Genomic DNA, 283739 nt, shown 5'->3' with positions numbered 1-283739 from the left:
GTGCTGAGTAAAATAAGCCAGTCCCCAAAGATCACGTATCAGATGGTTCCATTTATATTAAATGTCCAGAATGAGCAAAGCTATGGCAACAGAAAGTGGGTTAGTTATGGCCTAGGGATGTGGGGGAGGAGGGAGGATTGGGGGATGATGGTGGAGAAAGTACAAGATTCTTTGTGGGATGAAGGAAATGTTCTAAAATTGGTTGTGGTGATGCACTGAATTAAATGAGTAAATTGTTTGGTATATAAATTATATCTCAATAAAGCTGCTACAAAAAAGAAGGAAAGAAAGCAAAGAAGAAGGAGGAGGAGGAGGATGAAGAGGAGGAGGAGGAGGAGGATGAAGAGCAGGAGGAGGAGGAGAAGATTTTATTTATTTATTTTTTAAGATTTTATTATTTATTTGTGAGAGAGAGAGAGTGAGAGAGAGAGAGGGTGCGCACAAGCAGGCAGAGTGGCAGGCAGAGAAAGAAGCAGGCTCCCCGCTGAGCAAGGAGCCCGATGTAGGTCTTGATCCCAGGACCCTGGGATCATGACCTGAGCTGAAGGCAGTAGCTTAACCAACTGAGCCACCCAGGTGTCCCAAGAAAAAGATTTTAGAAAGCAAGCCCGGGGCACCTGGGTGGCTCAGTTGGTTAAGTATCTGCCTTCTGCTTAGGTCATGACCTCAGGGTCCTGGGATCAAGCCCCACATCGGGATCTACACTCAGTGGGGAGTCTGTTTCTCTGTCTCTCTCTACCCCTGCTCACTCTCTCTCTCTCTCAAATAAATAAATAAAATTAAAAAAATTTTTTTTAATTTAAGAAACACACAAACAAATAAATAAATTGAGCAGGGGTGGATAAGGTAGAAACCACACCAGTGCACTTTTAGAGAGGGCTGTCCGAAAGGACATTTTTATTTGCCTACAGACAACCTTTGGTAAGGACCACAATTCTGTATAGTTCAGAAAAGCTATAGAAATATAGTTATTAATATTAATAACTTACTTTGAAAAAGCACCCACTACATGCCTCCATATACATTTTAAACTTATTAACTCAAAAGCATGAAGTATATTTACATCCATAATAGCACAGATAGGACTGTTACTTAGATCAGGCTTAGCAAACACTTCCTATGAAGAGCTAGATACTAAGTATTTTAGGCTTTGTGCGCCAGGAGGCAAAATTGAGGATACTATGTAGACATTTACAGAGGAAAGAAACACATTTCCAAAATAAATGTTATTGATGAAATTTAAAATATAATAATAATTGAGCACAACTTTTTATAATACCGGTTTACTAACAGAAGAGTGGAATTCCTTGGTGGGGATAGTATTTTGTTAATTGAAGTTCGAAATCAGGTCCCCCATCATCAGAATTGATCACAAATGTTCAACTGTTAATGCTGATTTATAATGAAATTCTATGTATTTCATTTTGAAAATGTCTGTCCACACAGATAGGTACTGCCAAATGCTGGCATCAGTCCACGAACACATAATTTTAATTGAGTATATTCACTGCTCAGAAGACAGTTATAGAATTCTGTTAAATTCTCCTATTGGTGGTTGCCTTTTAGCATGTCATTATATTGCAAATTAATCTCATCCAATTGAAATTTAGTATATGTGCTGCCGAAGCGAGCACTCATCCAATTGAAATTTAGGAAGATATTCTTCCTAATTACATAGTAAAACAGATTTTGGAATATAGAAATTTTCTTCTTGTAATAGAGTCTGAAAAACACCACTGGACCTGTAGTTTAAGCTCAAAAAAATATGTTGGCTGCAAATTTGTATAGGAAGGAAGATGTTGCTTTCTCATTTTAACTTTTGACCACGCGGGGAAGTATAGAAAACAGCTACATATTACTTGTGACTTACATACAACATTAGTTGTTCAAATGACCTTACCACAATATAAAATCTGCTTGTAAGTACTGTTTTTCCTGTTTTCGCCTTGCAATTACAAGCTGAGTTTATTAGCAACCATTATTAGGTTTTCAGCAAAAGATCACTTTACAAGCCATTCTTAGTTGGTAATAGTGGTTGAGAGTGGTTCTTCTCACTCAGAAAGATTTTAATCTCAGCCCTACACTCAAAAACTTCCAATAAAACTTTACAACTGCGAGCCATCAAACTGCTTCATTGTAGGGTATGTCAGAATACCAGCTTCTATATCTGATAAAAGCAGGACGCCTTGCTGGCTCCGTCAAAGAGTACATGGCTCTTGATCAGGCTTGTGAATTCCAGCCTCACACTGGGTTTAGAGATTACTTAAAAATTAAGAAAAAAAATTCTTTAGAAAGAGAAATGCACAGACCCAATGATGGTTAAGTCAACTGGCAGCAAATGAAGTTGGCTGTTGACACTACTTGTTCCTTAACACGTAATATATTGAAATATTGTCCACAGAATACTCATGAATAATAGAACAAATTACCATAAGCTCTACTTTTATTTATTTTTAAATAAGATTATTTATTTCTTTATTTACTTGACACAGAGAGAGAGAGAGAGAGAGAGGGAACACAAACCCAGGGAGTAGGAGAGGGAGAAGCAGGCTCCCTGCTGAGCAGGGAGCCCAATATGGGGCTCGATTCCAGGACCCTGGGACCATGACCTGAGCCGAAGGCAGATTTCCAATGACTGAGCCACCCAGGCGCCCCTACTTTTATTTTAAGTAAACCCTATCCCCAATATGGGGCCTAACTCACAACCCCAAGATGGAGAGTCGTACACTCTACTGACAGAGCCAGCCAGGTGCCCCAAACTACCATAAGCTTTAAATGCCTAATGTTTTCATGCTTTGTAAATGAATCCAACTATAGCTTTTTCTGCTCCATATTTATTTCTACCACCTTCAGTTGTAACATACCTTAGTAGATTGTACTTCGGTTTATATTGAAATAGTGTTTTCTCAGTTCCTTTGAAAATATTCTTTAAAAAAAAAAAGCTTTATCAAGATTTAATGCACCCATTTATTTATTTATTTATTTATTTTAAGATTTTATTTATTCATTTGACAGAGATCACAAGTAGGCAGAGAGGCAGGCAGAGAGAGACAGAGAGGAAGAAACAGGCTCCCCGCAGAGCAGAGAGCCTGATGAGGGGCTCGATCCCAGGACCCTGAGATCATGACCCGAGCCGAAGGCAGAGGCTTAACCCACTGAGCCACCCAGGTGCCCCTAATGCACCCATTTAAAGGGTATAATTCTGGGCGCCTGGGTGGCTCAGTGGGTTGAGCCTCTGCCTTCGGTCGGGTCATGATCCCAGAGTCCTGGGATCGAGCCCCGCATCGGGCTCTCTGCTCAGCAGGGAGCCTGCTTCCCCCTCTTTCTCTGCCTGCCTCTCTGCCTACTTGTGATCTCTGCCTGTCAAATAAATAAACAAAATATTTTTTTAAAAGGGTATAATTCCATTTTTAAAAAGGTTTTATTTACTTTATTATTTACCTTTAATATATTTATATATAAATATATATATATTATTTTATTTATTTATTTGAGAGAGAGAGCGCGCAAATGTGCACATGCATGGGGGGAAGGGCAGTGGGAGAGGGAGAAGCAAACTCCCCACTGAGCAAGGAGTCCAACATGGGGCTCAATCCCAGGACCAGGATCATGACTTGAGCCCAAGGCAGACACTTAACCGACTGAGCCACCAGGCACCCCTTCATTTTGAAAATATTCTTTCCTATAGTTGTTCCACAGAGGCTAATTCTTTAGTCACTTCCAACTTGTCACTGACTCCTTGAATAAACAACTGAGTAATCCTAGTGACATTTATCAATCGTCAAGAGCCCGGGGAAAGCCACTCAAAGGTATTCTTTAATTGACTATTGATATTCTTCCCAGTGTTCTCAGCATTCTGAGCAGCTGTCCGTTCTTGCTGAAACAGTCTTTTTTTTTTTTTTTAAAGATTTTATTTATTTATTTGACAGACAGAGATCACAAGTAGGCAAAGAGGCAGGCAGAGAGAGAGGAGGAAGCAGGCTCCCTGCGGAGCAGAGAGCCCGATGCGGGGCTTGATCCCAGGACCCTAGGATCATGACCTGAGCTGAAGGCACAGTCTTTAACCCACTGAGCCACCCAGGCACCCCAGCTGAAACAGTCTTAAACAGGTGTCTTTTCGGGGCGCCTGGGTGGCTCCCCCCATCGGGCTCTCTGCTCAGCAGCAAGTCTGCTTCTCCTTCTGTCTTTGGGACCTCTCTTGCTTTCACTCTCTCTCAAATAAATAAATAAATAAATAAATAAAATCTTTAAACAAAACAAAACAAAACAAAGAGGTATCTTTCCTCTGGACACATTTCTTTGACAGATGCAATCAAACACAATTTAATGAACTCATCCCTATGTCACTTTCCTTGCTTGGCTAACGAATGAGCCACTTGGAAACTTGCTTTGATTGCAACCTTATTTTCATTATTTAACTTCATAAACACATTCTGCTGCAATGAAATATTCCCCTTAAATTTTCCTACTTTTTCTGATGGTTAATTTCGTGTGAATTGGGAATACTGTGATATATTCTTAGTCTGGTAATAGTAACATAATCTATTATTGTAGCCCATGAATCATGTCACTGTATAATAAATAATGCTTGGCCATATAATTTGGTAGCAAAATAATCCATACTGTGATCTAAAAGCATGATATTGGGGCACCTGGCTGGCTCAGTGGGTTAAGCCTCTGCCTTTGGCTCAGGTCATCATCTCAGGGTCCTGGGATCCAGCCCCACATTGGGCTCTCTGCTCAGCAGGGAGCCTGCTTCCCCCTCTCTCTCTGCCTGCCTCTCTGCCTAATTGTGAACTCTCTCTCTGTCAAATAAGTAAATAAAATCTTAAAAAAAAAAAGCATGATATTTGAAATCCATTTTTCTCTTCTTGTTTTTATGTGATGGGTATGCCTTGGTAATTTTTTTTTTAAGATTTTATGTATTTATTTGAGAGATAAACAGAGAGTGAAGGAACCAGGGGAGGGGCAAAGGAAGAGGGAGAAGCAGACTCCCCGCTGAGCAGGGAGCCCGATGCTGGATCCCAGGACCCCTGAGATATCGACCTGAGCCAAAGACAGACGCTTAACCGACGGAACCATCCAGGTGCCCTGCACTGGTGATTTAAACAAGAAAAAAAAATGTCCTGGTAAGACCATACACATGGCGTTGGAAACACCGTTGAATTCCAACTGCATCACTGCCATGTGTGCCATGTGCTGGAGAGCAGTGTGACATAATGAGACAGAATCTCTGTCTTGACTCTTGGGTTCTGCCACGATAGCATGAAAGCAGCCACAGCCAATACGCGAACAAATGTGTGTGGCTGTCTGCCATTAGACCTCATTTGTGGACACTGAAATCTGGATTCTCTGTAATTTTCACATTTTATAAAATACGATTCTTCTCTCTCTCTCTTTTTTTTTAGTGATTAAAAAATGTAAAAATCACTCTTAGCTTGTAAGTCCCAGAAAAACAGGCAGCTGGCTGAATTTGGCCCACAGGATATATAGTTTGCTGAGTCTGCTCTAGAGTGCCATCTGTCCAATAGGGCTAGGTCCTCCCTCTTCAGGGAAGGAACTCATCCCTGTCCGAAAGCATCCTGAAGACTGACGTAGGGATCGGTGCTCACTTTTAACCTCCTGGAAGGACCACAAGTCTTGCCTTTCGTGAGAATGGCACACCCACCATCTTCTAGAGCTCTCTCCAGGTACTGAGCTAATAATACCATACAGCCATTGTCTCCTTTAACTCAACCCTGAGAAGTCAGTTCCATGGGCAAGTTTTACAAAGTAGTGACTTGGGTCTTAGAGAATTTAAGTAACAGCGGGATATGTGACAGCCCTGGGATTACATTCCAGCTTTCAAAGGCCATGCTCTACTCACCATGCCACACCATTCCTATGTCATCCAGATACCTGTCTACATTTGCCCCACATCCTGCCCCTGTTCTCCAGCCAGGCCCCCTCACAGAATTACTGGTAACTTCTCCCTTCACTATGGAGTTGCCCACGTCACTCAACATAGCTGGGATTGCTGTCCTTGCCCTCTCTCGTACGCTTCCGCTGCTCACCTGTTCTCATAACACCAACTCTTGATGACATGTGCCCTAGAAATCAGAATACACCGGATGACTACACCCTGGACTCTTATCTCAACCATCCCATGAACCAGTTACGTAAACTTGGTAAATCTGCCCCTCTCTGATCTTCAGTTTCCTTATCTGCAAAACTGGAGTCGCGGGTGTAGCGAAACCATCATTTCCTAAGCTCCTCTCTTATTTCAACTTTCCATGAGTCAGCTGATTCCATACCATATTTTATTACCTACGTGTTGCCACATCCCTTTATTGGTAAGTGTTATAGAAAGTTATTATGCTGATAAACCCAGAGAGCCTTTGACCTTGAACCTTGCTGCTTTAAGGTATGTGACGTAAAAGTCTATTAATAAACATGGCACTTCTGAAATGCCAACTGGTTGGCACATACACAAGGACACTTAAGAATAAAGTAACTGAACAAAGAGACCAACTTGATCTTCAGCCAAATGCACAGACTGAAGAGGGTAGAGGATGGGAGATGATGGAGTGAGGGGTGACTGAAATGAAAGCCAATACTACCCAAATCATGAAGCACCTTCCATGTGAGTGTTAGCAAAAGGGTGCAGAGGTGGATAGAAGATAGATAAGAAGATTAACACACTGCCCTTGAAGAGTTCATAGTCTAGTGGGTGGTAACCAAAAAGCTAAAAATAGAAATTGAGGAGGAACAGAAACGCAGGAGTAATTGCAATCAAGTTAGGGAACCTTTTGACTGACCTGCCTCTGTGGAGAAGTAGAATGAGAAAGCTTATTTTACTGTGTGGTCTATCACCTGGGGGAAACAGAGAGCCTCATGGGACAGTCATAGCCCTAAGGTTTCATTATTCCTGAAGGTTAACCTGACTTAGTTCTTTGGGTTCCAGTGTAATGTTGACTGGCAAGGAACTGCAAAGGATGTCCCTCTCTCAATTTTTTTGTTTTTCTTTTGTATTATTTCCTCAGTATAAATTCCTAGGAGTAAAATTACTAATTCAAGGGGTAAACATTTTAAGGTTTCGAGAAATTGTTGCCAAGTTATCTTCTTAAAGATTTACATTAACTTAACACCCCTGAAGTTTTCCTCTCATTCCACGGCATGAAGCACTTTCATTTTTTTCCCAAAGATTTTATTTATTTATTTGAGACAGAGAGAGAATGAGAGAGAGCAATCATGAGAGGGGTAAGATCAGAGGGAGACACAGACCCCCTGCTGAGCAGGGAGCCCGATGCAGAACTTGATCCCCGGACTCCAGGATCATGACCTGAGCTGCAGGCAGTCACTCAGCCCATTGAGCCACCCAGGTGCCCTCATTTTTTTTTTAAGTTGGGCTTGGGACACCTGAGTGGCTCAGTGGGTTGAGTGTCTAACTCTCAATTTTGGCTCAGGTCATGATCTCAGGGTCATGAGATTGAGCGCTATGCTGGGTGTGGAGCCTACTTGAGATTCTCTTTCTCTCCTTCTGTTCCCCTCCCCCCACACTCCTCTCCTTAAAAAAAGGAAAAAAATTAGGCTTTCTTTCCTCCCAGGGTAGGTGAAAAATTATACCTCAGTATTTAAGTTCTCATTGATTTGACCACTATGAGGGTGAACAGACTCCATATATTTGTTAGGTTATTTGTAATTCCCGTTCATGATTTTTGTCTCTTGTTTTAAGGGAAGGGCTTTTAAGGAAGGGAAAGGCTATTCATAGTGTTCTAATTACAGTATATGAGCTTTTTATAGATTTTATGGATTAAAGCTATTAACCTTGGTCGGCTCTTCATTGTCATCTGGGCTTTCCTGCTTCTAAGTCTAGACCCACAGGCTATAATTCATAGAAAAGTCCTCTAGCCGCTACCCTCCCATCCTGGTGGCCCCCACCAAACAAAACCTTAATTCCAGGCCAACCTTGGCCCCCTTCTTGCTCTATTACCCACTGCTGAATTCTCCTACGGGGAAGTTATTTTATTTATTTATTTAAAGATTTCGTTCATTCATTTCACAGATGGAGATGACAAGTAGGCAGAGAGGCAGGCAGAGAGAGAGAGGAGGAAGCAGGCTCCCCGCTGAGCAGAGAGCCCGACTCGAGGCTTGATCCCAGGACCCTGGGATCATGACCTGAGCCGAAGGCAGAGGCTTTAACCCACTGAGCCACCCAGGCACCCCGAGGGAAGTTATTTTATGGAAGACTGCTGCCACCATAAGTCCACTGTTCCCAACCTCTGTCCAGTACCACTCCGTGTCCCCCCATTCCTCAACCACTCCTCTAGATGTTCTCTCCTCCCCTCCTTTCAACCCCTCCACACACTTGCCTTCTCTTTCAGGAGGAGACCTTGTCTTCTTTTTTTTTTTCAATTGAAATGTAAGTGACATATAACATTGTACTTGTTTTAGGTGTATAATATATTGATTCGATTTAGGTTTCTATTGTGAAATGATTACTACAGTAAGTGTAATTCACATCCATCCCCACACATAGTTACAAAAATACTTTTTTCTTGTGATGAGAACTTTTAAGATCTACTCTCTTAGCAATGTTCGTGACAGCGCCTCTCGTGTTCTAAGGTGATTTTCAGCTTGTTTCATAGTTTAGGAGGTTGTAGGAATATGACAATTAATAATGAATTTGGTAAAGTTGCAGGATGCAAAATTGATATACAGAAATCTGTTGTACTTCTATAGACTAATAATGAAAAAGAAAAGGAATTATGAAAATAATTCCATTTCTAACTGCTTTAAAAAGAATAAAATACCTAGAATAAATTTAACCAAGGAAGTGAAAGACCTACCCTCTGAAACTATAAGACGCCGAGGAAAGAAAGACACAAAAAATGGAAAGATAAACTGTGCTTGTGACTTGGAGGAATTAACTTTGTTAAATGTCCGTACTACCCAAAGCAATCTACAGTGTAATCTCTACCAAAATATCAGTAGTGTTTTTCAACACAAAGAGAACAAATCATTCTAAAATTTGTATGGAACCACAAAAGACCCTGAATAGCTAAAGCAAACATGAGAAAGAAGAACAAAGCCAGAGTATCACAATCCCAAATTTCAAGCTATCCTATAAAACTGCAGTGATCAAAACAGTATGGTACTGGCACAAAAACAGACACATAGATCAATGGAACAGAATAGAGAGTCCAGAAATCAATCGATGCTTATACAGCCATTTAACCTATGACAAAGGAGGCAAAAATATTCAATAAGAAAAAGACAGTCTCTTCAGTAAATGGTGCTGGGAAAACTGGACAGCTACATGTAAAAGAATGAAACTGGACCACTTTCTTACACCAGACACACACATAAACTCAAAATGGATTAAGACCTAAATGTGAGGCCTGAGACCATAGAACTTCTAAAAGAAAACATTGACAATAAACTCTTGGACATCAGCCTTAGCAATATTTTTTTGATCTGTCTCCTCATGCAAGGGCAACAAAAGCAAAAATGAATAACTAAGAGGACATTAAATTAAAAATTTTGCATAATGAAGGAAACCGTCAACAAAATGAAAACATAACCTACTGAAGAGGAAAAGATATTTGCAAATGATATATCTGATAAGGGGTTAATATCCAAAATATATAAAGAAGTCATGCAACTCACCACTATAAAGAAAACAAACGATCTGGTTAAAAATTGGGCAGAGGGGGGCGCCTGGGTGGCTCAGTGGGTTAAGCCTCTGCCTTCGGCTCAGGTCATGATCTCAGGGTCCTGGGATCGAGCCCCGCATCCGGCTCTCTGCTCGGCAGGGAGCCTGCTTCCCCCTCTCTCTCTGCCTGCCTCTCTGCCTACTTGTGACCTCTCTCTGCCAAATAAATAAAATCCTTAAAAAAAAAAAAATTGGGCAGAGGACATGCCTAAAGAGATATTTTGCCACAGAAGACATACAGATGGCCAAAAGACACACGAAGAATGTTCAACCTCACTCATCATCAGGGAGCTACAAATCAAAAATACAATAAGATATCACCTCACACCAGTTGGAATGACTAGTATCAAAAAGATAAGAAATAACAAATGTTGGTGAGGCTAATAAAAGGGAATCCTTGTGCACTGTTCGTGGGTATGTGAATTGGCATGGGGACTATGGAAAACATAGTTCCTCAAAAAATTACAAATAGAGCTACCCTACGATCCAGTAAATCTACTTCCAGGTACTTACCTGAAGAAAATGAAAACACTAATTCAAAAAGATACATGCACCCTTATGTTTATTGCAGCATTATTTACAATAGTCAAGATATGGAAGTGATGTAAGTATCTGTCAATAGATGAATGGATAAAGAAAATGTGGACAACAGAATATTACTCAGTCATAAAAAATAATGAGATCTTGCCATTTGTGACAACATGAATGGACCTAGGGAGTATTATGCTAAGTGAAACAAGTCAGGCAGAGAAAGACAATTACCACACAATTTCACTTATATGTGGAATCTAAAAAAAACAAAACAAATGAATAAACCAACAAAAAATAAGCAGACTCATAAATACAGAGAACTGGTAGTTGGTTCCCAGATGGGAGAGAGGATGAGGGATGGATAAAATAGGTGAAGGGGATTAAGAGGTACAAACTTCCAGTTATAAAATAAATGAGGAATGGGGATGAAAAATACAGCATAGGGAAATAGTCAATGGTATTGTAATAACTTTGTGTGGTGACAGATGGTAACTGTACTTATTATCATGGTGAGCATTTCATAATGTATGTAAATGTTGAATCACTATGTTATACACCTGAAACTAATGTAGTATTCATTGTACGTCAGCTATAATTAAAAAAAAGATTTTAAAAAACTATATGAATATTTCTCTTTATAGTACGTATAGCATGTTTCTAATGGCTATATAATCTTTTACTAGGAGGTAAGTAAACATTTACCAATTGAATTAGATAATTCTAGACATTTAGGTTGTTTCCAATTGCTCACTCTTTTAAATCCTTGATGAACATCTTTTTGCCCATAAAACTCCATATATTGAATTATTCCCTAACAGAAGATTCTCCTAAAGTGGAATGACTGGGTCAATGGAAATCAAATTCTTATGACTCTTAATGAGTACTGACAGATTTCAAAGGATTTTTTAATTTACTCACCCACCCACAGTCCCTCATGAGAAGGACCTTTCCACCATGTTCTCATTAGCATTAGGTCTTGTTAATTTCAGAAGTGAAAAGAGTTTGGTTTGAATCATTCCAATCACTAGATTGGTGAACGAAAGGACCCTGGTCTTTCAGCTCCAGTGTTGCCAAGTGATACTGGTCATCCTTGTGCAGGGGTCATGCTAACCTTCCCCCTGTGGTTCCAATTTGAGTATCTGTGCTGCTGAAGGGAACACACCAAGTGATATTGGTCAACAGGCTACTCAGCCCTTCCGACCATCGTGTTTCCTCACTTACAACATGGCGACTATGAGATCTAACACGCTTATGGGCTTGAGGATGAAACAAGAATATATGCAAGACGCTTGGTCTCCAGACAGGGGTAGTCTCCCTTCCTCTTCAGCACCATGTGAGAACTAATATTTTCTGTATCATGGGTCTTCTTGCACTTTCTCCTCTGTCAGTCATCTGTGCATGTCCTTTATCCATGTATCTGTTGGGTTTTCAGTGTTGTTTTTTGGTTTGTTCTTTGTATTCTAAGCAAGCTCTACACCGAATATGGGGCTTGAACTTATGTCAAGATCAAGAGTTACATGCTCTCCTGACTATACAAGCCAGACACCCCAGTTTTTGGTTTTTTTTTTTAAGTAATTGGTATGAGGTTTGGAGCATCAACATACTTATTAATCTCCTTCTATCGTATCTGCTGTAAATCTGTCATTCTCATTTGCTTTTTAAATATTTTCCTTTATACCCTGTTCTTAGTTTGTATAACAACACTGTCCCTCTGTTAGCTAAGAATTGAGAGGTCTCTGATAACACTGTTTACATCAGATAAGGGGTCCCTTCTCTGAGATTTTAGAATTTTATGTAAACATATTCCAATGAATTAGCAGAACCTGCGGATAAATAAGGAAACAGTTCACCCAAATATTCAAGTGCTATTGGGATCCTTTTTGTCTTTGGATCATCAGGCTTTGCAAGGGATACTTCGGAGATGGTGCTGATTGTGCTTGCCCTGTTTGAGGCTGTCCGGCGTCTCTGACCACCATTCCATGTGTGGGGGTCTCCTCCATCATGAGTCCTGGGTCTCCAAGGTAGAAGCCAAGACCTTGCTTACACAGCCTCTCTTGTCCCTGGGATGCAGGCCTCTGACATGGTGCCATCAGTCGGGGGCACGGGCACAAGACTCGTATTTACAAGACAGAAGTGAAAGGAAGCAGCAACAGATGGACTCCTGTCTCTGGAAGGATGAGCAGCGGAGGTGTCAGCCTCCTGCCTGGGGTCCGTGGTGGGAGTGGTGGTGTCTGTGCCGAGCAGCGGGAGCAGCCAGGTTGTCTCTGGTGGGGCACTCCCACAGGGTGACGAGGCTGTTGTTCCTGTCTGGGGATCCTCTGAATCCCTGCTGGAGTTCTGTGGGCCATCTGATAGCCTTTAAAAAATCCAAAGGGAGTGGAGGCCCACCTCTGCAACTGAGAACCCCAGCTAATACAGGAGATTGTTACAGTCAGGATTTAAGGCTCTTCTTCTCTCCAAGAAAACAATAATAATAGCACTTAGTGCCCGCCGAGTGCCTACAATATGCCAGTGTGCTAGGCCGTGTGTGTGTGTGTACATATACACACACATATTCTTCAACAATTCTGAAAATTATATATTTTTGTCCTCATCTTATTTGTCATTTTTTATTTACATTTTTAAAGATTTTATTTATTTATTTGAGAAAGAGTGAGCATGCGAGCAGGAGGAAGGGCAGAGAGAAGAAGCAGAGAATCTCGAGTAGACTCCACACCCAGCATGGAGCCCAATGCGGGGCTTGATCCCAGGACCCTGAGATCATGACCTGAGCCGAAGCCAAGAGTCGGGATACTTAACTGACTGAGCCACCCAGGGGCCCCATCATCTTATTTTTTTAAAATTACTAATTTTACTGTTTTTATTAAAATGACTCATCCTTATTAAATAAATTCAAGCAACATGGAAAAACCTGAGGAGGAAGGGAACAGCCACCCACAATCCAGTGAGCACTATTAACACGTGGAGGATGCCATAGGAGACATCTCTGTCCATGCGTATAGACTGATGGAGAGAGAGGGGGTGGAGATAGATAGATGGATAGGGATAACTGTATGAGATAATATAGATTCTTGTTTTCAAATGGAACAAGACATTTAGTTTTTTTTTTTTTAAGATTTTATTTACTTATTTGACAGAGAAAGAGAGATCACAAGCAGGCAGAGAGGCAGGCGGGGGCGGGGGGAGGCAGGCTCCCTGATGAGCAGAGGCCGATGTAGGGCTCGATCCCATGACCCTGGGACCATGACCTGAGCCGAAGGCAGAGGCTTTAACCCACTGAGCCACCCAGGTGCCCCAAGACATTTAATTTTTAATTGGAATTAACAGAAGAAAAAATCAACTGGGGGTAAAAATGAAATGATTTATAAACTTAAAAAAATAGTTTCTTTACTACAAGAGATACTATTTCCCAAAACACGCCTTCAAGAGAAAGAAAACAAGTACAGGCCTACCTTACAGGTATTGCAAGTTTAGTTCCAGACCACTGTAATAAGGTGAGTATCAAATAACGTGAATATCACAATAACCCAGGGGAGCCTAAGCGGCTCAGTTGGTCGGGTGACTGCCTTCGGCTCAGGTCATGATCCTGGAGTCCCCAGGATCAAGCCTCCCATAGGGCTCCCTGCTCAGCAGAGAGTCTGTTTCTCCTTCTGACCCTACCCCCCACCATGCTCCCTCTTTCTCTCATTCTTTCTCTCCCAAATAAATAAATAAAATCTTTTAAAAAGTAAAGTGATTCAAATGGCTATTTTGGCTTCCCAGTGTATACAAAAGTTATGTTTATGCTATACTGTAATCTATAAAGTGTGCAATATCATTATACCAAAAAAGTATACATACCTTAATTTAAAAATATGGTATGGCTAAGAAATGCTAACCAACATCTGAGCTTTCGGCAAGACATATTTCAGCTGGCAGAGGGTCTTGCCTTGATGTTGGTAGTTGCTGACTGATCAGGGTGGTGGCTAACACATCTCTGGCAGCTGTGGCCTTACACAATGTATTTCTTTTTTAAAGATTTTATTTATTGATTTGAGAGAGAAGAGGGGCAGAGCACAAAGGGAATAGGAGTGGGAGAGGGAGAAACAGACTCCCCACTGAGCAGGGGGCGTGATGTGGGAATCGATCCCTGGACCCTGAGATCATGACCTGAGCCGAAGGCAGATGCCTAACTGGCTGAGACACCCAGGTGCCCACAAAATATATTTCTTAAATTATAAGACTTGACAATGGAAATTACTTCTTGATCTATGTGCTCAGAATGGATGTTGTGTGAGCAAACAAGAAAACGGCGTGAATCTCCTTGGAGAGCTCTATCAGAGCTTTTGGGCGACCATGTGCATTGACAAAGAGCAGTAGATATTTTGAGAGGAATCTTTTCTCTGAGCAGCAGGTCTCAATGGTAGGCTTAAGATACGCACTAAACCACATTGCAAACAGATGTGCTGTCAGCCAGATTTCGTTGTTCCATTTATGAAGCACAGGGAGAGTAGATTTTGCACAATTCCTAAGGCCCTTAGAATTTTCAGAATGGTGTATTTGATTTGGACCAGTTTAACGTTTACAAGGAAAGTCCTACAAGACTGCTTCTTGTTGGCTTTCCCAAGATCCCATCCAAGATGCTGCACGAAAAGCTTCTTCTCCGATGATTATAATGCCCCACCAACAGTGCGTCCGGCAGGCCCCTGGATCTGTCCAGTGTTTCAACAGAATTTGTGAACAGACCCAGGGCCACCCTTTGTTCCAGACTCCAGTAGCCCTCCAGCCGCTGGTGCAGCCTCAAACCTCTGTACAGCCTCAACCCTCGGAACCATCTCCTCAGCTACCCTCTGCCTCCGGGGCCAACCAACACCGGTTTTTGAGCTTAGCTCCCCGTTGCCAACCAACCATGAGCTGTCAGGTTCGCCAGAATTACTCCACCGAGGTGGAGGCCTCCGTCAACCGCCTAGTCAACATGCACCTGCGGGCCTCCAACACCTACCTCTCCCTGGGCTTCTACTTCGACTGCAGGGATGTGGCTCTGGAGGGCTTGGGCCGCTTCTTCCAAGAGTTGGCCCAGAAGAAGCTCAAGGGCGCCCAGAAGCTCTTGATGTTGCAAGAACAGTGCAGTGGCAGCTCCCTCTTCCAGGACGTGCAGAAACCATCCCACAACAAGTGGGAGAAAGCCCTGGACACCATGGAAACTGCTGTGGTCCTGGAGAAGAACCTGAACGAGGCCCTTTTGGATCTGCATGCCCTGGCTTCCTCTCATGCGGACGCCCATCTCTGTAACTTCCTGGAGAGCCAATTCCTGGGCGAGGAGGTGAAAATCATCAAGAAGATGGGCGACCACCTGACGAACCTCCGCAGGGTGTCCTGCACCCAGGTTGGGTGGGCGAGTATCTCTTCGAAAGGCTCACCCTCAAGTGTGACTGTTAGCCGCTGGAGCCCAGCGACCTTTGAGGGGCCCCTCTGACATCCCCTTAGTCCCAGGGCTTCTGTCTGGGTTTGTCCGAGCAGCCAGCTGCCAGGCAGCTTTTTAACCACCCGGGAGAGGTCCTCCCCCAAGCTGTGGACCAAATGGAAACAATAAAGCTTTTTGCGGGGGAGACAAGAAAAAAAAAAAAAAGAATTTTCAGAATGGTAAATGAGCATGGGCTTCAACTTCAAGTCACCAGCTACATTAGCCCCTAACAAGAGAGCCAGCCTGTCCTTGGAAGATTTGAAGCCAGGCATTGACTTCTCCTCTCTAGCTATGAATGTCCTTGATACATCTTCTTCCAACAGAAGGCTATTCTATCTGCATTGAAAATCTGTTGTTTAGTGTGGCCACCATCATGCGTTATCTGAGCTAGACCTTCTGGAGAACTCGCTGCAGCTTCTCCATCAGCACCTGCTGCCTCCCCCTACACTTTCATGTTACGGAGACGGCTTCCTTCCTCAACCCTCATGAACCCACCTCTGCTGGCTTCCAACTTTTCTTCTGCAACTTCCTCGCCTCTCTCAGCCTTCCTAGAATTGAAGAGAGTTAGGGCTGTGTTCTGGATTAGGCTTTAGCTTAATGGAATGTTGTGTGTGTTGACCTATCCAGACCACTCAGACTTTCTCCGTATCAGCAGTAAGGCTGTGTCACTGTCTTATCATTCATGTGTTCACTGGAGTAGCATTTTTTTTAAAGATTTTATTTATTTATTTGACAGAGAGAGATCACAAGTAGGCAGAGAGGCAGGCAGAGAGAGAGGGGAGGAACAGGCTCCCTGCCGAGCAGAGAGCCTGATGCGGGACTCGATCCCAGGACCCCGAGATCATGACCTGAGCCGAAGGCAGAGGCTTAACCCACTGAGCCACCCAGGTGCCCCTGGAGTAGCATTTTTTTTTTTTTTAAAGATTTTATTTCTTTATTTGACAGACAGATCACAAGTAGGCAGAGAGGCAGGCAGAGAGAGAAGGGAGGAAGCAGGCTCCCCGCTGAGCAGAGAGCCCCATGCGGGGCTCGATCCCAGGACGCTGGGATCATGACCCGAGCCGAAGGCAGCGGCCCCAACCCACTGAGCCACCCAGGCGCCCCATGGAGTAGCATTTTTAATTTCCTTCAAGAACTCTTCCTTTGGGGGCGCCTGGGTGGCTCAGTGGATTAATCCTCTTCCTTTGGTTCAGGTCATGATCCCAGGGTCCTGGGATCGAGCCCCGCGTTGGGCTCTCCGCTCATCAGGGAGCCTGCTTCCCTCTCTCTCTCTGCCTGCCTCTCCACCTACTTGTGATCTGTCTCTGTCAAATAAATAAATGAAATCTTAAAAAAAAAAAAGAACTCTTCCTTTGTATTCACAATTTGGCTAACTCTTTGGTACAAGAGGCCTAGCCTTTGGACTGTCTTAGCTTTTGACATGCCTTCCTCATGAAGCTTAAATCATTTCTAGCTTTTGATTTAAAGAGAGAGACATGTAACTCTTCCTTTCTCTTGAGCACTTGGAGGTCATTGTAGGGTTATTAGTTGGCCTAATTTCAATACTGTTGTATCTCAGGGAACAGGGAGGCCTGAGGACAGGGAGAGAGACGGGGAAACGGCCCATCAGTGGAATAGTTGGAACACATACAACATTTATCAGTTAAATTTGCCATGTCATTTGGGCAACTATTTATGTTGCCCCCCCCAAATTATAATGGTAATATCAAAGATCACTGATCATAGATCACCATAACCAATATAATAATGAAAAAGTTCAAAGTATTGCAAAAATTGGGGTGCCTAGGTGGCTCAGTCTGTGAAGTGTCTGCCTTCAGCTCAGGTTGTGGTCCCAGAGTTCTGGGATGGAGTCCCACATGGGGCTCACTGCTTGGTGGGGAGTCTGCTTCTCCCTCTCCCCGCTTGTTCTCACTCATTCAAATAAAAAATAAAAATCTTTAAAATACTGCGAAAATTACCAAAATGTGACAGAGACATGAAGTGTGCAAATGCTGTCAGGAAAATGGTGCCTATACCCCTGCTCGATGCAGGACTGTCACAAACCTTCAGTTTGGAAAAAACACAGTATCTGCAGGGCACCTGGGTGGCTTAGTCAGTTGAGCTTCCGACTCTTGATTTTGGCTCAGGTCATGATCTGGGCGGGGGGGTGGGGGTAGTCGTGAGATCGAGCCCCACATCATGCTCTGTGCTGGGGCGAGGAGCCTGCTTAAAATTCTCTGTCTCTAACCCTCTCTTTATCTCCCCCCACCCCACCACTTGTGCTCTCTCTCACTCAACAAACAAAAATGCAGTATCTGAAATGTGCAATAAAGCAAAGTGCAATAAAATAACATATGTGTGTATTGTGCAAACCCCTGAGATACAGTATTTTTTAAAAACTTATTAACTTCAAACAGTATGGATTGATCTACCTGCTGTGAAAACTGAGGGGAAGAACATCCCATTCTCCCACACTTACTGTTTTGGTTACTGACATTATTTATGCTTTGTCAGGGTTTTGTAACATTTCGATTCTATTCCTAGATTTTAATTCTCTTTCTTCAGTCTTAGTTCTAAGTTCTTAGTTCTAAGCTAAACAGTTTCAATACTTACCCTCATGGCTTCTTCATTCCTATGTTCTCTTGGCTGGCAGGACTTTACCATGGAGCAATTTCTTGGGTGCTGGCTTCCCTGAAATCTTTCCTTTTAGACAATCTCTGCCTAGTTCTTTCATGAAGTGAGAAACTTTGTAGATATTGCTTCATTGCCCTCAAGCTTTGCATGTTGCTGTGAAGTCTGAGATCAGCTCGACTCTGTCCTGTTGAAAGGGACTTCCTTTTCATACTTGAGACTAACCCAGCTTTAAAAATGGGGGGAAAGAGGGGCGCCTGGGTGGCTCAGTGGGTTAAAGCCTCTGCCTTCGGCTCAAGTCATGATTCCAGGGTCCTGGGATGGACCCCCACATCGGGCTCTCTGCTCAGCGGGGGGTCTATCTCCTCTCCTCTCTCTCTGCCTGCCTCTCTGCCTACTTGTGATCTCTGTCTGTCAAATAAATAAATAAATAAATCTTTTAAAAAATAAAATAAAAATGGGGAAAAATAATAAAAACAAAAACCGGAGGCAACTATGATGTGAGGGACGCCATGCTTTGTCAAGGCTTTAGCCTAGTGAGTATCTCATCCGAGCCCAGGAGATGTCTCTGAAGCCTGCCATCTTCTAAGAACTGCACGACTTGGCCTCTGTCTTGTACAACTACCAGGGATATTAGGAAACTTTGAGAAAAGTAACTCAGCCTCATAGGGCCTCAATTTCCTCTTTCATAAAATGACCCAGGTGGACCATGTCAGTGGTTCTCAGATTCGAAGGTGTTCAAAACAAAACAAAACAAAAAAACTAGTGATATGTCCCAAACTTGTAATGTGGACACACACACACACACACACACACACAAGGAAGGAAGGAAGGAAGCAAAAGGAAAAGAAAGTTAAGTTAAGGAAAGGGAAGGGAAAGGGAAGGAGGGAGGAACTACCATCTGCTATCACCACTGTTTCATAAAATAAAGGACATTTTTATTACCAAAAACAAGTATAAAAGACAGTATCTCTTAAAGACATTGCATTTAAGTTGAATAAATATAGCTTTTTGAAAAACTGACCACTTATTTCATGCATTTGGCCTCAGCGCAGCAATGACCTCTTCCTGGCCCAGCCCCTCTCAAAAAGAAGGTTTTGTAAGCCACAAGTTATGCTGACCTCACTGCCTTGCTCTCCAGGTCACACCTGTGAGCAAAGGTGAACCTGTTCTTGTTTTCCCAGGTTATGATGACTATACCCCAGTCCCTTGGTCTTTAGAAAGGAATCAGTCTCAATGTGAAATGTGAACCAACCAATAAGGAAGTAAGGAAGAAGATAATTCTGTGGTTGGGGTGATGGTGTGAATAGACAAGGAAGACAGACATTTTTCCTCAATTTCCTTAGTCATCACTGGGCTATATATAGATCAAGTTCCCCCATGGAGTATAACATTATAGTGTATTGCTCAAAATAACTTTTGTCTTATTGATATCATAGTGATAATGCCTTCCAGTGGGACTTGGCAACTGTGAAGTAAGCGGGAGGGAGAGACAGAGGAACAAAAATTCTAGTTGTATACAAACAAGGCATTGGTCTCAAGTATGCCTACCAGGGAGCTTGTAACCCATACCTATTCAATGTTGGCTTCAACCCAGGCTAGAGCTAAATGAAGGATCCTATTCTTTGGATATACTTGAGAGACATCCTATCACTTAACCTCTCCACATACCTCTGAATTAGGATCTCAGTATTTCTCTTTTATAGGGGTTGGAAACTAATGATCAGAACAGTAAAGAAATTCACCAAGATATCGCAGATGGGGCGCCTGGGTGGCTCAGTTGGTTGGGTGTCTGCCTTCGGCTCAGGTCATGATCCTGGGGTCCTGGGATCGAGCCCTGCCTTGGGCTCCCTGCTTAGTGTGTGTGGGGTGTCTGCTTCTCCCTCTGCCCCTCCCTCCTTTTGTGCAAACACTCTCTCTCTCTCTCTCAAATACATAAATAAAATCTTTAAGAAAAAACATCTCATAGCTAATAAGCTCTTTCAAACCTACGTCATTCTGGTTCAAAACTCATTTATATCACAAAGCCTCAGCAGCAGGCTTAGAAAATATTAGCCACTATTGAATGTTTCTAATGTGACTTCTTTTTTTTTTTTTAAGATTTAATTTATTTATTTGACAGAGAGAGAGATCACAAGTAGGCAGAGAGGCAGGCAGAGAGAGAGAGGGAGGAAGCAGGCTCCCTGCTGAGCAGAGAGCCTGATGTGGGACTCAATCCCAGGACCCTGGGATCATGACCTGAGCTGAAGGCAGAGGCTCAACCCACTGAGCCACCCAGGTGCCCTCTAATGTGACTTCTTTTTTTTTTTTTTCTATTTTTTTTCTCTATTTTTTTCTTTTTTTTTCTATTTTTCTTTTCTAATGTGACTTCTATCAAAACAAAACAGCAGCAACAAAAACCCCAAACAAACAAACCTAAAATCACTTAGTTGGAGAATTTCAATGATAATTGTTACTGTTCCAAGGCATTGAACTAGGAACTAAGCCTTCATATAAGCTACAGTTAGACTAGTGTTAATTCTAGAGCGCTGTGCTAGTCAGGATGGACCAAGTGATTCTGTAGCAGGCGACTCCTCAATCTCAGAGCCTTGACAAAACAACAGGACGTTTCCAAGCCCAGAGAGCCAGGGTCCCACGCCAACAATAGTGGCTCCATCTCAACGTGTACTTCCATGATTGCGGAGGTGAGAGAAGTGAACCTCACACATAGGCTCTTAAAGCGTCATCCCGGAAGGGATACATTTCACTTCCATTCATGTTTCTTTGGCCAAAGCAAGTCCTGTAGCTGTATTTCACAAGAGGTGGGGAAGTACATGCTACCTTGTGCCTGGAAGGAGGAAAGCTGGACATTTCCTTAGTGAACCACAGAAATCCTCCTCCCCACCTCTAGGGAACCACTCATCTATTTCCTGTCCCCACAGTTTTATCTTTTCCAGAATGTAATATAGATGGCATTACCCGGTATGAAGGCTTTTACATCTGGCTCTTTTTACTTAGCGCCTGGTTCTGAGACCAAAGCAGGGGCCTGCCTCCTGTGGTAGTTTGTTCCTTTTCTTTGCTGAGTACTAGTCCATTGTACCCTTGTTCCCCAGCTCATCAGGTGAAGGGCTTCCTAGCGCATCTTTAAAGTGTTTCATCTAGGGGTGCCTGGGTGGCTCTCTGCTCAGCGGGGAGCTTGCTTCCCTTCCTCTCTGCCTGCCTGCCTCTCTGCCCGCTTGTGATCTCTGCCTGTCAAATAAATAAATAAAATCTTTAAAAAAATAATAATAAAGTGTTTCATCTACAAATACCTGCTTGGGCTTCACTACAAGAGATCCTTGCTAAGCGTTCCTGTTCAGTTACATGTCACAGTTGTGCACATGCTTGCTATCAAGGAGTCACCAGCCTGCAGCTCCTAGAGTGACTGAGTGCCTAGGACCTTCAACTTCAGTGTGTTTCTTCTGTTGCAATGGTTCGTCTTCTCATTCATTCTTTTTTTTTTTTTAAAGATTTTATTTATTTATTTGACAGACAGAGATTACAAGTAGACAGAGAGGCAGGCAGAGAGAGAGAAGGGAAAGCAGGCTCCCGCTGAGTAGAGAGCCCAATGTGGGGCTCGATCCCAGGACCCCAGGATCATGACCTGAGCTGAAGGAAGAGGCTTTAACCCACTGAGCCACCCAGGCGCCCCATCACTCACTCATTCTGTTTTAGCAAATGCCTGTTAGGTGGCATTTGAACATCTAACATTCAACAGGACAGTCTTAATTCCCACCCTAAAAGATATCCAATTTTGTGCTCATTAACCACTTTGTTATATGGGGAGCAGGAGGAGGGGAGGGAAGGGGGAAATGACGGCAAGTCCAAGGTCTTTGGGGCCAGTTACTAGTGAATCAGCATTGAGATAACATTAATTCTGCAGTTGTCTTTCTTTGGGTGGCAAGGAGTTCCCTACTGTAGAGAACCAATATGTTCTCTTGGAGTTGCATTTCTTTGTTTACAGAGTCTTCTCACACGATTCTCCCTTTTAATCCTTACAACTCTGCAAGGCAGTCATTATTATGCCTGCTTTAGGGATCAGGACTCTGAGGCTCAGAGAGTTGAGCAACACCTTCGGCCTGAGATCACCATCAGGGAAAACAGCCAGGAAATTTAGAGAATGTCTCGTACCAGTGGTTGGAGCCCAGGCCTTGCAGTGGTGCTGTAAGTTTTTACAAGGTAAATAAAAAATCAATAAATATCTTTATTCTTGGCATCTCTCTCTCTTTTTTTTTTAAAGATTTATGTATTTATTTGACAGTGAGAGAGATCACAAGTAGGCAGAGAGGCAGGCAGAGAGAGAGGAGGAAGCAGGCTCCCTGCTGAGCAGAGAGCCTGATGTGGGGCTCAATCCCAGGACCCCAAGATCATGACCTGAGCTGAAGGCAGAGGCTTAACCCACTCAGCCACCCAGGCGCTCCTCTCTCCCTTCTTCTTAAAGATTTTATTTATTTGTTTATTTTAGAGAGAGAGAAGCTACACAGGGTGAGTCAGGGTGGGGCAGAGGGGGGAGGAGAGAGAATCCCAAGCAGACTCCATGCTGAGTGTGAGCCTAACACAGAACTCAATCTTGCAACCCTGAGATCATGACCCGAGTCAAAATCAAGAGTCAGGACTCTTAACTGACTGAGTCATTCCGGAGCCCCCGGCATCCCTCTTCTATCTTCCTGAAGTTCATGCTTGCTACTTCAGGTGGCTACAGGATGCCACAACCCAGTTCTGGGGATTCAGAGCTGTCTTGGCCATCCAGGATCCAATACACAAGGACTGTGGTCTACCCCCCTTATTTTTTGTCATTTCCCAAGCAACTGGAACAACTCAGTGTGCATTGATGAAGTCCTTTAAGTCCAAGAGTCTAAAAATATTTTTTAGATCTTTGCTTACTGGCGAATCAAATCTGGTCAGATGCACAAGTAGGACAAGCACTCTGGCCAGCTTGTCAGTGGACAGCAATAGACCCACTGTTAGGTCCTAAAACAATACCACGGGTGAGTGGGTCTGGAAATGCTCTGATGTCCCGCTGAGGTGGGTAGGAGAACGAGAGGGGTCAGTTCTGGGGTCCTGTTGAAATCTCCGTTGGGACAGGCTAAGAAAGCTGGGTTGAGGGGGACCTGGGTCAGGAGAGGAGAGTGCTGCTGGTCATGCCCACTCCGAGCTGTCTGATGGACTGCTACCCTGATCTAATGTGCCCAAAGTTCACCCTCAGGCACCAAGCCGACATGGTTAGCCTCTCCTAGTGACCAAGGTTTCCATCATACAGCGTCTGAGAGGCTCACCATCCCTGCCATGAGAGGAACTGAAGGAAGCAAATAATTAATGAACATCTATCTAGCCAGACAGCCATATTCACGGGCCAGCACAAGTGTGTCTCATGGTCTGCTGCTTTCATGTTCCACGGATTCTCCCGGCCATGGAGCACAGACACGCTTGCTTCTTGCCCCTTCCCGTCCAAGATGTGAAAAGGTGGCCTGGGGTGGTTGCGGGGGAGGCGTTCAGGAGGAAATACTGAACATCTGAACTGGTTATCTATTCTCCAATCCATAGAAAGGAAAGCAAACACCAGCAGGTGTTATGCACCTGAGTCAGGCTTTTTTATCATTTAGGTCAGTGTGTCCGTCCATCCATCCATCATCAAAAGTGTATTTCCTCACTGAGCTGGGCACTGAGGAGCCAGAAATGACTCAGTCCCTATGTTTGCCACACAAGAGTTTCCCAAAGAGTTCCATTGTTAACTCGTGAAAGGTAACCTGCTGCCCTCTGTTTGCTTGTTATTATGAGAAAAATACACAGTGAAAATGATATTCATTTTATTGCATCATTTACTGACTAGAACGCCAGACTTAAAGTAGATATAAGTATAAAAATAACCAGATTCTTACAAATAATACTTTGCTGCTACAGTACTGAATAATTAGTGGAGGTGGCAATTATAATACAACTTTAAATAACATTCTCATACTGGTTTTAACACAATCGACCAGGGGTTTAAGGTTTAAAGGTTTGCAAAAAGAAATTCGGGACAATGTGAAAACTCAAGAAGTTCATATTCCAGCAACATGCTTCATTTAACTGTAAGTCCAACAACACAAACATTAACGAAACTCACAGCAACCCAGGATGAAAGACCTTCTTTTTTTGAAGAAACGGGCCAAGGTAATACAGAAATCTGGGTTAGTTTCCCAGATAGACTGGTTCCCTCCCACCCCCGTCCAGTCCCATCCTTCCTAGGCAAGAACTCTGCACCGGCATCGCATGTCCTAAAAAAAAAAAAACAAAAACCAGAATCTAGGAGGCAAATCCTTTGAAATGTCCTGTTAAAAAGTGTGGAGGGGACAAAGCTGGTGTAAGATCTCTGTTTATAGACCTAAATTGTCCCCTTGGGTTTCACAGGCTTTTTTGTGAACAGTTGCCAGCAAACAGGATGGATTATAACACTATGAAAAGATACTTTAGCACAACAAATTGACGGGCATTTAATACTTTGATATTTCTAGTCTTTTAACCAGTCTCCTTCTCTGGGGATTTCAGAAAAGAAAAAAAGAGCACACACTCAAAGGACAACTCTACAAAACCCTATCTGTTTCCATAAATACACACAAGAACCTCAGAAAGATGCTTGGTCAGGAAGGACAAAATGACACGTCCCTTCTAATTCCCACAAAAGTCTTCCCATAGAAAAAATATCTCTGATGTGAAGGGCAGTTTTAAAGAAGACAGAGAATACTGAAATACTGAACTTTGCATTCTTCCTGTCTCCAAACAAGTGTTCTCGTTTTGAAATCAGGGTAAGTATCTTAGAACAATGGGTCTGAACCTGACTTTGGAGCATGCTAGGCTAAACTAAGCCAGAAGCAACTAGAATGCTCGGCTTTAGCTTCTTCAGGCTAAGTTCCCAGGGTTACTGGGTACTCGGGCCCTTGGCCAGTGGGCAAGATGGCTTCACGGAGACCCCCCAAAGCCACATGTGTGGTATGTCCCTCAGAGGCGCTCTGGGAACTTCCACATCTGAATAAATACCATCCTTCAGAAACATTTTCTTAGGCAGCCATCCAGCCCTGCAAAGATGCTGCCCTTCTGTTTGGACCAACTTTAACCTCTTCGAGAACTTAATAGTCACAACTTTGTTTAGAATTCCAAATGCTAGCAGCCAGCTCAATTACCCTCTCCATTCAACATACTTGGCTCTAAATGACTTAGCTGCTTCTGAAAATAAATTTTCGTCCAAGGAGGAAGATTTGTCAGCATTTAAGACATTCAACTGAATATGTTCACAACTCTGACCACATTCACAAAAATATGCTTCTAATATGTGGGAGCCACAGCCTTTCCGCGGACACAAGGCAAAACGGCCCACAGCGGGCATCTAAGTCTGGCTGTGTTTGCCAGAAACCCGGGTCATCACCTCACCCTTCCTACGCCCCAAGTCACGTACCAGTACACTTCTCGCTAAACACAGGCCAGCCACTCTTAACCTCACGTGTCCAAGAAATAGATGCAATTACATGCAATGAACCCAAAAGGACTTTTTCAAAAAGGAATCAACATTGGTTTTTTTTTTTTTTTTTTGCATTTCATGTCATTAGTTCAGTTAATGCTTAATAATATTAAGGTTCTTCAAAAAAAAAAAAAAGTATAAGCCCACTCTCTCCTGCCCTCTTTGACATGTAAGGTCCATTTGGATGGTGAGGCATTCACAGGAAGGCAAGGCAAGGAGAGGGATTTGAATCCTGGCTCTCTAAGGCAAGATATTCATTCTCTCCGGAAGTTCACGTGTGCAAGAAGCAGACACTCTCATGCACGCTTCACCAGGGTGTGGTGAGGCCAAGGGCCTTGCACAGAGCCTGGTCATGGTGGCAACACCAGAGATTCTGGTCACGACAGGTAGACTTCGTCAATTCTCTTCAGGGCCCTGGGCTGGCTCGTGGGGCCGAGAGAAAAAGACAGGAGAAAGAGCACCCCCCCCCCCTCAGCTTAAACAAACCCACAGTGGCCAGGAGGCTGGCAGGTATCCCCCAGCCCCCATCCTGCTCTGAGGCACTGCCCGGTGCTCTAGAAGTTGAAGCCTCTCATGAGCAGTGAAGTGTCCCTTTTCCCTTCCACCTTCCCCTAGCTGTGGGGCCCCAATGAGGCAGGGCCGTGGCATTTCTATGGGCACGAATTGCACATTCCAGGTGCAGGGGCAGGCACAGAGCACCCGTGCTGGAGCTGAGGGCTTCTGCTCCCCAGGGGCGCACCCTACCCTGTCTCTCCAGTCCAGAGGCTGCTGCTGTCCCATTGCTTGTTTGCCCTCTGCTCAGGCAGGACCCTCTGGGAGGTACTGAACCCCAGGCAGACCTGCAGCCGGCCTCTCCCTTTCTCACTCAGGGTGGGCAGCCAATGTGTAACTGGAGAGCAGTCATGCTGGTTTTCATGTCTTAGACCCTCGTGCTCTTGAGACAGCCCCTCCCCAACCCCCAGCCTCCTAGCAAGGAGATACATTTGAACCTCACATCGTTGGAGGCCTCCTTTTTCACAGTAAAAGAAAACAACTTCACACACACCAAACCTACTCACAAGAAAGCACTCTTGGAACTCACAGGACACTCTTCTGGACGTCAGCATTCTTTTTAAGAATGCTTTTGAGACAAAACACTTAACTTTGTGTAGCTTATAGCTTCTGGTCCTAACACAGGAGATGATCTGTCAGCTGAGACAGCATCGGACACCTTTAGCTGAGAATGCCTGGGAACACACACACACCCCACACACACCCCACCGTGGCTCTGGGTTCTGGGGATAAGCAAGGATCTGCATCAAGAGCCAGGAAGCGAGGTCACCTCACCAGGGAGGCAAGTCTGTTGGCCCAGGTGAGCAGAGGGCAGGAGCTCAGAGCTCTCCAGTTAGATGTGAGACCAGGCGGCATGAAGGCCCTTTGGTTCCCCAGAAAGAGGCAAGATCCAGAGATTTCAGAAAGGTGATGCCCTGAAATTTGAAGCTGGCATCCGCTGACAAGAGAATTTGTATCTCAGGAGATGAGTCCAATGTAATGACTAAAAAGCGTCACACCTGACTTGTGTTCCTGCTGCCAGCAGGGTGATCGTGGCTCGTGGAGACCAGGGGACACAAAAGTTGACACTGAGAATGCTAAGGGTGAGGACTACAGAACAGTAAGGGTGAGATACACTCTGAAGAGATGAGAGAACTCTGAAGAAACAACCATGCCCAGGACAGAACTGTCCCGAAAGGCTAGACCGCTTCCAGAAACGTAGCTCCTGAGCTCCAGCCTTCAGGGTGGGAACACTTCTCTGACCACTGTGTTCTCCTTACTTCATCCCAAACCAGGATGTGTCAAAAGCACATGGCCGGAATAATCGCAGTTCCACAAGGAGCAGGTAAAGACACCGCACCCTGGGGGTGCCCCTCCCCCCACAGGACCCAAGTCACAGGCATAATAAATAAGACACGTGGCACTTCCTTCCCAAAGGCAAACTCTCAACTCCTAAACTGGCCGGAAGTCTTTAGTTCTCCGATGCTGACTGAAACTACCATGTTTCTGGAGGGAACTCCGCAGTAGTATAAAGAAGGATGAATTTACTGCATGAGAGAAAATAAGTTATTTCTTCAGTGAATAAACAGCTTTGAGCCCTTAGTTGAAAGAGGACACTGAGTTTGTGACCCTATCTGCGATAGGGTCACAGAAGCCGCCCCAGAAGAGAAGCAGACTCACGGACGTGTGGCTCCATCCCAGTTCCCAGGTCTTCCTCCAGGAACCCACACAGGCTTCCCAAAGCACAAGGGCTTCAGGAATTGGACCGTGCCCGGTCAGCCCAGTCCTCAGGCCACATCCGGGCGCTTCTCCCTCAGTGGCGGAATTCCCGCTCAGGCCCAGTCTGCATTCGGCTTCCCATTTCTACTGCACAGACATAGCAGCTTCGGCCTCCGGGTGAGGACAGAGTCCCGAGTTCTGCGCCGAGTTCTGCGCCGGCACCAGGCGCTGCCCTCAGGGAAGAGAAGCCCCCCCCCCCCACACCCTGGCCCTAGGCTCTGCGAGTCTCTGGGCCTCCTCCCCACAGCGCCCCGCCTCACTACCGGCAGCCAGCGGGAGGCCTCTAATTAAAAGCAAATGCAACTTGTCTTGCCCTGATGCAGACTTGTTTGAAAAAGGGAGAATTAACTGCAGAGGGAAAAAAGAAATAATCTTAAATAAATGTTACCTTGACTACAAAATGGAGTGTGTGCTATGCCTCGCACAGTTCAGTTCCTCATTTTGAGGGTTGGGATGGAAACTGCAGAAGACCTAGAACCTACAAAAATACTGTGTGCCAACCTGCAGCATCTCCAAACCTTAGTGGTATGTTCAACCGTGGTTTAGCATATAGATACCAGGCAGGGAAACCACGAAAGAGCCTGTACTTTGCAGTGAATTAATCACCAGATCGAGGCCTATGGGAGGGTCTGAGGAAAAGAGGCCTCTTTTTGGAACAGTCTTGGAAAAAATCCAAAAGGAGACCTCCCTATCCAATTGACTAAAGTGCAAACTAAGGAAAGACTGGGTCCTGGCGAAGGTGCCTGAAGACATGCCCTGGCTAAGAGTCAACCCATGGCCCATGACCCATGGCTGGTGGCCCCGAGGTGGCTGCCGCATTCGGGGACTCCCGGGACTGGCCCCTGTTCATGTTCACAGTAAAGGCAAAGATGCCCAAGGAGCAGCCCTCAGTTCCACGTCCTGGATCCATCTGTCCCCCTCCCCTGTGGTCACGCCCCTCACGCCTGTCCCGCTGCTTCCTGCTTGCTACAGGAGTTTGGCTCCATGAGTCCTGGGAGCAGCCCATGAGCACGCTGGCCCCCCTGGTGCAGTCCTCTGAGCGTGGAGGGCCCACAATTTGCTCATAGTGCTGGGCCGTCTGTCTCTCTTCCGCACTTAGAAGTAGTCTCTTCTCCTGCTCTCATCACTGATGAAAGATGGGTTATACTGTCCAGGGAAAATGCACGAGTGCCGTGACCCCGGCAGTCCAGTATACGCTGGGTAGAGTCCATTGCGTTCAAGTTCAGGATTCCTTACGCTTGTGGGCTGGTGGCCAGAGAGAAGAGAAGAGAAGTGCATTTATTATTCACGGATTTAAATTTAATGGTTTTTTTTCCCTAGGGAAAAAAAAAAGAGAAGAAAAAAGAACACTATGTTTTAATAAACCCAAGAGGGAGGCAGCTAACTCTAGTGGAGCAGGGTCTGACCTAGAAGTCAGGACCTCCCAGGCCCTCTCTTTGTGGAGACTGGCATACCTTTGTCCATATTTTCAAAAGAGATTTAAAAAAGTGATCAAGGGCAGCCTAGTAATTTTAGACCAATATAGGAAAAGACCTGGGCTAATTATCCTAATTATCATAAAATTATTACCTGATTATCATCTTGACATTAAAAAAAAAGTGTCTTTCTTGCAGAGCACAGCACCAAGGTCCCTGCCACAAACAGGGAACTGACTTTTGCAAGGTCATAGGACTGCCTATTAAAGGTGGAGTCAGGACCCCACAGTGGGAGGCCATCAGCAACAGGCAGCCATCTCTGGCCAGATCCCAGCCTAGGCCATGGCTCCCTAGCTGACGTGCAAAAGCAGTTCACAGGGAAACGACACAGCTACTTTGAGGAGGCCCTCAATGAGGCCCACCGGGAGAAAATGCTTGCCTGGCAGAAAGAATACACTGGCGACAGCATATAATGAACATGGATCCTAGGAGTGCCCGAGGTACACCTGAGGCCACTGTGAGGGACAGCCTTCTCACTCAGGGGACAGCTTCATACCATAAGGGTAGGCTCTACGGGCTGCTTAGCACATTTCTGAAAGGAAGATGGGGCTGGTTTAAGTTCTTGATTATTTCTACTTCAGGCAACTCTTGCGCTAACTCCACAGAAACACACTGGGGTTGGTCCTCTGGTGCCCTGGGTCTGTTTGTCCCTACGCGATTTCGCCAGGCACGGGGGAAGAGTCCCTTGCAAACGGTGTGAGGGCGCAGACACACCTGCTCGGGCAGTAGACACCCGCAGACACCTGGCTGCCGTGAGAGGAACAGGGCTTCCCACATGGAGAACACAGCCAAGTACTTGTGCGGAAACATTAACACTTAACCCCAGCTCGAAGTTTGTGTCTGCGTCTGTCTTTTCCTTTATTTCTTCTTCTTCTTCTTCTTCTTTTTTTTTTAAAGATTTTATTCACATATTTGACAGAGAGAGATCGCAAGTAGGCAGAGAGGCAGGCAGACGGAGAGGGGGAAGCAGGCTCCCTGCTGAGCAGAGAGCCCGATGTAAGGCTTCATCCCAGGACCCTGAGATGATGACCTGAGCGGAAGGCAGAGGCTTAACCCACTGAGCCACCCAGATGCCCTCCTACTTCTTCTTGTTCTTCCCCCAGTTTCAAGTTTTCCAAAGGTCCAATGGAAACAACATCTTCCTTAGCATGAACCTCTCCCATCCAAAGTCTGAATCCTCAGGGTTCATCCCCATAGCAACCAGCGGGGTTGTAACTTCTGTCACAGCGCTGTTAAGTCCCCACGGGGCAAGGTTTCACATTTATTGCTACCTCAAAGAGGTCCACGTGGGATGAGAAGTCACCTACGTCTGTTTACTTCCCAGCTCAGACAGCCCCATTTGTGTTTGCCATGTTACGTAAAATGAAACGGGCAGGGCACGGGTTATCTGAGGTGGGACAGAAGGAGCCAGAGCTCCCGGGGGTCTACCGTCTTCCCAGATGCCGTCCAGGGCTGGATGGGGCCCGATGTTGAAGACCCACTGAGTGAACATCTCCTAAAACTCTGAGAAGTGCTGCTGGGGAGGCCACTGGATTGTTCTCTTTATCCCTGTTCCCAATCCCACAAGCACAGGAGGTAAAGTGGGGCAGACAAGGGGTGAAAATGTGAGGGCCATAGCCTAAATACAACTAAATTCTTTCTGCTAACTTTCAGTTTCCAATCTTATAACTCAAAAGCAAATTTGGTCCCACGAAGGGTTATTGCTACAACCCCATAAAAGTAATGAGCTCGGTCAGGGGAAGTAGCCTTCATGATCTTGATGTAAAAACTAACAAATACCATGCAAATAAATCGTAAGTAAGTTGAACATTAAATTATATAAACAAGAGGCTCAGGCCACCATTCTCTTTAACCCTTAAGCAGCTGAAGTTATCTTTGTTTTACCACAAAACACAATCCCTGTACTTCTCAGAGGGGATCAGAGCCTGAGCTGCCCCGGGTACAGAGATACGCACCGAGTAATACACATCCGTCATCTGGAGGAGATTTTTGGTACTTCCATTCTCGTGCATTTCAATAGCTTCTCGGCCCCATTCTTGTGAGCGGGGGTTTTTGGGGTACTCAGCATATGGGGACATTTGGAAATCTCCACTTTTGAAGATGAGTTTGCTTATGTCATTTTTACTCTTTCTGTGGAATGGAAAATAGTTGATGATTTAAATGAACAAGTTCTGTAAAGAAATATCTACGAAAGCATGTTTTTATTATTTTAGAAAGTAAATTAGACGGAAAGCTACCATTACATTCTTTTATAAATGTCCACTGAAGAAATGGCATTATTGTTATATTTTGCCTAAAACAAATAAAAGGCAATTAGATGCAAAAAAAAATTGCGAAACGATCTTCCAACTGGAAGAGACAGGTTACCATGGACAGAGGATGAACAGCTATCTGTAGTGAAGCAGTCTTCTCCAGGGGACCGAGGTCACTGCATCTTGGGGGCAGTCAGGGAAATCAGAGTCATGAATTCCCAGAATGCTGGAGCCAAAGGGTCTTTAGGATTCTTTAATCCTATGGTTCTAAACCTGCCTGAGGATCAGGATATACACGGAAACTTGTAGGTTTCACCAAAATTTACTAAGAGATGGGCTCTGGGGACGGGACAGCTCTGGCTTTGTGAAAAAATAAGACGTGTTCCCCAGGTCACGTTTTGCTACTAGTGAAGCTGGGATAAGGTGCAGGCCTCCTGCCGCACCAGCCAGGGCCCTTTTACCTCATGAAGCTACTCCACTGACCATAAAACCAGACTCTCTCATTTGCAAAAATGCCCATCTGTTTATATTACCTTCACACATTCTCATTTTAGCAGGTCAGGGAAAGCCCAGGACAAGCTCCCCTACTTGTGAGGGTTCCCTGACTGGAAATGGTGGAAATATGTGTGATTTACCTATGGAATGGGCCTAGGAGCAGACATTTTTTGTTATATTTGCCCTGGATAAAATAATCTGAAGTTTCTTCCTTCTAACCTCCCTTCCCTATAAATAAACTTTCTGGGAAGGCACAAAATGACTCAGGGTCATAAAACAAAATGTCCCGCATGTGGCTTAGGCGTTGTTCCTTCTTGCAAGGTCAAGAACAGATCTGCCACTGTGTTGCTCCCTGGAGGGTGGGGCCTCCGGTTTCAAACAATGACCTAGTAATTCATGACTACCTTCCCTTTTGCCAAAGCCCATAGGCACTGGCTCCTTCTCCAGGTGGTCACACTACCTGGTTCTCCGATACTTAGCAAATAGGAGGCTTACTTCCTCTTGAGGTTTAATCCCTCTAGTTTCTGGTCTCCTACCCAGGATTTTATTTCCACTCATAGTTTGTCTTTGATGATCAGGTGGCAACTTGGCAAATGTCAGGCAAACGCGGTACCATGAGGTGCGGGTTCCCAGAAGAGCAGTTAGGGCAAACTGCTCTCTGCAGCCTTGCTGAAGGTGAAAGATATCTTATGGTGTCCTTCCTATCAATGGTCGAAAAGATAACTCGCTATTTTGGTAGGTTCCTGCCATCTTTTACGTCAGAAAAATTCCTGCCATTTATAATCATCTAAATCAAAGGTCAGAGTTCTCCATTATCTGACTAGATAATCACCCACAGAAGGGACCAACTCCTTCCTTTCCCCTCCTTTCCCAGCAGACACCCACTGCACTGGCTTCCAAGAAGCCCAGAGCCCAGCATGCTGCTGAGCGCATGCTCACCCTATGTGACGACTCTCGTTTACTTACTGGCGAAACAGCTCTGCTAACCCCTTCACCTTTGTTTGCTTCTAAATTTGCCCATTTGAAGTATGTAAGCCAATGGTTTGAGTATATTCAGATGTGTGCAACCATCACCACAATCAATGTTTACAACAGTTGTGTCACCCTAAAAGGAAGCCTCTTACTCTTTACTCCCCAGTTCCCACCCCTCACTCACCAGCCCCAGGAAACCACTAATCTACCTCTCTGTCTGTGAGATTTGCCTATTTTGGACAGTTCATAGAGATGGAATCATACGAGAGGTGGTCTTTTGTACATGTTATTGTACATATTCACTTCCCAGGGTATGGACGTCAGAGAGCGATGCCATCCGGTTAAACAGTGATTTTGTTTATGCAGTAAAACTTAAACTGACCCTGCCCCCCCACCCCTCCACGGGAACTTACTTAAAAGCAAGTCCGGGAAACCAGTCCCAGGTAACAAAGCCCAAATACAAGGGTGGGTCAGGTCAGGTGGAGATAATGGCCTGAATGCAGGGATGAGTCGGGTCAGGGGGAGGTATCCAATAGTGGGGGCGCATACTGTCTCCCTAGCTACCAAGGAGTGTGGGCCCCACCCTTTGGGCGCCTTTTGGGCGCCAATTCTGACCAAGGTGATAGGCTAGTTCAAAGAGCTACTATAGGTAAATTGTAATTCAATTGGCCACCTATGTGTGGCCAGGCCCAACCACATGGCCTTTGCTCTATAAAAGTTAGTCTGTAAGGCAGGGAGGGGTCGCCTTCTCTGTAAGAGGTGGCCCGACTGGTTGGTTTGACGGTCGGTTTGATTCTCGATGCTTGGCGAGAAATAAAGCTTTGCTTGACCTTCACTTTGTATCAGTCTCGGTCCTTTAATCATGGACCCATTATTGGGGGACCCAACACCAGGTCACAGGCGGACAAGGTGTTTACCTTCTCAAGGAGCTGACAGACTCCTTCAGAGGGGCTGCACCATTTTGAGTTTCTGCCAGCAGAGCAGGAGCATTCCAATTCTTCCACAACCTCACCAATGCTTGCCGTTTTCTTGTTTTTTTTTTTTTTTTAATTTATTTATTTGTTAGAGAGAGAGAGCAAGCGAGCACAGGCAGACAGAGCGGTAGGCAGAGGCAGAGGGAGAAGCAGGCTCCCCGCCGAGCAAGGAGCCCGATGTGGGACTCGATCCCAGGACGCTGGGATCACGACCTGAGCAGAAGGCAGCTGCCCAACCAACTGAGCCACCCAGGCATCCCCGTTTTCTTGTTTTTTAATTTTTATTTTTCATTTAAATTCAATTACTTAACATATAATGTATTATTGGTTTCAGAGGTAGAAGTCCATGATTCATCAGTCTTATATAACAGCCAGTGCTCATTACAGCCCGTGCCCTCCTTAATGCCCATGACCCAGTTACCCCATTCTCCCACCCACCTCTTGGTTTTTAAATAGGCATCTTAGTGGGTGTGCAGTGGTGTCTCCTGGCAATTTTGTTTTTATTTCCCTGATGGCTAATGATGCGGAGCGTCATTTCATGTGCCTCCTGGCCATCTGTTGATCTCCTTTGGTGAAATGCCTATTCAAGTGTTTTGCCCATTTTTAAGTGAAGTTGCCTTTTTAATTATTGAGTTTTAAGAATTCTTTCTATATTCTAGACATAAGTCCCTTATTAGACATATGATTTTCAAACCCTTTCTCCTGTTCCCTAGGTTGTGTTTTCACTTTCTTGATAGGGTTCTTTGAAGCACAGGAGTTTTTAAATTTTGATGACATCCAATCTATCACTTTTTTGTTGCTTGTGCTTAAGGATATTCTTTTTTTAGTAAAGGAAACAGTCCCATTTGCTGTCCTTTCTCAATGGCACAATCTACCATGAATTTTCCTTTCTCCTTTTTTGAATGGTTCCGTTATACAGGATGATTTAATACTGTAAAGCACCCCAAACATTCTTTAAAATCTACACAGACTATTGCTTAGCAGAGGCAAAGAGAATAAGAATGTGAATTCCTGGCACTCACCGGCAGCAGGTAACAATCAGCGCGATGCCTAGAATCAGAAGAAGCCCACCTCCTGCTGCTGCGATCACCACAGTGATCAGCTGATAAGCTAAACAAGGGTTAAAAAGGAGAAAAGTAGACAGGTAAGAGGTAATGAATAAATAAATGAATACAAAAGAAGAGTTGCCCTCCCTGACCCACAGCTAAGACCTTGCCTGCTCTTGTGACCTCACCTTTCATGGGGTGGGGGCAGGCAGGGCTCTTCAATGCTAGCTCTGGCATTTGCTCTGTTGGAGGATGGCAGGATATCCACCCAAAATAGTCTCTTTAGCATGTTTATTATTTTGAACTGTTTATTTATTTTTTTTAAAGATTTTATTTATTTATTTGATAGACAGAGATCACAAGTAGGCAGAGAGGCAGGCAGAGAGAGAGGGGGAAGCAGGCTCCCCACTGAGCAGAGAGCCCGACTCAGGGTGGATCCCAGGACCCGGAGATCATGACCTGAGTCGAAGGCAGAGGCTTAACTCACTGAGCCACCCAGGCACCTCTTGAACTGTTTATTTTTGAGAAACTGGGACTCAGGAGAAGCTCTGAAAACAGCTAAAGGGAGATTTACATTAGAAAAGGGGCCTGTACCAGGCGGCAGCTCAGAGTTCACCTTTTTATCTGAGAGCCTGATGTTGGGGCCGGGCAGCCTTTGCTTACCAAACAGTTCCTCCTCTCACTTTCCCAGGTGGCTTCCTAACCCTGCCCTTGGCAGCCCTGACACCTAGCCCTTTCCTTAACTCTGAAGGGCGAGGAAACCTCAAATATCCAGCTGCCTTTGAGTCTCGTATCTTTGTGGGGCTCCCGTGTGTGCTATGTAATTAAAATTGTTTTCTTTTTCTCCTGTTACTAGGTCTTTTATTTGGGGAAGGGGTGGGGGTGGCAGTAGAGTTCTAGAAGGGTAGAGGGAAAATTATTTTTCCTCCCCTGCCTGCACTGTTTGGAGAACACTTCTCCTTTCTTTCTTTCTTTCTTTTTTTTAAGTGTTTTTTTTTTTTTTAATTTATTTATTTATTTGACAGAGAGAGAGATCACAAGTAGGCAGAGAGGCAGGCGGGGGTGGGGGTGTGGGGGGAGGGAAGCAGGCTCCCTGCTGATGCGGGGCTCGATCCCAGGACCCTGAGATCATGACCTAAGCCAAAGGCAGAGGCTTAACCCACTGAGCCACCCAGGCACCCCAAGATTTCTCCTTTCTCAGTCACTTCTAGAACAATGGGTGGAACCCAAATTCTACCTGTAGATCAGCCCCCAGGTCATGTTTACCAATGCAAGGTAAAAAGAAAAAAACTAAAGGATATGGATGAAGTTTTCAAAAACCAAATCTCTTTGGTTTTAATAACTGTTCTGTCTTCTAAGATTTTATCCTTTCTATTCTTTTTTTCCCCTCCCTTAAGCTGGGCACATTTTATTATGTGTAAATTGTGCCTTCAGTAAAGTTGTTTTTTAAAAGTAAAGTTGTTTTTTAAAAAAGTTATGGAGAAAACAGAGAATCATTTCTTGGCTACTTCCCACCCTTTGGTGTTAACTGTTTTTACATTTTTTGAACTGATGGTGATATAGTAGATATAAAAATTACTTATTTAGTTTTAGATTCTTACTTGATAAGATAAAAAGTAGGGAACCCTATATTATAAGAAATATTACTGGTTAACTAAATCCAGAGTTTGAGAATCACTGCTAAACCATGCCAGGAATGAGTTGTTCCCTGAATACATACAAATTGAATTTAACCACCAGATATTAGCAGTCATATTAGTAAGCACGTGCATATCATATGTAAAGAACAATATTAAAATTTTAATTAATGGTTTTATACTGCTGTATTTCTGGCAAAATATTTTCAATAAAGTCTACTAAGTATTCAGTTGATTTTTGTTGTTGTGGAAATAAAATTTATTCTCAGGTTGTAAGGCACAGGATTTCAAAAAAGGGCCAATAATCAGATTTTCTATAGTAAATTATGACTGGCATTTACATGCTCTCCAGGTATTCAGGTAAAGTCACAGCAATGCACAGAGTTGACAGCAACTGGACTATGTGATAAAAGCAAACCAACCATTTACCTATCATTTATTTAAATAAATAACACAGAAACCTGATTATCTTGAAAAACCATCGGTATTAAGACATACAGGAAACAAAGCCAAACCACGGAATAAGGTAATTCTCTCCTTCACCTCCTGACACATGTCTTTAAGCTTCCCCTTAAACAAAATCTCTTGAATTTGTTGACATTTCTTCATCCCCACCAATACCACCCTAAACCGGCATCAACTCTTGACCCAGCAACTGTAACCACGTCCTAGCTCACCTTCCTGTGCCCCATCTTGCCCACTCCTTTAAAAAAATAAGTCTGATTATGCCATTTCTCAGCTTTAAAATCCTACACTGGCTTCCTTTGTTCCTAACCAAAGACTGAAGTCTATTCCTGCTTATCCCTCCACACCAAGTTCAAATTTTCCCACTTCCAGCAAAACAAGCAGGTGCTCATTTTAGAAGTGACCCTTGCAAGTGGCCGCAGCTGTGGCAGAGTCCTCTTTGGAACAAGCAGTTTTTTTTTTTTTTTTTAAGATTTATTTGTTTACGATGGGGGGGGGTAGTTTGCGCAAACAGGGGGAGGGGCAGAGGGAGAAAGAGAAGGAAGCAGACTCCCCCCTGGGTGGGGAGCCAGACAGGGTAGGGGGGTGGGGGGAGGGCTGGATCCCAGGACCCTGAGATCATGACCTGAGCTGAAATCAAGAATCAGTTGCTTAACTGACTGGGCCACCCCAGGCGCCCCTGGAACAGGCAGTTTTATCTAAAGAGAGGCACAGCTGGAGTAAACCAGTGCTTCTCAAACTTTCTGCAGCCAAGAACCAGTCCTGACAGCCAGAAGACCTCATGTGCCTGAGCATAGATGGCCGGGAGGGGATCTACTGAAATGTTCCCAGAAGTTGGCATCGCCTTGGGAAATCATGGCTAACTTCTTTCTTCTTTGTGCTTCCCTATACTTCCCAACTGTTACTCATATGCTTACACACACACACACACACACACACACACATACACACACACATATAATTTTTTAGAGTATATTTGATGCTCTTTGGCAGTTAGATCTTATTACTGGGAACTTGAAATCAGCTTATGGACAAGATAACCCAGATTTTTTTCTCTCAAATCTGCTATCAAGTCAGTTCATGAACAACTGATTTTTTGAACTTAAGACTGATTTTTACTTTATCATGAAGCCACATAATGATCACAAGTGCATGGGATTTGGGGATACCTCGGTGGCTCTCTTGGTTAAGCATCTGCCTTCAGTTCAGGGTTCTGGGATTGAGCCCTGCATGGGGATCCCTGCTCAGTGGGGAGCCTGCTTCTCCCTCTCCCTCTGCCTCCCACCTCTGCTTATGTTCTCTCTCTGTGTGTCAAATAAATAAATAAAATCTTAAAAAAAAAAACACAAAGAAGAGCATGGGATTTGAATCAACATTAACTACGACATTTACAGTTTTGTGGGTGCTCTGAATGTTTATTTATTAGGGTGAGACAGAAGGCAGGGAATGCCGTCTTAGGCTTGTCCATTCTCTCCATTCTAGTTTGAAGAGATTCTCCAGAATGATGTACTTGGAATTCTTAGTCTTACTTTCTCTTTGGCATTTGTTGATATTTCACAGTCTTTATCTTTTCTTTCTTCTTTCTGTGGTTTGGTCATAGGTTGCTACTGCTATCATTGCTGTTGGGAGCCCATTAGGGGCCTTGGTCTTTCCTACAAACTACATCTGTTCTTGCTTATGTGTTCATTTAGGACGGAAACTACTGCTGGACTGTCCACTTAGTCGGCCCCTCCCTGGGAACGTTCACGTGCAGGTTATGGTGGACGGGGTTAGAGCAGGTAATGCTTGTATGTGTAGCGTCAACCCTGGCCACAGCTAACTGGTCTGGGAGTAAACACATGATCCAAGCTGGATCAGTCAGTTCCTTCTCAGGAATCTCAATTTGGCAAAGAGAAAAAGAGAATGAGATGAGAGAGCACAAGCACCTTCTCTTTCAAAATGGCCGAACCAGCGACACACACTTGAAGCTCTCTGGTGAGTCTATTTTCAGTCACGTGGTCTGGGAAGGAGGGAAAGCCTGTACACAGACATAGCGAAGAGCGAAGATGAGAGCTGAAGATGGAGTCCTGTTAATGTGTACCCTGAAAACAGGCCCCCAACCTCCAGCTGCTATGGTTCCCCCACAATTCCCTGAATCTTATTCCTTCTGATGCTGGAATTTCATGACACACCTCGGGATCCTTCCCATAAACGGCCTTTTGTTGCTTCAGCTAGCGAGGCTTCTTTACTCCAGAAGAACCTTAGCTGACTGTGACACTGTGATTTATAATGAGAAATATATATCTGGTCTTGTCCCTCTTCCTGGCCAAGAGCTCTTAAAACCCTTAGAGGGGCACCCGCGTGGCTTGGTCGATTAAGTGGCCACCTCCGGCTCAGGTCATGATCTCAGGGTCCTGGGGTCCTGCCCTGCATCAGGCTCCCTGCCCAGCGGAGAGCCTGCTTTTCTCTCTCCCTCTGCCGGCGGCTCTGCCTACTTGTGCTTTCTCTCTCTGTCAAACAAATAAATAAAACCTTAAAAACAAAACAAAACAAAAAACCTTTGAAATTTCCTAAGTGAAGAGAATAGAAAGGTGGGTTTTTTGTTAGATTAATGAAGTGACTTTTGGAAATCACCTGAGGCGTGGGGTGGGGGGGGAGGGGAGCAGGCTGCCTAGTCAACAACCCTGTGATTAGAGGGTTGGGAACTTTCAGTCCCTACTCCCTGAGCCCAGGCGAGAGGTGAGGGGCTGGAAGTTGAGTTTGCCAATGACCAATGACCTAGTCAGTCTCGCCTATGTAATGAAGCCTCCAAAAAACCCCACAAGGACAGAGTCCGCAGAGCTTCCGGGTGGGTGAACATGCAGAGAGCTAGGGAGAGTGGCTTGATGGGAAAAGCTCCACACCCCTTCTCCAGGCCTTGCCCTATGCGCCTCTTCCATCTGGCTGTTCATCCTGAGTTACATCCTTTTATAATAAACCAGTGATCTAGTGAGTAAATGATTTACTTTCAGTCCTGTGAGCTGCTGTAGCGGGTTAATCCAACTCAACCTGGGGATGGTGGAAACCACTGATCTACAGCCGCTTGCTCAGAGCACAGTAACAGGCACCTGGATTTCCAACTGACATCTGATGAGGAAGGGATACAGTCTTACGGGACTAAGCCCTCACCTGTGGGATCGGACGCTATGTCCAGGGAGATCAGAAGTGTCAGAAGTGAGTTAAATTGCTTGGTAGCGTGGAAAAAACACACATCAGAAATGGTGTCAGAATTGAACCAACCAATACAACTTGTTTTAAAATCCTTGAACCCGTTACAGACCTTTCTAGGTGGCCACATCAGCTTTATTATTACTTTTTTAAAATATTTTACTTATTTGACAGAGAGAGACACAGAGAGAGAGGGAACACAAGCAGAGGGAGTGGGAGAGGGAGAAGCAGGATTCCCGCCCAGCAGGGAGCCCGATGTGGGGCTCGACCAGGATCCCGGGATCACACCCAAGCCAAAGGAAGACGCCCAACCAACTGAGTCACCCAGGCGCACCTTATTATTACTTTTTAACATAGGCTCCCTGCCCAGAGTGGAGCCCAACTTAGGGCTCGAACTCACCACCCTGAGATCAAGGCCTGAGCTGAGACCGAGAGTCGGCTGCTTAACCTACTAAGCCACCCACACAGCTCTCATTAGTTTTATTTCAGAATTCATTTAGTTCTCCCCATATCCCCCCTCACTGAGCTCATTAGTAATGCACAGTTAAAATTTTGCCTTTTAAATCCTTCCGTTCCTCTTGCATCAGCTTTCCTTTAGAATCCCTGTTCACAGCATCTGTTCCGTCTCTGTGTCTTTCTCACACCTACAGGCAGTATGGGGCCAGGCCCAAGAGCAGACACAAAGAAGGACTCCCCTCTCCCAAGCCCTGCTTGCTTTCCGTTCTGACATTGAATGAGGTTAGGCAAGACTGCCTGAGATGCTGGCTTCAAGGTGAATGAGATTTCCAGCTGATTTCTGGACGATTATCTTTTTTTTCCTCCTAAGCAGTTTAGTGCTGTCATCCTGGATGTCTGTGATGAGTGATGGACTCCTGCCAACACACAGCATTCCCGCCGGTGTGAATCTTTTTGAAGCCCAGTGTTAACAATAGCCTGAACACACTTCAGACCTGAACACGCTTCAGAGATACTTCATACACCTGCCACCAGACGGTGGGATGGGTGGGAAGGCAATGTAGGGGATCTTTAAGTTGAATGTTCTAGTTTCATCGGAAGCTGAGGAAAAGGACTGTACATGGGGAAAACAGGCTCTAAATCCTTTCAGGCCACGCTAGGAGGCTGGTGGGGAAGGAGTCTCTGCTGAGGGGGATACAGGCCTTTGAATGGAAAGACTGCCCTACAAAAAGGCACGTTGGGAACATAAAAAAGGGATGGGTAAAAACGTCTGCAGCCAAAGATAACCTAGGAAAATTATGTGAGTTCTGTAATCACAAAGTGACAAGAACCACCAAACAGAAAAATGGCTTGGAGAATGGGAATATAAAAAAAGACATTAAAAAGGTAGCAAAAGGGGAATGGTGTATCTGCGAGTAGATTCCATAGTTATCGAAAGTGACCTTATAAAATGACATAAATGGAAATACTACACAGCTTACTCGGCTTGAAAGCAGGCTATTAAACAGTATATTCTATTAGAAAGATATACATATATATCTCTGGGAAGATATATAATACCAGCGCTTCTTAGGCTTTACTAGGCATACAAATCTGTACATTGATTAAATCGAGGGCTCCAGTTCAAGTCCAGATTCGGATTCTGTAGGTCCAGAGTGGAGCTAAAGCTGGCGCTGCCAGTGCCTGGGCCATACTTAGTGCGGACGACAGCGTAGACGCCGGGGTGTGAACAGTGGTGTTCAGTGGGTGTGGAGACGGTGGACTGCGGTTTTCTTCCCTCAACTTAGATCTATTGCTAATTAACTGGAGTTAAAAATGAAAATGGGCTTGTGTTATTTTTATGATGAGACAACCTCATTAATCTATTTTAAAGAAAGGAAAGAGGGGAAGCAAATGGAGACATGGGGGGAGATGTGAGGGGAGCGCTGTAAACGCAGGCAGAGGCTCGGGAAGCCAGGGGCACCTCTGCTGATGGGTCTGTAAGGGAAGAAAATAAAAAGGAGTGCAGGGACAGGTGCAGGCATGATATGGAGGGTGGGTGCTGGGGGCGCAGGTGGCTGGCCCCGTCAGGTGCCCATGGGAGTCCAGCTGGGCCCGTGTTGCCTCCCGCGTCTAACAGGCTTGGCAGAGGGTTCGTCCTGACCCCTCAAGCTTGAAGCAACAAGGAGTGGAATCTGCGCACAACTCGGAAGCTAATGGAAACTTGTAGAAAGGCAGGCCAAAAACCCAGAATACAGTGCAGTTGCATCATTCCCAGGAACGTGGGAGAGAGGGACTCTCAAGACTGTGACTGAACAAAGCTGGGCTCTCCATCTCACGGGGCTTGGGTAGGGCCTGTGCCCCAAGATGACTGCACGGAGAAGTATTTCTTGCCTGTAAAGTTTCCAGCTTAAGGAAGCCCCTCTTGGGGCTACTTGTAGCCCCAAGAAAGCCCTCACTGTCTTTGATGGCCACGACAGAAGTGACAGTGTGAGTGGTCAGGGCCCTGTTAATGGACACAAAACACTGAGTGACAAACCACAGATTCCTCATCATCACAGAGGGGGTGAATCAGGTGTTCCCCATTCCTTAAACAACACCGAGGGATGATCTGAGAGCTCAGACAAGGGTGGGGGCAGGTGCTGTTTACTATCAGTCACTGTTCATTGCTAATCAATAGTAAGACAGATAGCAAAATCACACAGTGATAGCCCCACACCATCAAGGTGTTAACCAAAGCCACCAACACAGCGTGGCTGGGAGAGAGCCATCCAGACAGAAGCCTGCCCTCTGCTGGTCATAATGATGACAACGTGGATGAAAGGGGAAGGAAAAGTCTCAGAATCAGAGAGAAATCCTGGCTATGGCCAAGACCCCACAAACATAACAGGGGGACACAGGAACTTGCAGAGGGGTCAATGAATGTACGGGCATATCATCTCCAGACATATATAGTATTTAATGAACTCTGAAAAAAAATCACTAAATGCCTCTTAAAGCAATGCTGGCAGTTCTCTCCCCTTTCCCCTCAACCCTTTATGGGGCTTTCCCCTAGATCCGTTCTCCCTCCTTGGATCACCCTTCCGTTCACTGAGAAATCGAAGCCTTTCCTTGTAGAGCCTATTTAGAGAGCTGTTCGGCAAAAGGAGGTTTGAAATACAGGCTCAGGAGAGGTCTGTCAGGACCAGGAGGCGCCAGCAGGACTTGGCAGATGGCGTCTCCTACCTCCCGCTCCCTGGTTCAACCCTAGAGCCACACTAATCATCTGCTTCCCTCACTCTCTCTTCTCTGCATTCTGATGGGGTGTTCTAGTCTATTTCTTGCACAAGTGATACAACTCTACTGTACCTTGATTCTTCCCTCCGTCCCTCCCTCAAAGTACTCTTTTGTTCCAAAGTATTTATTTACTTGAGAGAGAGAGAGTGAGCGAGAGTGAGCACAAGCAGGGGGAGAGGCAGAGGGAGAAGCAGGCTTCCCACTGAGCAGGGACCCTGATAGGGGACTCAACCCCAGGACCCTGGGATCATGACCCCAGCGGAAGGCAGACGCTTAACCAAATGGGCCACCCGGGCGCTCCTCCTCAAATTATTCTTAAGCCATCCTCTGTGACATTATTTAAGCCTCTCTGTTTCTGTTTCTTTCTCTTTTTTTGAAAGATTTTATTTACGTATTTGTCAGAGAGAGAGAGAGACAGCACACAAGCAAGGGGAACAGCAGGCAGAGGGAGAAGCAGGCTCCTTACCGAGCGGGGAGCCGGATGCGGGACCCGCGGGGAGCCGGATGCGGGACCCAATCCCAGGACTCTGGGATCATGACCAGAGCCAAAGGGAGACGCTTAAGGGACTGGGCCACCCAGGTGTCCCAAAGCCTCTCTGTTTCTAATACTTAGGACCTTTCAGACTCGGGTCCGCAGGCTTGTGGTGCAATCAGTACCTGTTAGCTTGAAAACCTCTTCTAAAAAACTCAGCCATTGAGTTGTAGTGTTCTAGCATTTGGTGAACAGGTCTCAGACAGCTTAAACGTTGTGCCTGACTATTCTGCCTCCTCTTTCTGCATTGAAAGTTCTAGGCCTTCTTCTATTTTTGTGTGCAGGCTACTCTACTCTGTGATCAGTTTCAGAGTGCTCTACGGCTCGGTTCTGGTTTTAAAGGAGGAGATTCACGTGAGAAAGTGAACAAGATAATTCCATATCCCAGGCAGCCCTTGGAAAGCACAGATACCTTCCTGAACACAGGCATAAAGATCCCGGACCCAGATGAGAAAGCTTGTCTAGTGACTTTTTAGAAAAGGACATACACTGCTATCCATAGGGTTTTATATGAGCCAAATCTAAAAAAAAAGAAAAAAAAGTCCTGAGGCCTCCAGTTAGGGGATGAGTAAGTCACAGGAATAAAAGGTCCAGCATAGGGAATAGAGCCAATGGAACTGTTAACAGTGCTGTATGGTGACAGGTGGGAGTGGTGCAGGTGGCGAGCACAGCAAAACATATACCCTTGTCCGATCATCATGTCATACAGCTGACACTAATGTAACATTGTGTGCTGATTGTACTTCTACTAAAACAAAAAACAAAACCAAAAAACTAAAGCCTACTTTTTTTTTTCTCCTGAAGCTCTAATGAGTTTATGAAGTGTTTCATGAGTCAGGCAGAGTCCCACCTAGCAAGTAGAGAGAGGTCCTGAAGGCTACCTTCTCAAGCACTGGTATTAAAAGATAATTTTGACTACTTTTTAATGTTTAAAAAGTCTAACATATGATAACTTATTTTTTTAAGATTTTATTTATTTATTTGACAGAGAGAAAGAGAGATCACAAGTAGGCAGAGAGGCAGGCAGAGAGAGGGGGAAGCAGGCTCCCTGCTGAGCAGAGAGCCTGATGCAGGCCTCGATCCCAGGACCCTGAGACCCTGACTTGAGCGGAATACAGAGTCATAACCCACTGAGCCACCCAGATGCCCATAACTTCCTCTTCTTATTAAACCATATATATACCTGTGATACTGTGATATAATAAGAAATACCTATTTGGTCTTTACTCCCGGTTCTTAGCATAGGAGCTCCTAAAATCCTTGGAATTTCTGAGTGAAAGGGGTGAGAGTTACACCTTTTGTTATTTATAAGAAGCCTCTTTCAACCACACCTCTGTTTATGCTAATGAGGGGGGCTGGAGCTGGTTGCCAGGGGAACCAATCAGAGGGTTGGAACCTTCAGCCCCCACCTCCGACTTCCAATGGCCAATGACCGTTGATTTCATCAATTGATACTATGTAACAGAACCCCCCTATAAATCCTAAACAATGAAGTTCAGAGAAATTCTGGGCTGGTGAACACATCAGGGTGCGGGGAAGGTGAGGCACCTGGGAAAGCATGGAAGTTCTGAGCAGCTGCCCCCATTCCTGCCCAGGCATGTCTTCCATTTGGCTGTTCCTGAGTTGTATCCTTTATAATCAACTGGTAACATTAAGTAAGTTTCTTGCACATGTGAGTCCACTCTACTGTAGCTGTAAATTCTATAAGCTGTTCTAGCAAATTACTGAACATGAGGAGGGTGTCATGGGAACCTGGGATTTATAGCTGGCTGGTCAGAAGTACCAGAGGCCCAGACTTGGAACTGTCTGAAGTCGGGGCAGTACTGGGACACTGAGACCTTAATGTCTGGTCTTTGACACTCTGGAAAATATCAGAATCGCCTGCTGTGAGGGACCCCCCACCCCCACCCCATTTAGTGTTAGAAGCTTTGTGAGTAAAAACCAATTCACAATAGCCTGGAACACCATTTGGTGTGTGATGATTTGGGTCCATCATGATGAATATCTGTGCTTAAGTGCTTTTACGACTCCAAGGTGTCCTTAGGGATTACTAAATAAGATAGGGTTGTCTACCACGCTGTGGCCTCAGCTTACTACTTAAAAAAAAAAAAAAAAAAAGAAAGAAAGAAAGAAAAAACATTAATTCTGTGAGCTCCTCCCTCTTTTCTATATGACTCTAAATATATCTGCTTTTAGAAGCATTTCCCCCATCTTTCTCTTAGGCTGTCCACTGTAACCTCTTGCTAGTTTGTAGTCAGGATCAAGCCGATGCCCCAAATCACCAAAAATCCTAGATGGAATGTAATTCCAAGTCTCCAGACTCTGGCCTCAAAGTGGCTCCATGCCTGGCACACCCACGCAGCTTTATGTCTGTTGAGTACTGCATTTTTTTACTTTGTTATTTTATCTTATTTACTTTTTATTTATGCTCAAAGTGCAGTAATGAAACTTACTAATAAGAAAGTTTTATGAGCAAAGAAAATACCAGTGAAGACATAAACTGTCAGGGGTACTAGGAACTGGGCACTTCTACACATGTTATGAGGTCATGTCTAAGGCACACTCATCTACAGAATGAGGGTCAAAGCTCTCTTCAAATAAAGTACTGAATGTTATTATTCCTATTATATCCTATATCCCAGAATTTCTTTCATTAATTTCTCAGCTCTGGATACTAGAAGATGTCAGTGAAAGTGATCTGAAATGAGTCACAACTGCTTTTCTCCAGGAACTGAATCTGCCCTCCATCCTGCAGCCTGACCTGATTTTCTGCATCAGCTGTGGTCCGGCTCTGGGACTCTTGCTGCTTCCAAAATGGATATTGATTAGAGTCTCAAGTCTCGGGCTGGCGGTCAAGCTAACAGCTTGGTCTGCGTGTACTCTGCCAAACTAATCCTCCACTCTGCCTTCCTCTCCTTCTGTCCTAGGTCACACCACATACACCGTCCCCGGAACAGCACCAGCCCAGGCTGCCCTGAGACCTTCAGGTTGTTCCCTCTGCCTCCACTCCCTCTCCTCCACACTTGCCACTCAAAGCCTTCCAAAACCTCCAATCCCATCTCCTCCAAGAGTTGCTCCAGAGGCTCTTCTAGTCTTCCAGGCCTGCTCCCTCCCTCCCTGCTCCCACCCCTGCCCCACCTAATTTTTTGTGTTAACACTCCATGGTGAGGGCTGTTTAGGAATGCACTCATTTCCCCTGCCAGACCTGGAGGCCCTGGAGGGCACTCTGCTTTCCCCATACCTCCCAGCACTGGAGCTGAGACGAGAGGGAGAGGGGAAGAGACTCACGCCTTGTGCACAGAGACCATGTCAGCCCTCTATTCCCCCAACCTCCCCACTCTGCCCCCTTGAAACTCGAGATCTTTGCATACTCACGGTTTCCACAGTTGAGACCACCAAGCCCAAATGGGCAACTGCAAGTCAACAAAGAAAAAGAATGAGAATTAGTTTCAAAAATCAAAAGAAATAACTGTGACAATCTACCCAAGTAACTTTGAGATATGGTTTGTAACAAATTTATCAGAAAAAATGGTCATGGAGCCTACCTCATACAGGTTTCATTTTCGAGCCTATATCCATCTTCACATGCTGCAAGAGAAAAAGGAAAATCCATGAATATGTCCCTTCACCTCCCTTGGCCCAAACTGGCAGTTATTAGACACCGGCCACCTTAAAGTGCACAAGAACATTCTAGAACCAGAAGCCTACAAATAGCTTTAGAATTATCTATAACCTGCCAGCTCAACTCTTAAATTTTTTTTACAGATTTTATTTATTTACGAGAGAAAGAACACAAGCAGGGGGAGGGGCTGAGGGAGAGGGAGAAGCAGACTCCCTGCTGAGCAGGGAACCGGATGTGAGATGTGATGCAGAGCTTGATCCTAGGACCCCGGGGATCAGGACCTGAGCTGAGGGCAAACGCTTAATTGACTGAGCCACCCAGGCACCCAGCTCAACTCTTAATTTTATCACAAAATTTTCTTAACCTGTTGGTGGCTATTGGTTTCATACACACACACACACACACACACACACACACACACACACACACACACACGATCATGCTAGAAATAGTAATATCTACCCTATAGTTCCTTAGAAAGAATTAGGTAAAATCAGGCATGCAAATGGCTTAGCATAGTACCTGGTACATAGTTACCACCAAATAAATGACTATAGTTAAAATTATTATCCAACAAATATAATTCTTTTTGGAAGTTCTCTGGGGCCCCTGTGTAACAGCCTTCCATATACACAAATGCTTTATCTTCTTTAATGTAGGTCAAACCTTTAACCTGCTGTTGGCCTCATTAGCCCCTTCCAAGAGGAAGCAGGAGCTGTGAAATTCTCTGGGACATAGTCCCAGTGGGTGCCTCAGTTTCCACGGGCGAATGGTCACCCTATCTACAGCCTGTGCAGGGGATTCTGGATGTATCTGGGGGAGTGCTAATCAGCATAACACCCCAGAAGAGAACTTGGAACCCTCTGCTTGGTGCTGCTGACGGACTGGAGGGCTGTGGCCCAGCCATTGCTGGGAGTCAGCAGTTCCCCAATTTATCCGATCACGGAACACTTGCAACACTATAATAAGCTGACAGAACAGCATGAGCTATAATGTGTGCTTGGATGAAAGCAGACAATAAAAAATGGCCTCATTGTCCAATTCATCGCTTCAGGAAGTGAGAGAAATTTGATTCATGAATAATGTACGATGTACACTGCATTGAAGATCACAGATAAGAAAAGGTCCACGGCATAGAGCAGCGATCCCCTGACAGACAGTGCACATGCTAACGGTGGGACGTGAGTGCCGGCAGCAGGCGTGGCTGGGGGCGAGGGGCACACACCCTGTGGGCTGGGACAGGCGCTGTCCCATCCAAGTGCCACAGCCTCCTCTGCAGATTAGCGCGTGATGACATTAAGTGCTGTGGATGTACTCAGTGCTGTTCTTTCTTCTATGTTGAATGCTGAACGCTGCCTGTTTCCACCATCTCTTCTGTTGTCACAGATTACCACTGTATCACTAGAGTGGACTGGAACAGTTCAGACAACACTGTTCTCCACAGTCTGCAATTCCCTTCCGGCAGATCTCTCCAGCTGGAAACCTGGCCCGCCCTGTTCTCACTCCACAGAAGTACTCGTCCTGGGCCACAGTCTCTTGCACCAAGCAGCTGTGCTGGGAAAGCTCCCGGGACCTGGGGCAGGTTGCCATGGACCATGCCACTCGCCACAATACCATTCAGTAAGTCCTCAGTGAGGACACCCCAAAGAAATTTCTCTTGAGCCTTGAGACCTAAAAAGATGGGGATGCTTCTGAACAACTGTACTTTATTTTGTGGTCCCCGTAAGACCGTATTTCTTTCTTGGCCCCGGTATTCAGGAAGCTCAGAATGGGACGGAGGGGCCTACCTTTAGCAAACAGGCGGGACCTGATAGCCTGCCTTTCTGTATTTTTTGCAACCAAGTAGGGCAAACTCATATCCCATGCAGGGAAGGAGGAACGAGGCCCCCTCCCACATCTTCGACATGCTTGAGTCCGCTGCTGGCCTTCCTCAGGTGGGGCTCCTCTGAGGAAACAGCTGAGCACTCCTGCTTCCTGGGTGTGGGGAGCACCGTGCCCGGGCTGTCCTCATGCTCCAGGGGTTTGCGGGAGCTGGGGAGCCAGCCCTGGGTGCCCCATACCTCTGTCTGCAGGCAGCTTCCCAGGCACTGCTGGCATCCCTGTGACTCACTGCCGTCCGTCTCAGCACCGAGGGCCAGTCTGATGTCACACCGGTCTGTTCTATTCTGAACACTTCTTCCTGGAAATGTTTTTACATCAGATCGACCCACCCTGCCCTCGTCTGCCCGGTGGGAGCTATCCCACCCTGTGGCTGTCATCCTGCCAGACAGAATGTCCATCTGGTGTCCCCCCCCCCCCGTGAGCTGATGGGCTGGGCTGTTTTCACTGGGCCTCAGAAGGGGCCTCACTTCCTGGCATAACAATATTTCTTTACTTCAAATGGGCTCGTTCAGTTGCTCATCAAAGATAGCGGGCCACCATGGGCCTGGCGCTGTCATCAGGCTTCTTGGAGGAAAAGCTCACCAGAGAGGTCCAGGGAATGTTAGGCCCCAGCTCCTCCTCTCCACACGATGGCAGGACTGTGACCTCGGGCCACTGAAGATGAGTGCAGTAACAACTAGTGCTTGTGTCCAGACTGGGCTTGGCCTACAGACACAGGACACAAGCCAGTGGAGGTCTTCTGGCCTTTTCGATCAATTAAGTGGTGGAGTCTTCAAGATTCTTTTTGTTCCCAAGACCTGCCACTGTTGTCCTACCATATTTGCTGCCCTGGCATCCATGTGTGAATTCGACAGGTAAAGCCCACAATGTGCTAAGCATGTTCTAGACACAGGTTGGCTTTCAAGGCATTTGGAGCCTGGGGAGAGAGAGAGGCCTACATGGTAGAAGGAAGTTAAGACCTCAGTGGGAAGGGCACCCACTTTAATTTTATAGGATGCTTTGCCAAGTCTGGTAAAGCCACTGCAAAGCTCTTTTATGTGACACTAAGGAGTGCATATATGTGTACAACAGAGAACAATACAGGCTCACTGACATAGAGCTTTAGAAAACATACCATATACCTCTATCTCCTGTTGAGACTGAGGACTGACCTCAGAGCTGAGGTGTCCAAAAGGGGACTTATTTTAAATTCCCCTGCGCTCCAGCACCGATGGCCAGAAGATGTCACTGCCACCCATCAGAACCCAGCCAACAGGGCTGTGGTCCGAGGAGCAGCTGCCAAGGCCTGATGGCCACGGACAAAAGTCTAACCAACAAGGATACTGCAGAAACAGGACTTCGAGGGGCCTTGGCAACAAGCCCGAGAGGCAATCAAGGTATCCTCACGCTGCACTGTGGGTCCTTACTTGATCAACGTAAGGTTGCTGGAGACTGTGTCACTGCATTTGGAAAGTCTCACACAGTCCTGCTGTCACTACTGCTAGTCTGCAAGTGGGACAAGTAACAAATCGCTGACTTGGAAATAGGCATGTGGCTGGGGCCACCAGAGCAGGGGGGAGGGCTATTCTCAAGGCTGTCAGAGACTCCCAGAGACTCAGTGTCCTGGGGCCACCACTCCCACGGGCCCCACTTCTACCCACCCTGCCTTCGCTCCCGCCAGCTCCCCAGCACCCCAGCACATAGATTTAGCAGAGGTCACCTTCCCACATGAAGCGGGGCTCAATGCCTGGCCTCCAAGAGCAAGGAATACTTTGCATTAAACCAGGGAAGATGGAACTAGGAAGCATCATCTTCTTTGTGTCAAAGGTGCCAATCAACGCAGTGGGGTCACTGTGCCTCAGGGCTGCCGGCCAGTGCACAGGCCAGCCTCCCCTCCAGAGCCCAGCGCGGGGCCAGCGAGCGGAGCAGAGGGTGTGCACTTTCAAAGCCATTGTGTATGTACCTGAGTCAGAAGGTCTGAAGCTCAGGACGACCGTACCGCCCTGAGATGTATTTTTATCTGCTCCTGATAGAGCCAGTCCTCTACTGCGAGGTCCTGATAGAAAGAAGTGGCATGTCGCCTTTCCCTAGTATGTGACTTTCACTCAGGGTCCAGTACATCTGTCACCAGCAGGTGCTGGTCGAGCAGGAAGCCTGTGCTGTAGACATGCCAATGTGAGGCAAGGCTGCCAGCTACACGAGGGCCTTGGTATGGCTCGTTTTTCCTGGGATTTCACATTCCAGCAGTCTTTTCTATAAGGCAGGGATGCAGCGCACTGGACTTGAATGAATTTTACTTGCCAGCAGCCTTCTGGCCATCCCTGCAGAGCACCCTTTATTCCAAACCAAATGAATTTAAGTCTCACCTAAAAGGTTAGCAGAATTAGGTTTCTGGCCTCACACCTTTCATGAAAACTTTAAACCTGGAACTCACTGATTCAGCCCCGTCCTGGACGAAAAACAAGGGCCAAAGCTGATGGTTTACAAAACGCCTCCCTAGACACGACCTTCCTCAATTCCTAGAATATCCAAGGGAGCACCACTGTACCCATTTACAGAAGAGGAAACTGAGGCTCAGCGCAGCAAAGTGTCTGGCCCAGGAAGAAAAGTGTTCCGTGAGGTAGAGCCGAGCTCCCGACTCTCCTGAGTCCTGGCAGGACTTTGTCCCTGAGGCCATAGCTGCCTTGCAAAGGGACAGGCCTGACTCTGGGCTTGGGTCTCCATTTTCAAAGATTAGCAGACAATAGAATCAATCTTTGGGAACTAAAACAATAATTTTCCTAACTTCCCCTAAGCAGGGGGTGAGGGGGTCGGGGGGGAGGGGGGAAGGGGCACTGCCATCGGCATTCCCATTCTGTCTTCTTTTCCTCTGAGGGTGACTGGCCACGGCAGTGTGCACCCATCAGAGATAACGCTATTGTTCTACAGAGATAACATGTCCAATCCTGCTGTGGGCAATAGGACAAGAACAAGTGACCCCCAGTTTGGAACAGTCACACCTCAAGCAGAGAGTTTGGGGCAGAGGAAAGCATCTTCCCTGTGCCGGGACGGGCCGCAGAAGCCCCGAGAACTTGCTGATACCTCGGCAGGAGTGGTCCATCTTGTTGAACTGGAAGTAGCCCGACTTGCACTGGCACAAGGCGACGCCGTCCAGGTCGGTGCAGATGGAAGTCTCCTTGTCACATTCTGGAGTCTTCCGCTTGCACAAGCTACCCGCTGGAAACAGAAAAACAAGACGGTGACACAAAACAAAACCTCCACTTCAAACCCGAAGATGCATGAACTTTCTATTTAAAGAGGCTCGGAGCACGGTTTCTTGAAAAGCCCGCCTGATGCAAGTCTCCTTTTGGAGGCCCCCTTGGAGCCCCTTCTGCCATTCCTTCCCCAAGCAGGCCGTGGGACAGAAGAAACCCCGACCCCAGCAGTCACGCCAGCCACGGCCTGCCCCGGGGAGCCAGCACAAAGCCGGGAACCATCGCCATGCCCCACTGAGGAAGCGGGGAGGCGCAGACCTGTCTCCAGCAGAGGGTATGTCTGGGGCTGCTCTGGGTCCCCGAGGCCTCAAGGGAGGCCGTGCACTCTCGAGGCAGGGCAGCCTGCCGCCCACAGATGGATCCTGAGGGCCGGCGGGGCGGATCTTCCGCTGTCCCAGCATGGCGTTCCTTCACTACGTTTCCTGGCTGTCTCCCCGCTATGCTGGAGGTTTCCTGGGGGCTTCTCCATCTCGGGGGCTCCATCACTGTGCCCAGAGATGGTGAGACACAGCGCTCAGCACATGCATGCCAAAGGGGCTGTCCGGCCACGGTCCCCAGGCCGTTACCATGGGGGGCGGGGGGCAGGCTGGGGCAGAGGAGTGTCTCTTTCAGGCTTTGCAGTGAGCCTGGTGAGGTTTTCCATTTTTCTAATTTTTCTCTCTTAAATACAACCTTTTCACAACAAACAGAGGAAACTTCCTACATAGAGATCAGCTTGGCTTGTCCAGCTCTGGGCATGTGGGCTGTGCCCATGTCGTGGGTGACAAGGAAGTATTTCCTTATCCAAAAGCATTCATTGCTGGGCATGTGGCCCTCCCTAAGGCTGTATACAGCAGACCCTCCTTGAGGCTGCATACAGTAGACCCTCTCTGTACACACGAGACCTAACGAGGGTATGTTTACTATCTGAGACAGGCCCGACAAAACGACACATGTAAATAGGGTACACAGTAGAACAAAACTAGGCAACTGACTGGAGAACGAGCAGTAACATCTTCATAGCTGGGGAAAGGGGAGAGCGACGCTGAGATTTGCTCTTGCTATTGGGAAGTTAAGAGCAAGTTGGCAACCCGGAGATGTCACCGAAGGGCAATGCGTGTATATGGTGCCAGGAGGCATGGTCTCCGCTCTCCCACCTTAAGGAAGACACCAATGTATTAAAAAACCAGGAATCGGCTCTTATCATGGCACAGCTGCCCCCACCATGGGTGATGAGAGGGACACCCACATGGGGTCCCTGCATCCACCTTCTGTTCTGAGTCCGAGGGCTGGGGACCTGCTGGATGGCCTGGTCACAGGGAGGTAAGTTTAGGACACAGCTTTGGTTTTCAACATTGCATTTCCTGTCTTTATCATTGGAAGCTGGCGTGCTAAAGCAGAAATCCATTTGCGCGTGTGATAGAATTTCCTTTGTTTATTGTGAAAAGGTTGTATTTAAGAGAGAAAAATTAGAAAAATGGAAAACCTCACCAGGCTCACTGCGAAGTTGGCACTACAGAGGTTCCAACCTCCCACCGTCCCTCCTCTAAACTTTTGAAGGTTTTGCCAGTCCTCGAGCCTTAATATAAAGAAATACTTCTGGGGCAAAAGGCAGGCACTGGCCTTGTCCAGGAACCAGCCTGAGTTGCCTGGCCTGATTAGATATTTTCTGGAAGCCAATGTCACATTTTCCTTCCATCCTGCCCATGAGTCCAGCCTGCTGGCAAATACCAGTCGCCTGCTAAAGCAGCCCTTCCCTGTGCAGAAGCAAAGAAAGTTGGCCTTGCCCCTGCCCTGCAAGAGAGGAACTGCCAACCTAAAAATCTTTAAAGAACATTCTGTCATAAATCCATCAAATGCAATCATGTACAATCCCATTTTCATTTTAAGCCTGACAATGTGTTTGTTCTCCATCCACAATTCCCATGGTCGTTCCTAGGCATAACATCCGCTGGACAGACAATGAGAACTTATGTAAATCCAAGGCTGTGACACTCCTTGGGGGATTTCCAAAGACTCTCAACCCCTGGAGGCATGAGAGCTTTGGTCCTCTGGAAGGTAAGGAAGTGGAAAGCCCGGAGTAGCCCAGTGCAGCCCATATGTTGGAAACACCCAGATGTCAGAATGTAACAGCCCCTGCTTATCCAAGCTACCTCTCTTGCACTCGGAAAGGTGAGCACGACACAGAGCTGGGTACGGAGAAGAACCTGGAGAAGAACTGGGAGGAAAAACAGAGAAGTGAGCCTGTTTTCAGCCGAGATGCATAGCTGTCTTTGTTTTCAACAGCTCTGAAAGGGGAGGTACAGAATGGGGGCCAGTATAGGTCGGGGCAGGGGAGCAGATGAGAAAACTCTAGCCCTTCCTCTTTAATTTTGCTCTGAACCTAACAGCGCTCTGAGAAAAAAGGAAATCTTAAAAAAAAAAAAAAAAAACCACAAAGAATGGGACCTCGGCAAGGAAGCAAGGAAGACAGGAGCTTCCCCATAGACTACATCCAAGCAGTAGAAAGAATGGGGTCAGAAAGTGGGCGTGGCTACTTCTGAGCAGGTTCTTACAACTCCAAGTATGTGGCCACTTGATTTGCAAGACATGAAATGCATTTACTAGGGACATAGAAGTGACCTGGTACAATGCTGACCACATAGGATGTAGTCTGTAAGTATTCAGTGAATTGAAAGGTTCCCTTCCTACTCGCTAGGAAAAACCAGGACCTTTGAATCACTGGAAGAGAAACGAAGTAAAATCAAAGAGCTCTTGCCTCCAAGTAGAGACACAGTATAACTGGGTGTAAACTTTTTAGTTAATTCCCCAGTAATGCTAAATAACAGCACTTCCGTTCCAGAAAGCTTAGCTCCTTCTCTCCCCCAAATAAATAACCAGCCTTGCAATGAGCTAGAGTTCCAGCATCTATGCTCGGGCACAAGGGTAACCCCAGCTCCCAGGCTCTGCAGTGACAGGGCCGTGAGGAGAGCCCTCTGGATCAGTGCTCAGAAAGCCTAGGGCCACTGGGAACATCCTGGATCTTCCAGCAGATACAGCACCAAACCTGCTCCCAGAAACTTCCGTTGGTGTCTGGACATCTGATGGGGAGGCTCCCAGACTGCAACCTTTGCAGGTCCTGACTGGGTAGCACAGTTTGCTAACTGGAGCCCACTCTGATCACTGACAAGACAGCAGCAGGAATAAGCCCCCTTGGTGAGCAAGCCCTTTTAATTCTAGTAAAGTTTTCCCACCCCAGAGGCAAAACTTCCTTTCTAAGACCCAAATCTGCCTTGTGAAGTTCTTGTCTACAATCCCCTTTTCAATCGGCTTCATCAGACATAGATGTACTGCAGAAACTCTGACAAAACAGGTAAAGAGTGAATAAGAAAAGGGTTAGGAATGGCCCCATGAGTAGGGTCTGGCCTATATCGTTCTGGTCTGATTTCTATGCATTGATCATTTGCAAAAACACAAGATGGGTAACACAGGCCATGGTTTTGTTTTGTTTTGTTTTGTTTTACTTAATGGAATATCATGAAGATGATAGATCTGAGGTATTGATAAGCATGTATATTCTGTGTGTGACTTTGTCTCCCCAGAGCGAGCTGGAACTTTTCAAGGCCAAGAAGACTGATTTCATTACAAAAGCTCTTGCATCCCCTCCCACACCAGCGAAGTCCAGGAGAAACAGGAGAGACAGCCTGCCAAAGACCAGGTGACTTTAAGGCGATGCATGAGTGTGCACGCACACGTGTACCAAGGTACAGACACGTGAAGGCCTTTTGCTTGACGCACAAGTAGGCTCCATGCCCAGCGTAGAGCCCAACACGGGACTTGAACTCATACCCCTGAGACCAAAACCCGAGCTGAGGTCGGGTTGTTCAACCGACTTAGCCACCCAGGTGCCCCTCGCAGAATACCCGTTTCAAACATAGACTGGCTCTGTGACCAGCATGTGGAGCCAGAGCCCCGAGTGCCCCTGCACCTAACCGTTTGGGCAGGGTCCTCACAGAGAACCATCCTCTTACCTTTAAAGATCCGCCTCTGAGATCCCAAGAGCTGGCAGACCTCAGCAGAAGACCTACAGGAGTTGACACAGTTCTGCATCCCATCGGCCAGGTCAAACAGCGTCACGTTGGAGGCCAAGGAGAAGGTGGTTTGCAGGGACACCACCACGGCATTGGACTCCCTGTTGGCAAAGTGGGTAAGTTTTTAATTATCCTAGAATGCCATGTGGGCCCCGGGGTTTTTGGGAAATGAATGCATCTCCATTCTCCAGGAAGGGAATGGGAGAGCGTGGAGGTCCAGTTACCTTGGCCCCAGGTCACTCTGTGGCTCGGTCAAAACAGGGCCCAGTTTTGTTGTTGTCGCCTATGTTACAATAATCTCCCCTTTGTATAGACTGGTTCACAAAGGAGTGTAATTCTGTTACTTACCCAGAAGCATGAACTGTGGATCGGGTATAACCAGGTAATGCCAAAAAACACATATTTAACTGAAAGGAAAAATAGGTTTGTTGTTAACTGTGAGTTAGATCAAAGCCTTAGACCTAGAACCAGTTTCCTATTTTCAGGATAAAACTGGCATTTTCCAGCCCTCAAGTTATCAGCAGGCAGCTTTACAGAGCAGTGGTATCCTTTTTTTGTGCCCTTCTTAAATGCCTCCCTGCTCTCGTTCTGTTGTTCCCCGAGTACAAAGGGAGAGAGGCAGATAGTAAATCAGTGGGGAAAATCTTGGCAGGAAATGATGTTCAGAACAGCACCCTTGGATGCAAAACATCTTCAAAGGAACAGATCTCTTCTAAGACCAGGGTTTCAAAAAACTCAGAGGCAACTGTTTATTTGGACTTTGCAGAGTGAACAAGGCTCAATGAAAAGGCTTCAGCTACCCCAGGTCTGGCAGGTCCGACACAGACCCCTCATAATCTACAGTGAGTTGACCTAGCTCAAAGATAGGTCCTCTTCAAAAAGTATCTCCACGGGAAATCACATTACGTGGGTCAAGAGCCCCTTTGTTGAGAGCAAATTAAGAGTGACTCTCCCTGTGTTTGCCTTGTACCCTCAGAGAAAGCAGAAAATCCCTCTAGGGCATAAAGTTCCATGCCTGCCTTTCTGGTCCCCCAATAGTAGGGGCTGGGGATCCTTTCTGTGCAGCAGAAAGTCATAATACCTTGACCTATCCAGACGTGCCTGTCTTCAAAGCCTGTATGTCAGGCACACCTGACTCTTATTAGATGGATTCAAACATAGGATGTTATTAGCAAACCCTTTCTGGTTTTGTGTGACATTGCTCTATATTCCGATGGGCAATGATTTATTCATAGTATAATGACTTAAACTTTTTTCCCAAGGAAAAAGAGAAAAGGCACATTTCAGAACAGAATGGCATCTTGGGGAAGGCCACTTAAATGGCTTCTCTAGTCACTGCTTAAATCTTCACTATTCTTGTGAAGATTAGTGATGTCACATCACTAATAAATTATACATTAACACTGGGTGAAAATGAACAAATCAGGGAAGTCACTGAGTGCCATGTACTGGGAAGGACTGCATCTCTGCACAGGTTCGAAGCCCCTGTACAACCCCAGAAGGAAATACTGACCTACAGCACAACCAAAAGGCAACTGTGCGGAAGCGACAAGAACCCCAGGTGTAGGGGTTAGCAAACATAATATCCTGCTGTATGGTAAAGAATTTAACCTTGCCCAAAGAGAGGTCCAGCCCTTGGCTTCCAGGAGGTCATCTCCTCCCTTTGTCCACCTAGAGGCCCTGGGCTACTCCAAATATCTAACAACATGATTTCTATGGGGCTTTGGGTTACATGGTATCAGCCTGACCTCCAGATGGACTGGAGACTGAAGTCAGCCATATGAGCATTTGACTATGTCCACATATTGGCTCTTGACACCAAGGCTCAGGGGACCTTCGTTGGTTAGCAGGACTCCATGAATACTGCATGTATCACTGCCAAGAGGAGTTAACACGGTACGTGACTCCATGGGGAAAAGAAAACCGAAAGGGCCAAATTTGGAATCCTCCTTAATTCTGCCCTGTGTGACTGTCCCATGGCTGATTGGGACCTGGACTTTGTCACTGTAATAAACCACAACCATGAGTTTAAGAGTGTCCGTAAGATCTGAGTCCTTACAGTGAATTATCAAATCTGAGGGTGGTCTGGGGGATCCCCAAACTTGCAAACGGTGTCAAAAGTGAGGCTGGTCTAGTGGACTATTCCTTAACATTGCACCCGCTCTGTGTGAACTTAGGCAACGTCATTTGAGGGCTTTCAGGGCTTCCTGCTCTTCTAGCTGTAAAGGGGCTGACAATACCTCTTACAGGAGTGAGGCTTCTGGCAAAGTGCCTGTCGTTGATACAGGCACGTGCTCCGTTGATACAGAAATGGAACTGGAATCTAAATTTTACACAAATAAAATCTACAGTCCTATAAAACCCTGTAAGTTTTGGCTAATATACTCTTACTCATAAAAAGCAAGTAAAATTGAAATCAGAAACTAATCAATGTTTAAAACTTATTTTAATGGCAATTTTCGATGTTCTGAACACCAAATTATAGACTCAGGTAGCAGATGAGAGATAACATTTACTATCTGAGCTTCATTTTCATCTCCCTTCTTTTTCATTTTTCTTTCTTTCTTTCTTTTCCTCCCTGACAAAAAGAAGCAAAGAGGGAAAGAAGAGGAATCAAAGACCCCTAGATAATCTATGCAGTGAATTCTCAACCCTGGAAAATCATGATTAACTGATACACCTTCGGCATTGCCCTGAGGAGAAAGAACATCCTTCTCCCCAAGTTTGGAAACAGAGAGAAAGTCCCACAGCATGTCAGCTGCAGATGGGATAGTAGTAGGATTTTCTGGATCTTTCCTCATTGCCAATAGTTCTTACTGGTGCATGCCTTCTAACCATCTGTGACTCTGAGTCTGCACATGAAAAAGAAACGCCAAGGCACTGATAAAGGCTGCATGTGAGGGCACACGGAAGAAACACTTCTCTTGGGCACCAGTGGTTCTCAGCACCTCCCTTCTATTTCTGAGAAGCTTTTAATTTTACCATGAAGTTTACCTTCCAAACATAATGGAAATGAATATCCTAGGAGATACAGCTGATCCCCACGAGGTTCCCAATTCCAAATGAAATCTGTTGGAGAAAACAAAGGACTCGAACCAAGATGCCTTTCAGAAAACTTACTGTTTTGGTGATCTCATTTTCAACTTCATGTAGGTCTGCTTGCTTCTCCATGGTGGTATTGAGAAATGTTTTCTTTAATTTGAACTCTGTCACGAAGGTTCTAACTGGAAATGAAAACACAACCCATCAGAGCATGCAACCACATGTGGCTATGTGTTTGTGAGTCTCTGATGTGCCACTATTTATTGCACCTCGTAAGACAGTCTGGGTGCATGTCTTTCTCCTTGAGGGTAGAGAACACCTCTCCCTCTTCTAGCTCTGTTCGAGGAAGGTGGGCGTCCACTGAGCTGGGCAAGAGGCTTGGACCAAGTAAACCTTTGAGTCAGAAACGCCAAGGAGCCTTCTGCATGTTGTGTGGGCTGCTGTGGGGAGCCATCCTGAGACCTCTCTGATAGGTCTCTGATCGGCCTACATAACTGATGCTAAGTAAAGCATGTGACAAAGAAGAAAGAAAGACCGGCTGGCTTAAATGATACAACCCCAGGAGGAGGGGAGGAGATGTGGGGTCAGGCCCGAGAAAGCTCTCCACAGAGCACCACTCTTGTCCTCTAGGCCCATGCTGTGAAGCCCTCAGCTTCAAGGGAGTGCTTTGGTTTCCTCTTCTGGTCAGCGTCACACCATCAGCCCCCAACCCTCTCACTCACAGGAAATACCCACTTTATCACTGATGAAAGACACTTCCAGAAATCAGCTCACTGATTCATGACAACTGAGGGGCTATGGAGGAAGGTGCCAAACATCTGTGGTGCGCCGGCACTCAGGAGGCTGCCAGGCCTCACGGTCACAAGCCAGGCAATGCACATGCCCCAAATTCAAGATATTGTTGAGTTCAGGCCCGAAAGAAAGCAGCCTTGCTTTCAAGGTCCATTTCACGCATCAAGTAAACTTGTATTTAACATCAATTTGTGCTGATGGGGCGTGAGGGAGAATGGAACTTAAAACTGGGCAGACGACCAACAATTAGTATAGCCTGCTTTATATCTGCCTCTTATCTTCCTTTATATTAAATTCTTATCTTTCCCTCTGGACGGGGGAGAAAAAAAAGACTCAAAGCACAGGAACCCATAAGGCTGCTCCTTCACAGAAAGCTTGCCTGCGGAATTAAGAAAAAGGCCCACAAATGAGCCAGGGAACACATTTAACATCTTATACTTACTGTCTAAAGCCCTTAATCCTTATTTAACATCTTTTTGCTTGTTCTACAGTTCAGTGAAGCCAGCTGCTCAGGACTCTTGCTGAGCAGCAGGGAGCTCTTTGAAAACATTCTTGGCCAAATGAAAGCATTTCAGCATGCTCTAATTTGCATGTTCCTCTGATGTTTATGAACAATGAAGCTAAATGACTTGAAAAGGGAAAGATGATTGTTAACACAAAAGCACGGCTCTCCTCCTCCTGATCCGAGGTGCCTGGGGGACCCTGAGCACACAGGCTTCCAGAACCACCACCCCACTCCTTCATCTACCCTTCTCCCTGGTCCAGGCTGATACCCAAACTCCCGGGATGGAAATACACATCTCATAAATGTTAAGTACACAGAACTTTTCTGAACCAGGACAGTGAACGTGGCCTCTGCTTTCAGTGCAGCTGTAAAAACGGCATCACACTACCCTCCAGCCGCCGCCCCCTGCCCAACACACAGACATCTTCATGCCTACTTTACCTCACCTGGCTTAAAGGGAATTTTCTACTTCATGCTCAACTGTGGATTTACATCGGTGATAGAAATGATATTTTAAATTATTTATTTTTTATTTCATTAAGCTTTAAATTCCAACTCCAGTAGAAGGAACATACTGTCATATGAGTTTCAGATGTACACTATGGCGAATGAACGATTCTGTACATTACTCAGAGCTCATCAGGACAAGGGCGCTCCTTCGTCCCCATCCCGTTTCCCTCATCCCTCTTACCCTCTCCCCTCCGGTAATCATCAGCTTGTTCTCTAGAGTCAAGAGTTTGTTTCTTGGTTTGTCTCTCTCTCTCTTTTTTATATCAATGAATTTTTTTTTTTTTTTTTAAAGATCCATGATGATTACTTTGTATTCAGAGTACCTGGTGTTTTCATTGCTTTCAATTCTGGTCCAAGAGGTTGGGGACTAAATGGTAAATGATACCTCCCATCTGAAGAACTCTACCATTTTCCAAGCTAGCTCAGATACTTTATTTTATCTGATCTTCAACAATAACCTTGAGTGGGAAGCAGAGCAGGTGGTAATCTGATTTTACAGATGAGAACATTGAGGCTGAGGGCTTCTGTGCCATCGTCGGTGGCTCTGGAGCTGGAAGCCGGGCAGCGGGGCTCCTGGCAGGGGCGATTTTCACACTGGTTCAAAACAAGATCACCCCAGCTTCTCCATTCTTAAACCAAAGCCTCCAGGCCTATTTCTACCAGGGTGTAGCAAAGTGGAATAGGTTACCCAAAAGCAAGTAAGCTAATAGAGAAAGAGGAGTTCTTGATTTTAACAGATGTCTAGAGGCCTAGATTGCTTTCTCTTTAATAATGCTTTGACTTGATCCTTGTATTTTACACCATTTCCAAAATTCTACCATTAATTTAGTAGGGTACCAAGTGTTTGAAATAAATTTCAAGGCCTAGGACGAAGCTGCTTTCCCCCAGCGTGCCATGTCAGCAAAACGAACTTTTCAGTTCTGTAAATGTTCCCTGGGACCAGAACACACGGATTCAGTCAGCCAAGCCCCCAACACCAAGTCACTTCTGGGCCCGGTACTTACTCCCTTGTCCTTGATCCTTCTAAATAAGGTCAGATAGGCGATCCTAGCCAATCAGGCCCTGTTTCAGAAGTGAGCCGGCTTCTAACCCTCTACCAGACTCATCCTTACCCAAAGCCCTCTGGGGGAGAGAGCTCCACTGCCTGTGAGACCTCAGACTCCCCCAGGTCATGGTGGTTCTCCCTTAAATAAAGAACATCAAACTCATTACCTAACCATTTGGGTTTTGTCATCTGACACAACCTTCCTAAAATATCTGATGATTCCCCTCAGCCCGTGGGCAACAGGCATTCATGCAAAGGTCACAGACATTTGTTCTCTCAAAAAGATATTTACTGAGCCCTTTTTGCATGTTAAGTATCACACTGTTCAATGGAAGATGATTCAAAGATGAGTCACTTTACCTGCCAGTTTCCCTAGCCCGCTTAGATAACTCTACGTTCGCACTTCTCATTTCTTCAACAAGTTACGTGTTGAACTCAGCACTCTAAAGCAGGGTTAGACCCTATGTGCAAGGAAGCTCTTCTGATGAACACATTATTATGTGATGAGAGCTGTGGGCTGGAATGCAGCCTCTCAGCGAACAGGTGCATAAACCTGGCCACTTAGCACCTTGTCAGGACCTTAGTTTTCATTTGTGTTTGCGTTTTAACCTGTAAACTGGAGAGTATATCCAAAATCAACCAATTTCAAGACTATCAAATTAGGAAATGAAATAGGACAGATTATAATGGTCCAATTACAGCAGCTTTATAAAAATGTATCTGCCTATGGACAGGCCTGTGAAGATCACTTTTACAAATGAATGTGTGAAGGCAGTAAGATAATCAGGGTTTTATTCTCTCTTTTTTCTCCCTTAAAAAAGTTTTTTTTATTACTATGTACTTAGAAGATCCCTTTGATATATATTTTTTCCTAACTACAGGGTGGAATGGTCAGGCAAATAGTGTTGTGAGCCAATAATGGCATGTCCATGCAGTCCTTGGGACATTTTTGATAATATGGAAAAATGTTTAAGATATAGAGTTTGTACAAATAACACATGGTTTCAACTATATAAAAATATAGAGCACACTAAAAAAGATTGCAAAGAAGGCGCTATGTCTCTGAGTGATTAAAAAATAGGTAGCAATTTCACTTCTTTCTATATTCCTTAAGTTTTGGACAAATACCCATATTGTTTAGGGAGGAAAACAATAAAGGTTATTTTAAAAAATACATTGTGGTGCAGGATACATTCCAAGGTAGATTCATTCTCTTACCCAGATTGCATATCCCCTTTTCCAGCTGGTAGCCAACCGGGCATTTGCAGGTGAAGGATCCCTGAGTATTGTTGCATGTGGCCAGGGGTGGGCAGGGGTTCAAGAGACACTCATTCACATCTGCAGAGGAGAGCAAACAGGGCCATACTGAATCCGCGGCAGACAGCAAAATCATTATCCGGTCCCGTAAGCACTTCCTAAGAGCCAAACGGCACTAGGCGCATTGGGGCCCAGAGATGAGAAGGATGCTACCCTTGTCCTCCAGGGGCTGCCTGTCTGTTGAGGGTGGAGGCAGCTGTGTGGACAGCTGACATAAATACAAACCAGGATTTGAAAGTACAGAGAGAGAGGAAGATGTCGATGGGAGGGAGAATTAAGGACTGTTGCAAATAACATCTGAACTAAGACCGGAAAGACTTTAACAAGCAGATGGGTGGGTGGGGAGGCTGAGGCACCAGCAAAGTGAAGGCCGGAGGCAGGTAAGCCGAGGGGTCTTTAGGGAACTGAAGATGGTCAGTGTGGCACGGGTGTCGGGGGCCCACAGAATGGAGCCAGATCATGGAGGCTTGTCAACGTTACTATCTGACGTTACTTTGCAGACAACACATAAGCATTGCTGACTCTCCAATCAGCAGGGTATTAATTAAGAAAAAAAAAATCCTACTCTCCTCCACTTTGAAGGAAAATAGTGTCATTGCTGATCTCAATGAGGTAGTGTGGTACAGACCGCTGGGGGTGACTTTTCCTCTTACCCACATTGCAGTCATCCCCTTGCCAGGAGGGCGAGCACTCGCATCGATACCCACGGCCGGTGGGGTCTGCGACGCATTTCCCCTCGTGAAGACAAGGGTTCACAGCACAGCTGTTAACTAAAAACACATCCCGGAATAAAGCAGTTAATCACAGAGGAAATGTAAAAGCAGCTGTAGGTAAATATTTAATTCTCCCGGCTAATATTTGATTTTTGCTTATTTCTGTTGACTTACTCCGAAAGGTCACACCACTAAAATAGAACAGGTTCCCAAGAGGTGCGGAAGAGATGTGGTGGGGACGGGACCCCGGCGCTAGTTCGTGAGTGGACACATGTGTTAGACATGTGTCTAGACCCCTGGATGCAAGAACTGGTTCAAATCGAGGTGCTGCTGACATGCTTACAGGTCGCTGGGTTGAGGACTGATGGTTATATTGTCTTTGACACTTAGACAAGTCTACCTGAATCCATACCAATTTAAAACACACATCGGGGGGAAGAAGTCCCTGACTAACCATCCTCCCTGCTCCAGGATTCTCCCCTTTCCAAAAAAAAAAAAAAAAATCTCAAAATATAACCGGGCCTCCACATATGGTGCCATCATTTGGAAAAACATCGAAGTGGGGCACTCCAGTGCCCTTTTTCCATAATGTAACAATGAGCCCTCTCTGACTCATTTAGGCCTTAAAGGCCGCCAGGCTTCAGTGTCCTCTTGGACTCCCAGCTCCCAGAGCAGAGACCAGAACTCTGGGTTTGGTGTCGAGAACCAGCACTGTCATGCTCCAGGTACGTAACGACAGCCTACTAAAGACTTATGCCACATGCTCAGGAGAGTCGAAACCCATAGCATAACTGCATCACTTCCAAGCAGAAGAATTGCTGGCAGAAGGAGAAAAAGGAGGCCGGAGTCAAGAGTTGTAACACCAAAAAAAAAAACAAAACCACCCCAAAACAAACAAGCTTACCCTAAAGACGGTGTTCCTATTCCAGAAGGCTGCTTTATGTATCCCTAAAATCACCGACAGGAGCACGGCCCCTCCAAAACCAAACTCTGTCCCATCAACACTGTCAGAAAAACCATCCTGACAGCCAGCCATGATGCTGTTAATTCTGCCCTACAGTTATCATTGTAATGACCATAATCGGCTCTAAAGGAGATTTGTGAATTATGATCCGTCTGGTCCTGGAATATATTTGGCAGGAAACGATGCTCCTCCTGGAGTCCCGAAGCAGGGCTCCCTGCCTCCCCGGAGAAGAGTCCACTTTTCGTGTCCCAGAGGTACTCAGGTCGCTGGCACAAAGAAGGCATCGATGTGCCGGGCACAGGGGGCTGGCAGCAGGGGTGGTGATGGCCCTCCTGCCCTTTGGCTGGCCGTGGCCGACTGGCCGGAACTAGGACACTAAGCTCCCTGCTCTAGTCGCTACAAAGCGTTCTCTTCTTTCCTCCTTCCTTAAGGCTGTCAGTCTCCCTGTCAGCCCCGCACCAACAGCAGTGTTCCTTCCTTGGGTCTGGACAAGCCAAAGGTACAATTCTGAACATGACATTGAAAGATCTTTCACTCTAATTCCTTCCACTCTTCCTTAAATTATGAAGAGTCACAAGAATGGCTTTATTTCTCCCGTACTGGCCACTTTCACACAAATACAAAGATAAGGTCAAGGGCAGTGTAAATGAGCTCAGGTCGCCCTATCACTACCGGAAAACATTTGTTCATCATCCTTTTATGGAACATGTCCCTTTCCTACATTTGTCAACTACCAACACACTCCCAGGAAGACCAAGGAGCCTAGGCTTCCCTCAGATCTGGAGAAGCCTTCCTGGCGACTGAGAAGAGAAGCTCAGGGCTCTGACCTGGGAGCAGGGCGTAATCACTCCGTGTCTTAGAAAGGTCACCTGAAGCTTCTCGAGTGCAGTGTTTCCAAAGTCAGTTCCCACATCACTTCCCTGCTCTGGCCTCAGAAGACTTCAAGGCACCTTAAAAGACTCTTGCCATTTGGGGCATTACAAGCTACACTGGCACTATCTACAGATACCACACACAGCCAACGGCATCCTCCCCTCATGCTTTAGGAAGAGTTCTGGAGCTCTGAGGTGAGAAGAAGAGGACTGCCATGACATTATTTGAAGAGGTGACAGCCCAGACTCTGACCTACTGCAGAGAGCAGCCCTTACCACGCAAGCCCACAAATCCCGCACCTGTGCAGTCCACAGTGTGCTTGTGTGACTGCCTTTTACCTGCAGCTGGAGATGACAACACTTCTGGTGACCGTGTGCTGCTCTGAGCAGTGGAGGTGGTAGATTTAGGAGTCAATATTTCAGCCGTGGAAATGTGTGTGACTGGGAGAGGAGAAGTTCTGAGGAGATGTGAAGCTGGGCTGTACTCTTCTGTCACACCAGGCCCTGGGGTCAATCCTTTCATTGATGTGGGTACACTGGTCAGGGGGATCAATTGGCTGGTAGCATCTCCATGCACCTGGCTCCTTTCTGTGGTGACAGCCCTTTCTGTGGAGATCTGCGATGCTGGGATTTCAGGGCTGGTTGGCAAGAGCAGTTTTTCAGCCGTAGTCTGTACTGTTGTGGGGTCAGCCATCGGAGCTGCTCTGGTTGACACAGGGCTGAAAGGATGAGAGGTCTGGAGAATGGTGGTTGTCAAAGCTGGAGACGTCTGGGGTATGCTGGTGCTCATGGCTGGAAGGGTTTGCTGAGTGGAGGACTCTGTTAAGGTCGAGGGCCTAGGGATCCCTGGTGTAGACCTCACTGTTGCAGCTTCGGTGGCCTCTGTGGGCAGAGACTCTGGGCTTGGTGGCTTTGATTCTGTAATGACTTTCTCAGGGTGTGGGTTACTCTGGTTCTTAGGATCTGCTGTTTGACTCTCGGGGAGCATTGCCACAGATAACGCCGTTGTCTCAGTCTGAACTGAGGTCACAGGAGTGTCTCTTGCCCTGGGCAGGACCAGGGTAGGAGGTGAAGGTGGTAGGGTTGTTTGGGAAGCAGACGCTGAGGCAGGGGTAGATGCCGTCAGGGATACTGATAAGGGAGGTGGTGAGGAAGACATGGGCATGGGCGCATCGGGAATGGACTGCAGTGGAAGAGCAGAGGCCCTGGTTGATGGTGAGACGGATGAGAACAACTGGTGGGACTGGGACACTGAGGGCAGGGGCAAAGGGGGGCCTGAAGAAGAAGAAGAAGAAGAAGAAGAAGAAGAAGAAGAAGAAGAAGAAGAAGAGTCATGAGTCAATGCAGCATCAGTGTCCAGAAGAACCAAAGTGTTGGGCATGTTGATGGTGGGTGTGTAAGAGGGAACGTTGGCTGTGCGCACAGCCAGCGACTCAGTGGAAGGCTGGGCGTACTCCCTGTCATAGGATGACACATTCCTTCCTCCAGTCTGAGCTTGAGACGAGGAAGAAGAGTATGAAAGTGAGGAGTTTGAGATCCTAGTAGAAGAGGTAGAACTCTCCCTTAAGTCCGGGGATGAACTGTTGTCTGTAATGGAAAGCAATGCTCGTTCTCCTTTGGTGAAAGTGGATGAGACATAGGTGTGGTCTGTGTAGTCACTGGAAGTCCCCTGTTCCATATCCGTGCCACCCACTTGATTGTAGCTAATTCCGGTGACTGCAAATGGAAAAACCAAAGTTAGGTCAACTCGACAAACAAGAAATCTCCCAAACACATCCTAAATGCTTTCCTTGGAGAGGCGGTTTTCGATGGCGAGCATTCTGGAGGAGTGGTGTGGGTAGGCAGGAATGCACAGAGTTTGTGCGGAGTATTTTTACCACCTGGGAGGAGTGCGGGAGGCAGCAATGGAAACGGTAATAAAAGAGAAGTGGGGCCAGTGGCTGAAGAAGAGGGAATAGGTCCAAATTCCTTCCACATGCTTTTTTTGATAAAAGCAAACTGGTATCTAAAAAGCTCTTAAGACCCCAATAGAACAATTGTTATGTCTAAATGGAAAAAGGAAAACCCTCCCAATTTTCCATTCCGTATAATGATAATGAGATATTTCTTTCCCAGGAGATTGACTTTGGCCACGACTGGCCGGTCTCCTTTATTCCAGGCATCCTGGCAGACAACATCACACATGGCTGAGGCAAGTGGGGGGAAGTGGGAGAATCCAGAAAGTTCTCTTCGGACAGAGCTTCTAAGGTACTTTCTGGGTTGACAGCAAACTTGATCATTCTAGGACTGTAGGTACACTGACAGGTGAGCTGAAGGGATGTGGGCAGAGCTCCTGCTCCTCACCTCCCAGGGCTGGCGAGGCTGCCAGGGAACCTGAGACCAAGCGGGCGTCACCAGTCACGGTCACGTTCCCATGCTGGGTGGCGCTCTCGGTTTCTCTAGGCACTATCACAGAGTGCCCCACTTCCCCTGAAGTCGTGCTGGCATTGGTGAGGGACCGCAGCGTGCGTTCTCCATTCCCAGTGAAAGTAGCTGAGGTGTGCGGGTGGTGAGCCTGGGAAGTCCTCTCCTCCACCTCAGAACTGCCTCCGGGCCCTGGACCGTCTTCAGTGGCTGCAAGGGGATTGAAAGGAGAGGGCAGGTCGTCGCAGGGCTGGAGCGGCAGCACCGTGCGGGAGTCCCAGGAGTGACCTGGGTTTTCCCGGGTCTTTCTTGAAACCCCCACGTGAGAAACCACAATGTGGTGCTCCCTGCAAACCTGTCTCAGGACCAAAACCTCAAGAGGCACCGCAGATCAGCATACCCGTTCAGGCGACTGGGACTGCTGGGAAGGTTTACTACTTCAGTGAACAGGATCAATACTGTATTTCTGCTCAGGGATACATAATAGAGCTTATGTCAGGGAAACTGGTGGCGGCAGTGGGGATGGGGGATGCCCAGCAAAAGACTGACTGGCCTACGGGGGCTTTAGATTTTCTAATGAGGTCCAGGAGGGAGATCCCCCACTCACCCCGCCCCCCATTACTCAGAAGGCTTTTTCCTCCTGGGAGGGCCTGAACTGACATGGGGCTTATCATTCTTCTAGAGCATTAGTTTTTTCCCTTAACGTGTCAGTGAGAAATGTACAGTGGTTGGAGATTAAAGATGGGCTTATTTTCTGTTCTATGTTCTTTTTCTTTTTTTTCTTTAATTTTTAAAAATATTTATTTATTTGAGAGAGAGGGAGAGAACACACACACCTGCACAGGTATGGGGCACCTGGGTGGCTCAGTGGGTTAAAGCCTCTGCCTTCGGCTCAGGTCATGATCCCAGGGTCCTGGGATCGAGCCCCACATTGGGCTCTCTGCTCGGCAGGGAGTCTGCTTCCCTTCTTCTCTCTCTGCCTGCCTCTCTGCCTACTTGTGATCTCTGTATATCAAATAAATAAATAAAATCTTAAAAAAACAAAAAAAACCCCAAGTGCACAGGTACAAGCAGGTGGCGGGGGGAGTGGCAGTGGGGAGGGAGAGAGAGAATCTCCAGCAGACTTCTGGCTGAGCCCAGAGCCCCAGGTAGGGCTCAATCTCACAACCCTTAGGATCACGACCTGAAACCCAAAACCAAGAGTCAAGATGCTTAACTGAGTCACCCAGGTGCCCCAAGTTTTGTTTTCTTAATGCATTTATTTTCTTGGTGAGAATGGGACAGGTGATGCATGAATAAATATCCTTTTCCTCCTTTCTTGGGTGTATGTTTTATGCTACAAGCTCGAAGACTCATATATTAGACTATCAAACAAACTCTTCTCAGAAATTATGGAAATGAGGTCCAACTCTTCCTAGACTAAATACTGCATAATCTGGTTCTATGAGAAAACAAGTTCTTTCCCCAGTTCTTATTCCTATTCCCAGACCAGATTAACTCTTTTTTTTTTTTTTTAAGTTTATTTACTTAAGTAATCTCTACACTCAACACGGGGCTCAAACTCATGACCCGAGATCAAGAGTCATATGTTCTACCAACTGAGCCAGCCCGGTGCCCCCAGACTAGCTCTTAAAACCTCATGGAAAACATAGGTAAAGCTGCATGTTAGGGAAGCTCTCTTCATGGTAGGTTTGCATTAAATGGCAGGAATGAGTGTGGGGACAGGGATACACAGCAAGTGCTGAGACAGCCAGGAAGCAGGGAGAGACGTGACCTGACCAAGCTGAAGGGCTTAAGAGACCCCATGGGAAGTCCACCAGGAGCGGCTTGAGGGTTGAGTGTATCTGAGTACAAGTTCCCTGGGCAGAGGGGACAAGGTCCAGGCTGGGGAGATTACAAGACTCTTAAATGGAATTTAGGCAAACAACCCTATCAGGCTTACAGAGCTAAGAAAGCAGAGAGTCATGGCCTGAAACTGGGGGCTGCCTCCAAGCCCAGAAAAAGGAACAGACCAAGAATTCTGAAAGGCTGGATGGCAGAAGGAGTCTGCTTTGACTGGTTCAGAGCGAACGAGATAAAGCATTAGGTGAACTGACGGTGAGCTGGTTTTGGGAATGAGGATATTCCTTATCTGAACCCTAAGACCTGCTCACCCTGAGATCACCTTTCCCACACAAACCCACTGAGCATGCACCATGGAGTGAAAGGTACTGGTACTCAGGAGATGCACACAGGAAAGGGCATGGCACCTAAGCTCCCAGTTTGAGGAGGAGAAAACTCTGAGCCCCATGTTGTAAGGGCGGAAAATGAACCCTCTTGTCTAGGAGACACGCACATACGTGAAAAAGCACAAATATTCCCCACCCATATACGTAGTACTCTTTCATAATAAGCATATGCTTATTATGAATAATAATAATAAGCATTATGAATAATAATAAGCATATGCTTTCTTAATAAGCATATGCTTTTCCATCATCAGTAGCAATAAATCAATAAATCGGTAGCAATAAATAAATAAATAATTTTCCCCATCAATTAGGACGTTCATATGGGGGAAATGGAGCCCCTATTATCAGTGGCAGAGAGGTATGGATTTAAGACCCTTATCCGCTTAAATGGTAAATTGCTGCATTTTTGCTTCAGTCAGCACACACCTTGACAAGGTGACTGAAAATTGTTGGTAAAATCACCCAAAAACATTATTAAAAAGGACCATCAAAGAAAGAGTGTTCTCAAATTGATAAATTGGACTTCATCAAAATTAAAAACCTTTGTGCTGCAAAAAATGATATTGTCAGAAAAGTAAAAAGAAAACCCACAGAATGGGAGAAAAAGTCTGCAAATGAAGTATCTGATAGAGGACTAGGAATACCGGATCCAGACACTATAGAAGGAAACTCCTATCCGAGTAGACGTTCCCCAAAGTGAAAAGACCCTCAACGTCATTAGCTAGAACAAGCAAATCCAAATCACTAGGGATGTCACTTCACATCCAGGAGGACGGCCATCATCACAACAGGTGATCCACAGTAAGTGCTGGGGGAGGGCCCTGAGGAACTGGAACGTTTGCACGTTGCTGGTGGCAATATGAAATGGTGCGGTCACTTTGGAAAGCAGTTTGACGATTCCTCAAAGGTTAAATACAGAGCTACCCTATAACCCAGCCATTCCAAGAGAATGTAAAACACATGTCCATATGAAAACTCGTATCAGAATGTTCACGGTGGCATTATTCATAATGGACAAAAGGTGGGAAAGCCCCACACGTGCGGTCACTGATGAGAGGATGAACTCAGTGTGGCAAATCAGCCATACAGAGGAAGGAAGTACTAACACAGGCTTAACAGGGATGAACCTTGAAAATGGTATGCAGAACGAAAATCACAGAAGGCCACAGGTCGTAGGATTTCATTCACAAACTGTCTAGAACAGGGGCGCCTGGGTGGCTCAGTTGGTTAAGTGTCTGTTCGGCTCAGGTCATGATCCCGGGGTCCTGGGATCCAGCCCCGTGTCGGGCTCCCTGCTCAGTGGGGAGCCTGCTTCTCCCTCTCCCGCTGCCTGCCGCTCTGCTTACTTGTGCTCTCTAACTATTTCTGTCAAATAATAAATAAATCTTAAAAAAAAAAACCCCAAAACCAACAACTGTCTAGAATAGGCAAATCCGCAGACAGAAAGTAAGTTAGTGGTTGTCAGAAGCCGGGAGGAGGAAAGCATGGGGAGTGAGTGCTGATGAGCACTGGGTTTCTTTCTGGGGCGGTGGAAGCATTCTGGAATTAGCGGTGCTGGCTGCACGACTCTGCAAATACACCAAAAGCCACTGAAATGTACAGTTTGGGCAAACTGCACAGAATGTGAATTCTATCTCCATAAAGCTGTTTAAACAAGGGGGAGGGAGAGCTGCTCTTGAGGAATGTCCAGGCCTGGGGTGAACAACAGTGCCTGAGAAGGTGAGATTTTGACCTTCCAGAAGCTGTGTGAGTAAGGCAGGTCTGGGGGCGTGGGGTGGGTTGCAGGGGACAGAAGGACATGGTGATCTGTGTGTGAGAGGGGCCGGTGGCAAGATTAGCTCCTGGGAGATGAACCAGAAAAAAAGTGGGGCTATACAGCTGGAAGAACGGCCTGGGAATGACAGCAGAGGGGCCTCCGGAGCGGCTCCGTGACCGGCGCCTCCACCCTCCGGGGGGTGCAGTCCCGTGAAGGGGACACTCACTTGAGCGTTCACCACGCGGAGCTGAGGAATCCAGGCTCTCTGAGGAGGACGAGGACAACGACTCGGTGGCCAGTGCAGCGTAGCTCCTCTGGCCCGGCGCTCTGTCACTTCCTCTAGACTCGGGGGCAGAGGCTGAGAAGTGGGTCAAAACTGAGGCGTTCACAACTTCGGGATAGGAAGTAGAGTTTCCTGTCACATCTGCAGATGTCTTGCTGTTGGTCAGGAACCAGCGCGCCGTGCTGTCTCTGCTTCTGCCAGACGGGACCGGCCTGGACGCGGGTTCGGTCCGAGACATGGGGCTTCCCAGCTCTGCCTCCGAGCTGCCGGCAAGCTGGTCTCCTCCCAAGGCTGGAAGGGATCAGGGAAACAAAGGTCATGACACAGATGGGAAAGAGATTCCCCAACAACCGAGACGTGCGTCCTCCCTAAGCAAAGATCCCCTTCGCGAGGACCTTGTAGAGTATATATTATATGGGTAACCTGACAGGCATTTTCACAGTCTAGATAATTATTTCAAACCTTTTCAGTGTCAATAAGATAGCAATACTAAAAATAAGCGCTGGTGAAGAAGGGAGCTTTTAAAGAGAATGTGCTAAGTAGCGAATAACTTGCAGGCTTGGGTGTTTTCTTGTCTTTCCCCCAAAGGGGTCAAAGGACAGAGGGTGTTATGTCCAACATATATGATGTGCCTACATAAAGGGCTTGCTCAGAGACATTCTTCTCAAGCAATTCCACTAGTAATTCTTTTTTTTCCCCTACTAGTAATTCTAATTTTCAAGTATAGCAAACAAAAAATAAACTAGAGGGCGTATACTGAAATGATGAATTTGGAAGGACTATACTTCTATCTGCACATGTTATTTGGAAGAACAATCTGTGCATAAGCTAACTCCAGCTAGTCTGAAAGAACAGGCCCGCTCTCACTGAGGACAATCCCACAGGTGGTAAGAAGCCGTCCATAGGGCCAGCTCCGAGGACGAGCTTTCGACTCTGCTCTGATCAAGCGACAGGACCTCGCCCTCAAGTCTTCAACCCTTTGAGCTTGTTTCCTCGCCTATAAAAAAGCAGGAGGCGTGATGCCTGTCTGACGGACTTCACAATGTTCTCAAAAGGATGAAAATAAAAATGTGATAATGTGCTGTACCAGACAGAGGAGATGGTGTTAGCTGAGAATATGCTCCCTTTTATTTATTTATTTATTTTGAGATGGCAAATGGTCGTGAAGCCATCTTTCAAGACAACCCAACAGTTTTTTATTTTTATTTATTTTTGTTTTTATTTTTTTAAGATTTTATTTATTCATTTGACAGAGATCACAAGTAGACGGGGGTGGGGGGTGGGGAGAAGGCTCCCTGCTGAGCAGAGAGCCCGATGCGGGGCTCGATCCCAGGACCCCGGGATCATGACCTGAGCCGAAGGCAGAGGCTTTAACCCACTGAGCCACCCAGGTGCCCCTCAACAGTTTTTTAAATGTCCATAGGAGATCAAGTGAAGATTAAATACTTACTTGGGGAATCATTTTGCCAGAATCCCACGGAGACCCGGGAAGACGCAAGGCCAAATCCATTTTCTGTGGACGGCTCCATGAATTCCCCATTTCCTGGATTCCTGATTATTTCCCTATTTCTTTGTAACCCTGCCTCAAAGGGTGAAGAATGGGCCGATACTGAAGTCCTGGCAATTTCGGAGTCCTTGGGGAAATTCTCGGTCTCATTTAGGGGCTGCAGATGGATGGTTAAAGACGGGAGCATCCCGGGGACACCAGTGGGGAGCATGGTGGCGACACGCTCGCTCGCTCTCCGACTCGCCAAGGCACTTGGGAGAATAGTGGAGTTGTTTAGCTCCTCTGTGCTTCCGGAAGCTAAAATGGAAGAAAATATGCTTTAACACTACTCTGGGGTTTAGGAAAATCAGGGATATATCTAGATACAAATAATGCTTAATACCTTTTGTTGCATAAATCTAGATAATGTGGATGTAAATATAGATAAACACATCTGACGCTCTCTTCACGGACTGATTCTCATAGAGCTAAGCGAGGAAGTGGTGAGGTCCTTCACTTAGCACAGTGGAAAGCTTTGGCTCTAGCTGAAAGGAAGATGGGAGAAAGCCTCTAGACATTCTTTGCCTTGGTTTTTATAGAGGAAGGAAAAATCTTCTACTCTGGAATTCCAGCTTAGAGATTATACAGGGAGTGGCCATTGTGATAAGGTACAGGTTTTTGTTTTGCTTCATTTTAGCCATGTGATCCTTTTGTTCAAATGCTGTTGTGGATTAAAACCCAAATATATAAATGAATAAAAGTAAGGCAGTTCCGGAAGCCCTGCCCCATGGGCCACCCCTAGGGAGGCCAGGGCTCTGCAGACCACAGTGGGAATAATACTAGCCTAGGGCAGTAATTTCGGGCCTTGTCGGCATCAAGGGTTCTCTACTTTTCCCACCTCACGGACGTAAACCTGAGGTTTTGAAAGACTATTAACTCAACTGCGTTTAAGAAGTAACAGAGCAGGGGCACTGGGGTGGCTCAGTGGGTTAAGCCTCCGACTTCGGCTCAGGTCATGATGATCCCAGGGTCCTGGGATCAAGCCCCGCATCGGGCTCTCTGCTCAGCAGGGAGCCTGCTTCCTTCTCTCTCTCTACCTGCCTCTCTGCCTACTTGTAATCTCTCTCTCTGTCAAATAAATAAATAAAATCTTAAAAAAAAAAAAAGAAGTAACAGAGTTTCGAGTCAGCAAGATATACTCAATGTCACCACACTGATTTGATTTAATTTCATCCAAAAGTGAACAGGTACCATAATTACAGTCAGCCTCATGAGATTCTGGAGACCAGCTCTCAAGCTTTACGAACCACGCCAGTGGGCCCCTGGGAGATCAAGGACTCCAGGGTGGGAACACTTCTTTTGATGAAAAGGATGGCAGACACCGGTATTAATTGTCAAGAGCCTCAAAAATTGAGTTATAGGCCATTTTGGTCAAAATATGCAGTCTGTTCCACAGAAGTAAAGTGGCTTGCTCATGGCTCCTTTCCACAAAGAACTTTCCAAAGGACACCCTGAGAACTGGCCTCCAGAAGGGCACCCTGACGTCCTCATTCCAAACAGGAATAAACCGCAGGAAAGCATGGTGAGTGGGAAGAAACATGGCCAGCAAGATCCAAAGGCAAGAAAAAACATTTTTCTTTTTAAGCCAAAAATAATAAAAGTACTTTATACCTTTATAATGAAAGGTTTCCAGCTGTTATTTACGACCCAGAAAGGGAAGAATTAAGTTCTCATTATAAATGGTCCCTTAAAGGGGCACCTGGGTGGCTCAGTCGGTAGAGTGTCTGACTCTTGGTTTTGGTTCAGATCTGGATCTCAAGGTCGTGAGACTGGGCCCCGCATCAGACTCCATGCTCAGTACAGAGTCTGCTTGAGATTCTCTCCCCCTCCCTCTCCCTCGGTTCCTCCCCTGCTTGCACTCTCTCTCTAAAACGCATAAATAAAATCTTTTAAAAAATGGTTCCTTGAAGACCAGTCCTATGTGCAGCTGTGACCAAAAGCACAAATAAATATTAAATATAATTAGAGAGGGGGGGAGCACAGGAAACACAAAGGTTCCTCTGACTCTTATACAAACCACAGAACCAGCTATGCCTAGAACACAGCCTGCAGCTCTGCTCACTGGGCCTTAAGGAAAGCAAATCGAAGACGCGAGCAATCCACACAGCTAGTGATTGAAACAAAAAAAAAAAAAAAAAAAAAGACTGGACCCCAAAATAGAGTCCTAGCCTACTTGAACACACCCTTACTTAAAAGCAAAACCAAACAAATAAAAATCCATTAGTATAAAAAAAAAGGAACGCATAACATAGACATGCCCCAAAGTCTCACTAGCCACTTAGCTTCTCAGGTCTTATGTCATTAGAGTCATCGTCTGACCCTGCCAAGTTATAAGCTCCTCAGTTGCTGGGTGCTCTTTCAAAGCACTATTCCTGGCCAACTGCAGGATTTCATCAATTCACTGTACGGTGGTGGTTAACTTGGACTCAGCTTGGATACCTGTACAGCAAATCAATGGCCACAGACACACAGTCACGGAAGTCACAAACTCTTAAGGCCACGAAAGGACAATGGTTGTGCTGTCCCTGACCAAGGCTCCGTGGAACACTGCTTCACCATCTCACCGCCGTTATTAAAAACTGCCATTTACCGACCAGTTCGATGTGCCAGTGCCTTGCATACACCCTTCTACATTGTGCTAAGTAAGTACTTGATAGACATAATCCCACTGAATTCTCACAGTGAAGTTGTGAGTTCTTCTGTACTGAGTACTTCTATACAAGTGGTACCTTTTCCCAGAAAGAGAATGGTTGGTCAAACTCATCGAGAGTCACCCCTTACACTAGTCTCCGTGCTGAATACATCTAGGGGGAAATTTACCATGTTTCTAATCAATGGGCCAGCAATATTGGTTATTTAATAACCGCCGTCCCTTGCCCATTTCTACCCCTGAAGCACCCATTCAAAAATGGGAAGGCTATCCATTTCGGAGCAGAAACGAGCCATGTTCCCTAATCTTTAGAACAGGAGGTAGAAAGAATGCCCACTCATCTGATAAAAGTGTATGGGTCACTCCCCAACCCCAGCACAAAATGCTGGAACCTCAGGCGTGCAGCGAATGCTCAACCTTGGCTTGACAGCTGTCCAGGACCTGTGGAACACCCAGCTGAAGCAGCTGATGGTTGAGAAAGATATGCTACATCTACAATCTCCTGAGTTATTTATGCTCTCTTCCTTTACAAAGTGAAATCACCACAAAGCAATTCACCTGGACCGCACTGGCTCAGCCACCCACAAACATACTTTCATGAGTTGAGATCCATTATTATACCCTGAGCTCCTACTGAGAATCTATATAAAATATTGCCTTTTAAAGATCGTTAGCACAATTTCCTCAAAACAGCAATCTGCGCCATTTTCTATTAGGATTCTCAACACTCCTTACATGAACAGTCGTCTTGGCATTCATGGCCCCCAACACACGCCTGCCTATGGATGAAATTGTCTGCTTACTTTATCTGACAATGGTCTCACGCCCCACCCAGTTTCCCTTTGTGCCCTGGTTTCCAGGAAGCTCAAGGCTAAATTTAGTGTTCAACTGTAGCCATTCTCACACAATTCAACTTATACATATCTCTTTCTGCCTTCAAAAGAGAACTTTTCCTGTTAGTTGCTTTACTTATTTATTTTCTCCCCAGTGATCCAATAGCACATGTCCTTGCAGAACATGTGGAAAGTACAGAAAGATCTAAAGCAGCAAGAAAAATTTCAAATGGCTCCTGATCTCTTTTTAAAAAAATCTGATTTAACGGTCTGGGCCTATACCTGCTTTAAAGCATACATTCCTGGCATATCACTTATTTTTGGGATCAGGGAACGCCTGGCTGGCCAGGCTGCAGATGAGGTTGTGCTGAATCCCTGTTTCTTCATGTTTCTCCTAGAGAGCCCCATCCTCTCTGGGCCAGGCTCCCGGCGGCTGTGCGAAAACTTACTTTGAAGAGAGCACAACTCATGGGACTGCTCTAAGTGCCAGGACTTTCGCTGGGTCACATTTACGGGTGGATGGAGTTGCCAAGTGTCAACAGGCACACCTCCCCCCTCTCACCCACCGCACTCCCCCTTCGCTTCCCTTGTACAGAGTGCCAGCCGGGTGAGGCGCCTCCAGGTCTGCCTCGGGCAAGTTCCGCTGGCTCAGAGCTCACGCCCGCGTGCCCCTCTATCCCGCTGTCAGGCTCAGGCCATGATAGTAAGCTCCCGGGATGTAGATTTAAGGGCTGGTAGGAGGTATACCAGAGCTCTGGTTCACAGGTGAGCCGTTACTAACCCCGCAGAGCTGTGTTTCCCATGTGGCTTCAAGTCTCTCCAGGGAGTGGGGAGGCTGGCAGGCTAAACCCAGATGGGTCATTTAACATTCCCTCATTTAGCAGCACCTAAAGCCTGATGCAGCATCTAGTTTTTGAAAGAGGTGGCCCTTGAGATAGCACAGAATATCCATGTTAGTAAGAAGGAAGAGAAATGCTCAGTGAAAGACTCAGGGAGTAGGAACGATATGGCAGAACGCTTCAAAAACTAAAGGTATAAGGTTCTTTTTTTCTTTCTTTATTTTTTCTTTTTAAGATTTTATTTATTCATTTGAGAGAGAGAGCATGAGAGGGGAGAAGGTCAGAGGGAGAAGCAGACTCCCCATGAAGCTGGGAGCCTGATGTGGGACTCGATCCCCGGACTCCAGGATCACGACGCAAGCTGAAGGCAGTCGTCCAACCAACCGAGCCACCCAGGCGCCCCCCCTTTTTTTTCTTTTTTTTTTTAGATTTTATTTTAAGTAGTCTCTATACCCAATATGGGGCTTGAACTTACGACCCTGAGATCAAGAGTTACATGGTCCACTGACTCTGTCAGGCACCCCTACAAGTATAAGGTTCTAAAATGACAAATGCTCAAGGAACTTGAGGGCCAACTAAGTTTTTTAATGTTGAAAAATCTAGATGATGACAGAGCCAACTCCAGTAAAGTTAGAAACATAGGCTGATTTTCAAAATATAAACCACAGTAGTGGGTTGAATTTAAAATATAAATATTAAATGGCCTTGACCAGAATCAAAGTGTAGCTTCCTAGAAAACACTTCCTTTCTACCATTTAGTAAAGTTGGTTGTAAATCACTGAACCACAGAACTTTGAAGCTAGAAATAGGCTCATAGCTTTTATCCAATCTAACCAATGTTTAAGAATAATCTTAAAAGAATCTCCTAAAGACATGAATCATAAATTATATACATACGCAGTCAGCAGAAACTATACGTAGTATATAAAGGAGAAACTGCCTGCGTTAGGTATTCCAGAAAGGATATCCAGGTTCAGTTTTTGCTTTGGTGACATAAACCCAAACCCCTAGTCTTTCAAAGTATCTCTAAATCCTGACCCATGAAAATTTGGAAATGTCAATTTTGGAAGCAATCTCTATTTCCAAGACAATTTCCAGCCCTCTCTGTCCTGCTTCCTCAGGCATGTGGATGAAAACACATACGGCATGCACGGATTCTGAATAAAACCTCAGAGGTGGGAAAAGACAGGCAGAGTTTTCAGCATCCTCTTTGGCCTGTGGCTGGAGGAGCCTTGTGATACTGGGGCACATGCTAATCCCCGTTACTTACCAACCATACAGTGGTCTGAGATGGCAGGGAACCTAAGAGGAGTGATAGACACAGCCTGGGTCCTCGAGAGGATCACAGTGCCTCTGGGGAGACGGATACTGGATACCCTGGTGTGACAGGGTGGATGGCACATAGGCTCAGAGGGCTGAGAACAGGCTTGCTGGAAGGGAATACCTGCACGGGTGGGGGTGGGGGAGGTAGGGGGGTGAGGGGGGCGGGGAGTGGAGCTTAACTGATGACTAGGAGCTGAAGAGGCAGAGAGGCCAGTCCTCCACTGCCCGCAGTCCTGCAAACACGGGCACTTTATTTTTGTTTTTTTTAAATGATACCTAGAAAAATGTCTATGTTATCTTTGTACTTTGGTTTTTTTTTTTTAAATGATACCCAGAAAAATGTCTATCTATGTTATCTTTGCCATTGTGAGAAGCGATTTTGCAATGATGAAGAAACACAAATCTAACTCCTAATCAAATGACACAACACTCACCATGTCACTCACCCCAAAGCATGGTCTCTTATGCAAGGAGACACACCGACAACTCTCAGTATACGTGGGGAGAGGGGGACAAGCAGGGGATGGTGGACACAAAGGGCTTAGAGCAGCCATTAGACCAACTCTAATGTTCCTCCTTATGCAGTTAAAGAAAACATATTTTAAAAATGGACTTCAGGACAAAGATACATTATACAGATGGTACTTCTGCCCCCAAAAACTTTGCATTTGTCCCTAATGCCTTTTCCCCTCAGCCCCTGTGACAGGGATGTTACTAGGGAGCTGTGTGCATCTACTACTTCTATTCTGGATGACATCAGAGTGGGAGGCTGAGATAGGAGCACTCACCTGAGGAGGGCTCTGAGGGAGGGGAGGAAGCCGGCGTCCTGGATAAAGGCAGCCAGGAAAGCGCCAGACCTGAGGTGTTTCTCTTCCTCAAGACTGTGATCTCTTCTCCCATCTCCAGAGCAAGAGGAGGGGACTGGCCTAAAACCCAAGTGGCAGCCACTTGGCTCTGTGTGGTCACTTCTTCCGGGACCCCCTTTCCTCTCTCCAGGGAACCCCGGGATGTTGCGCTTTCCGTGTGGGAAGGGTCAGCTCTTCCTTCGGACTCCGAGCTGGATGGCAAGTGAAGCGTTCCCAGAGCTGAAAGCAGACAGTAACAATTAAAATTCCATCAGCAGACCTCCAAACGTCTGAGTAATGGGTAGTGGGCTCACCTCTGACCTCTGTGAGGAGAAATGAGGAGCAATTATTCATTCTACGACAAATTCACTCCTGAAGGAGAGACCGCAAACCAAGACAAAGCCTGTGTTCAGATCTCACCAACAAAGACGGCATTTTTAGTGGTCAAGATATTATAAAAGGGGCACAATGAAGCTAAGTGTCAGACGATATGGAATCGAAGATCCGATTCTGATCCCCATGACTCGTCACTCACATTCCACAAAGCTGGTCTCAGAACTGACTTAAAGTCAACATAAACAAAATTTCCAATATCTGCATGACCAGCACCCCCAGGCGGCACCCTGGGCAGTTCTAAGCTCTACGTCCATCACTCATGAGTGGAACATAAAATACTGTCCTTTGCACTCCTTATAGCATTGAGTCCCCCACCCGACCTTCTGGAACCAGCTCGGGAAACCATGGGGTCATCTTTGATGGCTTCACCTTCTACTTTTAGACTGTCACCAAGTCGTATCAATTTTCCTTTGTGAAGAGTCTTTACCAATCCCTTTCTCTCCACCCCTGAGGCCACCAGGCCATGGATCTTTGCCCCCGGATCTGCCTGGGTGGTCCCCTGACTCCAGGTTCCCTCTGCCCCATCTCCCACCCCAGACGTCTTCTACCTGCCTGCCAGCCGACTTGTCCCCAGATTTGCTGTGATCATGTCACTGCCCTGTTCAAATACCTTCAGTGACTCTTCCTACCACACCAAATCTAAGTGGCCTGGTCTTCAAAGTCCTCTGTGACTGCCCCTAACCCCCTCCACACAGCTGTCCTCTTCTCCCTGTGGGACCGACCCCCTCCCCATGGGAAGCTGCTGGCCAGCCAGCCTCACAAAGAGAACCAGCTTCTCTTCTTTCCTCACGTGGTGTGTGCACCCCACTCCTCAGTTACTCCTTCTACCTTGCTCAGATGCACAGAGAGCCTCAAATCCCAATCATAAAACCTATGAGCTGTTTGACCTAGACACCTCAGATTAATTAACTTCCCTACCTTCAGTTTCCAAATTCCTCAAATGAGGATAATGTGACCTCACTGGCTTGCTGTGGGAACTGAAGGAACAGATGTGTGGGTGTGCAGTAGGTACCCAACTGGCACCACTTTTCTTTGTCTTCCCTTCCCCAGGCAAATCTTGCACATCCAGCCGCAGCCCCTTCTTGAAACCTTTCGTGACAAGGTGCCAACCCACTGAGCTGTGCAGATTGAAGCAGGAACCACCGTTGGAGCCACATGCACACAGATGCAGCTGTGTGGCCCATCAGACCAGACCTGGCACCTCCCTCGGAGACTGCGGTGTGTGGCACGGTCACCGGTGTCACTGGGCTTCAGTCTGGCCACAGAATGTCAATTCCACGGGACTGCTCAGGCCTCCAGGCAAAATCTGCACCCTCACATGGACTATGCTGCGAACTCACTTAATCACAGCGAGCCACAGAGGGCGCCTGAGCCGCACAGCCCAGGACCCACAGTCCAGGACCCTTAGATGGGCACCGGGGCTCAGGCTGGGGAACAGAGAGATGCAGAAACTTCGTTTTCCAGGAGGGGACATACCTGCAGGAAACAGGCCATCACTGGCACAAACTCACCTCTGGTGAGGCTCTGGGAAGTCAGAGCTGTTGCTGTGTCAGCCCCAACGGGGGAAGTGGTGAAATTTGTCTTCCAGGAAGAGTTGTTTCTTCCTCTAGCATCTGCTGCTTCGGTCTGTGGAGTGAAGTTTTCTGGAGCATCTGAAGAAGTATGGTTCTTTGTGGGGATCTGAGTCCTCACAGCCTCCTTGGAGACCACTGTGGAAAAGTCCATTTGGTTCTGATCAAAGGTGATGTTTTCTATGTGGGATTCAGTGTTACTTTCTGTCCAACTGCTCCTTTCAGCGGCTGAAACAATAAGAAAATGGATCAGTGAGAACTTGCTGGTTTCTGAAAAAGAAGGAAACCTTCAGAAAAGCCATGAGCAGATGTATCAGTGAGGAAGTGGATTCAGATCGAATCATTTCACCTTTCCTTTTTCCCCCTTGGGAATTGTTCTGACAGTCCAGTGGGAGAAATTATGAAGCAACAATACTGGGTAGGATTGAATTTTACAGGAAGTGGAATAAATGATGGAAACCACTAGAAGAAGACCAGTGTGGGGCTCAGGGAAGAGCACCTCAGGGGGCTGGGCTGGCTCAGGAAGGGGTGTGGGGGGTATGGGTCAGGTGTGATAGCAAGGAAGGAAGCACTTCTGAGCATCAAGGTTGTGAACTATGTTTTCTGTGTGGTAGAAGGTAAAAGCAGACAGCTCTCCATCCTGACACCCACTCTTGCAGGCAGGGGATTGGGGCTGGGACAGACACAATTCTGGAAAATCTGTGAAGGATTTGGCCATATTATCAAAACCTCAGTAATATAAATAGGTTTGATGCAGTGATTCTGTTTCTTTGAATTCATGCTAAGGAAATACTCAAGAATGTGAACAAAAATTTAGCTGCACTGATATTCATGATGTCATTGTTTATAATAGCAAAAAAGAAAGGAAGGAAGGAACAAACAAAACTGAAAATCCTACAGTAGGAGACCAATTAAATCAGTTGAAGTATATCTATATGAAAGGACACTCTGAGGTATTAAAATAATGTTATAAGATAAGATAAAGATATTCTACAGGTATTATTGAATTAAAACAATAGGTTTCAAAATAGGATTGAACAGCAATCATGCATGTGTGTGTGTGTGCCAAACACCGATCAATGTAAGCTCTCAACGTGCCCTCATTGTTCAATCTTGCACAACGTCCTTCCCACTTTGCAAGGGAGGCAGAGGAGGCACAGGGGGTCATGCTCCCTGCCCAAGTCACCAGGCAGCCTGCTCCCCAAGGTCTCACAGTACCCAGTGGGCAGAACAAAGTGCACTGTAGCAAATCCTTGGATTCCCCTCATCTCCAGTGCAGGGGTGCCAAGGAAAGGTTGCTTATTCATATGGACTGTTATTTGACCTTGATAAATTAGGGATGGTTGCAGGTTAGCCAGAAAATATACTGAAGTGATCGCTTGCTGCCATATTGTCCAAGATAGCGGCAAAGAGAGCACTGGTTAAAAACTTCTGGGTCCTATAAAAGTTGTGGGGAAACTGGGCACAGAGGTGGTCATCAGTGGTGTCAAGTGCCATTTATCAAGGCAGGGAGTTCAGAGTCAGAGCAGGCAGGTGGGACCCCCGAGTCCAACCCAAGAAGGCTGCCTTGCTACTCTGACGACGTCTGCACATGACCCAGAAATGGCTTGGAAGCTAGAGCCTGCCACCACTAGGGTTCCAGCTCCTGAAGATCACACCAAAAGAACATTCTAAGAGCCGTGTCCCTGGATATCCAAACTAATGTGGAAGTGAATAGGAAATACATGTGCTAATTGGAGGGCACGGAGTTTAATGAGTTTTTAGAGAAAGCGATGAGGACAAGGACCATTTAAAGTTACTGCTGATTACATGGCTCCTTTAAAAACCTATTTTTATTTTCCTCATTTGGGAATGCAATCTTCTTTTCTGCCTAGGATCAGGGGCCGTGGGCACTGTTGAGAAACCTCTGCAGGAATGAATGAAGTCACCTCTATCTGTATGAGTCAGGCAAAAATGGCCAACCATCAGACCAGTAGAGGCTACAGGCTGAACCAACGTTTTGGCTCAAAATATCACACACACACACTTTCCCAAAAGGAACAAGTTATCTTCTAGATCAGCATTAAGAGGTGTATAAAGTAAGACACGAATGCAAGCCATGTATGTAACTTCATTTTAAAAAGTTACAGGTGAAATTAATTTTAATAAATATTTTACATACATATTTAAAATAGTAGCATTTTAATATGTAACTGATAAAAAGATTATTGAGACACTTTGCCTTCTTTTTCTGGTATTACACCTATAAAATCCAGAGTATTATTCTAGCTGTACACTTCAAGAGCACAATAGCCCCACGTGGCTAGTAGCTACAATACTGGACAGTGTAGTTCTAGACCAGCGGTTCTCAGCATTTCCCCACTCTGGTCCTCTCCTGCCAGAAGTGTGGCTCACGTATTGGGGTTGGAGGCGTGGTGATTTTAAAATCTTCCATAAGAGATTCTGACAAATTTTCCTAAGGGAACCCTTTTCTCCCCAAATCCCTTGAGAACTGCTGTTTCCATGCTTCCTATTCTGTTTCCTGTAAGTGATAATTAACAGAAACTTCCTGAAGAGGGAGGGAAGTTGCCCAGGCATCTGGGCTCTTCTGGGGCCCAGCCCCAGACAGGCAAGTCCCACATTTAGCTGGCAGTGGGCTATGGAGGGGTGTTTCCAGGGGCAGCCACCGAGTCCATAAGTTAATCTTGAGACTGGCAGGGGTGGGGGTGTTACAGAGACCAGAAACCCATCCACATGGCATGTTCCCTTTGTTCTTCCTATCTGAGCTGCACAGCAAGCTGGCCTCCAGAGAGAAGGTGAAGAAAGGGTTTGAGGAAGCTTTCTCTCCCTTTGGGCACAATGAGAGAAATTAGTCTTAAAAGATGTCAGAATAAAAGTGATTGTGGGGAGGTAGAAAGGACTCAAAAACCATACACTGAAGCTGGTAAGCCATGAGCAGAGGAAGAAAATGAATTTCACTCTATTATAGGCTTAAGATGAGTTTGAGATTTGGTTATTGTTGAGCCTCTAAGGCTCGTATGGCTGAGTCTCTGAGGAAGCAGCAAGATACCCTTCTTCAAGGAACTGGGAACGTCCTTAGTCAGCTCAAGGAATTCCACTACAGCCCACAGAAGGAACAGAAGAGCCACATAAAGACAAGATGTGGCTAGCACTGAACCACGCGGTCTCCCTGGAGAGTTGGCTAGAGATGGAAGAAAGAAAAAAAATGTGCATGATCAACAAAAGAGAAAGGCAGACAATACTCTTGCACTGTCCCACATAACCTTGCCACTACAAACCAAATATGATAAATAATGTATTTAAAAAATTTTTTTTCTAAATGCACTGCTGAGTTGGGAAGTAAAGAATTAAATCTTCTAAGACCAAATATGAGCCAAGAGCTGGAATTCAGAGACGTGAGCTAACTCCAGAACTGGCAGCTGCCCTGGGACACCTGCTCAACTTCTGCGACCTTGAACTTCTGTTCTGATTACCAAGAGGATATAGGAGATACGAGACACAACTCTTAAGAAGGGAGTCTGAGAGGAAACTTTTTTTTTTAATTTGGTTTGAATTTTTTAAGACTATTTGTTTTGTTATTTTTTAAAGATTTTACTTATTTATTTGACACAGAGAGAGAGAAAGAGAGAGAGAGAACACAAGCAGGGGGAGCAGTAGAGGGAGAAGCAGGCTCCCTGCTGAGCAGGGAGCCCAACATGGCGCTTGATTCCCCCCGGGATCATGCCGTGAACCAAAGGTAAATGCCTAACTAACTGAGCCACCCAGGCACCCCGAGGAAATTCCTGTATAAAGCTGGGACGAGGGCTATACCATATCTATAAGGCACATAGAAAACCAATTTTCCCTGCAGAACAGGACAGCAAGGAAAGGTGGCCTTTTGATCTCAGTTTTAGGTAAAGGAAAGTAAATTTCACTCAAGAATTTTTAACCATAAAGGCAGCCTTCATGTGGGTGTGCAGCATGAATTCACAATGCCTCTGTGGTCTAAACCTCAAGCAGAAGTTGTATTTTAAAATTGGTCCTGAACTTTGTGAATATACTAAAACCACTAAATCATATACTTTAAAAGGGTGAACTTCGTGGTATGTAAATTATATCTCAAATACACATGCACATCTGTGCACACACATACATACATATAGCTCATTAATGGGAAGGAAAAGTGGTTCCGAAATACAGTGCCTCCTGCTCAGCAAGAATAAATGTGAATGATCTCTAAATGAACATACCTTCAATCCAACTTAATCATTTATTGATACGATTCTAAGGAAAAAGAGATCGATCACCATCAAAAGGCACAAAATATATAAGGAAAAAAAGGCATCAATGGGCAAAAGTCAGCAACCTAGACAAGCAAAGACTTCAAATACTGGAATTACCAGTCAAAGAATATAAGTATATAAAACTCCATAAAAGAAAGAATTGAAAATGAGAGAGAGACTATGAATAATGGCCAAAAGACATAAAAGAACTCTAAATGGAAATTCTAGAGATGAATAAATTATAATAACTGAAATTAGGAAACCCAACAGATCAGACATGATTGAAAGAAGAACTAATAATTACAAGACACATCATGAGAGAATGCCCAGGTGATAAAAAAAGATAGAAAATACAAAAAAGAGATGAAGTGACAAGGAAGATACAGTGAGAAAGCCTAACATATATATAACTGGGGTTCTCAGTGGGCCAGAGAGAAAAGAGAGAAATAGCAATATTTAAAAAAGTAACAGCTAAGAATTTTCCCAAATGGATAAAAATGAATCAAGTAAACTAAGGAAGCCCAACAAATTCTTAGGAGACTAAATAAAACAAAAATACAAACCCACATCATAGTTAAATTGCAGAAAACCACAGACAAAAGTATGTCTTAAAAACTACCAGAGGGGAGGGGTCCTTGGGTGGCTTGGTTGGTTAAGTGTCCGACTCTTGATCTCAGCTCAGGTCTTGATCTCAGCGTTGTGAGTTTGAGTCCTGTGCTGGGCACTAGGCATGAAGCCTATGAGAGACTATGGACTCTGAAAAACAACCTGAGGGTTTTGAAGGGGTGGGGGTGGGAGGTTGGGGGAACCAGGTGGTGGGTATTAGGGAAGGCACGGATTGCATGGAGCACTGGGTGTGGTGAAAAAACAATGAATAGTGTTACGCTGAAAAGAAATTAAAAAAAAAAAAAGAAACAAAACTAAACTAAACACCAAAAAAAACAAAACAGAAGGAAAAAATATGACAAATCTTCTACTGAAGATGACAATTAGACTAACAGCTAATTTTTCAACAGCAACAATGGAAGCCAAAAGACAGTAGGTAAATATTTTCAATGTGCTGAGGGAGGAAAAACCAGAATTATACACTCAGTAAAACTATCTTTGAAAAATATCTTCATGTTAACTTTCAAAATAGAAACATTTTCAGTCAAATTTCAGTTTATCAACCACCTCCACTAAAGGTAATTATGGAGAATTTATTTCAAGCAGAAGAAAAACCATGCTAGGTAAAAAGTCAAAAGGAGCAAGAACATATAACCAGCAAAGAAAATGGTACATATGCACATAAACACAAGCAACACTGAATGTATAAAATAATTTCTCATTTGTGGGATTAATGAAACAAGATAGAACAAATCCTGGAGAACACCCGCACGTAAGTCAGGAGGGGATAATCAGAATCATATTGTTTTGAAGAGTGACTTTAAATTGCGTCGAAAATGCATTTTCATGTTCCTCAAAATGACCCTAAAGAATAGAAAGAGGGTATATCACTTCCAACTTGTAGAGCTTTCAATAATATGAAATTTCCATTGAGAGAAACCAACAAATATTGCCTAAAACCAAAACAATGACTCAGTAAATAGCAATATAGGCCCGTTATTTAGAGGTATGGGCAGAAGTACTGAAAGAACTTGCTACAGGGGTTTAAAGTGATTGAGTCTGGGAAACAGAAATGATGATGGTAGGAGTGGTTGGGTTTTTATACCAGCCTCATAAAACATACCGGATCTTTAAACTACGTGTGAGTTTGATAAAACATAAAAATTTAAATTTAAAGACATCAAGATAACAAGCCAAGGTAAATGTCTGCAGTGCATGATAAAAGTTCAGTATTCTTTTTTTTTTTTTTTAAAGATTTATTTATTTATTTATGTATTTGAAAGACAGTGAGAGAGAGCATGAGAGGGGAGAAGGTCAGAGGGAGAAGCAGATTCCCCATGTTGCTGGGAGCCCAATGCGGGACTTGATCCCAGGATCAAGTGATCCAGGATCGTGACCTGAGCAGAAGGCATTCGCTTAACCGACTGAACCACCCAGGAGCCCAAAAGTTCAGCATCCTTAATACACAAAGAAGCTTGTCAAATTCCTAAGATGGACATCTCACAGACAACGGACAAGAACATGCGATTCACAAAAGAAAATGTATGATTGGGGGGTAAATACATGACAGCGTTGCTGGAGAGAAAGAAAACACATATCCGAACTAGAAAAGACTTTTTAAACTTTTTATATATTCATTTTTGCCTATCAAATTGGGAGAGACTCAAAAAATAGTTAAGATGCCGTGTCACTGTGGGCATAGAAGACGGGCACCCCCACACAGCATGGGGAAGAATGAAACTGGCTCATTCTTTCTGGTGAGAAACTTAGTGATCCACCGCAAAAAGCCTTAAACACAGGCATATATTTCTACCCAGGAATTCCATTTCTGGAAATTAATTCCAAGGAAATTACTAAGGATGTACGCAAAGTTTCAGGCACGGGGAAGTTTATTGTAGCACTGTTTATAATAATGAAAATTGGAAACAACCTAAATTTCTGCAATAGGAAGTTGGTTAACTTAATTATGAGACAACAGAATTTTAAAGGGATGGTCAAAATATATTACTGATACAGTTATAGATATGTACTATGCTCGCCCTGTACTGTTAAGTGAAGACTTAAATTAAAAAACGGATTGTACCCTATGATCTTACGTTACTAAAAGTATATGTTTATTTTTTTTTAAAGATTTTATTTATTTATTTGACAGACAGAGATCACAAGTAGGCAGACAGGCAGGCAGAGAGAGAGAGGAGGCAGCAGGCTCCCCACAGAGCAGAGAGGCCGACATGGGGCTCGATCCCATGACCCTGGGACCATGACCCGAGCCGAAGGCAGAGGCCTCAACCCACTGAGCCACCCAGGCGCCCCTAAAAGTATATGTTTAAAAAAAAAATGCATCTCCTAGGAAAAAGAACAACAACAACAGAAAGGCTGGTTTCTTGGTAAAGGGACTCCAGGTCTGGAAACCACTTATAACGGCCTTTCTTTCATCCCTAGACCTGCTCTCAGAGTCGGGTAAAGCCTGCAGACTTTCAACATAAAGGTGGCTCACTCAATTTGCTCAGAATCCAGCAATTTCTGAAACATATGTGTGTGAGTGGCCTGAACTACCCAGCTGAAGGTTTACCTGTGTCTGGACCACCCCATCTCAGGGTACCCAGCTGGTCAGTACCTGTCCTGGCCACAGCTGGCAGCCTGATCAAAGACAGGTGCCCACAACCATCTCGCTACAGCAGCTAGAGACCAAACACAGCCCTGGTCGGTACTGCCACTGCTGGGCCCCGTTGACCTCAGAGACTTGTGGGCTTGTGATGCCACTTCTACCCTCTTCCCCTCAGTCACAGGTGCCAAGACCCCCTGGATTGATGAGAAACGTCTACCTGTACTGTCCTTCTTCACCTGGGGATCTCTCCCTTTCTTCCCCAAGGAACATATGAGGCAACACTAAAAAATTGCTCGCTTTCCCCAGACCTTGTGAATCTGTGTTCTCTACAGGAGGGTCCTGTGGTCTTAAAGGAAAAAAGCCTGTCTCCAGCTCCCTGCCTGGATCTAGAAATCCAGTGCTTCACAAGAGAAACAGTGGGTACCACACAGACTGTGGTTAAAGTCGGGTTGTCAGCGTTAGACTTCTGGTTCTACCTCGGACGTGCTCGGTGACCTTTGGCAAGCTACGTAATTCGTCTGCACCTTGGCTTCATCTGTAACAGCACCTGCCTCCTGGGGCTGTGACAGAGAACACATCGAGGAGAGCTTCCAAGAGTATCGGGTACATAGTGAGTGCCGCATCTGTGACAGCTGTTCAGGGGATCTAGGTCCGTCAAGTTTGAACAAACACATTTAGAGACGACGTTGGCAGGTACTTCCCAGTCTCCCAACCCTTCTCTGGGCAGCTGAGGTGGCCGCAGACGTGAAAAGTCTCCTGGAAGCTCAGAGCATTCCAGTGAAAGGGCTGAGGTGGGCTGAGGGGCTGAGGGGCCGCTGGGGCCTCGCTCTGGCTTTCCTCTGTGACGCTCTCCTAGCAAGTGCAGAGAGAGGCTGGGGAGGCCCAGGGTGAGAGCCGGGCCCACCTCTGGCATGATTAGCCCCTGATGGCACTGGCCCAGGGTTCTAAAAGGACAATATCCCATTGCCCCATTTAGCTCTGGATGTCTCTCCGCTTCTCTTATTGCCTATGATCTATTCTTCAGAAAAGGGTTTGCCAACCACGCAGCACACCAGGCAAGGTCTGCTTTCGTTGTGGACATACAAGTGCTTTCCGTGATTCCATTTAGTAACCTGGGGACAACAATGGGTCAAATGTTAAAATATCTATTGAGGGGGCAAGGATAAGTCCTTTCAGAAGCCCTGAGTGGCTGAGGGCTACCCTGGTTGAATTGTGTTTTCCGTGTGGCTCCCTATTCAGCACGGGTGTAAACCCTGAGGGGGAGAGAAATTCAGAGTAAAGTGGACAGGAGTCAGCAGGGACCTACCACAGGCAGGGGAAGCTATCCAGGAACCTGCTCTGGTGCTTAGTGGAGACGTGAGATGGCCCTGGAGAAATGGCAAGAAGGTACGGTGCAGGCTTCGGAGTCTGGGCCCGACGGGGAGTGAGGAGAAGAGACTGTGAGCTCCCAGACGCTCAGGGGTAGCCTCTGAGGTAGGAGGGGCCCCCGGATGCTGGCACCTTTCACCTCACTCATCCCTCTCCCCAGATGGTCGGAGGCTATTGCTCACACCCCACTCGCATGCCACGGCAACCGAGCCACACCAACCAGCCTCACACTGGAGCTGAGACATCCTAGTTCCCCGGGTATCTTTTGAGCTGGGGGTACCATCTTTCCCTCTGCACTCAGCCCCCTGGGTTAGGCCCTTGCTTTCCCTTGTACTATGAATGGCTATTCAGTTAACAAGAGACTTTCATTGCTTTGACTGTTTTTTCCCCCCAGTTGACAACTTCCACTTCTACAATGTCTTAATGTTCTAAAACATCTGTTGGTAAACCAACATCAGGGATGCTGGCCCAGCCCAGGAGTAGGATTTCCTAATTAGCGGCTGCTACAGAGTCCACTCCTCACCACCCACCCCACGATTTGGGGGTTTTCAACTTGCATTGTTTCTGAGTGGTGGAGTGGGTGTGTACAGGGCGTATGCTGTGTCATCTGAAGAGGCGATTTCCTCCCAGAGGGCCCAGCCCACCCCCACGTGGCACCACCCCCGGCTCCCGCGGGCCCTGTGTCACAGAGTGAGAGCAGCCTGCCTTTATTTTCATTTCCTCCCATTTGGATTCAGATTTCACAAAGGTCTGTTCAGCGCTTACCACGTGCTGAGTGTTCTCACAGGCATTTATCTCATTTAATGAGAACGACAGCCAGTCAAGTGGGTATCGTGGCACCCGGGACACTGGGAGGCAGAGGGGTTAAGTGGGGGTTCAAGGTCACGCGCTCAAGGGCGGATGACACAATCTAAACCCAGGTCTCATTCCGACACATCCCAGCTTATTCCGTGACATGGGGCTTTAAGGTGCTGGTCAGGACAGTGTCCCTTGGTCTTCAAACTCCTTTGGTAAGCCTATCTGCACTGCCCTGCTTCTCACTGAGAGTGACACAGTGTGTGTCACATGGGCTGTGGAATCTGCCGGCCTTAGTTTGAGGACAGCTGCACTTACTAGCAGGAAGACTGAGCAAGAAGACCTCTAACATCAGCTCCTCAGAGATAATTTTCATGGGTCATGAACAGAATGATAATAAAGAAGAGTGAAGGCAGAGTGGAGAATGAGTCTGTGGGACAAGAAAAGCCTATTTTCAAAATAGGAAGTTAGAAGTGACATAACTTCCAAGTGGGAATGTCTGACAGGTGGTTGGTTAAAATTTGGGACTGTCAATTAGAAGGAAGGATAAGGAAGAATAAGGGGTATGAAAGGAAAAGTGAGGGTCAAGGACTGAACTAAGAGGAACTTTGGATCAGAGGGAGAAGAGTCAGTGAAGGAGACAGAGAGGACCAGGGAAGGCTAGGATGAATTAGAAGTAGGAGTCCGGGAGGGGATGAGTACCCAGGACAGAGCAGAGAGGCTCGGCCAGGCCTGAAGAAAGGCTGAAAAGCCAGGGATTCGACAAACAAAGCCCTCAGGACTTTCCTGAGCATCACCTGGCAGACAGAAGATGAAGCTCAGATTGCTTAGGGGTTAAGGCTCATGAGGGAAGGTTCTGGAACAGTAAGACACTGACTGTCCAGCTGCAAATTTCCTGTTTCTAGCTTCCCCTTGGACCTTTCCTGGGATCCCTCAACTTGGAGAACACCCGGGAGAGCTGGGTATCTCTTAGCCACACGGCTGTAGGTGACAGCATGGGTTCTTACACCAATGATAGTGAATTTCTTCATAACTTGAAAAGATTTTCTTCAGATTCAGTTGCTCACACAGGAATTGAATTACAATTAAAAAGCTCCCTTTTTAATTCCCCTTTTGGCATGGCAGATGTCTATAAACCATAAGAGGAGGAGGACACTGTCCACAGGAACTTTATGGGAGAAGGGAATTTTGCCCCTATTCTCAGAGATCTAATGAAGAAATCCCACATGTTTACAATCTACGAAGTACTTTTTTTACAGGATAATTTCAGAGGGGCTAAATTATCCTGTTACATCCTGACATTCTGAGTGGCAGGTAAGATAGGAACTCTTGCCTGATTTTAGGAAAAGAAGGCTAAGACCCAGCACTGAGGTCACCTGCCCAGAGTAACCCAGAACTAAGTGGCAGAGTGGAGACCAGGGACCCACGCCTTCTTTCTGGGGTCTTTGCTAGTTAACCACACCCAAATGAAACCAATGGGGACAGAAAGAAGCTCAGCCAGCTCTTCCCAAACTAATTTGTGGCATGCAGCCTGCTTCACTAGCTAGCATCCACCGTGTTTTGCATCATTCATTCTACCCGAAGTTTGGAAATTGCCAGGGTTGACCTTGGTGCCCCCATCCCTCTCTGAAAATGACCCCTGCCCTTAGGAATCATAGCAACCAAGTAGTCTGACCTCAGATGACAAATAGGGCCCATGAGAGGCAGGAACAGTTCCAAGTCCACAATACAGCCAGTGAGTGGCATTTATAAATTTTAAAAAAATGTTTACTTTCATACTCACAAGGACGGCTATCACCAAGGGAGGAAACAAAGAAAAAGAAAAAGAAAAAGAAAAAGGGAAGTAAATGTTGGTGAGAACTTAGAGAAATTGGAACCTTCATGCATTGCTGGTGGGAACAGAAAATGGTACAGCCACTGCAGAACATGGTTTGGCCATTCCTTAAAAACTTAAACATAGGACTACCATATGATCTAGCAATTCCACCACTAGGTACACACACGAAAGAATTGAAAGCAAGGAACCAAACAGATGTTTGGATACCCACGTTCACTGCGGCATTATTACAATAGCCAAAAGGTGGAAACAATGTAAGTGTCCATTGATGGAGGGATGGATAAGCCGAATGGGCTCTCTACATACAACAGGGTATTACTCGGCCTTAAAAAGGGGGGAAATTCTGACACCTGCTACATGAATGAACCTCGAAGACATCATGCTAGGTGAGATAAGCCAGTCACAAGAGGACAAGTATTATATGATTCCACTTACAAGAGGTACGGGTAAGAGGGAAGGTCAGAGAGACAGGAAACAGAACAGAGATTTGCACGGGCTGAGGAGAGGGAAGAATGGGGAGTCCTGACCTAATGAGTTCCTATCTGGGATGATGAGACAGAAATGGGTGGTGGTGACGGGTACAATATTGTGAATGTACTCAGTGCAAAGAACTTGTACACTTGAAAACGGTGAAAATGGCGACTTCTATGTTATGTATATTTTACCACAATGAGAAAAAACATATTTATTGAGCATCAACCACACATAAGACACTGTGGACTTTACCTCAAGGGGCCTATTGCTTTCAAGAGAGCTGAATGATGCCAATGCCGATGGCCCTGGGGTGTGAGAAGCCGTGCAGCTGGGCGGAGAAGGTGCCGTGGGAGTTTGGAAGGTGCACAGCTGGGACCAGAATCCCATCCTCCCTTCCACGGCTGCACTCTCTCTCCAGATCACTGCCTTCACCCCAGGAACCCACCCAATGAGGGGGATTTCCTGCCGGATGGCCAGCAGGTGGGAGATGTGGGAGCAGGCAGGAACCTTGGGGGCATGGAGGGAAGGTGGCTCGATCTCACTGGAGGGCAGCCACCTACTCAGCTCAGCTGCTCTGGGCTGTGTTTTGAAACACTGCTGCGGATGTAATGATTCTGGGTGGAGGACGTTTAGGAGCCAAATGAGTTTGTGTGAACAAAAGGCAACCCTCGATCGGGGACTGTCCAGGGCTCTCGGGGAGTTTCATTTCCTTCCTTGTTCTTGCCCTGAAAGGAGCAGCCTTAAGAAAAACCGTACACATTAAGAAGTGTTTAGACTTGAGACCCAATGAATTGATTTTTAAAAACAGATCCCGCTGGAACAGCTTCTGGTAATGAAAAGTATAAAATTCACCAGGCGTCTTATCCTCCCCTCCCTGTGACAGTGGGCTTTTGTCTAGCTGAGCATCCTCTGGGGAGCAAGGCAGGCTTGGGGGACTGAGCCGTGACCCGGGGTGGGGCTGGCCTGGAGCCCCTGAGTTTGGGGGCAGGCTTCCAGAAACACAATCGCCTCTGAGGTGGCCTGGGGGTGCTAAGAAGGGAAGCAGGCCAACCTCGACAGGAGAGGAAGAAGGAGGACTCCGATGTGACTGACCTCGTGCTCCTTGCTTTAAAAATAACTCTATAGGCTTAAAAAAAAAAAAAAAAAGGTCTTGAGAAAAAGCCCCAGGGTCAGGTCAGAAGATTCCCATTCAATTAAGTAAGTAAAATAAGGCTCTCTGCCTCTCTCTGCGGGGTGGGGGACAGTGCTATCTTGTCTCTGGGCGCGTCTATCTGGTACCTCAGTGTGCTTTGCCCCACTCGTCCTTTGAAAATAAACACCCAGTAGAGGGGCTGAAGAGGAGGCTCTTGGGCAGAGGCAGTTTTGAGAAGGGGGCCTGTGGTGCCTGGAAGTGAAGCTGGGGGGAGACAAGGAAGCAGGCCTGTCTCCCGTGTTGTCACCCTAACATTTGCTCACACCCAGAGAGGAAGCCCGGTGGCAGAGCTCCACCAAAGGAGGGCCGCCAGCTTGGCAAAACAATAAAAAGGCCAAAGGAAAAACATCCTGGTTCCGAGGAGGAAGAGGGAGGTGGGAGGGAGGCCGGCAGGAGGACGAAATGAGATGCGGCCCTGGGCCTTCACACGCTGTGCGTGGCCCCCTGACTTCGGCTAAGTCCTGCCGTGAATTTGCTCCGTAGCCCTGTGTGACGGGGCCCAGGACTCTAAGGAAATCCAAGCAACATCACTTGTCTGGAAAGTTTACTGTGTTAGAAGATGTACACAGTGGGATGATGCCGCAGCACGGAGGGCCTGCTGAGAGGGGCAGGGGAAGGGAGCAGGACAGGGCTGTCACGGCCTGTCCCAGGGTGGGGTGCTCTCATGGCCAGCCCCGTGGGAGCCCCTGGGGCTGCATGAATAAAACCTATTTAAAGACCAAAATTTAAAGTTTACTAATAGGTGGGGCGCCTGGGTGGCTCAGTTGTTAAGTGTCTGCCTTTGGCTCAGGTCATGATCCCAGGGTCCAGGGATCGAGCCCCGCATCAGGCTTCCTGCTCGGTAGGGAGCCTGCTTCTCCCTCTCCCACTCCCTCTGCTTGTGTTTCCTCTTTTGCTGTGTCTCTCTCTGAAAATAAATAAATAAAATCTTTAAAAAACGAAGTTTACTAATAGGCTTTTACAATTAAGATTGGGAAACTTGACAATTCAAACATAACCAATCTTTTAAATCAGTTGTATGCCCCAGCTAGTTAAGAAAAAGAGAAAAAATCAAGGGAGAAGAAAGGAAGAGGGCAGGAAAGAGAAATAAAACAAAAAGGGAAGGGAGAAACTTACAGAGAGAAGGAAAGAGATTAAAGTTAGGGAGACTAATGACCAAAGCAGGATCATGACAATGATGACAACAATGATGACCACAGCAGCCCATACGAGGCACCATGCCAGGCATTTCACACAGACTGTCCCAGTCAATCCTCACCACAACCCTGGCAGGTGGGCGCCATTATTATCCCCCATTTTGTTGATAAGGAAACTGAGGTGTCGAGAGATCAAGTAGATGCCCAAGATTCCATAGCAACTACTACACTGGGACCCCAGCCCAGGTCTGTCTGACTCCAAAGGTCAATCTAAAAAACAACAAACAAACAAAAAAAACCCAGAACCCAGAATTTTAAAAAAAGAATGAAGGATGAGAAAGGAAAGCGCAAGACAAAGACAAAAAGACGAAGAGCTACAGGGAAATGGCAACCTAGTCTGAAAGGACAAGCCAGGGAGACACAGGCAGGGCTCCCCAGGTGGGCTTCCGGGGCATCTCCCTGAGGACGCCTGGATTCAAACTGCCGTTTCAGGACCCAAGTACCACATCTTGGCAGCCTATGGGGCCCACTGTCCAAAAGGAATTAAGTGTATGGACAGGATGAGATGAAAAAAGCAAGGGAGAGAGGGAAGAGTTGGTAGACCCCATGTGAGCAAGAAAAAGCCATAAGATAAGGATAGTCGAGGCTCTGAATGTGTGACGGAGAAACTAACGGGACCATAAACAAGCAAAGGGAGGGCAGGTTCTTGGGGAGGAAGGGGTGACATGTCTGCGTTTCTAATGGTTATCTGTTGTGTTGAGAGTGAACCACGATACACGTGTACATATTTGGCAGGCGGCTGAAGGCAGGGACCTGGATATCTGAAGAGAAGAAAGGTAGTTGTGGGAATCACCCCCCCAGAGAAAATAGGTGAAGCCATGCTGTGTCTTCCCTCCATGCCTCTGTTTTGTGGACCTCCCTACCTAAATGCCCTCCCTTTCCCTCGGGCTTCTAGCAAAATCTGACTCGTTCCTCACAACCAGCTAGAGAACACCACTTCCAAGAAGCCTTCCCCAGAGAACTCGCTCCCTCTCAACTACTGTTTTATCTTGTTATACAACTATAATTTATTTGGTCGTATTTCTACATCCTTTAGGAAAAACTGGTGGCTCCTGGGAGGTGCTCAATAAATACTCACTAAACTGAGTTGCAGGTGAAAGGTCAAGGGCAGGCCTGTGAAGAACATCCCACTTGGTAGGAGGGGGAGGAGATGAAAGAGCTAGTCACCCAGACCGGAAGCCACTGACAGGACGGAGATGGCGGACTGAAAAGAGGCCAGTGAGATTTTCTAGAATGTTCTCCTCTCTCTCCCTCCTCTCCTACTTTCTACTCGTCTGCCCACATGTACCTGCTTGCTGAAGACCCTCCTCACCCGGAGTAATAATAGTAAGGCCCGATGCATGCTTACAACGCCTCTCCAGGTGGATGACCTTTAATCTCACCCCGACAGCAGCACTGTGAGGTGGACGGAACTGGCAGTATAGTCTTCATTTTTGCAGATATGACAACAGTCTCAGAGACGGGATGCCTGGCCCGGCTCATAGTCAGTTCACTGTCTTCTGACTCAAATTACTCGCTGTGTCTGCATTTAAAGTGCATTCACAATCATAATTATATTTGCTCCTCCTCCTCCTTGAAAGCATTGTCAAGGAAGCAGGAGAGGTATCATTAGTCCCGATTCTAACACAAGGAAAGGAAGACCCAGGGACATGAGGCAGATGCCCCGGGCCACGTAGCTAGAAGGCGAAGGGGTTAAGACCGTCAGAGGTCGTGAGTTGCCACTGGCATCTCTCTGTCCTAACCCTGCCTGCAGCCACACACAGCAGTATGCCGTCACTGCCAGGCATGGCCATATTCTAAATAATTCCCAGTCAACCACAGGAATTCACCTGCCAATGAACATGGTCCTCTTGGAAGAGACCCCTTTAAGACCATACTTAGTCCAGTAACACTGTTACTCCTCAAGCTGTTTCCTAAGATCCTCTCACCTTTAACAGAGCCTAAGGAACAGTCTCAAGTTTCCTGAATAATGACACATTTTCATCCCCTGGTAATGGATTTGGGTTATCCTGGAAACAGACAAAAATCCAAAGCCCAATCTAATGACTGATGCAGGAGACTGAGATACGTGACCCCATTTTGGTTCCGGGATGAGGTTTAAGGGCAAACACCAATGAGCTGCTGCTGGTGACCCAGGCACTGGATCCACAGGTCACTCCCGACTCCTTCAAATGCTTTTTGAGGGCTGCATCAATAACTACAAAGATCCTGACCTAAAGGAGGTCTACCCTTTGGCCCCAGAGCTCCTACTCTGATTTTAAAGGCCTATTATTTTTAAGTCACCCCTCACATACTGCTTTTATTGAATCCTAATTAAGCCGGTCTCTTCAGATGATTATGGGTGAGGGCTATATTGGTGGCACTTAGTTTTCCCGACTTCAAGTCTTCCATTCTTGCTCTTTCCTCCCTGCATTGGAAGCTAAGGATGGAGAGAAAGTTCTAGGAATACCAAGAAGTGAGGCTGGCAGGGCCCAGGGTCAGGGTAGGCGGATCAAGGAACAAATGTCCTTGGAAGGTGGACTTGAGTCTTTTGCATTCAGAACTTGTCCCCCATCCAATGAACCTGGAGGTGAAGGGCGTATTGTCGTCAATACAAAGGTCAGGATAGACAGGCATTGGTTTCAGCAGCATCACCATGGCGCCAGAATTTACAGAGCTCCCCTGCCCCAGCAACAAGCAATCTGTTTCACAGGGATAGAGGACGCTTACATTCTGTAAGTAAGGCCCACTAATAGCCCCTTTAACAGATGAGAAACCAAAGGCACAGAGAGGCTGAGTAACCCACCAAGGTCCCCCAGCCTGCAGGTCTGAACTGAGGCTGCCTGCCTCCCAAGCCTGGACCTCCCCAGGTCCATGACTGCAAAGCCACAGGGCTCTCATCCACACCCTGGCAAGAGATGATTCCAGAACATGTCTCACTGCATGGCACAACAAAAGTTCTGGTGGCCCAAAGGCTACAGGAATGACATTCATGCCCAGGTTGAGCTGTTTCCATCTCCCTCTACCACTAAGAAAAGGAAAAATGGAGTGGTTTTCAGTACTAGCCTAACTCATGATAATCACTAGTAACAACCTTGTGCAAAGAACAACATCCAACCATTCCAACCCGGTGTCTCTCTCCTGTATTCCCGCTGTTCTGTCCTCCAAAGTGACTGCTTCAATGCACACGGACAAGGACGGCCCAGGGTCAGCCAGCGAGCTTGACCCTGGCCTCCCCTTCTTCTAGTCACCTGTCTTCCTCTTTGGTCTTCATCTCCCGACTTATCAAAGACATTGAGCAGAAATCTGTCACATGTGTCAAATCTGTCTCCGTACTTCCAGTAGCCCAGTTCCTTCCCACCAGAAACACGGGGGCTGCTGTTATTAAGGGTCTCCAGTGAGATCCAAGTTGCCCCTCGAGGCCCCTGCAACCGCAGGAACGGAGAGCACGGAGCCTGCCTGCCACACCACCTGACCTGGTAGCCTTCCTCGAACATTCTTACGTGGTGGGAAAGCCAGGAGAATACCATGAAGCTCAGGTATCCCAGAACCAAAGTATAGAGCGAAAGGAATGTGTCCATTTTTAACAGCATGTGTGGACTTAGAGATGGGCTTTGCAGCTCCTTAGATCTTCTGACAGGAGCCCTAGGTCACGTGGGAGCTGGTGCTGCTGCAGTATCACCTGGGTAGTAGGTCGCTACCAGCTGGACAGATGCTTCCTGGGCCAAGGCTGAAGACGGATATAACCCAGTCCTCCTCTAAAGGAGCTAGAGGTCCAGCAGGCTCACAGGTGTCCCTCACACAGGCTCCACAGCTCCCGGATCCTCAGCTAGGAAGCCAGGTGTTGAGTCTCCTCACATGTCAGGCCAGCATCATGGAAGTCAAAATGTATTCACAGAATAAACCTGATACCCTTAGAAATAAAGCTTTCAGCATGGGATGGACCAACACTTTATTTCATAAGTAAGAAAATGGAAGGCCCAGAGTAGGAAGCAATAGGCCCAAAGTTACCCCGTGTCTAAGAGGCAGAGCCAAGCCTTGACCCTGAACTTCTGGTGCCTCCGGCCACTCCCATTGCTGGAGCATCACTTCCACAATGAGCTATAGCTCTGTCACTGTCATGGTTGTGAAATTGCTTCCCTGGTTTCCAGAACTTTTCCAGGAACAACTGTGTCTGTGAAATGCAGCCAGTCACATCACTCCGTTGGAAGCGTCTGGATTTGTCAGATATCTCCCAATCTAAGGTGACCTCTAATCTTGTACCATGTCCTGAACAAAGAGACCAAAAGTTTCTGAGCACAAAGTAAAATTTACTCGTTCTGGCTAGAAATCAACCAGGGTAGATGAGCCAAAAGAGTGAAAGCCCTTTTCCCTACTTAGTTCGGAAATAAGTCCATCATTTAATGAATGAAGAAAGCTTTTTGGAGAGAGAGAGAAGGAGGGGAGGGGAAAAGAGAGAGGGAGAAAAAGAATCCTGAGCAGGCTCCATGCCCAGCACAAAGTACAGTGTTCAATCTCAGGACCCTGAGACCATGACCAGAGTTGAAATCGAGAGTCGGGGGCTTAACCAACTGAGCCAGCCAGGCACCCCAAGAAAGCTTTATAAAGGTCCCTTCAAACCCAGAGAGTCCAAGATTCTCTGAAGGTAAAGAGGATTCTCAAAATGTTCTTACAGACTGAAAACGGAAATCTAATTTTGCCCTGTATGTCACAATTTAAAGGATCAATTATTGCCAATGAAATAACTCTCATTTAGAAAGATACAAGGTCTCTGTGGCATTCTCTTGCCCCACCCCAAATCTTGCATTCCAGTTCTTTCTAAAATACCGTGTTTCCCTTCTGCCTGGCCACTTTGCCCACAGCATTTGGCTCGGCTGCCTCCCTGCCCAGACACAGCCCCCCTAACACGACATGGCGGAAGGCTGCTGCCCGCTCTGGAGGAACCCACCTCCATCAGCGGTGTCCGCCATGTTCCTGATAGTTGGATGCCCTGCAGAGTCAGTCACCCACCAAAACACCTTCTCTTCAACTTGATTCAGACCACAGAATGAGGTGGAGCCCCAGAAACTTCCAGAAATGTGGTTAGTAGAGAGATGTTATGATTGGCCACACCCAACACACACGCACGGGTGCGCACACACACACAAACACACACACACCATTATCTGAAGACATCTGGATAAAAAAGAAAGGCAGAAGAAATGTTCTGTGTTTTAATCAAACTGCCTGGTAATACACAGGGTGTGGTGAGATCTACATAATCATACAATGCTGTTGAAATAATCTGGTACCGTTTGGTAGTAGGGTAAGGAATTTTAACAATTTCCACATCCAGGAATTAACACTAAGCAAATAATCAGAGACAAATATAAAAACTGATGCACAAATATGTTCATCACAGCATTATTTATGACAGTAAAAAATTGGAAAAAGCTATATAGCCAATAAAGACATAGCTAAAAGTTATAATGGGACAGTATCCTTTCTGGATATCATATGGAAATATACATGTGTCATATATATGGGGGGCTGTAGGGGTATGTATCCTATTTTTTTTAAGTAAGCTCTACATCGTGGGGCTCAAACTCACAACCCCAAGATCAAGACATGCTTTACGACTGAGCTGGCCAGGCACCCCTGTGTATCCTATTGTGAAATATATACTTTTATATTCCTTATAACTGAGATCTATAATAATTACTAATGTTTTAATATGCTTCTAGTAGTTGGAATGTAGGTGATATTTCATTTGCTGCTTTCATTTTTCTGTAACTTCCAAATCGTATATGCTACACATAAAAAACTTACATAATCAGAAAAAAATAAATGTTATGATTTTTATTTTATTATTTTTTAATGTTACACTTTTCAAAAGGCAAAGATGACGATGCAGCTTGAAAATACCTCAATGTTCGCACTTCGTCTTCAGCCTCAGTCAAAAATGTCACCCCACGGCCTCACTGTTGACTGACAGCAAGGCAGGTTTCCAGAGGAAACAAATGTCAGAGAGGAGGGGGCCCCTGACTGACAGGGAGAGTCATCCTCGCCTTCTGAGGGCTCCTGGGCCAACAAGGGAGCAGGAATGCAATCAACAGACAAACACACTAGAGACATACATCTAAACCCGAACTCCAGAGACCCCCCTACCACAGCAACACCCCAGCCCAGGCACCCCAGACTGCCCCACAGTAACGATGCAGCCCCTCTACCATCTGCGCTCTCCCTCGGCTGGAGAAGACCGTCCAGTCCGCTGTCCTATTGCACTGAGAGGTAAAGTATGAGGAAGGTATTGCCCATCCCGTGTTCAAAGATCCAAGAACATGAGGGCTGCTCAGTCAGAGCAGCGTTCTTCTTTCTACCTCCAATTTTTGTATGTGGACCTATTTTCCCTTTATCATAAATGGTTCCCTTTAGCATCCATTTACTCAACAAATACCATGAGTGCTTACCACGGGTCAGGCACTGAACTAGCCCTGCCTTCCCACCTTCATTTCCTGCCTTGTCTTCCCATCTCCTCTCCACATCACTCCTCTGCTAAAACCCCTCATGGGGTCAAGCAGAAAATCTGACTGTCCTATCGAGGTTCTCAGGACCCTACGTGATCTAGCCACAGCGGCCTTCCTTCTTTCCAATCCCAAGACATGAAAGCTTGTTCTGGCCTTCGCACTGGCTGTTCCCTCTGCCTAGAGGACGGTTGCACACATCGTGCACCCAGTCTGCAGGACAGGATGGGGTCTGGAATGTTATACGCAACTGCCTGGCATGGTTAGAAGGGGAGGCAGCCAAGAAGAGGCTGGAGCGTCAGCAGGGCAGGGGCTGCAGACCTGGTATCCCAGCAAGGAGTCTGGATTTTTTATTTTACTTCATTTTATTCTAAGTACAATGCAAAGCCCTTGGAGGGTTTTTGGCCTGAGAGTGAGGTGACCTGAATTACATTTAAGAAGATTGCCCTGGGCCCTGTGAACAGGATCAGAGGGAGAGCATGCATGGAGGCAGGGAGAGCAAAACAGAGCCGTGGAGATTGTGAGGGCAGATTTGCGATCTGTGGAGAAGCAGAAGCAACTGGAGTCCCCTCCCTGCTCCCCCAGAACAAAGATGCAGAGGGTGAGGGAAGGAGACACATGCTGAATGCTTGTCAGCTTCTCATTTAAGACCCTGTCGCCATCATCCCCTTGGCCAGGTAATCACCAGGCTCTCCAGCTGTCCCCCTGTAAATGGTCCCTGCTTTGCTCTCTTTCCATGTCCACTGCCCCCATTCTAGTCCATGCCTTCAGTGTTTTCCTCCCAACATGCTGATAAGCTGCCTGCTAGCATTCCCAGATTTCTGAATTAAGTCCCGGACTGTAGGAAGGACAGACCCATGTGTGGTTCATCTGCGAGCCCCAGCTCCAAGCACAAAGGAACACTGACCAAGCAAACAGTACTGCTCCTTCCTCAAGAGCTCTCAGAGGCTCCTCAGATGAAAATAAATGCTGCAAGCAGGCCTTTAAAGCCCTCCACGATCGGCCCGAATCCACCTTTCCAGTCTGGTCTTCGCTCCACCGACTCTGGACCCTAACAGGTGCACTCTTCCCTGGACTTCCTGGCTACTGACCACTTCCAATTAAAAAGTCAAGCTTTTCAGGTCCACCTGCATGGCTCAGTCGGTAAAGCACCTACTCTTGATTTCAGCTCAGGTCACGATCTCAGGATTGTAGGATGGAGCCCCTAGCTGGGCTCCTACTCAGTGGGGAGTCTGCTGGAGATTTTCTCCTTCCCCCTCCCTCTACCCCTCGTGACCCCTGTGCATTCTCTCTCTCTCTCAAATATTTTTTTTTAAAAAGATTTTATTTATTTGACAGAAAGAAACGCAGCCAGAGAGGGAACACAAGCAGGGGGAGTGGGAGAGGGAAAAGCTGGCTTTCCACCAAGCAGGGAGCCTGATGCGGGGCTTGAACCCAGGACTCTGGGATCACAACCCGAGCCGAACGCAGATGCTCAACAACTGAGCCACCAAGGCGCCCCTCTCTCAAATAATTTTTTAAAAAGATTTCATTTATTTATTTGACAAAGAGAGAGAGAGTGCGCATAAGTGGTGGGGAGGGGTAGCGGGAAAAGGAGAAGTAGACCCCCTGCTGCACAGGGAGCCCAGCACAGGGCTCGATCTCAGAACCCCGGGATGACGACCTGGGCCGAAGGCAGATGCTTAACCAACTGAGCCACCCAGGCATCCCTAAAGTAACTAACTTTTTTAAGAAGGGAAGGGAAGGGAAGGGAAAGGAAAGAAAGGGGAGGGAGTAGGAGTCAGTCTTGAGCTTTGTAGTATGTGGGATTTTGCTGATGCCAATACCCTACTCTGTGCTATCCATATCCCAGTCCACGCTCTCCTCCTGCCTACGTTTCCGGGCCCCAGCAGCCTCTCCACCTCTCCAGTCACCTCTCTCCACACCATTCCTTCGGTCAGTGTGATCTCCTTGTGACCTTTCTGGATCACTAACACACCATCATTTTACTGGTTCCAGCGTGGATGCTGGTGCCCCAACAAGACTCCCGTCTGTGGGAGGCTCCACATCACCTGGCAGAGCTCCCCACACATAGAAAGGGCTCTATCAGTGCTTTCTGGTTTACAGATTAGCCAGACTGACACAGCCTGACACATGGGCCCCACTACAACAAAAGAAGAGGGAAAAGCCAAGATAGAAACATCTTTGTTCTGTCTGTGCAAGATGAAGAGGGAATGGGTCGGAGAGGGCATGCACAGCCGTTAGAAAGAAAACGATTTCACCGCCTCTGAATCGGGGTACCATCCAACCTCTCCTCCTAGTGAACGGGGTTGCGTAACAGCTGCCGCATAACATCAGCCACGTTCCCAGCACAGAGCCCAGTGAGAACATCATCAACTCATTTCGGCAGGGCCCATAATTAACGGCGTAACCTCTGCCATCAATACCGTATGGACTGGCACACAGAGAGGGCACAATTCACCATATCTATATAAAATGACATTTCATACATGTAGACAGACTTACGGTCTTGTCTTGCGCAATTTCCAAAAAAATTTTTTTTTGTTTGGATCTCTACTCTGCAGGACAACCTGTCCCCACGCACCACCACTTCCATAGCCTCCTCCTGCCTCTGTGCCCTGATCTCCAGGAAAGGGCAGGAGCAAGGGACCAAGGAAGAGAGGAAGCAGCATGCTGCACTGGTCCTGGAGATCCCATTGAGAAGACCGAGGCTGCACGATACCGTGGTGAGAACAAATGAATCTGGTCAAACCCATCTGAATTTTGGTTCCTCCGTGTACTGTGCAATCCAAACTCACCAGGCTTCCGTTCCGACCACTGTGAAGGAGCGGTGCTGTCCCTCCCAGAACTTTTTTGAGGCTTAAATGGGAAAACGCCAACCAGACCCCACCGGTGCTCAAAGGCTGCAAGTCCAAGGACAACCCCAAACTGGTCTCCTTCCCTGAAGTGCGGTGGGCAGAGCAAAGCCACGGAAGAAGGCAGTAAGCGGCTAACAACCACAACTGCCATCTGTTCTTTGCTCGCTTTGTGAGAATCTCTGAGATGGCAGCAAGTCAGCTCCAAGAACACAGCTCCCAGCCAGCTCGGCAGGGCCGCTGAAGTCACAGGAGACCGCACAGGCTCCTTCCCCAGCCCCCCAAGCCTAGGTATGCAGTCACTGCCCAGCTGGGCACCAGACCTCTTTTGTTCTTCCTCTACCCACATGGTTCAGGTCTTGGGCAGAAAATACCAGTTCAGCATTTGCACGCCCATCCAGGGAAGCAGTAAAAGGGCTCTTGCAAGGTTAAAAGGATGTGGCGTTTAAACACACCAAACACCACACACACACACACACACACACACACACACACACTCACGCCACAGAGAGTCCCTTTCCCCACAGGCTTCCTTCTACTTGGAGCAGCCTGCATCAACGCAAGTGGGCTTCTCAGGAATCCCCACCACGACCCCTCCCAGCCTCAGCACATGCTCTTCCCTCTGGGGCCCCCTCCCGCCCAGCCTGGGCCGCTGCCCCGGGTCATGCTTCTCCCTGCAGCTCCAGCTAGTTGGCCTGAAAAGTTAGAGCACTTCAGGGGACAGCTATGTAAGGAGGGGCCGGGCTCACAGCGCTTCCTTTGCTCCAGGGAGCTGCATTTTTCTAAGATTATTATTCCTTGGGCTGGCTGCTCAGCTACTCAGCGTCATTTCCCCCTTTGGGTGGGAAAAGTTCTTTCCTTTTGCATTGATTCTCATTAAGACTTAAGCCTTTTTCGTCCCCTTTCATCTGCAGATCTCACAATTAAAGCATGGTCCATGGAGCACACAGAAATCAAGGCATATACACTTAAGCACTCAGAGCTCCGGCTCAGAAGCCCTAAGTTGTTCAAACACACACACACACACACACACACACACCAAGAAAAAGAAAATCTCTAGGACTTAGCATCTTCTCCATCTCCACCGGCTCAAACACCAGCCACAAATTTCATCTGAACAGTCAGCAGGGTGATAGGGGGGTACACAAGTAGGGGACTTGCCGACGAAGGCAGGCAAACACCCCACAGATGAAACACAAGTACGCTTACTCAGCATCGAGAGTCCTGCCCTCTGCCAAGAGGAAAAGGGCTAGAAATGGCCCCCAAAGAAGAAAAGGACATCTCTGGCCCCTGCTGTTGACACCCGCATATCCAGAAGCCCCAGCCATGAGTGCCAGGGACGGACCACCGGTATGCCCACAGCAGAAGGGGCTGCAGGCAGTTTCCCCAACAATCAAATGAAGCACATTATTTCTAAGACTTGGGGCTCATTACCAGCAAGAGCAAGCACCTCCCCCAAACACAAAGACGTTACTACAGACTCACAGAAATCACTTACTGCTGGCTCTCTTGTTCATTGCCGTTTCCCCTCTAAGTTAAGTTGTTTGAACCACCACTAGAAACCAAGCACAGGTCATGTTGGATCCTCAGCCACGGTTAGTAGCTTCTAGCAGTTTTCAACAGGTAATCAATTTCCTCGCTTTACCTCACCTTTCTAACATCCCACCTGAGATCCAGCCTTAGGTCTGCTGAAGAGCAGGCATGACTTGGGTGGGCTTTGCAGGGGGTGCCAGGAGAGACCCACTTACGTAGGGGAAGTTTTGGACTACTCTGGCTCCTGCTACCTGCTCTGGGGACTCCCATGTGCATTCTTCCAAAGCCTCATGCACCCCAGGCCTCCATGGCTCTCAGCTTCCAAAATGTATCAAACTGGAAATGTTGCAAGGCCAAGACTAGCAGTGTTACTGTCACACCTAGGAAGAAGTGTGGGTCCCTTAGGGCAGGGGAATGTCCCTAACTAGCAAAAGAAATCAGCCCCAATTCTTACCTGCTGCATCCCCCTAAGCCAGCTCCCTCCACTATCCCTCTGCCTGTAAGGCCCAGCTTTCTGTGATGTGTAGGGATACCCAGCTGTGAAAAGGAAGGAGACTGGAGTGCAAGCCTTATCCAGCCAGTGTCCCCACAAATCAGCATCCCTCCACCCATCCCTAATAAGATGGGACTCCGCATCTAAGAATGCCCGACCACCAACCAGAGAAACCTGCCCCCAGTTCTTGGGTATCTCCTCTGGAAGGGCCTCGATCCCCTGTACTCCGTCTCCACTTAGAAAACTCACAACATACTACACAGTGTTCCTTAGTTACTTTTCTAGTGTGGGAAAGCCTGGGAATGTTCTCTTTCATGTTGATTCCTTCCCATGGAACTTAAAACAATGTATGTTATAAGTCATCTGAAGTCAGAGTCACAGTGGGTATGTCTCTGATCGGTCTTCTAAAGCTTCTTTCTCCCCTCCCTTCCCTTACTGTTCCGAGTTTCTCAGTCTTGGGCCAGTGGCTTAGAAATTCACAAGGACAAGGCATTCTGCAATGACGGCAATACTACTGAATATGGATTTGAGTTTTTTACTGGGGGTCTGACCTTTTTTTTTTCTTTTTAATTTTTTTCTTATTTAAGTAGGGGAAGCATCCCTAGGTTCAATGAAGCCAGCTAATTCCTATACCAGATAGTGTGTGTGATATGATAAACTTAAATGAATTGCTAATTAGGAAAAGGAAATCTTCTCAAACTTCACCTAAAATTCAAATCAATACCGGTGTTGCCAGCAACCTTGTTTTTCCAGAATAACCCTGAGAGAGAGGGTATGCCTTGTGTCACTCACAGGAAGGCAGTGGCTAACACCACCACATTGCTGACTGTTCAAAGCACTTGTCATTTATTTTTACTTTCGTTTTGTCATGCCATCACTAGGAGGCTAGGGGGAACAGGAATCATCACTTCCATTTCACAGATGGAGAAACTGAGATCAAAAGCGGTGACATTCCCAAGGTCACAATAGTATTGTGTTTGGAATTCCACTGGGTCCTAACCATTTCTTCCAGATCTAAAGAAGAAAATGCATAAAAAGGTCCAGAGGAAAGGGGGCAGGTCCCTTTCTGAGCAGGATAGGCAGTGGCTATGAATGGAGCAGAGGCCCATTGGGAAAGGAAAGAGGTGGGGGGAGGAAAGGCTCAGGGACAGTCCAGTGTCACTGTTTGCCCTGCAGGGTTTTGCCCCTGTAACCCCCCACCTCCACACCATCGCCCCAGTCCCTCCTCTGCTTTTAGAGTGAACCAGTAGAGCGTTGTGTTTCCAACTACATCCTTTGTCCTTTCCAATATCCTCAAGGCTAGAACCCTTAAAAATCAGGTATTTCTATTTAAAAGTTAGGCTCTGTACCTGGAGAGGCCATTTCTGTGTAGCTACAGGAAACGAATGGAATTGGGGAATTTACGGGAAGATGTTATCACCTCCGAGGTGGGAGAAGCACTTTTGGAAAGCTTTGCGGGGGGGGGGGGGGGTCGGTTCTTTTCTATTTTTCAAAGGGAGGTGTTGAGGGGGAGAGGTCTGGGGTGCACCATGGAAGAGAAGTTTTCTTCCAAGGGTTGGGGGGAGAACACGGCGGTCACACCCCCAGTCCCGCCACTGGCGAAAGCGTCTAGGAAAGCCACTCTCCCGCTCGCCGCCCTCCCAGGCTGCCCATCCCTGGGCCACCGCCCCCCCCCCCAACCAGGGACCCGGGTCAGCGGGGGGCCCCGGCCGGGACAGAGCTCGCAGGAGGGCCTAGGGCGGGGGATGCGGCCCAGAAGCGCGCCCACGCCCCCCAGCTCGAGGCTCCTCGGCGCCCGGCGGTGGCTCTCACTCACCCGCGCTCCCGCCTCGGGGGGCCCGGCGCGAGGGTCCCCGGCGTGCGGCGGCGGCCGGCCCGGGGGCCGTGCGGCTGGGGCCGGGGGACGCGAGCCCGCGGCGCTCCCGGGGTGGCGTGGGCGGCGGCGGCGTGGGCGGCAGCTCGCGCTCGGGGCCGGGCTCCGGCGGCCGAGCCAGCCCCGCTCCTGCGAGGGGCGCCCCGCTCGGCGCGCGGAGGGCCGGGGAGGGCGGCCAACCCCGCGTCCCGGGGGCGGCTGGCGGCAGCAGCAGCAGGAGCAGCAGCGGCGGCAGCAGCAGCAGCAGCGGGCGCGGGAGCGGCGGCGAGGCCATGGTGGCGGCGCCCGCCCGCGCTCACATGCCCGGCGCGCGGGGCGGGCGCGGGGCGGCCGCGGGTGCGAGGGAAGCGGGCGGCGGGCGCCGCGCGGGGCCGGGGAAGTGAGCGAAGTGAGGCAGCGAGCGCAGTCCCCGCCTCAAAAGTTGTGGGGAGCCGCAGGCGGGCGGCGGGGCCGGGCTGGCGGGCGCGGCGGAGGCGGAGGCGGCCCCGGCGCCGCTACATGCTAATTAGCCCGGGCGGGCCGCGGGCGGGCGGGCGGCTCCTCCTCGGGTTGACATCACCGGCCGAGGGCGGCCGGGCCGGGGGCGGGGAGAGGGCAGGAAGGGGGCGGGGGCCGGCCGGGGACCGCGGGGTGAGGTCCGCACAGCCGGCCAACTTTGGTCTCTCTTTCTCTCTCTCATTCTCTCTGTCTTTCTCTGTCTCTCTCTCTCTCTCTCTCTCTCTCTCTCTCTCTCACACACACACACACACACACACACACACACGCCCTCCCCACCCCCATTAGGGTTGCTCTGCCATTGGGAGAAAAATCAGAAAAACCGAGTCCTCCCAATCGGGACCGGAATTTCCCAACTCCTTGAATGCCCAGTAAGTGGATGAAAAGCGGGTACTGGGTGATGTGGTTAGCACTAACCAGATTGTACAAAGTGCTTTGGTGTGTGAGAGAAGTGGAACCTGTTCCCCTCTCCCCACCGCGCGAGGTCACTGCCCCTAGCTAATTGGAACTGCCACCCTCCCCTCCCACCATCACCACTCCTCCTCCAGGCCCCAGGGCTGATGCTGGGTTCGCTGCTGCCAAGCCTAACACCTCATCCTGTGCCCAACGCGGGAGTCACCTTATTCTCCAGGGCCTTCTCAAGCCTGGACTCCATCCCCATGGGACCACTGCCTTTGGCTCACACCAAGAGTTCTGCAGAAATGTCACCTCCAGGACACCCAAACAGGCCACCAGGAAAAGAGAAATGAATTCGGGCATGGCTAGGCAAACTCATAATCAGAAAAGGGTTTGCAGATAGAAAATTAAACAAAGGGACACACAGAGATCACTGAATTTTAAATGAATACTTTCAGGGGAGAGATTCAAAGATTCAGTGAAAATAAAATTTCCTGGCAAATAAAGTTCCACTTGTGTCCATATCTCTTTCCTTCCCGGTAAATAAAGGATAAAAAATGTCTAAATTTTAGGGACTGCAAGTATCTTTATTTCTAGATTGAAGAAAAAGGGGCTCAAAATGGGAAAATAATTTGGTCAAAATTCTGAAGCTAGACCCAAAGATCAAGAGATTTACCTGTGAAGGATTGTGTGGCATTATTAATTTTGGTCCCACAATTCAGAATTTGCAATAACCTAGATGATGTCTCAACTGAAATGAATACTGGGGCTCTTGGGAGAATCTTGTCAGTTTCATCAGGGACTCCCCAGCCACCAGATGCTCAGGAAACTATGAGTATGGCCTTCCCTTTCAAGCCTGACTCTCCACCCCACCCCACTTCTTCACTCCTCTCTGCTGTCTCCAGAGCTCCATGACCCCCACCTCCAGGGCAATGAGCAGATCATGGTGTCCAGAGCAGCTGCAGATGGACCTAGGCCCACTTTCTCATGATTCAGTCCAAATGAGTCACTTGGCAGAAAACATAAACGATGCCATGTATAAACAACTTCACCTTAAACAGGGGAGTGGGGAGTAACCATTTGGGTTTATTTTATTTCGTTTATAAAGAACCACAAAACAAACCCAACTTGCCAGGGCTCTCACATGGAATTTCCAGGTCTTTCCAAGAAAGGACCACACAATGATCCCCCGTAAGTAACTTGGTTTACTCTTGTGGCCCCAGCTCAACTTCTTAGGATCCTGCTCTCGTATTAATAGTCAGAGCTGCCCAGCTGCCCAGCTGCAGCCAGACAAGCCCCAACAGGCCAAGACACTGTGCTCGGAGGTTCTGGTCACCACCACGCCCTCCCTTCCTTTTACTCTTCACATAGCACAGGTTGCCCTCCCTGGCAACCAGTGACATTCAAGGGTTTAATGGCCCTTACAGGCTTCTTGTGTGGATTTAGAGATCCCTAGGGAGTCTGCATTGACTACCAAGGCCCAAGGAGCAAACATGCACCTGGGACATGTCCCTCCCTTCTAGGCATCCCAGATTGTCTCTCCCTAATCTTCTCTTTATCGTCTAAGAGAAATAGCCAAAGTCACATCAGCTGGGAAGTGCTTCCCCTGGGGATGAGAAGGGGGAGACCCAGGAGAATGTGGAAAGATTGATCACAGTGAAATGGCCCTGGACACTTTTCTATCACCTTCTAGGAAAAAAGAAGAGAAAACAGCAAGAGACGGAGGCAGAGAGAACCTTAGAAAAAAGAGTCAGCTGGGCCTTCCTGACTTGACCGCTGTTTAACTGTGTGGTCCAAACCTCAGTCTCCTCATCTGTAAAACGAAGATTGTCTGAGATGATTGCTAAGGGTGTGCTCCAGCTCTGGTGTTTTACGGTTCAGTAAAGACCTTCTGATACCGTAGCAAGGAGGTAAGAGACAGGCGTTTAAGGACATTTGTGGTGTTTTCTGCCCAGGGATATAAAAATTGAAACATGAGTTTTGGTCACTGTGGATGGATTGAAAGAGGCCCTTACCGGAGCCAGGGGAGAAATCAGATGACATCTCAGATCCATCCCAGCCCTGGGCATCTACTGACCTAAAATGAATCGGTTGGAGAGCCGGCTTGGATCCAGTTCCCAGACTGAGTGAGGCAGGAGCCAGACATTCCTAACCTCTCCAGAGGTGGGAGTGGGGACCCTCCAAAGCGGATGACAGCGAGCTCCGCAGTCAGCCTGTGTCTTCACCACCCAAAGATGCCTGTAGTGGGAGCTTTGCAGGGGCTTATCCGGCTGCTTGTGTGAGCTAGATTGGGTTTAGGCCAGACTGCAGTACTGAATCGGCCTCCCCCAAATGCTGCTGCTTCGCGTGACCAATGTTTTATTCTTCTGGTTCTCTTAGCAGCCGTAGGCACTCAGGTGAGCGTGTGGCTCTTCTCCACACAGCATTCCCAGGACCCACATGATGGCCGCTCTGTCCTTCTCTAATGTATGTTTTCCAAAGTTGCCCTTGGAATTGACATCCCAATCTGCCGGAAGTCCAAAGAACATGAAAAGAACACAGAGATGTGAGCACAGGAGGTTTGAAAAAGCTGGGCCTGAACGTGCCACGTGGCCCTTCCTCTCACATCCTACCAGAAAGAACATTTGTCACGTGGCTCCCCAAACTGCAAAGGAGTCTGGGAAATAGAGCCTAGGCATAGAGACAAAGAAGGGGAAAAGGGATCTGGGTAGACAGCTAGCAGTCTCTACCCTGCTACTCACTATCAGTAGGACAGGGAAAGGAAAGGGAGGGCAAAGGAGATTCATTGCTCTGGCCTCAGTTTCCTCCTGCATAAAACAAGGGTATTGAATCAGATGATCTCTGAGGGCCCATCTGCGTTAGCATTCTGTGATCCAAGAGGTGATGAAATGTCCTTCTGCACCAAAGTAAACAAGCCTGCAGATTCCTGCTGCAGCTCATCCTGGGCCTGAGGAGTTCTCCTCTGCCAACTGGTGTGGTTGGCGGATCCTGGAGAGAGGGCCTTGGGTTCCCTCCAAGTTCTGTTCCCAAGCTGTTCTCACTCCCTGGCCAAGTCCAGTGATCTCCATTGACCTCAGTCTCCCCACCTGTAGAGTGGGGAGAGAAATCATTACCCTTTGCTGCTTCCCCGGGTGGGTCTGAGGATACAATGAGGTCACCGCCCGGAAGGCATAGAATTCTTCTGACTGAAGCACTCCACACCGTAACCAGAGCCTTTAACAACACTGCACCCTGAACAGGCCTGAAGTGTGCCCAGATCCTGAGGACAGTGCCCTGTAGAATTCATGGCAGTGTGGGGTGGCATGGCCATGGCTGGAGTGCAGGGGCGGCTGCAGAGCAGTGACTTCCCAGGACCAGGATCCTTGAGGGCTGATATCAGCCAATAGACACCTGCATAGAGTTTCGTCCGGGGGTGGTGGGCTGGGCCCAGGCAGCACCGTCTCCCCTGGCCTCTGCTATGTGCTCATCACCCCATTACACCCTGAGTCTGTTTAGTCATCCTCTCATCTGCTTTACCCTCCCACCCCCAATTTGTGAGCTGCTTTCTGGGAAGTTCCATGCCTCATTCATCTTTGTATTCCCAGAATCCAACATACTACCTTCTTTCTTTTATTTAGTCATTCAACTAATATTTACTAAGTGACTACTCTGTGCCTAGGATTGTTCTGGCTTTTGGGTGAGTCTCAGACCACATAGATCTTAAAGGTTTGCAGAAGACAGACAGTAATCAAAAGAACATAAACAGAAGCTTGTCACTGTAAAAAGTGCCCTAAAAGAGAATACTTGTTTGGGGTGGGGGAGGTTCTTCAATGTCCCTGTAAACATGAGATTGAGCCACCATCTGAAAGCTGTGTAGGCAATTAATATGCAGGCTGAAAATCAGGCAACGGAGAGTAGGGACAGTATATGCAAAGGTCCTGAGGCAGGAAGAATTGGGATACATTTAAAAGACCAAAAGAAAACCCATGTGGCTGGAGCACAGGTGAGAAAGAGTGTGGAGGGAATTGAGGTTGGAGATCCTGATAGCAATCAGGTCCCACAGACCCGCACAGCCCATTTTAAAGGTTTTTGCTTTACCTTAAGAATTTAGGAAAGCCATTTTAAGGTTTCAAGTTGGGGAGGTAGGGTGAGTTGGGAGTGAAGAAGAGAAAGGGGTGAGGATTGACATGAATTGCAATTGGAAATCATTATTCTGGCTATGATATGGGGAATGACTTAGAAAGACATGAGAGCTAATGCCTGAACTCTTGGAGTCCAAGTGAGAAATGATCATTCTTGGACAAGGATGATAGAGATCAGTGCACAGAAGAATATGGACTTGAGATTGTAGGAGGCAAAATCCACAAGGTATGTTGATGGATGTGGAGGATGTGGGAGAAGAGGTCAAAGATTTCCTGAGTTTCTGGCCTTTATGTTTGAATGGATGGTAGCACCGTTCCCAAGGAGAGGGAACGGTGGAGCAGAACTGGATCCTTGAGGTTAAGATCATGAACTTTGTTTTGGACTTGGGTCTGGGTGACTCTGAGATGTCAGAGTGGCAATGTCAAGTGTGCCTTCAGATGTGCAGGTGCGGAGCTGAGAGGAGAGGTCCAGATCTGCCTACAAGGGAATGAGAGCACCGAGAATAGAGAACACTCTACTAAGTGAAGAGAGCCTAAAAATGAGCCCTGGTGCTGCAACGGGAAATGGCTAGGGTGAGGAGACTGAGCCGGGAGGAGACAGGGCAAGAACCACACAGACGTGGGAGGAAGCCCAGGAGAAGGTCATGTCACTGGAGCAAAGGGAAGGAGGTGGTGGTTCACAGTGCGTGACCCTGACAGAAGGTCAAGTAAGGTGATGACCGAAAACACCCATTGGCTTTAGCAACACGGAAGTACCCCATGGCCATAATAAGGAAGGTGTCGGCCGTAGCAATTGGAGCAGACGCAGCAAAAGAGCGAGTAGGGAGGAGCGCGAGACGAAGAAATGAAGTCTCTAGAGAGTCTGGCTTTGAAGGGGAAGAGTGAGTCAGGACAGCAGCCACAGGGGAATGAAGGAGTAGGGCAGTTTTTCTTGCTTTTAGGGGAAGAATTTGAACGTGGAAAGGGTATACACGGGAGAGAGAAAATCAAAGCTCTAAGAAAGAGAAAAGGTGGTTGGCAGGATAAAGGGTTCTGAGACTCGGGAGCGCAGGCAGAGGGACTGGCCTTGGAGGGAGGGCGAGAAGAGAGGGTGGCACAGCGAAGGGGTCTGGGTGAGGACTTCGATTTTCTTCATAAAATAGCAAATACACGGCTATCTGCTAAGGGTGGAGGGACTGGAGTGGGGCAGGGGAGCTGAGGGATTGGAAGTCTGGAGGAACACGAATATAATTTCTTTCCCAGGGGTGCTATAGCAAAGTGCCACAAACATGATAGTGTAAAACAACATAAATGTATCCTCCCTCAGATCTGGAGGTCCCAAGTTCAAAATCAAGGTGTCAGGGGGGCCACGCTCCCCGCGAAGGCTCTAGAAGAGAATTCTTCCTTGTATTGTCCTAATTTTTGCTGGTTGCCAGCGAGCCTTGGTGCTCCTTGGCGTGTCCGCTCATCGCTCTGGTCACATGGCCTTTGCCCCTTCACGTGTGTCTCTATCTGTGTCTTCACATGGCCTTCTTCTCAGCGCAACAGTCTTTGGATTTAGGCCCAGCCTAATTCGGGATAATCTCCTTTTAACTTGATTATGTCTGCAAAGACCTTTTCAAGTAAAGTCACACTCGCAGGGACCGGGGTTAGGACTTGAACATATCTTTTTGGGGACACAGTTCCACCCACCACAATGAAGAAGTTTGGAAATCAGAGCGAGTGTGAGAAATGTGCTAGAATGCTCAGCCCATTCAAGGGCTCACAGAAATTACTGAAGAGTGCCCAGTAGCATGAGCCGTTCCCAACTTGCCTCTCTTTGCTGACCAATGTTTAGCATCCCTGGCCTGAGCAGGGGCACCTCAGTCCTCTCCCACTTTGGGGTAGGTTCCCTCCCACTAGGAACAAAGACTTCTGACCTCACATGACCTCCCCTTCCTGTCCCAGTCTCTACATCCCACTCAGTACAAGAACCCTTTCAGACAGAAGCTGCTGACCCTGGCAACACTAGGGGTTACAACAGAGGAGAGAGAATTCAAGCCCCACCCTCCCACCAGCACCATTTTGCTCAGAGCAATGGAAACAGAGTGCCTTGGGATTTTGACAAAAGAACAAAAAGAACAAACCCATCTCCCTATTTTTGACCTCTCAGGAGAAGCTTTACTGTCCCCTTTCTGCCATATCAGGAATGGTTTCATGTTGTCCGGGTGAGCCGGGCTGCTTGCTGAACCCCAGGCCTAGGGAGCCCTCACTCTGCCTCCACCCGCTGGTGCATTTGCCTTGAAGGTCAAGGTGAGCCATAAACACCACAGTCCCGCTGCAGAAGCAGGGACCTCCTCCAGGGAGGAAGGCTTGCTCACAGCTTGGCCAGGCTCCCAAGCATCACGTACAGCAACCCCAAGTAACCACTTAGACAGCTTGGGGTGGGTCCTCGAATGACCTTCCGTTTCTTGTCTGCCCATCTGAAAGGACCATTCCATTCCAAACAACATTCCTCCGATAAAATCGGTTACACACTGTAAACGTCAATGAGCCAGGAACATTCTCCAACGCAACAGGATTCTGATAAAGCGGTCTTATTTTGCAAAATCTTCCAGCATGAAAAGTCCTCCCCGGAGCAAGCAGGGAAATTCTTAGGATGCCAGGACACTGGGCAAAGTGGCAGGGGGCCCAGGGGAAGAGCAGAAAACTCAGAGGTGAACTTCCCACGGAGGGCAGAGGAGCCTGGGTCTTCAGATATCCTTTCATTCAGTCAAGAAGTCGACAATTACTGGATGAGCACATCCCAAGGGCTGTGCCCTGACCTGGAGTCACTGGGGAGGCATTGCAATTGCCAAGCTGCCTTGCCGTTTAACACGCAGCCACAATCCACAGTCCAGCTGGTGATCAGGGGCAACGTCCCCCATCTCAGCTGGACTCCCCCCGCCCTTCCCCCTTGCCACTCCTCTTTGCCTTGCTCTCTGAGGCTAGGGGTTTTCACCTGCCTCTATAACCCCCCCCCCGCGGCCCCCCCCCCACTTTTTTGGGTCTTTCTCTGTTGCTTTGTGTTCCTGGGTGTCTCCTCTATGGGACTGTTTCTGCTTCTTTCTGTCTCTTCTCCATGTGTCACTTGACATCCCTGAGTGTCTCTTAGCCGTCCGTTTTTCTACTTCTCCATTGGGGGTTTGTTTTTGTTTTTGTTTTTTTTTCTCTTTGTATGGTTTTCTTCCAATCAACTCACACCCAGTGTTTCTCTCCTTCTCTGTTTTGTTTCTTCTAACAAACTTCCATAGAACTAAAGGTGTTTAAAAAAAATATTCGTGGAATCAACTTTTACATTCCCTGGGTTTTATATTTAAAATTGGTTGAAGAATCTGTACACTTCTCTGTGTTGTCTGAATTTCTCCCAAGAGCATGAGCAACTATTTGAAAATTTTTATTAAAATGGGATATACATAGAAAAAAGTATACCCGTGGCGTGCCATAAACGTGTCCCGCAGAGCTCAATGAATTTCCCTCATAGGATGTTTGTGCCCTCAGCACTCAGAGGGAAAGACACCTGTGTTCCCTTCCACTCTCTGCCCCTGTGGGTCACTGCCATCCTGACTTCTCTCAGTATTGGTTAAACTAAATAACAGTTATGTTAGGAGTCTCTTGATTTATCTGTTTTTAAATTGGCAAAAAAGGAACATTTGAACCTGTGACTTTCATTAGACAAAAGATCTCTCTAATCTCTGACCCACTGTGGACCATAAAAGGTAAGTAAAGGTCTCAAAGATAACAAATACTAGGTAAAAGATAATAAATGTCTCAAGACGTCCTGTTTCCAAAGATCTTTGTTTCACAGGAGCAAGTGGAGACGTGGCCTGTGACACCGTTTGTTCCTTCTAAGTATCCTGACAGTCGAGTGTGCTCATCTTGGGGAGTAATAAAAACACCACTGATAAGGCTTTGGGGACCTGAACAATAGGCCCATGGAAGACACATAGAAGGCCAAGATAGGACTTATCATCAGATAGCAGCCCGGTGCCCTGTCCACTCCTCTGTACCATCCCCACTTCATAAAGAGAGAATTGGAAAAGAGTGTGGGACCGGAAATAGGGCTGCATGTCTGCTGCAGAACAGAACCAATCTGAGGCCTTGTGCTCTGGGCCAACATGTGGTCATTGTTGGTGTAGGGCAGCTGCTGCGGCCCCAGTGTGGGGAGGCAACCTGGGTACCCGCTACAAGTGCCACCCAGCTCTTCCTCATCCCCACCCAACCCAGACAGACTCTGTGCTCTGAGGCTCGCACCCTGAGGGAGCAGCCCCACACTGCTGGCCCAGCTCAGTGCTCTGAGGGTGCACGCCACCGACAGGATCCCTGCCCTCGTCTGGTGGGGAGAGGAGGGTGGTCTGCGCGAGAGAGGGATTTGGGAAGAGGCCGCATTTGTGAGAAGGGTACCGAGCGGGAACTCCTATGCAGACGGAGAAATGGATGCGAGTCTTAAAAACTAGACATCAGGCCGGTGGTTCTCAAACCTGGCTGGATAGGAGAATTGCCAATAGAGCTTTTACGAAATGGCGGTCCCTAGAACCCACATACCTAATCAGAGTCTCTCGGTAGGGCCAGGCCATTAGGAGTCTCCAGAAGCTCCCAGGTGATTCTAATGTGCATCCGGGGTAAAGAACCACTGCCTTAAACTTCATGTAGCAGGACACAGAGACCGAGTGGAAGCTTTCCGCAGTAGAGGGATGTGATCAAAATGGTGGCTCGATAAAGCATCTTTAAAAATACAGACTTCTGGGCCACATGAGTGGCTCAGTCAGTTAAGTATGTGACCCTTGTTCTCAGCTCAGGTCTTGATCTTAGGGTCATGAGTTCAAGCCCCGAGTTGGGCTCCACACGGGGCATGGAGCCTCCTTAAGAAGGGGGGGCTGGTTAATTGGAGGGGGAGATGAACCGTGAGAGACTATGGACTCCAGGAAACAAACTGAGGGTTTTAGAAGGGAGGGGGATGAGGGGATGGGTTAGCCCGGTGATGGGCATTAAGGAGGGCACGGATTGCATGGAGCACTGGGTGTTATATGCAAACAATGAATCATGGAACACTACATCAGAAACTAATAATGTACTGTATGGTCACTAACATAACATAATAAAAAATGCGTAACAAAATGCATTTTGTTATATAAATGCATAACAAAATGCAACAAAAATGCAAAAGAATAAAAACAAAACAAAACAACAAAACCCCAAACTTTCTGTGACATTGAAAAGCTGAAAGAATTCATCACCAGAATACCAGAACTACAAAAATCTTAAAAAGAAGTCCTCCAGTAAAAAAGTGTTAGATGGAACTCCATAATACATACAGGAATTAGGAGGGCCAGAAATGGTAATTATTGCACTACTAGTGCTAGACATCTCTACACCAAGACACCCTGGCTCCAAGGAATAACACCTGGGTCTCATCTTCATTCTCCCCAGTTCCTGGATACCTGAGAGGACACATACACCACAGCACGATCCTTAAAAAATCCCCAGGCCCCAAAAAAAGACAAAACTCATGCTCCTTTCCTTTCTGAGTCTCTCAGTCCCTTCGTCTATATCTGCTCTCTCATAGCTTCAGTAAATTTGCTCTCACTTAAAAAAAAAAAAAAAAGGTGTCTTGAGAAGTATTTATTGAGCACCTACTCAGTGCCAGCAGGCACCATATCAGGCTCTGGGTACACAGAGATGAGGACAATACATATAGTCCTTGCCCTTGTCTAGCCAGCAGATTAGAAGAAAATACAGATCCACCAATAAGTATAACATGCCATTTTACAAAAGTCTGACGCATGTCCTCTAAGAACATTGAGGATTTGCTGGAGAAAGCTTTCTTAGAGAGGAGACATCAGAATTGTTTCCTGAGGGGGTTTGCCAAGCAAAGCAAACAGAAGAGAATGTTCTAAGTGGAAGAAGGAGTATGACACGGGTGCTGAGCGCCACAGAGACCCCGTGTTCAGTATGACACAGGGAGTGTGGAGGAGGACCCTGGAAAGAATGGTGAAGGCAAACACCAAGCATCTGATTCCACATGAGCTCCCGGTATTTGAAAACCGAACAGAGAAGGGGGAGGGAGGGACACCAGTCAGGAGCCTCTGTAGTGATCCAGAGTGATGTAGGGCTGGACCAAAGAATTAATGGTGGGAATGAAGAAGAGAGCAACCCAAGAAGGTAGCAGGGTTTGGTAACAACAGATGTAAGGAGAAAGAGAGAGAGAGAAACAAACTAATTTGAGACAGCAGGGTAACAGGAGAATATGGCCTTAGCACAGATGGGATATCAGGTAAGATTATATGAATTTACTGGAACTCCAAGACATCCACACGGAGATATGTTTAAAAGGCTAACCGAAGGGCAGAAGCCGGAAGCTGGATGGTGGAAGGCAAAGAGGGAAAGTACAGGGAGAGAAGGTGAGATGTCCAGGTGTAAACATCTATACCAGTTATTTGGCCCAAAAGAAAAAGGGTGTGGCACGCCACAGACCAGGCACAGGTGTGTATTAGCCAGGGCTGACCTGTGGGTGGTGGAAACAGGAGGAATAAGGAGGAAAAGGAGCTAGGTCCGTGAGGTACAGAAGGATGGCTTACAACAGAGAGGGAGAGTTGACCTTTAGGAAGGAAGGGCACTTCTTCACGGAGAGACAGATGTCTGAGAAAACTCATTCCCAAGGGCTTGGATCCAGGTCAAAACTCTCAAAAGCTGGGGCTGGGAAACTTTTTCTGGAAAGGGCCAGATGGTCAGTATTGGAGGCTTTGTGGGCCACGTGGTGTCTGCCCAGGTGCTCAACTCCGCAACCGTAGTGCAAAAATAGCCGTAGACAATATGTGACCCCATGGGCACGGCTGTGTTTCAATAAAACTTTATTTAAAAACAGGTGGTGGTTAAAATGGTTAATTTCATTTTATGTGAATTTCACCTCGGTTAAAAACAACAAGCTCTGGGGTGCCTGGGTGGCTCAGTCGGTTAAGCCTCTGCCTTTAGCTCAGGTCATAATCCTGGGGTCCTGGCATCGGGCCCCACATTGGGCTCTCTGCTCGGCAGGGAGCCTGCTTCCCTTCCTCTCTCTCTCTCTGACTGCTTGTGATCTCTCTCTCTGTCAAATAAATAAAATCTTAAAAAAAAAAAAAAAAACAAGCTCTGGCCTCGATTTAACTCATGGGGCCACGGTCTGCCAGTGCTGCCTGCTCTAGAAGTAAAGGGTGAGCAGCTGGCAGCTTCCAGAGAGATCGGATCTGGACTGTCCTCCACAGGGACTGTGGACAGTGACCGAGGGATGATCTGAGTTCAAATCCAGACTGGCCACTGCCTAGCTATGGGATCTTGAGTAGAATACTTTCCTGAGCCTCAGTTTCTTCCTTTGTAAAATGGGGGAAATAGTGCCTACCTCACTGGGCTGTTCCGAGGATCATATGGGGCAATGAATATGGGTGTCTATATGAATAGACATATAATAATAATGAATAATGAATAATAAATGAATGCCCAGCTCAGGAAAGATTTTCTTATTTAATTTTTAAGGATTGACCATGAATTACAGAACCCCAGCTGCAGAAGAACACCACGACCGCAGAGCCCTAGCATCCTGAGAGATGGGACTGGAAGGAAGGGAGGATGTGGGGGCAGAGGTGGAAGGTAAGGGGAGGGTTGTGCCCACTAACAGCAAAGATAACAAAATGTGTATATCCAATTATGATAAACAGACCCACAGCTGCAAACACACACTCAAACACAACCTGTGCACAGACGTGCGCACAAGAGATGATGTAGCCCAACTCCACTGTTCTTAGTGGGACAGATTCCGAGGCGTTTTGTCTCTGGCTAATCAGTGCGGCCCATGGGGAAGGGGCTCCCCACAGTGCGGTGTATGGGACCCCAGCATGGACCAGCATGCCTCCCCAGCAGACATCACATGAAGCCCTGGCCTGGGAGGGCTACTGCCCACCACACAGCCTGGAGCTCATAAAGACAGCTAGTCCCAGATTCACGTTAGCCCAAAGCCTTTCTACCTGGGCTGCTCAAACTTTCGAGCATCACCTGGGGGTGGGAGGGGAGGTTGCTTAAAAATGTATGTTCCTTGGCTGATTTAGGAGGTCTGGGAAGGGCCCGGGAATCTGCATTTGGCAAAAATTCCAGGTAATTTCTTATATTCATGAGCTGAGGACCACACTTTCAGAAATAAGGCTTGACCCCCTCACCCCTGAATGCAGCTGTATGATGGAACAATGGGCTCCCCAAATTCGTTCCTGGAACTGCAGCCATAAACATGGCTCACCCCTATGTCTTTTGCTTCTTCCTACTGCTCATAAGGAAAAGGTAAGCTCAGGTCTGGTGTCTTGGGGTAACATGACTAATTCTAAAACAGACATGAGGATTTTCCGGGGCATGGAGTTTAACCGAAAAATAAAACGTGAGTCCAGAGAAGAGCTAATCTAGTCTCTTCAGTCTAATAAAAATCTTGCCAGTAATTACTCTTCCCAGAGCACTTTGGTTGAAACATCCAAGTGTAGTCTGTTCCAAGCCCAGTTCCTCCCTTCCTGGCCATCCAAGAAGTCTGTGCCCAATTCCTGCTTCTTCATCCCAGAACATTCTTCTTCCAGCACCTATGGACTGAGCTGCAGAAGCAACGGCTGTCGTCCGGTTTCACAGTGTCTGATTTTTTTTTAAGGCTTTACACACACAGACATTCGATAAACACTTACTAAGCGAGCGACTGAACAAATCCATGATAGGTTGCATGGATTGACAGAGCACAGGAAAAATATTTAAAACCCCAAATTGGGATGATTTGTAAGTGAAGATACGCCTGTACTCCTGAAGGTCTTTCAATCTGGTCAGGCAAAAAAGACCAACACAGATCATGAATAAAAAACAGTGTATGAAGCATAGCCACCGTCCCTTACCACACACACGTGCACGCACATGCATGCACACACGCATGCACACCCACACAGTTTATCTAAATAAATGCTATCAAGTCAGCACTTTGAGAGATCTTGTCAGTCCTCAAAATGTGTTATGTCGGGATCCCAACTTTGGAAATGGCCTCAAGAGTCAGTTGACTTTGTGGTCACACTTCATTTTTGACCCAAAGAAGAAAATGTAGCTTAATTGCTCCCCTTATTCCCAGATCGGGTTCCTAGTGATTTTAGATGCTTCCAGAAACCCAAATGAACCCTCAAGGGACAAAGACTTGCCATTCATTAGAGTATTCAAGGGCTCTGAAGAGAACACTGAAAATGGAATTCTACACACAGTTTAAGGAATGGCAAAATCATTGGCTTAAGTGTGAGAAACCAGCACAGAACAGATTAGGAGATAGCACTCATTTGCCATCAATAAGAAACTCATCACAACTGTTCCTGTCCCCAGCACAGTGGTAGGGAGTCGCAGAGAGGGCCAGGGCCCACCAAACCTGGTTCCTCTTCTTCCTGAACCCGCAGCTGTTCTGTATTTCCCAGCCAGTCTTTCATTTAGACCGTCTGTATGTCTAGTGCTGGCCAATGGAAAACAAGAGGAAGTGACATGAGCCTGTTTAGCCCTGGGCCCTAAAACTTCTAGGGCCCCCTTCCCAGGTCCCTTTCTTCCACCTGCCAGCTGGATGTTGAGAATTCAAGGGGAAGACTCTGCCTGCCTAGGCAATGCTCAGCTACTAAACAGAAGGAGGCTAGGTCCCTGAATGATGGGGAAGAGGGCTCCCACCCCCTTCTGACTTGCATCAGACTGGAACATGAGCCAGAAATAAATCTCTCAAGTGTCAGGTCAATGCAATTTGGGGGCTGCTTGTTACAGCAGCAAATCGAGCCCAACTAATACACACAGAGTTACACAGAATACCCCATCTGACAAGCAGTCCAATTCGAAACCAACACTGCCATTTGGAGCATCTGTGCTTGTGACTTTCAGTTTGCGGTTCATATATGAAAGCAGGGCTGTTTTCTCCCATCTTCATTCAGCCTCTTACCACATAGGCTGCATGTCACATTGCAAAGATCAGCGTTCATCGAGCCCACTTGCTGCTGCTGGGATGCGGCTGCTAATTCTTCGAAATGTCACTCACCGTCCACGCTTCCCAAAGTGAACCTGATGTGGACCATGTGGCCCCTATTGTAAACGAGGCTTCACATTTGGTGAGTCCAACTTCTTTAGGGGGAAAAAAAAACCAACCCAGGCTCTCCATTACAGACTCCCCTGTATAGAACTGCTTCTGCCTCTTTTAGAAGGAGGCTGTGGCCGCCCTCACCTCAGGGAATGGCAGTGAGGAGCCAACTGCTATCTGTCCTCCACAAACCCCCAGCCCATCAGACTAGGCAACAGAGAAAGAGGACCAGCCCTGATAGGCTGCCTGCCCAGGAGCACAGCCAACTGGGGGCCCCCTGATGCTGGGGGGCCTTTCTTGCCATCTGCTTTGCCTCTTACTTGAATGTGACCTTCTCCCCAAGAAGAGGACCTTGACAAGAGTCTGGGGCTTATACCTCCACTCACTGCCTCAAACGGACAAACGGGCATCTATTTCTGCTCATGAGCTCCCTTCAAGGAACCCAGGCACATCTTCCAGATGTGGGGATGCCGAGGAATGTGTGGTGAGTACAGACTTCTGTGTTCCCCATCTGCGGAGAGGAGCAAACAGTCCAGAATTCCCACTGCCACCCCCACATACACACACCCATGTAACCACCATATCTGATCCTCTCCTCTTGGGCTCTGTGTGGACACTGAGGGGATAAGACCCAGCAGGAAAGTGGGTTATTTGCTCTAGAGGGAAGCCCTGGTTCAAAAGAAAGGAGAGTGAGTAGGGTTTTGATGTTTAAGAGAAATTCCCAACGCTCTGAGAAAGGAAGGGAGAAGCCCGAGAGAAGTGGTGTAGGAATGTGGCCGAAGAGTCTGAAAAGCTGAGGGGCTATGGGGGAAGAGGCATGAACTGGCGGGAGGCCGGCTCTCCTGGCTCTTGTGCGTGAGCAGAGTTGCCGCTGCTGGCTGGGGAGGGTGTCCCACTACGTCTGTGGCAGACAAGATCCAGTGTGGCCTGCTGAAGCTGTGGGACTCCAGTCTGCTCTGAAGTTTCAGGCTCGCAGACGCCAAGAATCACTGCAGCGATGGGTAGACTTGTTTCTTCCTTTCTGTGTTCCCCACGGCGAGGTGACGTGGCATCGGCAGGGGCAGAAGAACATTCTTACGCCGCCTCCTCCGCCTTCATTTCCTCCCAAATAAGGCGCATCTCATCTTATTTGGAGCCTGCAACACCACTCGGAGGCTGGCAAAATTAGAATTCCCGTTCCACAGAGAAGGAAATCGAGGATCGGAGAGGTTCAGAAGGCTGCCTGAGGTCGCAGAGCTAGCAAGGGGTACGGCCAGGATTCGCACCAAGGTGGGCTTCCCCGAACCCAACGAATTTGCAACCACACCAAACTCCCGCCAGGTGAGTCCACTTAAAAGGCAAAGAAAGGAAGAAGCGTGGTGGGGGTGGAGGTGAGACCTGCCTTCTCTCGCTTTGCTCCTTCTGTCTCATCTGTCTTCGAACCTCATTCTGTTGGTTCACAAGCTTTCCATATCCTCTGCCCAACCTGGTTCAAAAGCTTCCCTAAGAATGCAAGCTGGTGCAACCACTCTGGAAAACAGCAGGGAGGTTCCTCAAAAAGTTGAAAATAGAGCTACCCTACGACCCAGCAATTGCACTACTGGGTATTTACCCTAAAGATACAAATGTAGTGATCTGAAGGGGCACGTGCACCTGAATGTTTATAGCAGCAATGTCCACAATAGCCAAACTATAGAAAGAGCCTAGACGTCCATCAACAGATGAATGGATAAAGAAGAGGTGGTATATATATATATATATATATATATATAATGGAATACTATGCAGCCATCAAAAGAAATGAAATCTTGCCATCTGTGATGTCGTGGATGAACTAGAGGGTATCATGCTTAGTGAAATAAGTCAATCAGAGAAAGACAATTTTATATGATCTCCCTGATATGAGGAAGTGGAATGCAATGTGGGGGGTTTGGGGGGTAGAAAAAGAATAAATGAAACAAGATGGAACCAGGAGGGAGACAAACCATAAGAGACTCTTAATGTCACAAAACAAACTGAGAGGGGGAGGAGGGGAGGGAGAGGGTGGTGGAGTTATGGACATTGGGGAGGGTATGTGCTATGGTGAGTGCTGTGAAGTGTGTAAACCTGGCGATTCACAGACCTATACTCCTGGGACTAATAATACATTATATGTTTATATTAAAAAAAAAAAAAAAGCTTCCCCAAGAAGTCCCCTGGATGTCTTCCTCCCTCCACGTCTCCTCAGCACGTGTGAGGTGACTCCCAGTGAGTCCTCCAGTGGGATGCTGCAGGCTCTGTTGCCGTGCCTCAGCTGTCCCCCTGCGCACCTCCCCTGGCTCCCCGGCCCCCACGGATGGCCCAGAACTTGTGACTAGTTTCTTACATGGCCAAAGGAGCTTTGCAGATGGAGTTCAGCTAAGGATCCGGAGATGGGGAGAACATGCGGGATCATTCAGGGGGCCCAATATCATCCCACAGGAGTGTTCAGAAGCGGGAGAAGGAAATGGAGTTGGAGAAGGCGCGGTGACAGAAGCAGACGCCAAAGTGCAGGCGATGGCGGGCTGAGGGCTTAAAGATGGACGGGCCCAGCACCCAGGCCTGCCGGCGGCCTCTACAAGCTGGAAGAAGCAGGAAAAATTTCCTCCTGATCCTCGGGAAGGAACACAGCCCTGCCGATGCCCTGCGTTTACCCCAGCGAGAGCCCTTGCAGACGGTCAGCCTCCTGAACTTACTAAGAGATATATGTGTGCTGTTCTAAGCCACTGAATCTGTGGTCCTTGCTACAGCAGCGCTGGGAGAGTGCTCTGTTCCTTCTGTTCTGAACCCTGCCCCCTCCCACCCTGACGGCCCACACCCACCTGCTACGGGGACCTCAAGCAGCCGGTCCCTGCCTCCGCAGAGTTCATGGCTGCTTCCACGGCCTCTCCTCTCACTGGCTCTGACCTCAGGGGTGGGAGACCCCACTCGCCCCATCTCCAGTGTGGAAGGGCAGGAACAGCAAGACGTGTCAGGGGAGGCATAGAGTTGTGTGGTTCCTGGATCATGCTCACTTAATTCTTACGAGGTTCTTCTGCTAAAGCCCCATAAAATGTTGAGATGGATTTTTATGATCATTTCTCAGCCTTCCATTCTCACAGCACACAGAGTGGGCTGCAAGCCCCTTCAGGACTTGGTCCTTGCCTTGTAATTCTCTTGCCTCCCACTGCCTCACTCCTATGTTTCTGACACCTTGAACTACCCCAAACGCTGATCTTCTAACCTCAGCTGCCTTCCCCACTATAGTTCCTACACCCTTATCCAGGTTTAATACATAAACTGGCACATTATTTCCCATCCTTAGATATACTCCCTCAGTCAGAAACCTGGAGGGGGGGAGGAAGGAAGAAGGAATCTTGAACCTCAAACTTCCACGTTGATTTATAATGTTTGTGCAGGATATACTCTATTGTGTAAGTCAGAGGACTTGTTAGCATGACTCCCAGAGACTTCTGAGAAATGACCCCTATTCTGGTTCCCAGCCCTGAACTCAAGGAGGCTCTAGAATTGGTCTGATTTCACTGTGAAAGTTTGAGGGTGGGGGCTGAGTTAATTTCTGTTGGAATGACAGCTCTGAGATTGGTAAGGCATATCTGGCTTGGGTGAGGTGGTCTTGGCCATGTATACAGTTGCTCCAGCCATGGATGGGTAGATTAGTGGGTGGGTGGATGGGTGGATAATTGTCTAGATCAACAGGTGAGGGGGTAGGTAGATAGGTGGATGGGGGAATGATAGTTCATTGGATAGATTAATCAATGGACCATATGGCCTGAAGGGAGACATTCATGCTAGAAGGTCTGATATGACTCTCACTCATTCACACATTCTTACCTACAACTGCGTACTCCTCAGTAAAATCTTTAGGCCAGAATCTTTCCCTCTGTGTATTTTAGAAAACGTTCCTAGCCTCACTGCCATATATCCTGACTGTGCTGACAGTTATAAATATCCTTTAGGTGAGTAAATTCTGTCAGAATGATCCAGTGACATCTACGTCTCATTTTTCTGACAACTGTATCGCTACTGACCTTTGTCCCTACACAAGTTGTATACGACATCTCTAAAGTGCCACCCAGATCCCTTCTGTCGCACCTGTCTCTGGGGCGAAGGCCACCTGTTCCCTCTCAGCCACCCCTGCAGAGACCAGTTCTGCTGGGCTCCAGTCAGTTTCATGTGCACAGGTTGCTGCTTGCTGCAGAATTTGGTAGGTCCTCCCAGAGTGCCAATCACAAGTGTGGGCAGGAGTCAGGCTGGAAGCTGGGTTATGTCTCATGGCTAACTTTTGACCGTGGGAAACAAAAACCAGTGGATGAATTCTCATCCTTTCCTTCCTCTGCCAGAAGGTCTTGAGATGCATGTGTCTCTACAGGCTCTCAGAAGGGTCCTTTGAGATGAAGCATTCAGCTGCCCCGATACTAAATGGTTACTAGGTCAATGCCAAGTCTCCCTCCCTGTGTCACTACCATTTCTCTCACTCCCGCGTCCCTGGCTGCACCCTCAGGAAAGCAGTAGCACATAAACTTCTGCTTTCAGCCTAAGATCTGAGGACCGCTGTACTGGTTACTATTATTATTTAGGCAATATGATTGGGTTAAACACAAGATTTTTTCAGACATAATTAGATGCTTCAGTGTATTTAGTATCTATATCCCGTGCTAGACTGTGAGCTGTTCGTTTAGGTATCCCCAACACTGAGTGGAATGCCGGAATTCTTCACCCCACTCTCCTCTTACTCCTCTTACTCTTTTCTGTGACATTAATCATATTGGCAAAGTTCTTATCTGGATACTTGAATCTTCTGCTGTGGATGATTTTCAAACTCAGTATCCTTGTTTTTGGTGGGGTTACTTTTTTTCAGCCTGTTATGCAAAATTCAAAAGAACTAAATGCCATATCATTAGAGGCTTCTCTGGTTAGGTACCCCAAACGATAGCCACATCCCAATCCTTAAGGCTCTTGAGATGAGGTATCCTGGATGGTGTGTGTGGACCCTAAAGGCCATCCCATGCATCCTTATGAGTGAGGCAGAGGCTGACATCACATACACGGAGGAGAGGGGGTGTGACCATGGAGCAGAGAGACTTGAAGTTGCTGGCCATGAAAATGGGAGTGATGTGACCACAGGGCAAAGACTGCCCACAGCCACCAGAAGATGGAGAAGGCAAGGATAGAATTCTCCCCAGCAGTCAGAGCCCCTGGAGGGAGCACAGTGCTGCTGTGACACTGATTTTGGATGTCTGGCCTCCAGAACTGTGGGGATACATTTCAGAAACTTAGAGCAGTTTCTTCTTGAAAAGGGTCTTCAGAGATCACCAACCCTGGCCCTCGTGAATACAGTCACTTTATGTTGCTACTATTTCCCACATGCCTACTGAGTCGGTTGAAGTTGTTTGTTATAATGTTTGGAAGTCTGATGTTTGACTCAAATGGTGGATAGGCAATAATTGTAAACTTGACCTCATTTTCCAGGAGAGAGTGAGATCCGACTGTCCTCTCGTCATGACCTTCCCCTCCCACTGGCTTTAAGCTCTTCCATCCAGCAGACCAGTACTCTCCAGCATGGGGCCCGAGGATGGCTTGTGTGGAATTGCTGAAGCACTCATTAAAAATGTCAAGTCCAAGGCCACCTGCAGTGGGTCAGTCAGGTAAGTGTCTGCCTTTGGCTCAGGTCATGATCCCGGGGTCCTGGGATTGAGAGCATCAATCCCTGCTGAACGGGGCGCCTGCTTCTCCCTCTCCCTGCCCCTGCCTCGTGCTCTCTCTTGCGCGCACTCTCTCTCAAATAAATATATAAAATCTTAAAAAAAAATATTCAAGTCCAGGACTCTGCCCCAAACCTACTGAAAGAAACAAAACAAAACAAAAACAAACAAACAAAAAATAACCTATGGATGAGGTGCAGAAATTTGCACTTTTAACAAGCCTCCCAGACTTGAACAAGTCTCTACACACCAGCTTAAGAGCGTCTGCTACAGAAGAAAGGGGTCGTGATGGACCCAGGGGTACTTCCCTGTGGCTCAGCAGGAAAACTCCCACCCCTGAGCTAGGTGCTGAACTCACCAGAGGGAAGCTGCTGCCCTTGCCCCCCAGGACGGTGTGCTTGTGATGAATGCCACAATGAGCTCATCAAGGAACCAAAACACGCTTGTCGCCTCACCTGCTCCTACCGTAAAACAGCTGCAAGTGTCCACAGAGCTGGGGCCCACAAAAGCTTCTGAGAACATGAGTCACCATTACGTATCTCACGGTAATTTAACTTTTTAATTAAAAAGACTTTCCCTAAACAATAATAGCTTGCAAACGCATGTGCCCTTTGATCTCGCAATTCCACTTCTGGGAAATTATCCTACGGATAGACTCTACGCTTGTACGTATGTACGATTATTCACTGCAGAACTGATTGTAATAGAGAAACATGGGAAATGATCCAAATGTCATCATTGTGGAACTGATGAAATAAATTATACCACTTTGATACAATGGAAAATAATGAGGAAACTGTATAGGTATTGGTATGGAAATGTCTCCAAGGGGAAAAGCAAGGTGTAGAACACATGTATAATACACTACCTTTTGTGGGTAAAAAGGGAGTAATAGGAATCCACATTCTTTACTTGTATATTCATAAAGAAATGCTGGAAGTATATCTAAGAACAGTGGTTGCCTCTGGGGCCAGGGATGAATGTAGGAGGAACAAGGATGGGAGGGGAAGCTTTCACATAATGATATAGGATTATCCTTTGGGTTTTAGAACCATGTGAGTGTATTATTTATTCAAAAATATAAATAATACAATAAAATTTAAAATAGTCATTTATTGTGGCCTCCAGAGCAAGCAACCTGGTGTGATTCTCTGCATCTGCAAGTCTTGACGTCCGTGTGGGGCTCTTCAAACTGGGTGCATGTTGCGGAGGCCACAGGCCTTCCGGTGGTTCCCCGGGGGAGACGGGTGCTCCAGACCAGACTGCAGATTTCCATCGTCCAAACCAGCAGGGGGAGGACAGGTCTCTGAGATTCTTACTGAGGAGAACCAGCATCATGCAGGTTCTGGGATCTGGATCCATTGCACCCTGGCCAGCGCCAAGGCAGGAGGGTCCTCGGGCTGCCTGCTAATGAGTACTCAGTCCCTCAGTACTGAGACAGCAGCTGTTCCCGACTCACAAGAGAGGAGTGGTGGTAGCGATCCCGAGCGGCGAAGTCCGCATTCTCCTGGGTGAGCTGAGTCATCTCCATGTCAACCCTAGCCAGGGACGGTGCCAAAATTATCTGCTCTTGGGGAGATCTCAAGCTCCTTTGGTGGGAGAAACACAGAGGTGGTCAGAACGAAAGAGCGCTAAGCGGTGGAGCTGGGTCTGCTCTGGGAGAGAGCAGTGCTTCGCACAAGGGGCATTGTGCTTATTATTTTGTACTTATTTAACATGCATTTAAATTAGATAACTGCGGAATACTACACGTGTAATAGTTTATGAACCCAAACTATAAAAAATAAGGATGAAATAAAATAAGGAGAGTGATATTTACCTCTCTTTAGTGGAAACATAAAAAAGTGTACCCACCCAACGGGAGACAACCCACAAGATAACCTTCCACATGGTGTCATGTTGGGGTTCTATGGCTTTTCTTCGCTTTCCTGTCAAATGAAATAATGGAACGGAGAGGCTGGAAAACTGAGAAGAGCAGAAAGAGATGTTTTCTCTTTGATTCGTTGGAAAGAACCTTGAACGAAGAATGATTTCCAGGACTGAGGTTTACAGAGGAAACTGCTACGAGGGGAGCTGCAAAGGCTTTTGACACTAAATTGGCCTGAAGACAAAAAGTACATCCTGATGTGGATTCCAGGGTCACTGAAGTGTCTCCATACAGTTGGAGTTAGAATAAACCGTAAAGAAAAATGTCTGGGAGACAAAAGGAAAGTGCTACAGGCAGAATGCAGTAAGGAAAGAGAGTCACCTTTCTGCCACTCATCAGCCTCATCGCCCCAGGCCGGCTCTTCAATCACCTCCCCTGCCTTATTTTCTCATCTTTCCTGGTCCCCTTCAGTTTCCTCAGTCTGTGGTAGGTCCTTCCCCCCACGCCCAAAGATTTTCTTTATTTATTTGACAGAGAGAGAGAGATCACAAGTAGGCAGAGAGGCAGACAGAGAGAGGGGGAAGCAGGTTCCCCGCTGAGCAGAGAGCCCGATGCCGGGCTCATCCCAGGACCCTGAGATCATGACCTGAGCCAAAGGCAGAGGCTTAACCCGCTGAGCCAGCCAGGCGCCCAAGAAATCCTACCGGAGGCATGGATTACCTCCTCAAAATTTTACTCAGAAAAATCATACACTTTGTGAGTTACTAATGTTCAGTTCTTTAAAGAATATATTTGACAATTATCTTTAAAAGGTAGCAATCTAGTGTTCTAAACTTGTGGAACCTCAGTAGAAAGCTCTAGTTGCCTCTGGCAAAATGTACTGTTATAGAAGTTTAGATCACAGGACTAAGGCTTGAAGCCACTTGCTGATAACATCCCTAAATTAGATAGAGGGAGATTTTTCTGAGAAATGAGGGAACTTCTATAAAGGTTGAAACTGCAAGATGTAAGGTCAAGAGGTAATATTCAGTCAACATACAAGTGTTTTTGCTGATCAATTATTTTTGTTAATGGCTTTTTTTTCCCCCTAAGGTGAAACCATTGTATTCTTCTGAGTTCAGGGAAACACTATGTTTCCCTTTTAGACTAGAATAGCCTGAGAATTCTCACCTGGGCAATTGCTAGTACTTCTGAAAAGAAAACCATCTCAAGGTCAGGCTTCATTTCACATAATTCTGGGAATTGTATATGTAATGGAAGCACCTAGCCAAGTTCCTTTGCCCAAACACATTCTATAATATTATTCTTCGGTTTTGAAAAGCATCTGGGACTATAGTTGGAAGAGGGGGAAACAAACCCTTCAAAACTACCAAACAGCCATTTCTACTTTTAAGTGAATCATCCTTTCTTGGTCCTTTCACCCTCTTGGATGACCACCACAGGACCTCACCCAGGAGGCACGTGAGGCAGCAAGCGTGGTGTTGAGATGGAGCGGAGACCTTCACCACCCACTTCACAAGCCCACAGAACTATGAACAGTGTGTACTGGGTCCCCTTCCAACCAACGCACTATCCTTCTCTAAGAATAATCTCCTCCAAAGACATCGTTTTTTTTCCTAAGTAGTACTGCAGTGACCTCAGAGGTGAAATTCCTGGAATTCAAGTGTGACTTAAGGAGGAGTGACCTCCCAGGGTCACTTATAGGCTTTAAAACCAGAAACATGCCTAAAAATATTCCTGTGAATCAGGTAGGGCCAAGTACTCTCAGCCACACACCTCTTGCAGCTCGATTCTTGCAGCTTCTACACAGAACCTGTGTTCACTCAGCCTCTACTTTCCCTCAGGATGAGGCGGTAGGGGAGAGAGATCAAGTCACTCAACCTGGTGCCCCAGACTGGAAGAGAGGCCGGTGGGGGGGAGGGGGAGGGGCAACCCGCCCCCTCCTATCGCTGCACAAAGGACAACAGCCATCTTCCTGGCAGAGGACAGGGGTTCTCCCCACCACACCAGCTCCTCCCAGTCCTCTCCCTGGTGGTTCCCAGAGCCCTGCTCCTTTTGGTTCATCATCCTAGGCTCTAGCACCAACGTTTCCTTTCTTCTGTCGACTTGAACAGACTAGAGGGCTTACAAAGGTTGTCTTTAAAAGGATCTTAGGAGGGAGGAATGGGGAGTTACTGTTTAGTCAGTATAGACTTTCTGTTTTGCAAGTTGGAGAGTTCTGGAGATGGATGGTGGTGATGGTTGCACAATGGTATGAATGAACTTAATGCCACTGAACCATACACTTAAAAATGGTTAAGATGGGGGGCACTGGGTGCCTCAGTTAAGCATCTGACTCTTGATCTCAGCTCAGGTCTTGATCTCAGGGTCGTGAGTTCAAGCCCAGCGTGGAGCCTACTTTAAAAAAAAAAATGGTTTAAGATGATAAGGTCTATGACATGTCTGTTTTACCACAATTTTAAAAAATGGAAAGAAAAAAAAAGGATTCTGAATTTACATGTGGGATCAATGGGAAAGGCTCCGATCATCCATTAGCAACGTCAGGGCACAGAAGGTGGCAATATTGGTAAGGGCAACCCAGACATCTCTAGTTTCAGAAACAAATGAACAAAATGAAACCAAATGAACACTTGGTTGGGTCCTGCCTGGATTTTCCCAGCCCGCAGCCCTGGTTCCTCACTGGTATTGAAAGGGGAGGGAAGTGATTTTCCAGAGTCCTGAGGCCTTCAAAGTTGAGGAAGCATTGTACCGGAAGGGTGGAGGAGGAACAGGAAAGAGATGAGGGCACTCCTGAAATCGTACCTTCTCCATGAGGCCTCCTCCTGCTTCTCCCTTTCCCTGTGTATTTGAACATGGAGGGGCCACAGAAATCCTCTAGAATCTCTGCTATGTTTCTGTACTTGACCTCTGCTTATTCACCAATACAATCACATCAACCACCCCTGATTTGAGATGGCAGAAGGGATGGCCTTGAGGCCTTAATCTTGTGTAAGATAGTGTATTGAAGCTGCTGTGTCTTAGACTGGGAACTTGCTGACTCAGCACACAGCAATCTGATTCTAGATAAACCTTCTGTTCATGCTTCCTGAGGGTATGAAGGCAAGACTTGAGCCAGAGGAAGCTTCCGCTGAGCTGAGATGGGGGTGGGGGGGGGGCTGGGGAGGGGAGGTTGGGGTGGCTGGGTGGTGGAAGGCAAGGAGGAACAGAGTCTGAGCATCGTTGAGGTTGTCAGATGTCTGGTTCCCACACATAGTTCACTTAAACCCAGCCAGGGACGGGACACCCCGAATACCTCCCATTAGCACAGACCTGCAGGAGAGGGTCACAAGGGACTTCATCCACCTGCAGAAGCTGAAGCTGGAAGCTGATCCTGCAGGGAAAACATAGACATAAGTTTGAATAAAGGCTCTACATCCAGAAGCCAAGTTTTTTGGTTGTTGTTTTGCTCTTTATTTGACAGACAGCGATCACAAGTAGGCAGAGAAGCAGGCAGAGAGTGACGGAGAAGCAGGCTCCCCGCGGAGCAGAGAGCCCGATGCGGAACTCCATCCCAGGACCCTGGGATCATGACCTGAGCCAAGGGCCGAGGCTTTAACCCACTGAGCCACCCAGCCCCCCCCAGAAGCCCAGTTTTAATAGTGTGAACATACACTCCCCGACACACACACAGAATTAGCACAAAATCTTTCTTTCCTTTTTCAGTTTAACCAAACCTCATTTATTGTAAGACTCTGACAGCAACCTACTAAGGACTTTGTTCCCATATATAGTGTTCAAAAATTTCTTGCAAAAATTTCTAAAATCCAAAACTCCCAAGAAAGAAACTAAAGACAGTGCTACAGAGGAAAAAGCAGAGGATTTGCCAACTTCAGTCTTAGGAATCTAAAATTTTCTGATAATTTTTTTTCTGTTAGATTCAAATTGATAATATGTTAAATACATGCTATAAAATCCCCTACTAGACCATTCACCCTTTAAGCATAGAAAGGACGTCTTTTTCATCTTGGAACCTCACAGTACAACACCCACAGGATCTGGCTCCCCGGACGTTAAGTGAATCACTTAGCTCAGTATACAGCCACGTCAGAGCTGAAGCTCGAAGTGAGATTACTGTGATACTGGCCAAGTATCCTGACATCAGACACACTGATTCGTATAGAATTTATCATCTGTTTTTTTTTTTTTAATCCACCCCTCCTTTAATGTGGGTTTTTAAAAAATAATCTCATATAATAAATTAGATGTAACTTCAGGAAATCAAATCAAATGTAGTTTCAGAAAATGCTTCTCCAAATTTTGTATCTGTCTTTCTGTCGATCTAAATGGCTGGTTAAAACTGGTTGATAAGATAGTATTTAGTATATAATCAGGACATTAGCATTATGGGATATAGAAACCAACCAATCTGGAGCCCTCACCGCCAATCACCTTCTTTGTTAAACTCCCATACACCAAGCCAATACTCCCCTGCCCTGAATCATCCCAGGGCCAGGTACTGGATAGCTGGTGACCACTCTTATACCCCAGAGCCCACCAAAATTATTCAAACTATCCAATCCTAAACGTGTTCAGCTACCTCCCTGCCTTGCCCATCCCTTCCCATTAAAACTCCAGTAATGGCTCTGGGTCAAGTTCTCCTCTCTTCTTGACCAACCCCGCTCCTTCCCCTTTTGGCCCTGAGTTGTTGCCCTGCCTCCTGTTTCTAGGGATCTGTCAGTATAAACTTCTTCCTTTGTGACTATCATTCTTCTGTGTGTGTATCTTACCATTTCTGTGCCTGTGTTTAATCTTACTAATTAAAACAAATTAGTACATTTTTAGAACAAACTACATGTATTTAAAGTGTAAAATTTGGAAAGTGTTGACCCATGTATGTACTGTAAAACCATCACCACAAACAAGATAATGAACATATCTATCACCTCCAATAGCTTCTTCAAGCTGCTTCATAAGACCTCCCTCCCATGCATCCCCCCACCCACAAAACCCATCCAAAGGCAACCACAGATCTGTGGTCATTACAGATTAGTTTGCATTTTCAGTAATTATATATATGTAAAAGAGTATACTATATACCTTTTTGTCTGGTTTATATATAAATTATATATATATTAATTATACACATATGAAATACTATACTATGTATTCTTTCAGTCTGGTTTCTTTGACTCAGCATCTCTATCTTGAGATTCATTCATGTCACTGCATGGATCAATAGTCCATACTTTTTTTTTTTTTTAAGATTTTATTTATTTATTTTCCAGGGAGATAGAGAGACAGAACACAAGAGGGTGAGCAGCAGGCAGAAGGAAAAGAAGGCAGAGGGAAAGAAGCAGCCTCCCCACTGAGCAAGGAGCCTGACAAGGGACTACACCCAGGACCCTGGGACCATGACCGGAGCCAAAGGCAGACACTTAACAACTGAGCCACCCAGGCAAGCCTCAACGCCTATTCTTAAAAAAAAGTTCATCCTTCGTATTGCTGAGTAGTATGGCTATGCTACAATTCATTTATAGAGTCACCCCTTGGTGGACATTTGAATTGTTTCCAGTTTGGGGCTACTTACAAATTAAGCTGCTCTGAATATTCATGTGCATTTTTTTTTTAATAAAGATTTTATTTCTTTATTTGACAGACATAGATCACAAGTAGGCAGAGAGGCAGGCAGAGAGAGAGGGGGGAGGAAGCAGGCTCCCCGCTGAGCAGAGAGCCCGATGCGGGGCTCGATCCCAGGACCCTGGGATCGTGACCTGAGCCGAAGGCAGAGGCTTTAACCCACTGAGCCACCCAGGCGCCCCCATGTGCATTTTTTTTAATGGCCATGTGCTTTCATTTCACTTGGGTAAATAACTAAGACCCCATAGCTAGTTCACATAGCAGGTGTATGTTTAACTTTACTTACCTACTTACTTATTTATTTACTTACCTATCAATTTATTTATTAAATTTTAAGTCTAATATTGCTAACATACAGTGTTATATTAGTTTCAGGTGTACATTATAGCGATTCAACAATTCCCTACATCACTGGGAGCTCATCACCAGTTCACTCCTTCATCCCCGTCACCTATTTTACCCATCACCCCACCCATCTCCCCTGTTTAACTTGTTAATAAACTGCCGTGCTGTTTTACAAAGTGATTATATCATTTATATTCCCACCAGCAGGATACAATAGTTCTAGTTGCTCCATATCTTCAATGACAGGTGGCATGGTCAGTACTTTTTTTTTTTTAATCTTCAGTATTTTTAATTTTAGTCATATTAATAGGTGTATAGTAGTATGTTGGGGTTTTAATTGCATTTCTTAATGAACATTCATGTTGTGCATCTTTTCATGTGCTTATTTGCCATCCATTAATGTTCTTTGATGAAATTCATTTAAAATCTTTGCCTGTTTTTGATGTCATTTCCTTATTATTGAGTTTTGAGAGTTTTTATGTATTCTAGATACAAATCCTTTATTGGATATGTGAATTGCTAATATTTTCCCACAGTCTATGGCTTGCCTTTGCATTTCTTTTTTTTTTTTTTTAAGATTTTATTTATTTATTTGACACAGAGAGAAAAAGCACAAAGAGGGGGAGTGGGAAAAGAAGAAGCAAAAGGGACTTGATCCCAGGACCCTGGGATTATGACCTGAGTTGAAAGCAGATGCTTAACCAACTAAGCCACCCAGGTGCCCCAAACTTTGCATTTCTTTACTAGTGTGTTTGGAAGATCAGAGTTCTTAATTTTGATGAAGTCCAATTTATCAACTATTTTCCTGCATTGAGTGTTGTATCTAAGAAATCTGCCTCATTCAGATACAGTTTCTCATATTTTATTTTAGAAATTTTATAATTTTAGGTTTCACATTTAATTCTATGATCTATTTTGAGTTACTTTTATAGTGTATGGTGTATGCAATTGCAGCTTATTTTTTGAATATGGATTTCCAATTTTTCTAGCATCATATGCTAAAAAGACTTTCCTTCCACTGAATTGTCTTTGTACTGTTTCTTAGACTTCCTGTTTTGGCCACTGATTTGTCTATCTTGATGCCAATACCATGCTATCTCAATTGCTTTAGCTTATAATCAGTCTTGAAATCAGGTAATGTAAGTTCAACTCTGTTCTTTTACAAAGCTGTCTGGACTACTATAGGGTTTTTTGCATTTCCATGTAAATATTTTGGAATCTGCTTGCCAGTTGCTCCACAAAAGGCAGCTGAGATTTTGACTGGGATTGTGTCGAATCCATAGAACAATCTGGGGAGAACTGACATTAAGAATATTGAGTCTTCCAATTAAAAAATACAGTACATCTCTTCATTTATTTCTTTAATTTCCTCTCTAATTTCTTCTCAGAAATGTTTGTAGTTTTTCTCTTGTAGTTTGTGAATATTACACTAATTAATTTAGAATGTTAAACCAACCTTGAATTCTGGGCACATCCATTTTGTTATGATGTATTATCCTTTTTATACATCTTTATATTCAACTTGTTAAAATTTTGTTAGGACTTTTTGCATCTACGTTCATGAGGGATATTGGTGTAGAGCTTTCCAAAGAGTTTCTATAGAATTAATATTCTTCTTTCCTTAAATATCTGGCACTTTGCATTAGTGAAACCATCTGGGCCTAGAGTTTTCTCTGTGGGCAAGTTTTATTTATTTTTATTTAATCATTTATTTTAAAGATTTTATTTATTTATTTGACAGAGAGAGAGAAGACGCTCAAGCAGGCAGAGGGGCAGGCAGAGGGAGAGGGAGAAGCAGCTCCACACTGATCAGAGAGCCTGACCTGGGGCTCAATCCCAGGATCCTGGGGTCGTGACCTAAGCTGAAGTCTTAATCCATGGAGTCACCCAGGTGCCCCTGTGGGCAGGTTTTCAGTGACAAGGTATACAGATTACCTAAATAGTCCTATACTCTAGAGTGAGCCTTGATATTTCCATCTTTCAAGGAATTTGTCCAGTTTATCTCAGTTGCCAAATTTATTGGCATATAGCTGTTTATAATATTTCTTTGTTTTACTTTGAAGACCTGTAGATGCTAGTAATATCATCTCTCCCACTCCTGATATTGGTAGTTTTGTGCTTTCTCTCCTTTTATACTGATCAGTCTAGCTGGAGGTTTGTCAATTTTATTGATCTCGCATAACCAGATTGTTGTCTCATTGCATTCTCTCTATATAAAATTTTTATTGATTTCTATTTTGATCTTTATTTTTTCCTTTTTTATTTTTTTTAAAGATTTTATTTATTTATTTGACAGAGAGAGATCACAAGTAGGCAGAGAGGCAAGCAAAGAGAGAGGAGGAAGCAGGCTCCCCACCGACGGAGAGCCCGATGCAGGACCCGATCCCAGGACCCTGAGATCATGACCTGAGCTGAAAGCAGAGGCTTAACCCACTGAGCCACCCAGGCACCCCTCCTTTTTTATTCTTATTTGGGTTTAATCTGCTCTTCCTTAGTCTCTTAAGTTGGAAATTGGGGTCATTGATTTCAGAAATTTCTTCTTTTCTCTCTTTTTTTTTTTTTTTAAAATTTTCAGTAGTTAACACACTGTGCAATATTGGTTTCTAATATATAATATAATAATATATACATATATCTTTTCTAATATATGCATTCGATGTGTATAAATTTCCTTCTAACAACGGAATTAGCTCCATCCCGTAATTTTTGAAATGTTACATTTTCATTTTTGTTCCGTTCAAAATACTTTGTAATTTCACTCATTATATTTTCTTTGGGCCATCAGTTATTTAGTTTCTTGAGTTTATTTAGAATTCTTAGTCATTTAGTGTTCTTTAGTTTCTAAACATTTTGATAACTGGTTTATCATTCTATTACTTATTTCTAATTTACCTTCCCCTTAGTCAAAGAACATACTGTGTTCTTGAATTTGCTTGAATGCTTTTAAATTTATTTAATCTTTTAAAAAACTTTTAACAATTGGGGCTCCTGGGTGGCTTGAGTGGTTGGGTGACAGCCTTCGGCTCAGGTCATGATCCCAGAGTTCAGGCATCCAGTCCTGCATTGGGCTCCCAGCTCAGTAGGGAGTCTGCTTCTCCCTCTGACCCTCTCCCCTCTCATTCTCTCATGTTCTCTCTTACTCTTACTCTCTCTCAAATACATTTTTAAAAAACTTAAAAAATTTATTAAGCATTTTTAACTCCTAGACTATGGTCTATCCTGGTAAATGTTTCATGTATACTTTTTTAAAAAACTTTATTTATTTATTTATTTGACAGTGACCACAAGTAGGCAGAGATGCAGGCAGAGAGAGAGAAGGAAGCAGGCTCCCCACTGTGCAGAGAGCCAGATGTGGGGCTCGATCCCAGGACCCAGGATCATGACCTGAGCCAAAAGCAGAGGCTTTAACCCACTGAGCCACCCAGGCACTGCTGTTTCATGTATACTTGAAAGGAATGTATATTCTGTTATTGTTGGGTGGAATACTCTATGAATGTCAGTTTGGCCAGGTTTGTTGACAATGTTCTTCAAAAGCCTCTAAAGCCTTATGATGTTATGCCTACTTATTTCAGCAATTATTGAGAGAGAGGTATTGGAATCTTGACTATAATTATGAACTTTTCTATGTCTTTTGAAGTTCTGTCAGGTTTTACATCGTGTTATTAAATTATTATTTACATCATGTTATCTAAGTGCGTAAGTCTTAAGGTTTGTTTTGTCCTCTTGATGAATTTTTCCCTTTACTTTTCTGAAATGACCCTCTTTATCTCTGGCAATATTCTGTTCTCTGAAATCTATTTTGTCTGGTATTAATACAATTACTTCAGTTTTGTTCTGATTCATGTTATCATGGTATTATCTTTTCTCTCCCTTTTGCTCTTAATATATTTTGGCCTTTCTATTTAAAGTAGATTTCTTGTAGGCAGCATATAGTTGGATCATGATTTTTTTATTCAATCTGACAATCTCAGGGTTTAACCATTTAACTGGGAATGTTTAGACCATTTATATTTAGTGTGCTTATTCATATGGCAAGGTTTATATAAACCACCTTGCTATTTGTTTTTTGTTTGTCTCATATGTCCTTTATTATCATTTTCTTTTTTCCTGCTTTATTTCAATTTGAGTACTTTGTAAATTCAATTTTATCTTCTTTATTGACTTTTTAGCTGTACTTCTTTGTTGTATTTTAATGGTTGCTTTAGGGTTGTAGTATACCTTTTTAAGTTATTACGGTCTACCTTTAAGTGATATTATAGTATTTCACGTTAGTATCAGAAAGCTGAAACAGCATATTTCCATTTCTTCCTTCCAACAATAAAATTGTTAACAATTTTATTGCCATATGTCTTCTGGCAACCAACAAGTTGTTATTATTTTTTATTTGTTACCATTTGTGTGCACATTATATTTTTCCTCCTAGACTATAAGCTACTTGAAAATGAGATTGAGAGCTGAGTCAGTGTTGGCATTTAACAGGTGCTCAAAATACATTTTTTTCAATGAATGCTCAAAGAGAAGAAGGGAGATGGTAGCAAAAAGGCTCTTCTGCTTACCAAGGTGAAGCCCTGGACTGGCCCGACCAATGTAGAAATACACAACAGCAGCAACACCCATGTTAATGAGGGTGTAGACCCACTGGATCACAAACATGATAAAAAGAGACACAAAAGCCTGTGGAAACAAAGTAGGAAGGGCAAATCATCTAACGGTTTATCATATGGTAAGCAAGCCACAAGGCCAGGGCCATAAGAAACAATAGTCCCTCTCATCAACCTTTGATCACTATAAACTCTGAATAGTTGAAGTTCACATATAATTCATAATTCATAACCTCACTTAAACAAATATTTGGGAAGACACCCACCTGAAAGTACCCTGTAATCAAATCTATCAATAAATAGATATTCTATCCTAGCTCCTTGTCCTACTCCTGCCTAGAAGAAACAAATTAGAGTGAAATTATGCTAATTTGGTACACCTAAAAATTTAGAGACCCAGAGGTTATCGTAGATGATTAATTATTTTTAAAGTAAACCATTGATTAAAATAAGTAGTTCATTAAATATAATCTTGCCATTTGTAGACTCATCTAAATTCTAATGTAACACACTTAAATCACATTGCTCCTAGTTAAGACTCTCCTTTCTCCTCTCCCCTATGCAGCCCCCTAGATTGACATTTCTATCGGAATTCTTTTCTCAAGGACAATTGAGAGAAAAATGAAGTTACTCACCCCTAACAGGGAGACCCAGGGGTTGCATAAGTGGGTATAGAAAGAAGTTGGTCTCTGGATATCTTGGAGCGGAGACTTCAGGAAGAAATCTAAAAAATAAATGAGCCAAATCTTTGGTTACCAATTTGTTACCAAACCCTTTTTTATTTTTATGAGCAAATACCTATGAATTCCCCTCCTCCAATTTTGTAACTCAACTTAAAAATAATTTCCATTCACCTCAGCCATTAACTCCCTTGACCACACTTAAGGTTTGCTTTACTAGTAACTTCACACTTCTAAATCATGATCTCAATCTGTCTACCTCTGCTTATCACCTCTTTTTTTTTCCCCCTTATTTCTCTGCTGTCTCTCACACCAACTATTCATAGCCTACAAAGGGATCTTCAGTCAATTTGCCCTACTATGTTTTTGCTTTCTATTACCTACATCCTCTTTTCACTACCCTCTTACCTAGCCAAGATTCTATGGTCCAAGACTAACAGCATTCCCTTGCTTACCTCACCTGCTTCCACACTTCAGCATTCCTCAGCAGTCTTATAACTAACCAACACATTCTCCTACTCTCTGATGTAATAAATTTACAGCTTCTCCTCTCAAACGGAGAGGTTTTATATTTTATATTCTCTCATCACCAAATCTATCAATCTACTTGCATCTGTACCCTCTCTTCTGCCTTTCTGCTTTTCTCAGTGGATGAACAGTCCTTAAGGACTTACCTAAGGCACCCCTTACCTAAGGCACACCCCTCCACTTGTGCCCTGTTCCAGGGTTTTGCCTTTGCATCATCAATTTCTCCATTCTTTACTCAATCATCCCCATCAAAGGCAAATATACTATAATTTCTCCCACCTGAACAAATACTTCCTAATCCACTCCTTAGTTACTGCTCTATTTCTTTATCTTCTTTATAGCAAAACTCCTCACAAGAATTGTCTAGACAGTCTCTACCTCCCATTATTTCCTCAGCTCACTCTTAAGATTGTATATAACATTCCACTAAAACTACTCTTCCTAAGGTTGTCAGTGACTTGAAACTTCTCAAATTCAATGGTCAACTCACATTCCACATTCTATGCGACCTTTCAGACAGCATCTGACATATGTGATCTCTTTCTTCTTATTGAAACACCTTCTTCTTTTGGTTTCTAGGATACCTTACTCCCCTGGTTTTCCTCCTGTCTCACTGGCCACTCCTTCTCAGTCTCCTTTGCTGCCTTACCACCCCCTTCCAACTCCCAAATATTGGAGTATCCCAGCATTTATTTATCCCTGGCACTCTTCTTATTTCCAAATATACTCACTCCTAGGAGATTTCATCTAGTCCCAAATGTCGATGTTCCAAGTTTATAACATCATCGACCTCTCCCTTGAACTGAAGTTTTGGGTACTTAGTTGTCTTCTTAATATCTCCCCTTACCTAACGAGCACCTTAACCTGGCTAAAGCAGAAATCTATTCTCCCCAAGTTTTCTTCATCTGAATAAATGATACCACAATTCACTCAACTATCCAAGATTTATCCTTAACCCTCTTTCCTCACACATATATCTATTCCATCTGTACTTCCTGTTGATTCTACCACCAAACTATATCCAAAATATGACCACTCCTTACCACTCCCATTGCTTCCATCCTAGTCCAAGCCATTTTCATCTTTCATCTGATTTACTGTAGTGTGTTCCTACAGTAGAGACTACAGTCATAGTACATTTCTCAGGATCTCTTGCAGTGAAGTGTGGTCACATGGCTAAGTTCTCACCAGTGGAACACAAACAAAAGTGGTGAGTACCACTTCAGCACCAAGGTCTTTGAGAGAACAGATATACCTCTTCTCTGTGCCTGAAATCTGAACATGGTGACTGAGTCTTGACTTTATATGACAAGGTACTAAGGGATAATAAAGCCAAAAGAATGCAAGGAGCCTGAGTCCCAGAATCAGTGCAGGGAGGAGAGTATTCCTAGACTATTAGCGAAAGTGAGAAATAAATTTCCATTGTGTTTGAGCCACTTTATTTATTATTATTATTATTATAACAGTTTACTCTGCCTTAGTATGTCTCCAACAGGCTTTGGCTCCTTCTCTTACCTCTCTCCATACAATACATTCCTCACAAAGCCAGTGATTTTTTTCTTTCTTTTAAGTGAACTTCCTGAAGCCTGAACCTGATCGTATCACAACCCTGGCCTGCATGGTCCTACAGGGCACTGACCTCCACTTTCCTCACGTACTCACCTCCTACCTCTCTCCCCTGGCCCACTCCTCTCAAGTAACTGCTGGACTTCTGCTGTTCTTGGAACTTGCCAATCCTATGCTCACCTGTACCTTTATACATGTTATTTCTTCTGCCTGGAACTCTTCCCCCACATCTCTACATGGCTAACTACTTTATAATTAGATTCTCCATTAAAACATCCTCTTCTCTGGGGTGCCTGTGTGGCTCAGTGGGTTAGGTCTCTGCCTTTGGCTCGGGTCGTGATCTCAGGATCCTGGGATCGAGTCCCACATTGGGCTCTCTGCTCGCTGGGGAGCCTGCTTCCTCCTCCTCTCTCTCTGCCTGCCTCTCTGCCTACTTGTGATCTCTGTCTGTCAAATACATAAATAAAATCTTAAAAAAAAAATCCTCTTCTCAGAGATATCTTTTCCGACAAACCTGTCTGAAACAGTACCCTTTCTCCCCACCATCATCTCTCTCTATTCTGTTACCCTGCTTTATCTTTCATCATAGTAGTTATCACTTACTGACATTATGGTATATATTTATTTGTTTGTTTAATATGTGTCTTCCCCTACTAGAATGCAAGCTCAAGGACAGCTGACACCTTCTATGTCTATTCAGAATGTTCCCTCACACCTGCAACAGTGTTTGAAATGTAGTAAATGTTCTACATATGTGGCCAAATGAATAAAGAACCCACCCTAGCCCCCAAAGTAGTCTCTATCCTTTCAACATCCATCTGCCTTCATCACATGCTTCCAACTATTATATTTATCTTTTGTACTTCCATATCTTGAAGGCAATGACTGTCTTTTACATCTTAAATGTACATATTAAATGCCAAGATTTGGCATTTAGAAGTTTGTGTATAGGAAATAATGAGGAAGTATATCCTCAATTGTGTATTAATATAAACTGCCAAAGTTTATGATTGATTTGAATTAATGGCTTTATTACTTTTTTAAAAAGTAGGAATACTGTTCATTGCCATTCATTAAATTGTACAATTTTAACATGCCCAAAGCATGATTCATTTTTTTCAGTCATAGGGTTAGTGAAATACAGTTGCCCCCTTGGTTTTTAAGAAGGAACAGCATTGGTTAAGAACTTAGATTTTTGCCTCTCTGAGATTTGTGAAATGTTAACCTCACCTTTTCACAGTTAACCTCACACAACCTCAACTACCCTGTGCCTAAGGAAACTCTGTGGGTGTGTATGTTTTCTGAGGAACCTAGGGGGGAAACAGAAGGAAGGGGTGTGCCCTCCAGGCAAGCACAATGCAGTTTTATACATCAGCAATGTGAGAGAGAACTCATGCAAGGATGCTCAACTACTATGAATAGGCACAACGAAGCAGGCAGACAGTTATTCAGAATTCTGAACAACTATGGTTTCAAAACCCTTCGATAGTGACTAAGAGAATTTTTTTCTCTTGTCAAGGATTTTGCTGAAAGAAGTAAGTCTTACAGACTAGTGTGGGAGGAGACAGTTTCTCATGTTATAAATTCTAGAATAATAACCAAGAAAGCAACTTTACTTTATCATGCCTTACTTGCAAAACAAACAGGTAAACAAAACCACACATCAGGCATGTTAAAAATATCAAATATAATAAATGTAATTATGTCAATTTTTAAAATAACAAATTAAGTAATTTTATAGAAGTGACTTAAAATAAATAGTAAACATCTCTGAAAATGTACTCCATATCTTTATCAGAATAAATAAACACATACTTCAGGTTAACAGATATAAACTAAGAATGTGCATTTCTATAGTCCACAAAGGATCATGTTTCAAGTTCATGTGGTATTTTTTTAGTTGTGGTATTAATCGATAATACAATTATTCTAACCACTTTCCAAATGTTGCACATTTATTTCTAATTTTTTATTAACACAAACAATGTAGCTATGACAATCTGGAACACATCTGATGGTTTGTTGTTTGGTTTTGAGTTGTTTCTTTGATATACAATTCCCCCAAATAGATTTACAGAGTCAGGGCAGTTAAATAGTTTTAGATTTCTTGTTACATCATAAAAGATCATTCTCCAGAGAGAATGAACCAGAGATGTTATGTCAATTAAAAAGCAATAATAAAAATCAAAAATTAAAAATTAAAAGAGAAGAAGAAAGGGGGGGAGAAGGAGGAACCAGAGGGACTGTCAGCTATGGTAATGTGAAGAGGTCAGTGAATCCTCTTCACAAGAAGTAAGTATACAACCGGACAAAATAACAAAAACCAATCACTCAGGGCTCTACAATTTACCAAATGGAGACAAATAATTAAGAAATATTTCTTTTTCAAAAACTGCTGGGACTGAAGGTGAGAACAGTGAGAGCCTATGGCTCGGCCTTCCATCCCCATCCCAGTTCTTACCAGTGTGGAACTAGTCAGAAACCAGCAGTTTTGCTTCCAGAGGGAGCAAACCTGAGTTGTGCCTTTATAAGCTAAATGTGGTGAGTACAGTAGAAAATTAAGAGGGGAAAGTCCTCAGCTTTGCTAGCCTGAGGTTGTGGACCCACCTAGGGCAAGCAGTGGGCCAACCAGAAATTTGATGGAAAGATCTAGAAATGAGAGAGCCACAGAAAGACTATATCTCCTGTATTTCCCTGGCTGACTAGAAAACTATGCTCCTGCCTGAGGAGACCAGAGAGACTGGCAAAAAGTAAAAGTCAGGGGAGACTGGAGAACTAGCTGCAACTTTGACTGCTTCCCAACCTACACAGATCCACTGGCAGAGGGTGGAGCCTTGTGGGCCATGTAGACTCAAGGACAACCCCCAGGAAGCCAGGCTAAAAATTAAAAACGAGAATTAAAAAACCGAGTAAGAACATCAGAATCCACACACCACAGAAGAGAGAGATTCCATAGTTCAAATCCAGGAAATTTACTAAAACAAACAAAAACTTGGACATATATATCAGAATCAGGAGTTGACTCACTGTATTACCTAAATTGTCTGTTATTCAACCAAAAATTACAAGACATGCAAGAAATAGAAAATTGACCCTGCTCTGGAGAAAAAGCAATCAAAAGAATCTGACTGAGTGGGCCTGCATGTTGGGTTTAGCAGACAATGACTCCAAAGCAGCTAGTATCATAAATATGTTCAAAGAATTAAATAAAAATACAATGTCAGGGGCTCCTGGGTGGCTTAGTTGGTTAAGTGTCTGACTTCAGCTCAGGTCAATCTTAGGGTCCTAGGATCAAGTGCCATGTTGGGCTCCCCATTCACTGGGGAGTCTGCCTGTCCCTCTGCCCCTCCCCCAACTCATGCACGCTCTCTCTCTCTCTCTCTCTCTGTGTCTCTCATTCTTTCTCTTTCTTTCTCTCAAATAAAATTTTAAGGAAAAAAATGATGGCAATGACTTCCAAAATAGGGGATACCAACAAAGACATACAAACATTAAAAAAAAAATAAAATGACAGGCACCTGAGTGGCTCAGTCAGCTGAGCGTTGGACTCCTAATTTTGGCTAAGGTCATGATCTCAGGGTCATGAGATCCAGCTCTGAGTCAGGCTCCATGCTCAGCGTGGAGTCTGCTTGTCCCTCTTCCTCCCTTTCTGCCCCTCCCTCACTCTCATGCACACACTCATTCTTTCTCTCTCTCATAAATAAATAAATCTAAAAAAAAAAAAAAGCAAATGAAAATTCTAGAGTTAGAACATCCAACAACAGAAACAAAACTTTACCATATGGGCTCAATGGCAGATTTGAGATGGCAGGAGAAAATATCGGTGATCTTGAAGATAGATCAGTAGAAATTATCCAGGCTGAAGAACAGAGAGGAAAAGGTGGAAGAAAAAGGAACAGAGCTTCAGAGATCTGGGGGACAATGTAAAGTATATCAATTAATGTTCAATTGGAGTCCACAGAGATGGGAGAGAAAGAGAAGAGCAGAAAAAATATTTGCAGAAATAAGGGTCCCTGAATTTGATGAAAAACTTTAATCAACAGATCCAGAAGGGATGAATCCACTGGACATGCTTCCAGCAATGTGTACATATACCTGATTACCACAGATCTACTGTTTTTTATTTACATTTTTGATAGCTTAAGAGATGTGCAATGATTTCTTTTAATTAATATGATTTTTAGTTTATAGCAGATACTATCAGCAAGCAGCATACACTTTGTATAGTGGTAAGAGCACAGAATCTAAAATGAATTTAACCTGGTTTTAAATTCTGGTGTCTCATATCCTGAGCAAATGTTTAACTTCTCTAAACCTCTGTTAAAAGATAGTAACAATGACTAAACTCTGAGTTTAGATGAGATAATCTGTTAAGTGCTTATCTCAGTGCCAAGAACATGGAACATGCTCGAAAAATACTGGCTATTTTTAACTACCAACAATATTTGACACTTAACAATAAAAGTTTGTTGAATGAAGAATGAATGAGTCTGGGCATTGATTTTTCAAGTGTAAACTGCATATTCATCTGCACACTTCTCTTTAGTAGAATCTGGATCTTGACCTTCCTATTTTTAAAAATAATATGCATTGGAAGGTATGCTTTTATCAGCTGTGCTTGTCAGAATAATTGTTTCCTTCTGTGACACTGTGTTGTACAAATGTTTTTTATTTCTATTTAATCAGATCCTCTTTGTCTTTGATGATGCCTTCAATAGTCAGAAATATCTCTCTTGCACAGCTGTTATAAATAAGGAATTCATGGCTATAAGGTATAAAATATAGCCCTAGTTAATCTTTTTTGATCCATTTGACTTCAACAATGTCTACTCAATAGTGATTTGATTCTTATTATTGTGTGACATCTGGTTTGCTACAGATTAGGTTCTTATAATAAATAGTGTAACTCTTTCTATTCTACTTTATTGATCCATGTTTCACATTTTTAAGCTAATATTTTCTCAACTACGCATCAATTTAGCCTTTTCTGAGTATTTGTTGCATGCTGTGTACTGTGTAGGAATACTGTGATGAATAAAAGGTGGAAAGGCATGGCTTATGACTAAAGAAAGGCCACAGTCTAGGGGTAAAGGAATGAAACTAGTATTTCTTTTCCTTAAGACAGACAGCAGTGTAGGCCTGACAACGAATGTGTAAACAAATTTGACCTAAATGTATAAAACAATGTGTTAATTATTTATACTATTAGCATGGATCAAATGTTATGCTTGCACAGGAGAGGAAATCAGGAAAGCCTTGTCAAGGGGTATAAATGGGTATAAAAAGTCAAATGGATTTTCAACTATAAGTGGGAGTTTTCCAGATGTAGAAGCAGGAGGTGAGGCAACTGTGAAGACAGAACAGCATATGCAAAGGCAGGAAGGAATAAAGAACAAGATGTGTTTAGGGCACTAATCTAAGTGTAACTGGAAATACAGAGAATGGGCTGTCGTGAGAAAAATGGCCAAAAAGGTAATATAGGGCAGGATTGTAAAGAACCTTGCAAATCACACCACAGATCTTGGACTTTAGATGGAAGAGATTAGATTTTCCTGAAGGTTTTTAAGTAAGAGAGACATGATGAGGGTTTTATTTTAGAAAGACCATTGAGTGGACAGTGAGAAAGAGAAACAGGATGTGGGAGAATCGGGAAGCAAGAGTCTGGTTTGCAGATTTAATGAGTCTAGGTCATGGATGGGAAGGGTCTGCACCAAGGTACAGACAGTGAGGATAAAAGAGAGGGAGTGGTCAACAGCTATGACATTTCTACAGTTGGGCAACTGGGCAGCGAGCACTTCATTGACTGAACATTGCAAACTGACCACATGTCTCTCCTGAAAACCCACTAAGAAGACAGAAAAGGAATTAAACAGGCACAAACCCACAAACATGAGGAGAATAAGAAAACATAAAAACAAGACTTAGAAAATGGAAAGGTGACAGAGGTATGGTAACAGAGTGAGCAGAGTAGAAGAGAATGAACTCTAGGAACTACAGAGAGGATACTGGCAAGGAGCAGCCCAAGGCACCCTGGTAGACCCCTGCAAAGTTCAAGACCAGGCAGTGCCGTGTCCCTGGGAAGTGGTAAGGTACAGAGGTTTGGCTGTGAGCCCATATCTGAAATAGCTGGACACCAAGAGCTTTTCTTTTGCCCACACAGCTAGGTAACAACTCCTTCTTTGCCTGACCCTTTCCTCTGAAGAAATCAAACCAGTGAGTGCCAGGACTTGGACACCAGGCAAGGCAAAGAGTGGGCAAATGGAGCTAGAAACTAGGGAATTAAAAGAAAGTCTGTATCCTACACAGTAAGGTACCCCTAAGTAAGGTACCCCTAAGTCCCCTACCTCCCCCTTCTCCCTGAGTGCAAGCAGCCATCTGGGTGAGGCAAGAGATTAAAGGACCCTCCTCTGGAGGAACTAGAGTCCAGAGGAAAAACTCTAGAGAGCCACCTTTGGGGGTCCTCCTATGAAAAAGCCAGCTTAGTCCCTAATCACTCTACAGTGAGGTGCCCCAATCAGCAAGCCCTGCCCAGTATGTGGGTCTTCTAAACAGCTTTTTAGTACTTAACTTCTAAGTAGGAAAAGAAATTGAAAGATCAACAGATATTTTAGTAAAGCCTCCAACTTGAGAGAGAAAGACCAAGCCAAAGAATAAAGGATCTAGACAACAAAGGTCAGTAAAAAGAGCAGGAAAAGACTAGAGAGAGAAGAAGGACTATTACCAGAGAGATAATACAAGCCATTGTACTCATAAAATAAGAATGAGATGATGTTCAAATTTTTAAAAAGGTGGTGGGTGGGGCGCCTGGTGACTCAGTCAGTTAAGCTTCTGGCTCTTCATTTCAGCTCAGGTCATGATCTCAGGGTCTTGGGACCCAACCCCACATTGGGCTCCACATTCAGTGGGGAGTCTGCTGGAGGTTCTCTCTCATGACCCCTTCCCCCGCTCATGCTCTCTCTCTCTCAAATAAATAAATAAATCTAAAAAACAAAAAAAAAGCATAAGGACAAATCAGGTTAAACCAAAAGCTCTTAGAAATTAAAACCATGGTAATTGTGGTATAGACTGTTGCTACCCAATCTCCCCTTCTTCCTTAGGGAAAAAAACCCCACACAATTGCATATGAAGGAGCAAAATGAGCAGGTAAAAACATATTTCCTAGCTTTCCCTCTGAGAATAGCTGGAAAGCTAGCAAAGTAATTTCAAGGCTATACAGCCAGAACAACACTCAAAATTATAGTCAGAGCAGTCGGGGGGCACTACTGTGGCAGGCACCAAGGTCTAGACCCTGAAGTCTGCTGATTCTGAACCTGATTCTGATTCTGAAAGCCCTGGACCCTGGAGCCAGGAATGCAGCCATCCTGCAGCTACCATCAGGCTTTTAGAGAGTTCCTCGAAGTCCCCATTTACTCAGATTTTCAGTTCCAATTCCAGGTATAAGGGGCTTGTTTGATTAGCAGAGCTTTGGCCTCATGCTGAACTCTGATCTATCGGAGAGTCTGGAAAATTGAGCATCTGACATCTTCAGTTTTGAGTGTGGGAGCCTTGTTTTGCCTCTCCTCAAGATTTACAACACTGGAAATTCTTCAAACATAGGGAGGTCATTCAATGCTGAGTTGGAAAAAAAAAAAAAAAAGCAAAAATCTAGTATAATATTATATCCAAAAAAATCTCTTATTCCCTGGATCTGATATAGAAGTGTGATAAAGAGAGAAATTCCAAGATAATAGTTTTGTAGCAGGCTTAGAGAACTCATAGTCTAGACTGGAACAGGATGAGTGCCATCGGACAAAGGGAAAAGAAGAAATGAGTATGTTAAATTTCTGAAGAATCTGAGCACTTGGAAAATAATACTAAGAGGCATTTGATATATATGCCCAAGCATTTAGAGAAAAATGATTTTACAGAAAACTAAGCAAATAAAGAACAAGGTAATTATTAACTTCAGGAAATAGAAAAAGTTGAACAAAAAAGGATGTAATATGGTATAATATATGGTTCAGAGATAAGCAATACTTAATCATGATAATATGAATACTAGCTATGAACTTAATAAAAAAAAAACCTGTGATATAAATACACTCGGACACTGAATGAGAAGTCAGAGTAGCATAAATAAGTTAAAACTTCATCTATTGTAATAGGAAGTCAAAAGATGACAATGCAAATATATTATTTAGTAGCATGAAGGTTAAAAGAAGATGCAACTTTTCAGTTAAAAGGGGGATTGGGCATCTGGGTGACTCAGTTGGTTAAGCATCTGCCTTTGGCTTATGTCATGATCCCAGGGTCCCGGGATCAAGTCCCTCATTGGGCTCCCTGCTCAGAAGGGAGCCTGCTTCTCGCTCTCTCTGCTCCTCCCCCTGCTTGTTCTCTCTCACTCTCTCTAACAAATAAGTGAATAAAATCTTTAAAAAAGGAGGGGTGGATTTTCTGGGAGTGGGACCAGGGAGCAGAGAAGGGCACAAGGAATGATATAGAAAAGTGAGGACTATTATTTCTGATTATGTTACTTTTAAGACTTTTATTTTATTTTAATTTTTTAATAGACTATTTTAGAGAGAGAGTATATGTGTGTTTGTGTGTGTGTGCGCACGCACAGGCACAAGAGCTGGGAGAGGGTCAGAGGGAGAGAGAATCTCAAGAAGACTCCATGCAAGCACAAAACCCAAAGTGGGGCTTGATCCCAAGACCCTGAGATCATGAGCTGAGCCAAAATCAAGAGTTGGATGCTCAACCGACTGAGCTACCCACCTACCCCAATTAGGTTACTTTTAATTCCACTTGGCTTATTAAACTTTGATAAAAGTTTATTTTTTATCAAAGTTTATTACTTTGATAAAAATAAAATTAAAAATTTTAAATAATGCACCTATCATTAAAAACCTCCCACGAATTTGGAGGCAAAGAAGGAAAAGCAAGTGTACAAGAGAATATAAAGCATTTGTTTTTAGACATGTCTTTCTATGTCCCTCTGTATCCCCCTCTCTGCTCACACTTGTGAATATAGATCTCACGGGGCAGGGTAACAGAGAGAGAAGTAATGAGCTTCAAATTCAGACGGACCTGGGTATGATATCCGGCTGTGCGAAGTCAGAGCTTGGAAACTTCTCTGTGACCTCACTGGGCCTCAGCGTCTTCATTTGTAGAATGGAAAAATGTCATATATATCACAGTACATGAAATAAAATAGGTAAAGCACCTAGAATGTGGAAGACTCAAAATTATGAATTCTTTCTCTCAGAATTTCTCATGCCCTGTAAGCCCCTCTTTCAGAGTCTCTCTGTATGCCTCCATGTTTGTAGATCTGAGAAAGCAAAGCAAAGCTGTGTTCTTTAGCCATCTTTTCTCCATCCCCTCTTGCCTGGTTTGGGAGATTCATCTTCCACAGACAAAAACCCACTAAGGCAGACAGGTTGTTACATTTCCCCTTCTCTTGAAGGGAAACACTGGTCTCACTTGTGTTGATACTGTGTCGCAGATGATTTTTGATTAAAATGATATAAATTTCCATTATCAGCCATAGCTCCCAGCTCTACCATGTAACAGTAGACAGAAATGTCTGTTTAAAATCAACTGTAACGGAGTAGAATTACAAATTCAGCTGCTGTTTTAATATAACTTTAAAAAAGAAATATCTTTAAACTTTATTTAAAAAATAAATATCACACAAAATTAACAAGGATTTTACACTCAGCTATCGAGTGAATTGTCTAAGGGCATGGAAAGGGGTTGTGATGACCACGCAGGTGAGGTCACCCCGAAAGAGGAGACCCTGATGGGATTTCAAGGCACTCACCTTCTCCAGCTGAGATAGGCTGGTCGCTTGGCTCAGGGACAAGTTGTTCAGCACGTGCTCCTCTAGGCAGAACCCCTTCACTCCTGGCATTCTGCTTGTTCCAGGAGGCCTCCTGGCCCTCCCAGGAGGCAGCAGGCAATCTATCCGAGCCCTCAGCAGGGAAGGAAGCTGGGGACTCGAGGTCCAAAAGGAAACTATCTTGCAGGGTTTGCTTGGTGGCCTTCCTGCGTTTCCCCTTCTTCTTTTGTAGGATCCTGTCACGGTCTCCTTGGCTCGGCCGGCTATTCTCAAGCTTCCTGGTTAGCTGGAGAAGCTGATCCATGTCTTTGGTGAACTCTAGCAGAGTGCCCTCAGGGAGGCTTCGTGCTGTGTCCTCAGAGCCATAGCTGGGAGCCTTCTCCAAGAGCAGGTGCTCGGAGCAGGGGAGAGCTCCTGTGCCCTCCCTGGGCACTGACTCAGGCACCGGGGGCAGGCTGCCGACAGCCATGGACAGGGAGAAGTAGGAATAGTCCACTGCAATATACGTCAGCATGAAATTGATGGTGACGATGGGGGCTAGTACATTCACCTGGCCCACAAGGACAAAGGCCATGGTCACTAAGCTGGTCAAGAAGATGGCAGCTACAGGGGTTTTATTTGGCCCTTTCTGCAGAAACAAAAATAAATGCAGGACCATGAAATTTCAGAAGAAAATCACATTACCTGATAGAAATACAACTCATGATGGCTCAACCACTTCTACTAGGATTCTACCAATCAGTTAATAACTGATTGCCTACAAACTTGGGATAATAATATTCAACTCATGGGGTTATTGTGAGATCAGAGCTAATGAACATTAAATGCTTGACACAGCACTGACACACAGTTGGCCCCAACACACCATGGATATTGGCCGTATTCATAACTATTAATATGGGGCACTAACATATAGAACTCAGACTTCCCAAATAGTTCTCCTTTTGTCTTACACTGGGTTTTAGCACCAGTCTTGGAAGTCAAAGTGGCGCAAAGTTCCCAGGTGATAATGGAGAAAAGGACCTGAAGGGGAATGGCAGAGCCTGGAAGATGGGACAGAAGCTCTGGCAGCTGTGGTGGGGAAATTGTGAAACTAAACACACACATGCTCCCCCACACACTTACACACATCTGTTATTAATGGAGGTGGGTATGGGGGCCTGCAGGAGAACAGGAGTGGAAAACATGTGGTAACTCCACAGACTGTCGCTCCACAGAAACTATTGATCACAGTCCCTCATGTGGTTCTTGGGCTCAAAACAATGATCACTTCTGGGTCCTCATCTTCCTTGACCTAAGAACCACATTTACCCCAGCTGATTGCCCGTTGGTCTTTGAAAGGACTTTCTTTGCCTTTCTCCGCCTGATTTGCCTCCCTCCTCATTATCCACTCTTTCTTAGTTTCCAGGCCTGTCTTCCCCACAGCTCTGAAATCTACACTGAAAGTAGCCCAGGGCAGGACAGAGGAGAGATGGGGGTCACAGAGCTATGGGTATTAAGGGGAGCACGTGACGTAATGAGCATGGGGTGTTATATACAAATGAATCACTGAACTCTATCTCTACACTATACATTAATGGATTGAATTTTAAAATAAATAATTAGATAAAGTAGCCCAGGGCAGGGAACCTGGATGGCTCAGTTCATGAAGCAGCCGACTCCTCAGGTCATGATCTCGCGGGCTCAGCTCATGGAGCCTGGTTAGGATTCTCTCTCTCCCTCTGTCCCTCCCAGCCCCACTACTCCCACTCCTACTCGTGCTCTCTCTCCCAGAAAAAAGAAAAAAGTAGTCCCAGTCTCCATCCTCAGGCCCTCTCTATGCTCTCTCTATATTCCCTTCCTAGGTGATCTCAACGAGGCTCCTGACTTTAAATACCAGCTTTATGCTCTTAACTCCCACACTGGAATCTCCAGCCTGAAATGTTCTCCTGAAATCTAGACTTACATATTCAACTGTCTGCTTAACATTTCCAGTTGATGTCTAACAGGATCTCAAATGTTCCAAACCAAACTGCTCCCCCCTCCCCACCAATCTCCCACCCATCAAATCTACTTCTATAATCTCTGTGTCAGAAAACGGCAATTCCATCCTTCCGGCTGCTCAGGCAAGCAAAATTCTTGATGTCTTTCGTCATTATCTCAATCTCCATCAGCAAATACTGTCAGCTTTACCCTCAGATATACACTGAATCTAACCACTGCCCCCACCTCCTTCACAGTCAACAGTCTGCAAGGGGAGGAGGGGCGGACCTGTAAACCTCTTCCAGATCCGACCTGTAAACCCCCCGCATGTGTTCCTCCAGGTACATTCTCCCTTCCTGACCATCAGAATAAAGAGCAGCCTTCAAAGTCACAGGATGAAGATGGCAGAGTCACCTGCTTGAGTCTTCAAGGGTCAGAGCACCTGCTGACCTGAAACTCCTGCCCAAGAGTTTCAGAGTAAAATTCTGGGAGGAAAAAATAAGAAGTAAAAATACACTTTGACTGATTTTGAGGATTACATTTTTGGGTGATTTGCTACAGCTGTTTAACACACTCTAACAATAAAACTACTAAGAATAAAGTAAATCCTTAGAAACTGCAGAGAATTTAAAAGGAGGGTGTTAGGTAAGCTGAAGGAAATGCTAATGATCCACGCCAAGACGTTGACAAGGGCAGGTTGTGAAGTGTTAATAATGGTCAGTCCTGAACTTCTGCGACCCAAAGACATCATGAAGAATGTAAGAATAAGTCACAGAAGGGGAAAAGATACTTGCAACACATATAACTGACAAAGAGTAACCCAGAATATCGAAGAATCTTTGCAAAATAATTAGAAGAAGAGAGAGAACCCACTAAAAAAAGCGAGCAGAAGAATGTCTATGAAACATATGAAAGGTACCCAAGCTCCTTAAGTAATCAAGGAAATGCAAATTAAAACCACAGGAAGATTCCATTAAACACCCACCAGATCAGCAAGAATTAAAAAGTATGATAATATCAAGCGCTGGCACAAACACAGAGGGCTAGGAATGCTTATCCACTGCTGATAGTGGTGTGAATTAGTACAAGTACTTTGGAAAAAGAGTTTGGTATTATCTAGTAAGTGGAAATGTACGTACCTTATGGCTTAGCAATTCCAGTAATGGGTATATGGTCTGGAAGACTGCTACCTGCGAACCTGTCCACTAGTACAAAAATGTTCGCTGTACTTTCTTGTCTGTAGCAGCCCCAAATTGGAATGTCCAACAAGAGCAGAAGGGATAAATAAATTCTAGCAAATGAGGAAAAGCTATATAGGGATGATAATAGACAAGCTGCTGCTACAAGCGAAAATGTGGATGGATCTCATAACGTTGAGTGAAAGAGGCGTGCTGCATTTATATAAAGTTTAAAAACAGGCAAAATTAAACAATTCTGTTTCATGATGCATATGGAGGAGGCCAACCAGGGGTCAGCAAACTATGGCTCTGGGGCCATCTGGCCACCATCTGTTTACCCATGCCCACGGGCTAGGAATGGCTTTACATTTTCAAACAGTTGGGGGGAAAAATCAAAAGAAGAGGAATATTTTAAGACACATGCAAATTACATAAAATTCAAATTTCGGTATCCACAGAAAAGTTCGACTGGAACACAGCTACACCTACCCCAACAGGTGTGTCTGTGTCTGTGGCGACTTCTGAGATACAGCTGCAGAGCTGAAGGGTTGTGACAGAGACCACAGGGCCTGGAAAGTCTAAAATACTTACTGTTTGGCCCTTTCCAGAAAAATTTTGCCCACTCCTGAGGAAAGCCATAAAGAAAGCAAGGCAGTTATGATCACAGAAGTCACGTCAGTGGCAACAGCTACCACAGGGGGAGGAACAAGGCTCAGACCAGAGAGGGCATGTGGAAGTGGCATCCAGGGGCTGGGAGTTTCACCTCAGTTATTCCTTGAAGTGTTCACATTGCCTCTATGCTCTTTTCTGTATGCTGAATACCCCACAAAAAATGGGGGGCTATGGGAGACACCTGGGTGGCTCACTTGGTTAAGCGTCTGCCTCCAGCTCAGGTCATGATCTCAGGGTCCTGGGATCGAGTCCTCATAGGGCTCCCTGCTTAGCTTGCTTCTCCCTCTGTCTTGCCCCTGCTCCTGTTCTCTCTCACTCACTCTCTCTCTCTCACTCCCAAATAAATAAATAAAATCTTGTAGTTTCCATGCCCACTGTGGAGCCTGAATTGGGGTTTGAACTCAGGATCCTGAGCTCAAAGCCTAAGCTGAGATCAAGAGTCAAATGCTGGGGCATCTGGGTGGCTCAGTCATTAAGTGTCTGCCCTCGGCTCAGGTCATGATCCCAGGGTCCTGGGATTGAGCCCCACATCGGGCTCCCTGCTCAGCGGGGAGCCTGCTTCTCCCTCTCCCACTGCCCCTGCCTGTGTTCCCTCTCTCACTGTGTCTATCACTGTCAAATAAATAATACATTTAAAAAATCTTTAAAGAAAAAAAAGACTCAAACGTTTTACCTGACCGAGCCACACAAGTGCTCAAAAATTTTTTTAAAGTTTATTGTCTCTCCCATTAAAAAAGAAAATGTGCTAATAAAATCTAATCATGTGTAAAGGAGCTTTGCAGAGAAAAAAATTTCAAAGTTAAAAGGCAAGTGACAAACTAGAGAAAACATTTGTAATACATATCACAAAAGTTGCCCTCCCTAACAAAAGAAGAGCTTCTAGCATTTGAGAAGAAAAAGACCAACGATCACAGAAAAAAAATTTTTTTTTAAGATTTTTTATTTATTTGACAGAGAGATCACAAGTAGGCAGAGAGGCAGGCAGAGAAAGAGAGGAGGAAGTAGGCTCCCTGCCGAGCAGAGAGCTCGATGTGGGACTTGATCCCAGGACCCTGAGATCATGACCTGAGCTGAAGGCAGAGGCTTAACCCACTGAGCCATCCAGGTGCCCCAGAAAAAAAAAATTTAATTAAAAACTTAAAAAATATACAAATATAAATGACTCTAAGAAAAAACAATGTCCAAACTTGTTCCTATAAGAGTAATGTAAACCACAAGGATCCTGAGATGCCATCTCCCACTACACAACTGGCAAAAATTCACATCTGACAATGAACCCTGATTGCTAGTAATGTGGGACCCAGGGCAAATGGTGGTCTACACACCCTATGTCTAAATATTCACAATTACAAACCAAGCTAACAGACTGTTAAAGCAAAGGTGTTCTATCCTCCTTCCTTAGCAAACACAGCTTCAGGACAACAGGGAAGGCCAGGTCCAAGGTTAGAATCCTCACGTTCCTCAGAATTCCTCAATGGAAGAGGGCCACTCATAGCCCTCCTCCCACCCTTCTCAGACCATACCATGGGGGCCTCACACCCCCATGGGGACTGTGGCTTATTCCCCGGTCCTAGAAAGGACAGGCACAGGGAAGAGGCCCTTGCAGGCCCTGGACGTGGGTTGTGGAACATCTGGGCAGAGAATTCCGGGCAAAAGTGCAAATGATCCAGGTCAGCACACCTAGACCATCCAGAAGTGGGGCATGGGATCCAGGTGGACCTGTCCCCTTGTTCTCATGAACTTCTTATCCCAAGGACGAGAACAGAGTCCTAGAAAGCAGTGTTTTGGCCTGTGTCTAAGAGTGATGCTGGCTGTCAGGACATATGAACTGTTATACATTGCTGGTAGAAGCACAAAATGACACAAATCTTATGAGAGGTGTTTTGGCAATATCTATTAAAATTAAAAATGCGTTTATCCTTTGCCACAGCAAATCCACTTATGAACCTTTATCCTGCAGATTTATCTGCACATTAAATCATTACACATACAAAATTATTCCTTGCAATACTGTTTAGTGGAAGCCACACAAGGGTCGATCTATAGGAACAGGTTAAATAAACTACAGTAAATCACACATAATGAAAAAAGAATGAAAAAGTTCTCTCAACGTTCATATGGAAAGATATTTCCAAGCTCTATTAAATGAAGAAAAGCAAGGTATAGAACAATGTGTTAGAATACTATCTTTGTGTAAAAAATAGAAGTATTCATAAAAAAAAACTAATAAAAACAGCTACTGATAGTGTATGGATACAGGTGAAGAGAGAGATAATAAAAGACTTATGAGAGGAGCAAAAATTCTCAACGTATACCTTTTATATCATTCTCAGTTTATACTATATAATATATACACATTCTCAGCCCTGTGTATATACTACCTAATAAAAATACATGAAATTTAAGGAAAGGCATATACACAGAAGGTACAGACATGACAGTCAGAGCTCCAACCCAGCCCAGGCTGACTGACAAGTAAGGGGAGGGTGGTAAGGGAGGACTGGTGGCCCTAACAGAGAGGGATCTGGGGTAGAAAGAGGGTGGGGAGGTCCTCTGTGGTGCTCCAACAAGATAGAGATGAACTATATCTCATAAATCACATTATTGGGAAGTGGGGTTCTCTCTCTATTTCTCTTTTTTCATGTTAGGTTTTAGGAATGTCTCATTCAATCACCCCATGACTCAATCAAGCTACACTTGGGAGTTCAGGTCATGAGGACCGATGGGGGCCCAGAGGCCCAAAGTGTGGGACATCATCATATAGCAACCCCAAAGGGAAGGTGAATCTCAAGGGCAGAGTTAGAGCTGCAAGGTCCAACTCCCCTCCTCACCAAGAGATTTTTTTCTCCTATTCTGAACTTAAAGGATCCTGAATTTGTTTTTATTAAAGGATGTGACACTCCCTTTCCCTGCTGCTCAGGGTCCCAGATATCAGGATGACAGCCAACCCAGGGCTAAGGGGTCCCTGTGGCTGTGACATTGACATGCTTTGTCCACCTGGCCCCAGCCTCAGGCGGCCAGAGGACAGGGGTGAGAGAATGACCTTTGCATTCTCATTTTTCCCACTCTGGAGAACTTGACCACTGGCTCTAATTGGAGAGACTGAAGCAATGTGTTGGCCGATAATCAGGTATCATATATGGCAAATGTAGTATCATGTACAGCAAATGACAATCAAAAGTACAAATGTACATTTGTACATTTCTTGAAAAAAGGGTCACTCACCCCTTGCCCCAGACAGGCTAGCGCAGGAATCACTTTCTCCTGGGCAATGCACTGCAGGATCCGAGGAGCTCCGTAGAGGCCTCCCATACAGGAGGCCAGGGATGAGATGTATAAGCCCAAAAGAAACAGGAAGCCCACCAGGGACACCTGTGTGAGGAAGCAGGTTCATTACCCAATGCCAGAATCCTCTGTCCCTTTCTATGCCCACGGCCCCCACCCGTCTGCACCCCATCAATCACTAGTCCTCTAAAGTCAACCTCCCAGGTAGGTTTCCAACAGTCCCAGCCCAATCCACTTCATTCATACCACCGCTGTACCAGTTCAGCCCACTGTCACCTCTTGTTTGGATGACACAGAGGGTCTCAAATTGAGCACACACCAGACTCATCTAGAGGGCTTGTTAAAGTACAGATTTCTGGTCCCCGCCTCAGAGTTTCTGATTAAGCAGGTCTAGGGAAGGGCCCAAGTATTTGGATTTCCAACAAGATCCCAGTTGATGCTGCATGGAGGGTCTGGGGAGCACACTTTGAGGACCACTGGCCAACTGCAATGGGAATTGGCCTCCCGCCTCCAAGCTCTGCCCACTCTGAATTATCCCAAAGCCTTGGCCAGAGTGAGTTCTCCAAACTCAAACCTGATCATCATGCCACTGCCAAAATGAAAGGAGCAAGATGGTAGAGGAGTAGGAGACTGAGATATCATCAGATCCTGGGAGTTGACAGTTATCAAACTATTCTGAACACCTACAAACTCAACAGGAGATAAAAGAGAAGAAGAGCAGTAATTCTAGGAACAGAAAATCCACCACTTTCCAGAAGGTAGGACGTGCAGAGAAGTGAATCTGAAGCCAAAGGAAGATTGACCGCGGTGGGGGAGGGGCCAGCTCCCAGCAAGTGAGAAAGCAATGGAGCACAAAATACAAACTTTTAGAAGTCTGCTCCACTGAGGGACGTCACTCCAGAGGTTAAGCAGGGGGTGGGGGTGGGGGTAAGGGGGGTGGTGCAGCCTCCACAGGGACAGTGTGGTCTCAGGACCTGCAGGGACACAAAAAGACCAAGGGTGTCTAAGTGTGGCAGAACTCCCAGGTATCAGAGCAGGGAATCCAGCTACAGAGACAGAGCCAAGGAGGGGACTCTCAGCTTGGGGTTACCTAAAACCATGATCCGATGCACAGTCGGACCACAGCTCTTCAAGCAGGGACCCCACAAGTGGCAGATCTGGAGAGACCCCCTCATTCCTCCTCCAGGAGGAGTGGCACAGGAATGCATGGCAGGAATCTGCTGGGTTTGGAGACTCCAAACAGGGCCGTGCGTGAAGGACAAAAATTCTCGGTCACAGGCTGGGTGATCTCCAGCCTGATCACATTCTTTCCTCTTTTTTTCCCCCTTTTTCAACCAACTTCCTATCTTATCAATTCCTGTTTTAGAGTCTTTTTAAATTTTCATGTTAACAGTCATATTCCATCCCTTCACCATGTTTACCCTTATTTTTGTATATATATAAGTTTTTCTTTCTTTAACATTTTGGGAGGCAGTTTCTTCTAACAGACCAAAATATACCCAAAATCAAGTGTGTGCCTCTATTCTATTCACCAGTCTAATATATATATATATATATTTTTTTTTTTTCTTTTTCCTCCCCTTCTTCTCCCCCCAGTTTTGGGTCTCTTCTGATTTGGTTAGTGTATATTTTTCTGCAGTCTTTTCTACCCTTTTAGTATTTTGTTCTCTCATTCATCTATTCTTATCTGGATAAAATGACAAGGTGGAAAAACTCACCACAAAAAAAAAAAAAAAGGAAAGAAAGAAAAGAAAAAAGGCAGTACCGATGGCTAGGGGCTGAATCAATACAGACATAAGTAATATGTCAGAACTAGAGTTCAGAATGTTGATTATCAAGGTGCTAGCTGGACTCGAAAAAAGCATAGAAGATATTAGAGAATCCCTTTCTGGAGAAATGAAAGAACTAAAATCTAACCAAGTTGAAATTTAAAAAAGCTATTAATGAGGTGCAATAAAAAGTGGAGGCTCTTACTGCTAGGCTAAATGATGCAGAAGAGAGAATTAGTGATATAGAAGACCAATGATAGAGAATAAAGAAGCTGAGCAAAAGAGAGATAAACAACTACTGGACCATGAGGGGAGAATTCGAGAGATAAGTGATACCATAAGACAAAACAATATTAGAATAATTGTGATCCCAGAAGAAGAAAGAGAGACAGGGGTAGAAGGTATATTGGAGCAAAGTATAGCAGAGAATTTCCCTAATTTGACAGAAGGAACAAGCATCAAAAACCAGGAGGCACAGAGAACCCCCCCTCAAAATCAATAAAAATAGGTCCACACCCCATCATCTAATAGTAAAACTTACAAGTCTCAGTGACAAAGAGAAAATCCTGAAAGCAGCTTGGGACAAGAGGTCTATAACATACAATGGTAGAAAATATTAGATCGGCAGCAGAACTATCCACAGAGACCTGGCAGGCCAGAAAGGACTGGTATGATATATTCAGAGCACTAAACAAGAAAAGTATGCAGCCAAGAGTAATATATCCAGCTAGGCTGTCACTGAAAATAGAAGGAGAAATAAAAAACTTCCAGGACAAACAAAAATTTTAAAAAATTGTAAACACCAAACCAGCCCTTCAGGAAATATTGAAAGGGGTCCTCTAAGCAAAGAGAGAGCCTAAAAGTAACTGACCAAAAAGGAACAGAGACAATATACAGTAGCCATCACCTTACAGGCAATACAGTGGCACTAAATTCATATCTTTCAATAGTTACTGTGAATGTAAATGGGCTAAATGCCCCAATCAAAAGACACAGGGTATCAGAATGGATAAAAAAACAAGACCCATTGATATGCTGTCTACAAGAAACTCATTAGACCCAAAGAGACCTCTAGATTTAAAGTGAGGGGGTGAAAAACAATTTACATGCTAATGGACATCAAAAGAAAGCTGGGGTGGCAATCCTTATAACAGATAAATTAGATTTTAAACCAAAGACTATAATAAGAGATAAGGAAGGACATCTCTGTCTGTCCAACAAATATCTCTGCCCCTAACATGGGAGCAGTCAATTATATAAGCCAATTAATAACAAAATCAAAGAAATGCATTGACAATAATACAATAACAGTGGGGGACTTTAACACCCCCCCTCACTGAAATGGACAGATCACTAAGCAAAAGATCAACAAGGAAATAAAGGCTTTAAATGACACACTGGACCAGATGGACATCACAGATATATTTAGAATATTCCATTCCAAACAACAGAATACATATTCTTCTCTAGTGCACATGGAACATTCTCCAGAATAGATCACATCTTGGGTCACAAATCAGATCTCAACCAGCACCAAAAGATTGGGATCATTCCGGGCATATTTTCAGACCACAATGCTTTGAAACTAGAACTCAATTACAAGAGGAAAGTTGGAAAGAACTCAAATACATAGAGGTTAAAGAACATCCTACTAAAGAATGAATGGGTCAACCAGGAAATTAAAGAAGAATTTTTTTTCAAAGATTTTATTTATTTATTTTACAGACAGAGATCCGAAGTAGGCAGAAAGGCAGGCAGAGAGAGAGGAAGAAGCAGGCTCCCCACCAAGCAGAGAGCCCAATGCGGGGCTCGATCCCAGGACCCTGAGACCATGACCTGAGCCGAAGGCAGAGGCTTTAAGCCACTGAGCCACCCAGGCGCCCCTAAAGAAGAATTTTAAAAATTCATGGAAACAAATGAAAATGAAAACACAACTGTTCAAAATCTTTGGGACGCAGCAAAGGCAGTCCTGAGAGGAAAGTATATAGCAATACAAGCCTTTCTCAAGAAACAAGAAAGGTCTCAAGTACACAACCTAACCCTATACCTGAAGGAGCTGGAGAAAGAACAGCAAAGAAAGCCAAACCCAGCAGGAGAAGAGAAATAATAAAGAGCAGAAATCAATGAAATAGAAACCAAAAGAACAGTAGAACAAATGAATGAATCTAGGAGCTGATTCTTTGAAAGAATTAATAAGATTGATAAACCCCTGGCTAGACTTATCAAAAAGAAAAGAGAAAGGACCCAAATAAATAAAATCATGAATGAAAGAGGAGAGATCACAACCAACACCAAAGAAACACAAACAATTATAAGAACATATTATGAGCAACTATATACCAGCAAATTTGACAATCTGGAAGAAATGGATGCATTCCTGGAGACAAATAAACTACCAACACTGAACCAGGAAGAAATAGAAAACCTGAACAGACCCATAACCAGTAAGGAGAATGAAGGAGTCATCAAAAATCTCCCAACAAACAAGAGCCCAGGGCCAGACGGCTTCCCAGGGGAATTCTACCAAACATTTAAAGAAGAATTAATTCCTATTCTCCTGAAACTGTTTCAAAAAAATAGAAATGGAAGGAAAACTTCCAAACTCATTTTATGAGGCCAGCATTACCTTGATCCCAAAACCAAAGACCCCACCAAAAGGGAGAATTACAAACCAATACCCTTGATGAACACAGATACACAAATTCTCACCAAAATACTAGCCAATACGATCCAACAGTACATTAAAAGGATTATTCATCACAAGTGGGATTTATTCCTGGGCTGCAAGGGTGGTTCAACAGCTGCAAATCAATCAATGTGATACAATACATTAATAAAAAAAAGAATAAGAACCATATGATGCTCTCAATAGATACTGAAAAAGCATTTGACAAAGTACAGCATACTTTCTTGATCAAAACTCTTCACAGCATAGGGATAGAGGATACATACCTCAATATCATCAAAACCATCCATGAAAAACCCACGGTGAATATCATTCTTAATGGGGAAGAACAGAGCTTTTCCCCTAAGGTCAGGAACACAGCAGGGATGTCCACTATCACCACTGCTATTCAACATAGTAGTAGAAGTCCTAGCTTCAGCAATCAGACAACAAAAAGAAACAAAAGGCATCCAAATCAGCAAAGAAGAAGTAAACTATTACTCTTCGCAGATGATATGATACTTTATGTGGAAAACCCAAAAGACTCCACTCCCAAACTGCTAAAACTCATACAGAAATTCAGTAAAGTGTCAGGATATACAATCAGTGCACAGAACTCAGTTGCATTTCTATACACCAACAGCAAGACAGAAGAAAAAGAAATTAAGGAATTGATACCATTTACAATTGCACCCAAAACCATAAGATAGCTAAGAATAAACCTAATCAAAGAGGGAAAGAATCTGTACTCAGAAAACTATAAAGTACTCATGAAAGAAATTGAGGAACACACAAAGAAATGGAAAAATGTTCCATGTTCATGGATTGGAAGAATAAATATTGTGAAAATGTCTATGCTACCCAAAGCAATCTACACATTTAATGTAATCCCTATTAAAATACCATCAAATGGAACAAATAATCTTAAAATTTATGTAGAACCAGAAAAGACCCCAAATAGCCAGAGGAATGTTGAAAAAGAAAACCAAAGTTGGTAGCATCGCAATTCTGGACTTCAAGCTCTATTACAAAGCTGTAATAATCAAGACAGTATGGTACTGGCACAGAAACAGACACAGATCAATGGAACAGAATAGAGAGCCCAGAAATGGACCCTCAACTCTATGGTCAACTAATCTTTAACAAAGCAGAAAAGAATGTCCAATGGAAAAAAGACAGTCTCTTCAACAAATGGTGTTGGGAAAATTGGACAGCCACATGCAGAAGAATGAAACTGAACCATTTCCTTACACCACACACACACAAAAACAGACTGAAAATGCATGAAAGACCTCAATATGAGACAGAAATCCATCAAAATCCTTGAGGAGAACACAGGCAGTAACCTCTTCGACCTCAGCCACAGCAACTTCTTCCTAGAAACATCGCCAAAGGCAAGGGAAGCAAGGGCAAAAATGAACTCTTGGGACTTGATCAAGATCAAAAGCTCTTGCACAGCAAAGGAAACAGTCAACAAAACCAAAAGACAACTGACAGAATGGGAGAAGATATTCACAAATAACATATCAGATAAAGGGCTAATATCCAAAATCTATAAAGAACTTATCAAATTCAACACCCAAAGAACAAATAATCCAATCAAGACATGGGCAGAGGACATGAACAGACATTTCTGCAAAGAAGACATCCAGTTGGCCAACAGACACATGAAAAAGTGCTCCACATCACTCGGCATCAGGGAAATACAAATCAAAACCACAATGAGATACCACCTCACACCAGTCAGAATGGCTAAAATCAACAAGTCAGGAAACGACAGATGTTGGGGAGGATGCGGAGAAAGGGGAACCCTCCTACACTGTTGGTGGGAATGCAAACTGGTGCAGCCACTCTGGAAAATAGTATGGAGGTTCCTCAAAAAGTTGAAAATAGAGCTACCCTACGACCCAGCAATCGCACTACTGGGTATTTACCCTAAAGATACAAATGTAGTGATCTGAAGGGGCACATGCACCCGAATGTTTATAGCAGCAATGTCCACAATAGCCAAACTATGGAAAGAATCTGGATGTCCATCAACAGATGAATGGATAAAGATGTGGTGTATATATACAATGGGATACTCTGCAGCCATCAATAGAAACGAAATCTTGCCATTTGCAATGATGTGGATGGAACATAGAGGATATCATGCTAAGTGAAGTAAGTCAATCAGAGAAAGAGAATTATCATATGATAGCTCTGATCATATGAAATTTGAGAGTTAGGGCAGTGGGTTGTGAGGGGGAGGGAGGGAAAAAATGAAACAAGATGGGATTGGGAGGGAGACAAACCATAAGAGACTCTTAATCTCACGAAACAAACTGAGGGTTGCTGTGGGCTGGGGGGTTACGGATAGGGTGGTTGGGTTATGGACACTGGGGAGGGTATGTGCTATCGTAAGTGTTGTGAAGTGTGTAAGCCTGATGATTCACAGACCTGTACCCCTGGGGCTAATAATGCATTATATGTTAATTTTAAAAAATGCGAAGAAAAGATATATCAATGGCTCCCCACCACTCTGGCATCTTCAGCCCTTCCTGGTCTGTGACCTCTGTAGCCCCAGACCCCCCACACCCAGACTCTCTGTCAGCATGCTTCCCTGCCTGCATCCACCCTCTGTCCACACCTCATCTTCTCATTGTCTGTCTCTTACATCCAGGTGTGCTTCAAGACTCAGCCCGGTCCTCTCCTCCTGCATGAGATCCCTCCCCACCAGCCCCTCACAGCAGGGGCTGCTCCTTAGGGCCTGCAGCACCTTAGCCCGAGGCTGGGGGACACCCAGCACACTGTGTCCCCTACTGGCCCCAGAGGCCTCATCTCTGCAGGGCTCCTGTCTTGTTCATCCTGGTATATTTGGTGCCAACACAGAGCCACAAATGCTGAACAGATGAAGGAATGGGCTCCATGACCCACATTGCCCACAAGTCACTAACAGATAGAGTAAGAGGGGATGCAGTTGTTCTGCTTGGTGTCGACTTGCAAAGGTCAGCACGGCTGGCCACGCAGCTGGGCCAGAAGCTATGGGTCTGGAACCTGTCCCGCTCTCCTGAGTCGGCCCTCCTCTGTACCCCCCGGGAAGTCTCCCTGCTTTCTGGTTATCTGAGGTCCCCTTCTCCATTCTACTTGACTGTAGGCATGGTGGCCAGAACTGTATGTTCCAAGGGCTCATTTGTCCAACTATTACAGATGGGTTTGCCTTAATTTGCATGGTCCGGTCACACCCTTCATGATAAAGCTTCTCCACCTCACTTTTTATGTCCCTGCTTTAGCCATCAATGGGTCAGTGGCACTGAGCTACATGGAACACCAGTGAATGTCCCTGTTTTCTTCAATGTCACCAGCATACTCCCCACCTGTGTTGTAGCCCATGACATGCGGGGGTTCTCCTGCAGGGCAGCATAAGCTCCTGCGTCTTGTGCCCCTTGCCCTCACCCCACCACTCCAAACAGTCTGGCAGACGGGCTCCACACATGCCCATGAAATTCATGAGGCTTTGAGACATATGCCCTGGATGCCTCACAAAATTGTTAGATGGGGATGCCTGGGTGGCTCAGTTGTTAAGCATCTGCCTTCAGCTCAGGTCATGACCCAGGGTCCTGGGATCGAGTCTTACATCAGGCTCCCAATTCTGCAGGGCACCTGCTTTTCCCTCTCCCTCTCGCCCTGCTTGTGTTCCCTCTCTCCCTCTCTCTCTCTCTCTCTGTCAAATAAATAAATACCATCTTAAAAAAAATCATTAGATAAATGCTTCTATGACCAACCCCCAATCCATTCTGGTATGCATTCCTTCACCTCTAAACTTTGTTTCTGTCTTCTTGACCAAACACATCCTGTATTCACTGATTTTTTAAAAAAAATACACAGACTCAGGTGCCTGGCTGGCTCAGTTGGTGGAATATTCGACTCCTGATCTCTGGGTCATGAGTTTGAGCCCCACACTGTGAGTAGAGATTCCACTGGGAAAAAAATATGTGGACTCTGTGATGAAATTTTATCAAAAGCTTCTAGAAAATGTAACTAGGAGTTCTCTACTCTAACTATACCTAAGAATCCCTCCAGAGATCTGGCTTTATCAGTGTTGGGTGGGCACTGACATCGCTGATTTTTCAAAAACCCTCCAGGCCATTCTAATGCGCAGCCAGGGTAAAGAGCCGCTAGGTGAGACGCAGTGTGCCCACCCCACTGTCCCTTCAGAGAATTCTCCAGAAGACGCAGGCATGGTGTCTCCTTGCAGAAATTTTATTGCTTCTTATCCAAAAGGTTATACATATTTGTGTTAAAATTTTTTTTTTGTTTTCATTGAAAGCCTGTCCATTTACTCAGATTGGAAATGAGACGGCCCAGTCTGGGTTCCTCCTTGTGTGGGGCTGACCCAGGAAACTGGGGTCTCTAGTACCAGGGGCTACAAGTGACGCCAAGGGCTGGCCAGCCTTCCCACAGTCACTCCCTGGGACTCCCGCAGAACCTTTGGGCTGGCGCCTGGAGAGGGGACAGTCCAGGCATAGCGACTTTTTTGTGTCCAACGTGGCAACTGTGTTTATAATGGGCTGTTCCCTCGACTATCTTTTATATAAAACTACTACTCTGTCAATTTTCTGAAAAATAAATGAAATGTTGGTTGTCGTGTCTGGATCAATGATAAAGACTCCATTCTAGCTCTCTCCCACATGTAGCCTGTCTCTCCCTTCCTATCTGTCATCCTTCCACCCACAGGAGCATTCACTGAGGACAGGGGACATACCTGGCCCAGCACAAGGCAGACGTTACAGGTACAAAAGGGAACTACACAGCTTTGCTCCCAGCCCTTGGAGAATTTCCTCACTTTCTCTCTTCGTATGGAACTGTGAGCTTGTAAACTGTGACCATGGAGATGAGGTGAGCTTGAGCAGACGTGTGTCAACAGTTCTTTGCGGGGGGAGCACCCTTCTGTCATACAGCTGTTTGAACCATCACAAAAAAGCTATCTTTCCAAAATTATCTGAGGTGTGAACTACCCTAATTTCTTCCTTCAGTAACTCCTGATGAAAATTATAATTCCATCTCCTTGCTTTTCGTATTTCATGCTGGCTACCATCAGAGCTTAACCCCTTGAGAAATCCCACCTGTCCACCGCTGTTCCCGTCTCTTGAAGGGCTGAACTCCAAGTCATTTGCAAGGTGCTCATCCTGCCTCATCTGATTCCTATGGCCCCTTGACATTAGCAAGGAGTACATCCTGACCTCGCACAATCCCAAATTGTCTCACAGTCCCCTAGTTTTCTCCTGCGTCAGATCTCCACAGACATGAGTTTCCTCACACTGTCTCTACTCCACAAAAGGACCGATGTCTCCACTTTCGGTCAAGTTTTCTCACTTGATAGCCATTTTCCAGAAGGAAGTAAAGTTGGCTTCAGTTCCTGAGAGACAGCTCTGTGTCCCTGATGGAGAGCAGAGGACAGCCAGCCCAAGGGGATGGGGGACATTGAGGAGCTGGCTGGCCTCCTACACCAGCCTCCCTCTGATGTGGGCACTCAAGGTCCCTCTTGAACACATGAAACCATTACTGTCAAATCTTAGAATGATAAGAGTTTACTCTGCAGGATACCTACCCCCCCCCTTTTTTAAAGATTTTATTTATTTATTTGACAGACAGATCACAAGCAGGCAGAAAGAGAGGAGGAAGCAGGCTCCCCGCTGAGCAGAGGCCCAATGCGGAGCTTGATCCCAAGACCCTGATATCACGACCTGAGCCAAAGGCAGAGGGCTTAACCCACTGAGCCACCCAGGCGCCCCAGGATACCTCCCTTTTAACAAAGATGCTTCTGGGGTGCTTTTCCTACTTATTTGTTCTTATTTTGCTGGTTGGCAAGCTCCAGGCTTCCTAAAGTACTTGGTCTTTTTGATGTTTAATAAACTTTTTTTCTTCCTGGACTATATACAAGTTTATTCCAAAACAATTATTTATTTAATCTATTTAGTTTTACCTCTGCTAATACCTATTCTTTATACAATTCCTCTCTTCATAACTGAGTAATATTGGGATGGACTCTTTTTTTGCCTATCCAGTTAAATATGGTAGATTTGTAAGAAAAAAATATGTCCTACCTATAAGGTTATCCCTGTTAAGGAGTGTTCAGAGGAGTCAATATTTAATAAGCACCTACTATATACCAGGTATTGTGCTTTACATAGATTACCTCAGAGGCACCACAACGTGCTAAAGACTTCTGAAAGAGCATAACACTACGGGGTGGCTGGTTGGCTCTGTCAGTAGAGCAGGCAACTCTCGACCATGAGGTTGTGAATTCAAGCCCCATGTTGGGCATGGAGCCTGCTTAAGAAAAAAAAAAAAGCTTAACACTATGGAGACTGACCCCCAAGAGCCAGGCAAAAGTTTCTGTGGGGTAGGGATATAAAACCAAAAAGAAACTTCTTAGAGAAACCCTAGGCTGGAAAGCCAAATAATTAGAAATAGATTGGAGAAGCTGCAGGAAACCCCAAAAGAAACAGATGAAATGACCAGCTGCAGGTCAGTGGAAAGGAGTCCAGGGCAGCCGGCAGCCACTGAAGATAAGTGTTCTGGCAGAAGGCAGCCAACAGAAAGCCAGAGAAGTACACTGAGGAGCTTCCTGAGAGCCATCACCAAGTGGGAGGAGCATCCTGGAGGCCTGCCTGGTCTCTGCCCAAGGGTGAGACCCTCAGGACACACAGACCAGACTGAGGAGGCCTTGCTTCCTCAGGGCCCAAGAGAGCTCAGAGATGGGCTAGCTCAGAACCCAGGCCACAGCTAAGATGAGCAGCTGAGATGAACATTACTAAAACCATGTCAGGGTGGTACGTCAGGGTGGTAAGCCATGTGGGGGGACCATGGAGGAGACTATGCATTTGTACCTTCTGACCTGTGCAGGTGGCACACACAAACACACAAATACACACACACACACACACACACACACACACACACACACACACACCAGTTCTCCAGGCACTGCTAGGAAAACCAGCTGTGGCCCAACTCACTGCTGAGCTCAGACCGGCTACTGTGGCCGAGTCAGTGCCAAGGAGGGACACCAGACAGTGAAAAAGGGGGAAAGCCAAGGTTGGAGGCTTTGGGTGGGGGGGGAATATTCCGTGAGATCCCCTTTGTAGGGGGGGCCTGAGGGACAGCAGCACGGCACAGTGCCCCCGTTCTGGAGTTGCCCTGGCGGGTTCTGTGACTGTCCACTTACTTGTTGTGCCAGCTCCCGTTTGCTACTGGGAACCAAGAACAGTATCTTTCCTGATTTTACAGACTTTACAACCACCTCTTTCAGGAAATGGCCTATTCTCCAGGAACCAAACCTTCCCCCTCTCACCCCGGCGTGCCTAAAACGGCACTCCCGTACATTACTGCCAAGCATGGTTCCGCGGACGCCCTGCTGCCAAAATGCTAGCCTACCTGTTTCAATGCCTAGGACAGGTGGCATGCCAAACAAGCTTCCCTCGGTTCTAGTGGTGGAATTTCCACCCACAAAAGCTTTCCTGAGCTGTCCTCGGAGATGTTTTTACTCTCCTGTTGCGGCCTTCCTCGGATACAGGCTGCCTACCCTCCTATATCCCTGTTCTTAATTCTCTCTACAAAGGAGGGGAAGGAGGGGAGACAGGAGCCCCAGACCAGGGGATAATTTGCCTTGTTCCATCCAGATCAGAGCCTCAGATGGTTGAAGGGACCTCTGTGAGGGAATCTACTAGAAAGGAACCCACTTTGGAGGCGGGCAGAGCCAGCTAGCTAGCTAGCCAGACACTGGCAAGTTGCAGACAGCGGCCAGCAGAGCCCCCTGGTCAAAGGATCAGCTATTCCCAGAGGCCTTTAATTCCTCTGACGCAGCCAAGCTTTTCATTCCAAAATTAGAGAAAAGGCCCGTGGGAGACGAAACTCAAGACGGAGGCTCGCCTGTGGGTATAAATTAGGGCTGCAGATTCCTTCCCTGAGAGCAAGTGTCTCGCTGGGGGTCTAAGACCTTGGTCCTGGGAAGGGGGTGGTGCGAGTGCCCTCACTACCTGAGCTGCTCCCCCTTTCGAAACCTGCTTTCAGAGTCAAGACCCCTGAAAATACAGATCATCTTTAATCCATCACCTACATCTTAAAAAGAAACTCGTGCAAATGTAGAAACCAAGCCCAAGTGCAGCTCTAAAAAGAGTTCAGTTTCCTGCCCCGGGCTGCCCCCCAGTCAGTGGCCCTGCGTGAACATCAGCAAGGTGGTTTTGCAAAGCCTCACACCAAGAGAAAGTGGTACTTTCTCCCAAAATCGGAGCAGAAACACTTAGGAGTTAACTAAGAAAACTTTCCTAGCCTTCTGCATTTCTCTGACAAATGACAGGAATCTCAAGGTCCACTTTTCCTCCAAGAACTTAAGGGAAGGTAGGAATTTTGGGGGACTTCCAGAAAAGCATCTGGGAATCTTATTCTCCTAGGTTCTAGAGATGTCAAATGAGTGTCCTTGACTGTGACCTGACCTCCAGCCCTGTTAAGGGGCAGCTGTGGAATGTGAGGAATTTGCTAATCTCCTTCTGGCAGGGTCTACTGTTCTAGAAACTAGGGTGTTACAGCCAGATCAACCCCAGCCCACCCCTGGGGAGAGCCTCCGGAGCCAAGGTCTGCAGAGGGCAGGGTGGGCCTCCCTCCGGTGCTGGGCCTCCTCCAACTCCCTCCACTTTGCTGCCTCCTTCCCGCCCCTCAGCCTCCAGTGAGCAGCCCTTTTCTGCTCATGGTGGAAGGTGAGGCGAGCGGCAGAAATGAAGGGCTGGTTGAGCTAGGGGTTTTCGCTGATGGCACCCTTTGTTTCTGTCCCGAGTTTTGACATGAAGAGATGCTTGTGTTCCTCTTATTTAGTCCCTGCTCCGTAAGAAAAACCTGTACCTTTTCCGTGTTTTTGAGCCCGCTCCACCAGCCCCCACTTCAGTCCTGGGCCCAGGCCTCTGGGGATCCCCAGGCAGGACTGTAAGGGGGAGGCAGCCATTTGCAGATGGGAGCCAGTGAAAGACCCATCAGACGGAGCTGGTCGGCAGTGCAGACTCACCCACCTTTTCCGCTATCAGGAAGTCATAGCGAAGGGCCTCTCGGGTGCAGGCAGCGCCCAGCAGGAAGACGAATACGAGGTACAGAAACCACCTGCAAAAACCCCAAGAGTGGAACAGCGTTTACACCCCCAATGTGCGCCAAGCCCATGGCAGCCCACCTCACTCAGCCCCCGGGTTGGAAGGAAACACAAAGGCCGGTCATGAAGCCTCCCTCCTTGTCTGAGGGGACTTCCAGCACTATTTCCCCTCTAGCCTATCTCTTGCCAAAGAATGTATCATTGTTTTGTCTCTTTCTTACATTAAAGAGAGAGAAGCCCTGCGGGTGCTGGGAGTGGGGAGCGGGAGACCCCCCCAGCCTCCAGGTGGCTGGGCGTCTGGCAGGGTTGACCGGCAACCCCACAGCCCCCCTTCGCACCCCTGAAGAACACGCAGATGGTCTTTCAGGTTTCTTAGGCTGCTGTTCCTTGGATTCTAGATGACAGAGAGCCGGATCAAGTGTGAAAGGGGCAGCCACGACCCGGCCCTGCCCCTAGACACCCAGTGACCTTGAATAAGTCACATGATACCCCACAGACTCCTTCCCATCTGGGCAGTGAGAGGACGGGCCAAGGGTCTCCCTCCTGGGACCTCCCAGCTCTGACCCCAAAATGATGCAGGGTTTTCTCCTTCTCTGTTCTTCCCAACACCCAAGCATTCTCTGAGGCCTTCATCCACTGGCCGGCACACAGCCGTTCTCGGCACACATTGGTCTGGTGCTGTGTACCAGACGCCGGGGGCCATTCTCATAAGCTAAGAGCAAATTCAACTTTGTGAAACACACATTTGTATTTTTAAAGTACCATGGTCAAAGTAACACAGGCACATCATCGTCACATCCATGCCTCTCGCATCCCCCCCAGTGAAGGCAGAGAAGCTTCTTCCTGTGGTACGGAGAGCACTACAGAAGACTCTGGAAGCTCAAACAGACCCAAGGCCACTCAGTCTGCTCATGGGGGTGGCGCAGTGGGAACTGAAACCCCGAGAGCCTTGGAGTGGTGGGGGGAGAGCTGGGGGAAGGAAGAGAGCCTTCACACACAGAAGCCACTCCACGGTCGCTGGGGCAAATATATTCTCAACCCCATTTTATGAGAAAGGAAAACAGAGACTCAGAGAGCTCACTACATTGTTCAAGGTCACCCAGCCACCCAGCAGCAGAGCTGGAATAGGAATCCCAACCTGACAGGCAAAACTCTTCACTGTTCTGTTCCTCCCAACGATCCTGGAAAGTCAATGGTTAAAAAATCCCCAAGTTCAAAATGGAAGTGGGGGAGGAGGAGGGGCAGGAGGCTGAGGAGAAAGGAAAGAAAGGATCCATCCTCCTCCTCCTGCATTCCCAGGCAGGGGGTCTGAAAGGGCAGGCTTCTGAACCCACCAGACGTGAATTTTCCAGCTGGCTGAGTGTTAAAAGGAGAATTGGAATATGAAATAGATTGGCCACAGTTGGGGCACTCTCAGAACAAAAGGGGCAAACCCTCTTTTGCCTGGGGTTTTCTCCCCTTCTCTCCAGCTGATGGCCACCAGGGGAACTTACTTACGAGATGCCAACAGCTGCTAGGGAGCCCAGGGGGATGCTGGCAGCGGGCTCCCGGAGGTCACCCCCCATGTTGAAACCGGCCATGACTCCTGAAAGACACCCAGACAGGGGAGATGGGTGAACAGTGTACGCCACTCCATGAATCGCCTTCCCCTCGTCAGGGCCCTCTCCTGGAAGCTATCCCACGGCAAGCCCTCCCATCTGCAGTTCTGGCAACTGAGCTTCTCCATCTCCCCTGGCAACTGGGGAGGCATCCGTGGGGCATGAAAGGGACCTTTGTGGGTTGGATGATGCTTGGGAGGAAAGCCTTGCTAGCTACAAAAGCATCTTATGGCCCAGTGCTAAGTAATGAGGGTGAGTGAGACATCTGGCAGGCTGCACAAAGGTCCTGTGGCCACATACTGAGCTCCGCTGCACCCCCCTCCAACTCCCTGGGGAAGCTTAGCCTTAGCAAAGCACCTGGTGCCCCCTCCCCAGCTGAGCTACTTGCCTCTGCTGCCCACTGAGTGCACTGGGGTTCAGGTATCCTGGGAGCAGGTCCCATCCAACAGCCAGAGCCAGAGACCAAAGGGCTCTAAACAAGTTCCAAAGAACTATTGTGATGCTACCAACTGAGTCCCAAGCTCCTTCTCCTCATTGCCTCTATTCCCCAACATTTGTGAAAAGTCGTAGTCATGATGGGGAGGGAGGACACCATGTGGGACCGTGAGGAGGGATCATCACGTCTGTCCACATTCACCCACACAAGAAACCAGTAAGATTATGTGTTCTGAACATCAAAAGTGGGTCCAGCCCACAAGTGCTCTACAAGTCTTGATCAGGAAGGTCTCACAGAGGGGTGTGTGCATCTCAAATGTGGCCTTGTGGGAAGATTTGCATAGGCTTAGGGAGAGATATAGGTCTGATCCCATCATTACGGATTGAACACTTCCAGCCTGACAGTGCCTGGGCTAATGTTTTCCATGCATTTTTTTTTTTAATCTTGTTCAATCCTTACAACAACCACATCAGAAAAGTGGAATTATTTCCCCCATTTTATAGAAAAGGAAACTAGTGCTCAGAGAGGTTAAAGTAGCCTAGGGTCACACATTTACTAAGTGGGAAAGCTAGGATTCAATCCCAGTCTGTCTGACTCTGAAAATTATGTTCTTACCACCCCTGCTATAATGCTTGCAAGAGCGCAGGTGAAATGGGGTGAAGTGAATACAGGGAGGCAGACAGTTAACGAGGGCCTATTTCCAAGGGTGCCCTAAATGGGGGACCCGCACTGGGACCTGCACACGCATTGACCAGCAATACCACTACTGGGACTTCCACCTCAGTAAATAGTCAAGAATATGAGCAAAGATGTAGCCAGAAATGTCTATAAACGCTTGTCTATACTAGTGAGAACGAGAAACAACCTGGTATTTATAAGTAGGGGAATGGTTAAATAAGTGATGATATATCATTCGATAAATACTGGGGCTCTGTGTTGTCAGAGATATGTTGTGATGTGGAAAGATATTTTAAAAGCTCTTGTTTCATTTTCAGATGCATATTATAAAACAGAACATATGGTATGATCCCATTGTTGTAAAAAAAAAAAAGACAACAGATCAATGTACGCATAGGGTAGAAAAAAAAAGGAACCAGGACATATTTTAAAATGCTAACCATGGAAAAACAGATCATTTATCATTTTATTGCATATATATATCGTCCCAGCTTTCTACAGTGATCGTTTTGAAATGGAGGTTTCTTAAAGGGTTGTTTAAAGTGCCACATGAGGCACCTTCTCTTTCCTCTTGTTTCCCTTCTTCCCAAGATCCTATTCAAGGGTAGGAAGGGAGAAAATGGATCCATGCCTATAAGCAAAGAGGGTTGGGATGGAGAGCTGGGAGTAGATGAAAGGTTGTTCCAAATGTCTGGCACATAGAGAATGGAGAAAACGACCCAGGGTGAAAGGGAAGGAAAGGAAAGCCTTAGAAAACTTCTCCAGAGTATCTGAGTAAACCCAAGGAAAACGAGGACTGGCCATGTGGATGTTTGCTCTCCAGTGAAGCCCTCCTCAAGGGCTGGCCGTACTCACAAATGAGCCACAGTCAAGTCCCCTTCAGGGATGCAGACCTACACACTCCACAGCCAGGAATCCATGCCAGCAGCCCAAGATTGCCAGGGGTGTGATGAAAACCAGCAGCAGATACATGCGTGATAAAAATAGAACAACCTGGGCTGGAAGGAACAAATAAATCAGGACACAGAGGAGAGTTTTGAAGAAAATAATATTCTATTTTTGAAGAAAATCATATTCTGAGAAGGATATTATCTCTATAAAGCAAAGTGCAAGGAAAACAAAAAATAATACAAGAGCAAAAAAAGAACTTTTAGAGATTACAAACACAATCACTAAAATTAAAAATGCAATAGAGGATCTGAAAGATAAAGTTAAGTACCCCGGAATTGAGAACAGAAAGATAAAGGGGTACAAAAGCTAGCAAAAACTAGGAGAAACATCTCCTAGCAAAGACTAGGAGAAACAGAGGAACTATCTTAGAGTTACAATATCCAACTAACAGGAGATCCAAAAAGAGAGAACAGAGAAAACAAAGGAAATAACCAGATAAATAAACCAGAAATAAATAATAAATAATCAGAAATAAATGTCTCCAGGGCGCCCGGGTGGCTCAGAAGGTTAAAGCCTCTGCCTTTGGCTCAGGTCATGATCCCAGGATGCTGGGATCCCCGCTGAGCAGAAGAGCCTGCTTCCTCCTCTCTCTCTCTCTCTCTTTCCCTGCCTCTCTGCCTACTTGTAATCTGTATCTGTCAAATAAATAAATAAAATATTTAAAAAAGAAAAGAAATAAATGTCTCCAAACCAAAGAAGACACAAGTCTTCAGGTTGAAATATTCCACAGAACAGACAGCACAAAGAACAAAATTTAAGATGTCCATACCCAAATGTAACATTGTGTAATTTCAGGAAAAATCCTAAATATTTCCAAAGGTAAAAAACTGAGCACATAACAGAACAAAAATTAGATTTGTCTTTGGCAAAAGTGAATGCGAAGATGGAGTGCCGATTTTAAAACTCTGAGAAAAAATTATTTTGAAACTAGAATTTTAGCCAGATTACCAAGTAAGTGAAAGCAAAGTTACGTAGACAAGGGCTCAAAAAATTTACCTCCCACATATAATTTCTGAGGAAGATACTAAAGCATGCACTCCAGGAAAATGAGGGAGGAAAACATGAGAGTGGTGATGACTCAGGGATGAAGTAAAGTTCCCAAACCACCATTGTTACTGTGTAGAAACCAGCAGGGACTGAGGCAGAAGGCTGGAGGCCCCAGGAGGCATGCCTCTGGATAGGAATTGGATTCAACCCAATGAACAGTATGATTAACAAACTGAATGATTTTTAAGGACAATGCTAAACTGCATATTTCGGCAACAAGAGAAAACAGTTTCTTGAAACTCCAGGAAAAATGAACAAGAAAGTCAATGTCTAAATATGACTCAAACTAAAATGTCATAGCATGATTTTACATAACTAATGGAATACAAGAAAAACTAACCCATTTGGCCATGATATTAGGAATATTCTCCCATAATGCCACAAGGACCACATCAGAATCACAGCAAAAGAAACAGAATTCTAGCTACTATTTCACTCTTCACTGAACGACAGCTACCCGTCATAATTGTGTATATGTTTACTGTATTTTTTTAACTTCTAAAAATTGACTTATAGACAAAGCACAAAGGACATAACTCTAGTTACAAAATAGAATATGAATATTATCTACCTCAACAACATAGAGGTCAAGGTGTAGCTAACTGATACTAGAAACCAATACCAAAAAAATAATAATAATAAAAGAAGAAGAAGAAGAATTGGAAGTAGAAGGAATGTAGAAAGCGCTAATATCTTCATTGTAGTAGTGCAGAAAAACAAAAATATTAGTCCCACGCTCTTGCACTCGGGTCTGGGTTGGCTGTTACAAGCTCCGATTAGTTTAAGAAGAAAACTTGAAAGATGATTCTAATAATGCCTTTCAAGCTAGCCATTACATTTGGGAGGTAGATAAAGGAAAGGCTAGTGAATATAAACTAGTTACAATAAATTTTAAGGTAATTCTAAACTTACTCTGTATCTTATTATTGTAAAGGAGAATATCAAAGTGTTTGCTAGAAAGAGCAAAGAAATTTCCAAGAATATTGAGCAGTTTGTCTTTGAAGTTACAAAGATTGTTGACTTATAAACTTAAAAAACTTTAATACATTTGAGTGTGTGTGTGTGTGTGTGAGAGAGAAACTGTGTTTGTTCACTTAAAGTTGTAGACTACAGTTTTTATGGGATTTTGCCTACTCACCTGCTAATTGTCAACTTGTTATGGCTTTCCTGATATTGTTCTAAAAATGCAAATATAATAGGATCATGTAGATTACCTCCAATTAGGGATTCCCTTAAGATAACTGAAGTATTCCCTGTAAAAATATTTTACACATAAAATAAATATGACTCTAATACATTAATCTTAAAACACAACACTGAATTTCAATTTTCCACACCAATAAGAGTGAAGGGATGTAGCCCAAAACTGATAAAATAACAGAGATTTAAGAATGTTATTTAAAATTTGGGGTGCCTCGGTGGCTCAGTGGGTTAAAGCCTCTGCCTTTGGCTCAGGTCATGATCCCAGGGTCCTGGCATCGAGCCCCACATTGGGCTCTCTGCTCAGCAGGGAGCCTGCTTCCTCCTCTCTCTCTGCCTGATTCTCTGCCTGCTTGTCATCTCTGTCAGTCAAATAAATAAATAAAATCTTTTTTAAAAAAGAATATTATTTAAAATTAAAAGGGTAACAACAACAACAAAAAGCAATGTAACTATCAAAAATTAGGAAGTGGATGGAGGAGCATGTAAGTAAGGCGAACTCTATTTCCTAACATGCAGTTAATAGTTTATGTCTTTCATTAAACAAGTTACAGGTTCAGGCTTCCTGCTTGGTAATACACAGCTAGCTCCCAAAGTGCTGAAAATGATTAAAAGCAGTTGCCTGGATGGAAGGGTATCAGGGGTGGTGATGGGGGGGTGGGAGACCACCACTTTCTATCATAAGCACTTCTGTAGGATTTTCTTTTTTGTCAGATGCAGATCTTATTCAAATCACAAAAGGATGCCCAGGACCTCCCTCACTCTGACCAGTGTTCCTTGGACTGGATCCTGTCACTGAGGCTCTGTTCAAAGGCTAAGGCTTCACCGCTTGCTCCCAGAGCAATCTGGTACCAAGGGCATCCCTGGCCAAATCTCCACACTCACTTGACTCCCAGACCCCACTAACTTCATGCACTAACAGCAGCCCTTCCTGGACCTTCTGAATTCTGACCCCCTGCAAAGGTTCCCACCTGTCATCACGTTTACTGGTACCTCACATGGCTGGTCACATTGCTTCCCACCATGGACAGCAGCCTCCTTCTGCCCACAGACACCCTGCCCCCCGCCCCCGCCCCTAGCGATTTTATGCCCATTCATTCAGCATCGTGAGATTACATACTTGCTAATGACTCTTTGCCATTTTAGTACCTCCTATAGTTTGTCACATCATTTGTGTACCTTCCATCAGATCATTTACAAAGACCAACAAGAGCTCCCCTGGTATATATACACGCTCTGTCTAGGAAAGTGATTGATTAATCCTAACTGCTTCCTGCTTCCAAACAGGTTCTGCATTCGTAACAAAAGCCCTTTCTTCTCCCATGAATCACACAGTCAGTGACCCAACCTTTGATTACAGGGCCTGCCAGCCCGCCTGGTGTGGGGCGCACAGGGCTCCTGGTCAGTGGGAGCAGAGACAACACATATGGAATGGGCCAGACCCAAACAGCCAGGAAGTTGGCTCTGTTGTCTCTGTTCTCCGACAAAACAGAGAAGCCAGAAGGTAGGTAGTCGGTACCGCCGACACAATGCACCGAAGCCAGGGAAATGCCTGCTAGGTGGGTCGTTCCTGCTAGGCTACCACGGGCCGGCTGACGTGGGCGATCTGGGCACACCTGTTAGATTGGCTCACACACTGAGGCTGTCGCTTCCAGAATTTCGCCCGTGTGTGATTACATGATTTCTGAGCAGATGATCTCCAGTTTTGGTGAATTAGAAATTTCTAGCTTGTCAGTTGGATCCAGAAAAATTATTTTGATTTAGTAGTTTTTTAGATACGCTTGTCAAGTATTACAGAGATTCTCTAGTTTGGCTTTCCATCTGCTTCTCATGCCATTTTAAGATGTTATCGTTAACGTTAGAGCTGGATTTAGGGTGGGCGTAGCAGAACAAATACTATTTACCAGAACACTAATATCTGGATGTTTCATGGATATTAAAAAAAAAAAAAAAAAAAAGCTTGGGAAAATCTTGGTTAAACAAGAGTAGAGAGGTCTTTACTGCTGGACTTATCAGTGCCTACGATATGCTAATTTCATTGTTCACCTCTAAGAAATGTAACACACAGTGTTTCCCAAAACTTATTTAACAATATTACACTTTTTTGTAAAGGAAAAATTTATTCATTACTAGTATTCAAGGGAACACAGTGTGGGAAACTCTGTGTCCATTTTATAATTACTATTAGTCTTGATGCTTTTCTTGGGAGGCTTCCTAAAATTGCTTAAAATGGCTACTTAGAATAACAATTCTTAAAGCTGGTAGGTGTCTTAGAGTCATCTACTCCTACCTCTTATTTTACAGATGATGAAAATCAGGCCTCAAAAGAAGTGATTTTGCCCAAGTTTTGCACCAACGGCAGTGCTATCTTCAAGTCTCCTGATCTCAAATCAGTGTTCTTTCCGCTACGTCACAGAGTCTCCTGGTTTCTACCACCCATACTTTCCTTGGATTTCCTTTTTATAACAGAGTAACTGTATGATTCATTTGGGGTTACCTCCCCGCCCCTCACCCCGAGAAGGTTGAATTTTTCAGTTTTGATCAGCACTACCCACTGGTTTACCCATGGGTTCTTTCATCACCAGTTCCAAACCACTCACTAGTCTGTGCCTGTCCAGGGTATTTCCCCTCCTCGTAGGTCTTAAACTGCCCATTCCGGGAAGCAGTTAATTGCTTTACCCGAAACCACATTTCTCTCTGCATCAGGATGACAATATAGTCTGTGTTTGTTACCACGTGACTTCCCAGCTTCCTTCATATGGTTAAGTCTCCTGACTTGGTCTTCCAGCCTGGTTCTGCTGCCTTTCAGCATGCGCTTACTGTCTCAGCTTTTACAGATGCGTAACATGGTGTTGGCCGTCGCCTTGCCAGCTCGGGTTTATGAGGACAAACTTCTGGCGACACCCATAGTCTCCTGGGCACTGACACTGTGCCTCTGGTTTGGGTAGGGGCCACCAGGTGAAGAAGGGGCTTGGGTTCGGTGCCCCGTCGCCAAGGTCTGACCTAACAGGCATAGACGGCCAAGAGAGAAACTCATCTCCCCTACGTCTCAACAGTACGCCCGCGGTTAAGGACCCGTATAAACGTCAAATAAGCTTGCTTACAACATTTGCGAGACTGTGGCCATCTCCTTCTGCCCCCAGTCCACCCCAGCGCTCACAGATCAAAGCCTTCACCTGCTGCCTATCATCACAATCCCACTTCCTACCCTATATTCTTCTTTGTTGCTGAAAGTGAGAATTAGTGAGGGGGTAAAAAAGCCTAATAGTTTTTCTAGCCTTTTCTGGTCTCTGTTAGTTGTTCATTAAAGGACTACTTCCTCACTCTTTCTCAAGGAGCTCCCAAGCTTCCTCCTGGGAGTTTTTCAATCTACATCCATGTCCTTAGAAACCTTTAATTTTCTCCTCCAGCTCTAGCTTAATTGTTTCTCTGCTGTCTATTTTCTTTCTTCTTTGAAGTTCCTGAGTTCTTGCTTTCTCTTTTTCACGAAGGCAGACTATCCCTGCTCCGAATTTCCCGCAACCTGTCCGCTGCCTTTTGTGCCAAAGGAAGCAGTCGGCTGCGTTTTGGAGGCGGCGCCGCCCTGAGCCTCGGGCTCCTCGTCTGCAAATGGGGATTGGACTCTCTACCTGGCAGGAGTTGGGATGAACAGTGCCCCACACCTAGTAGGTGCTAAATAAATGTCCACTCGGGAGAGACGGGCTCCCCTCCTCATTCGGAAATCCCTTGGGTTCCTTAAGGAGGCTGGCCGTCCCTCTTACCTTCCATCTGATTCCCAAACCCACTCCTTCCACACACCTGGCTGATGGGCTGGTCTGTTAAGCTGCTCCTGCAGGAATCTTTCATCTCCTCTTGGCTCTATTCTTGGAGGCAGAACTTGTCAGCAACCCCCCCCCCACCCCCATGCCTTAGAGATTCTGCTGAGACACACGCTGTCATATAAAGGAACACTTAAACACCAGGATTCAGGCAAGACTTGCCAGCTTCAGGGTTGGGGGTAGGGGGTGCAGCTCCACACACGTGGGCATTCTCCCTTCCATCATCCTCTCCGAAGGAGGTGAGAAGCAGTGGGGTCCACCACTTCCTGGCCTGCTGACCTCTCTGTGTTGTTGTCCCCTCATCTGTAAAATGGAATAACCAAACCCATGGAAAGATCCAGGTTCTCTGGGGTCTGACACTTTAAAAACAATATAGACTTATGAATATGAAATTAAGAACAGGGCCTTAACAGGAGCTCACGCAAGGTAGGGACCCCGAAGCCTGGGCTTCACGGCTGTCATGCTAAGTCTGCCCCTAATGGGAGCAGTGGGGCTGAGCGATGAGGGCTACATGAGGGACAGAACACAAAGCACTCACCACAGCGCCAGGCCTAGCAGACTGTTGTAATGTTAATGATTAGTGTAGATACTCATAATAATTTTGATAAAATTCTAAGTTAATTCTATAACTAGAGCTATAAAAATAAATGCGTTTAATAATCATAACGCTTCCTTTTCTCTTGTTCCTGCTCATGAGAATGCCGTGGGTTGAGCCCCAACTTCAGCTTGCCCTTACCTGAGGCTCTCTCTTCCTTAAACATGGGGACCCCACTCTCAACGAATTACCTTCTCCTAGTTCTTTGCCGTATCGTGGTCCCTGATCCCTGTAGTGGCTGTGTGTGTGTATGTGTGTGTGTGTGTGTGTGTGTGTGTGTGTGTGTGAGTATGACAAAGACAGAGACAGACAGAGAAGCAGAGAGGGAGAGAGAATCCTACCGGCACAGATGTTGCTTTTTCAAGCAAGTTGGGCTGTTTCAGGCAAGTGTAGCTTGGAGAAGGAAAGTACTTTAAGAAACAAAACAAATGCAGAATCTACTCCAAGGCCCCAGGGTGTGGTGGACTGGAGGGAGAAGGACAGAAGGACAGAAGGACAGGACTCATAAATTCAGAGAAGCCGCTGAAACCTAGTTTTCGGCTGCTCCTTACAGGAAGTGTCCTACCCTTGAGATAAAATATCTGAGGTAACTGAAGTCGTATGTCTCTGACTGGAGATGGGGACACAGAGTGGGAGGGGGGGGCCACTTGTGTTTGTTCTTCCAAACTCCGCTCCCCTCTCCACAGCCTGGACGTTCTCTTGTTCCAGAAGAGGACGGCGTTGGAGGGAGCCCCAGCCATGACTCACTCAGAGCTAATCCTTGGCAAATCCATCACCATGGAAACTGCCAATCATCCATGCTTTTTATCGCTTAACAGAACATCTGCCAGGGGAAAGCCAAGTGGTACAAATTGTTCGTCCTGCCTACCATGTTTACACTGGGGCCCCTGGCAAACAGAGAGAGAGAGTCAGGGAGGCAATGCTCCATAGCAGAATGGTAGCCCAACCCCGGTCACTAATTAGCTGGGTGACCTTTAGCAATCCTTCATAAGTCTCTCTGTGCTCCTCCTTTCCCCGCTAGTCACAGAAAGGATCGGTGATTCTCAGCCTGGTTGGGCCAAGGGGCAGTGGGAGGACGGGGAAGCATATCTCCTAAGAAGGGTGGGGCTAAAAAAAAAAAAGCTTGTGTAGATAGTTTCTTCAATATTATAATTTTATATTTGGAATTTTACAAAATAAGATTTTCATAATTTAAGCTACAGAATATAAAACTTGACTAATAGTCTTAAGTAGCAATCTGTCTCCAAGGAAGGACAAACACACCCTTCTCTGGTCCGGGGAGCATATCAGCATTTCTAGTGCAGGTGATGTAGGTTTTAGTATCATGATGAAAAATGAATACGGGTGAAAAGGACAAAAAGTTTGCTGAACAAACTTCTCTCAGATATTAGTCCCGCTCAGACTCGGGGCTACTGTATGGCTCTTCATACCTCAGGCTGCTCATTTCTTGCTGGAGGAAAAATACTGAAGCGGGGCCCGCCATTCTCTGCCCCCTCTCAAACCAGGCATCCCCTCTCTCTCTAATACACCGGGCTTGGAGAGGCCAAGGAGGGGCACCGTGGAGCAGTGTGGAGGGAGCCCAGCAGGGGCACATTACTGACACAACCTCCCCGGAGTGCCCCCTGGGGTGCTGCCAGCCAAGAAGGCCTACGGCCCCCCTCAGGTGTGACTGCCCCCTGGCCTCTGGGCCCAGAGTTTCTTGACCTGGCCTTAGGACTCATGGCCAGGTCCGAGGCAACGCTCAGCCGGGACCCTCTTGAATGTGTGTTCTGCCTGTGTGGGGGAGGGAGGGCAGGACAATATTTTCAAATGTTAACTTTTTAAAAAAGTTCCCTGCATTTGTTTTCCCCTTGCCTTTTCTGTCCGTTCAAGAGGAGTTGACCTATACTATATTGCCTTGAGGGAGATCTGTGGCAGGAGGAAGCCGAATTTGCCAGCGCTCTGTTTTGGGGTCTGTTTCTCAAAAGCCTGAGCCCTTGGGAGATTTTAGAGAATCAAGGAGGTAGAAAAGAAGCCGCAAAATGGGTGGGGAAAGCATGGGGGCGGGGGGGACAAGAATAGACTTTGGTACATGGTTTGCTGGGTCCGGTGCGAATAAAAATACAAGACTCCTTGTTCAAAAATTACTAATAATTTTAGCAACCACAAACCATTAAACCAAGCGTGGGGCCCTCCTGAGCTTGGGACCCAGCGTGAATGCACAGGCTTGTGCCCATAATGCTGGCCCTGGACGGGAGTGTCCGCCATATTGTAACAGAAGATTGTCCCTGGAGCTGGAGGCAGGGAGAGAAAGTCACATAGGATCTAGAGCAGCGTGGACCTGGGGCCCACTCCTTGCCAGCACTAGTGGGGACCCCACAAGATCCTAGAAAGGAGGGCCTGGGAAACGCATAGGCTCTAAGCACAGGGCTCCCAGGTTCAGATTTCTGGTTCTCAAAAATGGCTTAGAAGCTGCACAGAGCATGTACCTGAAGGGATGTGCAGACAGGACAGTAAGAGGGTCTGGCTCCCGGTACAATGCTGAAAAGCCAGACATGCCTTGGGACTTGGTAAGGTCCTAAGACCCAGGAACAAAATGGCAGGGCCTGGTGAAGGCGTGATGAATGACTGACATCAGTTTTCAGTCATCCTGGCAGAATGAAGGCTTGGAGTCTGAGACTGACCCTTTGCATTTCAGAAGAATGAAAGGGAAGCGCTACTCCTGGCATATCTGGATTTGTGGACCAAGATTCGACCTGCCGGACCTGAGGCCTGGCTCCAAACTCTCCTCTGTGGCCGGCGAGAGAGAAGGCTTGGACCCGAGTGGTCAGCAGCAGAGGGGGAGAAAAGCAGGAAGTAAAGAACCTCCTTTAGGGGGAAAAATTGACAGGACTTGAAGGGTACTGGCAAGAAAGAGGACGTTATCATGAATAAGTCTCCATTACTGGCAGGAGCAACTGTCTGGAGCAAATTGTCCTGAGATCAGGAGTAAAGGAGAAGAACCAGTTGGAGGGTGGGTGGGATGGGCTTGGTTCTGAACATGTTGGGTCTGAGATGCCCAAGAGAGGATGTCATGGAAGCAACTGAGGATATGGTACGAAGCTTAGAGGAGTCTGGGCTGGGTACGAGTGTGGGAGTCCTCAGTCTTGTGAGTGGCCATTGGACAGTAGGCATGGGTGGGATTCTAAGGAAAACAGGAGAGAAAGAAGAGAAGAGGGCAGGGGCATAGACTGGAAAACCCCCACATTTACTGGGCAGAAGGAAGAGGATGTACCTATGAAGGCAAGTCAGAGGGCCAGGAGGCAGACAAGGAAGGTGCTGCATCATGGAAGGCATGAGAAAAGAGGGAGGAAGTGGAAGTTGCCCATCTGAAGACACTGAGAAATTAGAGATGCTCACTGAACCGAGTAGCGTGGCAGCCACCGAAGACTGGACGGGGCCATCTCAGTGGTGAGGCAGGTTTGGAATTCCAAAAGAAGAGAGTGGACAAGCTGGACAGGAGACAGAAAATGGAGACAGGAGCACAGACAAAGCCCTGGGGTTTGGCAGTGAAGAGGAGTGAAAATGCGCCACGGCTAGAGGCAGGAGCAGGATTTGGGAAAGCTGATCAAAGGCGGCTGACATTGTTCATCTTCTTACTTGCACGGCTTTACTGAGGTACAACCGTCAGGTGATAAGTGGCATGTGTTTTTCAACTGCAAGAATCTGGAAAGTTTTCACATATGAATATACCTGTGAACCTATCACTATCATCAGGAATAGAGTTTCCTGCCCCGGAATTACCTTGTCCCTCCTGCCTGCCCCCTCCTCCCTAGTTCCCCATCCACCGATCTCCTTTCTGTTACCAGAGTTTGCATTTTCTAGAATTTTATATAACTGGAATTTTACATAGTTATATCTTTTAAAGAAAGGTTCTCTCCTTTTGTCTGACTTCTTTCATGAAAGATCATTATTTTATGACCATCTGTATTGTTGCAGGATCAATGGCTCATTCCTTTTTATTGCCAAGTAGTTCTGTATGGCACGGCTATGTCATAATTTATCTATTTACCTGTTGACGAATAGTTGAATTGTTTCCAGTTTGAGACTATTACAGATTAAGCTGCTTTGAACATTCATGCACAAGTCTATACAAACACGTGTTTTCGTTTCTCTGCAGTAGATAATGTGGGGTGGAATGGCTGGGCATATGTTTAATTTTTTTTCTTTTAAGTCTACTACACCTTGTATTCCTAGGCGGCGCCCATCCAAAGACTGATCTGGCACAGCCCTGCTTAGCTTCTAAGAACGGACACATTTAGGGTGGTATGGCCATAGGCTGTTCAATTTCGATTTAAGAAATCATCCCACTGTTTTCCAACATGGTCGTACCATTCTACATTCCTACCGGTAGCGTACGAGAGTTCCAGTTCCTCCACATCTTGCTAACACTCAGCATAGACAGTGTTTTAAATTTTCAACATTCTAGTAGCTTCTCCTCTTTGTCTATCCCTACCCCACTTGAGGAGAGGATAATGAGCAAGGAAATAGCCACAGGTAGGCAGGCAGAGGGAGGAAGGGAGGCAGAAAAGGAGATAAAATCAGCCACACTCCAGGGTTTCAACACTGCCTGATCAAGAGTAAAATGCTTGTGTGAGTCTGTGCTCTGGGACAAGCCCAGTCACTCAAAAATGGTGATTCCTCATCAATCATCTGGTCAACATGTTAGCTCACTACCCTCCAGGCCAGGGCCTGGAGACCAAGATAAGAATCCTAGAGGGACCTCAGCTTTGAAATGCTCCTCCCTGGCGACTGGAGACCCAGAAAATGGGGCCGATGGGGTAAGGAGATTCATTCATTGCCCACGGGACCCTGGTTTCACCCACACCCAGTGTAGTGAGAAGGCAATAGCATTTCTCTGTCCCCTGGGAGAAGACTCATGGGTTGGGGTAGAGACAAGGGGAGTTTTGGGGACAAATGTGCCCTCAGTCTGGGGTGAAAGGGGAGCTTGTCCTACTGAGGAATATATCCTGTTCAGCCCTGAGAGAAATATGTCTCTATTAACTAGGCCTACAGATTTCAGTACATAGGTATGGAGCATAAAAAGGATGAAATAATGTGGGAGGCCTTCAGGAATTATGAACAAGGAAATTTTGTGAAGAGGTTTTTAGTGAAAGCAAAGGCCAACTCTAAAGTCAGACATAGATACCCATCCTAGAAGCACATGCAGGCCACTTACAATATTGAACCTCAGGAACCAAGTGTCTGTACCCTCATGTGGGAGTGGGAAAGAACCCAAATTACTGTACCTGTAGCCGCTGGGAAGAATACCCCGAAGACACTGAAGAAAGATTCCCCGGGGCTGTAATCTGGCAGAGTGTTGTTCCACAGCAGTTCCGGGGAATAGCCCACAAAACCATGCTCTGAAATGACACAAAGCAGAGCCAAATGAGCCAAGTGATCGGGTGGTGATGGCGGAGTCCTGGGATCAAGCCCCGCATCAGGATCCCTGCTCAGCGGGGAGTCTGCGTGTGTGTGAGTACTCTTTCTCTCAAAATAAATAAATACAATCTAAAAAAAAAAAAAAAGTTTAAAAAAATAAGCCGAGGAATAAGATAGAGCATGTGGGCTTCCCTGAACTATATAGTCTCATCTTATGTAAATTTAAATGTTATAACATGGAGGTATGTGTGTGAGAGAGAGACTGAGAGAGACAGAGGAGGAAGTCTGACAGAATCGTCCTTACCATTCTCAGGCTTGACTTCATGGACCTGTTTCTCTAGAGACATGTAGATGAAATGACTTGAAGGAGAACAGTAGTTAGCTCTGGGTAGAGGAACATTCTTTTTTTTTTTTTTTTTTTTCTGTTTTTCTTTCTTTTCTCCTTTCCTCTTGATTGATTTCAGTATAGCTGAAATCTTTCATTGAGCATGTATTTAGTATTTTCCTTTAATTTAAAAAACTAAGCTAACTTTCCCTGTTCAAAAATCTTTCCATGGGTCCCTCTTAGTTGCAGAACAGAGTCCAGATTCCTGAACATGAGAATCAAAGCCCGTGACAAGGGGCTCCGTGCCCGCTGCTTCCTGTTCATCTTTGCTCTCCTCTACCCAGTAGTCACGCAGATGATGCTCTCGGAGAACGTCAGTAATGTCCCTCCCTGTGCCTCCCGCCCTCTGGACCCTTCTCCCACGTGTTTAGCATCAACGCCATGCTCACTTTCCAAGCCCATCTCAAATGCTACTCCCTTTGGGTTTTACCTCAACTCCTGAATCAGGATCAATCCCTTCCAAGGGCTCTCAGTACTGTGACTGGCCATATTCGATCTTTCCCCAGCTAGACTCCTCGGGGCAAGAAATCCAGCCTTACGCAGCTCTGTCCCCCAGAGTCAAGTGCTGTGCCTGGCACACAAGAGGTTGGTTGCTAATACGGGTCACATTAAGAAGAATCTTTCTCTTAGATCTTGGCTATGCTTTCCTATCCCGCACCCAGGCTTTCCGTTTGACTTGTTCATAGGCTACTTTATAGCAGGAACACCTCAGATCTGATTTCTTCAAAGCGTTTTAAACATTTGTACCCTGACTTCAATAAAATGTTTCATGTGGTTTCAAGCCTACTTTGCTTCTTTGTCAAAGGAGGTCACTTTGAACAGCATCTGTGGACATGTTAGTGGGCTGTGGAAGTTGAAGATCCATGTCAAGTGTTCTCAGGCTCAGGAACATCGAGGATAGGATATCCAGCCTCTGCTTTTGAATCTCATCTCTGAGAAGGAGTTGGTTTATTCCTGTTAACTATGATCTAAGAGAAGCCAACCCTGCTCCCTTTCCCGAAACCCCCAGAACCACATAGGATGGGCATTTGGCCATCACTCCAGCCAACCCCTAGAGCGGTGGTGACAGAATTTCCTGCCCAACTGTCCTCCACCTACCTTGGGGCTTAGCTTCCCCCTGAGCTTCCATCCATAAAAGAGCTCCTGCTCACTCCTGAGTCCAAGGAGACTGCCAGCACTTTTTGCAGCTTCCAAGATTCATAACTTAATAGGAAAAATATTTTGTAAAAAAATAATAAAATGAAAGCTCAGTGAAGCACAAGGGGCCCTGGGGAGTCCGGTCAGGACTTAAAATCACTGTCAATTGCTTTCTTCTGCCCGAACACGGAATTTGCCCTAAGACCTTCAATTCCAAGTCCTGGGCAACATTTCTGAATGGTTTGGCATCTTCGCAGCTGGTCTTCCCCTCATTAACAAAAAAGCAATAATGGCTGAGTTAACTTTAGTTTATCCCCTGGCTGACCCCACTGACTAGCCTTTCTGAGGTGAGAACCCAGCCCAGCCTGCCTTGGAGCAGAGTTCAGCCAAGCTGGGATGATGTGTGGGTCTGAGAGCACATCTGAACGCAGGGCTATGGGCTCGCAGGGCTATGGGCTTGCAGGGCTGTGGATTCGCAGGGCTGTGGGCTCACTGGGGAGGCTTCGCTGGGACCCACTGACCTCAGTGGCCCCCACGGCAGCTCTGACAGAGGTGTGTGTTTGGTCACCAGGCCCCAGGGGCTTTACCCAGGTCCCACGGATTAGTTCCTGGGAAGACTTCTCTCTCTGTCCACCCCACCAACAGGATCCACAGACTGACAGCCTAAGTCACTTGGTTCTCACGGGGGGCTGAGAGGAGGCCTGCCTTATCCCCCCTCTCTCTGCAAATGTAGCCCCACACATTGCCCAGCATGTGCTCACACTGACGTGCTGCCGAACCAGCCCTCTCCTTCTGGTGTGCTTCTGAATCTTTCTCAAGGAAATCACCTCAACTTTGAAAAGAACTTTATGGGCAAAAACATTGTCGATGCTTTATTTATAATGATGTAAAATGGGGAGTCTACATTTCTAACTCTAGGGGACTAAAGTATTTTAAATATTTAGAAAGGATTTTTAGTACCACAGAAAATTGTCCACGTTATGTATGATACACCTGAAGCAAGAAAACTGGACACCGCTTATAGTACAAATACCAAAAAAGTTTTAATTTATGCATGTAAGGAAAGAAGGAAACATACTAAAATACTAACTACAGATGTCTATATAATGCAATTATGAGCAGTTTCTCCTTTTTTCTCTTTGACAAATTTTCCACATTGTCTTTCACAAGCAAAATTGACTCTCCAACACAAAATAACATCTTTTCAAAAAACAAACAGAATATCCCAGGACTGAAAGCCTACCTTCTCTAGATCATTTTTCTGTAAAGAAGTTTCTTTTATTTATTTTTTTCTTTCCATCTATATTCTACCTGCTTCTCAAAATGATTTAAGTGATTTATGAGAAAAAAATAAGTAAGATAGGGCAGATAAAATAAGAACCAAAAGAAAAAGAAAAAAAGAAATGGAGGGAGAGCAAGCCCCCACAGCCACGTCTCCATGAGACACAGCCCAAGGTCTCTGCATAAAGCTGTGAGGTAAGACCCTGCAATGATCACCCTCCTACTAGAATTCAAGGCCTACAGAGATCATTTGATGACTTTTTGGCCAGCCTGCTCAGCCAGGGACAGACCTCAGGGCCCACCACTCCTGTATGCCAGTTTCCAGTGGATGAGAAGGAGCTCTGGAGGCCGGCATGGTGGACTTCCTTATTTCCTCTGCTCTTACCTTCCCAGGCCCTTATGACTTCCACTCCCTAAAAACCCCGCCACCTCAGGTCCCCAGGCCTCAGCCAGCCCCTAGTGAGGCTTGGACTTACTGGTCCACACCCCAGCTTCCAGGGCTCTGGTCTCTCCCCACACCCCAAACCGGGCCCAGCTGACCCTTGAGCTTACGGCAGGGTGGATGCCCAGGTCACCCACTGATGTCCCTGACCAGCTTGGACTTGCTAGCCGAGGCACGAGGTGAGCTCAGCTGCACGCACCCAGGGCACCTGCCATAGCCTCTCACAGTGGGTCTTCTGGCCAGACATGTTGACATCCAGGACAAAGGTTCTTAAGTTTTGTGGTTATGGCCCCATTGGAGAATCCGATGAAGGCTGTCCCCACCGACAGCACACTTTGCACATCATTTGGGGGTTCCAGGCCTCTGAAGCATCTCCAAGGGGCATATAACCTGAGGGTCAGGACTCCCACTCTAGGGGTTGCCCTGCAGCCGAGACTTGTGCCAGCCCCGCACACACTGATGGCATCCCCTGCCCTGGCTGCCCCCGTGCCCGGCCTCGCAGTGGACAGATGGCCCATGACAATGCATGACACTGCTGTCCCTGCCAGGCAACGGGGGGTCTCTCTGTGCACAGGCCATCAGAGGGCAACCTCTCTTCTTGCAATGACAAGCGGCCCCTTACTGAGCACCTCCTTCGTGCCTGTCCCCAAGCACTAAGTCCCTTACAACATCATCCTTGATCCTCAGAGCTACCCTGCAAGATCAGAGGGAAGGACACCAGGCTCAGGAAGGTAAAGAATCTTGTTCAAGGTACACAGCCAGACCTGCCTGTGCTACAGCCACTGCCTCTCTTCCAGGAGACCATCCCCTGGTCCCTGGCCCTGCCCTTCCCACACAGGAGGCCGGCCTTGGTCCTGGGCAGGCCTGTGGCCTATGGAACAAACCCTTCTGGGGACATCCCTGGGGTGGGGGGCTGGGGGATGCCAAGGCATGCAACACAGGTCCTCACCAAGCCCAGGAGACATCGCAGAGCTCACAGCATCCCCTCCCTCCTTCTGCCGGAGGCTGACAGGGGACCCCCCCCCTCACTATGGAATGCCACGCGCATCTAGGGGTGTATGACCGCTGGAGGCTTGCAGAGCTTGGAGCAGGCAGAGCCTCGCCTGGCCTCCACGTCTGTCTGAATTCAAAGTCTTCCACCTACCACGCTGTCTGTCTGTAACTCATCCCCAGCTGTTTCCCCAGAGGTGCCTAACGCTTGTGTCTCAGCCCGTGTGAATCAGTTCCTTTGCTGGTACAACAGGGAGCCAGTCTGGGCCTTCTCAGCTGACATCTTCCAAACCTGAAAGGCCTGGGAGGCCCCGTGCATGCACCCGCTACATGTGAACATCTGGGTTTGACCCGAACATCTGGTTCTGTATTTACCGAAAATACTTCGGCCCCATTTGAGCTATGTGCTTTTAGGAAAAACAACACAGACCGGGGGGGTGGAGTGGGGGGACATAAGAGAGAGAAAACAAATCAAGACAAAAGCCAGGCAAGAAGAGGCAGAGGGAAGATACTTGAAGGTCTGTCTGCAGAAAGGCCTGGCCTTCCTTTCCCAAATCCAGGTAACATGGCACCTCCGGGTGCCCCCGGGTAGGCCCTGGTTCCATAGGGTCCACCGTCCACTCCCAGGGAGTCCTCACAGGACCCCACCCACCTTGCCCTGGCCAAAGGCAATCAGCTCTGGTCGGCAGCTGTGACAAACCCTCCCGTCAGGTCGCTGCCGGGAATCTCTCTGTGGCACCTGTGGCTCCCTGCCCCCGCCGCCCCCACCTCTGGGGTCTGCCGAAGTCACAAGAGGCAGTTGGGAAGTCATCAGCCCCCACATGTGGGTGTCAAATTGCTACTGCTGACTAACTTAGAAAGTGAGATTTCTAAAAATGACACTGGCAGCAGGGTTGGGGTGGGGGCACCTTGCTGAGAGCCGAGCTCCAGGGCGGGCAGGGGCTTCCGGCGCTGGCTTTCTTCTTGGCTCGGGTCCCTCACCCCTGGACCAGCGAGACAGCCCTTTCCTGGGAATGGACAATGGGAGAGGCTGGTCCAACCAGGAATAGAAAGAGCGGAGGAAGGGCCTGGGAGAGAGGAAGGCAGGGAGGGCCCCAGAGGGCGGACTAGGGCCTGAGGGATCACAGGAAGAGCAACTCTGCAAGGAAAAGGAAAGGAGAGGCCGAGGTTCTGGGAAGGGACACACACCAAAACAACGCAGTGGGGGAGGGATGGGGGGATGAGGCCAAGAGGAGAGAAGTGAGCTGAGGCTCCCCAGAGGAGGAGGAAGTACAGTAGGGCAGGCAATAAGGGAATCATGAATGGGGTGCCTCTCCCAAGGGCAAAACATGGTGCAGCACACATGCCCCGCCTCGGGTCCTCCCAGGTGGGCAGTGCCATGAGGGTCTGCCCTGCTGTGACCACTCTGGGGTGTTGTGGCTTGGGGACAGAGATCTGCAGCTTGAGGGAGGGAACAGGTCTGAAATGGCCTAACCAAGAGAGGTCACTGTAAAGGAGAAGGAGGAGAGTGTCCAGAGCCCATCTTGTCACTAAGTCCCCCATGGAGCTCCTGCCCAAGCAGCCCCCCCCCCCCATTACTCACACACTGCCTGACCACAGATGGTCTAAGGCAGACAAAGACGGGCAGCTCACCCCACACCGCCTCTGGCTGTTTGCATTGGCCAGCGGGGTTCTTCCTCCTCTGGGCTGTGTTTAGCTCCTGGGAGCTGAGAAGGGGCGTGGGGGTGGGGGCAGTGGACCTGGGCCCAGAGAGCATGGATTTGGGAGAAGCCAGGCTCTTGTCCTCCTGCCTTGGGTGGAGAATGGGGCCCCTTCCTGGTATGAGCATCCTGAAGATCTCTGGGGAGAAAAGGAAGGGTGTTGTCAGGAACAAGAGGCTAGGTACAAGGGTGGGTGCCCTGGTTCCTGGGGGAACTGAAGGTGAGTCCCTTTTCCTTTTGAAACACAAATTCTGACTGTCAATCTGGGATGAGCCCCAGGTTCTGCATCCCTACTGAGCCCCCAGGTGATGAGGCAGGTGCAGGGGACCTGGTGATATTTTAGAGCCCTTCTAATTCTGAAAGCAGCCCAGCCAGAAGCCCATTCTTAACATTCAGCACCCGGCCTCCAATGACACCACTGATTTCCAGTGGCAGACATAAAATCCCAAACTGGCTTCTAGAACATGTCAGCACCATCTCAGCAGCCCCCCCCCCACCCCCTTCTGGCTGCTACCCCTTCCCTTCCCCGTGGCTGTGACACAACACGCGAACTGGGAAATGAGCTTGCCGCCACATTTCTTAACATGCTGTGACCAAGGAATTATGAATTACAAGGCCTGCCACTAGGTCTTCTGTTATTACAGTGTCGGGTGCCCTCCGTTCGAGGCGATAATGAGCCTTCAAGGTCGAAGGCACTGACCCATTTCAACAACTGAGCCACCGGGAGCTCGGAGTCCGGCCCGCAGCCCACGGAGGACCGAGCCCAGTCTGCAGGGCTATTCCACCAAATGGGGTCACAACAATCTGGGTCCATTATAGGGACTCCATAGAAGTGTGTTGAACCCGAACTTGGCCAGGCTGTATTGAGCCGGACTGTACTGACCATGGACTGGAAGACGGAAGGGAAATGATGATAGGTTTGGAAGAGACTCCGAAGGCACCCACCCATGGCCCAGTTTTCCTTCCCCACAGGAGCTCTGGGCGGCCAGCTGGTGGCCTGCCCTGCACCACAACCTCCTCTCTGGCTCCAGGCTCTTTGGAGTTTGGTCCCCCAAAGAGAGGGTGGGGAGAGGATGTGAGCAGGGTTTCCAGCTCCCAGGCCCCCACCCAGAGAGAAAATACACAGAGGGTGGGCTGGGCATTCCAGCAGTGGCCAGAAGGGAAGTCTGAAGTGGGGCTGTGCCTGCCCAGAGGGCACAGGGAGGAGCAGCCTGGAGCCTCCAGGCCCCTGGGGAAGGCCTCCACCCTCGGGGACAAAGGCTGGCTGGAACAGCTGGACAGCCCCCAGGACTTGGTAACCCGGGTGGATGAAGGGCCCGAGTGTGTTGGGGTGGCGGTCAGGGTGGCCCCCTTGGAAGGGGGTGGCTGGAAGTTTCCCGTAACCAGAGAGGCTTCTGCCAACCCCTACAATCTAGGATGGACAGTTCAGAGGTTCTTTCTGAGCAAAGGGTTCCTCCCTTGTGAAAGTGAGGACAAGCCTTTTCTTGACGAAGAATGATGTCTAATACCCAAGAAACTGTTCCAGCTGCTGACAGAGCTCTATTTAAACACTTAATGAAACTTTTCTTATAATGGCCTTGGGGTCAGCAAGTTGAGATACTAGATTTTTGCCTGGAGATGCCTACAGAGAAAAGAACTGTCAGATGCCCCAGAACAGGAAAGGGCCTGACTCCCGTGGGAACTCAAGCTCCCCTGAGCCCAGGAAACAAAGAGGTAGCTTGGGATCATAGGAGGGACTGCCACACACACGGAGCCGGGCTTTGTGTCCATCACTGTTCCAAGCCCGTCAGGTAGTATTAGCTCACAACAGCCCTACAGAACAGCTGCATTCTCCAGGTAAAGAAAGCAAAGTGCAGAGGAGACCCAACAGGATTCAACCCTTGGCGGCCACTGCTGGGGTGGGAGCTTGCTCAGGGATGCAGTGAGTCTGGGAGGGGAGCCAGGAGCCTGAGCTGCCTCCGCAGGGGCCCTGCCCAGGGGGGTACAGAGGCCCTAGTGACCCCAGCTCACAGAGCCTCCAACAGCCTGCCCAAAGCAGCGGGCGGCTCAAAGGAACCCTGAGAGGAAAATAGGGCCTTCTTATCTCCTAGGGTAAAGGAATGCGCTCTCCGGCCAGGATAAGTGGCTGTTTTGACAGGAAATCTCCACCCTGGCTGTGGGTTCCACCCAGCCACGACTTACCACCACCACCCCTTCTGTCCAGGCCTCTGGCATCCCAACTCCCAGACTACTTAAACTCCAGAACCCCAGACCCCCAAATAATCCTAACCCAGCTGGTGGTCCCCCATGGGGGCTGCCGCTATGCACCTCTAGCCCTCTGTGATAGTCAGGAGGTCTGACCTAGGAGTCACTCCCCTTCCCTAGTCTTGGCCTGGACACCCTCTCCAGGCAGGCGCAGAGGAGGGGGTAGAACGTTAAGTGGCCCCCTGCAGGGACAGACAGCAAGATAATCACAGTCATGTAAGCAAGGCCCCCCTCCTGCCAGGCACTATGCTGGAAATACCCAAATTCCCAGACACCCTTTCCTGCCTCCACTTCGACAACCATGGGCACCTCTTCCCCACCACAAGCCCTACCTAAGAAAGAAATGGAGCAGATGGTCTCTTAGAATTCTATAGAAGATTTAGCATCAGAGTGCCATAAGGGTCTTTAGCCTCCAATCCATTTCACAGATGGGAAGGCCGAGACCTGCAGAAGGAGAACCCCACACAGTTGGCAGCTGGTCAGGCAAGACAGAACCCAGTGTGGCCAAGCCCCCATCCAGCGTGTCCTGTAGGTACCCCCCTCCTCGGTCCTGTGATGGCCCTCATCTCTCTGTTGTCCCTGCCAAGTGGGAACAAGAACCACGCTATCTTGTTTCCTGGTGTGTCTCCGTTGTCTGGACCTAGGGAACATACAAGAACTGTAAAATACTAATAATTAACAATGGAGGGGCACCCCTGGATGGCTCAGTTGGTTAGGCACTGACTTTGGCTCAGGTCATGATCCTGGGGTCCTGGGTTCGAGCCCCGCATCAGGCGCCCTGCTCAGCGTGAAGCCTGCTTCTCCCTCTCCCACTCCCCCTGCTTGTGTTCCCTCTCTCACTGTCTGTCAAATAAATAAAATCTTTGGGGGGAAAAAAAAAAGAAACGCTGAATCTCAGCTCTTTCTTCTTCCCTCCCCACCCCCATAGTTGCAGAATCAGAATCTTCATTTTTTTTTTTAAGATTTTTTTATTTATTTGACAGAGAGAGAGAGAGAGAGATCACAAGTAAGCAGAGAGGCAGGCAGAGAGAAGGGGGGGAAGCAGGCTCCCTGCTGAGCAAAGAGCCTGATGTGGGACTCCATCCCAGAACCCTGAGATCACGACCTGAGCCGAAGGCAGAGGCTTAACCCACTGAGCCACCCAGGCACCCCCAGAATCTTCATTTTAACAAGATTCCCAGATCTTGAAGCTTGAGAAGCTTGGAGTCTGGAAGTATAGAACCCAGGGGCCCCCAGGGACCTATGCTTCCAGGATAAATGACAATAACAGTAGTAATAATGTACTGAGCACCCACTTGATGACAGCTACGACACTTGTGCATGATCGTATTTTATGCTGGGACAAGCTGGCAAGGGAGGCCTTATTACCTGCTCTTCAGAAATGAGACTTGCAGTCAGAAGTCCGAGCCACAGTTACAGGCCAGCTGGAACCTGGTTCCAGAGCCCCAGCTCTGACAACAGTTCTAAGTGTTTCACTCGTCCACTCTATAGGGCCTAGAAAATCGTTGGCAAGTGCAATCCCTGGGGGGGTATTTTAGGGGCTGCCCCATTGCCCGTGCTGGCCCAAACACCTGTGCACTGGGGCTGGGCTACCTTGGGGGCGGAGGGCTCACTATTTCTTCAGAAACGGTCCCTAAAGACGAAGGGGCATGGCTCGGCCCCCAGTGAGCATTAAGTGCCAGAGTGACACATTAGTTAGAGGGTTAGCAGGCCTGGGGCCACTTCTGCCACAAGCTCAGAAACTTCTAGCCTGATATTCCCCAGGCCAGAGTGAAGGTAAAAGGGGAGGCTCACCCAGGTCCCTAGTCTATAACCTTCAAAGGTCTGATGTGGGGCTTCCTCTCCTGCCAGCCCCCAGGAGGCAACACTCTCCTGCCAACTGCTCCGGAGGCAAATGCCACTATCCCCTCTGGGTAGCATCCAGGGGCTTCTCGGGCCACAGAGGCAGGCCTAGCTCAGGGAGCCGGGGTTTTGGCTGGTCCTCTTGGCACCACCCACCCTCAGCCTGGGACTGTCCATCCGGTTCTGTGTCTGTAGGTGTTTCACCTCATTCCCCACCCAAATGTGGGTGACCTGAGGGCACATCGCCCTGACTTCATGTCTCTCACAGACTGTCATGCCTCTCAACGCAGTAAGTGCCCCCAAAATGCTTGGGCCAGGAAGTGCCATGATCAGCCCTCCTACAGAACCGAAGAAGGTGGTCTGCCCACTCCCCACAGCCAGAGGACTCCTTCCGTGTGCAGGGAGAGGAGCAGGGCCACAGGCAGGAGATACATATCCCATCCCTCAGGGTGTCTCTGTCCACTTTCTTGGAACTCCCAGTTGTTCAAGGCTGAGGCAGGCAGGCCCAGCAGTGCGAAAGGGCCCTCCCAAGCCAGTGATATCATGCTTCTGGCATTTATCCCCAGAACGCTGGCCAGGGAGCCCAGCAGCCCAAACCCCCTCCTGCTCACAGAGCTGGAGCAGACGCAGGGGTAGAGCTGGACAGTGTTAGCTCTCACTTCCTTCTGCAGCCTTGACTGCATCCCCATGACCTCTTCAGCCTAAGGGTTGCTTCTCTGACTTCCACGGCCAAAGCCAGCAAATAAAAATAATCCAAGCTAGCGGGAGGGCCTTGGAGCTGGGGGCTGGGGGGAGCAAGTGCCTAGGATTCTGGCCAGTCACTCTTTCTTCATCACAGTCAAACTCAGAACAAGAGGAAGGCGTGGGGCGCGTCTGCTCCTGCCCTTCCTCCAGCCGAGGATGAGTGAGGACCTCTGCCCACAGGAATCCTTCTACCAAGGGTTAGATCCAAAAAGCCAGGAGTTCAGAGCTCCTAAGGTATGGTCTTCTCCCTCTCCCAGAGAAATCTTCAGTGTTCAAACTCATCTAATCTGAAAAACAGCAACCACTGACATGCACTGTTATTCCACAGGTAGAACAAATGGAAGAATGAGCTCTGCTTCCTGATTAGGGCACCGAGGGAGAGGAGGGGTAAGGACCGGATGGGGGGGGGTGGTACCAAGTCCCAGATGGGGCAGCGAGTTCAAGGTGGGGAGAAAAACCAGAGAGAGACAAACCTAAAAGGAGAAATCAGGCAGGAAGGGAAGAGGAGAGAAGCCAGGTAAGGAATGCTGGAGGTCACGATCTGCTGTTGGCTCTGAGGGCTGGACTTCGGAAATCCTTCCCAGGACATGAGCCTTTGTTTACAATTCTCCACAGTCCTAATCCTTAAAAATTCCTCTGTTTGAATCCTTAATCTTCCCCCCTTCTGGGTTGACTATGCCTTTGAGAATCTGGCAATATTTCTGGACCCTCTCCAGTGTATAGAAAAATACACTCTTTCCCGTCTGATTTTTGCATGTAGCTTCAGGGGCTCGTGGATCCTAAGTTACAACCCGCCTCCTCTGAAAGTTCCACTGTGATTGGGAGGCCCACCACGGTCAGAGCGAGCACAGCCCAGCTGCCAGGCAAAGCTCCAACCAGGGCAGGCTGGGCCGAATCTCACATGCATGAGAGCCGTCACATCGGGCTGTTATGGACCTCAACATCCTTCCCTGGTTACTAGCCCGACAGTGGCCCCGGAAGCAAGGCTGGCTGCTTTCAGGGGCCAGCTGTGTGTCTGGCTAGTTATTAATGCAGTAAGAAGCCTGCCTTTGACCCTGGTAACAAGGTCTGCACTGACCTGGAAATTAACCCTTTACAGATCGCTGGGATTATATTAATTTGCCCATGTGCAGTAGGTCCCAAGTCTGAATGTGCTGGTTTAAAATACTGAATACAGGTCCGAAATTTGACAGTCTGATTCAGACCGCTCTTCTAAGGAGCTTCTAGGTGATTCTGAAGCAGGCAGTCCCTAAACCAAACTCTGAGACACAATGTTCTTGTAGAAGTTCTCAACCCTGGGAGGCCGAGCTTCTGGGCCAACAGATAAACAGTCTCCCTGCTCATTGTAGGGTCCTCCTCACGCTTAAGGTAGGACTAGGCCTATGTACAAGGCCACAGACTATGTGACTAGGTTTGGATCACTGCAGCAGAAAGGATGTAAACAATGCAGGATCACAGGGTAAGAAAGGATATAAACAATGCAGCATATAAAAGGTATCTTTGCCATCATCTCCCCAAGGGCCATAAGGCAGAGGTTCCTAGATCTGTTGGCATAAAAGAATCACCGGGAGTACTTCTTACCATTCAGATTCCCAGGCCTCAGGCTACTAGGAAATATACATTTGTACCAATAACAAGTTTCCCTAGTTGCTCTGACAAACAAGGGGCTGTGGAAACTTGTTTGCTCATGGTACCCACAGGCTCTGGGGGATGTGGATCAAGAGACAAGATACAAGACCTATATAAGACGATTATTGTAAAAATGCTTTGAAAAACGAAAGTGCCCTTAAAAATCCTCCAGCAAAAGAAATGAACATTACCAGGGTTTCCTTCTTCTCTCTTTTTCTTTCCCCTCCTCCTCTGCCTTCTTTTTCACGGTGGAAACTAACTAGAGAAGGTGAGCCACGCTGGAAGGCCCCGAATGGGTTCCAGATGGGGAAGATTTTGGCTTCTTGGCCTGACTGCCCCTCCCCTTACCCGGGAGTACTAGACAAATATTATCATTTTCTGGCTGTGTAGTGACATGGAAATGGCTGGGAGGCACCCGGTCAGTGTCAGAGAAGCTCCTACAGCAGGGGGAGACCGCTGACTGGGTCCAGAAGAGAATGCCGAAATATTTTCTGAGTGTCTGCAAGGTGGAATTTCCCCATAGGAAGGAAGCCACGATGTGCTCGAGTTGATCCACATAGGGCCTGGCATCTGACTGGGAGTGGGGGGAAGAGGGCACCAGAAGAAAGGCTGAAAAGTCAGCCACATCTCAGACTGCTGGACAGAGGGACAGGGACGGGGAGCTTCCCCAGGGACGCGGCCGCTCCCCACCTCGGAAGGCACATTCACAATGGTAAGACTGCCTTATGCATGTCTAGAATCCTCCTAATGGTAAGGCATGCCTTTCTACTGTATTTCCTCCATGTGATTATGATTTTTTTTTTCATTTTGATCTCCTGAAACTTGGATGTCTTACAATCAACAGGTAGACTTATTGGGATGGATTTTTTTCACCTGAAAAGCTGGTGTGTCTCAAAATGGATGGTGTTTCAAAAGGGAGGAAATAAGGTTTATCAAACCATAAAGCGTGCCTTGAGGCGGGTATCATTATCCTCTTTTTTCCAGAAACGCAGACGGGTGACTTGCCCAAGGTCCCAGAGCGAAGGTGTGACAGGGCCAGGGCTGGAACCCAGTCTTGCAGGGTCCCCTTCCCAACACTTGCTGAGCACCTTCGCCCACACTGTGGGAACTGGGGATTTGGTGTCATTGCCAAGGGAGAAGGGTCTGAAAAGTGGCTCCTGCCTGAGTCGCTGCGGCACAAGAAAGCAAAAAGTGATTTTCTTCTGACTTCAAATAGAAATTTGAGAAAAAAAACAGAAAAATAGATAGGGTTGGTTGCTAATGTTTATGTTAGGCTGTAACTGAAGTTCCCTTATGACATCAGGAACTTAGGACAGTGTCATGCGGAACTATTCCTGTAATGATCACATTTGGCATGTTTAATTTTAAAATGGTCTTCATTTGGATGACCATGACAGATCTGCTTAAATTTAATGTTTTATTGACTTTTGAATCTTTTTAAAAAACATTTACTGGGGTGCCTGGGTGGCTCAGTGGTTAAGTATCTGCCTTTGGCTAGGGTCATGATCCCAGGGTCCTGGGATCGAGCCCAGCATGGGGCTCTCTGCTCAGCAGGGAGCCTGCTTCCCCTTCTTCTACTCTCCCGGCTTGTGTTCCCTCTCTCGCTGTGTGTCTCTCTGTCAAATAAATAAAAATCTAAAAAATAAAAAATAAAAAAATAAAAAACCATTTACTTATTTGAGAGCTAGAGAGAGAAAGAGAGAGTCGGGGGAGGGGGGCAGAGAGAGAGGAAGAGAGAGTCTCAAGCAGACTCCATGCTGAGCACAGAGCCGGACGCAGGGCTCAATCCCAGGACCCTGAGATCATGACCTGAGCTGAAATCAAGAGTCAGACAATTAACCGACTGAGCCCCCCAGGTGCCCCTACTTTGGAATGTTTCTCATGACTTCTTGCAATCAGGATTTTAAGGTGTTGTACCTTAAGAAATCTAGCATTTTCTGCCAGCTTATGAGAAGCAGGAAGAAGTTTAACAGAAGAAATCATCATCAAAATAATAAAACCAAAAAGTTGCTCTCCATAATATTCAGAAAATGCTCATTTCCTTGAAAGCAGTAAAGTGGGAGTGGGGTGGGGGGAGAGAACCACCCCCCTACGTAGACACACATAATACACATACACACACACAATACACATACACACACAAGCTCCAAGAAAAACACAGCCACTACTGACACATAATATCGTTGAGAATCCTTAAAAATGTGCCCCCCCGCCCCGGGAGGCATTTATTTCCATTTTTCAAATGAGTGCACTCAGAGGGTCCTAGTGTTAACCACTGTCACACAGTTAGTAAGGAGCCTGGGTTCTGGGAGCACTACTCATAAAAGCACATATTGGGGCACCTGGGTGGCTCAGTCAGTTAAGCATCTGTCTTCGGCTCAGGTCATGATCCCGGGGTCCTGGGGTCGAGCCCCATGTCTGGCTCCCTGCTCAGCAGAGAGTCTGATTCTCCCTCTGCTTCTGCCCTTCCCCCCTGCTTGTGTGCTCGCTCTCTGTCTCTCTCTCTCTCTGTGTGTGTCAAATAAATAAAATCTTAAAAAAAATAATAAAATAAAATCACATATTGCCATTAGCAATGACCTTCCCTGATCATCTCTGTGGTTCACGAGGACAGGGACCATCTCTATTTTATTCTCCCCTGCATGTTGGAGCCTGACTCCCGGCACCCGGTGGGCTTTAATAGCTACCGCCTGGTGGGTAGATGGAAGGAAGACAGAGGGAAGCTGGACGGGTAAGTGTGCAGCATGCGGGCCCCTCAAGCAGGAGCTCCTTCCACCCCTCCATTCTGCTTGTCTGGAGACTGTGCTCTGACAATCTGATCGGCTTCGTTCTCCTACAACAGCTACCACACTTCGGCCAGCTACTCTCATTTGTCTTTTCTAGAACTATGTCCATCTCCATACTGGAGCCTGATCTATTCTGGTTCTTTTTCCAATCACTCAGACAAGTGTAACAAAGCGCCAGCCATGGGCCAGGTACTTCCTAAGACGCTAGACAGAAAACACAGTCAGGTGCCATCCCTGTCCTTGGGGCTCTTACAGCCAGACATAATGACCTCCGGACTCCCTACTGAGCTCCGCGGCCCTCAGAACCCAACGCAGGGGACTTTGAAGCTGCCTGCCAAGCTCTCTTGGCCTCCACCAGCACTTCTGCTATTTCTGATGCTTTGTGTTATTTTCACAAACATCAAAGGAAGGTCCAATTGCAATTCTACTCTCCACCTTTTGGGGTATTCTTGTACTTTTTCACTTAGGGCTTGTTCCACATGCTGGCGGACACAGAGAAGGTGAAGGACTCAGGCATGCAGCATCCTAGGAAGTTCTGCTGAGTTGTGAGATGGACATGACAGGAAGAACCGGTGTCAGGAGTAGAAGAAGCCTCTTTGTCTTATAGATGAGGAAACGGAAGGTACAGCCCCTCCCCGAGTCGCTGGGGGCACCTGCTGCCCTCAGTCAGTGTCCTTCCATGACACCAGCTCGTTGCTCCAACAGAGGAGGAATGAGGTCGGGAAAGGACCAGAGCCCACTGATTTCTAACAAATGATGAATCTAAAATCAAGTTCTCTTAGGAGGCAACAGATGTAGGCAGTGGTTGAGAGGACCCCAGCCTCACATCTCCCAGTGCCAAGCGCTGCAACCGTAGTCCCCTTTCTACTACTGAACAACTTCTCAGATGCCTCATGCCCTGTGTATACTGCTTGTGTCAGAATTTAGCCAACAGCATGGCTAGGAGCAGTGTGAGCTGGATGGTTAAGGAGGACACGGAGCCTGAGGTCCAACACTGGCTCCATGACTTACTAGCTGTGTGACCCGGGAGAGCAAGACGACCTCTCTGGCCCTCACTTTTCTCATCTTTATGGCGCAGACCATAACAGCACATCAACCCCCGGGTACCGGGAGGAGAAAGGGAGAGGTAAGATGCTCAGCACAGTGCCTAGGCCAGAGGGAGCACTCAGGATAAACCTTGGCCACCATTTCCTTGCTCGGTCACTACGCTCTCTTCAGATCTTGTAGTCAAGAAATCCACAGCAACGTGGGTGGACCCACCACTTTTTTTCTCTCTTCCGAGTAAATCATTTCACTTTATTTTTTTCTCTACTTACAAGCAGAAATATACTTGGTGTTTCAGAAAGTATTTGTTGTATCTGGGCCATTTGGTAAAGAAAGTTTGGCCAGGGTACAAGATTTCTAATGCCCCAACAGATGTAGACACATGACCTGAAATTCTCGTGGCCTCTAAGAAATAAGTTGGAGAGTAATGAGAACAGGTAAGTTTACGAACCACTTTTCTTTATCACTAGGCTGTCTCTTGCAAAAAACAAAAAACAAATAAACAAAAAAGAAACTAAATCAAAACAAAAAAAACTTCCTAACCCAATATTTTCACTTTTGAAGGAAAAATGACATAAATTCTTGGAGCATCACGGGAAGTCTCTCCCTCCCCATCTCTAGCCCCTGTGTTCAGGGTGAGAGAGACTTGTGAGTCAGACCTTCTCTTTCCGCGCTACGGGATGACACCCGCGGGTGCTGGTGCATGCGGGGGGTGGGGGTGGGTGAGACCCCAGACCCACCCCGGTGTCTCTCCCGATGCCTGATCAGGGACCCACCGGCCACCAGGAAAGGATGTGTGCCAGAGAGACTAAAAACCCCACACGCGTGCAACCATGCAAATGAGCCCAATTCCGAGGGAGAAGGCTTCAGTCACCGAATCCTGGATGGGGCCGGCCAGCGTTTACACGGGGAAGCAAAGTGTTCTGGTTCGTGTGGCAGGCGTGGCACTGGGCGCAGTCTACAGAGCACCCCCAGGCCAGGAGCGTGGTGTGCGCAACCCTGCGTGGGCTGCTGTGTGGGCGCGTTCCCACAGCCCGGTGTGGGGCCCAATATTTATGGCAGCGTCTTGGGAACTTTGCTTATTATTTGGAATCACAGATTAATAAGAGAAAAAGCCAATCGAGGGTCTCCTGGTTAAAACAAATCTTACTTGCTTGTCTTTCAGGAGTGTCTGCTCCTGATGGTGGTGGTGGTGGAGTGTAGACAGAGTGACAGGTGGGGTGTGGAGGAAGGGGAGGGGAAAAAGTAAAGTGGTATTTAGAAACAAGAGAATGATGTCACAAAACTGTTTTCTCAAACTGCATCTGGTCTTGATCTCTAGCCCCCCACCCCACACCCGTCACTGCAGGCTGCGCTTGTGGTGGCCTGGACTGCAGAGGCCGCCCCTGACTGACTGGCAGCCCCCCACCAATGGCTGCCCCCACCCTTAACCTCCCTCCCTTTGCACCCACACCCACCCCAGGCAGGGTCCTCAAAGAGCCACTCTGAGCCTGCCACTTCCCCACTCAAAAGAAAACCCCACTGATCTTACTTAGTGTTTATGATTTCTGCCTCTTTAAAACTCCTGTGGGGTTCTAAAGTTATTCCTAGTTATTTTGTTTATCTGTTTGCTTTTCTAACTAGAAAGACTAAGAAAATCCTCCAGAGAAGACATGTCATCAAGCCTATGTTTATACTGCATTCCATCTGGGACTTCTGAATGTTGCTACGTTAATCTTAACTTTTAAAAATACCATATATGGTGTGAGCCCAATTATTTAAGAAAAAGGGGGATAAAAAAAAAAAGACTGTGATGACCTTGCTACTCTGTATTTTAAAATTAAATATGTTATTCTTCATAAAAAATAAATTAGCATTATAATTGAGTATATACGATCTGTTACAGACTGAATGTTTCTATCCCCACCTAGCTCCCCAAATCCATATGTTGAAGCCCTAATCTCTAGATCTCTAGTGTGGCTATATTTGGAGACCGGATCTCTAAGGAAGTAATTAGGGTTATTAAGGTCATAAGGGTGGGGCCCTGATCAGACAGGATTAGCGTCCTTATCAAAAGAGACACCAGAGAGCTAGTGAGTACACACACACTTTCCCAAACTCCCTACCCCTCTCTCTCTTCCTCTCTCCCCCTCCAAACTGCACTCACACACATGCATGTACACACACGCACACACACACACACACACACACACACACACACACGCTGAAGAAAGGCCATGTGATGATACAGAGAGAAGGTGACCTTTACAAGCCAGGAAGACATTGTTCATCAGGAACCAAATCAGCTGGAACCTTAATCTTGGACGTCCGGTCTCTAGAACTGTGAGAAAACTCATTTCTGATGCTTAAGCCACAGTTTTCAAATTGGCTAGCTCCTTTTAGCCCATGGGTGAAACCTGGCCTCTCTGTACTAGACTATCCAGGACACCCTCAACACCTGCCATGCTTACATCTTTGGAGAATATGGTGCATGAGTATGTATTTCTGCACAAACATCTCCTTGGATCCTATGGCCCTGATTCCCTGGACACAATCTCGGTACCAGAGATGGGAGTCTGAGCCAAAGGTGACCACACAGGCTAGTCCTGAAGGAGTCCACTCTCCAAGAGATTCCCCAGGACATCCTGTCCAACCAGGTGTTTGTCTCGGCAGGAATGAAGGGGGAGAGCCCGAGAGAAGGCAGCAGGGAAGGGCAGGTGTCGGTGACCACCGGAATCTCAGCAGAGACAAGCTGATGTTCTGTTGCTCACCAGGGTCTGTCATACAACCTAATCTCAGGAGCACTGGGATTCACAGGGGCGAAACAACAGCCCTGAGTTTCCTGAGCTTCCCTCCATCTCCTCACATTCAACCACAGTCACCTCAGGACATGGCTCTTCCTTGAACTTGAAGGAGCCTTATTTCCTTCTAGCTGCCCCCAAGCCCCAGGGCCCCAGCATGCTAAGTTCCAGCACACCTAACTTCTTCCACTTCCTGAAATTTTCCACGCATTTCTCATCTCTGTGTCTTCACATAAACTGTCCCCTTTCCTTGGGACCACTGTTCCCAGTTTACCACCAGGGGAGCTGCCACATAACCTCCAAGGTCCATTCAAATGTTGCCTTCTCCTTGAAGACCTCACTGACACTCCAAGGTCAAGCTCTTCCACCATCCTCTACCAGTGTGTTTTCCTTTATAACACGTAACCACCATATGGTGAACACAGCAGTGCTCAGGGAAGGTTTTTGATTAATTTCTATAATAACTAATTGATTACAGACAGGGAAATAAAGCTGGGGTGGGACAATGAGAAACATAAAGAGACAAAAGGCAAAGGAAGGACAAGGCCACAAATGAAGGTGGGCATCAGCAAGACACAACTTCAAAAGGCACAGTGAGAAATCTCTTCAGGAATAAATGCATTTTCCCATTTCGAGCTAAGGTTTCATTTCTGGGTAAACTATTTTTCTGTTTATTTTCAGTCCTTTTGAGCCCTGATGCCCATTATAGAACCCTCTTTAGACAATTTAAGCTTTTATCTTTAGATGCTATTCCCACATATTTCAAGCACAGACTCACTGTTTTCCTCAGAGCAATACCTAACATTCGTTTCCCTATAGCTTGTGAACCCTCAAAAACGGGGGAGGAAAGCTTTTACAGTCCCCTGGGAGGGTTTCCGCAATGCTAATTCACAGTTTCTGCCTGGGATGATGAAGCATCAACAGAGAAGGTCACACCTGCTGGAGGTAACAAGTATTCACAAACATTTATTGTGACCCTAGGTCACAAATCACATCATAGCGATCCACCAAGAGGAAACACCTTCTTCATATCTCTCCTACAATATCAGCCTAAGCAATTTCAAAAACACTCAGAAACATTATGTCTAAAAAGCACCATTAAGGTTTCCACAAACAGTTCCCCAAATCGGAGGTATCAACCAGCCAGTGACTGCAGCCGGAAAGACACGACTTCAGAGGGTGCCGGAGCAGGAGGGATACGGCCCTCTCGCAAAAAGATATACTTCCTTTACAGATGAAAAGGGCTCATTTTTAAAGAGAAAAAAAGTTAAAAAAAAAAAGTCCAATTTAAAAAATTGTTTAAATGTGTTTGGTCTGTCATTTAAAAATCTTAACACTAGACCTGGGGTAAGATGGCAGACTGAACACATGTACCTTATGTTGATCCCTCCCCAAATCCCACTAATATATAGTAAAGAGGCTTTTTAAAGGATATCAGTCCCTAAGTATAGGGAAAATGGCAACAACATTTTGGAAGCTAAAACACAGTGGATGGTCCAGTGGTGCTGAGATCAAATGTGAGACAAGGGAATCTTAAGTCAGCAAAGGGAAGCTAAAAACCAACCTCATTTGCCCCACAAAATTCTCTAAGGTATCCAACGGGCAGCCCCAGGTGTCTGGCCTTTGGAGAGAGAAGAGGTGGGTTAAAACCAGGAAGACTGGGTGGACTCTCTGGGAAGTTACCCATGTTCCCAAGCACCAGGAGCTCCTGGCCAGCACAAGCCTGCGATTTAGTCTCCAGAGACGGTAAACCAACGACCTAGACTGGCAGTGTCAGGCCCAGCTGAGGAAAATCAGGGCAATGTCTACTAAATCCTGAATACATAATCCCTTCCCCCAGCTCAACTCCCACAACAAGGGTGGCCCAACTCATCCTTCAAGAAGATCGGAAGAGACCTCTGGAGAAAGTAAAACAATTCATGAAGCACCTAGAAGAGGGTCCTGGAAGAGGGTCCCCAACACCCAGTCCTCCCAGACTATCTTACCCAGCTTAAAACTGACCAGACCCAGCTGTGCACTCAGTATTTCCAATCAGCCTTTTCTAATCAGGATCAGGAAGCCAAGAAGGACCAGATATCTGATAAATCCCTCTGATATGGACAATAAAGGGTAGGCCCCATGGTGTAATGGTCAGCACTCTGGACTCTGATATGGACAATAAAGACCCAAGCAAAAGGAAAAAGGCAGCTCAGGGAGAACAGAAACTATGCAAAGACAGATCTTTGAAAAACAGATCAACAAATCCTCTGAGTGCTAAGAGAAAGTATTGTATCCATGAAGCAACCGCCCCCCAGCCGAGGATGCTATTAAAACAGTAAAATGAAATGTAACATTCAAAAAACTAAGAAAAAGGTCTTGATTATCAAAAACAGTTCAGCAAAATAAGAAAACTGATTGAAGGAATGGAAGATTGAGCAAAAGGAATCTCTCAGAAAGTAAAGATAAAAATAAGGGGATAAAAAACCAATATCCAAATAGAAAAAGTACCCAAAAGAGAGAACAAAAGTGTAGAAAAATATCATCATTGAAATAATTCAAGACAATTTCCCAGAACTGAAAGATACATTACCAGACCAGAAACGGCCCACCCAGTGCCCAGCATAATATAAACAGAACCTCATGCGAGCCTATCATTTTAAAATTTCAGAAAACAAAAAGAACTTCCTACCAGTTTATAGATTATGTAGCAGGTTATGAATCAGAATGGACTGTTCAATAGCAATACTGGAAGCCAGGAGACAAGCAATCAGAAGTTTAAAACAAAATAGTTTCCAACCTAGAATTTGATATCCAACCAAACTATGAGTCGAGTGTGACTACAGAAAAAAGAATTTTCAGACACAGAAAGTCTCAAACCATTTTTCTCCCATGCACGCTTTTTCAAGAAGTTACTGGAAGATGGGGCACTTGGCTGGTTCAGTCAGTTAAGCATCTGACTCTTGATTTTGGCTCAGGTCATGTGATCAGGGTTGTGAGACTGGGCTCTTGCTGGGTGTGGAGCTTGCTTAAGATTCTCTCTTCCTCTGCCCCCCATCCCCACTCATACTTTCTCTCTTTTAAAAAAAGAAAGAGGGGCGCCTGGGTGGCTCAGTGGGTTAAAGCCTCTGCCTTCAGCTCGGGTCATGATCTCAGGGTCCTGGGATCGAGCCCCGCATCGGGCTCTCTGCTCAGCGGGGAGCCTGCTTCCCTTCCTCTCTCTCTGCCTGCCTCTCTGCCTACTTGTGATCTCTGTCAAATAAATAAAATCTTAAAAAAAAAAAAAAAAAAAAAAAAAAAAATAAAAAAAAAATAAAAAAAGAAAGAAAGAAAGAAGGAAGGAAGGAAGGAAGGAAGGAAGGAAGGAAGGAAGGAAGGAAAGAAAGAAAGAAAGAAAGGCTACTAGAAGACAACCTCCATTAAAATGAGATAGCAGATCAGAATGACACAGGATTCAGAAACAGGAGATCCAACAGAGAAAAAAGATAAAGGAGGGTGAATGGAGATCCCAGACCAACAGCTCTGCACATGAGTGCAGGGTGACCACATAGATGGAAGTCATGTGACTACATGTTGAGGGCCCTCATCACCAAGCTCCTTGGAGCCACTGCACCTAATTTTTAACCTGAGGTCAGAACACTGGGATGAGCCTATCTCAGAGTCATATGTTTGGTTCATCCTGACCATGAACCTGACCATGAAATTGCTGCTATCTTCAGCCTACCGTGTCACCCCATGGAACTGTTCTCTTTGACCTACTGCCAAGGGCTAAGGATGACCATGAGGAGCTCAGGCACAGAAACAGAGAGCGGTTCTATCCCCCAATGCATCCCTCTGGATGTTTAGCACCTGCCACATATCACAACCCTCAGAAAGACAGGGACCCGAAGAACCAAAAGTCAGTGATTTCTTGTGGTGAGGATGAAGCAGAGGCACCCGGGGAGGAGTTGCCTGGAGCTCTCGTGGGACTAGAAAACTTCTGCGTCCTAACCTGGGCACTAGTGACATTCCGCTGTTCTTCAACCAGAGTGTATGTGTTATACCCTCTTCAATACACAGTATGTTTTAGAATAAAATAACTTATTTTTAAAGATTTTATTTATTTATTTGTCAGAGAGAGAGAGAGCGAGCACAGGCAAGGCAGAGGGAGAAGCAGGCTCCCCACCAAGCAAGGAGCCCGATGTGGGACTCCATCCCAGGACGCTGGGATCATGACCTGAGCCGAAGGCAGCTGCTTAACCAACTGAGCCACCCAGGCGTCCCTAGAATAAAATAACTTTTAAGCAAGGAGTTCTAATGTAAATATTGGAAGCATTAATGTTCTCCCTCCCGTTTAGAGATCTTCCTTTCCATGTTCTTTCTCTGCAAAGTGCTGCACTGCATTTTACAGAGAAAAACATAATTACCTTTATGAAGTTAGAGATCCATGTTGCAAGATGTGGGGACACCTTCCACCAAAACTTTGGAGAATCTCCTTTGCATTTTCAAAGTTTCAGGCATAAATGATATCACCTCTTAAAAAGGGATGTGAAGACCAGGTGAAGTCAAGTCAAGAGCCAGAAGTCCCCCGTCCCTGGCTGAAGGCCTGAGTCTGGAGCCCTAAGAGTCTTAGGAGGCACCAAGTGTAGGGATTGAGAGTTTGAGATCTGGAGCTGGATGCTCTGGGTTTGTTTCCCACCTCTACCAACAAGACAACCCTAGGCAGGTGCTCAGCCTGTGCACTGTGCACAGCCTCAGCTTCTGCACTTGTAAATGGAATAACCATAGTGCCTACCTCTCGTTCTAAGAACTAAGTGCACTAATACGTGTCCAGTACACAAAACAATGCCTGATGTATATTGAGTGCTCAAAAATGTTGGTTATTGCTATTATGATTATATAGATAAGCAACTGTCTTACTCTGCATGACAGCGATCTGTCTACAAAAGAAGTTATTTCCAGCAAAGGGTCCAGGGGTGCGAGGACTCCTTTTCCTCACAGCCTCCTGGTGCTCCACAACGACCACCATCGTCCAACCAGCCACTGCTCAAAGACGCCAGATGGGATGAAGCAGGTGGTATTTGGAACAAATTGTCTAAGCCTTTTCACACCCAGGACTGAGTCGTGGTTCCCTAAAAATGGCAACCTGGCTTGCAGGTGGGCTGTGAAACAGCAAGGTTACCTCCCTCACTAACCAGCATCCTCAGGGGCCTCCCTGCAGCCGAGTCAGCACACGGGTGTGAGCCATGGCTCACTCTACACACAGGCCGCATGTGGGACTCCGGGCCGCACCAGGGCACAGGCCAAACAGCACTGGACAGGACACTGGGAGAAGCGGCTTCCAACTGCGGCTCCATGTGACCCAGCAAAGGCACCCGACGTCTCTGTTCCTCACCCATAGAATCAGGCACATCACCCAGATTCGACATACCCAAGTTCAGGGAATCTAAGCGCACGTCGGTTTGCCCTTAAATACCATCGAATTCATTCCAGGATTCGGCGTTGGGGGCGGGGGCGGGTGTGGGCAGGAGGGAGGTCAGTCGTGGGACAGCAAGGCTTCTAAAAACATAGCCTGTCATCCAAGACTGACTTCAGCGCTGGTGCTGGCCTGCTTGGGCTTCCATCCCCATGTCTAGGGAGAGCCTGTAACAATGTTATCACTTTTTAAAACATATGCTTAAACTAGTTCCTAGTGCAGACAGCTGGCAGGTGCCCAGTTAATAGATTAATTCGCCAGACAGTTGAATGCATTGGCCAATGGTCAAAAATGAGGTCACTGCGATCCTATGCACTGTAACTGGAAAAGCCTAATGAAAAGCAATTGTCTTTTTTTTAATAAGTAGGAATCCGTATTCCCATACCCCCTCATTTGTCATGCTCAGTGTGTGGTTCAGGAGCAAAGGAAGATCTTGTGCAAGGTCAAGCTGGCTTTGCTCTTTGACTCATTTGACTGTCCATGCATGTTTCACACCAGCAAGTCCCCAACCGGATTCCAGCTGACCTACAGGAATTTCTGGCCAACATTGCCAGATCCCTGGTCTTTCTCTCCAACCTGCACAGTCGGAAAGAATGGGTCAGGAGACTCCTGTCCCAGCCATCTGGACACAAGTGCTCTGTGGATATGCATAATATGAAACACATGCACTTTCTCGAAAAAAAGTATTTTTTTGTGTTTTTTCTAAGGGCTACAGAGGTGTCACTAGCAGAGTCCGTGGCATCCTTCCAGCGTGCAGGCATTCCCAGACAAAACTATCCCGGCTCACCGGCTGCGGGTGAGACCTGCACGACAACCACACCAGGGATTCAGCTCACTCTTTGGTCAAGTCCTGAATGCCTCCCCAAGCATCTCCACTCCTTGCAAACAAACAAAAAAAAAATCCGGAAGGAAAACTTTCAAAGCCAGTTTCTTCTCAGCGGCAACCCTTCCTTCCTTCCTCCTTTCCAAGACGTCCCACGAACTTGCAAGCAGACCCCACCCTGGGCCGGGCTCTCCCTACAGGCATTGTCATTCCTCCTACCAGTCCCCGCCTGCCTAGTAGACAGAATACCTGAGAACTGTGGCCAAAACAGGAAGGTCAGGTCGGCGCCTCTCAGCGCAGGGGCCTGGGGAGTAGCCGTCTCCTAGGTGAGGGCAGATAAGAGATGAAGGGGCCAAGGCTTTCCACACCTCCACTCACATTCCAGAGCCTTTCCTGTGTCACATTCCAGAGCCTTTCCCGTGTACACTCAATCTGTTGGATTCATTCTTCATTTAGTCATTCAACAAACATATTTAGCACCTGCTAATATAGAGCCCTGGTCTGGAGTTGGGGACAAAAGGGGACTGAGATGCATCCCTGTCTCCAGGGGTACTTGTGCTGTCGCAATAGGGCCACTTGGCGAGGCTGGGGGGGCACTCCTCTGGAGCCCCCAGGGAAACTACCTCCCTGCACTCCCACCCTGGCCCTAGCAACAGAGTCCCTAAGATAACATCATTACAAGCAGGGCAAGGTGGGGCTTGGGTAAGGGTCTGGGCAGTAGATCATGCAGCCCTGAGGTTCACTTCTCCCAGAGTGCCAGCAAGGGCTTCTGGATCTGAGTTCACTTTCTGGTCCCAAGAACACATCTTGTCGCAACTGATGTGGAAGGTTGGCCACGCTAATTGGCATATCTGTTGGGCTCTGATCTAGTGCGTACGTAAACTTGTCAAGCCTAAATCATCAACGCTGCCTGATTCTGCAAAAAGCCTCCAAAAGCCTGCTCATTACATCTACAATGGATCGAGTCTCTAACTGGATAGTAACTCACTTCTATTCATCATGGCAAGATCTGTGCTCTGCAAAGGGGGATTAGGGCAGTAATGAGGACCCCGGGCTGGGCCAGAAACCCCAATAGAGTAGCTCATTCAAAGGATCCAGTCATGAATAGATGTGGAGGGAAAGAAGGAAGATCAAAGGAAGAAACGAAGAAATGAGGGAGGGGGGAAAGGCATCAGAAAGGGACAGGGAGAGAGGGACAAGAAGATTAGGAGAAGTCTGCGAGACGGCTGCTTCCCATCCCTTTTACCATGGCCACAGATTCTAGCAGCTGGTCCGCTGGCCCCCTAGAGGTCCTGTGGTCCTGGTCCTTTCTGAATTAGCAAACTTTCCAAGGAGTCACCTGAGAAAGTGCACCCTGAGGCCAATGAGATGGAGGGCTGAGGGCTGAGCAGACTGGCTCCCAGCTTGGCCTCAGCCTTGCCCTCTCCAGGAAGTGTGGTGGGGCCTGCGGGCCCCAGAGGGAGTACCAGGTCCTGTCCTGATAGAAACCCTGCTCTCAGGGTACTGAGTTCTCTGGTCTTAGCTCCAGGATACTGCAGCCTGAGCAGTCCGGCCTGCGGCCTCACCGTTGTTCAGCCCTTAGTCCGCTGAGTCCCTGTTAGACAGCAAAACGGAAGCTGTGTGGACAGGAGTCCTCGACACTTGGTGCACAGTGGAATCAGCTGGAAGGAGAGCTAGAACATACAGACCAGTCAGCCCCACCCAGGGGTGCTGACTGGCTTGGCTATACAGGCAGGGCTGAGGAGCCCCAGGACAGAGGCTGGGATCAAGGCTGGGGTCTTATTGGCTCTTCCGAGAAGACGGGGCTCCTCTCTGCAGGCCCAGGGAGGGCCGGGAACCAAGGCCTGCATTCTTGGAAGTTACCTCCTCTCTGGGCCGCAGTTCCTGCCTCTGTGAGATGGAGAAGAGAGCCCTGCCCAGCCTCCCAGACAGGGTCACCTGTGAGGGTCACACAAGGCGCCTGGTGTGCAAGTTTCACCCCCTCAGTACAATGCCAATGCCAGGATACCACAGACCATTCTATGCTAAGGAGCTGTGCTTCCTCCTAGCACCTCTGTGGGCAGAGAGGAAACACGGAGCCAGCTGCCCTGGGACGAAACTCCCTAGCCCTCAGAGGCCAGAAAACAAACAGTTGGAATCAAGACTCCACACAGAGGCCACCCTGGGCACTGCAAGGCCTTCAGGCCGGCCTTGCTCACAGGCCTGGAAAACCCTTCCAGACAAAGCTCTGCAGAGCGGCCCTCCCACCACAGGGGGAAGGGAGCCCACAAGGAAGGCTTGGGAAGCCCCGTGACTGGGAAGATGATTCTATAGGGTCGTGGTGGTGGCTGGGCTGCTGTCTTCCTCTCAGGAGGACAGGGCTCCAGGGGAATGTTCTAGAGCTGGGGGCGTCTGCAGATGGGCCGTCTCCACCTGCTGGGGCTCAGGAGGTCAGTCTCGCATGGCCATCTTTCACCCAGCGTGCTTATGCTTGCACAAATATTCACCGACCATGTGCTATATGCCAGGCCCTGTGTCTCCCAGGGAGACCCCACGCCTTGTCCTCAGTCCCCACGAGGGCAGGCTGACTATGAGTTCCAGAGGGGCAGCCCAAACATTCATGTGTTCATTTTATCATGAATGGAACAGGAAACAGGAGATGAGGTTTTGGGGTGTGTACTTGGGTAAAGAATATTAAGTTTAGGTTAGCTGCTTTGTATGTTAGGGATTCTGTCAGAGGAGAGGTTTGTTGTTGTTGTTGTTTAAATACAGACCAGTAAAAAACGCCTCTTCTGGTGAATTAAATCCCATCTTAGTAAGCGTGGTGCTGTGGGCTTCGAAGTCGGCGCACTGCCCCAGATGGCCCCAGCCCCTGCCAGCACCTCACCCACTCCCACACCACTCACAACGCCCCCTCTGGGCCCAACCGCTTCCCGGGGCCCTGGGCCACCATGCTCCGTCGTCCCCCTCCTCATCAGCCCCACTGGGACCTTGCTTGAACTCTGACACTGACCGCTCCCTCACCCCTACATCGGTTCCTGCAGCCAGATTCCTCCCAGATCCCAGCACCCGCTCCCACCAGCCAGCCAGCCTCAGGTCAGCCCTGTCCCTTCCTTCTGCCCTGTGCGCATGTCCCAGGGCACCCTTTCCTCTGTCTTTAATCGGCCCCCTCTTTCCTATCCCCGGAGCCCTGCAGCATCACTGCTTTCCTGAGTCACCCAAACAGCCTCTCAAATAAGTTCCCACCTCCATGCTTCTTTCCTATCTTAAGCCACGGTTTTGTCCACCCCATGGCCAGAGCAATTTTTCTTAAAATCTAAAACTGATGTTACATTTCCCACAGCCCCCAGGTGAAGCCCAAGCCCTGCTGGGTGGGGGCCCAGGCTTTCAGGAACTGCCTCACCTGCTCCCTCCACTCCCACCCCCACCCCCGGCCCGCCTCACATCTGGGCTCTCCCTCGTCTTCCCAGGCATGGCAAGGCCATCAACTGCTAGATGGGCATCCTTCTCTTCTTCCTCTGGCTAGATCTCAGACTCCTTTAGCACTCAGAGCGTGGAGGTTATCTGCTCAGGAAAGACTTTCCTTTTTCAAGTTGGACTGGGAGTCCTCCTGGAGACCCGGTTGCAGGACATGCCACTGCCTGGTGACTGTTTCCTTGTCTGGGTCTCCTATGACACTGTAAGCAACTGAGATGAAAGACATGCTGTGGCACGGCCTAAACAAAGCTCAAAAAATATGGTGCATGAAAAAAAGCAAATTGCAAAATCAGTCATTCATCCACTATTAAGTATTTACCAAGTGAAAGGGTCCGGGCAGTATGGCAAAATGTAAGTAGAACTTTCAGACGCTAGGAGCACCTGGGTGGCGTCTGACTCTGGATCTCGGCTCAGATTATAGTCTCAGGGTTGTGAGCTCGACCCCCGTTTTGGGCTCCATGCTCGGCACAGAGTCTGCTTGGGAGTCTCTCTCTCTCTCTGCCCCACCACCCGTCACCCTCCAAAATAAATAAATAAGTCTTTCTAAAAAAAAAAACAAAAAACAAAAAACCAAAAACTTTCAAACACTAAACAATAATAGAGATCAGCAATAATAGAGATCATATGGTATCTACATATGTTAGAAAAATCAGAACACATGGGAAGCATAGATATCAGCCCCAGGATGGTGGTCCTCTGGGCGAGAAAAGAGAACGGAGAAGAAAGTACAGTTTAAACTGTCCCTGTAATGCTTTATACATTTTTATTTTTAAGAGAGTTCTGAAGCAAAACCGGCAAAATACCATCCATTAAATTTGGAGGATGGAGAGGTGAGAATCTGTTATATTATTTCGTATATATTTGAAATATTTAATCAGTGCATTTTTTTTTAACTTTTAATGAGGATGCAGAGTCTCCAATGCCCTTGTTAACATCCCTGGGGGTCTGAGCACCCTGCTGCGGCTGCCAGCCCCACCCAATCTCCACTGGGCTGGTGTGCACATGACACAAACAGAAATGCAACCTGGGGTTGTAAACACTTCTTTCCTCACTTTCACTGAGGAGAAAACTGAGGTTCAGAATACACATCCCTGTTCAATACACATCCTCAATACACATCCCTGCTAAAGATTTCAGACAAAGGTTCATGTATGGTTCCTACTATTTCATCCAAGAGAGAGCACTTAGGTCAAACAGAGCATGGTAGAGAGAATTCCAGAAGTAGGAGCAGGGCTGCATTCATATGTATTTATGACCCAGTGACTGGATACATTTCTGGGAAGAAGAGGGCTCAGGAAGGTGCAGTTGGAGATGCAAACAAACAAGTAATTTGAGGCTAGTCTGTGAAACTTAATGAATGCAAACCTACTGGGTTTAGTTAGACTCTGTCCTACAGAGAATAGAAAGCTGCTGGAGAGGGGCGCCTGGGTGGCTCAGTCGGTTAAGCACCTGCCTTCGGCTCAGGTCATGATCCAAGGTTCCTGGGATCGAGCCCCACATCAGGCTCCTTGCTCAACAGTGAGCCTCTTTCTCCCTCTCCCTCTGCCTGCTGCTCCCCCTGCTTGTGCTCTCTCATTATCTCTGTCAAATAAACAAATAAGATAAAAAAAATTTTTAAAGAAAGCTGCTAGAGAGTAACATAAGCACTGTTTTAGGAAAAGTAATCCGGCTTCAGTGTATAGGAGGGTGGGTTGCCCTCCTATAGGGGATGGGTAGGGTCAACCAAAGGGAAGCTCCTGGAAGGATAAATTCAGATTTGGAAATCATCTAAGGGCCTCACATAAGAAATGCATCTAAGGCGAGAGCCGGGGGGTTGAAAAGGATAAGAGAACTTAAGCTACACAGAGAAATGAAAGTTCATGCAAAACTTTCCAGACTTGGAGAAATGGTGTAGACATTTGGAAGATAAACTAGTTAACTGCTTATTGATTTTTTTTCTGGTTTTGTTTTTGTTTTTTGGCTGGGGTGGGGAGGGGGGTTGAGGAGGAGAAGGTAAATAAATCGAGGAGGAAGAAACGCAGAACTTCAGCTCCGCTTGTCTTTAATTCAAGATGATGCTCACACACCCAGGGAGAGACTGAATGGCAGCTGGTGACATGGGAGCTAAGTCTGAGAAAGCTGGAGAAGCAGACGAGAGCCACCTAAGCAGCAGTCCAGGAAGCAGGCCCTTGCCAGACACTCGATGGGCCCGCACTTTATCTCGGACTTCCAGCCTCCGGAACTGTGAGAAATAAATGTCTGTTGTTTAGATGACCCCCCAGGCTCGGGTGTTTTGCTACAGCAGCCTGAATGGACTGAGACAGTGGTCAGTGGCGCAAAGGGGGCCAAGAATAAGAAATGAGCAAAGGTTCTGGCTCTGAAAGGTCAGGGGGACCTCGGGTACAGCAATTTCAGCAGACAGCAGAGGCAGGCACGCTGGACCCTGGGTCTTTTTAGAGCTCCTGAACAGTGAGCTGGCTTTCCTACAGCTGGCCCGAAGCAGAACCAGATCCCCCTGCTAGACTCGGCCGAGCAGGACCTGGGCCTGCCCCTGCTGGGTATAACACAAGAGCCTCGTCCCGCAGAGGGCAGAGGCCAGAGGCCAAAGGCCAGAGCAGAGCATGCAGGGTGCCGGCTGGAGACCACAAACCCACCCGAAGCCCGAGTCTTCCTAGAGAACCAAAAAATGAAGCTTGGAGATGCATAATTTCATTTTTAAATGCAGAACATAGAATTAAAATGTGCCACATGTCACTTTATTTTCTAAAATGTATTTTATCTATATTTGCCCGACTTCTATGGCAATAAAATCATTTTGGCATGACACACATCTTACATAAATGAAAATATAATCCAACAAAATGGCATTTTAGGAGCTTTAAGCCAAACAAATGTTTGAGAGGGCCTTGTTTAAATTAAGTTGCTGTGCTATTTAGCTTTTTACAGTAATGTGGCTGTGTCTCCAAGGAGCCCTGTGCGATGATGCTGTTTTAGAAGAGACAGGATGGGAGCTGGAAGAGGAGGAGGGGCCCATGTGGCCTGTGTGTGGGCCAGGGACATGAGAGGTCAGGAAATGGAAGTGAGGAGAAGAGCCACTGTCATGGGCAGTTTGGAGATGAAATGAGAGACACAACATAGTGCCTTGGGTTGGAAGGGTGTGGTATGACTTGGGGGTTTGAGTGGAGGGATGGATGTGCCAGGGGAAAGAGATCAGACTAAATGAGTCTGCACTCTGCCTGTGAGACTCCCCCAGCCCCTTCCTTCCCCCGTCTGCCCCCCGCCCCCCTGTTCTCAGCACTGTTGGCAGCCAGGCATGCCCATGGCAGGAGACTGGAGAGTTCTCTGGATGACATTACCTGCACCAGAGGAAAGACCTCCAGAAACTGGCAGTGGGGAGTCTCGGGGGAAAGAGCCCAGTGCACCAAGTGATTATCCCACAGAGATGCCTCCCACCACAGCCAACCCCTCCACTGCACACAGAACTTCCATAGGCCCACCAGTGTGCCCTCATTAAACATGAACAGACAGCCAAGGACTACGAGGTATTGAAGCAAGAAGGCTTGCAGCAACCAATGCAAAGAGCAAAATAAGGTAACAGAAACAAAGAAGCACAGAAAAAATGAGGTAAGGAGCAGAAGAAAATTTTGCAAGAAAATCAATTCCTGTAATTTATAGCCAGAAAGAATCAAAAGGAGATATTACATTCATGAAACAAGAACAGGCTGTGATTTTGAAACTGACAATTGGAGAACAAGAGCAAGCTAGTCAAAGCTAGTCAAGGCTAGTCAAAACGAAAACTCTGTATCTTGGAAATAAAGTTGAGGAGCATTCCCATAAAGTAGGGATGGGAAAAAGGGATAAGCTAGAGAAGAGAGAAGTTTAAAATAATAATAATAACAGGAGTTTCGAGCCAGAAGTTCTAACATCCAAGTAATCAGAATTTAAGGGAAAAAAAATAGAAATTAAAAAAGAGAAAACAAAGGGGAAGAAATTGTCAAAGAAATAACTGAAAATTCCAGATTCAAAGGGCCCCAAGTCAATGAATAACAATTTTCATTATGCAATGTAAGAACCTCAAGGGAAAAGGGAAGATCCTACAGCACTTGAAGAAGAGAAAGAGGTCACTTAGAGCAGAAATACAAATAGCACCAAACTCCCGGATTCCTCTGAATGTCAGAAGGCAGAGCAGTGACTTCAAAATTCTAAGGGAAACTATTTTCAGCCTAGATTTTTATATCTCCTACTAATCACACACACAGAAGAGGATTATCTGGGACTCGGACAGCAGGGACAACATCTGGGAGCGGTGAGGGCAAATACCAGCATGACCACTGTGGGCCTGGCCTGAGCTCGTCCATCTAGAAGGGAGGTGAGGATGGGGTCTTCAAGAGAAAACGTGACACAAGGGAGAACTGGGAAAAATGTCTGTACATATTTAAAAGCTTTATGGATATTTTTTAACTGTGAATTTTATAAACTAGAAAATAAAGCAAATGGAAAAAAAAGAAACAGCAACAGAGCACAGTGCATTGAATGGTGGGCCCCAAAAAGGCATGTCCACACACAAACCCTAGAAAACTGTGAGTGTGGAAAAAAGGTCTTTGCAGATGTAATTAAGTGAAGTATCTCAAGATGGGATCATCCCAGATTACTCAAATTGGACCTATTTCCAATGACAAGCTGTCCTCATGAGGCACTCATGGAGGAGAGGCAAGAGGGGGAAAAGGCCATATGCCCACAGAGGCAGAGAAGGGAGCAATTTGGCCACGAGCCAGGGAACGCCTGGAGCCCCAGAAGCTGGAGGAGACAAGGAAGGCTCTTCCTTGAGAGCCTTGGGAATGAGCAGGACCCTGCCAACACCTGGCTTTTCCACTGCTGGTCTCCAGAACTGTGAGCTGACATGCTCCTGTTGTTTCAAGCCACCCAGGTTGTGGTGATGTGTTAAGGCAGTCCTCAGAAACTAATACGCAGAGTAAGCTTAATTTCAGGAAAAGCTGAAAGATATACCAAAAAAAGGTAAGTGTGCAATTTGGCTCCAAAACAAGTATCTTTATGTATATGTATGGCTTCAATAATATGTAAAAACTAATTTTAAAAGAACAAGTGACATGCTAGAAAAAATTGCTCAACATATACAATAAACACTACTAAAAGCTAAACAAGTATTTGTTTTATTCTGAATTAATTGTTAAGGTGGAAGTGCTATAGATCATTAAAAAGGAAGATAGCACAAAGGAAAAACAGAGAAAGATTATAAATAATTTGAAGAAAAACAAATATAATTGGCAAAAAATATGAATAAAATAATTCTCATTAATGATTTAAGAAAAATAATTTTTTTAAAGGAGCACAATTTTTGCCCATCACTTGGCAGAAATTTACAAGACGGAACATGCCCAATATTGTACAGGGTACAGGAAACCAATAACTCTTATATACTATCAGTGGGAGTTCAGAATGGGACAACTTTATCAGAAGGCAGTTTGGCAGAACCTAACAAAATTTCAAATATGCTGGGCCTTTGTCCTATTAATTCTATTTATAAGTCTCAATCCTATAGGAATAAGCTTTAAATTTTGCACAAGGATAGGCATGTCAGCAATACTTTAATAGTAACAAACCAGAAAAAACCTTACATAGCCATCAGTAAGTTAAATGAGGTTTTTTTTTTAAGATTTTATTTATTTATTTGACAGACAGAGATCACAAGTAGGTAGAGAGGCAGGCAGAGAGAGAGAGGAGGAAGCAGGCTCCCTACTGAGCAGAGAGCCGAATGTGGGGCTCGATCCCAAGACCCTGGGACCATGACCCAAGCCGAAGGCAAAGGCTTTAACCCACTGAGCCACCCAGGTGCCCCAATTAAATAAGTTTAAATATAAAGTATTTTAGATTTGTAATATGGAATATTATGTAGGTGTCAAAAAAGAATGAGGGACTCCTAAATGTACTAACATCACAAGATGCCCATGATAGGTTATTGTGTGGAAGAGGAAGAAGAGCAAAACAATAGAATCTAATCACATTTTTTTTAAAGATTTTATTTATTTATTTGACAGAGCGAGATCACAAGTAGGCAGAGAGGCAGACAGGGAGAGAGAGGAGGAAGCAGGCTCCCTGCCAAGCAGAGAGCCCTATGTGGGATTCGATCCCAAGACCCTGAGATCATGACCTGAGCCGAAGGCAGAGGCTTAACCCACTGACCCACCCAGGTGCCCTCTAATCACATTTTTACAAAGAACGATGTTGTGTGTGTTTTATGTATATGCACGCATACTTGAATGTGAGTAGAAAATAGACTGGAAAAATATTTACGAATCTCCCTCTGGGAAATAGGAGCAGGAGAATAGAGTAAGGGAAGGCACTTTCACTTTCTATTTTATATTTCAGCATTTTAAAAATTCTTACAATATAAAACATTTTGTCTCTGAAATAAAGGGGAAACGTAATTTCATTTAAGAGTTGTTTTTTAATTTCTGATTTTAAAGTTAGCCGTTGTGGCTTAAAATGTGTCTTCAAAGTCTCTGAATAAGGGCCAGACTAAGTGACTCACTTCTAACAAAGAGACCATGATGGAAGCATGGCTACATGACTTCAGAAGCCAGATCATGTGAAGGACAGAGTGCGTGCTCTCTGATTGTTTGCTCCCAGGAAGGCTGGCCACTGCAGGACCTGGGGACGCATAAGCAGCTCTCAGGAAAGAACCACATGGAGAGGGATGGAGGCTTCCTGCCAACAAACACCCCTGACTCACCAGCCAGCTCCTCCAGCTGCTGTCCACCCTCAGAAGGCCATAGCCCCTGCTGACGTCTCACTGAGCCTCATGAGACACCCAGCACCACGACCACCAGCCAGGCTGTTCCTAGCCCACAGCAAAGGCAAGAAATAATACATGTACACAGTTGTTTCGGGCCACCACATTTTGGGGTGATTTGCTCAATAGCAGTAGATAACTAACACTTGTACCATGCTCTCTAGGGAGGGTAGAAGTGTGAAAATGAAGTGAAGGAGGAAATTTTGTTTTCTTACTTTCCACATTTTTACTTTATATATTCCGGGCCTGTTTAGATTTTTTTTTAGTCTTTTATATTTAAATAAAGGGATAGAAATAAAGTGAGGCGTAAGTGTATTTTTAAAACATTCTTCCACGGATTTTAAAAGGAACACTAATGGGAAAGGACAAAGTTGCAGGCCCAACACCACACAACCTGAGCACCCATTAGAAAGCAGTGATAACCAAGACAAACAGAACCCTAGAATAGAACGGGGGGCCCAGAAATACACACAAGTGTAGTCCACGGAGCTTTGACAAAGGAGCAAAGGCAATGAATGTATTCTGTTCAACAAATGATGCAACATCAGGACAACCGCATGTAAAAATAAATCTAGACACTGACTTTACATCCTCCAAAAAAATGGACTTGAGACGGATCATAGACTTCAGCGTAAAACACAAAACCATAAAATATCTAGAAGATAACATAGGAGAAAATCTACATGACCTTTGGTTTAATACTGAGTTTTTTAGGTACAATACCAAAAGCATGATCTGTGAAAGAACGATATTGATGTTAGATTTCATAACAATTAAAAGCTTCTGCTCTGCAAAAGATGCTGTTAAAAGAATAAAAGGACAAGCCACGGGCTGGGAGACAATATTTGCAAGACCGATATGTGATAAAGGGCTTGTGTCCAAAATATACGATTTTAGTATATGTGCTGCCGAAGTGAGCACCTGTGTCCAAAATATACAAAGAATTCTTAAAACTCAGCAATAAGAAGACAACCAGATTAAAAAATGGGCAACAGACCTGAACAGACACCTCACCAGAATGACCTACACATATCATATAAACATATGAAAAGATGTTTTCTATCACATGTGATTACTGAATTGCAAATTAAAACAACTGATGCTAGTCTTAGAGATACACATCAGAGTGGCTAGCAGCCAAGAAACTGATACCAGCCAACACTGGCGAGGACGCGGAGCAACAGGAACTCTCATTAGTTGCTGGTGGGAATACAACATGGCACAGCTGCTTTGGAAGGCAGTTGGGCTGTTTCTTAGAAAGGTATTTATTCAAATGGGTTAAAAAGTCATATCTTCACAAAACCTGCTCACAAATGTTTACAAAAGTTTTATTCATAATTGCCAAAAACTGAACTTCATCAAGATAAAAAGTTTTTGCACATCAAAGGAAACAGTTGACAAAACCAAAAGACAACTGGCAGAATGGGAGAAAATATTTGCAAATGACATGTTGGATAAAGAGCTAGTATCCAAAACCTATAAAGAACTTACCAAACTCAACACCCAAAGAACAAATAATCCAATCAAGAGATGGGCAAAAGACATGAAGAGACATTTCTCCAAAGAAGACATCCAAATGGCCAACAGACACATGAAAAAATGCTCAATATCACTCACCATCAGGGACCTACAAATCAAAACTACAATGAGATACTACCTCATACTGGTCAGAATGGCTAAAATTAACAAGTCAGGAAACAATAGGTATTGGTGAGGATGTGGAGAAAAGGGAACCCTCCTTCACTGTTGGTGGGAATGCAAGCTGGTACAGCCACTCTGGAAAACAGCATGGAGGTTCCTCAGAAAGTTGAAAATAGAGCTACTCTATGACCCAGCAATTGCACCAGTGGGTATTTATCCTAAAAATACAAATGTAGTGATCCGAAGGGGCAAATACATCCCAATGTTTATAGCAGCAATGTCCACAATAGTCAAACTATGGAAAGAGCCCAGGTGTCCATCACCAGATGAATGGACAAAGAAGATGAGGTGTATATATACAATGGAATATTATGCAGCCATTAAAAAATGAAATCTTGCCATTTGCAACCATGTGGATGGAACTAGAGGGTATTATGCCAAGTGAAATAAGTCAATCGGAGGTAAACAATTACCATATGATCTCACTGATATGTAGAATTTAAGAAACAAAACAGAGGATCATAGGGGAAGAGAGGAAAAAATAAAACAAGATGAAACGAGAGAGAGAGGCAAACCATAAGAGACTCTTAATCATAGGAAATGGAGGGTTGCTGGAGGGAAGAGCCATGGAGGAATGGGGAAACTGGGTGATGGACATTAAGGAGTGTATGCGTTGTAATGAGCACTGGGTATTGTATAAGAGTGATGAATCACAGACCTGTATCTCTGAAACCAATAATACATTATATGTCAACGAATTGAATTTAAATAAATAAATAAGAAAATAAAATTTAAAAACAAAAACACACACAAAAAAACATTTTGCTAAGTAAAAGAAGCCAGATGCAAAAAAAATAAAATAAAATAAAAAAATTTTAAAAAAAAGAAGAGCTATCAAGACACCAAAAGGCACAGAGAAACCTTGAATGCATATTGCTTGGTGAAAGAGGCGAGTCTGAAAAGGCTATGTACTGTGTGATTCCAAATATGATGTTCTAGAAAAGGCAAAATAAGAGAGAGAGCAAGAAGATCAGTGGTTGTCAAGAATTCGGGGGGGGAGGGGTAGGCGGGGCAGGAGGTGGGAATAACTGGGGCACAGGAATTTCTGGCGCATTAAACTATTCTGTATGATACTGTGATGGTGGATACACATCTTTATGATGTGCAAGAGCTCACAGAACTGCACAATAGGAAGGGTGAATCCTTACCTAAACCATGGGCTTCGGGCAGTATGCTATCAGCATCGGTTTCCCACTTGTAACAAACATTCCACAGGACCGCGAGACATTAATAAGAGCGGGGAAAGACGGGAACCTCTGGACCATCTGCTCAATTTTCTACAAACCTAAAACTGCTCTCCAAAATACAGTCTATTCATTTTTTACGCAGCACGAATCAACTGACAGAAAAGTAAAAATAAAATAATATGGGCACCCATAATCTCAGCAGACAGTCATTGCTGACGCTTAGGCATAGTTCCTTCCAGTCCTTTTTCCAGTCTTTTTTCATATGTCTATGTGCCTGTCATTTTCCCAAAGAGCTGCAATCAGGCTGCTAAATCCATTCGGAAGGTTTATGGTCTAGTTTTAGTTTGGATTTCTAACTGCAAAGAAAGTAGCACATAGAAAACATCAGTGATACCAAAAACAGATCCGAGAGGGGCCAGTTGCCATGGAAATGATTGAAAATAAATTTCACTTCACACTACACCCAGCTAATGTACTGACCAGAAAGAAGGAGAACTACTTGGAGTAACAGGAGAGCAGCCAAGACAGCTTCTGTTTGAGAAGAAGGAAAACACATCAGCCTAGCAAGGTTTCAAAGAGTCTAGGAGTATACCCTGCAATTTAATGAGTTATGCTCTTTCAGCAACCACGCGGATGGAGGGAGAAAGCACTTGGGAACGGGAGACCCGGGTAGACTCCCTCGTCTCCACTGACAGCTAGTTTGACAGCCAAGCAGCCAGCAGGTCTCCCTCCGGATGCGGGCTTGTCTCTATGGTTGGTGTAAGGCCAGGAAACAAATCACTCCTCCCCTCCAATGGAGATGCTCCAAATGTTTAGCTGCGAGGCCCAGGCACCAAGGGATGGTCTGGACACTGCTCTGACTGGCCCTTAGCATGGAAGTGGGTCCTGGGGGCATCCCTCCTGCACAGGGCTTAACCCTGCAGACCCTACATCCTGGGCATTCGGGAGGTTCTAGGAGAGGACTCAGGATGCCAGAGTGTCGGGGGCACCCAGGGAGCTCAGAGGAGTGACAGGTGTCCAATAGGAGAGTTTTAACCTACGAAAAACTAGAAAGGCCTGAGTAGCATGTACCAACTGATCTCTGAATATCCAGCAACCAGGGTTTATTTGTTTGTTTGTTTGTTTTTAAGATTTTATTTATTTATTTGACAGAGAGAGAGATCACAAGTAGGCAGAGAGGCAGACAGAGAGAGGGGGAAACAGGTTCCCCGCTGAGCAGAGAGCCTGATGCCGGCCTTGATCCCAGGACCCTGAGATCATGACCTGAGCCGAAGGCAGAGGCTTAACCCACTGAGCCACCCAGGTGCCCCCAACCAGTGTTTTTCATGAAAGACGAGGGTGTTTAGAACACATGTCAGGGACAGCCTTCCTGGGGGAAAGCAGAGCTAGGATCACAAAAAGACAGCTGGGAGTGTGAAGACAGGCACAGCTTCCCACCTCGGAAACAGCACAGCTGTAGAGTCGAATAGATCCTGCTTCATTCGAAGCTCTGCCCTTCAACACCACAAACGGCATAACCCCCAGTTTCCTCATCTGCAAAATGGGAACCACTGTTCTTCTCTCATGGATGACATGAGGTAAGCCACGTGCAGTGCCCTGCACAAGGCATGGAGCAAAGCCAGCACTCCCACCATTACAGATGCTTGTGCCGCGGGTCTTCTTCCCTTTTCTAACACAGAGGATGGCCCCATTTCCCTTTCCCTGTCCAGATTCCAATGTAGACACCATAAAAAGCCAGAGCCCCCAACGAGGGAAGTATCCTTTTTTCTCCTGTGTCCTACGAACAGCCCTGTACTCTGGAGAGAACAAAGACTTCAGACGCCAAACCAACCGGGATCACAAGGCTACAAAGTTACAGATGCTCTGGATAACAGCATCCCACTCAAAGGGCAAGGATTTAGGCTTAGACTTGCGGAGCACCACCGTCCAAGCCCAGGAAAACTCAGGGTTAAACAGGGGTCCATTCATTACCAACATAAAACACCATTTCCAAATGGTGCAGAGTGCACCTGTCATTCCTCCTGCCTTAGCTCAGTTAATGGATTCTTATTTTTATTTTGAAAAACATTTTTATTTTTTTCTTTTAATTTAAATTTAAATTTAATTTAATTCTTTTCTTATTCTTACTTTATTTTGAAAAAAAAAATTGCTCTATAACACTGTAGGTTATCAAACTGTATCTGTCCCCATCTCCCACAAATGACAGTTGTTAACCTTTGTTATATCTGCATCCTTAAAAAAAAACAACAAAATATTGATGCACAAAATTAAAATTTGTTTTCTTCTTCCAGATCTATTTCCTACCACACTCCCAGTCACTGTTAGGAATTTCATCTTTATCTAGTCCAGTTCTACTTTATTCTTTGTTTTAGCTAAACGTTCGGTCCTGGTTTTTGTTTTTGTTTTTAAACAGAAAGAAAATAAAAAGAAAGGTGGACAACGTGTTACGGGAAAACACCTGTGTGAGGAGGGGGCCTTTGCAGCCAGAACGCGTCCACTCACCTGCTCTACGGACAACGCCCTCGCCGTAGGTAATGCTTCCGGGCGCGGAGCCTGGCAAACTCACACCCGTTCACCTCTGGAAAGCCCTGCAGAGCCCGAGAAGGCCATCTGACAGACTCCAGAAGGCTCACCTGGGTCCAGATGCGTGAAGGAGCCCACCACGAAGTCCAGCGTGGACACGGCCAGCAGGAGCAGCAGCAGCAGCTGCAGCCGGATTATCCACTTGACGCCCGCTAGGTTAATGCCCAGCAAGGCCAGAAGCACCGCGACCGAAATTCCTCGCACCGCCCAGATCCTCCTGAGGCTCAGCAAATCGGAGATGGACTCAGCAAAGCCAGTGATGTACATGGCACCTGCGACACACTGACAGAGTGGCCGAGTGGTCAGGAGAACATAGCACCCGGAAGCCACAGGACAGAGCCGCCAGGCTCGGAAGCCCCACCCACGCTGTCAGGGCTCAGCAGGTGGGAACCACCATGAGGGCTCAGTGAGCCCTTCCCGCCTGTGACCCCTGCCTCGGGCCACATTTCTTCTCATCTAGTCTCTACCGTCCCCCTGAGGAGTGACCACCAGTCAGTGGTGACTGTGGTGAGAAGATCACAGGAGGAAGGAGATGGGACCCTGGGCCAAAGAACACTTGGAACTTCTCTGAGTTATTCAAGAGCTAAACAGAGGGGCACCTAGGCGGCTCAGTCGTTAAGCATCTGCCTTCAGCTCAGGTTGTGATCCTGTGGTCCCAGGATAGAGGGATAGAGCTCCAGGCTCCCTGCTCAGTGGGGAGTCACTTATCCCTCTGCCCCTTCCCCTTTCATGCACTTTCTCTCTCAAACAAATAAAAAAATCTTAAAAAAAAAAAAAAAGCTGAACAGAGAACAGAAGCTCACAGGGGGTCCCATCTCAGGGTCTTAGAAAGGCACTGAAGCAAACCCCAGGTTTTTTTTCTCCATTTCTTTGTAGGTCGTTATTATTAAAAAAAAAAAAATACCTAAATCTTAAAATAAGAAAAAAAAGTGGGCAGCACATCTTTTCAATGTCATCTGGAGCAGAGGCTACCCAAGGACTATCTAGGTGTATGTGCTTAGTTCTACTCATTGTTTACTATTGATTAAACGTGGTAAATGTCCCAGACTTTGTGAAGTTACTGTCAATTTATAGATTCTTTCCAACAGAGATGCAAATAACTTCTGTCCGGTGGAACAGATAACCCAGAAGACTCAGTTTTGTTATCCTGTAAGACATTAACCACTTTTGTTCGGCAATCCGATCCTGAAACTTATTTATGAAATTGTTTAACCAGGAACTAGATAATCAATACCTAGCTTCTCAACTGCTCTTTAACATCTGACTGGCTCCTCCATTAATTAATGAGTTAAACAAACTCTTTGGCACATGTATATTTTATATTTGCCTGAAAGCCATGATTTTACCTTTTTAAAAAAATATTTAAAACTCAACTTCAAATAAGTCTTTGAAAATAACACCAACCTCATCCTCCGTAATTCTCAGCCCCCTTCTCTCGGTCAGGTTCACTCCTCCCGCATCCCCCCAGGCCAGCAGGTCACCATCTTCACTGTGCTCTGTCCCCATTGTTCTCTCAGGGAACAAAGTCCACTCTGGCCTTGGTCTTGTTCCTCCTTCTTCATGAAGCCTTTCTTCATCCCCCTTTTCTGAATAAGTATTATGCTTACTGCCAGTACCATGGGATTAATTATCTGGTTCCATAATCTATTCTTATTTCATGCATGGAAGTCTGTCAAGAGCATGGTGACAATCTCTCTGCCTTCCATGCACATCACACACACACACACACACACACACACACACACACGCCTTTGTGCAGTTGAAGAAGATGTACTTAGGCTAAAATACCTGTTCCTGTTGCTGAAAAAGAAAAGAAAGAAAACCTGCGCTTTCTCTGAGGAGACTCCTGTACTCTTACTTAAACAAATTCCTTCCTTCAAACTGCTTTTTCAACCACCCACCACCCTTTGCACGATCATAAAAGCCTTTTCTAAGCCAAGAAGTGCTCACAAAGAGCCGCTTCTTAACACAGGAGCTGTGTGTCCTCAGCGTCAGGCCCCCGGCCCTGTGTCTCCGCTATACCCCAAGCCACCAAGAATGCAAACATTGTAAAAAACAAAAATTTCTATGCTGATTGCACTTTTTCAAAGCCCTGGCATTTGCTAACCATGTTACTACAAGCGTTCAGTAAATACTTTGTGATGGGCTGACTGTATGAAAAGCGTTCTGGGAAGCAGGCACCATTAATTTCCAGCTCTTTTAGGTAGACTGGAAGGGCGATATAGTTCCCGTACTGGAGAGAAGCTCACAAAGAGGTCCCATTCTTCAATGAGATCAGCTTGTTTTGCAACTAGACATGTGATCGTCTGTGTTCCCCCAGCTTACAGGAGGCATTTCTGTCTATATACGGGTACGGGGGGAAGCCCAATAAATGTCAGAGAAACACAGTCATCCCTGAGAGGGAGATGAGAGAGAGACATGGATGTTTTCCTGCCTTCCCCTCATGACTCAAACATGCCTTTGACTAAATACCAAGAGCGAACTGGAGATAACAATGCTGCTATGCTGTGACAGAGCTGTAGGACTCCTAAAAACTAACATGTTCACTATATGGCCCTTCATAGTTGGAGTTCACTGACTCCTGCTCTAGAAAGGAATGTAACAATAATAAAAAGAAATAAATAAAAAGAACGTATTCATGCCCTGGAATGATGAGGTTAGAGGTCAGTAAGAACCACGAATGGGGGCCCTCAGAAACTCCCCAACCACACCCCGGAAGAAGAAGGGTCTTGAATCAATGACCTAATCTTCTGCCTTCAGAAACTGGAGAAAGAAAAGCAAAGTAAACCCAAAGGAAGCAGGAGGAAGGAAATAATAAAGACGGGAACAGGAATAAATTGGAGACCAGAAAAACAAATGGAAAATCAACAAAACCAAAAATTGCTTCTTTGCAGTTGAGTTTTTCACTATTAAGCCTGACTTGAACAAGGGAGCGAAGTCTCAGATGATCGAAATCGGGAATGAAAGACACACTACCAATCTTACAGAATGTAAAAGGATTATAAGGAATCTATGAACAATCATGTGCCAATAAATTACAGGACTGAGATGAAATGGACACATTCCCAAACTACCAAAACTGACTTAAGGAGACGCAGAAATCGGAATATGCCTATGTGAATAAAGAGATTGATTTAGTTATCAAAAACTTCCTATGGGGCGCCTGGGTGGCTCAGCCGGGTAAGCTGGCTGACTCTTGATTTCAGCTCAGGTCTTGATCTCAGGGTCATGGGATCGAGCCCTGCTTCATCGGGTGGGGGGGGGGGGTTCACTCAGCGGGGCATCTGCTTGAGAGTCTCTCTCCCCTTCTCGCTTGGCCCCTCCCCTATGCTCAGGCGCGCGCGTGCGCGCACACGCACGCACGATTCTCTCTCTCTCCAATAGATAAATAAATAACTCTTTTTTAAAAAAGGAAAAGGAAAAAGAAAACTTCCTACAAAGCAAAGCCTGGGACCAGATGGTTTCACCACTCAATTTTATCAAACATTTAAAGAAGGATTAACACCAATCCTTTAGAAACTCTTCCCAAAAAATAGAAGAGGAGGGAACACCTCACAACTCATTCTATTGTGCCAGCTTTATCATGAGAGCAAAACGAGGCAAAGATATCACAAGAAAACTGTAGACCAATATCCCTCACGGATACATATGGAAACTTCCTCAACAAAAGCCTAGCAAATGGAATGCAATAGCATATAAAAAGGATTCCGCAGCACCCAGCCCTGATCAGAGAGCCCAGCCCGGTCAGAGACAGGCAAAGGAGAGGTGTGCTGGGGACTCTGAGCAGAGGGGCCCAGTGTTTCTGACCTGCGTGCAGAAAACACTTTCTCTGCTTCCTTCTAAGCAGCACACACACCGGAGACTCAACATCCCAGCTTCCTCCCCTCCCTTCATCCCTTCTGGCTGGCCCCTGGTCTGGTAAGCTGCTGCCACCGGGGAGCTGGTCTCCCCAGAGAGTGGGGCTGCTACCTGCTCACCTATGAGACCACACAAACATAAAAGTCCGACAGACAAATAACCAAGGTAATAAGGTAAACGGAGCATTTCTCACTCGCCTCCCAAACTAAAATGCGTAAAGCTCTTCCTCTGCTAAAGGCAAGTGGTTTTTAAGAGCGTGGTGACAATCTCTCTGCCTTCCATGCACATCTCACACACACACATACACACACACACGCCTTTGTGCAGTTGAAGAAGATGTACTTAGGCTAAAATACCTGTTTCTGTTGCTGAAAAAGAAAAGAAAGAAAACCTGTGCTTTCTCTGAGGAGACTCCTGTACTCTTACTTAAACAAATTCCTTCCTTCAAACTGCTTTTTCAACCACCCACCACCCTTTGCACGATCATAAAAGCCTTTTCTAAGCCAAGAAGTGCTCACAAAGAGCCGCTTCTTAACGCAGGAGCTGTGTGTCCTCAGTGTCAGGTCCCTGGCCCTGTGTCTCCGCTACATAAGCCTCCACACGCCTCCGTGCCCACTGGTGGTGTGAGAGCCCGCGTCCCCGCCACGCCACCTCCCCGTGAGGACGCCCTCCTCAAACAGGGCGACAGGGGCTCTCAGCCTCCCCCTCAAGGCCAGCAAGCGGTCAATGAGACCCGAGCTCCCGCTCATCAGAGAAGGGCCTGCTTCCCAGAAGGTCCAGGAAGGTGAAGTGTCCCCCCTTCAGCACCAAAGTGCCCCAGGGATGGGGCCACCCAGCCGCCACCTAGGCTCTGGCCACTGTCCTGCACTCCCTCCCTAGAACAGGCAGCCCAGGCCCTGGCTTCCAGGGCAAATCAGGATGCCGGGAGGCACGAGAGATGGAGAGCAAGGAGCACTGGACTCTGGGTCAGGGCCCTGGATGGAGGGCTGGGTTCTCCAAGTCCCTCTCAGAGCCCCCAGCTGCCCATCTATAAAATGGGGAAAAGCAGGAACAGATCCCACATGCCGAGGGCCTCCGGGCATGGCTGCCCAGCCCCAGCCACCCAGGCTCACCTGTCCGAACACATAGAGCAGCCCGATCGTGCCTCCGGTCTGCCCGCCGAGGACCGAGGAGATCATCGAGTAGACACCCCCGCTGCCGACCCCACAATGCTCCCCGACACCGATGCCGGACAGCACAGTGACGAGGGCCACCAGAATGACGAAGGACACCAGGAACATGCCCATGAGCACTCCTGTGTTTCCCTGCAACACAACAGTAAGGGGCAAGGGAAGGGGTTAGGACGGGGGGGCCCTCCCAGGAGCACTGACCACCTCCCCCCACGCCCCCCAGGGCTGTCACAGGGGTGGGGAGGAAGAGCTGAGTAGAGGTGAGGCACCAGGAAAAGGACAGAGGCAGCGCACAAGAGGAAGGCCTGGAAGGAATTCCAAATGAAAGACAAGGTCCTTGTTTCAAGCTCTTCAGGGACTTGCCGCCACCAGCAGGGTGCTCCTGTGGCCCCTCCTAATCCACCCCTCTCCACCCCCCAGTCCTCATCCCCATGCCCTGGCAGAAAGGCCCATGCTCGGGTGCCTGGGTGGCTCAGTGGGTTAAAGCCTCTGCCTTCGGCTCGTGTCATGATCCCAGAGTCCTGGGATGGAGCCCTGCATCTGGCTCTCTGCTCAGCAGGGAGCCTGCTTCCTCCTTTCTCTCTCTCTCTGCCTGCCTCTCTGCCTACTTGTAATCTCTATCTGTCAAATAAATAAATAACATCTTTAAAAAAAAAAAAAAAAAGAAAGGCCCACGCTCTTCCTTCCGCCCCCCTGTGCAGCACGCCTTTCCTGCTCACTCCACCTTCTGGACAGCCTCACTTAAGACTCAGTGGTTAGGGGCTTCCTCCTGCAGGAAGCTGTCCCTGGAACCTTCCTCCGGCTCCTACAGTACTCTTATAAGTACCCAGGTACTTAGAAGTACCACAGTACTTATCTGTGGGTCTTATAATACTTAAAGTACTTAAAGATGGGTCTGCTTCCAAGTCCATCTTGACCTCTGGACTGGGAGTACCAAGAGAGCAGGATGTGCTTTATTCAGTTAGACTTTATTCAGACAGTTTCCTATTTTGCTGATTTTATATATTTTCTTTAAAGATTTTATTTACTTATTTGTCAGAGAGAGAGAGAGCACAAGTAGGTAGAGCGCAGGCAGAGGGAGAGGGAGAAGCAGGCTCCCCACTGAGCAGAGAGCCTGACATGGTACTTGATGCCAGGACCCTGGGATCATGACCTGAGCCGAAGGCAGATGTCTAACCAACTGAGCCACCCAGGCGCCCTGATTTCATATTTTTTAATGAAATTATAGAGCTACATTTTCTTCCTTTGTTCATGCTTTCAAACTGTTTGCATGTGATAATAAGATATCCGGTGGGGTGGGGGGGGGGGCGCCGCCTGAGTGGCTCAGTGGGTTAAAGCCTCTGCCTTCGGCTCAGGTCATGATCCCAGGGTCCTGGGATCAAGCCCCACATCGGGCTCTCTGCTCAGCGGGAAGCCTGCTTCCCTTCCTCTCTCTCTGCCTGCCTCTCTGCCTACTTGTGATCTCTGTCAAATAAATAAAATCTTAAAAAAAAAAAAAAAAGATATCCTGTGGGGGCGCTCGGGTGGCTCAGTGGGTTAATCGTCTGTCTTCAGCTCAGGTCATTATCTCAGGGTCCTAGGAACAAGCCCCGCATCACATCAGGCTTCCTGCTCTGTGGGGAGCCTGCTTCTCCCTCTCCCTCTGCCCCTCCCCCCAGCTTGTGTTTTCTCTCTCTCTCTCAAATACATAAAAAAGATCTTTAAAAAAAAAAAAAAGATATCCACTGATCTTTGACTTTTCATACCAAAATTGCCACTTTAACATCTTCCAAGTCATAAGCGTGCTGCCAAATTAATCTTTAGAGTTCGTATAGTCTATTTGAAAATCATCTGGCATGACTTCTCCTGATTGAGTTTTATGCCACCTCCTTGTAGTTCTATCTTATTTTTGCCATTGCACATTTGCCTTTTTTTCCATGATCAAATATGGCTTTTCAGGTAAAATGAATCTCAGAGCTCACATCATGTCAGGGCAAAAGGTATTGTATTGGTGTGGCAGGCAGCCTCCAAGGCAGCCCCCGGGATCCCCAGCCCCCGGCACACGTGCCCTGTGTCATCTCCTCCCCTTGAGCTGGGGTTGAACCTGGTGACTCACTTTTAATGAACAGAACACTGCAGAAGTAAAGGGATATCGCTTCTGAGATGAGGATATAAAAAGACCGTGGCTCTCATCTTGGGTGTGCGTGCTCTCTCTCGTTCTCCCTCTTTCTCTCTCTCTGAGGTCGCTCATCCTGGGGAAGTCAGTGGCACGTAGAGAGGCAGCCCTAGGAAGAGGCCTCCCGTGACAAGGCCGGCCGACCACCACACCGGTGATCTTCCGCTGGTAGAGCCTTTGGGTGGGATGGCGGCCCTGGCTGATGGGCTGAGGGCATCCCCAGCAGAGATCCCGAGCCAGAGGCACCTAGCTATGCTGCAGCTGGGTCCCTGGACCCCAGCAACTCTGAGATCATATAGGTTTGTGCCTTAGGCTGCTAGGTACTGGAGTCCTGCCCTCTGTCGCAATGGAAAATGTAACACGACTTGACTTGTACCTTCACTTTGGGGATGGAACATACGCTTCTGCCTCGCCATTCCTCCAAAAAAAGAGCCCAGTGGGAGAGTTAAGAAGAGGTCCTTAAAGACTTAAGAGTCAAAATAGAGCACTTAGGGGTGCCTGGCAGGCTCAGTTGGTAGAGCGTGCAACTCTTGATCTAGGGGCTGTGAGTTTGAGCTTCACGTGGGGTGCAGAGCCTACTTAAAAAAAGAGAGAGAGAGAGAGAGCTTACCTTTTTCTCCTTCTACCATTCCATAACTACCCCATGCATGAAGCCAGGCCTGGGGGCCCAGCGGTCACTGGCCAGGCCTTCCTCTGCCGTAGCAGTCAGACTGATGGGCCTCCCTCGGACACAGGATGGAGAGGTGCTGGGCAATGAGGTAGCCTTTAGGAAGGGGCAAAAACAGAGGTGGATTCCAGATGCCTAAATCTGGGGGCAGGACAAGGAGTCTGAGCTGGAGGCATTGGGTTTTTGTAAGCAGGAGTCTCTCTAAGTTTGGGAGGGATGTAAGAGGCATGAATTCTTAGCATCCACGCTAGGGAGGCTGCTGACCCTACTCTAAGCTCTCCATGTGTTAAAAAAAAAAAAAAAAAAAAAAAATTCAGACCCCTCGAGGCCATGACTAAGGCTGAACCCTGAGCTAAGGACCTGTGTATGGAGTGGAGCACGAGCTCAGGAAGGTCCGGCCTCGCCAGGCCTCCTGAAGGGCTAAGAGCCCCACCCACCCCACCACGGTGCACCTTTACTCCCCCAGAATTTGCCCATGTGATGATTAATCTTGTGTCAACTTGGATTGGCTATGGTGACCACTGGTTTAGTCAAATAGCAGTCTAGATGTTACTGTGTTTGTTTTAAGCCGTGATTAACATTTACAGTCAGTAGGCTTTAGACGAAAGAGGTGACCCTCCCTACTGCTGGTAGGCCTCCTCCAGACTGTTGAAGGTCTTTTTTTTTTTTTTTAAAGATTTTATTTATTTATTTGACAGACAGAGATCACAAGTAGGCAGACAGGCAGGCAGAGAGAGAGAGGAGGTAGCAGGCTCCCTGCAGAGCAGAGAGGCCGATGCGGGGCTCGATCCCGGGACCCTGGGACCATAACCTGAGCTGAAGGCAGAGGCTTTAACCCACTGAGCCACCCAGGCGCCCCAAGACTGTTGAAGGTCTTAACAGCAAAGACTGAAGTTTCCCAGAGAAGAAAGAATTCTGTTGCCAGACTGCAACATAGAAATTCTGTGTTCCCAGCCTTCAGCCTCAAGCCTGCAATCTCAATGCTTACCTGAGTCTCACTTAGACTCGCCCGACCCCACAGTCATATATATAGGATGTCCTAGATGTCTCATAGATAGATATCTCCTATTGGTATTGGCTCTGTTTCTCTGAAGAACGCTGACTGGTACAGTCCACACCTTGAATGGCCTGCTCTGTCTTTCACCCCTGCAATCCCGCTCACCTCTCAGAGCCTGCGGAACCACGCCTCCCCCAGGACTCCACTTTCCTGGATCCCATAGCAACCGTACACTCGGGGCCTGTTCCACTCCTGAGGGAGTTCATGCTACCTTGAGACCTCAGTTGGGTTCCTGATGTGAAATCAACCCAGTAGGGAGGGCTGCTGGCTTACCCGGGGGAGGAACGGGGCCTTCTATTCTGCAATCCCATTGGCACACAGTAGTCCTGGAACACAGTAGGGGCTCATCCACGATTCCTGACAGGCTACCCTTTTGTTTCAAGCAGCCTGTTTAGTTTATGGAAAGCCCCGTGTAAGGGGCTCAGACCCCTGCTCAGGACACGCATCTGCTTGGAAGTTCCCAAGATGGTTCACGGAAGGCACAAAGCAGGGCCCTTTGTTTTCCGTATGGAAGAAGCAAACTGCCCCCACCATCTCACGTGCCTCTGACCCATCACAGCCGTGTGCAGCCTTACTCATGAGGTCCGCGGGTCGCCGGGGGAGGCGACTGTGTGGGCAAAGGAGCTGGTGCCACCAGGAGGGCACACGTGAAGCGGGAGAATGCCAAGAAAGCTGGAGAGGGTCACCAGCTGGAGGCAAAGTTGCCACCAGTCTGCTTTCTCTGATCCACCCGCAGTCCCACCCATGATGTGCCCTGACTTCTGCACTCCTATTCCTCATATCTGTGAGGTCGTATAACTTAAATCCGTGGTGAAGTTTCCCTTGGAGCCTTCATCTGAGGCCTCGGTTCTCAGGATTCTCGCTGAAACAGCAGTGCTAGCTAGGTGGTGTGCCTGCTTCTTATCTCGATCTCTGGGCCACCCGTGCTTCGGGGTCTGTCGCCTGAGCTGCGGAGTGCCCGAGAGCGCAGAGCCTGCCGGATCACGGGCCCCCAAGAAACTGCAGGGCCACCAGCTTGTCCACTCACCACCAGCCAGCCAGTCCTCAGGAAGAGGACTACCCCAAAAATGTTGATCATGCAGGACGTGAACACACCATCCCAGGTCCCGAACAGCACTGGCTCCCACACGAACAGCTGGCTCTTCCACCAGGGCTGGCGCTGGGCCAGCTCCCCCTGGAAACAGAGCACATGGAACTCAGCTAGCCTCGCTGCAGAGGACCAGGGAGGGAAGGGGAGGGGAGTGGAAAGGGAGGGGGCTAGCAAAGCTCAGCTTGCCGGTCCACCCACCTGGCCGTGTAGGGCAGGCGTGTGCGTGCACACACGGGGTCTTGGAGGCTGTTTCTGCCGAAGGGTCACTGTTCTCTCCTGACAGTGACTCCTGTATCCAAGTGGGCAGAGGCAAGCTAACCAGTGTGCCGGTTCTCTTTAATTCCGGCCGCTCAGTAGACTACACCTTCCAGCCTCTTTGCAGATGGCTATGGCCAGGTGACTGAGTTCTGGCCTCTGGAAGGTAGGTGGGGGCAATTCTAGTGAGCATGGGATCCTGGACCCCAGCTCAGGCAGTGGTCATGAGCACAGGGTAAGGCCTCTTTCCTCCTTTCCTTTTCACTCTTTCTTTCCTTTCTTTCTTCCCCTTTCTTTCTTTCTCTCTCCCTCTCTTTTCTCTCTTTCTTTGTTTCTTTCTTTCATTTTTAATTCAATTAGCCAACACAGAGTACATCATATATATAACATTCAATGATTCATTGGTTGCGTGTAACATGTTCCCTGTCAGTCCTCCCGTCCCAGCGCGGGAACAGCTTCCAGAAGTCACTAATCTTCAGGTAGACTGACTTTATACTTTCTGCCCCTCCATCCCGAACACCCCGTGATGAATTCTGCTATTGAGTTCCTGCTGTTTAAAACACCTGGAGCAATGGCTGCTTTCCTGACCAGACCCTGCTGTCCCAGCGACCTCCGAGCCCCCTCCGTCCCATCCCCCAGGACCCTAAGGTGTCCTTTGGCAGTTGTTTAGAACCAGAGGTTTATAAGTGGTTAAACGCATGCCTTCCTCACATTTCCAGTTCAAAAATAACAAAGGCAATTTAACAAACGCTCAAGTGGAAGCTCTTTGCTGAAGAAACTAAACCTTGCAGAAATACTCAAGTGGCTTAAAGACCACCGGTAGCAGCCGGTGTTGTGAACCCTCTTGCACAGGCCTGGTAGTGTACGTGCACACATCTGTCACCCTCCAGTACCTCAGGCCACAGCAGCAATGGAGGACTCTCACCTCGCAGGGGTGGGGGGAGGGGCAGCTAGGAAGCCGTGTGTACAGGGAGTCTAACCGAGCCAGTGGGTGATCTATAGACACAGTGAGAAGGCAAAGAGATCAAGAGAATGGGAAAGAACATCTACAGTCAGAGTCGCAGGAGCGTGACTCCCGAATGGCGGAGAGCAATGGACGCGCCCCGGGCCTAGCACCAAAGCCTGAGGCCCACTGACCGAGGTCCGAACAAAAGGAGAGAAGCCCCTCCCCTCTTCTCTCTTTGTATCATGCACTCACAGATTAAGAAAGGGCCTCAAAAAATCATTAGGACCATCAGTGAAGACTTCAGACCCCTTGGCATCTCCTGCCAGTCCCCGAAGCCAGCCGGAGCGCCTTTCATCTGTGTGTGTTCCCGTCCCTCTGTGTTTCACAAGCCACAAATACGGGATCTCCTGAAGATCAGTAAGTGTGAGAACAGTGGCTGGGGCTCAGAGCAAGACCGTGCCAACCTATGCTTGTTCTTGAACAAATGGTACCACGAGACCTGTTTGGTGAATCCTAACATCCCGATTCGGGACATGGCCCAGCTTCCCGTCTCTCCTTGCGTTGTTTCCCACCATGGCTTTCTTTATTAGAAACAGCAGTGACAATGGCGGCTCTTGACAACAAGGAGTAATAATTTAGAGAACGCTTTCACCTTCCACAGCCATCTTCTCCTTTGGTCCTCACAACACCCCTGGGAGGCAGGCAGGGAGAGGGCCCCTGCGCGGAGCGGAGGAAGGAGGCCTGGAGGAGAGGCAGGACTGCCGGGAGCCCACGGCCGGGTTTGAATCCCCCACGCCTGACTAGAAAATCTGTGCTTGGCCCCGACCTCCGCTGATTTGCCCTTTACTTTCCTATAAGTCAATTCTTTAGGTTCCCATTTCTAACACCCTGAACTTTGCTTCACGCACGATGCAGGTGTCGGCCCTCCCCACGGGTCTCCCACCGTGCGGTTAGAAATCGCATTCCTCTTCCATCTCAGCTTCTCCTGTCCCCCTTGAAGACTGCTTCGTGTCCGTGTCTGCTTACCCAACTGCATACAAGAAGCTTTCACTCCCAGGATCCCACTGGACTAACTCCTCAGCCTTAAAGGGGGTTCCCAAATGAGGCAGAAACTTTAGGAGGCTCGGCACCCTGAGAATGAAAGTATCAGTGGTCTAAAATGAGTTTGGTGGCCAGGCTATGACATCTTATCTCAGGAGGCTTAGGAGAATGTTCCTCCTTTCTTTCTTTCTTTCTTTTTTTTAACCAAGTGACAAGAGAATGTAACTCAATCTTCCCCAGAGCCCCTGTGCTCATCAGAGACCGGTTGGAAGAGCCTGCGTTTGACCCCAATGTTGCAACCCTAATGTTCTTCGAGAGAGACCAGCAAAAGCCCAGGTTGAGAGAGAGAGAAGGAAGAAGAAAGAAAAGCACAGAGAAAAGGAAAGCAGATGAGACAGGGAACCCTAGAAGAAACTGTGAAGCAGGTGACACAGAGACACCACGGGGCTCTTTCACAGCCCCCCACACTGGTGCGCTGTACCCCGGACATCAACATGACCACAGCTCGAGTGCCCGCCCTTCACACCTCTCCCTTCCCCACATCCTGCCACGGCTCCACTGAAGTGTGCCCCCAGCCCCGCCCCCAGCCTGGGCTCCAGCCCTATGGCAGAGACTACTGTCCAGACAACTCAAACCAGCCACCTTGCGAGTGACTGCTTGGCCCACGGCTGGTATAATCCTGAAACCAGTCCTAATGTGTGGCTGTCCCCCCCACACCCAGCTCTTCTCCAGCAGCGGCTGGTGTCCTCTAGTCCGACTCAGTCTGGATATGATCTGTCTGGAAACTGTCAGATTCCCCGACGCTGCTCAACCCCACCCCCCCAGTTCAGATGCCAGTCACCAGGCCAGGCTGTTCAGCTGTGCTTCTGAGCAATTGGCTATAGATCAGAGGTTCCCGTGACACCCTCCCTGGCTTCCATTAATCGGTAGAACGTCTCTCAGAATTCAGAGAAACACTTGACTTCCTAGATTACCGCTGTGTTTCAAAAGGGTATAACCCAGGAACAGCCAGGGGAAGAGATGCCCAAGGGTGGAAAACGTGTCACTTCCATGCTCTCTCCTGGCCCACCACCCTCTCCAAATCTCCATGTGTCCACCAGCCTGGAAACTCTTCGAACCTCATTCTTTTGGGGTTTTATGGAGGCTTCATTACATTGGCATGATTGATGAAATCATTAGCCATTGGCAATTGACTCCATCTCTAGTCCCCACGTCTCCCCTGAAAGTTCTAGCCCTCTAATCATGGTTGGTTCCCTGGCAAGGGAACCAAGACCCCACCCTTACGTGCTTTCCAAAAGCCACCTTATTGACATGAACCCAGCTGTGGGTGAGAGGACATGGTTATGAATGACCAGATACTTACCACTCTTATCTCTTAGGAAATTCCAAGGGTTTTGGGAGCTCTATGTCAGGAATGGGGATGAAAGCCAAAATATATTTCTTCCTATAAATCACAATATCACAGCTGGCTACTCCACAACCCTGCTCTCTGTCTGCCCTGCCAGTGTTTCCCAATCCCCCTTTGCTCCTGCTCAGACAGGCTGAGGGCAGAGCCATGGGTCTGCAGCCCAAGCAGACATCTCACAGGAACATAGAATATCAGCTTCTCCCCCACACTCCGGAACCTCACACCCAACTCCCTCCTTTGTGGGAGGGTAAGGAATCCCCTCCCATCTCAGACAGGTCCTACCACAAAGGCCATGACTCACAGACTCTCCCTCTGCCCCTCTACCCAGTCCTTTCTATCCCCGAGGGAAGGAGGGAGTAGAAGAGCTGGGCTTATGGCAGGTGACAATTTGACCAGCTCTGAGCTATCTTTTTTTTTCCTTTTCTCCAGGTACTTTTTAAAAATTTTATTGTTTATTAATTATTTTTATTAACATATAATGTATTATTTTCTCCAGGGGTACAGGTCTGTGAATCATCAGGCTTACGCATTTCACAGCACTCACCATAGCACATACCCTCCCCAATGTCCATAACCCAGCCACCCTCTCCATACTCCCTCTCCCCATGGCAACCCTCTTTTTTTTTTTTAACCCAAAAAAATAGTCTCATTATTCGGCCTCTATCACACAGGCGCAAACGGGGTGCTCTGACGGGCAACACTGACAGCGAGAGCCTCTGAGGTTGCCCCACATTAAGTGCCATGCTCAGGCTGGACACGAGGCTATCTCCCAGACTGGAGAAATGGATGATTTGGAGAAATTTATCATTTCCCCTGAACCATTTGCAGGAAGGTTCTGCTCCATGTCAGGGACCAAGTCTTGTCTTTCATCTCCAATTTGCCTGAGATGCTGTGGGGGCCCACATGGGTGGCCCCAACAGCTCCGGGCCAGAAAAATAAAAAGCTCAGAGTTCCCAGATGTCACTTTAGATTCAGATGGCTAAAGGAAAGGTTACATTGTTTGTAGAAGCCAGCTGGGTCCCTGTGGAAGTCTGTAAGGTGTTGCCAAAGTCCAGACGAACATCTGTAGAGTGTCAGACGCCAGAGTTCTCATCTTCAGAGTGAGGCAGACAGAAACTTGTGCAGCTCAGAAATGCTCTGGACAGAGCTTACTCGAGGACCAGCTTAGGATGGGGCAGTTTCCACTAAGTTAGTTCATAGATTCCTCAGCAATGGCATCTGGAATCACTTATTTTTTAGAACTGAGGCATTAAAATTTCCAAGTGACAGGGGGCACCTGGGTGGCTCAGATGGTTAAGCGTCTGCCTTCGGCTCAGGTCATGATCAGCAGGGAGTCTGCTTCTCCCTCTGCTGCTCTGCCTGCTCATGCTCTCTCTCCCTCTCTCTCTCTCTCTCTCACAAATGAATAAAATCTTTAAAAAATTTGTTTTCTTTTCCAAGTGACAGTGTTTCATTTGTGAGGGACTTCTGAGACTTTCAGCTTCCTTTCAGACTTTGAAGATGCGAGGAATGCCCAGCCTCAACCCTTTCTCAATGGGTCTTGCCCACCACACTTTCATTTTGTCCTTGGTAGAGGTAGATGTGAAGTTGACCGCCATCTGGGTAAGGCTGGGAAGCTTCGGGCTCTTCCTGGTGTCTCCACCCAGTTGGCAAAATGAGACAACCCCATAGGATACCGTGTGGTTAGTCTTGGTTTAAAAGACTCTGTGGGTAGAGGGTAAGAGGGCTGTGATTCCTAAGTGGGAGGACAGTAGGTACCGGCAGGGTAAAATGAACAAGAACGTGGGCCTCTGTGATCCCCAGCCCTGAACTGCAGTTTTAACCATTTCAAATGCTGGGGATTCACTTAGCTTGAGAGGTTCTGCCATGGGACACAGGGGCCACGGCAGGGAAATGCACGATTTTCAGGAGAAGAGAACTTTGTTCCTGACATGGTCCTCTTTGATGGCAAAAAGTGAAAAGAGTGGTGCCATCTCTAGACTGTCTTGATTCACAGTAGAAAACCAGGAGCAGGTTTATGGGGCACCTGGCTGGCTCAGTGGGTTAAGGCCTCTGCCTTCGGCTCAGGTCATCATCCCAGGGTCTTGGGATCAAGCCCCGAGTCGGGCTCTCTGCTCAGTGGGGAGTCTGCTTCCCCTCTCTCTGCCTGCCTCTCTGCCTGCTTGTGATCTCTGTCTGTCAAATAAATAAATAAAATCTTTAAAAAAGAAAAAGAAAAAAATAAACCAGGAGCAGGTTTAGAAAAAAAGGAATTCTCTTCTTGAAACTGAAGTTCCATAAAAGCACAGATTTCTTCTCTGTGGGAACTGGCTTTTTTCACTTGCGAGACAGGCACTAGCAGGCCCACGGTCTGGGGGAGACAATTTCCTTAAGGCGGGTGGAGCTGGGAGGCAGATTGAAGATGAACCACATGCTTCCAGAGATCTGGGCAGAGCTGCAGTCCCTCCCACACTGCAGATTCCTGAGGGTGGGCCAGGTAATCTGTCCTCCTGGAGGAGACTTGGGAAGGGCTTGTCTTTCCCGTGAGTCTGGGACCACACACCTCGTGGAGCAGGTGTGAGTGCAGCCAGGCTCTAGGAAGCTGGGCCCGGCTAGGGAGGGGCAATCCCACAGCTCACCAGACGGACTGGAGAGGCTCCCTGCCTGGGACACTGGGTACTGATCCGTAGCCACAGGACCAGGCCTGTCCAAGCTGCAGCAGGTGGTACCCTATGCAAAAGATGCTCTGTCCACGGCTTTGTCCCCTGAGAAGAGAAACTGCTACTGATTTGGAGGTGTGTCACTATCATTCCTCAGAATCACATCTTCACTCTGTCTCAAGGGGCTCGATCCCTGGGAGCTCCTGACCTGGCTCAGAGCTGTGGAGAAGTGTTCATCCTCCATGCTGCCCACGTCCCCTTGGAAATAATGAAAAAGAACTTCTGGGAATTCTACTCAGTCTTTACAGCTCTCTGCAGCCAAACAGCTATTTTCCTTATCTCTTCCTTGGTAAGTGACACAGGTGACAGCCTAGTTCCTGCCCACCACCTGAGATAGCAAGCTGCTCCGGCTGGGCTGGGCCAAGGTGTGTTGTGCTGGCCAGGGCTACCTGGCCCACTGGCGAGCCGCTCCCGTTCTGGGCTCTCCCATTAAGCCCCAGGGGAGGGGTCTGGTCCCAGCAACTGAAAACTCTCTTAGAATCTCCCCATCCTCAGATCTGGGCCCTAGACATCAATGCCAGAATAACAACATTCTCTGACATGGATGTAAGAGGCTGACGGAAGAGAAGGGGCCGGCCTGGCGTGGAGTCGACTAGGAAGCAGAGGTGGAGATTAAGAAGACAAAGAAGAGTAAGAAACAGAACCCCTCAGAATGGGGGTCAGTGCCTAGCTCTCCCAAAGCCCCCCAGCCTGGCAGGGTCCCAGGGCACACCCACCTTCGTGCCTCTCACGGCAACAATTTTCCCTTCCGCGGCTCCCGGGACTGGGAAGAAGCCAGGCCTTGCCCTCCGAGCCCGGGGGCCCGCACCCCACGTGGGCCACACCATGGCTGCCTGCTCGCTGACACAGTGCAGAGAGAGACATCTTTCTCCTCTGACCAGAGAATCTCCACACTTGAGCAGGGCGTCTAGAAAGGTAGGGAAACTATCCCTGAGATGTGCCCAGAGGAGGAAACACTCAGCTTCCTGCACCCAGGGCACCGAGTAGGGGAGTGGTGGGGAGAGGAAAAGGTCTGCCCTGGGCAGGGAGCCAAGCCCCTGCCCAGAAGCCTTCTGCAACTGCCTCCAGCAGGCCACCCGCCAGGCCTTCAGGAATACATGTGACACGTGAGATGACGCCTTTTCTCTCTTCTGGCAGCGGGAGGAAAAGAAACCAGGTAAGAAACTGCTTCTGCCCACACAGGTCAGGAGAGGGGCAGAGCAAGAAAAGGCCTGTCCCTTCCCTGCAGACAAAGCACATCCGCACAGACTGTTTCTGCCTGGGATACACACACACACACACACACACACACACACACACACACACACACACACACGAACCAGCAGTTTGCTTTCTGAAGCTGATTATTTATTAATTACACATCAGAGAGGACGCCAAGCTGCGACTGAACAGTGATGTGGTGGGCCAGGTGGGGGCCGCCTTCATCCCCTCTGGCTCTGGATGGGCGGGGGCAGGGGCAGGAGCTGGTGTCAGGGGGCTCCGTGGGCCGGAGCACGCCTGCGGGCAGTCAGGAGCCAACAGCCCAATACCTGCCTGGTGAGTTTCCGCACAGTTCAGATGAGATGAGAATTGTGAAAGCTTTTTGGAAGCAGGAAATACAACAGATAATTTTAAATGTGAGTGAAGGTCCCCGCAGGAAGTTGGGGGAAGAGTAAGGAAGGAGGGCTTCTGGACCGTGCATTTCCTCTCTTCACCACCTAACTCATCATCGAGTTTCAGGGAAATCCTTCCTCTGTGGCTCAGCCCTGAAGGCCACCCTCCCAAGACCTGGCCTGGGCCAGAGCCACAAGAGCCAGCCCCTTCCAGCACCGACAGCCGGTGAGGGTTCTGTCACCCAGACCCACGCGAGGAATGGAAATGGCCCTGCCGCGGAGGAGGGAAGGTCCCGTGTGGAGTGGTCAAAGTCTGACTTCCCCGGATTTGAATCTGGGCAGCACCTTCGGTCAATATTGATTTAAGTGTCACTAGAAACGTGAGACCTTTGTGGCAATGTGGGTCTCCTCTCCCACATAGTTCAAAAGCCACAGTCTCCATACGGTAGTTTCTGCATGCTTGCTCTCTGGTTTCTCCATGCCTGCGCACCCTAATCCTTGCCCAAGGCTGAGAATCTCCCAAGGCACAACCAGGTCAGCCCCCTCGCAGAGCCCCAGCAGTGGTGAGCCTCTCAGATACCGTGCAAACACTGACTGCCAGTGGTTCTGGCTCCTAGGACCCCACAGCAGAGCCTTCCCCAGTACATCCACTTCCACCTGTGGGACTCAGATCCCGGAGACACAGGGCTCTAGACACCTGCTACCATCCCACAGATGGTGGGAGCCCACCGCAGCAACGCCACGGCTGCCTAAACAAGAGCGTCCCCTGCCCTTCCCAGCCTCCTTGGTAAATGGGCAGAGCCTTCCTGGCAGGACTCAGGCTGACCCTGTAATGTCCGCTTGGCTTTAACGTCACGAGGAGCAACATGGACCCTAACGCCCTCCCCCAGGAATAGGCAAACCAGCTAAAAATCACCCGCAAAAGTCTTATTCTTCTGGGTGCATCAGTCCATCGCCAATATTATACCTGTTTGAGAACTGTTACGGGCCGAGTAGTTCTGACTTCTGGAATTACATTAATGTTTGGCATACTCAAGAGTCAAATCACAAGACCAGTGCTCTAACCCCTGAGCTATGGAGCCTTCCCCTCAAGAGTCAAATCAAATCAACAAGGATGAGAGAAAAATTAGGCTGCAAAGAGAAACAAGTTGGCCTAACTGTATTTCAGACAAATCACATAACCACACTGAAGGTGGGAAAAGAACGGAATCAGAATAACTTCTGAACTTGGTGCTTTGCCCATGTGCGCTCAGTCTAACGACAAAAATAACTACAACTATTCAATTCTAGATAGAAAGGTTTTGGGGTTTCGTTGGGGGAGAGTTTGTTTTACAGGGGTAGGAGTTACCAGTTCTAAATCTACCTTCTGTGAACTGTAGGATCGAGCAAAGAAGTAAATGTAGATGAAAGTTAAGTTTCTCACTGTTGGAGAAGGGAGTTACAACTAAAGAAAGAGGGAGGAGGAGAAGAATGACGCCTGGGGTGCAGGGTTGAAATGAGAAGTATCAGTTCCAATTTGTGGTTTTTAATACAGGTAGAAAAATACAAAACTGGGTATGCGTGTGTGTTTACATTCCTTCTCTCTGTCCACCTGAAGGTTCTAAAGCAAAGACACCCCGGTAGCCATCAACATACCAAGCCCCCAGCTCTCAGTCTATAAATACCATTCCTCACCTTAAGGAACCAAGACCCTTTGGAGAAATGGCCGATTCAGGGCTGGGGAAAAGAAAGTACAAAATGAGCCTGGCACATTTTGTGCCAAAAAGTAAGAAAGTGCTAGAAAGAAAGAGATGAGAATGTGACTAAAGGACATAGGAGCCAACTTGAAGGGGCTCCCACTGGCCAATTCTCGGCTAATCTGAGCATCAAAATAATAATAGCAATAGAATATTTAAGTAATAAAATAAGAATCTGAGTCCATACAGCTGTAAATAAATGAATAGATTAAAATGAGGAGAAGGGAAAGTCCTTTTTTACAGAAGAACACCAACTAACATCTGTGGAAGGAGCGATGGTGTCAGAAGAATCACCATTTTGCAACCATCAGAGTCATAACCAATTCTGTCCAGAATCACCATCCATGAGTACTAATGCCACTGAGTTAAAGACGGATGAGGAACAAGATATTTCCGTAGTCTCAAAGTATCCTCAGCAAACTGTTTATTAACTACAAAGGGAAGGTCAATGACTTTAGAGTGGATTAACTTAATGGACACCACCTTAAATAAGTAACCAAAGTTAGCATCACCAATAATGGGACAAAGGGACATCCTGTACCTTCTAGAGAAGAACACAACTATCACTTCTAGGGTATTCCTGCCAAAAACACAAAAGCTAAATCTAACCGTGAGGGGTCATGTCCCAGACTGAGGGGTGTTCTACAAAACAACTGGCCGGTGTTTTTCAAAAAATGTCATGAAAGACCAGAAAAGGCTAAGTGACAGGTGCAAATTAAAGAGATTAGAGATTAGAGAGATTAGAGAGATTAGAGATAGGACCTAAGTGCAAAGTGTCACCCTGGGCCCCGCGGAAAAATGCTATGGGACGTGAGGGGGATAACTGAAAAAACTGGAATGTGGGACCGAGGACCAGATAATAGGATGTACCAATGTCCCATTTCCTGATCTCAATAAAAATACTGTGGTTCGGTAAAAGAAAATTCTTGTTCTCAGGAAACAACACACTGAAGAATTCATGGATAGGGGTACATGATGTGTACAAATTACCTTCAGATGGCTTAGAGGAAAAGTACAGAATATATATTAGAATATATAGACAAATAGATACACAAATGGAATAGAAACAGAGAGAGCACACTAATGATGAAGCCAAAGGGCGAAATGTTAACAAATGGTAAATCTGAGTCAAGAATATATGGGCATTCTTGGGGCGCCTGGCTGGCTCAGTCAGGTAAGCCTCTGACTTTGGCTCAGGTCATGATCTCAGGATCCTGGGATCGAACCCCACCATGCACAGGGGCTCCGGGCTCCGTGGGGAGTCTGCTTCCACCCCTACCCCCACTTGTGCACTCGCTTTTATTCTCTCTCTCTAATAAATAAATAAAACCTTAAAAAAATATACAGGCATTCTTCGTACCATTGTAACTTTCATGATTGTGAAATTTTATCAACATGTTAAAGGTTTAAAAATAAAGAAATAGTAAGTTCAACAAAAACTATATTTTATGCAAGGAGCCCAGACACTTATTTTAAAAAATTGCTTGTACAGTCTTGTGCACAACATGACACTGATTTTTATTAAATGTGAGCCAGCGGAATGAATGAATGAAATGTGCTTTAGAAAGTGACATTAGGCACCTCTTTTAGAGGGCAGAAAAAGCACTTCTGTGCCTTCCAAATTACCATAAAATGACAGAAAAGATGTGTTGTTGTTGTTTTTTTAGTATAAAACTGTGCTTATAACTGGAAGGGAAAAAAGAACAAGTGCCACCAGCAGATCAGACATTTGAGGAAATTCCTACAGATGGACTTGGAAAGGGGAAGAAAAAGCAAAGGAGGGAGAAGCAGCGCGGCCAAGAGAAAAGCTGTATTCCAAGGAGCCTGAGAAGCTCCAAGTTCAGAGCCTGCTAGCTAATCCAGGGCATGGACCTAGGTGGGGCATCCACTGGACGTAAGGTGATCTTGAAGGCTCTTTCATGCGTGTGGAAGTGACATCTGGGCACTTACCGCACCAGAAATGTAGGTAGTAAACAGGCCTCTGTGGTTGCTCAGTTCACGCTGAAGTGGTACAGTAGTAGTAACTCTGAATCGTGAAAGTTTGACATGTGCACTTAGTCCCTGGGGCAGCTGTTCTCGAACTTTCCTTTCTCCAGGTCCCTTTACATTCTTAAAAATTATTGAGTGATGTGGAAGTGTTGGGATTTGGAGCCAATGTCAAGAATTCTTGAGACAAAAAATAAATAAACAAATAAATAGATAAATATTTTAAAATTTTTAATTTTTTTTTAATTTTTTAAATTTTTTAAATTTTTTTTAATTTTTTAATTTAATATTTAAAAATTCTTGAGACATCTTCAGTGCAAAAAGGTGGTTTTATTAAAGTGCGGGAACCACTTTCTGACCCATGGACAGAAAGAGCTGCACTGGGGTTGTGAGGGTTGGTAATTATATACATTCAAGGTGAGAGGGGGTAGAGGTAGTGTTAAGTCTCTAAGGAATTTGGAAGTAAGGTTTCCAGGACCTTGAGGGGGTTAGCGTCTGTTAGGAAAAGTCATTTATTGGGGCACCTGGGTGGCTCAGTTGGTTAAGTGTCTGCCTTCAGTTCAGATCATGATCTCAGGGTCCTGGGATTGAGCCTGGCATCAGGCTCCTCGCTCAGTAGAGAGCCTGCTTCTCTCTGTCCCTCTCCCCCCTCTCCTTGCTTATATGTGCTCTCTTTCACTCGCTCTCTCTCTTTCTCTCTCAAATAAATAAAATCTTTTTTTTAAAAAAAGGAAAAGTCATTTATTACTATCTAGTAAAACGTTAGTCATGAAACCCTTCAGATGTGTATCAGTGGGCCATGTGCTTGGAGGATGACTGTTAACCTATATCTTGAGGAGTAAAGATAAAGTTAGTTTCCAAAGGAATTTTTGTAGATTAAAGTAGACTTACAGGATCCTGGAGGTCAGGATCATGTCAAGCTGAGGTTGCCTTCTACCCTTAGTGAAGTATTAACATCGAGGCAGTTGAGTTCCTAGAGGAAGGTCACTCTGTCTGTTTCAAGTACTCGTCAGTGGTCTGTACGCAGTGAGGAAATTTAATTTTTTCTTTTGCCTTTGTTTCCCACATCATAGAGGACCCCAAAGAGATTTTGTTTATGTGTGTTTTATCTACCAATATTTACCATGTCAGAAATTTAAAGGGAGACATTTTAAATTATTAATCATTTAAAAATCACAGTAATAACCTCATTATCTGTTCAAATAAATGCCCCATTCTCATGAAGAATAACTACTGTCCAAAACAAGACCACTTAATAAAAAGAGGCCTTGTCAGACATTTTGCGGATCATTCTAATGTCTGCTCTGATAGAAGACAGCTGGACCCGCTAGCTACTTCTGCATTCCATCTGTTGTGAAGTATTCTTTTTGAAATCCATGACAAAAGTTTGGCCTCCCACAGTTCTACAGTTAGATGGCAAGGGTGATTGACTACCACTGGTCCACATGTGAAAAAAATTACTGTCACCCAAAAGATGAGAATCACAAAACAGGGTGACATGCAACATAAGAAACAGCTATAGTCGGGGCGCCTTGGTGGTTCAGTCAGTTAAGCATCTGCCTTTGACTCAGGACATGTTCTCAGCATCCTGGGATCGAGCCCTGAGTCCTTGGAGCTCCCTGCTCAGTGGGGAGTCTGCTTCTCCCTCTCCTTCTGCACCCCCTCATGCACTCTCTCCTCTCTCTCTCTCTCTCAAATAAATAAATAAAATCTTAAAGAAAAAAAAAAGGAAAGAAAGAAAGAAAGGGAGGGAGGGAGGAAAAAAGAAAGAAAGAAAGGGCTATAGCCACACAGGAGCCAGAAGAAAGAAAGGAACTGTGAAAGAAATGAAGACCCTGTTGCTCAGAGCAGCAAAGCTTTAATAACTTAATACGACGTTTTTTTCTCCAATAACATCACTTGGTGATTCAGTTAAACACACACCTCACCATTATAAATGTTATTTCTAGGTTTTAAATTTGTATAATGAAATTTTTATAATGTGGAAATGTTCATTATAATCACAGAAAAAGATATAAATTTTACAAACCTCGACAATGTAAAAATAATAATCCAACCAATAAAAACTGAGTAACAAAATGAGGGAAATGGATGGGAGAATAAATGTGCCAATGTCTTCTTTTTTTCAGCTCAGGAAGCGATAAGTAAATAATTAATACATGGATAACTTGGTCAAGAAATTAAGGTACAAATATACGACTTAAAGGAAATGAAAACCAGAAATCAGAAGCAGTGAGTATCTCTGGGAAGTGTGGGTGAAGGCTTTTAATTTTATACCATTCTTGGTCGTTTGAATTGCTTTTTACTGCATGCATGGAGTATTTCAGTGATAAAAATATTAGCTTTTTTAATGTAAATAAACAATTAACACATTATTAGAAATATTGTTAAAATAGAATGGGGTTTTGTGCTGACCTAGAGTTAGTCCTCCTATTTTTAACTCAACTTCATTTTTTGCAACATCTGGAGAAGCCTGTGGTTTCAATCAGTTTGTAAGTGTTGGACGGATGGGATACTTAAATAGAGTGAAGGCTTTTGTAAAATTAATGTCTATTCTTACAATCTGTGTATTTTTTTTAAGATATTTTCATTTATTTGACAGAGAGAGACAACAGGGAGAGAGGGAACACAAGCAGGGGGAGTGGGAGAGGGAGAAGCAGGCTGAGCAGGGAGCCCAAAGTGGGGCTCAATCCCAGGACCCAGGGATCATGACCTGAGCCAAGGCAGACGCTTAACCGACTGAGCCACCCAGGTGCCCCTCAATCTGCGTCTCTTTTTTTTTTAAGTAGATTTTTTTTTTAAAGATTTATTTATTTATTATTTGACAGACAGAGATCACAAGTAGGCAGAGAGGTAGGCAGAGAGAGAGAGAGAGGAGGAAGCATGTTCCCTGCTGAGCAGAGAGCCCCATGTGGGGCTCGATCCCAGGACCCTGAGATCATGACCAAAGCTTAAGGCAGAGGCTTTAACCCACTGAGCCACCCAGGTGCCCCAATCTGCGTCTCTTTTAAGAGAAATTTGGTTTCCCTTTGTTTTGCTCTCGAAAGATCACTGCCTAAAATAAACAGGGAAAGTGACCCAGTCGTGGCTTCCTGCTTCAAGTTAAAGTCTCTAAGCACTGGGATTCACGTTAGATCACATTTCTCATCTGCTTCAGACGTGACTAGTGAGGGCTGCTAGGCCACCAGCACCTTCCAGTCCTTCGGAAAGCACCCAAGTCCTCTAACTGTTTCCAGGGACTGTTTAGGAAGAGAACACAGGAGATTTTTTTTTTTTATACAGACCAGGGGTTTTTACACCACTATCTTTTTTCCCTCTGTCTTTATGCCTGTGAAGAAGAAAACATTCACACACCAAAATAAAAACAAAGTAAAGGTAAATAGGATGCTTTCTCTTCTTGGAAGGGCCGCAAAGCCTGCATAGGCGTTACCTATTGAAGACTTTTGCCAAACTATTTTAAAGCACACCACCATCACTACACTCACCATAGCCCTTTGATTAGGTACTAAAACTCAGAAAGAATAAAATATACATTTTAAGAATCAGATTCACTTATACTTGATAATGACTGAAGAGCAAAAAGAGATAATGAATTATATTCGGGGATATATATTTCTTTAAATCATACTACAATTATTTAATATTGTTCTGTGACTATAGAAGTGTCTAGTGTTTAAACTGTGATCCTGATGAGATACATTTTGGCCAGAGAAAGGATAAAATGAATGGAAAAATATCCACGCCATAGGAAGTCTAGGCGTTCTATCAGGCCAGACCAGGGTATAAGCACCACCTAGTGGCACCTTCCTCAAATTACAAGAATAGTACTTCAGCCACAGTAGGATTTTCCTTGCAAGCCCTTCAGCCCGTGCTGAAGAAAGATTGACCATCCCCCAGCCCCAGCGCTAACCAGTTCTCAGAGATAACAGAGGGCTGGGCCAGGAGCACACCTTTCATATCCAAACCAACTAATTCGGAGTCTGTCCCCCAAATCACCCTTTTTTATCTAACCCTCACACACCAAGCTAATGTTTCCCCTGTCTAAACTGTCCCAGAGCCAGACACTAGGCAACTAGAGCACATCCCTATAGCCCAAAGCCCACCAGAACTATTCCAATGAGCCAATCCTAAACTCCCTTGCCCCGTTTTCCCCATGAAAACCTAATGAAGGCTGTGGCTCAGGCTGTCCCCTCGCTCCTACTCCTGCCTTCTGACCAGAACCTGAGGCTTCCCCAGTGGTCATGGGATCCCCACCCCTCTTCTTCTTTTTTTTTTTTTTTCAAAGATTTTTATTTATTTATTTGACAGAGATCACAACTAGGCAGAGAGGCAGGCAGAGAGAGAGAAGGAAGCAGGATCCCCGCTGAGCAGAGAGCCCGATGTGGGGGGCTGGATCCCAGGACCCTGAGATCATGACCTGAGCTGAAGACAGGCTTTAACCCACTGAGCCACCCAGGCTCACCCCGCTCTTCTTTTAGGAAATGAAAGTAGTAAATTCCTTCAAGGTCACTTGTCTCTTCATGTCATCAATCTCCTCCATAAGTGAAGAACCTCTGGGTACAAATGAGACAGGATCCCACTTAGCCATTTCAGTGAAGAATCACTTCCATTCCAGTTTCTAGGGCACCTTCATTCATAAAATGTCTCCATTCCCCTTTTTACAAACAGGCAGCATTTTTGGCTCAACTGTCATTTGGGGAATTGCAAACAGGGCTAGAAAATGGAAAGGGGGAACAACAAAGGAGAGAGCAGGAAGGGTGATGGTGTCCTCAGACTCAACCCTGAGAACTAATTGTGTCCCTTCTTCTCTCCCAGATTCCACAACCGTAAGCCTCTTCTCTTCTGCCATCTCCACAAGGTGCTTCTGTCCAGGTACCATTGGTGGCTTGGCAGGGAAGCTACCAACCAGCTGAAGCTTCACGACCTGTCACTTGCATGGAGTCCCTTCCAAAGGTTAGACCTAATTCTGTATTTGTAATTTGTATCTTTCAACTAAAGACAATCTCTAAAATCAGACAAGTTTCACACTCTACAAAAACTCAACTAAAGACAATCTCTAAAATCAGACAAGTTTCACACTCTACAAAAACTGAGAGGGGTCATGGTCCAGGGATCCCTGATGTGAGTCCTTTTCCATCCAAACATTCTGGACCTCAGTTTCCTTATCTGTAAAAGGAGGGGCTAACGGGGTGGTTTTGTCTTTTTTCTTTTCTTTTCTTTCTTTCTTTCTTTTTTTTTTTTTTTGAGTAAAGCAATAGAAGTTTTGTGTTTTTTTTTTTAAAGATTTTATTTATTTGACAGATAGAGATCACAAGTAGGCAGAGAGGCAGGCAGAGAGAGAGAGGAAGGGAAGCAGGCTCCCAGCCAGGCAAAGAGCCTGATGTGGGGCTCGATCCAAGGACCTTGGGATGATGACCTGAGCGGAAGGCAGAGGCTTTAACCCACTGAGCCACCCAGGCACCCTGCAATAGAAGTTTATTAAGTGAAGATGCAGAAAAAGCTCTCAAGAGTGAAAGGGGTTGCCAACGAGGCCTCTAGGGTTGGTCTTTTATAGAAAGCTAACCAGGAAACTTAAATCCTTTCAACATCTCTGTTGATAACACCTAGGGGCTGGTTATTCTTTGTTAGTCACAGATGATTATCATAAAATTACCCATCCCACACACCTACGGCAGGGTGAACCTGGAGTAGGGTGGTCTTTTTAAAAATTTTTTTAAGGTCTTATTTTTAATTTATTTGAGAGAGAGCACACACAAGTGGGGAGGGGTGAGGGCAGTGGGGGAGAGGGACAAGGAGACTCCCCGCTGAGCAGGGAGCCCAATGATGTGGGGCTCCATCCCAGGATCCCAGAATCATGACCTGACCCAAACACAGACACTTAACTGACTGAGCGACCCAGGCACCCCAGGGTGGTTTTGTCTCAAGTTCCCTTTTCCCTTCTCCTCAGCTCTATTTATTCCTCTACATACTAATAAAGCAATACCCTATAACCTCCGACGTGGCCACCAGGGCTCATTTTGCATATTGGCTTTTAAAAGATTCCAAACTAGGCCTGACAAACGCATGGCAGTCGGTTCTTAACCGTACATGGGCTGATGCAGGTGCAGAAGGCAAGGGCAAAGCTTTTACAATGAAGCTTGACACCAGTGCTCAAAATACTATTGTAACCTAGAGACAGGATGCATTAAGCTCAATCCAGAGCTGTGTCACTGGTCAGCATCTGTGGTTCTGGCCCGTCTCGGCCCCTCAGTGCATGTGTCCCCGGACAGGTGATTGGACACCTCTGGCCTTGTTTCTAGACATGCCAAGCAAGGGGGCTGGGCCAGAGGTTTCTCGGAGCACCCCCTGCCTCTCTTGCTGGTGCTACCTTCCTGCTCACCAGTGTCCCAAACTTGACCAGACTCTCTTTACTCTGACCATCCTCAGCTAACTTCAGGAAGCCACTGAACTGAGGAAGAGAGCAAAAGATGAGAGGGCAGAGAAGGGAGAGGGAGGGCAAGGAAGTCCAGCAATGCTGCGGGCCCGTTCAGGTCAGCCATGCTCACCCTCTGGAAACACCTCTCTCCACACTCAGGCCAGCAGCCGCGGCCCTACCTGCTCTACCAGGGCACCGACTTCCATCAGGCTCTTTTCCAGCGTGACTAGTCAGGCTGGCCAGAGCTGAGCACCCAGATTTCCTAGAAAGGGGTCCTCATGGACTACTCCTGCAGGAGCCAAGTTTCTGGAGGAAGGCTGGACGGGGAAGAAAGAGTACAAGTCACTCATACTCGCTAATCTGCAGCTTCAGGGGACTTGGGGACATCCTATTGCATAACCCAGCTTCCCTTTAGGTTTCTCTGGAGACCATCCAACCCTGGGAGAAGGAAGACAACCTCAGGTCCGTTGGAGGCATTCTTTATTCCATAGTAATTGTGAGATTTCAGGTTTGTTTGGGCATTTTTTTTTAGTAGATTTTTTTTTTTTTAAGATTTTGTTTATTTTTTTGACAGAGAGAGAGACAGCACAAGTAGGAGGAGAAGCTGGCAGAGGCAGAGGGAGAAGCAGGCTTCCCGCTGAGCAGGCAGCCCAGTGCAGGGCTCAATCCCAAGACTGTGGGATCATGACCTGAGCCCAAGGCAGATGCTTCACCGACTGAGCCACCCAGGCACCCTGAGATTTGTTTTAAGATCCCCAGCAATAGCTATTATTGGAGATCTTGACGATCATATGCACACAGTAAATACCTGGTAAGCTGAGCCGAATTTCCTCACTCTTCCCAATGCTAAAAGCACTTGATTTCGTTAGACATCAGACCTCACTCAGCACATGAACTTGCCATCTCTCCCTGCAGGCTATCTGCTTTCTCCTGCCAGCTTAATCTTCCCAACTCACCATATCCACCACCACAGTCCTCTCCGGCCAGAGACTGGCAGCGACAAGCGCGGGATGTAAGGCTGTTAGCCTTCCGTTGCCCTCCCCCAGCCTCCGGCTGCTCTTAGGTCCCCGGGCCCGTGCTTCACAAGCAGTGCACTCTGCTGGGCTGCAGCATGAGGTCTGCGTCATCCAGCCACTGAACACACGCAGTATTTACGGCTCGCCATGTGACGGGCTCTGGGCCAGGTCCTTCCACATATGGCACAAAAGCCTGAAAATCAGGTACTGCCTCCCCGTCTCACAGTTGTGGAGGCAGATGGGGAGCCCTGAATAACTTGCCTGAGGACCCAGTACGTCCAGCGTCACAGTCAGACTTTGGAACCCTGCCTCCGAGGTTCAAGTCCACCACCAAACCACACCTCACGTTAGTGAAGTGCCCGAGGACAGAGAGTCCCAAAATAAGACTGGTTCCTGCCAGAGGCTCAGCCGGTTCTCAAACACACACACGCATATGCACACACGTGTGCGTGCACACACACATGCTCACACCACACACAGGCACACACATTCTCAAGCCGCTCTGGACCCATCTAGGTCTAGAAAGTGTCCCATCCTCCTCAGCAGACACCAACCCAGCAAGCTGTCCTGGACAAGGTCCCACATTCTGGCTTCAGCCACTGGAATAATCCTGCATTTGGGACTTAGGTCTCTGCTGTGCTGAGTCCCACATGGGTTCCCCCCCTGAATCTTCTGATTACTTATATCACGACACTATGGAACAAATACATACTGCTCACCCTCGTTTTAGTATTAGCCAACATTTACTGGCTTCTTACTATGAACCAAGCACTATACTGAATATTTACAGGAATTATCTCTTTCTTTAAGATTTTATTTTTATTTATTTATCCAAGAGAGAGAGCATGAATTATCGCTTTTAATCTTTGTAACTCCCTAGGGCAGGTTTTATTACTGCACCCATCTTATAGGTGAGGAAACAGAGGCTTACCTAAGTTAAATAACTTGACCAAGGTCACAAAGTCTTAGATGAGCACCCTTGACACCACACAATTAACCTGACCTACAGCCCCTTCTCAGCTCGCCCAGTTAGTACTGATCAACACACACACACACACACACACACACACACACACAAACACATACACAGAGCTACTCCCTCTGGTCTCAAGACAATTAAAGTGGAACCAAGGACCCATCCATTCACCTCTCCACCTTACTCACAAGCATCCCCACTCTGGCTGAATTTCTTGAGAGCTACTTTCCAGTCACAGTGACCAAGAGAAGAGCAGATCTGAACCAAAGGATTTGGAATGGGGTTGCCTTCTTATTCCTGTGTTCTCTAAGCTCCAAAGCTCCTAGCAGAATTCCTGACTCCCGAGGCTACAGTAAAGGTAGAAGAAGGTTCACTGGAATCTTCTGGAGGGCCAGCCACTCCCAGAGGTCATTTGCACACATGTCAGCTACCACTCTGCCATCTATCCCCCACACAGGCCTCTGACGTACCATCTGGGGGGCTCTGCTCTACCACTGGGGTGGGAGGCCAAGAGCAGACAGGATTAAAGCTGGGGCCTTGGCAACAAGCACACCTGAGTTCCAAATGGCTCTGTTCTTTCAGCTGTCTGACCCAAATCATCCTATTCCCTCCAGTATGTGGCTCTGAGGCTTAAGTGAGCAACATTAAATGCTCGTTCTGTAGTAAGTGCCCGGGGCTTGGCCCGGGCCGTGTTTCCAAGGTTCACCACGTGTATGCTCTACTTCCACCATACCTCAGCACCTAATGCAAAGGGCAGCCCAGGGAGCTCGGTTAAGTAGAACCAGTACTAACTGAGCGCATCCCATATGCTGAGCACCAACGGCAGGCACTGAGGACGCAACAACAGATAAGGAGGTCACGGCCTTCCGGGAGATCGGAAAGAAGCAACTTGTTTCCATGCCCTACAGTCAGTGCAGGGGGGAGAGCCTGCAGCTCAAGCAGGGGGAGCTGAGTCACGGGAGGCCGTGGGGGTCAAGATAAGGAGTTTGAGCTGAATTCTGAAAGCAGTGAGATGCCACGGAAAGGCTTTAAGCAAAGGAGTTAAATGCACAGATTTACGCCTTAGTAGAGGATCATTTAAGTAGCGATGTGGAGAAAGAAGTTAGAAGCCAATCCAAAAATGGTGCCCTGGACAGGACAGTGCAGGGAGACAGAAGAAAGGGGTGAGTTTCAAAATGTGCAGATGGTGAACACCAAGGGCCTTGACCCTGAACGCTGTCCAGTCCCTCAGTGTTTGGAGAGAAGAGTGATACAGAGGCCTTGCAGCCACCACAGTTTTAAAAGCAAGCCTCTCTTAGGGCAACGGAACTCACCTTTGGCTACCTGCTATTTGTGGATTTGGTTAGTCAACTAATAGTCATCATCCACTTACATACCAGGCACTGCCTTCGGCACTAGGAAGGTTACAGTGACCAGTCAGTTGAGTGAGAAGTCTCCGCAAGGACTGGAGAAAGACACAAGCACAGCTTCTGGAGAACGGTGACCTCTGGCTGGAGTGTGGGACACAAACAAGATGCAGGCTCGAAACTCCAGCAGGATCAGCCTGGGCAGGGCCTCTGCTAAGGAGCCAAACTCTAGCTGGTGGACACAGGGAGCCACTGAAGATTCTTAACAGGGGAGAGAGGGTTGCAGCAGATCCCCCTCACAAAGGGAACCAAGAATGTTTAACTTGTCTCTTTTTTTGGACTCCCTGGGGACAAGAGCCTCATGTTTCCCATCTGGGTATCTTCTTCGTGCCTATCACAGCAGCCATTATTTTGGAAGGGGTCCACAAATAACATGTTAAGTGTGTAAACATTCATGTACAGCCTTACATGTCCAAAGAAAACACACAGGAAGTATGGGGAGAAGCTAGTCAAGTTCAAGAAAATGGAAGACCCCTGATTAACCAAGGTCTCTCTACAAGTCATCGGCCACACTAAGAACGAACAGCTCTGGGCAGGTGTTCTGAAACAGCTTTGAGGAGCTATACCAAGTCTCCAGTCCCTCACTTCTCAGCAGCATGGAAACTTCCAGGGCTGGGTGTGAGGAGTGGAGTACGATGGTGCAGGGGCTACAGCCCGGGGCCTGCCCAGGAGAAGAGGGGCAGTACCTTGTACTGGGTACTGGCCCCCTGCCAGCCATCATGCTCATGCTGCATTTCCCCCATGTACCTGTAAACCTGAAGAGGGGGTAACTGGCCAGTTTGAATGCCCCCACCAACTTAGAACCCCATCTGCCTCACCAGCCTCTGCCCTTTGGCTCAGGATGTTTAGGTTCTGGAGCCTGCTCTCTAGGAACTGTGTGAGGCCTTGAGTTGATTCTCTCCCCTCTCAGCAGGCTCATTCCTCTGTTTATGCCAGAAACCCTTCTGCTCTTCTCTACAAAGTATGAGTGAAATCCAATGGACACCGGAAACTTCAAGGTTGGGTGATCCTTCAACAGCAAAGACTGGTGCAGGTAGTTTCCTAATAAACACCGAAGCCCGGCTTTTTACTTTTTAAGGGATTCACTGTATTTCTGCAGAAACCCACTCCAATTCCATAGCTAGGTTGAATATTTACTATAACTAATGATCAACAGGGAAGGAGAAAAGAAAAAAAGAACTTGCAGGCATTAGAAAATTGAGAAATCCATTTTGATGTGGAAAACCGAGGCAGCAGAAAAATTATTAAATTTCTTTAACACCTACAGTCCATTGACAAGTCCTTGAAACTGGCAGAGTGACATTCCTCTAGGGACTCAACTGCCTCAATGTTAATACTTTGCTAAGAGCAAAAGGCAATCCTAGCCCAAACCCCCATCCCCAGGATCCTATAAGTCTAATTTAACATATAAAAATTTTTCCAGAAATTTCCTTTATTTCTAACCCCCCCAAGATACATGTTGGCAATCAAACCCCACCCCCCCCAAGCATATGGCTCACCAGTGGATATATATCTAAAGAGTTTCATGATGAAGGTTTTATTAGATGGTAATAAATGACATTTTCCCAACAGTAGCTAGCCCCCTTAAGATTCTGGAAACCTTGCTTCCAAACTCCTTAGAGACTTACGCTATTCCTAACCTTCTCCCAACTTGAAAGTATATAATGGGCCACTCCTCATGACCCTGGTGCAGCTCTTTCTGTTCGCGGGTCCTGTCCCTGTGCTTTAATATGTCTCAAGAATTCTTTCTTGGCCGTTGGCTTCAAACCCTAACATCTCTCCTACATCACATTTGGCTTCGGCATATATGAGTTATTTAAAAATAAAGTTACCTTCTTACACTAGTTTGATTCAACAGTAAAAAGCGTTTGTATTATATGAGTCCTCAGTCCATTCATGGAAACCTTCATGGGGCAGGAAGGGATGCCCAGAACTCAAAATCCACTACAAAGAATACCAAAGATTTTCTGTACACAGATGGTGAGCAGTTGGCCATAATATTTTCTTGATTAAGTCAGAACACCAAAATAAACTTCTGAGATAATTACTTTTAAAATAGGATACTATAATGTTTCCATTCAGCTTCCTGTCTGGTGACCCCTCATTCCCTCTCAGTCCCCCACACCACGCAAGCCTACCTGCTGGGCTGCCTCATGGAAGAGCTCCTGCACTTGAGACATCTGGGCCATTCTCCTGGAAATGGGGTCCTGGCAGTCTGGGTGGGCAGACCCCTCTGGAAGGCAAACACCATCCTTGGTGAGGCTGACTCCTCTTCCCTCCACCCTTATGCTCTATCCTTCCTGTATACACCAGACACAGCCCTGACTGAGGAAGGGACCTTTTCTACCCCATCTGGAAATAGCCCCTTTCTCTCTGGTACTCAAATATATCCGCACTTCCTTCAAAAGCTCCCTGTGTTCAAACTTTGCTGTCCTAGAGCCCCAGCTATGGCAGTTGGAGCCAGCCACCAGGCTGCCCAGTCCTTGAGGATGCAGTTGGACACTCTTCTCCCACCCTCGTGAACCCCTCTATCCCCAGCAAGGGCATCACTGGCTCACTAGAACTGGTTGCAGGTGGTGAGTGATTGTAGATTGGACCATGAGCAGAGGGGGAGAAGGAAGTTTAGGAGGTTCTTTTGGGGGTCCCCTCTGGAGCAGGGCCAGAAAGGGTAGGGGAGTGTAGGGCAGGTAACGAAAAAGGCTTGGTTCTCCTCAGTGGAGCAGTCTTCCCTTGGCATCAAAGCCAGCTTTCCTTGGGGGAGGGACCTTGTGCACCCGCCTGAATGCCCCCTTTCGCCAGCATAGGGATGGGGCAGAGACAGGGCTCTTGACATACTGGAAGCAGGAGGAAAGGGAGAATGAGGGGAGGGGTATGGGGGCAGAGTTTGTCATGTGAGAAAAACATGACCAATGACAGCAGCCAGCGAAGGCGAGAAAGGGAAAGCGCCCCAAGAGTATTCTAAGGAAAAGGGTTGGGGGCTGGGAGCAGGGAGACTGCAAGGATTTGGCGGGCTGCGGCGACGAGCAGGGTGCGAGGGGGGCCCGGAAAGGTTCCGGCGCCTCTCGGCCCCCTGCCCACGCGCAGACAGCGGGTAGTGACCGAGCCGTGCTGGGCATGCCACGACCCCCGCAGCTCCGGCTTCTGGTCTGCGGAAAAGGACTCCCAGGTTCCCGAGCCGGAGCCCCGACCCCCAAACGTCTTGGTCAGCTCCTGCGCGTCGGCGAGCCCCGGATGGAGCAGCCCACACCCGGCTCTCGGGACCCTGGGGAGAACCCAGCAGCCCTCTTCCGGGCGGGGCGGGAGACGCGCGCGTGTCCGGGCCCCCGACGACAGATGCGCAGGTGCACACGCGCCCGGGAGAGGCGGGGATTACCTGAGCAGGTGGCGACGCCTGGCCCCCGTACTACAGGACAGTGCTCCTCCAGAGAGAGAAGCCCTCCGCAGGACCACCTAGCGCACTCCCCACCTGGCAGCCCCATCCACCCTCACCTGCTCCCGGGCCCGTGAGCTCCTAGCGCTGGGCCCGCCCCGTCCCCGCCCCGCCGCCACGTGGCTGACCAGGTGTGCGCTGCGCGGGTCCCAGCTGTTGGGCGGGAGGGGCGGGTCCCGCCTGGGCTCGGTCACCGCAGCCACGCCCGCACGCACCGGCCTCGGGGCCAGGTGGAGACGGGGTTGCTGCAGAGCTTTCCCTCCGCGAGGGTCGAGCCCACACACCTAGCGCCGCCCAGGAGGGCTCCGAGCTCCCCGACAGATCTGCCGGGCCTGGAACGAGGGGACCGGAATCTGGATCCCCGGCCGGGTTACCGGAGTGGGGGCGGGGGGAGCGGGGGCTCCACTAGCCTCCAGACTTCACTCAACCGGCCACTGCCTCTGCAGCCCTCGGCCCATTCAACGCCACCAGCTGAGGTGCCCAGCCCTGGGAACTGGGACAGGACGCGAGCTACTCACTGCAAGCTCTGTCTATAGAGTAGTAGTCCAGCCCTGCACACAAGAGTGAGCAAAGTCGGGGAGCTGGAGAGCCGGCAACTCCTACGCTGGCCCCGTGGCTCCCTGGGCGGCTGCAGAAGCCTCTGGGCAGGAGAGGAGACTGCGCTCCGGGGATCCCCAAGTGCGGCTGGCTACCCCACTCGGTGACAACCCCCCCCCGAAAAAAGTGTAATTCTTTTGCCCTCCCCACCTTCAGCAAGACTCCGCTTTCAGCTTTCCCTAGGGAGCAAAGTCAGATTTCTAGGGCCCCAGCCTGCAGAAAAAAAAAACTGAATTAACATACAGAGAGATTAAATTATCTCCATTTCCAATCTGGCATATATCCTAATCCTTAAATAACTTCCTAGGCTTCCATGTGGGCTTCTGAAAACAGGAGGGCAGCTGGGAGTACTTCCCACGCCCACATGAGCCTTTGTGTGAAAATCCCTAAAAATAGAGGTTGTTCTTTTAAAAACAAAAGGGAAGGCAAAGCCATGGGAACGCTGACAGAGCCCCAACATCTCCTGCTCCAGTAAAGATTTCTTTTTTGGTGTGGAAAGATACATAACATAAAATGTGCCATTTTAGCCACTTTTAAATGTACATTTCAGTGACATTAATTACCTTCACTTTGTTGTGCAACCATCAAGGGTATCTTTTTTTGTCACCCCAAAACAGAACCACTACACCCATTAAACAATAACTCCTCACTGCCCCCTTCCCCAGCCCGTGATAACCTTTAATCTGCTTTCTGTCTCTAAGCATTTGCTTCTTCAAGATAGTTCGTAGAAGTGGGGTCACACAACATTTCTCCTTCTGAGTCTGGCTTATTACACCAAGTACGTATATCCTCAAGTTTCATTCATGTTGTAGAACGTGTCAGAACTTCATTCCCAGAAAAGACATTTTGTCATTAATAACGTACAAAGACATTTCTCTGCAAGAGAAAAGACTCCAGAATAAATTACACATTACCCGATTGTAAATAAAGGATGGATGGGTGGGCAGGATGACACTGTCAGATGATGGCAATCGACTAGACAGCCACGCATTACTCTGTATGGCCAGCAGACCCATCTGTATTATTCACTTTGGGATCACACAGGACACCTTTTTTTTTTTTTTTTTTTTTGTTCCTAGTTTCCTGCTTGCCATCCTCTTCTGATGAACTGCCCTCTAAGTGTCTGCATGAACTTTGAAGAATCCACATTCGATTCAGAATCCGCCTGAATTAAAGACATTAGAAAAAGAAATACACACCACTGCTCATAACCACCTTTGCTGTGTCACTCATTACCTTCTAAATAAATGAGAAGTTCCCTTCAAAGCTTCTAAGCATTTTCATACCTAAGAACAGATTTTTGTTTCTTTTTCTTGTGTTCAAGTGAGAGAAACCCATCAATTTGCAAAGAAAAAAAAAGGGGGGTATCTTGCTTAATGTAGATTGATCTCATAACAATGGTACTTTAAAGGAAAACCCACTTTTGTTGTATTGAAATACAGTGTCCTGCATATCCTTTGAACAGACCAATTCTGTTTTTAAGGTACTACCCTATCTGACCTAGCATAAGGATGTTCACTGTCTCATTAATCTGTAATAGTTTAAAAAGTTAGATCCCAAATGTCTATTAATAGAAGATTGCTTAAATAAGTTATGGTACAGCCATGCCATGACAGCCAGCATTAAAAGAATTAGGGTATTTATATGAACTAATATGAAACTCTGTTCATCACACAATAAGGAAAAACAGCAGGTTGCAGAATAATGTGTATAGTTATTTTTTTTAAAGCAGTGTACATATGTATGTAGTTAGTATGGAAAAATACACACCAATCTGTTAATAGTGGCTACCTCTAGGGAGTGGGATTGAGATAGTGGGTAAAGTGCAAGAGAAATCTACTTTGGTGTACAAATTCAGGCTTTTTTTTTTTTTTTAAAGATTGTTTATTTGAAAGAAAGAGAGCACAAGCAGGAGTAGGGGCAACCAGAGAGGGAGAAGCAGACTTCCCACTGAGCAGGGAGCAGGCACAGGGCTCAATCCCAGGACCCTGAGCCAAAGTCAAAGCTTAACTGACTGAACCACCCAGGCAGCCTGACAAATTCTGGATTTTAATGAGGTATTTTTTTTTTCTTACAATAAGCATATTACTTTTGGAATCTGAAAAAGAGATGAGTAAGAAAATCGAAAAACAAACAATGTGGGGCAGAGCAGTATTTCCCAAAGATAGTTGCACTAACCTATCCCATCTCATAGGCTCTTCTTGCAATATGACATTAACCCTCCCTCCAAAAGAGATGGGGTCTGTGTTCTCTACCCTTGAGCCTGAATGACCTGAGTGCCTCAGCCCATAGTAGAAATGGAAGAAATGACACCACTTGACTTCCTAGATTAGAATATAAAAACAGTAGGCAGTCCATCTGGCTTCTTTGCTCTGGAGCACTTATGCTTGGAATGCAGCCACCATGCTGTGAGGAAGCCTGGACCACATGGGGAGGCCACATGTGGGTGTTCCCACCAGTAGCCAGCAATCAACTGCCAGCCATGTGAGACCAGCCTTCAGATGATTCCAGTCCCCAGCTTTAGGTTCTTCCGACTGAGGTCCCAGACATTATAGAGCAAAGACAAGCCGTCCTTGCTGTGCTCTGTCTGAATTCCTACTCATAGAAACCATGAGACATAATAATTTATTGTTTTAAGCCACAAGGTTTTGGGGTACTTTGTTATTCAGCAATAGATAGTGAATACATAACGCATCCAACCTTGGTAAAAAAAAAAGGGGGGGGTATTTTTACTCATTTCACTGTTATATAAAAAATTCATAATATTGTTTTTAAACTCACTTCCATTCAGTAGCAAATCCGACTCAAGTTGAAGTTCACAAGAGTGAAGTTGTTGCTCTGTGGGCCTTACCCCGCTTAGCTGCTGACAGAAGCTCCTTCATCTATTTCCCTTCCAGTGGTTGGTGCTGAGAATTGCCCTGTGTGTGAAGTCTGGAGAAGAAAGCATGTCTTGGAAAATGACTTCATTTGTCATGAAGTCTGAACCATGAGGAAGGATCAGAGCTTGGACAAAGTCAACCAAAATAGAAATGTAAAAACAGGTTGAAAACATTAAATCGTGATATTAATATGTATATATACAAAATTACCTCACAGCCTAGAATCAGAACTGGAACCAGAGTAAGAAGGGTCATGAGAGGGGGAGTCAGCTAGTCTGGTGGACCTCTCTCCAGGCTTTATAATCACCTGGGCATGGTTTCAGAAAATAGCAGTACCCAGGTTTGGGATGAAGCCTGGGCATCAGTATTTTCTCAATTCCTCAGGTGATTCTAAGATGCAGCCAAGGTTGAAAACCATGGAATTTCTAGCTCAGTAGTTTTTTTTGGGGGGGGGCAATTTTTGCCCCTCTCTTAAAATACTTAGCATATGTATGTCCTTAGCATATGTCCTGTCCACAGTGGTGTCTTAACCCAGTTAAAATTTTCAATGACAAAGAGAAGTTGTGAAATCTATTACTCAAGAAGCATAAGTAACTTATAATCTATCTATATTTCTTTTTAGTTGGTCATTGTGATGCATCTCCCTGGAACATGTTTATTTAAAAAAAGAAATCACAGGAATTGTGTACACACTCAGGAAAGTTTGCTGGCTCTGAGGGCAGAGTCAGGATTTGAACCCAGGTCTGGTTCCTGTTTCAGGCTCTCTGCTCTACACAATACAGCCTCTCTAATCCAGGTGAATAGATTAGACAGAAAAGGGTTGAGGTGTGTTTCCACCTCAAGACGGTGGATGCAAGAAGGACACCCATCTGAAGGGACGGCAGGCATTATTAACTGGGAGTTGGAAGGGGCAACTCAAGAAATTCAAACCTGACGTAAGTTCAAACCCCTCACACAGGGTGAGATCTCCCAGTTCCCAGAGAGGTGGTGGCAGGACCCCAGGAAGAAGAGTTCCGCCCTGGCTTTCTGGGGCAGGGCTAAGTGGAGAGGGAGGGGCCGCCACTTTCCTGCTGTCAGGTGTCCTCAGCTCCTGCTGAGATCCTGTTTCTCCTCCAGGATCCAGGCTGTTTGTTGATTCTGGGAGTTTGCCCTCTGACCGGAGGAAGGCACTCTCCCTCTAGCAGCCACGTGGCATCTGGGTTGAGCCAGGATCTAGTGGGAGCAGAGAACACAGGACGTGTGGAGAGAAGCCTAATGAGCCGGGTCCAGTCCGTTTTATGAATGACAGTGGCAACAGTGCCATTAGCCTTCAGCACTTGCTTGGATACTCGACACGGAAGACCTGCTGGCAGACCTTCAAGGGTCAGGATGAAAGAAGTCACGCCCCAGCTTGGGTCCCAGCCCTTCTTTTCTACCATGGTCTTTTAATATGTCTAAGCCTTGGCTTCCTCATTTGCAACATGGAGTTAATGATAAGGCCTGTCAAGCCAGCTGACAGAGTTGTTATAAACATTCTAGAATCTGATGAGGACTGAAACCCAGCCATCCCCTGTTTTCAAAATCCACCATCTATCCTCCCATTTTGAAACTCACATGATCAGTCTTCCAGTCCCACAGCTTCTATCTAGAGGGCCTCAAAGTCCCAGGCAGTGCTTCCTCGGCAGTACCTGTGAGCTCTTTGCACCCTGGGATGTGACTCATGAGGCCTGGATGCTCTCTTTCCACCATGTTCACCTGGTATCTGCTCACCATGAAACACGGAGCGCAACGCTGACATACAATGCGGAGCCGGATGGCTCTGGACAGGTAGGAATTCAGAACAAATTCTCACACTAATAAGCAGGTCATGGCAAACAGCCATCTATGCTGGAAGGAACTGTATGGAGGGGAGGGGGTCTGAAATGGGTGGGTAGCAGGAGGCACAGGGAGAGGGTGGCTATGACGTAAGAAGGGTGATCAGGAGCAGCTTTTCTGAGGAAATGTTGCTGGGGCTGAAGTCAGGGTTGGGGGTTAATAGGAAAAGAGTGTAAACAGTCTTTGTGGCAGAAGGGGGCATGACCAAATGGGAGAGGTTGAGAGCTCACTGTGGGGGACACTGGGGGCTGTGGGCAGTGGGCAACAATCAGGGCCAAGGCAAGGAGTTTAGTGTTTATCCAAATAGCAAATGAGAATCTTGTGAAGGGTTTTGGCATTATCTGCAGAAAGGACCAGAGGCCATCAAGAGTCAACATGCAGAAACTTGTAGGAACCCAGGCAAGACTAGAGGGAGACTGTGGTCATGGTAAAGGGTCAGGGTAAAGGGAGGGAGGGTTCAAAAGGATTTGAGAAATAGTCACAAGCCCAGCCCACCATGAGTTTTCCATCCAACTGATCTCATCATAGAACATTTACTGAGCTACCCAGCAGTGAGCAAGGTCACTTTCCAATAGGGCACGCATGTGGACATGCCCCCCACCCTCTTTTCCCCTTTCTTTATTCCTATGCTACTGGGCTGGGGAAAATGCTGGGACCTTTTGTTCATTTATGCAATTCTGGCCTCCTGTTCTTTACTTGTTCTTCTCATATATGAAGATGTTCTCATTTCTCTGCTGCCAGAGGGTGGAAAGGAGCTACAGGGAAGGAAATGGCTCTAGAAGTCCTGTAGTTCTGGCCACATCCTTCGGCCCTTTTCTACATTAGGGTTTGGGAAAGAGGTGCAACACATAAGATGCCATGTTTCCCACTAGCCATTGATCCTTGTGTATGTCTCCTCTGGGAATCTTCTTTAGAAGCTTGTGGCCAAGTGCAGAAATCTGGTATTCCCAGACTCCCTGATCATGGCATCATCTTAACACCATCAACTCTCCACCATCACTTTGGACACCTCCACTGTTAACACCTCTTCTACTGTGTAACATTGTTCATTCATTCATTCATTTCTGCTTATGGGTGAGGCACTGTTCTACATTCTGTGAACAAAATGCCCTAAAGAAGCATACAAACTAATCCAGGGGTCCCACAGTCTTTTCTTGATGAATAATTTTGAATTTTCCTGGAATGGTAATACTAAAGACACTTAAAAGTAAATAAACCTAACTTGCATGAAAGGCTGGGTATTACATACCATCAGTTAGCTGTCTCTGTCTGGTGCATACACACTGCAGCACATACCAGTGTCTTTCAGGAGGAAGAAAACAAAGGAGACACCAAAGAATAAGGAGAAATGGTGAAAGAAAAAGGTGAACAAGCAGGTCCAGCACATACACACACAGACCTACATGCCCTCCTCCTGCCTGGTGGGGCTGGCTGCAGCCTCTCAGCCTTACTGTCCATGGTGCTTTTTGCCTGCCTCATGAGCAGTCAGGTTCCTGTACCTGATTTAACCAGTAGCTTGGGATGGAATGGTTCGGTTCATTCTGACTTTTGTAGGGCGGGGTTTCTGCCCCTCCCCCCACCCTGCAAGTCTACTGACTTTTTAACACTCACTACAATATACATTGTTCTCCAAAATGTTGCACCCCTTTCAGGGGCTCTGAAAATGGATCTCTTCTACTTCACTAACTAGTTTTCCCTTGCTGGTCAATTAAATCCCAACAAACCCACTCCTACCTTCTTCAATTTTTTTGAAAAGATTATATTATCAGCAAGTCAGGAATTTACTCCATGCTCTGCTTTACATGAAATGAGGCTTCCAAACACTTGTCCAATTCTGCTCTATTTTGCCTTTGTGCCGCTTGTAAAATATGAACTAGGAAATGTTTAGTGCTTTACAGCTTACAAATCATTCCAAATGCTTTGATCCAGACAGCAGTTCTGAGAGGAATTTTTAATCCCCATCTTACAAAACACTGAGGCTTAGGAAGGGTAACTTCATAACTTTACACAAAGGGAGAGGCACACCTTAAGTTTCTTGATTCTAAGTCTCCTGTTGCTCATTTTGCTGCTTCTTAACCTGCTGGTGTGGCCAGTGGAGTCTCCCCACCCTACAACCCAACCCTACTGTCTCACAATCATCCTCAACAAGATCACACTACATTCATTGAAACCTTTCCTTTGCAGTACTGGTTACATTGCCTTTAAGTACCATCATCTGCCCACTCAGCAAACTGCATGGGACAACTGCTCTCAGCAAAAGTCTCCTGTGAGTGAACCCAAGAGTGGTTCTGAATGTGTTTAATCAGTTGGATCCTCTTTCCGCCGTTTAATATTATGCTCTAGCAATCAGTCTTAACCCTCATGTTGCCAATGATGAAAGTTGCAGGACAGTGCTGGAGTTTTCATAAAGAACCACAGGAAAATTGTCATACTGAAATTTTAAGGGTAAATTTTACAGTGGACCAAACACCTTGAAGGAAATAGTCAAGGAAAAAGAGTAACAGATAATGAGGGGTTAGTGGAAGTTGACATAAAGGGTATCATAATCAGGGGCGCCTGGGTGGCTCAGTGGGTTAAAGCCTCTGCCTTCGGCTCGGGTCATGATCCCAGGGTCCTGGGATCGAGCCCCACATCGGGCTCTCTGCTCAGCGGGGAGCCTGCTTCCTCCTCTCTCTCTGCCTACCTCTCTGCCTACTTGTGATCTCTGTCTGTCAAATAAATAAATAAATAAAATCATTAAAAAAAAAAAAGGGTATCATAATCAGAGCTGGGAGCACTGGCTAGTAGTATATGACTTGAATGGATTTCAATTAGTATTAATGCCACTCCATGACGATTGTGCCCAAATGACTAATTAGCACTGGTTCAGTTGGCTCTCCTATTTCCGGGAAGGCATCCTCTAGCATCCATTTCCAACTCCCTACTTTGATATAGGTACCCCTCAGGTCTACAACTCCCTAGAGAGGGCTAATTTCCCACTCCAGTAATAAGTCAGTTCCTTCTGAAGAAAGGCTACTGTCTCATTTTCACAGTCCAGGTTTGAATTTTATCCTGAGTTTGGCAAATACCCCCTGAGTTAGGGGGTATTTCTAACAGTGCTCTTTATTTCTACTGTATTGGCCTGTATATATTTCCTATCTTCTGTAATTTATTAAAACTGTATGTTCTAGAGATCTATCCTAAAGTAATCTACCTACGCGTTTGATGAGGAATGAGGTGTAAGTTACTCAGCACAACACCCAACAAACACATCTTAACGCTCAGTATCTGCTTTCATAATCTAAAGTACAACACTATACCCTGCAACTAAGACCACTATAAATACCTTTCAGATGCTCAAATGAAGACATAAGTATCCTCAACCATCTCTTATTTGCATCCAGGACAAGGCTTGTTACTTAGCAGGTGATCGATGCTCAATGAATACTGGACCCCAGCAAGTAAGAATTCAAATCATTAGAAACATAATTACTATCACAGGTAATACATTTCTTTGGCTCCCTTCACCACCTTTACATAAGCATCAGTTTCAGAATCTCATTAAGAATGGGAGAAGCTAAGGTACATTAAGTTATGATTTTAAAAGTTCATCTGAATAAATGGTTAACAATGCAAAAACTCAAAATGTTCCCTAGTCTACCATTTAACTCCTTTTATAAACTTGTTTTCCCAGTAGTTTTTTCTACCTTGAGTTTTCAAAGTAGAAAATCACTTTGAAAATGGTCATTCTCAGTTACTGTATCACATTTCACATCCTAGCTCTTACACATATGCATACACATCTGCATGGATGTGTGCATAAAATGTCCTCTTAAGGACATTAGAAAAAGAAAAAAGAACTAAAATTATGAGACCCAAAATTTTACCTTTAGTTCACTCAAACTTTTCTGCTCCATTGATTTTTATCCAGCAAATGGATATAATTTATCCTAATACCTTATCAGGACCACGGGGTGGGGGTGAGGGTGAGGGACAGGCCAGCCAACAGTCTGGAAAAAAAAAATGAAATTTCTATCCACACATATAGTCACAAAAATCTTCATACTCCTTTTGTGCATAATAAATTGTCAAGACTCAGTGACAACGCATTAATTCAAGTGACTTCTATTTCATTTTTTCTTGTAACCTTGAGAAGGTAGAAGAAGCATCATGTAGACTTATCTCCCCAGCCCCTCTCCCTCTACCATTTCTAATCACTCAAGAAGAACAGAAATCTAAGAAATGGATTAGTAGACTATCAGTGGTATTATGTATCATTACTTAAAGCATCATGCTAATAAAGCCAGAGTCCTAGGACTAATCTCTGCAAAGGCCAGTTGGCTTACATTTGTCCCAAGGACCTGGACTGTACTCCTCTACTAACTGCAGACAGCTTTCTTACAGCGTGTCCCACCGGTCACAAGACAGGGGACTGGCAAGGTGGTAAATGGCTAAAAACAAAACAAAACTATCTTCACTAATGGGAGAAAGTAACCCAAAAATAACCCAAGCCCCACATATAATGGGTTAAAAGAATCTTACTCATAAAGGAAAAAAAACTATAAAATTTTTATCCCCATGTTAAATGTATTTCAAGTCTCAAATATCGGTTGACAGTAACATTTGACTCCTGAATTTCAGAAGTACCCAATACATTCTACACAAAACTACATACAGTCAAGACCCTGCTGTTACCCAATCTGTGCAAAAATTGTTAATTCCATACATCCTTTTATATCTTAAATAAATATCTATGCACCAGTTTTTAAATATTTGCCATTAGTTATTTGGTTCAGAATATTGTGAAAAATTCAGCTAGGAAATTATTCAAAAACTGTATTCTGTATTTGTTTTTATTTTTCAAACAGCAAGTGTCCACATTTAAAATGCAGAATCTGCAAATATAAATTAGTCTAATAATCCAATTAAAAATAAAACAAAACAGCTTCCTTTAGTATCACAATACATAAAATGGTATTCTAAACCCCAAATGGCAAGGTTAACTACATGACGACAATGCCAGAAGCTGTAAAACTCATTAAACCACTTAATGAATAGGTCAGTTTAAAGAACAGATCTATGTTCCATGACTATGCATGAAACGAGCTTCCATTGTATTATAAAGGCTCAGCAATTCATTCATGTCATAATATGGGGTCAAGCAAGATTTTATTTTTACAATGACAATTAAAAAATGCATTTAAACAAACAGAAGTCCTCCCGATTGTTTAAAAACAATTCTATTTGGAGGGTAAAATATATTTTAAAACACACTGACTTACCAGATTTCAATTGTCAGGCTGCTGACTACTGATGTGAAAGTTTGTATTTAAAAATATCACAAACATCTTTAACAGTGAAAATTTCAATGTGATAAGTTCCATTGCAAAGCAATTTTCACCTGAGTAGATTTTGAAATTTAGTGCTCATATATTTGGGGGGAGGTGGGGAAGGAAAGACCCACTTGTATAAGATACTGAGTTTAGAGTTGATTCTTTCACACAGATAACCCAGGGGGTTGAAGAAACATCTGTTGTGACCTTCCCAGGACACATGATGCCTCTCTTTCTCCTGGAAATTTGTTCTGACATTAAGAATTCTCAGTATCCATAATATTTCCATTTAGTTACCCATTCAAGCATAGCAACCCAATTCATTCAGTTTTATACAACAGTGTCTACATTATATACATGTTTAATTATCAATAGGAAATAGAAAATAAAAATTTACAGTGACTGAGAAAGGTCAGAAAATGGGATAGGAAAAGTAATACTGTATAATCAGAATATCCTATTATCCTACCAGTTTTAATGACAGGGTTTTTCCTTTATTAGTTGAAATACAAAGAAGGCATAGGGGATCCCAGGAAAATAACACTATATATCAGAAAATTCAACGTGCTCCACCATCAGGATTTCCATCACACATTTAATTTCTTCTGTACAATTTTTATAAACGTGTTTTTCTTTTTAAAATCATCAGATTTCCAGATTAAATTCAGCACTACACAGTATGCCCTTGAAGTAAAATGAGGTTACCTGCTTTATTTGGATACCAAGTTCCCTTCCAGACAGCATTAAAATAAAGACAAGACTACACAGATAAAATCCAGTATAATTCAAATCCAACAATGAAAAATTTCCCCCATATTGTTGCAAAATTCGTTCTACTGAAATGCTTTGCTACAATAATAAAAAGCATACATTACATATAAAAGATACCAGTGTACTAAAAAGTGACAGAAGTGGACTAGCAAATCCTTCAAAGCACATTATTATATAAATGACTAGCATTTAAAAACATTTCTCCTATAAAATGTAGGTCATATACATTTATAAATTGGCGGTTTTATTTCTAAAGCAGTGATGTGTGTGTTCAAATAGTTAGCTGTTCTGTACAGTATAATATCTACTCAATTCAAACTACAATAGGTTTGTCTTTCTTTGTATTGAAGTTGAATAAATTCATCTGATCAGCTGAGAAATCAAGCTTGAAAAATAAGTATCTAAAAATCAAAGTAGAAAGTTTAGAATTATTGAAATGTAGCTATGAAATATGAAGAGAACTATTTCACAATGGAGCTGAAGTCACCTCAAAACTTATGGGCTTGAATCTAAAACAGAAACAAATATTAAAATCCAAAGCAAACCACAAAGTTAGGTAGCAGTACAGAAGCAGGAAAAAAACAAAACAAAACAAAACAACACACCCCCTTCCTTCAGTGTGATGGGCACTAAGTTTTGCGGTCTTCCTCCATCTTGCAGAAGAGTGGTAAGGCCATTCAATGCTTAGTGAAAGTGAGTACAGATGAAGTCAGATTTAGCCTGTCTCCCCTGCAACTTCAATTATGCTGTGTAAACAGTGTTATGTTCCAACAGGAGGAACAATGGAATTTGCTTATAAAAACTGATTAAAGAGAATCATTATTAAATGAAATAAGGATAATTAATAACTCTGAAATGTTTTTAGAACTTTCCTGATGCTACTTGTAAAGTTAGCACTGCTATGTATTATTGCTTACATACAGTACAACATCATATGCCTTCTAACATAAAGCAGTACTGTGATTTGTTTGTACATATTTACAGATTCTTAAAAACAAGCTGTAAAAACATTACATACTTTCAGACAATACAAATTAGCACATTGGTACTCACTTCAAAACAAATGGAATGCATAACATTAATAAACATCATAAAGGAAGACTCACATAAAAGTCCTTGATTGTCAAGACACGTTTATATATAAACTCTAACTGTGCAGAATTAAAGATTCAATCATAGGTACATCCTTATTTGATGAACCGTATTTACAGCATGGTATTGCATAAAAAAATAAAATAATGTTTACAGGGTTTTACTTTTTTATCCATTGGATTAAAGAAAGCAACAAACACAACAAGAAATGTTTGTCTGCTTTAGTTTTGTTTCCTACCAAAGTTTAAGTGAAAAAAAGGAAACATACGGTTTTATTTGCAGAATATAGCAAAAACAACTGGAAAATTATTTCCCTGAAATAAAGCAATTTGAAACGGAAAAAGTTTAAATTAAATTGCAGTGTCAAAAAGTTTCTCACTGATTATAATAGTGCTTCTTCAAGTAATTATACTGTGAAAAAAACAAGTTCTACTTTAAGATGTTCTATGTCTAAGAAATGTAGTACTACAGTAATGCCTACTTTTAAAGTTTCCCGGCTTTTTTTTTTTTTTTAAACAGCCCTTTAAAAACTCAAATTGGTAAAATGAAAGAAGTGACGAAAGATCTAACCTAGCTGGCACTTTGCAAGTTTCTCTCTCCTGTGGAAATGAAAGCCTACCCTGAGCACAAGACCTCTTTTGCCTCTCAGCAAGGGAAAATTACCCGACCACTGACAGTCCTCAGCCAGAGCTAAAAGGATGGGTTTCTATAGTACCAAGTAGAAAATCTGCAAGTAGATCTGAAAGATTTAAGAGCCACTCAAATATTCTGAACCAAATGGAATATGTGTACAATAAGATGTTTAAAAAAAAAAAAAAGAAAGCTTTTAGAAGATGTTTAACAGATACTCCCCCATCTAACACAAATCTGTTTCCAATCTTCAAACATAAGAATAGGTCCTAAGTGAAAAAGCATACCTCACTCACACAACCAAAAGCTCAATGGTATAAGAGCATATTTTAACAGAACAATTTGCTCACTGAGAGAAATGAGAAACACAAATTGCAAAAGGGTATCTCATATCCTCAATATTCTGAACTACAGCAGCACAAAAGGCTACTTACTTTTACTATTAATGCCCAGATAGAAATGATGTAACTTTCTACACCCAAGTGGGGAAACCCAAACTGCTGAGATGTTTATCATATGATGATAATACAAGGTAACTCTGGTAGGCGTTTAGAATTTCACAGTTAAGAGAGGGATGACTACTATACTTAAATGGTGAATCAGTAAGTTATGCCAAAGTATCGCTTTTCTCAAAAATGCTTATAATGTGGTAGAAAAGTCTGCCATTATGTAGATTTAAAGAAATGTGTTGAAGACAGGAATGCAACACCTGCACTTCTGCTTGCATAACAACCATTTGCAAAGGCCTTCCTTCCTTCCTTAGCTTACCCTAACTGCTCAGCAGTAGAGTCACATTCTAAAAACTGTGCTGGTGATGTTAAAACAAACGAAAAACTGGATATCGTACCAAGAACCACATCAAAGTTGTTAATAGAACAAAATTTTTGACCAGACTCAAAATAAAAAATCAACCCAGGAAATAAAGGCCTATTATCAAATAGTAGTATGAGGAAAATACAAATGCCTATATAGGATGAGCACAGTTTTATCTTTAACATCTCACCTGAACAAAGCCTTCTTGCAATTGTGTGATGTGTAACACAACACACACCATTCTTAAAAGTCAATAATGGCAGAACTTGAATATCTACTTCAAAGAAGTCTAAAATTCTTGAAAAATTTGGCAGCAAAGAAAGCTGTCAAATAGGAAAATTAATATTTCAAGCAAAGCTTAATAACCAAAGTACAGACGAAACCACATTAAACATAATTTATACTCATTATCATAAAACACCGAAATATTCAAAATAATGTAAAAGATGTTAAGGGTGGATATTTTCTTTGTTCCCTTTCTTTATGAGAACACTCTTGGGATAATATTAAATAAAAGAAAAAATAATTTAAGTGTATAACATTCTATACTGAAATAAAGACTGCAGATCTACAGGGCCAATATAAAT

The 283739-nt window shown here is 46.3% G+C and overlaps 2 protein-coding genes and 1 pseudogene across 4 annotated transcripts; 1 reads left to right on the top strand and 2 right to left on the bottom strand.

The window, feature by feature from the left end:
* The first annotated feature begins 15113 nt into the window (after window positions 1-15113).
* On the top strand, window positions 15114-15643 carry LOC308344881 (ferritin light chain-like; annotated as a pseudogene). Its single transcript has one exon. The product of its transcript is annotated as a ferritin light chain-like (transcript).
* An 8444-nt stretch (window positions 15644-24087) lies between these two features.
* HEG1 (heart development protein with EGF like domains 1) lies at window positions 24088-111414 on the bottom strand (the record flags this gene model as incomplete). Its single annotated transcript, XM_080806591.1, has 17 exons — window positions 24088-29346; window positions 31532-31706; window positions 35292-35379; window positions 47721-47758; window positions 47891-47933; window positions 52909-53043; window positions 57071-57231; window positions 57479-57537; window positions 60251-60354; window positions 64243-64362; window positions 64995-65111; window positions 67230-68606; window positions 69234-69503; window positions 73507-73854; window positions 75014-75367; window positions 83507-83794; window positions 111084-111414. The coding sequence occupies 17 exons, from the start codon at window positions 111412-111414 to the stop codon at window positions 29197-29199; spliced, it is 4158 nt and encodes a 1385-aa protein (XP_080662717.1). The 3' UTR covers window positions 24088-29196.
* Window positions 111415-132975: 21561 nt separating this feature from the next.
* Window positions 132976-267986, bottom strand: SLC12A8 (solute carrier family 12 member 8). Of its 2 annotated transcripts, XM_080825078.1 has the most exons (13): window positions 267913-267986; window positions 244236-244382; window positions 239273-239464; window positions 234353-234584; window positions 193195-193308; window positions 179102-179189; window positions 177531-177618; window positions 163993-164139; window positions 156938-157583; window positions 145000-145088; window positions 144320-144437; window positions 137112-137172; window positions 132976-133524 (listed from the first exon to the last, which is right to left on the bottom strand). In XM_080825078.1, the coding sequence occupies exons 1-13, from the start codon at window positions 267961-267963 to the stop codon at window positions 133362-133364; spliced, it is 2136 nt and encodes a 711-aa protein (XP_080681204.1). In that variant the 5' UTR covers window positions 267964-267986; the 3' UTR covers window positions 132976-133361. The 2 variants fall into 2 exon arrangements, with proteins under 2 accessions (XP_080681204.1, XP_080681205.1); XM_080825079.1 differs by lacking the exons at window positions 163993-164139; window positions 267913-267986 and having other exon boundaries at window positions 244236-244301.
* Between the last annotated feature and the right edge of the window lie 15753 nt (window positions 267987-283739).

This window comes from Martes martes, assembly GCF_963455335.1.
Source record: "Martes martes genome assembly, chromosome: 1".
Taxonomy (NCBI): Eukaryota; Metazoa; Chordata; class Mammalia; order Carnivora; family Mustelidae; genus Martes; species Martes martes.
The sequence above is the reverse complement of the archived record's forward strand: the minus strand, read 5'-3'. Positions and strand labels throughout refer to the sequence as shown.

Excerpts from the sequence above, each read along its gene's own strand:
- SLC12A8 (XM_080825078.1), bottom strand. The coding sequence starts at position 267,963 with ATGGCCCAGATGTCTCAAGTGCAGGAGCTCTTCCATGAGGCAGCCCAG. Across the intron at positions 145,089-156,937 it reads GCCTATCTCAGCTGGAGAAG|ATTTCTTCCTGAAGTCTCCG; the intron begins GTGAGTGCCTTG and ends TTTATTTTTTAG. Across the intron at positions 137,173-144,319 it reads CAGTCCAGGGCTTCACCTTG|GATCAGCTTCCAGCTTCAGC; the intron begins GTAAGCAGAAGA and ends TTTTCCCTGCAG.